The sequence below is a fragment of the Hesperophylax consimilis genome, chromosome 18, assembly GCF_061612785.1.
Source record: "Hesperophylax consimilis isolate HC1 chromosome 18, BYU_Hcon_1.0, whole genome shotgun sequence".
Lineage (NCBI taxonomy): Eukaryota > Metazoa > Arthropoda > Insecta > Trichoptera > Limnephilidae > Hesperophylax > Hesperophylax consimilis.
In genome coordinates, this window is record NC_142853.1 from 8,901,153 (window position 1) to 9,145,274 (window position 244,122).

The following is a 244,122-nucleotide window of genomic DNA, read 5'->3' on the forward strand; positions in this document are numbered from 1 at the left end:
TAAAGATATAATACATTTCTACAATGATCTTTGTTATTACTAATTTAATATTGAGATAATATACAGTACCATACTTACCTGGTAGGTCACTTGAGATTAACACTTAATTAACATTATCTAATTGTTTATTAGCGAAATTTAGATACAGGATTTAAGACATAATTGGATTTAATTGGAGTTTCTCCTAGGAAAGGTATATTTAATTTAAGAATGTGACAGCTTAAAAATGTAAGTTTTTAGTTTAGACCTGAATTCTGTTGGACCTGTTATGGATGTTAGTTCCGAAAGGTGTTTATTCCAAGCCTTTCGCCCAGATGCTCTGAAAGCGCGATCACCAAACTTAGTATTTGGCTTGCGCTTAGGTTCCATCAGTCTGCCTACAGCTGATGATGTTGCTGATCTAAGAGTTGACTGTTTAAGAGCAGAGTGTTTTCCGGGACGCATAGTTCAGAGATGTAGGGTGGGGCCATTTCATTGATGGATTTAAACACCATCCAGCACAATTTGTACTGAATTCTTTCAGGGCACTTGAGCCAGTGAAGGTTATAAGGTGAAATGTGCGAATATTTAGAAATCCCGTAAATGCTGTAAACACTGATTGAAGTTTGTCAATTGATGGTTACTGCATACTGCACTGACCTGTACACATCTGAGCGCAATGAGTCTGAGCCTTAACTAATTATTGTACTATTTCAGCTGTGCCAGTTGAAGGGCGCTGTGCTCATAGTTTGCTGTGTGTCTTCTGCAGCTGCCACCATTCCAAATTGAAAGTGCTTTTCTATGATTGTTTTGATGCTAAATAAACCGTGCAACAAATAAAATAACAACTAGTTAATTTTGTTTTTATTTTATTTATTTGAAACAACACAAGAATCCCAACTGATTGTAACGGCTTGGAGCTAGTGAGACTATGTTATCTCCGATTGGGGTATGTTTGAGAGGCTGTAGGTTGTGGGGAGGAGAAGGAGAGGGGAAGTCGAAGGTGGGGAAATATCAGGTCATTCAGATTTGATCACCAAAAAAGGCCAAAGCCATTTCAAGCAACGTTTCAATTCTGAATGGTGGTCTTACACCAGGGCGACACTGAGAGTATCTTTCACTCTGGAACATTATTATTTTAAATAATACTTGAATCGTCAATACAATTCTTTAAACATATATTTAGGGTGTCCGGGGTAAAATGTACAAACTTCGAGAGGTGATTCTACATTAGGGTGTATCGAATTTTAACTTTTTTTTTCTTTTCAAATTCCAAGTTGAAAAAAAGTTGCTACTAGGTACCAAAACTTACCACAAAAAGTTTTGGATTTTTAAAAAAATGTTTAGGTCTCCCGCACAAGGCCTAAAGTTTTAATTTTTTTCAAAAAATATCAAATTTTTTTTAAATTTAAAAAAATAAAATCGTAACTTTTGTGTTTATTCCAAGTTAAAAAACAGTAATATTAGGGCATAAAAATAAGTATGAAACGATTTTTTTTATAAGAAATGGATTTTAGGTCTCCCGCACAAGCCCTAAAGTTTGTTAATTTTGATGAAATTTTGTAATTTTGTGTACATATATGAACCATGTTTTTTTAAGTTTAAGCCCCCGGAATTAATTGTACTTTTCTTACAGAAGGCATAAAATGATATATATATACATTTACTTTTGTGATAAAATTTATTGATATATTGTTGCCTGTGTATACACGGTGTCCGGAAACTCGTAGTACAAGCGGGAAACTGGAGAATCTACACCACATGGGGAACCCAAAAAAACATAAAGTTTTTTGATTTGAGCATTTTCAAAAAAAAAAAAAAATTCCAAAAAAAAATATTTTTCGGCTATTTTAGGGTTAAAGTTTTTTCTGGTGTTTAGGGTTGAATAACAGATGTTTTAACCCTGCAGAGCAGAAATATTTTATGATTACACCGGGTTAAATGAAGGGTGATTTCAAAATAATGCTTCAAATCTGAGTTTCTTCATTTGTTTTACTTTCAAATAGTTTTAATTAGTTGGGTACTTTGATCTTCAGTAATAATTTATAAGAATTTGATTAAAAAAAAAAAAAAAAAAAATCAACTTTAAACTCGATTTACTCGATAACGAAAGCTCAAATAAAAAAAAAATATACTACAAAATCGACTCCAAATGTGATGTAGATTTACCAGTTTCCCGCTTGTACTACGAGTTTCCGGACAGCCTGTATATGGCAAAAATCTTTAACAATCTGATGTTTTCGATGATATTTTTTTGTTGGTTGAGACACTCGCTGAGCGCCTCATTTCTACTTAAGGCGATGCACTACGTCATGTAATATTTTGAATCGAACCGCTATCAATAACACACCTTACGTAGATGGCGATAAGGCTTAAATTCTCGCTATCACCATCCTGTTTTGATTTATGCAAGAAAAAAACATGGCCAAAAAGTGCCTTTTATTTTATTTTGTGGATGTTCAGGCACAGATATTTCGATCATTTTATAAATAATTTAATTTGACACATTATACAATAAAACTATAACCGAAAATGGGTTTGTAAGTAGGAGATTTCGAACTTTAAAGCTGTTTTCATAGGCCTTAAACATTATTTTTTTCTGGGCTTATAAAAAGACTTATCTAAAAATACTCAATTATTTCAAAGGCCAAGATGTATTCTACTCGCAGTATTTAACTAAAGCATTTGAAACATTTCTAGGCGACCAAATTTCCAAACCAAAAGCACATGATTTTAAATTACTACGTAGTGCATCGCCTGAAGTTAAGTTCTCAAAGGATCGGAGGAGAAAAACTTCTCAAGTGGGCCAAATTAAGCGATTTTTTAAATGAAGAATTTTTTCAAGCATTGTACATATACGAGTAATTATGTATTTTTAAATTTCATAGGTAAAAACCAGAGATGTGCAAAATGGGTACCCAAAACCATTTGAAATGCAAAATGGAAATGGGTCAAAACTTTTCCATTTGAAAATGTAAAATGCAAAATGGTTTTTAGAAAAGCATTTCAAATGCAAAATGCAAAATACCTATTTTCAAAATGCATTGAAAATGCAAAATGGTTTCTCAGGTCAAACAATTAAAATAATTATAGAATTTTTAAACAATTTTGTCATTTAATAATGGACATCAATGTAGAACAAACATATTACATGATGGTAAATCCAAAAACACCACGACTACAGATTATGAAACCACAAAAAATTTGCGCCGGACTAATGTTGCCAACGTAAAAACATAAAAACTGCTATCTAACATTTAATATTATAGCGTCATGGCCCCATGTTCAGTATTTGAATCAGTATTTTTTTAAATGGTATCACTCAATTGCCAGGGCTCCTACCAGGGAGCAACTTGACAAATGTAAATTATCTCTCATAGCGAGGTTGAGGACCGACTGATATTTGGGGCTTATGAAAAAAAATGAGTGGAGATAGTAGGAAGAATGTTGCAAAAAAGCATTTAAAATGGAAAATGCACTGAGAAAAGCATTTAAAATGCAAAATGCAAAATGGTTTTTAGAAAAGCATTTAAAATGCAAAATGGAAAATACCCATTTTGCATTTCCATTTGAAACAAAGCACATCTCTGGTAAAAACATCCGGCAAACACAAAAATCTCATGCTACCAATGCGTAACTTGCGTAATCTGCTTCAACAAAGTTATTTATTTTATGATTGTTGAAAAACTGTTAATTTCAGGTGCATATGTTGTGACACTAGTTTCGGTTTAGATTTTTTTACTGCCGAACTTCTAAAACCTCGCACTATGTGGTAATGCAAAATCTCATGTTTTTGGTTTGAGAATTTGTTCGCTTAGAAACATTGTAGATGCTTTAATTAAATACTACGAGTAGAACACATCTTGGCCTTTAAAACAATAAAGCACTTTTTTGATAAGTCTTTTTATAAGCTGAGAAAAAAATAAAGTATCGGGGCTATAAAAACTCTTTCAAAGTTCAAAATCTCCTTCTCATGAACTTATTTTTTGTTATGATTTTATTGTATAATGTGACAAATTAAGTTCTTTAGAAAATTATGGTAAAACATTTATATATATTTGTGCCTTAACTTTGCAAAATAAAATAAAACACTTTTTGACAATGTTTTTTTATGCATAAATCAAAATTATTATTATTATTTATGCTGGTGTTGAACGGGAATTTAAATCATTTCACCATTTGCATAAGGAGTATTATCGTTAGCGGCCCGATACCAAAAGTTACATGACTTGATGCATCGCCTTAAATGGGAAGCAGACAATAATAAAAATGTGTTAAATTTTATGACTTTTGAAAAAAGGCACATCTTCAGGTGTATTTCGCTAATACATAGTATTCGTTTATGATGGATTCACCGCTGGACTTTTATAACTTCTTATGTGGGAAAAAAATCGTGTTTTTTGCAGTTTTTTTGTATGGAATTTCAAGAGACCGAAAAATAAAACTTCTTACACGTGAAAACTTCTTAAGTGAGTTTCACCTTACATTATTTAATAATAATATTATCAATTTAAATAAATAAATCCTAAGAAAAACACAACATTATAACAAGTATAATATAAATTATTTATTTCACAACAAAACAGTTATTGAATGTCTATAAAACTAAATATCTCTTACAAACATTAAACTCGGTCCGATATTTATGATGCGTGCACTACCGAAGCATTCATTATCACTGTAGAATATTGCGTATTGTCCTTGAGTGATTGCACGAAGTGACGTATCTAGTATTAACATTAGACCACTGGCTGTCTTCATTATGCGACACTTAACAAATGGTTTAGTATGCTGAAATCTGAAGTAGCATCTAAATACTCCATCTTTCTTCAGAGCCTCAGGTTCGTCAGCTATCCAGTTCGGTTCATTGGTCATAACAAGTTTAGTTAATAGCGATGGATGTTCGGTTCCTCCAATCTTAAAAAAAAAACATTGTATGAATACCACAGAGTAAATAATAACAGAGCTTCGCATTGCACTACATACTAGTATTTTCATATCTATATCATACATATCGTTTTTACAATGGTGCGTGAATAATTCTTCAATTTAATTATCCGTATCAAGCCGTACATACACATCCCAAAAAGGTTTAGTTTATTTACAAAAACTGAATATTTAGTATAAAGTATTGCGTTTGACCCATAGACATACAAATTAATAGACAAGCCAATCAGGGAAAGGAGAACAAACCAGCATGCACGGAGCGTGGGAGACAATGTGACCGTCCCTCTTTGGGTGATTTGTCAATAAATGAATCTAACAGTATACAGGTTTGCATTGTAAAAAAAAAAAAAAATAATAATACTAGTCCTTTTTACAATGGCGCACAAAATTGCTGGCTGCGTAAAAAACTTAACTACTTATCCCAAATCAAAAATATACAAAAGTTCGGCATTGTTTCTAAAATTTTATATTTTGTTACGCTATTTAGTTAGACACTATTATTTAATGTCTTTTTTTTGAAAACTCGCTCAATTTTAGCATCGCTAACGATTGTTTAAAAACAAACATACAAATCCTACGCAGAAAAGTCCCACAATGAACAGTGCTGCAAACCTTTGCTTTACTTTAGCGAAGTTTAGTTTTCTGGTTATTTCAATGTTCTCTCTTCGGTGGTCAATGTGCGATTTTTAATGACTTCTGATGAAATTGTTCAAAAGTGTGATCAATTTTTATTTTTGGGATATCATGCCATGTTGCGCTGTCTCCTTCTTTAGACAATGTTTCAGACAGCGTTACATTGTCCATTACTGTTGTGCACTGCCAAAGCATTCATTATCACTGTAGAATATTGCGTACTGTCGTTGAGTTACTCTGCCCTGATAATGGCCTCTGTTACCCTGTCCGAAATGTTGGCTAAAGAAGGAGGTGGAATAACACAGCATACCCCAAAAAGTTAAATTTAAGTTGGCGACATCAATGTGCTTTCAAATCGGTATACACACATCACACTATTTTTTTTTTTTTAAAAGAAAGACAAACATTCCCAGGTTACGAATAACCCAACAATGTTTGAAAATCTCCTACTACCACCACAGAAAGCCGAAAATGTTGCTTGTGTTGTGATGGAGGACTTAGCCAGCCGAGGAATCGAACACGCGACGCTCGGGTGAGACCCATGCGCTATGCCCACTCAACCACTGACCACTTCTATTGAATGTCTTTTCAGTGGTTTCGACAGATCAATAATGGGGGGAAATCAATTAGGAGAAGAAAAACTCTCATTTGAAACTTACAACATATATGGAATTATCGTCTAAGTTCTTCTTCAACACGAAATGACGTCTTGTAAGTCCACCAATGTGACACCTCTGTCCGAGTGTCCACTGATGAATCCCGTTATGTCTTCCCAAAACCTTCCCGGTGTCAAAGTCTATGAAATCTCCCGGCTTAGAGTCGACATACTGAAATAAAAAAAGTTAATTCTTTACACAATCTATCCCACCATGCGGCATGTTTTGACACAATGTATGACAAGTTTTGGCGAAATTTCATGGATCACATAAGATACATCCGCGTACGAGGAAAACGCATAGACATGTTTAATCCTTTCAGTGCTGATCACTGATGGGAGTGGCATGCATATATTGCATATGGTGTTATATCGAGTGGCATCAAAGACGGCAGCGAAAGAGTTAAACCAGATGTGTTAATTTTATGTGAATTCCAGTGGGCTACTTAACCTTACAACCCTTTAGAAAACCAATTAGAAAATATGTTTGGGTGATATAAGAAGCCCTAAAAACGGCCAAACGGTGGACTCTAGCATTATGAAATTTGCACAACTTTTTCTCATCAATACAGCATCATTTACATCACCAACTATGTAGCTTTCAAATGTCCATTTAATCTTTAATTATTCTGAATAAGGTAAGATGCAATATTTTTTTCCGCTTAATATAAATATACGAGGCATATCCAGAAAGTAAGTGTACTGAATTTTTGTAGGTTACAAATCTTTTTATTGAAACAAAAAAATTACATGGTTACCGTAGTACATATGTAAGCTATTTTTCGACATAGTCGCCATTCCTCTCAATGCAGGTGGTGAAGCGGGGTATCAACTTTTTGATGCCTTCCTCGAAGTAGTTTCCCGCCAACCCCTTCGTCCACTTCTCCACCTCCTCCTTTACCTCCTCGTCGGTTGAAAACCTTTTTCCATCCATGTACAGCTTCAGGGAGGTAAAGAGATAATAATCTGAAGCTGCTAGGTTAAGGGAATGCGCGGGGTGGTTCAGGATATCCCATTTAAACGAAGCAAGCAGTTCCTTCGTGGCGTTGGCCGTGTGTGGTCTGGCATTGTCGTGCAGCAGGCTAACTCCCTTTGTCAGCATGCCTCTCCTCTTGTTATGAATCGCCTTCCGCAATTTTTTTAGGGTCTCACAGTATCTTGCAGAGTTGATGGTCTCCACTTGAGGCAGATATTCAATCAAAATTATGCCTTGACAGTCCCAAAACACGGATGCCACGATTTTCTTGGCTGAAATTGTGGTTTTGAACTTTTTGGTGGAGGGTGAAGAGGTGAGAACCGTTTTTAAACTCGCGATACCACTTGTACACACTCGTACAATTCATAGCTTTATCACCATATGCAGTTTTAACCTCATTATAAACCTCAAACGGAGGTTTTTCCTTCCAAACGAGATAACGGATGAGCCGCGTATTTCGCATTTGGTGGGAGATTGGATTGACATTTTTCACGAAACGTGTTGTCGCGTTGACACTTCTCAACGTACTGACCTTGAACAGGTCTCGTTGCGGAGGGGAAGAGTCAGGCTACACGTAAGTGTAGCCAACATATCGAAAATATAATTCATTCGGTCGTGAGAGCCTCAGTACACTTACTTTCTGGATATGCCTCGTATAATACAAAAAAGCATCGAAATTTTAGGAGCAACGTAAATGAAACACAACAAACACTAAAATGAAGAGTACCAGCGTTATGAAATTAGCAGAGCTTTTACTGACAAATTTCTAAATAAACGCTCTAAATAAATTTGTAGCGTCGCAAAAGCATTAGCTACGAAACTATGAAATTTTGACTAAAATGCAAAAAATAATTAATTTTGTAGATGGCTAAAATAGGAAACAACAAAATAAATTAAATGCACATTCTTTTTTGCACTAACAAAATCTACACCAGCAACTAGTTTTAACTCCTCAAGCAAATTTGTTAAGTTTTGGGAACAAACGGCTATTACCCGTTGAGTCAATTTTTTCATAGCTGTTGTCATAGTTAGAAATATGAACTAAACGGTGTTAGAAAGGGAAAACAACAAGCTTTACATTAAAATATAAAAATTAACCACAGAGTAATTAAAAAGTACTCCTCTACGAAACCAAAGCTTCCGACCGCAATTCGAGAAATATTTATGAAACTTTATAAATTTCCAATTAATTATTTTTGTATGAAACGACTAAAAAGTAAGGTGGCGGTAATGTTTATAATACATTTGTGTAATAAAATATGTGTTTTTTTTCATTATCAGTAATTTTAGTTAGTGAGTTGAGATATTTAAAAAAAAAATTTATTTGATTAAAAAAATTTTACATTTCATAAATTTTATGTTTATTTTTAATAATACAATTTGAAAGCGTATTTCATTACCTTTCAAAAGAGAATTGTAATTTTCGGATACGTTCAGATATATCCCATTCATTTGAATTTTATTGAGAAACGAAAATACACACAAATTCTCCAACTTTCTGACAGCATCCTTAAGAAATATAACGGTCAATATGCCAAAGGTCTGAAGGATTAAAGTAGATTTTTTTGATACCCCAGAAATAAAGTCCTTGAATTGTCTATGTCCAACGAAGCACATGCCAGTACTATCCTTTTTGGTTGCCACGTTGAGCAGTCCCTCTCTTTTAGCGATACTTCTAACAGTTGTTTTATTCAGGTTCGCCAAAGGAAACATGGTCCTTCGCAAGGGACTCTGTGGAACTTGGGCTAAGAAGAATGTCTGATCTTTAAATTTGTCCAATGGCTGCAGCAATTTTACTCCTGGAATATAAAATAATCCCTTAAGTGAAATCTTCTTTATTCATCGCTTCATTTATAAAAAATGTTAGTCAAGAAAGTGTAGAAATTGGAGTTAAAATTTTCATTATTATGGCAGCACTGATTTTAGAACAAATTATAGTACATTTCAAATTCAAATGTAGGGTAATGATTGACTCCCGATTTTGACAGTGGACAGTAAAAATGGAATAAAACGTGTTTGATGATGATGTGAAAATATTGACTTGGATCATAGTGCTATTTTGTAGTTACATAGTTACTTTTACTTGCCTTATAAACAATCGCTGCCCACTCTATTTTTTCTTGTCCTTATCATAACTACTGTATCGGTGATTCAATCCAATATTGAAAGAATTGAGTGTTTATACGGGCAAAACTATTTATTTATATTCATATTGCGTATGTACGGGCACAGACCAATAATTTGTCTTAATATTTTAAACTATAACTTGCACAGAGTGTATTTTAGTAAAGTAATTAATTTAACACCATCTATGAACACGTAGATTAAAACGTACGTCACATTTAACCGTTACCCTTGTAGGAAGTATTGGTTTAACCACAGTAATAGTGGTTACAATGGAGCTAGCATTGGGAGGACCTAACCACATTTAAACTAGCAAATTTACGCAATTTAAATGGATCAAATTGTAACCTTATTACAATATTAAGATAAGGATACTCACTCACTCCTTCCTTATAATTTTCCAAATAGGGTCCAAAAGACGTGTTAGCATAGTGTCCCGTTGCAATGGCATCTGCATTAAGCGTGTTGAGGCAATGTTCATAAAAACATTTAAATTTTACTTTACTATTGCATAAAATATCAGGATTTGGTGTGAGGCCATCTTGAAAATCTTTCACGGTGTTTGTAAATACGTCATTCCAGTACTGTTTTACGAAATTGACCTGCGTTATAGGAATGTCCAACTTTTTACACACAACTCTTGCATCCTCATAGTCTTTTTCGGATGTACAAAATCCAATTTCGTCGACGGAATCCCAGTTTTTCATAAATACTGCGTTCACATCGTAGCCTGAAAAAAAAACAGATAAGAATATTAATTTTCAAGCCGAAATGTGCTTGGCATCTAACTCTGGCTAATCTTCACAAAAAAGTTGCAAATATGATTGTTTGGACATGTATTAAAAATGACAGACTTCCCAATAAAATACTGGCGGCAATTCCAAGGAAGACATTGGGAAAACTCCAGAGGTTGTGCGATGAGAGGCTGGGTCCGCAATGGACAGAAGCTGCTGAAGTAGCCCGGGACAAGGATGCCTTGAGGCGCCTTGTCGTGTAGGGAAGAATATGAGAAGAGAATTTTCGACCCACTGGCTTCATAATTCATGCTGCCCTTTTTTCTTTATGCCGTGTATTATAATATTTACATAGAGCAAACTCCTGGAACTTATCATCCAATATGGATGTTTACAAACAAATACCATTAACTATTAACACATTCATAATAAACTAACAAAAACAAACATATTGTAACATCAACAGCTTAGGGGTGAAGATAAAAAATAAATGAGTACCTATCTAAGTTCCTATTTGAAAATATTATTACTATATTGTTGTGGCAATTATAAATGTTTTTGAATTCGGAATTTTAACATAACAAATCATTAATGGCATAATATTGTGAAAATTATCGTAGCAAATTGCAGTTATTTATATTTAAAAGTAAAGATTGAGGAACCAATAGGTATATTATATTAACTTACAAACAAATTATTACATCAGTTTCAAAGTTAAAAGCAAGATTACCTTTAGATTTTAATAAAAATGCTGCCACAGCACTGTCAACACCACCCGATATGCCTACTGCTATTTTTCTGAAGTTAACCATATTTTTTTTAATACAGAAATGTGAAATACGATGAAACAAACGAAAAAGGAGATTATGGTATTATGGTATTATGATTTTATTAAATTTTTAGGTTAAAATGAAAATCTGACGTTTCCCTTTAAGGCTGATGAGTAAACATAAAAAAAGTAAGTTTGTACTCTCAAATAATATCATAATGTATACAAATGTATATTTTAACTACTGCACGCAGAAGAGCTATAATGCTATCATAATTATTTAATTGGTTAGCGGCAGCAGGTACGTGTCGCGGGACAATGTATTGGTAAAAATAAAGAGCGGGCATATTTGAAATGTTTCGTTTGGTGGAATAGCTTGCCGACTTCCAGAGTTCACAGGTTCATTTTCCTAGGTGCTCAAATAAATTTGTTATGCTTTTTTTCAAAAATAATTTAATTGAATACCATATAGTAAATTTGCGGCACGTTTCAGTGGGCAGTTGAAACTCACGCGGTATTAATTTTTTTTTAAATAGGTACCTAGGTATTTAAGCATTTATTTTAAAATCTACCAACAAAAATGTAGACTCTCTGAGGTAGCCAAAAAATGTTTAGAAATATCTCTCTAACGAAATATTCTAAAATAATGTCGCTATCCGCATCTGTCTGTTTGTGCGCTTAGTTCCTCATTTAAAGAATTTCTTCCGGAAGGTTTATATATGTATAATATATGCATATTTTATGTATGGAAATTAGAGAAAAGTCGTGTTAAAAATCATCGAAAATGTTTATACTAGAATTCACAATCTCCAAACTAACTCTACTCCAAATCATTCACAACCCAAGCAAAGCTAGGTACACTTCAGCTAGTAATGTATAGTTCTCTACGGTAAAGTTCTGTAATTACATTTTTATATAGGTATTATATGTATAATAAAAAATGTAAGGATGGGTCTTTTCAGAGAATTTGAACAATTCATAAAATTTGAACGTTCATTTTCGGGTTCTGTGAAAGTCCTATTCAAGTTCTGTTATTATATCATTATAGGCTAGTTGCTTTACAGAACTTGAAAAAATCTTTCACAGAACTTGAAAATTAACTTTTGAATTGAAATTCGAAAAATTGTTGAAATTCTATGAAAAAACCCTTCCTAAATGTTAGTTTGTTCAAAATCTTCAATCTACGAAAGTTCTTCGCCGATTTGACACAAATTTGCATTCCATAAGTAAAAACATGTTATTTTTTAAAATAGCGCCTGTTTTACAAACGTGCTTTTTTTTAAAAACAGCTCCACCTGTTGAATGTAAAAGCAACACGTGCTATTGTTTCTTTATCTGCACCGACAGACTTATCCACAACAACGCGTGGCGGGATACATCTAGTTCTAACATAAATTAGATATTCGCTTGAATATCAAATGATCAATGGCGTAATAGTTTTACCAGAATTTTGTCGATACTGTCAAGGGCCATTAGCTTCCGATTCTCGTCCCCAAGTTTCGACTAGCACTCAACCACAACAGCATCACCAATTTGATTGCGGATAGAGAAAAAAATATTTTTTTTAATGACGGGTGTGGCATTGGCATGAGATAACACGAAGAATCTGCCCCACGCGTCATTGATGCTGATTTGCGTAATTAAAAAAATATCAACTGAAAACAATGTTGTGAAAAGTTCTTTATTGGTATGACGTCTTGGAGTAATATGGGTGCAAATACGATTTTACCATCACTATGACATTATTCCTATCTCTTTTATGATGGGAAAAAACAAGATGTAATTATTTATAACTTTTAACGTAGTAAGCTCACGAAACAACTATTTTTAATTACTACGAAGCACTTTGAAGTAGGTAATGCAAAATCATGTGTATTTGATTTGAAAATTTGATCGCTTTTAACTGTTTTAGAAGCCTTTCTTGGCCTTTGAAATAATCGAGCGTCTTTTATAAGCCCAGAAAAGGAAAAAGTATTAGGCCTACAAAAACTGCTTTAAAGTTCAAAATCACGTACTTACGAACCCCTTTTCAGTGGTGGTTTTATTTTATAATGTGGCAAATAAAGTTCTTTAGAAAATGATCGTAAAACATTTTTATATTTTTGCCTGAACTTCGCAAAATAAAATAAAACACGTTTTGGCGATGTTTTTTTATGTTGCATAAATCAAAACGGGCGGCTGGTGTTAAGCGGGAATTTAAACCGTATTGCCATCTACATAAGGAGTGTTATTGTTAGCGGCCCGATTCATGACCTTATACGACGTGATGCATCGCCTTAAGTAAGTACTTACACTCACGAATATATTCCAATATTTAACGTAAAAAAGTCATCTCCGCAGCAACTCGACATATGATTAGAATTAATAAGATAGTACCTACTTAGATAATACAACTTTTATCGAAAAGGACTCATGTAATTCGTTATTTGATAACCCTAATAAATATTTAGATAAAATAATACGTAGTGCAAAATAATAATAGCAGTTGTATAATTATATAATATACTTACAGTGATAATTAATAATAACAACATATCCATCAAACAATTTCATGCCATTTTCAGAAAATAATACAAGGGTACATTTCTCTCTTGGCACACACTCCATGTTAAATACATACAGGGTGTCCGGGAGTAAAGTACACAAACTTCGACAGGTGATTCTACAAATAAAAGAAGAGATAAATTTCAGCGTATTAAGGTAGTTTTCAGGTACAAAAGTTGAATTGTTTTTAGGGAAAAAATAATAAATCAAAGTAAAAATAATAAACTAGACAAACCTCACCCCCTGAACCCAGGCACCCCTGCTAAGTCACCAAACGTAGCAGACCACTTGGGGGCAAGGGGTGTTGGTTATCTAATAAATGGTTCCCGGGGCTGCGGTTCCTATACCCGCCTCCCAAATTGCTATAGCTACGCCCTTGTTTCATACAAGTAAACTATTTCGTCTCAGGTAGGCAGTTACAATTTTCACCAAAAGTAAAATTACGTGTTACGTGTGTGTTAAAAAAATGTTTGCTTTCGGTCATTATTTTTTTACTGGTGAGCTGTATTTTAATATAATTAATTAAAAAAAACACAGTATTAGCTTTCATGTCTTATTTCATCATGCGGTAATAATATAAGTACCTACGCCGGTTGAAACTAGTAAAGTAATACTGCGCACACTTGTGAACAAGGGGAACAACATTTTTTACAACATTAATATGCAGTTATTTTCATATTCAGTAATAATATTGGCAGGTACCTACTTAGTTCATACTTCGAGTAGGTACTTTCATTTTCAATTTGAACGCGTTGATTTGCATTATAAACCAAGTGGTTTTGTGAACAGTAGACCCCGGGTACCAAAAAGTACGTTTCTAATTTTATCTTTTTTATATGAAAAACCACTTAAGGCGACACAATACCCTGATAACGGGGATTTGCCCCGACGCTCACATTTTAATTATTTCTGATGAGCTTATTACTAAAATCTTAAATGTTTCTAGAGGGATTCGAAGGGATGCAAGTTATTTATATTTAAGATGAATAAAAACAGGACCTTACAATTAAATATATTATGTAAAACGATAAGTACATTTTATTAAATGTAAAATGTTGTAAGATAAGCGGCAAGTACCAGATTTTATTTTTCTAGACGATGAATTAGTAACTTCCCGACGACTCCCTCACAAAAGATTAGAGATTTTATTAATGTATTCATAAGAATTAATTAAAATAAAAACACTCGCGAAAATCCAATTTCTGGCCAGATACACGAAAAACGACCGCCAGTACTTCAAAACTCTCTATTGTGCGTAGTATATTTGTGTGCGGGTTGACAAGGAGTTACTACGTATTGATTCAGACGCCGCGAAAGTTCCGGCCTGTAAGGTTGTGTCACCCGGCCGGTCGCTCCGGTCATTTCTTTTACGTATTTTTTTATTTAATCAAACGATACTTTGAAATCTATTAGTGAAATTTTCTGTTTTTTATAATTTAACTTCTTCCTCAAGTGAGTAAAGGTTTTTTTATATAAATAATAAATATAAATATAAATAATAACCAATACAAAAGAATACATTGTTAAATGCGTAAATGTGTAGGCACTTGAGAAAAAAGGTGACACTAAAGTATTGTCGTTATGTTATTATATATCATTTCTAGCCCAAGTAGACTTTTTTACTATTAATCTTTTTTTTCACGCGACGCGGCTGTCTGTCCGGTTGTCACAACCAGCGGCACAGAATGTTATAGAGTGCCCCTTCACTAGAATCGTTTTCCTAGTTTTATTTATTTACGCCCTACTGGGCTTTTACATTAATTTCTAATTATACAGTCATGTTAGTTGTAACAATGGAATATCTAATAAATTATGGTAAAATAAAAGGAGTTTTTTTACTAAGGAGTGGTATTCTCTTATATTTCAATAAAGTGTTTGTGAAGAGTTCGTTTCATTACTAATACTCCAGGGCAATTACCGATTCGCGATCGTAATTATTCCGGTAGTCCCAATTTTTTTATATGTTTTATAAACTGGTCCCCTGATGTAAAATCTGAGTTTCCGACCTTGGCACACCTGTGCTCGCGCCGCCATTTTGAAAAAAACCGGCCGAAATCGCTCCAAAATCTAGTTTTTCCAAAATATCTCATTCCCAATGCAAATTTCGGCTAAATTAGCTGAACAATTAAAGTAGAACATAAAATTACTTACTACTTTTGTGTAAACAATTTTCTTCAATCTCTAATAGGTACCGAGGTAGAAAGTCGTAAAGGTGCGTATATTTTTGAAAAAAACAAGTTTTTTGCGCGACTAGCTTTTGTTTTTTGTAAATATCTCGTTTCCAGTACAATTTTGTGAAAAAATTATTGATACTAATTTTGTAGAAAATAAAATTTCATAAAATAAATAGGTATTTAATTTATGTGTTTTAACTCTAATATGTATCCAAGCTCTTATCCACCAAAACCAGTTAAATTACCCAACAACAAATTTTTGAAATTCGAAAGTTTTTTTTCCATAAAACAAAAACTCTACATCGAAAGTTTTTCTCCATACAGACAATTAGACATATGTCACCTATAAAGTACCTAAAGTCATTCGAATATTAAAAAGAGTCATTAATATTTTAAGTTTAGATTGTTAGATCATTTGTTGTAGATAGAATTGTGCAATTATCTCCCCAAGTTACTGCACTTACTTACGTTGAAATGATTTTCAAATTTAAGGTAAAATTGAACCAATTTATAATAAATCTCTTGGCTAATATATACTTACGTTTCAGTTAAATATGGGAAAACAGAAGACAAAAGGAGTTTTATCCCGAACAAAATTACGGCACCAAGGAAAATGTTTAACGGAATGGAGAAGGTACTACTTAAATACACACATAAAAATAGATCTTTGGGATACGTTTTTTACAGAACATAATTGTACAATGTCAGCTTAAATAATTTTATATATGTAGATATATACATATATACGCAGTCGATAAACTTCTGAGCATATTGAATTTGGAATATAAGAAGTAAATTAATTTTGATTTCCGGTGACATATTTTTATTTTTACCGAAATGCATTTTTTACACCAAATAAGCTCAGGAATTGTTGGTGAAAGTTTGTCGGGCATGTCTTAATACATCTCTAAATAATTAGGGAATAGAGACAGTATAAATAATTAACAATATTTCTCATTTTAGGAAAAATTCCGCAAAACTTCATCCAGATAATATTGCAAATAATAAAGAAAATACGAGTATTGTGTTAAACACTATACCGACACTCAACATGGTAATTTTTTCACAATTTCTGTAAATATAAAGTAAATAATATTAATTTTATATGATTAAATAAGCGATCTAAAAAAATTAACAAAAACTGACATTATTTTTCAGCACGGACCAGAGATGAATGAACCTGAAAAGTTTTCACTATTTGCTGGCTCTAGTTCTTATGACACTAACGTGCATGCCGTTTCCAGCCCCTTATAGCTAGGTCTGACGCAGGCATGACGATTGTTGTCAACTGATATGTTCTCACAACAATAATTGTTGAAGAAAAATAAAATTAAGGAATGAAATTTAAAACACTTTACCTCTGTTTCAATTTTTGGCCTGGTTTTGGTGGATTAGAGCTTGGATACGTATTAGAATTAAAACACATAAATTATATACCTATTTATTTTATGAAATTTTATTTTCTACAAAATTATTATCAATAATTTTTACACAAAATTGTACTGGAAACGAGATATTTACAAAAAATCAAAGCTAGTCGCGCAAAAAACTTGTTTTTTTCAAAAATATACGCACCTTTACGACTTTCTACCTCGGTACCTATTAGAGATTGAAGAAAATTGTTTTCACAAAAGTTGTAGGTAATTTTATGTTTTACTTTAATTATCTAGCTAATTTAGCCAAAATTTGCATTGAGAATGAGATATTTTGGAAAAACTAGATTTTGGCGCGATTACAGCCGGTTTTTTTTTAAATGGTGGCGCGAGCACAGGTGCGCCATGGTCGGAAATTCAGATTATACATCATGGGATCAGTTTATAAAACATATAAAAAAATTGGGACTACCGGAATAATTACGATCGCAACCCCCTTTTTGGCGCTATGTGTACTGGCCTATAATACGGAATCCCCAAATATATCGACAACATTCTCACATTTATAACCCAGATAACATGTAGGTACGTTTATAATCAACAAATCAATACAAAAACCGACCAATATCATATAACAACAAAGGCAAAGGCATATGGCAACAAAGAAAAAAAGAACAGGTATCCGCTAGTAAGCAGGGTGAAAAAAATCAAAGGCAGAATAAAGAACACAGAAAAAATGTGCAATTAATGCTTGCTTCTAGACTCAGCAATATACCACCTCTATCTATATTACAGCAGGTAATTTATACACTTGTATATACCCGTCTATACGTACTTATACGCTCGTGTGTATAATTCCAAAATTTGATTGAAAAGTGAATTAACATAATGTTTCTAATATTGTTTTTATTTTATCACGAAAATACTTAATATATCAATAATCCGATGCCGAAAGGACCGATTTCACCGGAGAAAAATTCTGATTTAAACATATAATTTTATTATGAACGTATTGAAGTCGTAAAAAATTTTCAAATACATATTTCCCATACATATTGTTTTCAATTATATATCCGTAATAGAAATTTTAAACCGTTAAATATTTATGTTATAAACAGAAAGCCTACCTCAAACATTAACGAATTCTTAATGTATCATGAATCTATTTTAAATAACTGTATAGATGATACCCTTATCTTTGGTGATTTCAACATTGACATTCTTCAAAAAAATAATACATCTCTTAAATACATCAACACTCATACAACTGTTTCATATGTAACACATCCTATCCTACACGAGTAACAGATACCTCTACTTCTCTAATAGACCATATCATCTCAAACAGACAAAATATTTCCTCAACTACTGCAAATATAGATGCCTACCTAAGTGATCATAACATTTTGATATTAGATTACCAAAACAGCTTGAAACATCACACTAATAATAGAATACATTCTTTTTCAAACAACACCAAAACCGATAAAAACATGTTAAAACCATATGTAGAATCCCACAACTTTCCACACGAAACCACCAGTAATGCCAATGAAATCTATAATAATTTTAATGAATACATCAAAACAGCAATAAAATCATCCCAACATAAATCTGAGTTACGCATAGGAGACCAACGGAGGGGTAATACTCCATGATTTGATGCAAAATTAAATGCACTTATCAAACAGCGCAACAATGCGTTTAAAATCTGGAAAAAAAATCAGCAAAGTGATATATTCACAGCACTGAGAAATAAAACAAGAAATCAAGTTACCAACTATAGAAGATATGCTAAAACCAAATACTACACGACTATATTTAAAGAAAACCTGCGTTATCCGCGACAGACATGGAAAATAATAAATGCAATTCTAACAAATAGCTCGACACCCCAGAAAGATGAAATTGAATGTCTTCTCATTAAGAATGAAGAAATAACATGCCCAACACAGATAGCTTCAACTTTTAACAACTTCTTTATATCAGTTGGGGAAAACTTAGCAGCTACAATTGCATCATATCCAGATGATTCTATCACTATAAACACGGATCAAAAAGCAATCCAGTCCTTATACATGGCCAAAACAAATAAAACAGAAGTTCTCAGTATCATCTCTCAACTAAAGTCTAATGCATCTCCAGGTTTAGATGGAATTACACTAGTGTACCTGAACTTTTGCAAAGATATATTAGCTGACCACCTTGTTTTTCTTATTAATCAATCCCTGAATAGTGGAATCTTCCCAGATCAACTAAAGATAGCAAAAATAATTCCGATTTACAAAGATGATTGCAAAAAAAATCCTTCTAATTACCGTCCTATATCCATCCTCTTTGTCGTCTCTAAAGTTTTTGAAAAGGTTATTAAGCTTAGGCTCACTAAATATCTCCTATCAAACAATTTACTCGCATCCCAACAGTATGGATTCAGAAACCAATCTAACACAAAATGTGCTGCCTTCGATTTTGTATACGCCCTCCAAAAGCATATAGACCAGGGTAAGCATGCTGCAGGCTTATTTATAGATTTAAAAAAGGCTTTCGATACGGTTGACCATGGGATACTACTAAAGAAGCTAGAACACCTAGGCATAGTAGGCACTCCCCTGAAGTTACTGTGTAGCTACCTCTCTAACCGACACTGTCAGACCTTTGTTGGAAAGGGGACAAGCAGCATGGGAACGATGAAATGTGGCGTGCCTCAGGGCTCCGTACTTGGACCATTACTATTTTTAATATATATAAATGATATTGCTAAATGGGGACTTAAGGGTACAATACAACTCTATGCAGATGATACAGTGATTCTTTATCACAATAATGATTTAAACGAACTTGAAAAGGAAATGGAAAGTGATGTAGCTTGCCTGGCAAACTGGCTGCGATTAAACAAACTTAGCCTAAACATAAAAAAAACACATTACATACTGTTTGCAAATAAAAAATGTATGTCTTAATATAAGTCTTGATAATAACCGCCTTGAAAGGGCTGATGTTACAAAATATCTTGGCCTTTTCATTGATTCACAACTCACATGGAATCACCAATTTAAACATGTTCTATCCAAAATTACTCATATAACTGGTGTTTTATATAGACTTCGCGGGTTACTTCCTCCCTCTCTATTAAAATCGATTTACCATGCTATGATTCACTCACATCTAATATATCTCGCCGGAATCTGGGGATTTGCTACAAAAAAAATGATTTCAGAAGTCCAAGTCGTCCAAAATAGAGCCCTGCGAAATATTTTCAGTTTACCTTGGGACACACATGTCAAAGACATCTACAGAAACACCCAAATACTTCATTTTAATACCATTCCCACTTTTGAAATAACGAAAACTATATTAAAAGTAATTCAACACTCGGCACATTCCAACACTACACTCTATTACAATTACGACGTACACCAACACAACACGAGAAATCACAACAAACTACATATACCAAAAATCAAATCAACAAAATATGGACTAAGATCCCTGGAATACATAGCTCACACAAAATATAATCAACTACCCAACGAGATCAAATGTGCAAGTCAATGTAAAAAGACCCAAAGTAACATGCTCAAACTTCATCTTATTAATGACTATCTGAAATAATAATGTTGTGTATGTCCCATCATGTGTCCATTTAATACATACAGCTATATGTTTCATGTAATGCGTATCATTCCCGCAATGAGTTTATTAACTCCTGGGAGTACAATGCTTTATATAATATACTATATTCTGTATTGTATACTTTTAATAAAAAAAATTTAAAAAAAAAAAAAAATTGACGTAAATAAAGTAAAAGTTTTGTTTACACAGGACGAGAAGAAACCCGTTATTCTGGAAGGAAGGAGAATAGAAGACATATTTTTTCTTTAACTGTATTAAATAGAATTTCGCAGCACGACTCTTTTTATGATTGTAATTATCTAACTTAGAGATAGTTGAGCGTATACTTCGAGATGACAAGTTCTGGGAAGAAAAAATGCTTATTAAATTAACTAATTTTTAAATGGATTGCATTCTTGTCGAGCTTATCGATCCTGGAGTCACAAGGTCTATGAATGTTCGTGATCCTCCACATATCTTAGATATTGTATGTAAAGAACGTCAATTTGGAAATCGTCGTTTAGATTTCGACGAAATGCTATTTATTGAATAATTATTTTCGTTTTTTATATAAAATTATTTTTACTATTTCTAACTTATATTATAATAAATGATGGCCTTTATACAAAAAAAAGTTGCATCTTATGCTTTTTACATTACATAATTATTTGTTTTATGTAACTTTTTGTAAACGATAATAATAAATATTGAAAATGACTGATATTTTATTTATCTTGTCAATATATTCAGATATAATTATGATCAGATATTATGAAAATGATTCGTGATTGAATACCGTATTGCTTTGACATCTGTCAATGAAGAACACGTCGGTTACGAGTCATAAGTTACTGCCTACCGTCTAGCAGTATGGTTACAGAAATCTGATAAGAATCATAAAATCATGAGCTCCTTCCGCAATAGGTAACGTTTCTATCGAAATTTGCCTAAAACATGCACATTCAACTTAATATTACTATTCACATAGTTTGAAAGACGCCCATTATTAAGCATTTCATGTTCAAACCTTACTCATGGGTACCATCTAGTGGATTTCATCGCTGCTCTGACTTCGAACTGTTCGTTGTGTCGGGTGTTCCCCATTGCAACGTACTTCATTCCCCTGCACCCCGAAATATTATAATATTTAATTCGAGCGGAGCGCGTGTGAAACTAATATGCTTCGCCCACTTAAATCGCGTTCACGCCCATAACTGATATTTTTTTAGGATCTTATTTCGTCTTAAGGCGATGCGTCGTATAATATTTTAAATCGAGCCGCTATCAATAACACCCCTTACGTAGATGGCGATAAGGTTTAAATTCCCGCTTAACACCATCTGCCTGTTTTGATTTATGCAAGAAAAAAACATGGCCAAAAAGTGCCTTTTATTTTATTTTGTGGATGTTCAGGCTTAAATATTTAATTTTTTTCCGATCATTTTATAAATAACTTAATTTGCAACATTATAAAATAAAATAATAACCGAAAATGGGTTCGTAAGTAGGAGATTTTGAACCTTAAAGCAGTTTTCATAGGTCTTATACATTATTTTTTTCTGGGCTTATAAAAAGACTTACCTAAAAAATACTCGATTATTTTAAAGGCCAAGATGTATTATACTCGCAGTATTTAATTAAAGCATCTGAAACATTTCTAGGAAACCAAATTTTCAAACCAAAAAGACATGATTTTGCATTAATACGTAATGCATCGCCTTACCATATTTGAATTTATTTATAATAAGGAATTATGCAATTTGTCAAAAAAAAACGTAAATGTCTCAGTAACAAAGTTTACACCCGCGCTATGCCAGCGGGTTCCTTACAGAGCATCGGACCATCCCGTCATAATATTGTTAAATTGCGAATGAGAAAGTCCAAATAATCACCACGTTTTCACTTTTCAAAAAATAATCTTTTCTGAACCACTGTCAAAGTTAGCCACCTAGTCAAAGTCACGCCGGGATTTGAACCGGTGACCTCCAGATTGCTAGTCGAGAGCCTTACCCCTCGACCCGGAGGCCGTCGGTTGTCGTGGGTTCATTTTTCCTAACTAAAACATAGATTTTTAAATAAGTAACTCCATACACTTATATCGTGTTTGCCATTCCTGGCCCAGATTATTTTTTTTATCAATTACTAAAATAATTGACGTCAATTGCTCGAATTGGGAATGGTCAGGTCGGCGACTTTACTCCCCGCGGCTGACGAAATGCGCACGCCAATTTCAGAACATGCGATTTTATTATCTCTAATAACTGTGATCAAAATAGAACCTCAATGAGAGAGCAAAACCCGTACATTATTGTCTATTAACACCTCGGTCCTGAAAGAGAGAGATAGTTGCTGGGGTAAGTTGTGAGGCTGATTGGTGAGGGTAGAGGAAGGAGATGGTGTAGAGGAAGGTTGGGAAGTACCTGGCTTTTGAAAACAGATCATCAAACACGCTATTTGAAGCAACCTTTCGATTCTGAATGGATTTCTCTCACGAGGGCGACGATGAGAGTGTTTACCCCTCCGACTAATTTTATCGCTGAGTTCAAATCGGCAGATATTTTAAGGCTTGTGAAATCTAAGGGTTCGTATAAACAGGATAAAATTTTCTTCGATTAGAGTTAGGCGCCGTTTGCGGTTGCTTCATTCATTTTTACCATAATTCGTCGTTCGGCTCGAGGAAATTTTGTCGTGTTTATACGTAGCACAAAGAACTCACATGGCATAAAATACGTACAGTACCTACGTACTTCTTTCACGGTACCTACTCACAAAACATTGAGGGGGTATTTTACCATCCTCTTGATAGCTAATCCTTAGGATAACGTATATTTTCAATTAACGATTAACGATTCATAACGCCAAGTTACTATTTGGTACTCGTACCCATGATTAGCGGCTTTATATATCGGATAAGTTAGCCAATTTTTTTACCAATTGCGAGTATTTATTAATGTAAGTAGGTACCTAATCCTACGGATCAGCTATAAAAAGTGTGGTTAAATACCCCTCGAGCTGTCGCGTCGTTGTGTTCAATTGCAAGAAGTGATACCTACTATCTCGTAAGCCAATAATGAAAAAGTTAAAATCCCAACGTGGCTGCCAACATATGAATTTCCCGTAGTAGCGTGGGTTCCAATGACGTCAGAACTTGTCAGGAGCGTTCGGATAATTTGTTTGATAATAATGTATTAATTCTAGGTATTATTATGTGCCTAGTTATAATAAAATATTATTCCGAATCGAAGTTGATCTACCTACTTCTAAAATCTCAATAAACATATTTTTTAAATTTATTTTACAATTATCATGTTTCGTTGATTTTCCTTAGACTGCAATAATATATTATGCACCATGTTCCTCATTCATATCGCAAAATTCATGAAAAATTTGCAAAAAAATAAACATTTTTTCGCTCAAATTAAAAAATTACGACAAATTTCTTATTTTTGTGTGGTTTACAAAGCGTATGTATAAACATACCTGTTAGCTGTTAGTATAGCTGTTCTATTTAAGATTTTAAATATGAGGGTAGCCATTTTGTTATCCGAACACGTGCATTACTCGCAAAAGTTATTTTTTTATTACAATTTAAAAAAAAAAATCTTAAATTAACTTGTGATGAATACCACCCCAAAGTTTCGCGGTATGGGCGTGTAAAACGGTGTGTATACCTATATAATATAGTATGTGCCTTACTAATAAACATGTTTTAAAATTTACACAATTGATAAACAATCGTTTACAGTGCTAAAATTGTTTTTTATCAATTGTGTAAAATTTAAAACACGTTTAATAGTATAGTATAGAGATTAACTACCACACTACGCACAAACTAGGCTTATGTTTATACTCGCGTGTTAAAAATATTCGAGGATAATGAAATAATTTATTTATTTCAGTCGTAAATTAAATTAAAAAAAAAAAAAAAACTATGAAATCAGTTTGCTGCGTGAAAGGAGATAACATTCTTTGTAAACAGTATAAAGTTCAGTAATTTTCCATACTTACACTAAACTCACGTAAAATAAATAATTTGAATACGTCACGTACAAAACTTCCCGTGATGCAACAATATTAATATTATTTACGAAAGATCGTCACATAATGTACTAGCTGACGTGTACCCGGCGTTACTAGGGGTTAACCTTAGGAGATAGACATATACTATCATGTACTTTTCTGTAGGCGTTTTTAATATATACAATTTCGTAGTACACTATTTTGATGTATCTTATAAGGTTTAGCCATCGTTAGAAATGTAAGCGCCCGATAATATATTTTTACGACTTGATTACTAAACATCGACTTTTCTTTACTTTCTGTAAGGATAATATGCATAAATGTATATATTATACTTTTCGAAAGAAATTCTCTAAATGATAGTGAAAACCCTATCAAACTCCGTTGCATAGTTTAGAAGAACTAAGTGCACAAACAGACAGACGCGAATAGTGACTTTGATTTATACCATTTATAGATTAGAGAAGAGAAGAGATTATGAAAATAATGCAAGACCTTTTGTGTTCCGATTTTCGCTCATGAGTTTCAATTTCCCGGAGCTATTGAGTCAAGTACATCCTTTAACAATTGTATAATGCAGTATATATTTGCGCCACATTGAAATATATATTATGTTGTAGGTAGGTAGTAAGTATGTTTGCCATGGTGAAATAACACTGTTCATAGTATAAAACTTGCTTGAAATGGATGTAACCACGTTTACTGACCAGATACAAATAGCCAGGTACTTCACAGACTTTCTCTTTCACGTCTTCTTCCCCTCTCCACACCCTTCAGCCTCACAACCAGGCAGTGTTGCCAACTCAACTACTTCAAAATATGCTAGAGTGATGGGAAAAATATGCCAGAAATATGCTAAATTCCTTTAAAAATGCCAAAAAAAAGCTAACATAAATTTAACTTAGAAATAAAATATCAATATCTTCATCTTCATGTTCTTCTTCTTCATTAACAGCAGCTGATGTGGAAAGCTGAGAGACGGAGTCGTAACTTTCTTTGGTCCCAATGCAGTGTAGTACTTCGTCAGGAACAGTGTAAGAATAACAGCACTTTCCTGCTCTCTTTAGGCCAAATCTCACGTACAAAATGGCATTCAGGGTTCTCACCGCCAAACGATTTCGGAGTTTTGTTTTGACCAGACTCATTTGGCTAAATACACGTTCAATGTCCGCATTTGAATGCGGCAATGTTAAAATAGACAATAATAATCAATAATTAATTAATTTCCAACTTGCGTAAGATTTTTAATAATTTATAATTGGTAGATTGGAGCCCTATTACAATATTACAGCTTGACACAATTATCTTTGCAGTTGGTGGTGTCGCCATTTTGTGATGCAACAAAATATTACATTTTCGTTCCGCCTTTGGCCGGCTGAAAAGTATACTGTGTCAAGCTGTACTGTACCACAACCTGGTTTCGCTCGTGTATCAAGATTATTTTGTCTAAACTCTCTAAATATGTTCTGTTAAATTTCGAAACCTAATCCATAGCAGACGTGTTTGCAATTAGGTGCAAAGGGCCGTTTTAAACTTTTGAAATATGCGTAATATACCTATTAAGTTTTTAAGGAGCTAACGATTGAAATGACATTGCCATAAAATAAAATACCAAAGGATTTTGGATCAGCTTTCGAATGCTTACTTTCGTATCGAAGTGCGTAACTTTTTACTGCGCTGTTGAAATTTGCGCTCATTGTTGCATTATATTTATTGTCTTGTATCTTGTTAAAAATGTTTACAAAATGTTTACAAAATTTTGACAAAATGTTGACAAAACGTTTACAACTATGATGATAGCTTTTTGTTACTTTTAGGTTTACCTAAAAATCCTCTTTTGGTTACATTCTACATTTAGTTGCTATCACGTGCAAGAAAGCATTATAATTTTTTTATTGCACATTATTAAGTGCAACATAGCACCTATTGTATGCACTTTAAAAAAAGTAAATGGACACGCTTAAAATCTACATTTTATATTCAAAATACATTGTATCAGTTAGATAATAAAGAGAAGTAAGTACCTATTTCAGTTATAGGAAATGGAAAATAATGCATTGTGATTGTAGTAGCTATAAACGAATAATTTTTCGTCTTTTCTTCACGTCATGTTTTGACATAATAATATTGATTTTTTTTGAAAAACAATACTGAGAATTTTACTATTTTAGGATCATATTTTCATACTTTAGATTAAATAAGATAAGAAAATTAACCTTCCTAAACGAAGACATGGCACGCAAGTCAGAATAATATGAGAGTATGCATGAGACGATGTATGAATGCGAATTAGGCAAGAAGTGTGTGCTACGACCGAATTGATTGTGGTCCGTCCTCGCTGCCTACCCCGTCGGTGAAACGGTGTGATGTTTAGTTAGTTAGTAAAAACTAACCTTAAAATTTTTGCATAAACAACAATTCTAAAACGGGAATTCTTTCTATTTGGACAATAAAAATTCGCTCATATCTGTAAAAAAATTACTGATAAATCTAAACGAAACATGAAACAGAACAAGACACAGAAAAATAAAAAAAGATAACGGTCACAACTAGGGATTAAACCCAGGATCTCTTGTCTCACCGGGACAGGAGTCTTAACCAACTTGATCATTGGGACCTATTTATTAAAAGGCATATTTTTCGATCGCATATTTCAAATTCAAAATTAACAATATCATTGGTGATGATCTGGCTTGTAGTCACACAGACCATCAGGAAAATTAATTCCCTATGAAAAAAATTGGTTGATTATTAAACTCACTCTGCAGGAGAAGTAACAACTTACAATCCAGCCACCAAATACATAAAAACAGAAGACTCACCAGAAATATCACTCGCATTGAGTTTAGCTCCTTAATCTTCAAATTCGGCAGCGGACTGGTGATCGGCACAATAATATTTGCATTTGCAGTATGAAATTATAATCTGTCACCACCAGCTCTCAAGAGAGTGGAATTTACAATAATAATGAATTAGCACCCTGTAATTCCAAAAGTACTGCCACATTATTGTGACAAAAAATATTTTAATCCTTTAGTCTTAAATCGACCTCTTTTGACAAACGCTATAATTCGGATGAATCCATCTGATTAATGCAAAGATGACTGTAATTCATTATCACTCACCTGCAGAGCAAAATCTATACAAAACTGACCAGAGAATAGATGTCTCTTCTGTCCACTATTTTTAATTTTCAAATTTTATTTCAAACTAATTTTAAGTTGCTTCTCCAATCATCTTGCAAATAATTTTTCCCATTCTTTTTGGCAACTACCTTTTTAAATGGAAACAAAGTTTCTAATTAAATTGTTTTCTAACCTAGATACTAGTCGCGCATAAACATATTCAATTTTTATATATTTTTTTATAAATCCTAGTCCATCTCTCTTGGACTAAAGAGACCTGTAAAATAATTAAATGCACATATTATGTTGTTACTATAACGTTCACATTTTTTGTTATCTCGTTGTAAAAATATATTTGTATCATTCAACTTATATAATTATATCATTCAACAGACATTATTATATCATTCAACTTACATTATTATATCATTCAACTTACATTGTTATATCATTCAACTAACTTAATTATATCATTCAACTTGCATCATTATATTATTAATCTTGCTTAATATATCATTTAACTTACATAATTATAATTGCGTGTATGCGAATGTTAATGGTCCATTAAATTTTATGGTGATGTAATATAACTGTGAAATGATGCATTAGTGTAGTTAGTTGTCAGAGGAAAATAGTTTACTTAGTTAGTTTAAACAATAGTTATTTACGAAACATCAGTGGGAGGTAGAGAAATTTTATAATTTATAGATAAATCAAAATTATTATCAAAGCAAAACAAACAAGAGAGGAACATAGATAATTAATATACAGAAAATATTCAAACTTAAACCGGTGGAGATTAGCATCAAGAAAACAATTACGGTAAACCAATGACGTTACAATACATCTAGACTTGCTATTCTCAAGCTAAAATGTGGCAAGTAAGATACATTCTTATGTTTCCAGTAAATTCTTAATTCAAACGTTGTTCACGTATGACAAAGATACACATTAAAAGAATTTGTGCTTATGAACGAAATAAGCGATAGCGGGCGGCGATTTCGTATTTGCGTCGAATATTACATTCTACATCACGGGTGTGACTGAGATAACAAGATGCGCTTACTCGCTTACACTATAAAACGAACACGGAATACTGTACGATACGACCTACTGATATTATTCTATTATTTGTTATTATTACATACGATTTAAAACCAACGAACTTTTACAAAAACCTAAAACAAATACAACATTTGGACAACGAAATTTAAAATACATTGGGACTAATATTATACAATACCCGATAAAACAAGACAATTAAATAATCTCAACTAATTTAAATTAAAAGTTCTCTTATTAATGTCTCAATTAAAAGTTTTCTAATTAGTTCTCTATTCTCGTCCCAGTAAAAAGTTCATTATTATTGTCACAAAATACTAATACCAAACTGAATTACATAAATCTAACAAATATTTTTGTTTCCAACTTACCAAAATATGCACATTTCGAGAATGACCTTAATATACTTATTGTTAAAATATAATAAAAGTTATAAACTAGCCTGTCTCAGCCCAGGATATCCCCAGTGAGATAGGCGTAGCAAAATATGTGTAAACCTACTTATATAGATGTGCAATTGATGAAATAAATAAAAATGATGTTGTCCATCTTACGTTCGCTATCTCAGTTTCTTTAATGGCGTTGAAAATCTTCGGAAAATAATCGAAAAAATTACATTTTTTCTAATAATTCGTGTGTATTTACGAATGAAATATTATTAGAGGTAGCACACGACCTTACTTATATTAAAACTACGAAAATCGAAAGTACACTAATTGACGTAATTTTTGCTTACCACTTAGAGATTTCTACAGCGTGTCTATATATTATATTATTTTGTAAAGTATTTGCAGTAAACAATGATATTATGCTTACAAGTACAAACCCAAAGTAGGAATTTACAAAAAAAGAACACAAAATTAATATAATATTATATGTTATATTAATAATATAATATGTTTGAACTAAGGTGTCAACCTTATTAACCTTATTTGTTATTAATTTTCATTATATTTCATATCATAATATAATATTGTTTACTTTCCGCTGGTTAACACAAAACATACATATATTACTAGAAAACTAATTGATTTTTTTCATGAACATACTAAACAGATTAGAAAACTGATTAGATGATTAAAGCGAATAGATAGTAATATATTTTTATTTACAACCCGGTTTCGCCCACGTAAACAATATTTTTTTATTATTAAACATTTGAAAAATATGGGGTCTTTCTTTTAGGACGGGATATTTCAATGCTCGATAGCTCTTGATGGATATGATGTTGCGATCTGGAAATAGCTTTGTTAAGTTCTTTCACATGGTTTAGTAATGTTTAAAAATAAATTAACTTATCTCATCTTGATCTAACTGTAGTAAAAACATCAATCGTTATTTAAAAAGGCAATAACAATAATAATATATTTATATTGCAAAGCTACATTATTAATTTATCTCGCCCAGCCCCCCAGTGAAATAATTTATTACGCCACAAGATGAAATAAAAACACTTATGAATGATAAAAATGTGATCAACATTAATCTAACATTCGGCACGATGGAATAAAATTGGCAAATTGATAAAAATTAGTACACGAGGAAGGTTCAAAAAGATTCAATACTTACTTACTTGATTGACTCGCACTCTCATGCTATGTATAAACAGGACAAAGCCGTGCCGCGAATTAAGGCCCCGTAGTAAGCGTTTAAAGATGGTTTGAAAGGGAAATATGTAAATACGAATGTTAGAGGGAGCGCGCTAATATTAAAAACGTTAATAATTAAGCGAAAATTGTGAAAATATTTTTTCATTTCGTTCTACTTTTTCTTCTTCAACTTCTATTTTGGCGCGGTACCTAAATTATCGTTAAATAAAACGTGTGATATCATAACTTGTGTGCATTTTTATACTTATTCAGTTAGAGCGATTCATAACAAAGAAATAGATCATTTTTAGTATACATAATTACGATTGAAAAATTATTTGCGAAGTGAAAAAATTAACAAGCGATTTTTGTAGTTTTTGAAAGTAATAATAATAATATAATAATGAAAGTATTTTATTATTAACCCTTTTTTAACAAGTAGACTTATTTATTGCAAAATAATTCCAGTTTTCAAATTTCCTAATTATTGTGCTACTCCATAAGGTGGGCTCCAGGAGCTTGTGTTTATGGGAGGGAAGTTTATCAAAAAAGAAAATAATGTGTGAACAGTATTCATTCTAAACATAATTCGATATACATAATTCAATCTTCAAATTAACTACAAACATAATTATAAAAATAATATAGAGTATTATAACAAGATGAGATAAAAAGAATTTGGCATTCTCAAACTATAAAAATATTACCATTTGTTATTTCGGCTGCTGGCATTATACCTAGCTCTCTCATTCAAAATTTAGGCGTATTAGATCTATCAAAAAATTTATATATAAAAATGCAAAAGTCGGTCATTTTGAATACATGTAGGATAACGAAAGATTTTTTAAATATTTATTTTGAGGGATCAGCAGGATTTATAAGCCCTATTAGAAGTTCTACCGAACCGAACCCTCTGATATGAAAATATCTGGAGTCGGTGAATTATTTTCCCATTTGATCTCTGGTGAGTTGACGTGTTGTTCTTGTATTGCTTTGTATTTATTTTGCTTATATAATGCACTTCAATAATGTTGATTGACTAGATGATCATTTGTGGAAAAGTGTGTGGAAGGGTTTAGTTTTTCCTATGGGGAAGATTTAACCCGGACATAAAATCGGAAGTTTAGAACATAATTGTAACAATAGCTAAAGTTTTTTTTAAGTAATATCATCACTGGGATCTCCCGTGCTGAGGATTTCATTTACATTTTATTATAATTTAGTAGTGTAGATAATGTTAAGTAATTATAAATAGTGTTTTTTTCTGAAATAATTATAAATATTTATTTGAGATTTAGATGTTAAAATATTGTTGTGAGTTTTGAATGAGAGTGGGATTTTGCTGTAGAGTTTAGTACCATAGTATAGAAAGCTTTTTTGTCCAAATTTTGTATGTTGTAGTTGCTCGTTGGATATGTTTTTGACCCTAAGATAAGTGTTTTTAATACGTGTGTTAGTTGTTATTTCTTGTGTTTTGTATTTATGAATGTAGGTAAAGGAGTATTGTTTTAGAATAGAGTTGTTTAAGTGACATGATATTAAGTTTGTCGAAGATTTCGTCAGTGCTAGTAACTAGTTTTCATTATGGCTTTTTAGGTTTTAATGGATGATTTTAGGATATTATAATTTGCACTGCCCCATCCATTGATGTATTATACTTTAGTCTATGGCCCGAACCGATAATCCCGTATTTTAAGATCGATTGGCAAAGAATCATGTAGATCTTTATTAAGTCTTTTTTACTAAGGACTTTATTGATGGTTTTGAACAAATAACTTAATATTTTAAGTTACATGGTCAACGTTTTCCAATTATGGATTCCCAATTAAGTGATGAATTTTTAAGTTCATTTTTCTTCCCGAGTTTTTTGTATTTTTTTATTTATTTTAAAAGCGATAATATTGGTTTTATTTTATCATTAAGGACGGGTTGTTTCAAAGAATTCAAACATTTCATCAAATTTCAAAGATGATTTTAAAGTTCTGCGAATGTTCTATTCAAGTTCTCTTATTATATCTATATGGCAATTCACCCTAAATACTCATTTGGGCAAAGACATTATTTGTACCAGGCTCCACTTCAATTTAATAGCCTTCCAGATCACATTAAGTCATCAAATGCCTTGTGTACATTTAAAAATAATGTTAAATTATGTGTGCTATTTCAGTATTTCCAACATATTCTTTCATCTGTGTCCTTTTAAATTGTAGCATAATATGTTGTATACGTATATTTTAACATCCTTTTCTTTTTATAATGTAATTTTTTTTTCTTTTTTCTCTCCTTTTTAAAATAATAATTTATTATATTTTTTCTTGCAATTAAATATCAATGTATATCATGGTCACCCTCCATGTTTACTACATTTTACTGTAAGAATTAGATTAATAGGTACCATGTAGGTACCCAATTCCTAGAAACGTTAATGTAACAATATTGTTCTCTTTAATGTATAATCTTTGTGCTATTTTTATTATTTTGTAAAATTATTAACCTTAACACAGGCTTGTCCTAGTGAGGTTAATAATTAATTCTAGCGTAAAAAAAGATACAATGTAAAGAAACGATAAATAAATAAATATCATTATTGGCCACTTATTTCTCAATACTGAGAGTATAACAGAACTTGAATAGAATCTCTACAGAATTTTTTATACTGTTTTTGATTTGTCAAATTTTTCGGCCCAATTATTCCCATTTATTAGAAGAACCGTATCATCCGCAAATGATTTCGCCTTTACATTATATGTGACAAAGTACATTCTAAGGCTGGCCGCATACATACGTTTTCCGTATGCAATAGCTGCGTTCCACATGACGTCATTAGGTTTTTTCCATTCGGTTTCTCCGAACGCGCCGGCTCGCATTCGGAACGTGCGTAAGGAATTTGTTCCGTTCGGAACTAAAACGTATGCGGCCAGCCTAAGGCTGGCCGCATACATACGTTTTCTGTATTCGATTTCCGAATTCGTTTTCCGTATTCGGACATCCGAATGCACGGAATCAGTAGAAAATACATTATCTGCCGCACACGTTCGTTTTAGTTCCGAACGGAACAAATTCCTTACTCACGTTCCGAATGCGAGCCGGCTCGTTCGGAGAAACCGAATGGAAAAAACCTAATGACGTCATGTGGAACGCAGCTATTGCATACAGTTTGTTTGTGCCGACGCAAACGTACGGAAATTTCCGTTCGTAATTCAGTGTTGCCAACGGATCTTGACCTAATATCGCCGTTTCTCATACATAAGGTAGCGTAAAGTAGCCGAATTTGCTGTTAGGTGGGACATGTTTAAAATTGATGTTAAATGTCGTGGGGGGGGGGGGGGGTGGCTAGAGAATTTCAAAAAAATAAAATTTGTCCCCAGAAAATAAATTCATGGGGAGGGTGGCTAGAGAATTTCAAGAAAATATAAAATTTGTCCCCAGAAAAATAAATTTCATGGTGGGGGGGTGGCTAGAGAATTTCGGGACATGTTTAAAATTGATGTTTTTGAAGTAGCTTAATTGGCGACCAGTCGCCTTTTAGATTTTTTCGGCGCCGATTCTCGCTCTGAGTAGCCTAAATGGCGATATATCGCCCTTGTTGGCAACACTGGTACTGACGTTTATACATTCCGAATGAAGAAAAACGAACGTTTGCGCTAGTCTCACGGAATTCCGAATACGGAAAACGAATTCGGAAATCGAATACGGAAAACGTATGTATGCGGCCAGCCTAATATTTTAATTAAAACGTAATGTTTTCATAAATATATCGTTTTAAAAATTACCTGTATTTAGTTCCTGTAAATTTTCCAATTTTAAACCATTTTTGTTAAACAATCAGACGAATTTCACGCATTTGCGAATTCAGTGATGTTCATTTATATTTTATAAAAATTACAAACTTCACATAAATTATGAAATATACATACATTTATCGGGAGTTTATCTGTTTTCGTGTCAATATGATTTTTTTGGAATGAGCGCAAATTCAAACCAAACATACGAAAATCTCCAGCGCTCAACGCGTTGTATCGTCAAAATCTTGTACCTCCAGTGGTATACAAACCCTGGGAATTAGATAAATAACAAAAGATTTGGATGAGAAAGATTTGAAAGAAACCTTCCGCTTGTCGAGTTCATGCTCTACCGAACCCACTTTTCGCATGTTACCGTGCCATTTACATAATACCTACATTGTTTCAATAATTGGACAAAATTTCATAATATCATTTTATTGGAAGATCAACATCCATGCCATAATAGGTCACCCCAATTGGTTAACTACGTTTAGTGTCTTAGCAGGGGTGCCCGGGTTCATGGGGTGAGGATTGTGTTAAAGTTTGGCTGCGAACGCGTTTACCCATCTACCACGTGACGGGTCGGATCGGGAGAGACTGGTTGAGGGAGACCTTTTGACCTCTCCAGCCGGACTCTCTCCCGACCCATCGCCTTGCACCGCAGTGGGAGGGATTTATTCATACGCGCGTCACTCCTGGACACACTGTCTACCAAATTCCTACACACCCCTCAGAACTTTCTCTCCTTCCTTTCCCTAAAAAGACTTATCACACAGCATCCCCAAAGATGACATAGGCCCTGAGGGACTGTTTTTCCATGGCCTCCTGAGTGGGGCTAAACTACTATAATTAACGCCAAGTATAATAGGTACCTTGTTCAGAACGAAACTACAACAATGCCCCCCAGCGGAGGAACTAGGTTTTACTAGCCATTTAAAGACAGTTCTGTAATAAAAAAGTTCTGTTGAAATTCGTAAGATGTCACTAATTATAACTGACTTATATTGTATGTCAATATTTGATTTTTTACAACACTTTCCCACTGCAGAAGGCTCAGCTGAGCTCAGCGCTGACATACAAAATACAATAGGTAGGTACATCAATGCGCTCTGACCGTAATAAAAAAACGTGCTTGAAGACTATTCAAAAGTAAAAAATGCATGTTTTGAAGGATAACAAAAAACATGCTTTTGTAATTATACATAATATATAAATGAAATCCTCAGCACGGGAGATCCCAGTGAGGATATCATTATATCAATTAATTACACGAAAAAGGATAATAAAACACTTATTATTATTCTATCCATCTTGTAGCCATTGTATTGATTTGTAGAATATTCCATTATAAAAGCTTTTATTATAATAATAAATTAATATACATATAAGTTTTGCACGAATATGATTTTTTTTTTTTTGATTAATTAAATTATTTAACAACAGAATTATTTCATCAAACCATCGAGCTGCTCCTCTCGTCTTATATAAGCTTCTGTTAGCAAAATCTTGCTTCAATTACGTTAAAAGTATCTCAGAGTGAAGTTGGTTCTTGGTACGTCGCAGATTCAAATACAAAACTGATTTAGAGGTACAATATAAAACATGACAAAAATAATAATATTATTTATTCAAACTTTGATTAACTCTCCGTGTCTCTAGCGATATTTAATACACCATATATAACCGATTGTAAAGTGCGATAGTTATTATGTTCTTTGTGAAATCATTTGTTGATGCATACATTGTTAAAATGGATTATTTTTCATGATTATTACACGCTTTGCATAAAAAAACAATAGCGATATCAATACATATTATTGGAGATTCTCTATTACTGTGTACAGGCAAATTGAATTTTTGTGCACACCTGGTTCAAACTGGCTCTAAGTAATTTGCAACACTCGTCCGCAATCCCATCATACCCCGCATAAATGTTTAAAAAAAATTCATCTGTACGATAACCCCAGGCTAATTGTTTCGGTTTTGCAAATAAACAGCTATTTTCCGTAGGGTCAATTTGTTGCATATTGTCTCCCTTACCAGCATGGTGAGAAATATGACCTAAACGGTGTTAGAAAAAGAAAACACCACGATTTATATTCAAATCTAGAATTTAATCACAGAAGAATTAAAATTTAACCCTCCAGAAACCAAAGGTTCTGACCGCAATTAGAGAAAAATTTATGAATCTTTGTGATTTTTTTATTAATTATTTTTTATGAAACTAGAAAAAAGTAAGGTTAATGTTAATAATACATTTGTATAGTATTTTTTTCGATTTCAATAATTTTAGTTGATAAGTACTTATGTACGTAAAGTGAGCAATTTTTAAAACTTTTTTGTTTTGTTTATTATTTGCCCATATGGTCGTGTGTGCTAATATTTTTAGAAACATTTATATAATAATATTTGGCAAACATAATATATTTTATTTAAAAATATTAAAACACAAACAAAACATCAATATTTGAGGCTGCTATACTTTCTTAATTATTTTTTAAAATGAATAATAGAGGGTTTTCCAATAAAAGGTTATTTTGATATTCAATCGTAAAAGATCAATGGTTTCGTTGCTTGTGTGGCACGTAGCGCCGTCTTGTTGAAAGTAAACGTTGTCCAGATCAATACCATCCAATTCTGGCCATAAAAAATCATTAATCATCTCTCGATAGCGCAATCCATTCACCGTAACTGTTGCTCCAGCCTCATTTTCACACGTTGAGGATAGAGAGGCTTTTCAACAATAACTCTTGGGTTTTCCGAGCCTCAGATGCGACAATTTTGCTTGGTTGACGAAGCCACCGAGGTGGAAATGGGCCTCATCACTCAAGATGATTTGCATTTGATTCACTCAAGTGAATTTTAATAATTTCAATGCGTTGTTGAAGCGTGTATCGTTCAATTTATATTAATGGCGTAGTTTCTACTTGTCAAATGTCAAAAAATGACAGTTTCAAAAGTAACATCTACTGAAATAGCGGGCTATTCAAAATAACACCTCTTATTGGGAAACCCTCACACATTTTTACGTGTATTTTCAATCTCAGTAATTTTATTGTAAAATTTTGTTGGACGGTCTGGTACATCAGAGATTTCGGGATGATTGATATCTTCCTATTGGGCAATCTAAATTGCTTTGCATTTCTCGTCCCGTGTCCGTGTATCTCGTTATTGTATTGTATTATCTATAACAGTGTCAATGAACAGACTATTTTATATTTATAATAAAGATTTCTACTATGATTATTCACTTTAATACTAGACGAAAACTATTGTTCACAAGCATACAAACAATGAAAAGTAAGATAATTTATCATTTCAATGGATTATCGTTATATCACATCAATTGTATTACTAATAAATACATCATGTCTTATAAAATATCAATGGGTTTTAATCATATTATAGTCACTTGAGACACGCGGCCCACATGTTCACCATTCCTGCAATAGATCGTTACAATGTTTATATCCGTGACTATGTATTTAATTTTATCTTTATTCATAATACATATTATTTAATGTGTAATCCCTGATTACCCCAACTATAAAAATCGGACATAGTTGAATATAATAGATACCTACCGTAAAAGTGCGTTACTTTGCCACTCGAGGTGTAAAGTTGCAAATTGTTTTGTTGTTTTTTTTTAAATGTTGTATTGTTGAAAAACAAATCATATTTTACTAGTTTTAGCGAATTAGCTTATTCAAACGGTGTCCGGATAAATCATCACAGTGATAATTCATCACATCTTTAAAAAGTTATATAAAGTCATGGAAAGTGAAACAAAAACATTATTAACTGGGTTAAGTAGATTAGGTTAAGTTAGGTTAAAAAAAAAAATTTCATAGTCTAATGACTTTATATCACTTTTTAAAAGTGTGTTTAATTGTCACTGTGTTGAGTTATCATGGAACCATAATTATATGCGTATAATAAAACGTACGTATTCAGAATCAGCGTTTGTTGATATGAATGAATATAAATATGTTTTTAGAGCCGTAATATTTTTCACTCCAGTTTCTTATTTCTGCATACAAACCTTGCAATACAAAAAAATCACGTGCCTACTTAATAGCATTTCTACCTCATAAATGTCGAAATAAATCGATGTAACAATACAACATATACAAAAATACAAAATTCATTGCAATATTTGAATCATTATTATCGAAATCGAAAAATTGGAATTATTTCTAATAAGTAAATATGTTTTTAATCTTGTATTAAACTCTATAAACCATCTAACCTGTTATGATAACATTGTTCTTGCCCTTTTTAATATTTATTAATATACTTTTGAGTTTAGTTTATGCGTCTGTTGGTATAATTTTCTTTCTTCTGACAATTTTAAAATTTAGTACAATATTATATTCAAGCAAGTACGTATTGATTGTTAATTATATCTATTTGATTTTTTTTCGGTAATGAATGATCACAAATTTTGGAAGCGGGAATTAAATCACTTCCTGACGTCCGATCGATCTGAAACTCGGCATATAGATTCGTTGTCAATGACAATGCGTTCTATCAACTTTTGGTGGCAATCACGTAACATGTGCGGAAATATAATCATTTAGCCGAAATCGGCGAATTTCAGCGGTCAATAAACGAAATAAATTTCGGTCCTACCCGATAGGCAATTGGCGAGGTTGGTAAAGATGTCGAGTCCAGTTCCTGGGTAGGAGGATTCAATATTTACAGTTTTTAGTTTTGAAAAGATATTTTAAAATAGATTATTCTGCGTTAAACTTTTTTTATAACGGGTTGATTTTTATCAAACTTTCTTCAGGCAGGCAGGTAGGGTAGGACCGACATTTGTTTTGTATATTAACTGCTGTAATGTCATCCGATTTCAGAGAAATGCATATATGTCCGCTTGTAGGGCCACCTAGGTTTTTGCCACCAAAAGTGTATACGCGATTGCCACCACAAGTTGATAAAGCCCATTGTCATCGACATCGAGCCTCCCTGCCGAGTTTCAGCTCTATCGTATATCGGGAAGTGGGTTAATTTACGCTTCCAAAATTTGCATTAATTAATTCCTTAAAACAAAAGTGAACTTCACATAGATGAATCAGAATAACTTTTTTTGAGACGTTTCTTTAAACAATTTGTATAATTCCTTATTTGATTTTTTTAAATGTCACAATCTTCTATATAAAAACAAATTTAAATATGATTTAAGATTTTCACGGCCAAAAGTATTTTTTCTATTTGTTTTTGGGGTTTTATGCCGTGTTTCGCTAACTCCTTCTTTAGCCAACGTTTCGGACAGCATTGCAGTGTCCCACATCTACCCACATCTGTCAACACATCTGCCCTGATGATGGACACTGCAATGCTGTCCGAAACGTTGGCTAAAGAAGGAGTTAGCGAAACACGGCATAACACCCCAAAAACAAATAGCAAAAAAACAAATTTAAATGTTCGTTTGTTCAAAATCTAAAAATCTCCGAACTTGCTTCACCGATTGTTTTGAAATTTTGACACATCGTTGCATTCAAATACGTGTGTGTTTTTATGTACCTATATTATATAGATGTTACCTCTGACAGGTAAAAAACTTTTTTCTAAAACAGCGCCATCTGTTGGACAAACATGTTTTTTTTTAAAACAGCACTATATGTTGGACGTGATAGCAACACGCGCTATTGTTTCTCTATCTGTACAGACAGACCGAGCCACGGCAAAACGTGGCGAGGTACAGCTAGTAGAATTATAAAAAAAATGTATAATTCTGTTCTTTTCTTATTTCAAGTAGAAAACCTATAATTAGTTGTATTTTTAGTATGATGGTAAAAATCAAATGTTGATTTCGCAAAGAATAGAAATAGTTCTCATATTTTACGATTAGTAGATAATATACAGTTGTTTTTGCAATGCCAGTCGAAGTCTAAACCAAGCCCATATTAATGATTTCCTTATCTTTGCAGTGCCCACTCTAGATTAACACAACTAACATACTTATACATACACGAGCGTCCCTTCATCTTGGAAAAATGCCAGAGATGGTTAAAAGCAGTACCAATGGTCATGCGGTAGTTTGCAACCGTGGTAGCAATAAGATTGCCCCAGTCTGTCCTGTCGCTGCTAAAATCAACATGGAACCCACGAGAGTAACGTCGCAGCAAATCTTTGAAAGGGAGGATAAATATGGAGCACATAACTACCACCCCATCCCTGTTGCAATCTGCAAGGCTAAAGGTATGTAACTATCAATTAAATATTAAAATCATGATATTAATAGATTTTTTCTTAACAAATTGAATATTATTTGCACAAATTAATCTTGTCGTGTTGGTGTTATATCAATCCATGTAATTTCTACGATGTAAATAATAATTAAAACAATTCAAGCCACAAAATGAAAAAAAAATACAGAACACAATATAACTAACAATTTCATTTTACGGATTCGTAAAACACTAATAGTTAAAAAATCTCAAAATTTATAATGATAGCGATAATTTGTTTTTTTTTTTAATTTTGTAGTGAAATATCGAAATTATCTTTAATATTTTTTTGTGTTTTTATGCCGTGTTACGCTTCTTCTTTTATCCTACAGTTAAAGTTAGTTTCGGACAGCGTTACAGTATCCATCCTCAGGGCTCAAATAATATCCATGATTGCAATTATATTTTTTTTATAATTTAACAGTAAGTTGAGTCATTTAATATTCGGTTTTCACGAAATAACCTAAAACTACGCAATATTTAGTTTTTAATTTCAAAATGTCTTAAACAGCAAAAATTACTTTCTTTTGCAAAAATGTTCCTTTTTGCAGATTTTGTTATTGATTTTACTTCGAAGCACAATTATAAGTACAAAAGCAAAATTTCAGTCCATTCGCCGTCATGTAGTCAGGGAAAATGGCTTCTATAATTCGAACCCAAATCTTGCATTTGTGCCCGTAAGAGTGATGAATTTCCGAAAAATGTTATAATTTGAAAACTATTCTAATAGTTCTAATGTGAAACCACTGAAAAGTAACATTCCCAAAAAACGTGGCTCGAAGTTTATCCTTTTTACCCTGCCAAGATTTGGTAATATCTGAATCAATCATTATTTTTTGCTTTTACGTTCAATATGATTATTTTAATCAATTTTAAAAAGTGACATAATAAACAGCGTAATTGACAGCGGTAATGGCCTTTTTGTCGCCATGCGGTTACAGAAATAATAATGTCACGTGATTAATTCTAGCTAGCTGCCCTCTTCACTATCGACCAAATTCTTATAAAAGTACTACCTACCCACGAATTATGAGAATCAAATCAAATATCGCGAAAATACAGCTGTCTATGGAATAGGTACAGTTTCATATCGATTTACATGTTTTAATTTATAATGAGCATCTTAAGGCGAAGCTTAATGCCAAATCACTATTTTACTATTTTGATTCATTTTTATAACGAATTGGTGTACATTATGAATACAAAAATATGCTTTAGAAAAATTGAGGGTTTTCCTATCGCTTCGCTTGAGTAGAATACAAATAAATATATAAATTACTCAATAAAAAATATAAATGCAAACTACTAAAAAATGTTTTTTCAATAGAAATGTATGAACGCATAAATGAAACTTTAAAAAATACAGTATTATAGCTAAGATTCTCTGTGACAGTTTAACTTGATTAACTTTTTTGCTTTCTTATAAAATTATTTCCAAATAAATAAAAACCAGTTATTTGCTTGAAATCGAAAGTTTCTTGAAATCGAACCTTTCCGTTTGTCAAGCGATTTTAATGCCTATTACCTACGATATAATATACCAAGAATATACACATTTTTGGCTTGTAGCTTCCTCTTAATAATTTCAATGCACCTCGGAGAGCAGACAGGAATTAATAGTTTATCAATAGGTACTAGTCGAAGTCCCCTCCTTGCCCGCGCTTTACACAGAATTTTTCGAAATCTTGTTTTCAATAATGTGTGCAAAATTTCATCAATCTAGGAATAATACTGTAGATTTGTATTAAAAAAACAAAGCCACACCGCTCGCCGTCATGCGATCACCCGCCACAGACACTCTTATTTATAAAAATAGATTTGCGATCATAAATTAGAAAGCAAAAAAAATGTAAATCAATAGAAAAGCAGAACACAAATTTTGATTTTTGCGTTTTAGATTATGGATTGAACATTCGTAGCATTCATAAAACTTTTATGAGAATTTATTCACTAGTACGCCTAAGAAAGTTATTGTGGCCTTATCAAAAGATCTGTTGATAATATATTTTTTTAAACTGAGTAATTCGCGGAATCATTTGAAACAATAATGTATGTGTGTGTGTGTGTGTATGTATGTCTTTGCTTTCATGTACATTTGTCTACTCCTGTATTTTTCATTTTAAGGTATTTGTGTTATTATTTTGTAATTTGGACGATGTCCGTTAATAAATAAATAATCTCGAAATATTTCTAAATACGTAAGATAGCGATTTTTTTTTAATTTTCGTAGATTAGAAGAGATCTTCGTATTCGTTATTTATATTATCAGTTTATGGTGAGGAAAGGCTGTTTTTTGTTTTAAATTATAATAATGTATGACATGTAAACATTGTATATTTATTGTAAAATAATAAAAATATTACATATTAATAGCGCAGACCCGTTAAAATCACGGGATATTGTAAAAATTACTGTTGGATTTGTGAAGCTGAAAGTATTAATAATATATTTGCCTAAGTATCCATGCCTTTCAAAAACAAAAACTGACAATTTTCTTTACAATATCTCTAAATAGTGTAAAATAAAGGCGCTATCCGCGTAAGTCTGTTTCTGTGTTTAGTTCTTCTAAACTAAGCATCGGATTTTCATAGGATTTTCACTGTCATTTAGAGAATTTCTTCCGAAAGGTTTATATATTTTTAGAATGTCTAGAAAAGTCGATGTTTCACCTAGAATTCACAAGTTTAAAACTTTACTCAAAATCATTTACAACCCCGAGCAACGCTGGATACACGTCAGCTAGTATTTATTTGATAAATTAGAGAGATGACCGCAAATTTTCCTTTCGAATGAACCCCTTTTGAATCTAGTTGGTTACTTAATAAATAACGCTTTCTTGAAAATAGAAAAAGCTCAGACCTTTGAAAAAAAGTCGTCAAGATTAGCCGTAAAAAATAAAACAAAAGAAATAGATATTTCAAAATAAGAATAGAAAATTTAAATAATTTTCTTGTAACAAAAAATGCTATATTATAGGTAGGTCTGAATTCTTCACCAAATTCAGTTCGAATTTTGAACATGAAACATAAATTAATTTTAATTCAAATTTAACTAGATTTCACACAGACAATCGAAATTAGTATTTTTATTGTTTTTTTCTTTAAATAGTACAGGGTTTTCCAATAAGAGGTGTTATTTTGAATAGCCCGCTATTTCGGTAGATGTTACTTTTGAAGCTGTCATTTTTTGACATTTGACAAGTAGAAACTACGCCATTGATAAAAATGGAACGATACACGCTTCAACAACGCATTGAAATTATTAAAATTCACTCGAGTGAATCAAATGCAAATCATCTTGAGTGATGAGGCCCATTTCCACCTCGGTGGCTTCGTCAACAAGCAAAATTGTCGCATCTGGGGCTCGGAAAACCCAAGAGTTATTGTTGAAAAGCCTCTCTATCCTTAACGTGTGACTGTTTGGTGCGGTTTATAGTCCGGCAGAGTCATTGGACCTTACTTTTTCGAAAATGAGGATGGAGCAACAGTTACGGTGAATGGATTTCGCTATCGAGAGATGATTAATGATTTCTTATGGCCGGAATTGGATGGTATTGATCTGGACAACGTTTACTTTCAACAAGACGGCGCTACGTGCCACACGAGCAACGAAACCATTGATCTTTTACGATTCAATATCAAAATAACACCTCTTATTGGAAAATCCTGTATATTTTTTACGTTAGAATTTTTAACTTCACTAGAACAGGCCTAAGTATGTTTGATGATACTTTCTTTTCATTTTTTGTTACCTACTAAACAATTTAACTGATGTTTGTTTCTCGCATTTGTAGGTATTTTCATGTGGGATGTGGAAGGAAAGAAGTATTACGACTTTTTGAGCGCATTCTCAGCTGTCAACCAGGGACATTGCCATCCCAAGATTATAGATGCCCTCACCCAACAGGCGCAGCATCTCACTCTCACATCAAGGTAAGCACATAATCAATTGTAATTACAACATTTCGCACAGATTGGCACACTTAACTTTGCAGTCGATGACGTTGCAAGTGCAGATTTTGTACACGTATTTTGTAAGTATATTTAATTTTATTGGGATAACTTTAAAGGTATTTTTTTATGTTTCTCTTCACAAGAGCACCCCTGTCTGTACAGTGTAAAGACAGGAGAACTATATCGCCACCCGGTGGCGCAACTTTGGGAGGCGGGTTAAGGTAGGGGCTGTAGGAAGGGATTTATTTATGTAGGTCTTGAAAAGGTCTAGATTATATGAAGGACTAAAAATAGATGCCGGTAGTTTGTTCCACAAACTTACACAAAAACAATTCAAAGAAATGACCCGTTCTCATGAAGTCAACATCAACGGGTTTTCCTCTACTTTCCGATAAATGTTTTTTTTATTTTATTTTATATTATAGAAATAAACAGTACATGATTTACAGAGATTAATCAATATACAGGAATAAGATACTTCATGTTGTGCACCTATGATATGTTTCCTTGTAATGTCTGCTAAGAGGTATGTTTATTCCTTAATTACCAGGTGACTTGTGTAGTATATAGATGTGTGTGTGACGTGTGTAATGTATGTGAGAGGGTGAGGGTGTGTGTGTGTGTGTGTGTGTGTGTGTGTGTGTGTGTGTGTATGTATGCGCATTGAATAGTTTAAATTATTGACATGATGCCACGTTTGAATTTGGGCAGTGAATCCGAAAAAATGTCAATGTTAGAGTTAAGACAAATATTATTGAGAGTACGAAGAGCTCGGTTAATAGTCGAATTAGATGTTACCAGCTCTTTAGAGCAGGCTCCATTAAAATACATGTAGAACAGACGCAGCATGCCCACATTGCGTCTGCACATAAGATATGTCAATCAGCATCAATCAATGGATTATCAGATGGACAACCTTAATAAAAGAAATGTGAGTATGTCTGCGTGTGTGCACGTTATTTCCACCAAAAGTTGATAGAATACACTGTCATCGAGTGGCTTAATTTCCGCTTCCAAGATTTGCATTCATTCAATACCGAAAACAAAACTGTAATTCAAAAATATGTATTTATTAATGAGGTCTCAATGATCGAGTAGTTAGAGGCGTTGTCCCGGTAAGATACAGATCCTGGTTCACGAATCGTTCAGATTTATGAATAGTATTTTTTCTTCAATGATTAACTAAGTACATAGTGCGTTCGTTAGTTCCTCCATTAGCAGCCTGCAAAGATAAGGTTGTCAAGCTGTACAATTTAAATAAGTAAGTACCAAGTTGCTATTTTAATCTAGAAGAAAAAAAAATCTGTTGGAAAGTGGGATTTTAAAATTGGAAAGAAAACCTATTTTTGTTTCACACTACAACACATTTAATTTATTCTCATTAAATAAAATAATCTGTTACTATTGTAATTCCTCTGCTGTTATCCTCAAATTCAACAGTTTTTAAACTGAACTGTTTTCCAAATGATTTTCGATCGTAGACTTTTATTTTCTTTCAAATAAAAATTCCTCATATTTCTCTTATAAATTTTAAATTTGATCTCCCAAAACAATTACCCGTTACTATGAAGGAACTTAAGTATACACATTTTAAACTCAAGCATAGTAGTCAAATTTAATCTGATGAAAGATCGTTTAATCTCCTTCCCTTTCCCTCTACCTTACCGACTCCTGACAGTTGTGCGGTATTCTTATTTTTTTTAAAAACATGATTTAGGAACGGCTGTTTCGGAGAATTTGAACAATTCCTCAAATTTCAAAGTTGATTTTCAAGTTCTGTGAAAGATTTTTTCAAGTTATTTTATTATTTCAGTTCTGTCAAGCAACTAGCCTATAATGATATCATATCAGAACCTTGAATAAGACTTTCACAGAACCCGAAAATGAACGTTGAAATTTGATGAATTGTTCAAATTCGCCGAAACAACCCGTCCTTAGCTTTATTTTGAATTGCATCCCTTAAAATCACCCTTTTCACTCTTCTGCAAAATTTAACAATTCGGAGACAATAAATAATAATGGCGCGCCAAATGATGTGAAACATATTTTAGCGGCCTATGGGAATAAAACCATCTCTTCATTAGGCCAGCCTCGTTTATTTTGTAGTGTTTTATCTGAAATAATTCAAATAATTAATAATTCAATCAAGGCAAATACTCATATGATGAAATTGAACGAACTCTAAACCTCTCTCCTTTGGAAGTCCGTCGGGAAAGAAATGACCTCATTTGCTTCTTCAAAATTATAAATGGTATTATTGATTCGCCTACTCTACTGCAACTCATTCTCTTCAATATCCCCTCGCAAAGACTCAGAAATAATGAACTGCTCTTCCTCAACCATCATTCGACAAATTATGGATATTATTCACCATTGTCCAGAATGTGTAGACTGGTCAACTCAAGTCAAAACATCAACTTTTTTGGGATAAGTCTAAATGATTTTTGCCAGTCGCTAAACAAGTGACGGAATATTAAGTGTCCTGTGGTCCTGACCCATGGCGTATTCTTGACTTGATTCGACTTGTCACTTTATTTTCTAATATTATATCTACCATATGTCTTTGCTTTCATGTACCTTTGTCTACTCCGATATTTTTCATTTTACTTTATTCGTGTTATTATTTTGTAATTTGGACGATGTCCGTTAATAAATAAATAAATAAATAAATGTTTTCATTATTTTTTTTTCTTTATTCATAAAATATATTTGAATACAGTTTTTTACATGCTTTTCGACTACCACACTAGACACATGTCCATATTATGGTAGTCGAGTGTTTAGGTTTCAGTCTGTATGTGGTGTCATTGTATTTCGTATTTCTGATCCCCATAATATATATGTTTTGTATCCAGCGTTTTATTTGAGCAATTTTTATTTAATTTTTCGAATAAAATTTCTTCTGAAAGCTTATCACTTTGTGATGCCATTATTTGTTATATTAAAACACAAATGATTTTAATATATATATAACCTCTACATGTTTCATGAACAAAGTTCACTTCATCAGGAGCAAGTTTTTTATTGATGCGATTGCAATTTTGTTGTAGAGTTTAGTAGCATAGTTTAGTTTTTAGTTGCTCGTTGGACATGTTTTTGACTCTTAGATCAAGTGTTTAACTAAGTAACTAACCATCACGCCGTTTCCTCGCAGGGGTAGGCAGAGAGGACGGACCGCCAAACAACTCGGTCTTGGCACTCACTACTTGCCTCATTCACATTCATACATCGTCTCATACATATTCTTCTATTATTCTGACTCTTGACATTTCCGTACTCAAGTATCTGATTCACTTCATCGTGCCATGTCTTCCTCGGGCGTCCCCACCTTCTGCTACCATTCACATTTGCGTCATATATTCTCCTTGGACTCCTATCTTCGCTCATTCGCTCTACATGCCCAAACCATTTAAGCGTCCCTTTCTTAATCTTACTCATTACGCTTACATATCAAGTGCTCATAATATATAAAGACTTGTTTACTTTCAATTTCACTTCCTTCAATAAAAATCAATTTCTATGTTTTACGTCTGCCAGGCATCAAAAATATATGGCCATGTTTTTTAAAAGTGATAGCCAGAGATATGAATGTAAATAATTAGAAATAAAAGGAGTGAGACTTTTTGCAAGTCACCAATTAAAATAATAATGTGCGAGTGTTGTTACCCCACTGTTCGCAAGCTGATACAGCGAAATCAACAGCTGAAATAATAAAATTAATAATTGAGATAATGTGTTCTAATTATAGTACATTTTCCATAATTACAAGGAAAGTAATTAACCTTCTAATCAACATTGTTTATAAACATTTTAGTAATCTTGAATTTTAGCATACGTAGTTACCAGTTGGTAGTTATAGATTGCATCAGTTTCATCACGAGAATATAGCATTGTTTATCCTTGAACCGGCATGATATAAATTGTTACATAATTAATTTTGTGTTATACTGATGAGAATCTAAGTAGAACGTAACCAGCTGTTAGTTATTATTATACTTATACTTGACCACTTGCTTAAAACTCGTACACAATCCCTTTACATTATGAACTAAAAATGAAAATAATCTTAAAGATTTCATTTTTGTTCCCTTCAGAACTTATCGATTTTAAAGTTAGAAAATTAAACATGTTATCTTTTACTAGACCACGCAAGTTAACAAATTTAAAATAAAACCCCACCTTTCAAAACCACAAAAAATCTCACCCGAAAATACATGTAAAAAATCTTCCAGTCAAAGAGACTACAAACTCCTAGGAATAAAGTCCTTTAATAAATTGCCACAAAATATAAGATTCACTAATAATAACTCAACAAAAAAAATAAGTACTTGAATAAACAACAGTAGTAAAAAAACGCCACCCAACCCCTTCCCCATAAATACACAAGTAGGTATGGCTTTTTATGGGATACAATAAACAACTTAAAATAGTACCTACATACTTAATTATAAGAATGAAATGTTACAATTTTACTCTGTATGAAAATTGTAACATTTCATTCTTATAATTAAGTATGTAGGTACTATTTTAAGTTGTTTATTGTATCCCATAAATTCCCAATCTATTTTTATTGTTCCACTTTTAAAAATGGCCTGAAAAAATTAAGCCACATATACAGTACACGCCAAAGAATAAAGATCTTTTTTCTATGGTACACACATCAAATAATGCAGATTTTTTTTTAAATGTCAGCTAAAGTATGTGATAGGTACCTATTTAATAGCTTGTTGGGATTTGAAAAGATTCTTTTTGATTTGATAATTTTCTCAAGATATGGTTCCAATTTTGAAAAGTTTTAGCTCGTACGGACAGATGGACGGTAGATAAGTACTAATTATAATTGTAATAGTAGTGGAACAAGTTACCGGCATCTGTTTTTCCTCCTTCATATAATCCAGACCTTTTCAAGACTTGAATAAATAAATCCTTTCCTACAGCCTCTATCTTAACCTACCAACGTTGCGCAACCGGGTGGCGATATAGTTCCCCTGTCTTTACACTGTACAGACAGCGGCGAAGGGACACATAAAAAAATAGCTTTCAAAGTTATTCCAATAAAATTAAATATACTACATGTACAAAATCTGCACTAGTGACGTCATAAACTGCAAAGTTAAGTGTGCCAAGCTGTGTGAATATAATAGCAGATAATACCACTGAACCTACAGCTCTACAAATTTAACGTTGCAAAAGATGGAACTAAAAAACTAATTTTTGAAATAGATTGATTTTTCCACAAACTCCAAAGTTGACAGTGTCAAGCTATTTGTCGACGGTATCATTCCCTTTCTAGAATTCATGGTTACTAATTAATTAACGCAGTATGTGTATAATCCCTTTTCCAGTGAACCAACGATTTTTCCATGTGGATTCTTTCGATATATATAAAAATATTTTGACGTGATGACATTTTCTTTAGGGCCTTCTACTCCAACAAGTTGGGAGAGTATGAGGAGTTCATGTGCAAGCTGTTTGGATATGATAAGGTCCTGCCGATGAACACCGGAGTGGAAGGAGGGGAGTCTGCCTGCAAGATGGCTCGGCGTTGGGGTTATGACGTTAAGAAAATACCCGAGAACCAGGCTAAGGTAAGCAACTGTCTTTTATGTTTAATGTCGCCATGTTTGAAGAAGTGTCAAATAAAATATTCAAGGTGTGACAGAACATACATACACAATAGACTTTTGAAAAGCATTCTTGTGCTAATTTCAAGTAAAACACGTTAATATCGTTTTGGTATCAGGTACATTTCTAGCCAAATTTTCTGGAAAGGGGGTGGTGTGTGCATCGTGGTACAAGTGGGCTGGCATTAAATTATAGCCAGCAGCGACGTGTGAAAGATGTTCTAGTTGGTTTTTAATTGCTGTTTTTTTTTTTAATTCACACTACATCCTGATTAAGAATTTTATTTAAAAAGTTTCTAACGGTAAAATAATAAAATTTTACAATATGAGCAGATGTGTATATTCTTGGTATACCTTATATTGTAGGTAATATGCATTAAAATCGCTTGACAAACGGAGTCTAGAAACGTTCGATTTCAAGCACAAAACTGGTTTTCATTTATTTTGTAAATAAATGAAAACCAGTTTTGTAAGAAATTATAAGAAAGCAAAAAAGTTAATCAAGTTCATTATTTCATTCACAGATAATCTTAGTTATAATACTTTTTTTTTTTAAATTTGTTTCCTTTATGCGTTCATACATTTCTTTTGAAAAAAAATTTTTTTTTGGTAGTTTACCTTTATATTTTTTATTGAGTAATTTATTTATTTATTTGTATTCTACTCAAGCGAAACGATAGGAAACCTTCAATTTATCCAAAGCATATTTTTGGTATTTATAATGTACACCAATTCGTTATAAGGATTAATCAAAATAGTGATTTGGCATTAAGCTTCGCCTTAAAGTATTTTTTAGGTAAATTCTGTAAAAGAGTCCCAACTTCTCCTAACTGCCTGAAGCCAGTGAGACTATGGCCTCCACAATTAGGGTATGTTGTTAGGCTGAAAGTGGTGGGACCTGGCTATTCAGATCTAGTCATCAAACCCGACTAAAGCCATTTCAAGAACTGAATGGTAGTCTTTCACCAGGACGATACTGAGAATATTAATTGTTTTGTTTTGCAGATTATCTTTGCGGAGGGCAACTTCTGGGGAAGAACACTGGCGGCTATATCCACTTCCACCGACCCTGACAGCTATGGCGGCTTTGGTCCCTTCATGCCCGGCTTCCTCAACGTTCCCTACAATGATCTCAAGGCTTTAGAGGTTTGTCCATTACTATTTTTCATACAATTATCATAATACATTTCCAGAAATCATTAATGCTGTTTCCAAGTTTCCTGTGAGAAGCATCCATAATATGTTTATTTTTGTAAGCGTACTAATGCAGAGCCAGGAAAAGTACACATTTTCTGTAGAGTATAATACTGATCAATTGATATAAACTATGTATAAAGCTAAGGATTTTAATTTGGGAGGGGGAATGGGTACCGCAGACCCGGGAACCAACACCTCTGCCACAAGTCACTCCAATTGGTTCGCTACGTTATGTGACTTAGCATGCTGCCAGGGTTCATGGGGTGAGGTTTGTCCAGGTCTTGGAAGCGGATGCGTCTATCCACCAGCTGCATGGCAGGCCAGATCGGAAGAGACTGATTGAGGGACAGCCTTTGACCTCTCCATCAGGACGATACCCCGCCGTGGCAGGCATGGATTCAAATGTCCATCACTCCTGGATACACTGGACACCTGGAATTTATTTTGCTCAGTGTCTTCTGTGTGGGGCTAATGTAAAAAAACAAAAAGAAGTCATACACATCGTATCTATCAAAATTTTAGTCTGTTTTTCAATATCAGAGAGCGCACATGTTCAGTATACATAGTAAGTAGTCCCAGAGAGTGGTTGTATGCAGAGATGTGCTTTATTTCAAATAAATCCATTTAAAATGGAAATGCAAAATGGCTATTTTCCATTTTGCATTTTAAATGCTTTTCTCAATGCATTTTCCATTTTAAATGCTTTTTTGCAACATTCTTCATACTATCTCCACTCATCTTTTTTTCATAAGCCCCAAATATCAGTCGGTCCTCAACCTCGCTATGAGAGATAATTTATATTTGTCAAGTTGCTCCCTGGTAATTGAGTGATACCATTACAAAAAATACTGAACATTGGGCCATGACGCTGTAATATTAAATGTTAGATAGCAGTTTCTATGTTTTTACGTTGACAACATTAGTCCCGCGCAAATTTTTTGTGGTTTCATAATCTGTAGTCGTGGTGTTTTTGGATTTACCATCATGTAATATGTTTGTTCTACATTGATATCCATTATTAAATGACAAAATTGTTTAAAAATTCTATAATTATTCTAATTGTTTGACCTGAGAAACCATTTTGCATTGTCAATGCATTTTGAAAATAGGTATTTTGCATTTTGCATATGCTTTTCTAAAAATCATTTTGCATTTTCAAATGGAAAAGTTTTGACCCATTTCCATTTTGCATTTCAAATGGTTTTGTGTACCCATTTTGCACATCTCTGGTTGTATGTAACGTCATCGTTATTGTATCTTCTGTCTTTTTCGTTTTTGTGGAAGACTTGTGAGAAAGAAGAGAGTGATCGTCGTTGGCATACGCATGACCTCTCTCTAAGACTACTATAAATAGTCAACATATTATTGAGAATATTATTGGCTATATAGAGGCAGTCGCAGAAAAATAAAGACAAAATGGCCTGCCATGAATGTGTCCACAACCAATTACGGCTCAAGCCTCTTGATAGTTCAAATGAAACGCCACAAGATGGCATTACTAACTTATTTTGAGCTTAGGGTCAACTTCGTTCATTATTTCAGCTTACCAGTTTCAGTGATAATTTTTTATTATGTAAGTAGTTGTCTGAACAATAGATTCTCGAAAAAAGTGTATTGTTTCTAATTTTTCTGATATTTAATAAATCAAACCATATTTCCTCAGAAATTATCAGATTTGTAGAGACCATCAAGGATACATTTATTTTACATGACATTTAAAAAAAAATTATTAACGAATTGTACAATTTGTTAAAAGAAACTTTCTTTATGTTCCATAATATTGAAAAAATTCAAATAAGAAAGTCCAAATAAACACAATGATCTCAAGTTTGAAAATATAATCTTTACTGAACCATAATGGACACCACCATATGGAAACGGAACGTACAAACAAATTTATAGAAAGACAAAATGTAAAACAGTCGAGTTAAAACATGTCATCACTAGGCTCAATCAATTATATATTATGTTAATGTTGTATTTGTATTATTTATCAGGAGGCCATCAAAGACCCCACGGTGTGTGCCTTCATGGTAGAACCCATCCAGGGCGAGGCGGGAGTGGTTGTGCCAGATCCAGGCTACCTGAAGGGAGTTAGGGACCTGTGCACCAAATACAACGTGCTGTGGATTGCTGACGAAGTGCAGACTGGACTGGGTAAGCAAACAACAGTACACAATCTGAAAAAACCTGATTCAATCGAAGATCTAAGCTATCAATTGCGACAAAATTGAAAAGTCAGCTCACCTAACCCAACCTGATATTTTAACTGGCCTACCCTAAATTTTTCTTCTGAATTTCAATTACATAACATAAATTCATTTCTTATTTATACTTGCTAAATACATTTAAATGATTGTCTCAACATTCAGAATTCCTAGAATAACAAAGTTCCAAATGGTGCAGCAATGTCATGCGAAAATGAACTCTAAAGAAAGGTACTTTACTGTCCTTGCTCCACCGGTATCTCAATTGAAGATGCTCCGAGAAACCAGCATCATTAGTCCCTTTTTGCAACGGTGTATAGCTGGGAAACTGTAAAAAAAATTTAGATAGTTGACATTTGTCACGTGAGAGTGGGTCGTTTCGAGGACTCGTTTTTTAGTTTTTTGATTTGCCGCCCTTTGTGTTCTCTCCCTCTCACAACTCTTCACTCCTTCCTTTCCTCAAAAAGACCCTCCACACAGCATCATCAAAGATGACATCTGTGGAATTTAAAAAATATTGTCAGTTAATTTAATTTATTAATTTTATTCCAGCGAGGACTGGTAAGATGCTGGCATGCGATCACGAGGGAGTCAAGCCCGACATACTGATCCTTGGCAAGGCCCTCAGCGGAGGTGTACTGCCGGTGTCTGCTGTCCTTGCCAATGATGAGATAGTCATGTGCATCAAGCCTGGTCAGCATGGCTCCACATATGGAGGTAACCCACTGGCGTGTGCGGTCGCAATGGCTGCGATGAAGGTATGTTATTTAAATCCATTGATAATAGACTGTCGCCGAGCCAATGAAATTTTATGCCTTCGATGTGTAGATAGAAACAAATGCGGGATGCTGCTGTGCATAGGTGTCGTTTGCAGTAGTATGGGTGAATATCGCACCTCAAAACAATAAGTAAATCTGTCAGTATCTCCTCATTTAAGATAACAAAAATCAAAACGAGGGGAGAATATGCATCATTTAAAATCAGTGTACCCGGGTCAGCGGTGGCAGAATTACTGCAATCTAAGCATTGGCCTAAGCATTCGTTCTTAAAAGAATGGGTCAATAAGGTAATTACACCACGGCTACCAAATATTAAACCTAGTTGACAGTACAATAGTTTTCATTTCTTTTACCAAAACGTTAGGGGACTGAAAACTAAATGTTCTCTTTTTTATTCTAACGTTTTGGTAAACAATTACGATGTAATAGGGCTCACTGAGACTTGGCTGAACTCCAGTGTGTGCAACCAGGAGTTATTCGATGACAGCTTTCAAGTGTACAGAAAAGACAGAGATAGTGGTAGTGGCCACAGACAAGGCGGAGGCTGCCTTTTGGCTGTCAAAACTAAGTTTAAGGCCGAACACATGCCTAATCTGGAAGCTGACATCGAAGACTTGTGGATAAAAATTACAATCGATTTGTTTGTTACTTTTATATGTGTAATATATTTTCCACCGGCATCAACTCTGGAAACATATCAACTATTCTTCGATAAGTTTCACGAAAACGTGGATCTTCTCGGAGGAAGGAATATTATTGTTTTGGGAGATTTCAACATCCATTCAGCGCGTAGCGGCAAGGATGTTGAAAATGACCTCAATTTTTTATGCGAAGTGTTTGGGCTCACCCAGAATAATGGTATTCCCAATTCTGAGTTGAGGATGTTGGATCTCGTTTTGTGTAACATTGAATTAAATGTCATACATAGCGATTCTCCCCTCGTATATGAGGACAAATATCACCCCGCATTAGAGTTCCGGTATTCTTGTAAAAAGCCTCCGAAGACTACCAAATTACCTAAAACTACAGACGGCACTTTGCGAGGATGGATTTTTGGCAGGGGTGATTTTGTCAAACTTTATCAGATGATGAGCCAATTGGATTGGCATGAACTTTCTAAATTCGATACCGTTAATGAGGCGCTACACCATTTTTATTCATGTATATATAATGTATTTGACGCTTGCTTCCCTAGGAAACCTCCCAACAGAGGTGGACGTAGATATCCGAAGTGGTTCACTAGAGATACCATCGGGAGCATTGAGAAAAAACATGCTCACCATAAAAAATGGAAAGCTACTGGTGACCAAAATGAGTATGAAATGTTCAGTAATCTCAGAGCAGTTGTTAGAAGAAATGTTCATATAGCATTCCGAACGTATGTCGACTCAATAGAGAGTGATATCAAGCATGATCCCAAGGCATTTTGGGACTACGTAAAATCACTGCGCAAGGATGGTGGTATAACAGACATCATGATGCATGGTGATCGGGAAGTTAGAGGAGCGGATGTAGCCAATGCATTTGCAACTCATTTCCAATCAGTGTACAGTAATGAGCCTCCATTACTAAATCCCATTTCTGCTTCCAAGATGAATGTGAAGGGAGCCCAAAACATTGATATAAGTCATATAGACGAATCAGATGTTAAATCTTCTAATAATAAAATGAAACATACACATTCACTTGGGCCAGACTTTCTTCCAGTATTTTTTTTAAAAGGATGTGTTGAATTTTAAAAAATGCCACTAAGTTTTATATTCAACCTATCTTTAGATACTGGTATATTTCCTGATTCCTGGAAAGTCTCAAAAATTTGTCCCATTTTCAAAAGTGGATCAAAGACATCTGTCGAAAATTTCAGGCCAGTGGCAATACTTTCCGCCCCGGCTAAGTTATTCGAATCGATAATTCATAAACATGTGCTGTTTCAAGTAGAGCCTTTCTTAATATCGGAACAGCATGGGTTTAGAAAAGGTCGATCAACAGATACTAACCTACTGGTACTCACAGATTATATTTCCAAATCTTTAGATAAGGGCTACCAAGTAGATTGCTCATATAATGATTTCTCGAAGGCATTTGATACCGTAAACCATGACATATTATTAAATAAATTGTCAACTATAGGTTTTTCTTTACGGTTTCTCATATTCTTTGCAAGCTATTTTACTGGAAGAAAGCAATTTGTATCTCATGGAATATTCTTGTCAAAATTATTCCTTGTGCTATCAGGCGTTCCACAGGGCTCTAATTTAGGACCGCTCCTCTTTCTGATATTTATTAACGATATTACAGAAAATATTCTGCATTCTAGGTCACTTCTTTTTGCTGATGACCTAAAACTATTCTTGGAAATTAAAACTTTAGAAGACTGCATTCGACTCCAATCGGACATTAATAGAATTGTTGACTGGAGTAAACGGAATCGGATCGAATTCAATGTTTCTAAATGTTTCATTCTTTCTTTCACACGGGCACGTCATACTTGGTTTTACCGGTATACCATGAATGCCCGAAGTTTAAAACGTGTCTCCACTATGAAAGATCTTGGCATCATGTTTGATAGTAGGCTGACATTTCATACTCATATCGAAATGACGTGTAGTGCTTCACTGAAAATGCTGGGCTTCGTCCTACGCACTGCGATGAATTTTAGAGACACCCGGGTTCTCCAAGTGCTATACATTGCGTTGGTTAGGAGTAGGCTTGAGAGTGGGTCGGTGGTTTGGAGCCCACATCAGGTGAAGTATTCCCTTATGTTGGAGAGAGTGCAGAAGAAATTTCTGAGATTCCTCTACCTGAGGGAGTATGGCTACTACCCGTGGCTCTATCCTACTGACTTTCTCTTGGGCATGCTCGGTATGAACCATCTACGGGTCAGAAAAGATGTGCATATTGTATCACACTTCTTCAAACTGATTCGTGGATGGTTTGAAAATCCGACTATCATGGAGAGTATTAGTCTCTATGTTCCTGATGGTAATCTCCGTCACCGACAGCATAGACTGCTTTATCTCCCGGCCTGCAGGACCAACTTGCCAATGGTCATGCCGGTGGGGAGAGCAGTCTTGCTGTTGAACAGAATTAATTCGGATATCGACATATTTAGCATCGGTGAAGCTGCCTTTAAAAAGCAAGCTCTATTGATGCTGGTATAGTTTATACACCGCTAACTATTATGTAATACCATTTTACAAATGTACTTCAAAACGAAATAAAATGTAATTTTGTAATGTTTTTAAAGGAATAAACAAATTGAATTGAATTGAATTGAAAACGATACTGGCGCCACTTTTGTGTGCCTTAACCTAACCTCGCTCATGATACCCAGATGCGGTTGGTGACCTTCCGAGCTATGCAAGTAACTTAGAAAATGGTCAGAGGGAAGAGGGAGTTAAAAAGTTCCGTGCCCTGTTAAAGAATGAGTGTCTCTTTTTCCGCGTGAGCCAAAACTCATTGTATATGAGAAAATTCTGGTAGCTCAGCTTGTATACTGTCCAACTCGATGTCTGAATTCATGCTAAGCAGATTTGTACACACGACAGAGCCAGCAAGCCATTGGTTTGGGTATCTATTCGAATATCAAGCTTAAGCTGTCGAGCCACGCCAAGCCACCTGAGTTTCTGCACACATGGTGAGTTTCAGTTGGCGCGGGTCTATTTGGCTTGCTGACTCTGTCGTGTGTGTCATTACCTGATATTCAATCAACCAACCAATCAATTTTTAATTTCTAACTTCCCATTAATTTTTTTTTACCCAAGCCTATTTGCTCAATTTTTAATTATTACCTGCTGTTTCACTGCAAGTTATTACAAAGGTACATATTTTATTTTTAGGTTATCCTTGATGAGAACTTGACTGATAATGCAGAGAGGCTTGGTAAGCTGTTCAGAGCTGAATTGGAGAAAATCCCCAAAGACCTGGTGCTCATTGTTCGCGGCAAGGGTCTGCTGAACGCCATTGTCATCCACAAAGGTAAAAACAAAAATATCAATAACTGTGTAGGAGTCTGATAGTTAGTATATTGACTTAACTACTAAGCTGAAGGAAGTTGGACCAAATAATGTAAAAACAGGTAGGTTGTTAGAAGTTTTCATTTAGCAGAGATACAATATCTCAACATAAGTCTGAATATCATACTCATTCACAAGAACTCATTCACATTAGATTGGTGTCCCTCTACCACTGCTAGTAATGGTCGACCTATGTTAAATTCTGCTGCAGTGTCGGAGATCTTGGAAATTTCATCGACTTCTTTTTTTAATTTTTATTATTTAAACGAAGACGGTCTACCATATCAAGCCATGGGCCCCTTGTGCTATCTCCCATTTCACCTCATTCCTTTAACGAAAACCCGATTCCTTTGATTCACCAGGGTTGTCATTAGGTATATGGCTATGTCTCCTGTTTCCACAATGTGTCTTCCCAGGTAGCTGAGCCTTGTTCCCATCAGGGTGGGACATTGGCACTATAGGTGAATTGGAGTATCTTCATCCTCTTCATATTTTCTGCATCTATTGGTGTTTTCCACTCCTAACAACTGGATGTGTCTCTAGTTAGTTTCCATCCATATTGAATAGTTGCCTAACTTGGTTCCAGTCCGTTTATGAGTCCTTTGGAATGTTCATTCCTCTTTCCTCTCCCATTCCTTCCCTTGCTGGGATTTGACCCAACTTTCACTATGTAGTTTGGTGTGTTAAGCTGCCACTTCTACGGCCGGGTCGGATCCCGAAAGCGGTGCTTCCTCATCTTTCATCATCACCTCCCTCGTAATCTTCAATTCTTTAACTTTCCCCGATATGTGCATCGGCGTATCTGGCTTCTTGAATTCGCTACAGTGTCATTATGATTGTTGCAGTACTGCGAATGTATTGGTTCAAGTTTACTGAACTCCCAGCGTGTTGTCGATAGGAATTAAGCTCAAAATAGGTAATTTTATTTATAATGTTTGTACTAATGATTGTGTTTCCCAGATCTAGACGCGTGGGAGGTGTGCCTCGCTCTCAAGGAGAGAGGACTCCTGGCCAAGCCCACCCATGGTGACATCATTAGGCTGGCTCCCCCGCTCTGTATCACCGAGGAAGACATCCTGGCCTGCAGTCAGCTCATCAGAGAGACGCTGCAGTCCTTCAGAAGTTAAACCACACCATATTATGATAACCGACTGCCACAGATCCTGAATAAATCAGTGGCATAATATCAAAGATGATGCTCACTCAACTTGCTCGCAACTTATCATATTTGTTTGATGAAACACCATTTCGTTTTTTTTACATTTGAATGGTCACCGTTAACCGCCGATTATTCTGTTTCTGCTTTTGATCAAAATTTTATGCTTGATGTGTGATCAAAATTTGATCAAATTGGAATACAGATTGAAAAGAAATTATTAATTTTTTGAATATATTTTTATAATTAAAATCTCCAAAAATGTGAAGCTCGCCATCTTTGATATTACACACCTGATTTATGGTTTTATACTTTTTAAACATTTTTTTTGTGAACTCTTCTAGATTTTAACTTATTTATTTATTTAGCCCAATATTATAAAAATTATATAAATTGAGGTCACCTCAAAAAATAATGATAAGAAAAATTAATGTTAAAAGGATTGGAAAAAAAATATTTTTTAATCAGTCAATCTGTTTTTATTGATTATTAATATTATTTAAATAGTAAAAAAATAAAATATACCCAATATAAGAAAAGAGTTTATTATTTATCACACATGAACCTGGTAAAAACAATAAATATGCTTTGGTCTAATTGAAATTCAGTATACCCCCCTTGTTTTATGTCAAATCTCTCAACATTCCCAACTGCTCCCGTCTGGAGCCAGTTAGAGTATGGCATCCACAATTGGGGTATGTCGTGAGGCTGAAGACAGTGGGGAGGGGAAGGAGATGGGGAGGAAGAAGGTGGGAAAGTACCTGGCTATTCAGAACTGATCACCAAACACGGCCAAACCCATTTCAAGAAAAGTTTCAATTCTGAATGGTGGTCTTACACCAGGGCGATACTGAGAGATATGCGTTACAATACTGAGATGAGAGTATCTCCCACTCTGGAACGTGCCGCAAATGTACTATATTATTTTTAATGAGTTGTGAAATAACATTTTGTTGCCCACGTCGGGATTTGAACCTGTGACCACCAGCTTGCTAGTCGAGAGCCTTACTCCGCGACCACGGAGGTACCTTACTAATAAATGTGTTTTAAATTTCACTCAACAATAGTGTTGTGTAAAATTTAGGCGCGGTTATTAAAGCCCTATTTAATTATAATATAAAGTTCCTACTCGTAAAACGGTTGTATAAAATTTTTAATTTTACTTTAATTTTGTTCATTCATAATATCTTTAAAGAGTTTAAAACAAAGTCGCTATCTGCGTCTGTCTGTTTGTGCGCTTAGTTCTTCTAAACCATGCAACGGATTTTGATAGAGTTTTCACTTTCATTTAGAGAATTTCTTTTTGAATGTTTATATATACAAAACATGCATATTGAATTTATAGAAAGTACAGAAAAGTCAAGCAACGCTGGGTACATGTCAGCTAGTTCGTTAAAATAATATTGTTGCTCACAATATGTCATCCGACAAAATGACTATTTTGGCAAATCACTCTATCAGTTTTTTCTTGGATAATACAAATCAAATTGCCGCCATTAAAAAAAAAAAAGAAAATCAGACATGGTAGGTAATTTTACACTTTGATTTTTTGTTTTCTGGCTTTTCTTTTTTTGCTGGCAAGTAAATTTTAAAAAATCAATCAAAATAAATTACCCTAAGTAAAGTCACATTCTTTTCGACTTTCGTAAAAAAATTATTTAAATTTAATCTCGAATAATATTTAAAAATAACCTCAAAATTCGGGTTTTTTTTTTGCAAATCATCACCGTTTTGCCAAAAAAAAGCCCGTCCACACCCAACGCACTGAGCCGCTCTAACAGCAAGTGAGAAGAAATACTTGCACATTGATTGGAATTCCCGAATACACTATTATTGTCAATATTAATTTCAAATACTTTATTGTGCCCTTTTAATTATTGTTAGTTGAACCACTGATTTGCACTGATTCATGCACATCTGTTCCCAATATGATCCGATATATCAGTAGCATTTTAAGCATAAATAAACCACTCACATTTTAAGCTTGGCTTGAGAGATTTTTTTTATGCTAGCCCCGTGTGATCGATGCTTTTACCCGTGAAGTTGCCTTTGAAGAAACCATGACAGGACCTTAAAATCTCTGCAGAGCATTAGTGCAATTTTGTATGAATGGCATTGAATCCAAATCTAGGGTAAGAAGAAATTCCCTGGCAGCCGTATTGTATGACAAACTTTTGAATGATTTGTATGCAAAGCGGTGCATAATGAACTATTATAATTTTATTTGTGTGATGCAGTTATAACGGCTTATGATATTTTTGGGGTATTTGATGAGACAAGGAATGTGATACCCATGTCATTAAAAAATATAAGCAGGTTTCGGAATTTTTCATGCATATTTCCCCTCACCCCGCGGCTTCTATTTTTTCTCCGATAGCTCCGTCATGGCTCCGTCCAAAAGATTTGAGGCTGACTCATCTGCATAAATAAACCATTCTCCTCATCTGCCAACATAAATAAACCAATCACAAATAATACCAATAATAAATAAACAAATCTTCCAATATAGGCATACTGATACCAAAACTAAAAAATGCAAACGTACCTGCCTATGTCATTATTATATTTTACCACTATTTCGAAAGATGGGGAAAAATTTTACACTTCTAGAAACATTCTCACTTCGCGCCAATTCTGACATTTTTAACGAATGTTTTCAATTTGTTGGTTAGTTGGCCGTTTTGATTGTTTACGTTGTTATTTTGGCAGGTTATTGTTGTTTGTGAAAGGATCTATATAAATTATCACCTTTAAATTGCATTTTATAGCTTTAAAAATAAAGTAGTGGGTATGGATTCACCCAAAGTTAGCCGTAGTAAATCCAAAGTTTGCTACAAAGAAGACGATTCATTTATAGAAGAATTTAACTACACGGATTCTCCGAAGACACCATCAAGAACTAAACCTAGAAAATCCACTGCCAAAACTAAAACAGTTCCTAAAGAAAGCAATTCAGGTTGTGAACCGTCAATATCGACAAATGTTGAACTTAATGAAATGTTGATAGAAAAACGCAAGTCTCCTTTAATGTGTAAGTCAGAAGGAAGTGCATCTTCTTCAACCGATTCTAAGTCCACAGAATTGGTTGACCTTCGAAAGAAATCTTCATGGAATCCGTTAGTTCGGTTAAAAGAGGTGAACAATACAGATGTTGTTAGAAGTTGCAATGAATCACCAGCCATTGATAGTCCAAGTGTTCGACGCGGGACGAGAATGAGAGTAAAGACTTTCATTGCAAAACAATCAGAAAAATCATGCAAACTGTTCAAGAAACTGTCAGTGGATGAAAAAACTGATTCGGAAAGCAGCCATAGTGAACAAGAGCTTCCCGAGAAACCGTCGAGTAATATATTTAATTTTTTTTTTGGTTAAAATGATTGATGTTATATCTGTTACAATAACATTTTACTATGGAGTATACTGGAAATAGTGTGATGCCTAAGCCAGTCATGTGCGTCGGTCGCGAACGGTAATAAGTAAGTGAATGAACGAGAGTCTATGCTTACTAGGACCATTGGTCCAACTCGTCAGTCGCCCAATGCGCTTTCAATCTGCATGAGAGCTTTCAGTGTGACTACTCGGGTGACATTGGTGCATTACTATTGAATCATTGCATCATGATGGCCAGGGACCGACAGTAGACGACCGACGTGCGCGTCGCACTGTTTCCAGACTTACAGTTTATTGTTAGAAGATTTACGACAATATTTTAACAGCTTCCTGTGTTATTTTTTTGCATATTAGGTGGAATTCGGCAACTTTACCCAACGTTCTGACTGATAACTTAAAAACCGAAACCCAACTCCATACTTTCAAAACACAAATAACGTTGTGGATCCTTACATTTGCAAATATTTCAATCATAATACCTAACCATACATTCTACTATTTAACCTCAAACACCCTTCATACACGTCACACATTCTCTATTTAATTTAATTATCATTTTCATATTTTCACGCTAAAAATGTAATAAATTAATCTGAATTGTGTAATATAATAATTTTATCTATTATAATCAATTGTATTATGTTCATAATATATGTATTATCAATCCACAATTTTCATCCATCATAACACAGGAACCCTAGGGCCAGCCCTGCGCAGGTGCAATTGGAGCAGTCCTCTCTCGGCGCGGACTTGCCAAGGCTTTGATAATACCTAATACAATAATACAAAAATGTATAGTGTTTCAACTTTCTTTGATGAAATAATATTGAAAAAATGTAATCTCCATTTCAACAATCTAATTTGTATTGTTTATAATTGTAGTCTCCCTTTTTATTCCAGCTCTGTTTTCCGAGGAAGATGTTGAAGGAAAACAAATGTTCAGGTTCAAGATGATGCACAGGAAGCAGGACATGGTCAAGAAGGCCATAGAGTCCGTCCTGGACAGCCCCAAGCTTACCAGGACTGAGGAGTTGTCCAGGACTCCCAGAACACCAAAGTCTTCACAAAAAGCTAATGTCGGCACCCCTTCGAGGAGAGGAAGAAAATCTGCACTATTTAATACGCCTAAAAGCACAAAACAATCTGCCGCTTATGAGAAAACTCCTCATCATATAAGAAACAAAATGAAAAAAAGTATGTCACCATTTTTAGCTATTTAAAATGTTAGGTCACTTTCCCTCCTTCCTCTTCCCCATCTCCTTCCCCTCCCCACAACCTACAGCCTTACAACGTACCCCAATTATGGATGCCATAGTCTCACTGGCTCCAGGTGGTTGGGAGCAGTTGGGACTCTTGTGCGATTTCACATAAAACAAAAAACAGGTATCAATTTATTTTTCACCCCTCAGACCTTTGGCGTATTCTGTCAGAAGGTCGAAGTATTTTTGCTTTGCAATAAAATCCAAATAATTGGAATGTTTCTAAACAAATCCGAAAACTAAAAACAGTTGTTGAAAGGTGATGAAATACGCTTTCTAATTTTATTATTTAAAATAAACATATACTTTTGGAAATATTAAAATGTTTAATAAAAAACTTTTTCATAATTTTTTCTCAAATTGCGATCGGAATATTTGGATTTATAGAGATGTACATTATTATTCTTCTGTGGTTAGCTTCTAGAATTGAATATAAAGCATGGTGTTTTCTCTTTCTAACACCAATTAGATCATATTTCTAACCATGACAGTAAAGGAGATACTACGATTTCTATCAGAGCATATGAGCAGTTCCCAAAATTAGTCACAAATTAGTCTGAGGGTCTAAGCTAGCAGTTCATAAAGTATGAAAGTAAAGAATAAAGTATGAAAGTAAAGAATAAAGTATGAAAGTAAAGAATAAAGTATGAAAGTAAAGAATAAAGTATGAAAGTAATGAATAAATAATGAAAGTAAATAATAAATAATGAATGTAAAGAAGTCATTAGTCATTTTAAATACATGTAGGATAATGAAAGATTTTTTAAATATTTATGTTGAGGGATCGGTAGGATTTATAGGCCCTGTTAGAAGTTCTACCGAGCCGAACCCTCTGATATGAAAATATCTGGAGTCGGTGAATTATTTACCCATTTGATCTCTGGTGAGTTGACGTGTTGTTCTTGTATTGTTTTGTATTTATTTTGCTTATATAATGCACTTGCATAATGTTGATTGACTAGATGATCATTGGTGGAAAAGTGTGTGGAAGGGTTTAGTTTTTCCTATGGGGAAGATTTAACCCGGACATAAAATCGGAAAAGGTAAAAAAAAAGTATGAAAGTAAAGAATAAAATATGAAAGTAAAGAATACAGTATGAAAGTAAAGAATAAAGTACGAAAGTAAAGAATAAAGCATGAAAGTAAAGAATAATGAACGAAAGTAAAGAATAGAGAATGAAAGTAGGCTGAATATTGTAGAAATGAGATACCTGAGGCGTATATGTGGTAAAACCATGAATGACCGTGTTACGAATGTGAAGTCAGGAATGAATGCACGGCTGATGCAAACGTAGTGTATAAGATTAAAAAAGAGATGCTTAAATTTTTTGGTCATATACAGCGGGTGAATGAATAAAGCAGTTTTAGGAGAATATATTGAATGGTAAAAAAGTCAGGAAGGCGCCCAAGATAGATCAAGTGAATCAAATACTTGAGTTGGGCCATGTCAAGATTCAGAAATGTGAAAGAGTAATGTATGTATGAATGTGAATGAAGCAAGAAGTGTGCACCAAGACAGAGTTGTGTGACTTGTATCCTGTATGCCCACCCCCATACATGATGGTTAATTAGCTACTTTAGGTACCAGAAATTTGCAGACATAAATTATTGTAAGTTACTACTTGATGGGTAATGGGGCACTCATCTCTGGTTATAATTTTTTTTTTCAGAGTTAGAGACCATGGCTAATGAAGACAGCGAAGGATCTGACTTTGAAGATAGTGGAAGTGATTACCAGGTTTCCAACGAAAGTCAATCCAGTGATGATGCTCTCAGTGAATCCGTAAGAAATTAATTTTAGTCATCAAATAATTAATTGCTGGATGGTATATTGCTACTACATTTTCATTTTGATATATTGTACATTTATACGATCATCGTTAAAACCCTTGAGAGTCTTGGACGCCTTTAGGACATACCTCCGTTCCTGGCGGACTCGTGCTGTCTCCTTCTAATTCCTTACGCCTAAGGATGCTTTGATATGCTGTCCAGTAGTGATGCAACGGAAGTGTCTTAACGGAAGCAGAAACGGAAACAGATGTTAAATGTAAATCTTAGCGGAAGCGGAAGCAGAAGCGGAAGCGGAAGCGGAAGTGTTAATACTATGAAGAAAAATCACAATTTTATTTTTTAAGATTTGTTTAATTAAATTTGTATTATGTACTTTTAGTACTCGAAATTAAACAGTGGTAAATTATATTTTTTAAACAGTGTACTAAATTAAACAGTGGTAAATTATATTTTTTAAACAGTGTACTAAATTAAACAGTGGTAAATTAGATTTTAGGTGACTCTTTAAAGCTGTAGTCGTGCGACCTTTTCGCGAATAATCTTTTTCACAGAGCTTGCATTTGGCACTTGAGCCATCAATCTCAACCAAATATCTTTCTCTGTTTTTGAACAATTCAAACTCTCACCAACGTCGCCTTTTTTGTTTTTTTTTCGTTATATTATTGTGAATAACAATGAAGGACGCGCAAGCAATCGTCAAATTCTCAAACACTTCCGCAGTCGACGACATGGTGGGAGGAAATGAACACGCGATGATCGCAGCGACGTTACGGAGATACGGGCTCTTGATCGCGACGCGGATACGAAACGGAGGTACGGTACGGACAAAAGATGATGCGTCCAGAGTTTTTGGATCGCGACGCTGGTACGAAACGGAGGTACGGTACGGACAAAAGAACATGTCTGGACCCAGTTTTAACTACAAACAAACGAACTCGTTGCGACACGTTTGTATCGTTTGTGTCCCGCCCCCTGTCCAGTCGTCCCCGCGCCCCCCGCCGCCGCGGTCCTCGCTGTGTTCTCCGTTTAGAGTTCTGTTATAAAGTTTGCGGAACCAGAAACGGAAACGGAAGTGTAAAACTTGCGGAGCTTCTGCAGAAGCGGAAGCGGAAGCAGAGCTCTGTTGCATCACTACTGTCCAGCTATCATTCTCCAACACTCCGTCCTAGAGGCTGTTTCATCCAACCTTGCTACATCTCCAGCTGCCCAGCGGATCCGTCCCATATTTATAAATGTCGTTATTAACGGCATTTCAAATCGGTGTAGCTCTTGGTTATACCCCATATGCCAGACATGATTTTCTTGTATGGCTTGAGCCATAGAAATTCCAGTGCATTTGGTTTTGAATTCTGTGCTCATTCCTGTAGTTTAAAGCCATTGAATCCACCTATATTTCACCGTTTATCACAATTATTTTTATCTATTTGCACATACGAATCGTACCATGGTGCCCGCGGGCACGGGGTTGGGAACCCCTGTACTAGATGGTTCAACACTATCCAAAATATTCCATGACATCTTTTGGTATTCGATAGAAGCTTAAGGGACTGGGACACGGTCAAGCGGCTTGATCGCAAGCACGTAGTTTTTTGTCTATGGCACTTTGTGACAAGCATTTTGACCGTGTACCAAAGCTGGCTTTCAAGCATTGCGCAATACTACGTGCTGGCGGCGGGGCTTGATGCGAATTTATATTTTTGTGGGAATAGACAAATAAATATCACGCATCATAAACAATGATATTATAAATTGAATAAAATTATTATAAAATAGGTACTTAGTTATTGTTTTTGTGTTCAATTTGTAGAAATCCATCTAATTTAAAAATTCTGGAAGTATTTTAGTATTTTTTAATAATTATGGCAGCGGTTTTCAAGGTCATTAATAATCAAACTGTAGAATAAATAATTTTCTGAATTTTCAATGGAGAAAACATATTTTTTGTATGAATACCGCACAAGAGTATCAACTGCTCCCATCTGGAGCCAGTGAGACTATGACATTCTAAAATATTGATAAACTATTGACATTCTAAAATATTGATACTTATTATTAAAACACACGAATAGAATAGAGCGACAAGACCAGACTGGTTTGTTTCCCCGTCAGCAGCGAGTATAAACACGATATACATAGATGCATAAATAAACCAATAAAATTTTGACCAACACGAAATCACAGGAAGGCGTGGCCATGCTTGACGGAGAGGCTTGATGCGGGCTGTCAAGCCGCTAAACATAGACAATAATAGACAACAATAGACAACAATAGACAAAAAAACTACGTGCTTGCGATCAAGCCGCTTGACCGTGTCCCAGTCCCTTTAGCTACCAAGTGGGTAGGATCTGCCACTCAAAATATCTATGCAATACCCTTTCCCTATTCTTTGTGATACCCTTTCCCTGTTCTTAGTGATACCATTTACCTGTTCTTTGTGATACACTTTCCCTGTTCTTAGTGATACCCTTTCTCTGTTCTTTGTGATACCCTTTCCCTATTCTTTGTGATACCCTTTCCCTGTTCTTAGTGATACACTTTCCCTGTTCTTAGTGATACCGTTTCCCTGTTCTTAGTGATACACTTTCCCTGTTCTTAGTGATACCGTTTCCCTGTTCTTAGTGATACCGTTTCCCTGTTCTCAGCACTGTCTTGGTTTTCATTTTCGAATGCAATAATGATAATTTTAAATTTCTTGCACCATCTTCAATCATTTGTATCTTCATTTCTAACTTGCTGAATAATGTGTTCTGTTTTTTAGGACGGAGGCAAAAGTGATTCTTCAGATTCGGATTCTGAAGAAGTGTTGAAGAAAATCCAGACTAAAATTCTGGCCCGTCAAGTTCAAACACCTTCAAAACCTTATGGCCTGCGAAAAGCTCGAGGAGACAAAGATTCCAAGTTTATTGTGAAATCTGATGACTATTTCTCCATGCACGGCAGTAAAAAGGTAATAATTTGTTAGCAGATAATATAACAACATTATGCAATTATTACGCTTGCTAAGAAATCACATAGGTCAACATTTGCAGAAATTAACTCTTAAATATTATTAATTTCTTCTACTGAGAGATTGCCTGTGCTGAGATCAAGAACTATTTTATTTTTAATTAAACAAAAATTTTATGTTCGATTTCTGTTATTTCTTGATTTTACTGAGGATAATCTTTAAAGCTGCCAGTTCACGTTGGGCCAATACTCTGGCCCGGCGTGTACAGGACCACTTGGCGTATACTGGCCGCAATATGTTGGCCGCTAACCGATTATTGTTAGTTTTTCATCACACATTAAAGGTTCTTGGCGCCAACCCGCCAATAGCATTCATACTTTGGCGGGTTGGTACCAACATTGGTCGAATGCGATGGCCCAACATGTACTGGCAGCTCAATATCTCTTTCCTGCAAGTATTGTTCCCAAAAATGGTGTAACTGTGACTTTATTATATTCGGACATTTCCATTAATGTTCAACTAGTATCAATATACTTTATTCACAATATGTATTTTTTTAAGGTTGTAACTTCTAATCACACACTGGAACGTTTAAAAACACCCAGACTCACAGAAGACAAGTTGCAAAATATCCTCAAGCAGCAGAAAATGTCGGCTGAACATTGCAGAGCCATCGAAGAAATCATGGAAGACCACCAGAAGCTATTTGACAAATGGATGTACATTCTAAGCGAAGGGTACACAATTCTATTACACGGAGTTGGGTCAAAACAGAAACTAATCAAAGACTTCCAAATGCAAAAGCTGTCAAATTACCCTTGCATCGTAATTAATGGCTTCTTTCCAAGTCTGACCTTAAAAGATGTCCTCGAATCCATTATATCAGACTTGTTGGATATTAATTCAGTGCCGTCTAATGTATACGAAGCAGTTAAATTAATAGAGGATGAAATGGCAGTTTGCTCTGGTACAAATCTGTTTATTTTGATTCACAATATAGACGGAACGATGTTGAGAAATAATAAAACACAGAATGTGTTGTCTAAACTGGCCAAGATCAAAAATATACATATGATTGTTTCCGTGGACTTTATAAATGCACCCTTGAGTAAGTTGAATTATTAAAGTTATTCAAAGCGTCGGGATCCCATCCCAGGTGTCGCGGGTTCAATCAAAACCTAGGAAGATCACAAGGCCGGGACACTCACTCAAAGTATTTGGAGGTTCTCATACAAGTTAGGAGACTGATTTGATTCAGTGTCCTGGCCTTGTGATCTAGAAGGTTTTGCTTCAATCCCCTCTTGCTTGTCTTCCATATTGCGCAAGCAACATATTCCACTAATAATGATGGTAGTAGGAGGAATTCAAATACATGGTATTGGATTATACTTAAACTGGGAGTGTTTGTCTTTATTTAAGCTAGTGTGCCAAGAAATCCATAGCATATTTATGAAGTTTGTATCCGTCATGTGCCGGCGAATCCACAGTGGATTTACTAGTAACTCACCGCACTTGCCTTGTTTTATAGTATTTTGAACCTTAAAAGATGCTCCTAGCATACTAAAATATATTTTATTCTCCTAGCAAAGAAATAATGTATCTTAACATTATTCTAGCTTGTAGTTTTGTCACCTGCAAATATATTTATTATATCTATGAAAATTCCATGTCAGAAATGTCATAATTCCGATATTCATAAGTCATAGTACTATATTTATTTATAGGAAAGCCTCAAATGGCTTATTTTTATTGTGAAGACTTGCTTATTTAGCTCGAGAATATAATAAAACCCAATATTTTATTATAACCTTAGAGAGAAAAAAGCATTTCTCTGAACATAAGTAGATATTCTTAGATACTTAGGATATATATACAATTTTTATAAACATGACACATACTGGTAAGACAGTACAATTTACAAAAACACCTGTTTTATAAAACAAGTAACTTATTACGAAAATAGTGTCAGGTGGCGCACGACGGGTTGTGACATGGTTGCCTCCATGCCATAGGTCACCCCAAGTGGTTCGCTATGTTTGGTGACTTAGCAGGGGTGTCTGGGTTCATGGGGTGAGGATTGTCTAGGTCTTTGCGGCAGATGCGTCATCCTACCTACTGTGTGACGGGACGGATTTGGAGAGTCTGGTTGAGGGAGATCTTTTTACCTCCAGCAGGACTCTCTCGCCCACTGGAAGCGATGAATTCAAATGTATGTCACACCTGGACACACTGACCTCTCCTTCCTTTCCTTCAAAAACCCTCCACACAGCATTCCCAAAGATGACGTAGGCCCTGAGGGAAATTATTTTCTAAGCGCCTCCTGTGTGGAGCTAATGTAAAAAAAAGGTATTTTTATTCTTACATAAGCGGTAGTAATAATATTTTGTTTCCAGTCTGGGACCACTCCGTACTCAGTAACTTCAACTTCTCGTGGTGGGATGTGACCACTCTCCTGCCGTACACCCAGGAGACCTCCTTTGAAAGTTCGCTGATGGTGCACAACTCCGGGGCCCTGGCGCTGTCCTCCCTCAGGAACGTCTTCCAGTCCCTCACCATCAACGCCAGGGGCATCTTCATGATCATCGTCAAGAACCAAATCAAGAACAAAAAGACTCCGCATTATCAAGGTAGGCATTCTATTTTTGTTACCTTGAAAATACTACATACATATTTTAAATATGATTTATTTTGTCAAAGTAGTCTCAACCAATTGACTGAAAAAATAGTCTCAATGTAAATAATAAATATTTAGAAGTAAATTTAGTATTTAGAAGTAAATTTTCTCCATGTATCAAAATTTATCACTTTTGCGACCTAATACCGCTGTAGTGTGCCGAGGATAAAAATTCCACAAACAGAAAGTTTTTGTTCAGATTACCAATTGATAAGCCGGCGCTCAATGTGTAAAAACATTTCATATCCGATGGGTACTTTTGGCACTTGAGAATTTAAAATTCTATTTGTAGTAAATAATTTATTTTGTCCCCCAATTTATTATGTTCTTTTCAGGAATTTCCTTCAAAGTTCTCTCCTGGTCTGCCCAAGAATCTCTTCATTTATTTTGAGCTATATCTCATTCAACCTACGTTCTTTTCAGGAATTTCCTTCAAAGTTCTCTACTGGTCTACCCGAGAATCTTTTCATTTATATTGAACTATATCGCATTCAGCCGATGTTCTTTTCAGGAATTTCCTTCAAAGATCTCTACTGGTCTTCCCGAGAATCTATCATTTATATTGAGCTATATCTCATTAAATCTATGTTCTTTTCAGGAATTTCCTTCAAAGATCTCTACTGGTCTGCCCGAGAATCTATCATTTATATTGAGCTATATCTCATTAAATCTATGTTCTTTTCAGGAATTTCCTTCAAAGATCTGTACTGGTCTGCCCGAGAATCCTTCCTGGTGAGCTCCGACCTGGCCCTTAGGGCTCAGCTCACTGAGTTCTTGGACCACAAGCTGGTGAAGACCAGAAGAACTGTCGATGGCATAGAGAACCTGGTCATCCCCATTGACAGTTTGCTGCTGCAACAGTTCCTCGAACAAAATGAGTGATATTATTTTTACGATCTGAAATATGTTAATTTATTTTTTTATGTAATTTTTTATAATAAACTTCTTGTTTATTTTATATTATGGTATTGTTATTATAGAGGGTGTCCAGGGGTAAAGTGCGCTAACTTCGGGAGGTGATTCTACTTGATGGTAGAAGTAAAAAAGAAAAATAACTTTTTTCTAAATTCCAATGTTTATTTTCGCATACAAAAATATTTGTGCAATCACCCCCTGAAGTTAACGCACTTGACCCCTGGACACCTGTATTAGCGGTGGTGTAAATTCATCTATGACCGCGTATATGGATTGCGCGTTGAATGCCATGGCCATTTTATTTTAATTTGTTATTTGTGATGTGAAACATGTGTTTTTTTTTTGGACAATTAAATTTACTAGAGCCAGGAGCTCACCTGATCTATTTCATAGAATCTATGAAATGGATCCGTGAGAAGAGGTTTTCTACGGATTAGAAACCCAAAGTTAAATGAACTTCAACTTTAATTCTATAAATTGACCATAGAGACTCGTAGCATAGATCGGATCAGGGGGGTATAATACCGATTGAAAATTGGAACTGAAAAAAAGATACAGTAATCTCCATGGCTTGCGATGTCGCACAATTGATTAACCACATCCACCAATGAAAAACTCTGAATGTCTATGGAAAAAACTGTTGAAAGGGGAGTGCTGGTTGAGTGGAATAGGGTAAATATTTTATTTATAAGATATATTAAAATAAAATATTCATCCTAGCTTGCAGAAAAAGTCAATAGATGTTACATATTAAAATTAAAATAAGATATATTTATCAAAGACGGTTTGGTCTAATTAGGTTGCGTTTAGTTCGAGTTGAATCTTGCGATCATACATAAAGATAGCAGCCAATAAAAATATGTGGTGAGTAAATTAAGATAATGTTGGTAGTTCTTTTCGAAGTATGACACAGTTAAATATGACCGAAGGAGATAGCTCAGTTAGTAGAGTGGTGCCGCAGCAAATCAAACGGTCCTGTCTCCTGGGTTCAAGTCATTTTTCTGTTTCAAAATTTTGTTTAAGATTCGCTAATATTATCTTTGAGAATTATATTGTCTACGGTTGCACCTTTTTTTTTTCTTTAACTTGGTTGATGGTTTGTGATATAGACGAAACGCTTTTATATATTTTATATCTAAATATTGGCATATCTATGGTTAAATAGAGGATCAATTTGTTGATCGAGTTGTTTATGACAAAAAGTTGACAAAAACTGTTCCTAAGAAACGCCTACACTCCAGTTCTTAATTAGTAAACAAGTTGTAAAAAAATTATTTTACGCGCTTACATTGCCAACGCTGGCTAAACCTTATGAGATAAATCAAAATAATGTGCGGGTTTTCCAATAAGAGGTGTTATTTTGATATTCAATCGTAAAAGATCAATGGTTTCGTTGCTTGTGTAGCACGTAGCTCCGTCTTGTTGAAAGTAAACGTTGTCCAGATCAATACAATCCAATTCCGGCCATAAAAAATCATTAATCATCTCTCGATAGCGCAATCCATTCACTGTAACTGTTGCTCCAGCCACATTTTCGAAAAAGTAAGGTCCAATGACTCCGCCGGACCATAAACCGCACCAAACAGTCACACGTTGAGGATAGATTGGTTTTTCAACAATAACTCTTGGGTTTTCCGAGCCCCAGATGCGACAATTTTGCTTGTCAAAGAAACCACCGAGGTGGAAATGGGCCTCATCACCCAAGATGATTTGCATTTGATTCACTCAAGTGAATTTTAATAATTTCAATGCGTTATTGAAGCGTGCATAGTTCCATTTTTATTAATGGCGTAGTTTCTACTTGTCAAATGTCAAAAAATGACAGCTTCAAAAGTAACATCTACCGAAATAGCGGGCTTTCAAAATAACACCTCTTATTGGAAAACCCTGTACTACGGAATTGTATATCTTGAAAAGGCCTACAGAAAAGTCCTTGATGGTATATGTCTATCTCTTAAGGATAACTCCCAGCAACACCGGGTACATGTCAGCTAGTTTGTACATAATAATTATTCATCAATGTTTTAAATAGATCTATTAGAATATCATTTTTGTTTTCAGTAGTAATGAATGGCATAGTCGAACCCGGCGTGCGCAAATAAATTTTATTTGATTAATTTGTGTTATTTCACAATTAATTAATTAAAATAATATATAGTATATTTGCGGCACGTTCCAGAGTGGAAGATACTACCAGTATCGCCCTGGTGTAAGACCACCATTCAGAATTGAAACGTTGCTCCAAATGGCTTTAGCCGTGTTTAGTGACTAGATCTGAATAGCCAGGTACTTCCCCACCTTCCTCTTTCCCTTCCACACTTACCTTCAGCCTCACAACATCCCCCAATTGGGGATGCCATAGTCTCACTGGCTCCAGACGGGAGCAGTTGGGACTCTTGTGAGGTATTCACTTTAAAAAAAAAAAAAAAAAAAGAATGCAAATTTTGGAAGCGGAAATAAACCCACTTCCCGACATCCAATCGAGCTGACACTCGGCAGATAGACTCGTTGTCAATGACAATGTGTTTTATCAACTTTTAGTGGCAATCACGTACACACACGCCGACATCGGATGACATTATAGCAGTTAATGAATGTTGTTCCTACCCAATCAGCATTTGGCGAGGTTGTTAGCGCAGTTGCATCCAGCCCCTAGCCTGGGAAGGAAGGTACAATCTTCAGCCAAACCAAAAAAAAACTAGGTTGATTTTTAATTTTTAATTGAGTTATATATTTGTACTCTTAAAAATACTTAATCATATTTATTATATATTTCACAGTCATTAATGAAATAAAACATTACTATTTCTAAGAACGGGTCGTTTCAGAGAATTTGAACAATTCTTCAAATTTTGAAGTTAATTTTTAAGTTCTGTGAAAGATTTTTTCAAGTTCTGTTATTATTTCAGTTCTGTCGAGCAACTGGCCTATAATATGTAATAACAGAACTTAAATAGGACTTTCACAGAACCCGTAAATGAACATTTAAATTCGATGAATTGTTCAATTTCTATAAAACAAGCCATCGTTGATAATTTCACATGAACAATATAATGTTTCACTTTCAGTCCTAAAAGAGTCAAATATGTAGTTTTTTTATTTATCATTCAGAGTTAATGAAATATGACATTACACAATGATTTCTATACAGAACTTTACACTGCACACACATCTCATTTTAATACACTGAAAACACTGAAAACAATCAGTAAATAAAGTGTTTGTTATTATCAGGGCCGGCCCTAAGCCAAACTGCGCTGCTGCAAGTAAAATTTTGGTGCCCCTTGTCAAAACCAGTTGACATCAAATTTTTGAATAAATTGACGACGAACTGTAATAATGAAGATTATTACACATCATTATCATGAAACGGTGTAAATTATGAAGGTTATTACACTACATCATCATCACATGGTGTAAATCATGATGATTTTTTATATTTCCATCAAATGGTGTAAATCATGAAGATTATTGCATAATATTCATCTTCATAAAATGGTGTAAATAATGAAGATTATTAATTGTTACATTTCATCATCACCAAATGGTGTAAATCATGTTACGTTTATTTATTTTTTTATTACGTTTTTCTATTACGTTTCATCAAATGCTGTCATCGTTATGATAAAAATTACTCTTCATCGTAGTCAAATGGTGTAAATCACGAAGATCATTAATCTTCATCACCATCGAATAGTTCAAATCATGAAGACTTTTGTGTGTGTTTTAGGTAAGGGTTGTCAATCTGCGCGGGGCTCTGCCCCCCCGAAATCTCCTGGCTCCCCTCCCCAGCATCCACATTACCTTCTTCTTCCCCGTCAGAAATTGGTTCTAGAATAACAAACATTAAAAATTTATTAAAATTGCTTTAGCTGTGTTTGGTGACCAGATCTGAATAGCTAGGTACTTCCCAACCTTCCTCTCACATTTCCCGCTCCCTTCAAATACCCCAATTGGGGATGCCATAGTCCCATTGGCTCCAAACAGTGGGGAGCAGTTAGAACCCTTTTGCGTTGTACACATTTTTTTTTAAATACGATCCAGCCACTGAGAGTTCCATTGTAACCTTTCTTTGTGTTACATGCATAATATATGAGAAAGAGGGAGATGTTACAAAGTAATGTCTTTAGCAATAATTAGTTGAAGACCATATTAACACATTGTAGTCGGGCAGTTAAAACAATAGACTCTAGCCTATAGCGGGTGTTTTTCGCGATTAGCGCATAAATATATCGCTTTCCTAAAATTGACACAATTTCTAAACCAAATAATATTTTCAATTGAAATTTTCACAGAAATCATAGATATATGACATTTGATCATCAAAAATAAATTATAATTGCTTTGATTACATCATAATTTCACCACATTTCAAAGCTGAATATAAAAACCTGATATTAATTCAGTAAATAGCATTCAATATTCAATATTTGAAAATTCCAAGTAAAAGATAACATGTTTATTCATATCATATAGTTATATAACAAATAATAATATATATTTGCCATGCCCGCAATTTTACAATCGCTGGATGTGTGAAATCTGATGGCGTAAATTGAACTAAGGTCGAAGGCGCACACTCAATAACTCATATGTTTAATTGCTTCTTGTCAAAAGAGTCTTTTGCGGTTGTCTCACCTAATTGAAGAGCCCATTCCACTTATGAATCATAGTATTTCACGCTGATAACAAATCCGTATAATGCCGTTTCCCGCCAAAAACCGACAGTCGACAAAAACGGCATTTGCCGTGTCCCGCAGTTGACCAACAGTCCGCGAAAAACGGCAAAGGCTGTGTCCCGACGACAATGTGTTAATATGGAACACACTTTATGGCAGGTGTAGGCAGAGAGGATGGACCACCACACAACTCTGTCTTTTATTATTTTATTTTTTTACACCCGTAGGTATAAGTGGTATAATTTTAACACTTATATTTATATTATTTACTTGACCGTGCCATATTTTTCTCGGGCTTCCCCGACTACTTGTACTATTCATCTTCGCGTCATATGTTTTCCTTACACTCCTTCGTTCATCTGCTCTACATGCCCAAACCATCTTAGCATCCTTTTCTTAATCATGACTAACTCGTCTAATTCTTTATGTAGTAACATGTTATATTTGTTACCTTTTTTTTCTGTGGCAGGTAAATCTTCCGTCCTGTTAGCAACTTGGAAATGATATTCAAGTTCTTCAAAGTCAAACACTTGGTCGGTTGGAAGAAGACAGGGCAAATAAGCAGGAAAGATCGGTTTGCAGGCAATTACTAGAAAAAACATAGAATGTTTCTTTTGTTCAATACAGTGAATATCGGTTTGCAGGCAATTACTAGAAAAAACATAGAATGTTTCTTTTGTTCAATACAGTGAAGATCGGTTTGCAGGAAATTACTAGAAAAAACATAGAATGTTTCTTTTGTTCAATACAGTGAATATCGGTTTGCAGGCAATTACTAGAAAAAACATAGAATGTTTCTTTTGTTCAATACAGTGAAGATCGGTTTGCAGGAAATTACTAGAAAAAACATAGAATGTTTCTTTTGTTCAATACAGTGAATATCGGTTTGCAGGCAATTACTAAAAAAAAACTAAGAATGTTTCTTTTGTTCTTCAATACAGTGAAACTCTCTTAAAAAGTTTTCCAAGGAACTGGACAAAAACACTTCTTAATTGGAATCCAAATTTGGCGTTTTTCAATGGGGGGATTAGAATCACAGGTGCATATCTATAAACACATAGTTTCGAGATAAACTAACAAATTATGTACAATGGAATTAGGGTGAAACTTACTACATTGGTTTGTATCATACTTGACAAAGCGACAACAAGCTGTATCATTACGAGGACATAATTCTATGTGGGAATCAGTTACCTCTGGTTTGCCACAGTAATCAGTTAGTGGCCAAATGGTTTTCTTATATGGAAACTGACTGTTTTAGCTTATATTTAGATGTACAAAGGACATAAGCAACACTCTTTTTGGCACTCTCCGTCTGTTATAATAAATGTGTAAATATATGCCCGTAGCATAAGGCATGGATTATGTATTAGCGCCGCATACACGGCGCGGTTAGTGGCCAAAAGGTTAACTTACGTGGAAACATCTGGTTATCGTCTGAATTGAACAAGCTGTGAGTTTCACCAGTTTTGGCTAAGAATCTAGTCAATGCTCTCTCTATATCTCTCTTCTGATTGGCTGCTTTCTCCCTGATAGCTTCGTATTCGGTGACAGGTTGTTTGTGAGTCTGTGGACAGATAAATAAACAATAATCAATAAAGTGAACAACAAACTGTTAAGAATGTGACAATTGCGTAATCTAATATGTACTAATTTCGGTCAATGAACTCGGATTTGCTTTGAATTTAAGTGTCATTTTCAAAATAGAAATTGAAAGTGTTAAGAATTCAAGTCAAGTGATTTAGTACCTACCCACAATATACTTTTTTTTACCAGAAAATTTAATTCTATATTATTTGAAATGTATATTGCTTTAGTTTTATTATTTACTGTAGAACCTCATTAATTCGAAATCCACGGAACATCAAAAATCTAATTTTGAATTAACGAATTCCAACGAAATTTGAAATTTTATGAAGAAAAAAAAAGACGCTGACAAAAATAATTTTCGAATTACGAATTAACGAATTTCGAATTAAAAAAACATGTTGTATGAAAAAAATTTTCTGGGATATTTTTTTGGCGAAATTTTCAAATTACGCGTTTTTTCGAATTATCGGGGTTCGAATCAACAGGGTTCTACTGTATTAAGTAAAGCCAGATTTTTTAAGGGTCTGCGCTTTTAGCTAGCATGCAATTATCAATCCCACAATTATAATATCCCGTGATCTGGGTCTTCGCTAGACTGTATCTATCTATTTATATTAAGTGTCTATGCCCTATGAAGGGCGGGCGGACGGCCGTGTGACAGACAAAGGGCAGCGTGGATTTGGCGTTTATACATAGTTTTTTCCAGCGATGAAATTTTGCACGCATGACCTTCAAAACAAGAGGGGGGTCACTGCCTAAATGAAATTTAGAAAAACTCTGAGAAAAACCCGGACAACACCGGGGACTTTAGCTAGTACATTATAAAGAAGAGTTTACCGGTCTGCATTTGTTTTTTAAACAAATCTACAGTTTTATTCCGAGATTGATGACATTTTGCACACTTAACCTTCAAAACAGAAGGAAGGTCACAGTCTATATGAGATTTCGAAAAAACATCCCAACCCCTTTTACCACCCTTTAAAACAAAATTTTGCACACTTGACAAATAACTGATGGCATTTGGGTCTCTGTTAATAAATTACCGGCGTCCGGACGTAAGCATGGGGGTCTGGCAATGGGGGAAGATGTGGGGGGATGTGAGCAGGGGGCCTGGCTCGGGTGCCGGCGGAGAGCATGGCGGGGGTACGTGGAGCCACAGCGGCCGTGGGTGCTCCTATGACGTGGCGGTTGGGCCGCGCCGCATAGCTCTCCAGGCCCTCGAGGCGGAATCCTACAATAACATAAACAAAAAAATGTAGTGCAATAAAAATTTTCCCAATTTTTTTTTTTATATAAAATTATATCATATTTGACATATTTTATATAACACATTTTCACAGTGGAAAAAATATTTAAGAGTCGAATTTTTTGTTTTGGGAAAGTAAGAAAATAGATTGAACTCAATGCAGAACAGCGAAGTTATTATGTAGGGTTAGAACGCAAGTTATAAATAAAATATCATTAAAACGATATTCATATTTTTAAATAAAATAACTGCGTCATCTTTGAGGAAACTGTGCGAAGGGTCTTTTTTAACCTTTCCTTACTGTGCTAAAAAAATACACGCGTTCCGGTGCTGTGTAGTCAATATACATCTCAAAATAAGCGATTTAATATCGGAAAAATATGAATATTCATAGCTAATCGATTATGTTAATTATATTTTATATCAAAAGTGATAATAATTGTAATTTAATTGCTGAAAACATGAAAAAACCATCGGCAGAAGCTAAAGAAACGTGCGAGGGGTCCACATCTAACAACGGTTCGCGGCCAACTGGCTAGCGGCGCGGCTGGCGACTGGCACAAACACAGCTGTGCGGTCGTAGGTATCGATGGTCTAAATCAAAAACTACAACTGCAGAAGTGTGGATGTCTCATGTTCCCGCATAGCGAATTAAAGCGGGACATCAATAGCGTGTCATTTCCTCGCACACTCTTCGCGTATTAGTATCACACGGTTGATTGTATTGGTGTATTTGTTCCCGATTTTTAACAAAAAACTCCGATTTTTAATTGAATTTGAAAACTATGTGATATATTATTTTTTAATTCAGTGCATAAATGTATAACGGAAGAATACCTAAAATCTGAACCCAGAATTTATTATATTTATAGAGTTATTGAAGTTATTAGAAGCAATGTGTAGTAAATACACACCACAGATAAGGAAAGGTTAAGGAAAAGTAGCAGTGAACCTTAATCTTGAATGTCGTACGAGGGAGGAAATACATTATATCTAAAAAACATTCCACAAAATCATATCATAAAAAATGACCTTGAGAAATACCCACAATACTGTGCATAATGCACAAGAGTCTCAACTGCCAGTGGGACTATAGTATCCCCAATTGTGGTATGTTGTAAGGCTGATGGTAGTGGGTAAGAGAAGCATGTGGGAAAGAAGGTTGGGAAGTATCTGCCTGATCAAATCTGATTACCAAACACAACTAAAGCCATTTCAAGCAATGGTTAGATTATGTATGGTGGTCTTCCACTAGGCTGATACTGAGAGTATAATTCCGATTTCACAGCAATCGGAGGTAAACATATTGTAAAATTAATAAATTAGATGCCCACCCATATTAATTAGAGCCATGATCACATCTGCAATGACGGGCTCAGAGCGCCCAGCCACCTCGTAATAGCTCTTCGTTGAATTGCCAGCCTCGATCAGAACTGAAATTTAAAAAAGTTAAATTATTATTAAGACTTTAGCAAGTACATACTTATACGAGTGCCTGCTCAAATTCTTGTGTAGTCTTGATATTATTTATATGGCAACACTAGCCGCTTCTGTGCCAAGAGCCAGTTTACTCGCATTCTTGGCCGTGCCCAGCAGGTCAGCCATAGAAAAATAGCGAGTTTACTCGCTCTTCTTTGAACCTCTGTATCATACATATGTCCCGTTTTTTTTTAAAATATATTTATCTAAGTGAAGGGAAGCAAAAACGTCGAATATTGAATAAATTTGGTAAGTCATTTAAATATCCTTTCAAGGTGTAATGTTTTTAATTTATAAAAATAAGATTTAAAAATGATTTATTTTGATTAAAAATTCACGGCCTGCTGTGCACATCTACACTTCTACCTACTGGCATTAAAAAGGCTAGAGCCACACACTGAAAAGTGCGCAGTAATCAAAAAAGGAACTCCACTCAAATACTGTAGAATATTGGAGGCGTTCCAAGGAAACAGATAGTTCCTCTAGATTCCTCATTCACCGTACACCTCAAGATTAATGTTTTATTTATAAAGGAAGCCACTTTTTTATAAAAATGACTAGATCCTCAATGTCCAGGCATACAGTGTTAGTAGGCAGTATGCGAGTGCGTACATGTTAGTTATATAACTGGATTACATCTCATCTTCGCCAATTGGTGTTGCTGCTAAAGTTATATCAAGATGAGAAAAAAGTTACAAGAATTATAGAAATATTAAGATGAAATTGTGACTTGGCTAAGTTGCAGTCCTGCTGAGAATGAGCGGAGCGATTGGACTAGCCGCAAGCTAGACTCGGCGTCTGCGCCCTTTAGCCAGCTTCCCGAATAGGTCCTCGAAGATTGTATTGGGATTGAGAGACCTGAAGACCCCAGGGATAAAAGTGAGCATCAGGTCACCAGAGGTACGGCGGAAGGGCTCCGGTCCCCCGCAGTCAATCCTCGGGCCCGCTCATGGTGACGGAGAAGGTGCAGGCCTACTGTAGAATAGTTGTAATACCTCCAACTTCTGACATTTCCCATACATTTTGATGGCAGAAGCGACCAGTGTTGCCAGTCAATAGAAGTAAATAATGCCAATATTTTACTGGAGTTGGGTCTATTATAAATTTTCTAGGGTATTTGCTCCACTTTCCAAGAAAAATACAAGGTGTCTGCCGGTGGCTATCTCTGCCTCACTAGCGTATTATTGTACTGCATTGTGTAGTAGCTCAGCGCGGTGAGCGGAAATCCACCTGTGGCCGGCGGCGTAACACTGGGGATGAGTTACATAATATAAAGACAGTCAGTCCTCGCGAAATATGATAATATGAAAAACTTGTCGAATTCCGCTGCATGCAAAAGCTCTTTAAAAAAACAACACTTGATTTGAACTTTTCTATCTAGGTGCTTAAGTCGCACATGCACAAAATAGGTTTTTAGGGTTTAGTTAACTTTGATTGAGAAAAAATGTAAATTTAATTAATCTTTTATCATCACCCACCACATAAATAATTATTTCTTGTAGTAATTAAGTTGAAACCAGGTGCTATTTATTTATTTTTTGGGTACTAAGCGTGCTGCCGAATTCAACAAGTTTAACTGATAATATTAAAGAAAATATTGCAATTCAATTAACTTTAAGATGTAATAGAACCAGGATGGGTATAAATTAATACTCATAGCGATATCTCAAGACTTACAAAATCTCGTATTTTTAACCTAAAATAAAATAAAGCAAGAATCTTAATGACGTAAGTGAAGCAGCCGTGCACAAAAATATGCAATGCGCGGCCTTGGTATATTGGCCCCATCAAAACTCTAAAATATAGTGGGAATCTTAACTTACATAAGTGATGAAGTTTTGTAAAAACAATATTCAGACGGACCTACGGTCGACTTTGCCATAGCAGACCTAGAAAATTGATCTTTCCGTGGGGTTTATTAATTATTTTTGATGAATGTATTACTAAAATCTCAAATGTTTTTAGAGGGATCCCTCGGGGAGTTACTAATTCATCGTCTAGAAAAATACAATCTGGTGCTTGCAGCTAATTTTAAAGTTTGTTTGTCTTACAACTAATAAAATATTTTGCATCCGTAGGTATCACTCTAGAAACATTTGAGATTTTAGTAATACCTTCGTCAGAAATAATTAAAATGTGAGTTTCGAACAAATCCCCGTTATTAGAGTCTTATGTCACCCTATATGAATAAAATGTGTTGAGAAAACTTACAAGATTGAAGCATTTCGGACATGGTTTCCAAGGCCTGTTTGTCAGCAGACTCGAAGCCAGTCTCAATCAGAATAGCTGAAACTGCTACATTTAAGATTTTCCTCCGAGCGTTGACGGTAGATTCGGTCTTTTCCATTGTTATTTTCAAATGATTGCCAAATCAACAAATAGCTGTCATAACACAAAATAAGTGACGGAGGTGAATTAAATGGCAGATTAAAGGAGCGAGCAAATGAATTACCAAACTTTATCAAAAGTAAATAATTCAAAACAGCCGCAACTTACGAATTATAATTATATTGGTCAGTGTTTCGAATTGATTGTTTTTGACTGTTTTTGACTTTGACGTTGACGTTTGGTCAAAGACAATTCTCTTTTGTCTATGATTATGTTTTTTATGGGCTATTGGCATGATATATCCGTGAAAGAAAATATTTATCGGAAGAAGTAAATTATTTCAGTAATTTTTCAGAATCGATTAATTTTTCCTCAAATAAATTAAATGGATTATAAATATTATGCTTATAAACATATAATTAAGACTTCCTTTCTTATAAACACTCCACAATATTCCGGAACCGGTAAGACTAGAAACCTGAGAAGCAAGCTTTTTTTTAGAGATCACATTCTTTCATTCCATATAATTACTTCCAAATAAACATGTTTTTTTTTAATTTTCTAGATTCTTATATTCCATGAAGTGGTGAATCATTTAAATTTACTGAATTTATAGTTAATGTTCTTTATACAAATAGAACGGCGTCATATGCGCCTCACAATTTTAACCTCATATGGGTTTATTTAAATATAACCTGGCTTTTATAGACTTAGAGGCCTTGTATTTTCTCGGTAGGGAAAAAATTTGTTACCTAAAAACCCTACTAAAATTGCATTATTATCCAGCATCAGCACCACCAGCGACCTACAGCGGCCATATACTACATACGTGTCTGTTTGTGTTGTGTTGGGATTGGGGGGGAGATTCGGCTGCGTCCTATTGTGGGAATCCTTCCGCATTTGCCTTTGGAAGTAAGGGAAACCGCAGAAAACCTTACCCAGGAATGAGCGGCCGATAGTCATCTTGAAACATATACGGCCTTCAGTAACATCGGTATATATTATGATGTCCTGCATTTTGTGATGTGTGTGTGTGTCTGTTTTTATGTTAATATATACTTATGGGAAGATAGAAAATAAACATACATATACATACAAATTATAAAATATTATATAAATATATAAATAGGTAGATATATAAACATTATATATTTAGGAAGGAAGTCGGGAGTTTAGGAAATACCTACTGCTCGCTATTCGTCCGCGTCTGATTCTGGTTCGTACCATATGTGGTCATGGTCCATGAGGATGTGTTTAGGTAGTCTGTGTGAGTATCTGAATGTCAGGTCGCTCGGTGCATTGTATTGTCCTATGTCTCGTATGAGTGTGTTTTTGCTAAGTCTGAGTGATTTGTAAAAGCGTTCAGTCAGTCTGTGTGTGAATTCGTATAGAGTTGGAATTTTTTCTCGTTCGTGTAATCTCTTCAGGTTTGTTTTGAGTCTCGTGTTGTATGTGATTTTAATACAGAGATTTTGAAGTGTCTGTAGTTTCGTGTGGTCTGAGTGTGGGATACTGCTCCATACGGGAATCGCATAAGACAGTACCGGGCGAATAAGCGAGTAGTAGATCAGGAGTTTGGTTTTGGGAAGTAGCGGGCTTCGTCTGTTGAAAATTGGCTTCATCATGCCGATCGCTTGTCGCGTGCGCGTGTGCATCTTGGCTTGGTGAGATTTCCAGTTGAGGCGGGAGTCCATGGTCAGGCCCAGATATGTCACTTCATCTTTCCATTCAATGCTGTGTCCTCCCATTTCGATGTTAAAGTCAGGTGTTCTATTTACAAGTTTTCTCGTGAACATGATGGCTTCGGTTTTCGCCTCGTTCAGTTTCAGGCGCCATTTTTTGTAGTACTCTACGAGCGCGTCGAACGCCCTCTGTAGGTAAATAGCGGCCATATTCGCTTTCAGCGAGGAAACGTAAAGTTTGACGTCATCTGCGTAGATAGACAGATTGCATCTCTCGTATCGGGGGATGTCATAGGTGAACAGAATGAAGAGGAATGGTCCCAGTAAACTTCCTTGTGGCACGCCCTTTGGAATCTCACGCGTTGAAGATAGCACGTTCCTTATGAACACTCTGAAGGATCTATTCTTTAGGTATTCCTGTACCAGCCTCGTTAGGTATATGGGCGTGTTAGTGCGGTGCAGCTTGTGCAAATAAACATGTAAGTACACTACCTTGGTTCGCTCTCATCTTGAATTGTATGCTAGTAAAAGTAGTGCAATTTAGTTTTTTTACCTGCTGTCCATATTCATCAGTTCCAATAACTTGAAAGAGGTGCAAACTCACGATGAAAGATGAAATTGAACAAAGTTTTAACCTTCTTTAAAAAAACGTAACAAGGCTTTGATAATTTAATGATTAAAAAAGAGAGTAGGTACCGAATTTCAATCCAATGCACCTGATCTCATGCTCTCTGGCTAGATAACGTCGTAGACAACAGAGAAATTGTCTCAAATTGTCTATTGTGTATTTGTCAAGGCAGGGGTTTGGTTTGCGCTTACGAGACTAATAATATTTTTTAAAAAACCTTTCTAAAAAAGAAAGCTTTTGTGTTGATTGCGATTGTAAGATAACTAAGAAGTTATGGTGAGTCGATTAGAAGAGCCCATGGAAACGTCTTAAGGCCCTACACTCCTTAAAAAGGTTAGTTTAACTTGACATACGATCGTCATTAGTTTGTTTCTCTTTTTTTGTAAGTTTAAAGGCTACGTATATTTTTTAGCTTCATCGTAATTGAAATCATCGCAAGTGTATTTTTATCTTGAATTGTGGTTCTTCTTGGCGACATTAGCTATGAGTCAAAATTTTAAGTGTTATTGATTTTATTAAGTGCAAACGTCAGTTGGTACGTACCGAATTTTCGTTAATGGGCTACTATGCGACTAATTAATTGTATTACTGATTCCTTTCTGCTTTCACTTAGCACTTATTTATATTGAAACATTACATTAATCAATAACACTTTACTAGCAATATAATACCTTCAATTGGCAGTAGAGTAAACATCCAGAAATAATGACAACTTTTTTTTTAATAATCTGATTTCTTCGTTGTCATAAAATACGTTCATAAAATTTTCTTTCACACTCGGGCATTTAAGGATACATATTTATTGATTAGTTGACCAAACAAATCATACTGTAAATTAACTTGTAAAACAAACATATGTTTCGATTTGTTGTACAATCAACTCATTGCAGTAAAGCTGCTAGTGGCGTCAGTATTAATTATTTATTTTATCTTACTGTTTAAATTCCTGTTGTTTCTTTGATTTAGAAAATAAATCAATTTCAACTTAAAAGTTGGATTTTTCATTTTGATTTTTTTTACAATCCTATTGTACTTGTGTGTTATCTTAGCAAAATGTCTCGCCTATTAATTTATGCAAGGTCACCATGGTTTATTAACATCTTAACTATTAAATAAATAAATGATAACCAACCGCTTCTATTATTTATAAACTTAATTTTTTACTCTTTTAATTACATGACGTAATATTATGTACTAATGCCAGTTTTAATTTGTTTATGTGAATAGCAAAGTTTTAAAGGTAATCAAAATAACCATAAATATAAAGGAAAATCATTTTAATGTTTTTGTGCACACCGATAGTGGTTAAAATTTCTTTAAAATAGTTTACGACATCTGCCGCAGTCCCCTATTATCCTGCATTTGTTTTAAAATACAGTACACCACTGCACAAGCAAGAATCTCTTTAAAATGATTTCTACTGTGCTTTATTATATAGCTTTGCGTGGTCCCTTGTGTTGAAATGTACAAAAATTGTATAATAATAATAATTTCTTGTTTTAGCTTTCTTCTCACTCTGATGTGAAATTTGTTTCACAACCGCCTAAAGGATATACCTGACTCCATCCTTCACCATCCTTCACCTCACCATGGTGAAACTCTACGCTCTGGTTGTCCTGTACAAAGGGGTCAGCAATGCCACTATCCTGAAGGCCACCTACGACCTGCGGAGCTTCAGCTTCTTCCAGCGCGGCTCCGTCCAAGAGTTCATGACCTTCATCAGCAAGACTATCGTGGAGAGAACGCAAACAGCATCGAGGCAGTCCGTTACGGAGGGAGAATACATGTGCCAAGTATATGTGAGAGGGGACAATCTCGCAGGCGTGCTTATAACGGACCAGGAGTATCCTAGCCGTGTGTCGCACACGCTAATTACTAAAGTTCTGGATGAATTTGCAGCTAAGATCCCCGCTAACGTCTGGCCCACTGCTAACGAAACCACGGTGGACTACCCACACCTGCCTGCCTACTTGTCGAAATACCAGAACCCCAAGGAAGCGGACGCTTTGACCAAGATGCAGGACGATCTCGACGAGACTAAGATTATTCTACACAACACCATCAAGGCTGTGCTTGATCGAGGAGAGAAGCTGGATGAACTCGTTACCAAATCGGACGAACTCTCCATGCACAGTAAAGCGTTCTACAAGACTGCGCGTAAAACCAACAGTTGTTGTAATTTTGGATGATTTGTCATTTATCGTGTTGTTAAAATGTTTGTGCTATTTACAATATTACTTTAAGATGTTACGCCAAGTATGTTTAACGATAGGAACAATGTTATATTGTTATTATTATATGTGGTCAGTGTTCATGTTCAAATTATTACAAGTTTGAATTAATGTTAGGACGGACGGGGAGTTGTTAAATAATTAAAACGTTTTTATATAAATTATTATTTCATGTATCACATTTAAAAATGCTTGTTTATAAATAATTTAATAAACTACTTACAAGTAATGTACATTTAATCTTGTTGATGTTGTAAAGGACAGCATGGTACCATAAGTCATGTGTTATACTATATAAATATCATTTATTAGAAACCACTTTGAGTTTCTTTTTTCTATGACAATATATAATGTTTCTCCCGTCTACCCATCACCCCCCGACACCTTTTCCCTGCAATGCTGGTGTTGACCTAGCGTTGCTTTTATTTTTATCACATTTTATAAGGAATAAACCTTTATATATTTCAAAGATGCCGATTAACAATAGAAAATATTACCAATATGAACAAAATAAAAATAAACAATCAAGAATAATAATTTCGGTTGTGGTTCAATGAACTCAAATTAGCTTTTTAATTGTCATTTTCAATTGAAAATTATTTTAATTGTCCTTTTCAAAATTAGAACTATAATATCCCGTGATTTCTTATGAGCTAGTCACAAAAAATACTAATTTCGGTTGCGTCTGGCTGTGTAACTTTGGTTCAACTCAAATTTTCTTTGAATTTAAGTGTCATTTTCAAAAATTGTGACTGAAGAATTCAGACAAGTAATAAGGTATCTACTTATAATATAATATTTTTAACAGAAAATTATTTTAATTGGAACTGTTTTTCAAGAATTTAGACTATCCCGCGATTTTTCACAGGTCTGCGCTAGTCTTAAATATAAAATGGAGAGTCTGTTTGTTTCTCGCGGCAAAAACTTTCAAATGGGGAACTTTTATTTGCAATTAGTAAACGACTTACCATTAGTTTACAGACAAACTCACATCCTGTTACTGATAATATTCTTCAAATAAATTAATTGGATTTATCTGGTTTTCTGTGTACAGATAATTAAAACAATATACATATCACACAATTTTAGAAAAAATCAACTGAAAAGTGTCAGCATGTTTGCGTGTCCCATTAAAAACTTTCAGTGAGCTCTGGCGTAGGGAAATCTACATTGATTTTTCCATCTGGTATTGCTAGAACAATGTCCCTATTTTCAGCTCGTAATACCATTTCTACGATGAGCTGTAGACACTTGTAATATCCATTATCATTTAATTCAATATAATGAATCACTTACACTTTAAAAAAAATCTGAAACCTGTATAGACCCATCTAATTCTAAAAATCCCCATTCTAATCTAAAACCACTGAAAAGGTTATTTCTAGAAGTGCGATTAACACCAATTTGATAGAAAGCTGATGCTGTCCATTTACATAAGACCAATCTCGACTCGTAATCCTCAGACAGGTAGATGAAACGGTTTGATCGATTCACCCAACACCCAAAGTAATGGAAAATTGACCTCACTTCGGGAAAACCACCCACAATGCACTTCTATCGGCTTATCGCTTCAGTGTCTAACACTGTGTTAGAACATATTTTGATAATCTAAAGACTAATAGTCTGTGACGAAGGGTAAAGTTCAAAATGTTTTTAAACAATTTTACATTGCAATCGGCATCTTTGATAAAACTTAACAATTAATAAATACATTAATCAAAAACTTAAGAATACTTTCAAGAGAAAGAATCAAGAAAAGGCAATATTTTTAACATTTTTTGTTAGTACTTTTTTTGGTTGTCTTCACTCAGAAAGGTGTTAAATATTTTGTTTGTCAACGTTTATTGCCTTTTTTGATTTTGTCCTCTTGTTCATAAAATTTATCAGAGACGGTCGGTTCATGTTCATGAAAGCACTGGTTTCAAGCATATTTAAAATTGATATTATACTATGATTCTGGAAATTAATGTCATATTGCCATTTCAAGGCAGTAAAAGATAAGGAAGGGTCAATTGTTTCACCTATAATCAAATGTTTTTTTGACATTTTAATGGTCCCCATTAAACACCGGTTCTTGGCACGTTTCCGCTTTTGAACACATTGTGATCAGCTGACAACCAAAACAACATGGTCGTAATGCTTGCGTCAAGTTGATTTACAAAATAGCCTGAATTAATTAATTCAAAATTTACTGCAGCTATGACTTTAATGCCTAAACTAGACAGATGGAATATGGAACCTTTTACTATCCCTCTGACCATTTCCAAAGTTGCTTACCTAGCTCAGAAACTCACCGACCGCCCCTGATATTTATCTATGCTTCAAACGCATTAAGTCTCAAAATTGTACTACAAAACTCTGCCATATGGCCAATTGCTACTGGTCGATTGGTGGTCCAAGTAAGGACTGTCTGTTAGCAACATCTTGCTGCCGCTGAATCCAGAATTAGAGCTTCCTGATCCTGAGAAAAGACTTTTGCTTCCTGCGTAGAGGCTGAGGGGTCCGCATCTGTCTGTGCCGTACTTTCTCCTTGCCCTTATGAGAGATATAAAGGCGACGACTAAAGCGGAAAGGAAGACGAGGCCTAAGACACAGAATGATAGCGCCATCTTGCTGGGAGACATGCAGACTGTCTTGTCTCCTGGAATTGCTGATAGGAAGTTGTCAAAGTCATCAAAATTGTTTGTGCGCCTTGAACCTAGAAATAGATTAAAAATTAGCATTAGTTAAACATATATTATTTATTTAACCCTCTTACACCTGAGGGGGGTAATGCACATCCTCCAAACGAGAGTTTTGGCGACATCTAAGTCGTTTTTAACATCACGTACTCCATAATTTAGGTAATACTAGCAAAGTATGTCGATAATATAATTGATCTACATTAAAAAAAATATCCCGTAACTATTTTTTAAGATGATAAACAATATCTATCCAATTCTGACAAAATTATTCGCCCCTCCCCCCACCTTAATTCCCAATTACTATAAAAAAAATTCTCGCCACAAACAAGCAGCGAGTGCGGACGTAAAAAGTGTATTTCATCGGAAAAAGCTGTAATAATAATATATGTATTTGAATTACACTCGATTTTGTACTTTAATCTCTTTTACTGTTTTGCATTACCCATTGATCGACTGCTGGGCAAAGAAGGTCATTATCCGGTTAAAAAAATAAGTATAAAAAATAGTCCTAATAGTAGTAATATCCAAGTGTTACTGGAAAGGGCAAAAAGAGCATTAAGAGACATGATCACTTCGCGATACATGGGGGACCCTAGTGACCCGACTTTGGGTAATGTTTGATTTTTACCTTCAGGTACGTATAGGTTAATTGAGGGAAAGAGAAGATCTGAAGATGATTGAGAGTTGCCGCAGGTAAAAATTTTAATAAGATATTATAATTATTATTTGAGAGATCTATGTTCAAGGCTGAACGTCGTAAGTCTGATGAAGAAGAATATTATTTAACGGTGAACATTAAAATATGATGTGCGAAAGATCTCCAAAAATGATTTAGGACCAGTTGTTTTGCAGAAAATGATAAAGTCATCAAATAGCCATTTAGCGCCATTCTCTTTTTTTGGACAGTTGAAATGTTCTCATTAAATGCTGATTCTAAGGATGGGTTGTTTCCCAGAATTTTAACAATTCATAAAATTTCAACATTTAATTTACGGGTTCTGTGAAAGTCTTATTCAAGTTCTGTTATTATATCATTATAGGCTAGTTGCTTGACAGAACTGAAATAATAACAGCACATGAAAAAATCTTTCACATAACTTGAAAATTAACTTTGAAATTTGAAGAATTGTTTAAATTTTCCGTAACAACACACCCTAAGTCTGTTTCTTTGCATTTGAACAATTTGTGATCAGCAGATAAGGAGAATTAGCATGTTGTTAAGCTTGTTATCTTATTTTAATTTGATAAAAAGTTGAAACGCACTTAGAATCGGTGTTTAACGGGCACTTTTAAAATGTCAAAAAATCGAAATGACACTGAATGGCCGTTTGACGAAAATGTTACATTTGTTTTCTGTGAAACAACTGGGCCTTAATGTCACTTGAATGATCATCACCTTCAACGTACGTGCTATAATCTGTATTGTGGTTGTATCGAACGCATTACGCAATGCTACCCAAAGGCCGCAAAGCAGCTTTCTGACCATGGGAGGATAAGAAAGCTAGTATTTACATTGTATCCCCTCCCCAGCCGGCGAGTACTGAGCACAACGCGCGCCCGGACACAGTATTTACATGGTATCCCCTCCCCGGCTGGAGAGCACTGGGCACACCGCAAGCCGTGGACACAGTATTTACGTCGCATCCCCTCTCCTTTGCCCAGGCGAAGCCAGGCCAAACACTGAACAGCAATGGTCAGCCAATCACCGCAAAGCACGATAAACCTAGAAATATTTCTCCGTTCATATATAATTGCGCAAATTAATGTTATATTTACGTAAGTCTCGCCGCAATAATGCTAAATAAAAATATACAGGTTGAAAGGCTGGACTCGCGTCTATGTTGTAAAGTAATATTGAAATATGCAAACATTAATATTAAGTAGTTATAAGGATTTCCTCACACCAATGTCGGTCTGAGGACCCACTGATTCATATTGTACAATTTATTATAAAAACATTAAAAATGCTAGGGAAAAACAGTTTTCATGAGATGAAGCGGCGTAAAGAGTTCTATTGAATAAATAATTTTTATATTGACTGTTAAAGTCATATGAAAACACACGAAGCTGCACAAAAATGCACCTCGTTTACGTGGGGCGGTTCAGACGCGCGTACACCGATGTGTGCACGCCCCCGCTAGTCCTATATATACCGCGCGTAAAGCGATCTCAAGTCTCTCTCTTCCGACATCTACTCTGACCGCTTCACTCTGGACTGCTTCTCCCGCTGGAACCACTACAACCGCCTTTGACTTCTGACCTTGCGCTTCCTTGGACTACCTACTGCTCTCTCCTTGGATACACGACATCACAGCAACCGGAAAAGGCCCTGAACATAAAGCAGCTCACTGACTAGAAGATCCAGCATCCCCCTATTTACAGTCAATGTAAAGGACTTCCTCTGATACAGTGGTGCACTTCTAGAAACTACTACTGCCCTCACCTTATGCCTATATTAAAAACATTTAAATGGCGGACGCTTTAAGTTTTACTATATTACTTACCTCTAATGGATGCGTCATCGTCCAATTCAATATTAGGTGCCAGGACTTCTATACTGTTGTAGACTTGAAGCCTGTCGATCACTGTTCCATCAGAGTCCTTGTCAAGTCGTACCCTTCGTAGCAGAGCATCCTTTGACTTGGGCATCATTGCATCTTTACAATCCACCTTTGGACAACTTCCTTTGCACAACTCCAACCCGCATGTCAAATGTAACCTGGCCCTGTCAGGAAACTTGAATGCAGAGAATATGGTGCTGGCGTGTTGGTAAGACATGATGTATTTGAAGACATTGGTACCAATCTCTTTGGATTGGACCAGTTCTTCGCTTGTGGCTGTGCCTAGTTTTCTGTTGGTGTTCCTTCTTTCCGGTTCTATCGGTATGGGCTTATGGTTGTACATTCTCATCTTTGGGAAGATTAATTCGTCTACTGGGCAGCCTCTCTCGTCTAAGAGAGTTTGGGAAGATTCGCCCAGGCCATCGTGGGCTAGACAATCTGTTATTCTTAGCCCTACTCCAGCTGAAAACAGAAAAATAAAAATGATTTTAGTTTTATGCAAACATCGTTCTTTCTTAAATATTCTATCATCAATTATTCAACACTGATTAGGTACGTACCGATAAATAAGTCTAAAGATTTCGTACACATTCAATTTACAAGTGCAAAAATAAACCAAAATTTTACAATTATTTCTTAAATCAAAGGATGATGAAAAATGTATGAATTTTTATAAATACATCTATAATATCTAAACATGATATGAATTATAATTGCACTGTTTGTGTGTTAGGAATATCTTTAATGCTAGTTACATAGTAACCTAGAAAAACGAATTTGAAAGACAACAGCTGACATCAATTTACACAAATGGTGGGAACCGCCACCCTGGGAACCATTCGTTGGACAACCAACACCTCTGCCAGAGGTCACCCCAAGTGGCAAGCTAGGTTTGGTGAGGGTTTTCTTGGGGTGAGTTATGTCCAGGTCTTGGCGTCTTATGCTTCTGGCCATCTAACAGCGAGATAAGCAACATGGAAATTGATTGACGTGCTATTTAAAGTTAAGTAAAATTATAATAGAAGTTTGTATTATTTCCTTATGTATTTTATGGGAGTTGACTGCATAAATACAGTTTAGAGAAAACCTCCTCTGATAATGATTACAACATTGAATTACCTGGTAGTGTAGATTTGATGATGAGCATGGTTGGTTCCCCAACTTCAACTGTGGTCGCTTCTACGTTTCCATTCGAAGGTAATATCTCCATCCAGGCGCGGGCTTTCTCCATGATTGAGGCTTGTTGTTCTTCTGATATGTCCTTCCATTCGCTACCCATCCTTCCAGATCTGGGGAGGAAGTACAACAATATTGTATTAGATTTATTCAGGAATCTGAGAACATAGAGGTAAGGAGAATGGATGACTCTGAAGTGAATAGTAAAAGAAGTCGGCGACGCCCGAGGAAGATGTGGCACAATCAAGTGGATCAAATACCTGTGTCAGAATAAAAGAAAAGTATATATATTTTTTACTATTGGTTTTTTTGATCTTGGCCATACACAATTTACATCTTTTTCTTATAAAAAATACAGCAAATGACAGAATATAAATATACAGATGATTATACAACATAAACATAACATAAATAAACCTAAAATAAACATAATATGTATGAGACAATGTTTGAATGTGGAATGCACTCTTATATGCTCCGAAAGCGAGGACTTCTGCCTATCAGAACGCGCCAATAAACAGAGCGACTCAAATGCTTAACGATTCTGCATTAGCCATCGACATTTTCAATGTCACCTACAGACAATTCAGTAACTATCTTTTAACACATGTCACAAAATAGTAAAACTTCCCCTGTAAACTTTTTAATTTGTAATCTTCTCCATGATATATTGGTGTATAACCGTTTTATGGAGAACATGAAAAAACAAATAAATGAGGAAGTTAAATTAACCCACTTCCTGACATCCGATCCAGCTGAAACTCAGCAGATGGACTCGTTGTCGATGACAATGCATTCTATCAACTTTAACAATCGTTGTTAGCGTTGTTGACTCCAGTCCCCGGGGAGTAAGGTTGAATCCCCAGTCAAATCAAGGGTTAGTCAATCAACCTCAGCAAGGGTCGATGTGAGGGGTGACGATGACGGGGTGACCAGTGACAACAAGTGGTAGATTTTTGTTATTTGACTAAGGTTTGACCCTTCATGAAGATTTTACAACTCATTCTATGCTCAACTGTGAAATGATAATAAAACGGCTTCTGTACTCTGTACTCCCCCCTTCCTAAAACATATCTTCAATACCCTTAATATGACAGTTAACCTTAGGTTTCTGTCAATCAATCAGGCCTTCTCCGCAAATGTTTTCTGGCAGCGGTCCATTCGCCTCAAGTCCTCAATCCTTCACGCCCTGCTCCAATCTTCTACACAGTCTCACCACCTCTTCTTCGGTATTTTACTAGATCACTTCCACTGGGACATCCATTTGTTCATAATTTTTGGTGTCCTGTCATCTTGCAGTCTTGCAAAACGTACGACTAACAAGTTATGTAGTTCCAAAATGCACCTATTTTTTTCATATCCGCATGTTTATACCGCGCGTGCTAGTTAGATTGCCTTCTAAAAGGCGTTAGAACAAACAATAACTATATAGATTTTTTTTCTTACCTAATGTTTTGCTTGTCTTTCGGCTGCGTCTTGGAGATCTCCTTCAATTTCCTCTCCACCATCTCCTCGATGATGGAGCTCTTGATCTGCATGGCCTTGGGCTTCAGCCAGCACTTGACGGGCCGCTCCTGGTCCGAGGACTGTTGCAGGAAGCGGTCCATCTGTATGACCACGGTCACCACGTAGAAGAGACCCTCGAAGTTGGCGTCGTCCACCTCGTTAAAGGTCGTGTTGCTGGTCAGAGAGCTAACCCTGACTCCACAGGCGTTGGGCGGCAGGTGGAGAGACACAGAATTGTCCATGTTACCTAAAAAAAAACACAAATATTGTTTTAATTCGCCGCAATGCAATGCAAGCATAAAATAATGAATGTTCACGTATAATATTTAATTATTGATCTCCTGTCACATTATTTATCATCGTCATAAATCAACGATCGGCGCCATTTTGATCAGCATTTAAAGCCGTTTTACACGCCGATTTTCGACGTGTATAAACTTTTTATCAGTTGTGATCATGTTACATTGAAAAGAGAATGAACATTATGCTTTGCGTTCCCGGCTGATCACAGTCAAAAGCTGAATCGGGCCGTAGACAATAAATATAAAAGAGAATCGGTATTTATTATTACGGGATGGGAAATACAGTACTTTATCTTCTTCCCCTTGCCATCGCTTCTCAGCGACCCGTCCATTGCAGGCCCAGCCTCTACTCGTTCAGCCACTAGAGCGGATTGCCTCATTTTTGCCTAAGACCAAAGATATTAGAAGAACGAGATATGCTATGTTGGCCGCCGGGCCGTAGGCGGAGTACTACCTAATTAGGGTACTTTGAATACTATCGGGACGTGTACGCACAGAAATCTGTTCTATGTATTAGTGCGGATACCTTAGCGTAAGCGAAGGTGTGCAGTAGTATTGGTTAACAAAACCGGCGACACTGGGCAAAACAATTCCACATAGTATGAACTGCTCATAGCACATCTCGTTCTTCTAATATCTTTGCCTAAGACGGACTACTGGTTGTCTTCTCTCTGGAACTGCTGCCAAAAAGGAAATTCAACCACGGAAATGAATATAGACTTATTTCAAACCTTGTGCCCGGCATTCTCTCGAGAAATCCTTTGTGAAGATGACGCCCTTGAATGGCCTCTCCATTCTGACGGTGATGTCCATTGACTCCCTCGTGCAAGAGGCGTCAATGTCCGTGATTTTATTGGTGTTTTTCCTCGGAGTTCTTGACACGTTGTCCGGGAATATGAGCTGGCCCCCGGTAAGGAGTGACTCCAGGCAGACCAGTAGGAGAACCAAATACCCTCTGGGAATCATGGCTGCAGTTTATCCTAGAATAAAAATAAGAATGATAATCTGTGCGAAACAAACAAAACAAGTCTCGTAGTTATCGGCAAATAATCTTAAGCGGAAATAATGTGACTAACAGAATAGGAACAATGATGTATGGGGCTATGTATTTTATGAAATTATGTAGTTATCACCTAACAGTTGTGATAGTGGAAATAAAATTGCGATTGGCCGCCTGCATTGAGTTACAAAGTTGCAAAAAAGTTCAGACCCTCGATTTATCACGTTTTTCGATGTTAATGTTTAGAACTAACCTTGGTTTATAATTAATACTATAAAGTAAAACCATTTATAAAAATAGTTTGCAGTAGGATAACCGACATTTTTAATCAATGTTTTTTTTATAATTTCTTCTCAGACTAATTTTTTTTTAACAAACAGCTACTACCCGTAGGGTCAATTTGTTAGCTTTTCGGAAGAGCTCATATGGTCTCATAGAAATCGTTGTGTTTCCCTTACCGTCATAGCATAAATAAATCACCCACCATAAATAAACCACACACCGTCATAGTTATCTTCGGGCTTTTTGTATGAAACAAATTGGACCTAAAAAACCATAGATATGCCAATATATAGACAGATAAATTCTCATTCGGAGCCTACTTATTATACTATACACTCTAATGAAAAACTTTGAAAGTTTATTCCATAGATTTTCAGAGTTTTTCATTGGTGGATATAGTTAGGCAAACATATGACGTCACAATATTTCTGTTCCAATTTTCGATCGGAGTTATACCCCCCTGGTTAGAAATATGAACTAAACCATAGCTAAACGGTATTAGAAAGAAGAAGGATTACATTCAAATATAGAAGTAAACCACAGAAAAGTTAAAATGTACACCCCTATGAAACCAAAGGTTCCGACCGCAATTGGAGAAAAAACTACAAAATTTTTGTATTTTTTATAATTATTTTTATACGAAACAACAAAAATGAGGTGGCAGTAATGTTTATAATACATTTGTTTAGTAAAATATTAGATTTTGTTCGTTAGCAGTCATTTTAGTTCAGTGTTTATTCGAAAAAGCGTAAGGTGAGCTATTTTAAAATTTTTTTATGTTTTATTTAAAATGTTTAATTAAAAAAAAATTAAGTGTTTATTTAATAAAATTAGAAGAGGTATTTCATCACCTTTCAAAACAGTTTTCAGTTTTCGGATACGTTTAGAAACATCCCATTTATTTTGATTTTATTGAGAAGCCGAAATAAACATAAATGGCATCTTTAAGAAATGTAACGGTCAATATGCCAGAAACCTGAACACTGGAACACCCTTGATAAGTAAAAAACATGAAAGAAACAAACCTCTAAGATACATCTCCGCGATCTATCCTTGAAAACAAAAACAATAAGATGTAAAAATTGTTTCGAAACAAAACAATAATACAACCTTAGTAGGAGGTTTAAAATATCAAAACAGAAATCTCAACCGGAAACAAAGTGGCTAACAATGCATTATATTGTCTGGATAAGATGTTGACTTTGTGATTTTCTTCCGCTTATGTTTTTTGAAGACCAACGTCAAAATATTTCACAAGCTTTATTGCGAATAAATTTCAGTTTCATTAGAATTTGAGGTACATCATTGTTAATATATTTCACGGTGCTGTGGGTATAACCTTCTGCAAAATTTTCAGTTATTCAATTAAAAACACCTTGATATGAATGAATCATTTAACTGAGCTTAGTTATTCCTTTTAGTTTTCAGTCCTTAGTTTTTTCTTCATTAAATTGGATATCTAATGTATTCTATATTTCATCAATTTTTGCTGGTTAAAACGTATTTTGACGTTTTGCTAGAAATTGTGACCAGACAGTACTGTAATATAAAGCCAGAATCCAAATGACGTAAGTGAAGCAGCCGTGCACAAATATATGCGACGCGCGGCTCTGGTGTATTGGACAGACTTGTGGTTGAATTTGCCCCATCAAATCTCTAAAATAAAGTGGGAAACTTAACGATATAATTGATGCAAATGTGTAAAAACAATGGACAGACCTACGGTCGACTTTGCCCTTGCAGGCATAGAAAATCGATCTTTCCCTGGGGTTTATTTTAATTGTTTCTGATGAACGTATTAATAATTTTTTTTTCAGAGCAGATAATTCAAATGCTTGTCACATCAAAAAAAACCTCTCGAACAGTGAGCCATGGGGTCATAAAATTTGCTATGTTTTTTTTCTGTTTGGATGTTTTAGATTTGTTTTTTAGGTTTCAATGTCATTTCCATTATGATCGGCTAAGTATGTACTTTTTGCAGCTTTGTAATATCTGCCTATACCTAATTCCACATTAATGTTTGCCTAGTAAAAAAAAATATTGCTCGATAAGAAAAGATAAATCAATAAAAATTGTTTACCCCTTAGGGAATTGCTATTCCTCAGTATTGCCCTGGAAAGGTTGCTTGAATTGGCTTTAGCTATGTTTGGTGACCAAATCTGAATAGCCCGGTACTCCTCAACCTGTCTGTTATCCACCTTCTTCCCTTCTCGCTCCCTTACAACATATCCATGGGGATGCCACAGACCCACTGGTTCTGGGCCGTTGGGACGCTGGTGCGACATTGACATAAGAAAATAACTATTAGTTCTGTGAATAGTAGGCTTCGCGTAATGTTGATTACTCCTACTTGACAGCTCGAAACAGTCGCAACGTTCATACGCTCTGGCGGATTAAAAAGGTACTGTCAAACAAGGCTACCACCTTGAACACACAAACAAATTTAGAGTCAAAACAGGAATTCGCTTCGCTCGTCTTTTTTTTCTTCCATGCTGCTCAGTATATAAAATACGAGAAAATAATATAACAATTTAAAACGTTAAAATATTGTCTAATCTTTATTATATATATATGGTCATTTGAATTTGAATTTTCGTGTTCCATGCTAAGGATGGTACCTACGTCGTACACGATTAGATTGAAAATCGACATGTCGATATAACTTTCCTCAGTTGTGCGTGGATTTCCACGGTGCGCGCGTGTGAAAGCGTGTATTCCGTTGGCCATTTTTCTTGTATTTCCCAACGAGTGGTATTGTTCAGTATTTACACACAGGTCCGGAGCGGAGCAAAAATAATGCCATGTTATTGTGTACATTACTGTTGAATGAACAAACGTTTTTATTGAATTATTCTGAAGTGAAGGATATCTCTATTCCATTGGCATGTTCATGAGAGCATTGCATCCATTAGTTATAATTAGACATCGGATTATATGCACTAACAAAGTGCCAAAATATGCATGCAAACATGCACTAAAAAAAGCCGAAATATGCACTAAAAACTCTTGATTTTCCCAAAATATGCACAATGCAAAATTATAATTTATATTTTTATATATTTTAATTAAAGACCGTACAAAAACAGCGAAATATTCTTAAAATTATGCATAGTTTTTGTGACAATATTCAACTAAGTATTTTTCCAAATTTTCGAGCTCAAATTTGTGACGTTTGTCACCCAGTATTAATTTGTACGCCGAAAACGACCTCTCTACGTCAACTGACGTCATTGGACAAAATTTAAAATTTGGCGCCATTTCTGGAGATATCTGTTTAGGCAGAGTGCCGTTGATGTAGGCATTAATGTTCTTCATATCTTCAAGACTCGGGTTTTTAAGCAAAATAGAGACTAACTTTTTACGAATCTTTTCTGATATTGAATTAGGAAGGGCGTTGGCGAGTTCGATCATTGTTTCCAGTATTTCTATTGCTTTGATTAGAGGAAGGTTTTTTGTTTCCAATTTTTTTATGGTATCTGGTAACTTGTGGAAATGTGTTGAGATGAGGGCGATATTCTGTTTAATGGATGCGTCTTCAAATGCTAGCTTGCTTGAATGAATTGCAATGGCCTCAAAACTGTCAAATTGCCCAACTACTTGTTTTACGGCCTCAAAATTTTCAGCATAGAATAATACTGCCTTTAGCCAGATACCCCATCGAGTAATTACGGGTTCTGGCGGCAATGCTAGATTTGGCAATTGCTCTTTATAAGACTGCACACGCAACACGTTGCTTTTAAAAACACTTTTTTTTGTAGAGGAAATCAATTTATTAACATTCCCATACTCTTGCCGTATCTCTTCTGGAAGGCGATGAAACCCGTGAGCTAAGTAGGTAATGTGTAGTAAATTTGGATGAAAAATTTGCAAGGCTTGGCCAGCTTTCACCGTGTATGGCGCAGCATCAGAAACAAACATGCAGATTTTTTCATCCACAGAACAATCGGGAAACAAAGATCTTATGGAATCATTTATGAAACGAGCAACAGTTGAATGATTTGTTTTTTCTAGGATTTTACAGGCAACCAAGTGGGGAATAGAGGGCTCCTTTGTTAGTTTTCCAACTATCAAATTCGCTATATATCGTCCACATGAATCCGTAGTTTCGTCAGCTGATATCCAGAGTAAATTGTTCTGCAGATCTGCACGAGTTTCACTTAATACGCGTCCGAGTCACCTAGCTCCCTATACGTAGATGATACCTCCCGCTATTAAACAAAATATGCACGATTTGGGAAAAAAGTCTGAAATATGCATTAACGTCGTAATTAGAGAGTTATACCTATGCATTTGCATATGCAAATATGCAAATGCATATAATCCGATGTCTAGTTATAATTAATAATTTTCTAATCTAATTGCATTTCCTATCTTTATCCTATATTCCTCTCCCTTTATCTACTAACTAGTTTTAAGAGATAATAAAACTCCTATGTTTAACCATAAGAAACTATTTTGGCTTAATCTTCGATGGCCTCCATGGTAAGGTTCTCGACTAGCAAACCAGCATGCGGAAGTAAATTTTATTTGATTAATTTGTCGTATTTAACAATTTACTCATTTTAATTAATATATATACCTAGTATTTTTGAAATGTTCCATAGTGGAAGATACTCTCAGTTTCGCTCTGTTGTAAGACCTACAGTCAGAAATGAAACGTATCTTGAAATGACTTTGGCCGTGTTTGATGAGCAGATATGAATAGTTAGGAAAGTTCCCACCCTCTTCTTCCCCTTCTGCTTTCCTTCCCCACTATCTTCAGCCTCACAACATACCCCAATTGGGGATGCCATAGTCTTACTTGCTCCAAACGGTTGATAGCAGTAAAGTTGGGACTCTTGTGCGGTATTCACATAAAAATAAGTCACGTTTACCATGATATCATTCATTTGATTTGTTCACCGGTAGAAAATTGACACAAGAAGCCATATTCTGCAACCGTTCAGTGAGAAAAAAAACTTTCGCTAAGATGAAGGATGAGAAAAGATCAGATTAATTCGTTAACTTTAAACTCGGTAGTTAATAATTTAAAATCCGGTCCTTGTAGATATTTTACATGCAATTTCTGTTCCATTCAGCCAGCTGGTACGGAGAATACAAATACAAATACGAATACTTGTAACTCCCTACCGAACAATGACATACGTAGGTACTTCAGCGTAACGCATGAGTGGATAATTGCCATAGCAATTAACCAAGTTATTGACTGTGAAAAGAATATTATTACCAAGAAACCTGTGCGTTTTTTCATCACTTTCAATTTTGTATTGTTCCATAGATAACATTATACCATAGATATCGCGCATGAATAGGATTCATGTAGGTACAGCTTGACACAGATAATTTTGCAGTCGGTGGCGCTACCATAGAAATATGGTGACAACCATAAACTGGCAGATAAAAACATACTGCCGCGGTTTGAAAACTCCAGGGGTTCTTTTTGAAAATAACAGATGGCGCCACTTCCGTTTACACCGATCCTAAGTCGTAGTCATTAGGATAAAAACACTATCAGACAAATCCCTAGTTGTGGACCATATTTAGGAGACTTAATTATTTTCTATTTGAATTCAATGAAATTTAAAGATTTTAAAATAATTATATTAACGTATAGTGAGAGCTATGCATACTTACCAACACCTACTATGTTTTTAGGGAAGAGTCCTGACTGGCCGAAGTTAGTGGAATTGTACTATCCCCAATCGGGGTAGGTATGTTGTGAGGTTGAACTAAGTGGGGAAGAGAAGGAGATGGGAGAGCGGATGGGAAGAACATGCACGGAGAAAAATTAATATCGCTAATTTATTGAGAATCTCTTCAAATTATTGGTAATCCGGTTAAAAATGGCAAGCCGTTTCCAGATAAACTTTTATTAAATTCGTAATAATATCGGAACACGTGTTTATGAACCGGCGTTTGTATTGATAATGTATAGTGAAAATGAAATGAAATGCGAAAATTTTTTTATGAACAAGTGTTCCGACATCGTGACGATACATTTGTATTTTACTAAAAGTTTATCATGAAACTGAATAAATTCATTCGTTAAGGGCCTGCAATCCCGTTTATAACAGGATTACGAATTATTTGAAAAGATTCTTAATAAATTAGCAATATTTTTTATCAGTAAGTTTCTCCGTATGGTTTTTCCAAAGATATTAGAAGAACGAGATATGCTATGTTGGCCACCGGACCGTAGGCGGAGTACTACCTAATTAGGGTACTTTGAATACTATCGGGACGTGTACGCACAGAAATCTGTTCTATGTATTAGTGCGGATACCTTAGCGTAAGCGAAGGTGTGCAGCAGTATTGGTGAACTAAACCGGCGACACTGGGCAAAACAATTCCACACAGTATGAACTGCTCATAGCACATCTCGTTCTTCAAATATATTTGGGTTTTTCAGATCTGGTCGCCAAAAACAGGTAAAGTCATTTTAAACAACGTTTTGTTTCTGAATGGTGGTCTTTCACTAGGGCAATACTAAGAGAGCATATATCACATGTAATTATTTTTAATTAATTTTAATACAGTGACCAATTGCATATTACGTAAACATTTTTTGTACCTATGTAGTTGTTTTCGACAACCCAACATAAACTAGCTTCAACTAATTTCTGAATTAAAGGTTCCCGTTAAATGCCTATTCTAAGTCCGTATCAGTCAGCTATTATTTTTCTCTTATTCCGCCTCACTCTTAATACGCAATATTTCACTTTCAAATAAATGGATTTAGCTTTATTAATTCAAAACATGATTTATTATGTCGGGAGAGACGGAAAAATACGCACTTTTAATTTTTATTTCGTTTATTAAGTCACTTACGCGATATGTCAATTAGTATGCAGCGCCGTTATAGTCGCAGCCGACGGCGACTATGTTCATATCAAGAGTTGGATTATATTCATAATATCGTATTAGAATTAAATCACAAACCAGTCTATACAAACCTAGCGAAGCCCACAAACTACTTGAAAACTGGGATATAACTCTAAAGGGGACGCGAGCAGGCGTTATTAAAGGTTCCCCAACATTTAAAGTAACTTTTAGTAATAATATAACTAAATTCAAGTATTAATTCAAAGTAAACATTCCATATTTACCGTGAAGCGGAATTCGTAACCTTTACCCAGTCAGCTTTTGAACAAATTGCGATCAGCAGAAGAGGACAACCATGTTCTTAATCTTGTCAACTTATTACAATTTGATAGAAAGTTGCTCCTTGAATCAGTGTTTAGCGGAGACCTTTCAAATGTAAAAAAAAAACAAAATGATGCTATGTGGCAATTTGATGACAATGTTACATTTGAATTTTTGCAAAACAAAAGAGTAATGATTTGACAATCACGTTTCGTATTATGTTTTCTAGTAAATGTATACGTCTTTATATCATAAAACACAAAACAACCCAAAGAAAACCAAACGATGAACAGTCGAAAACAACAAAAAGACATGACTGGTTCCTCTTCTGGCCGCCTGCAAAGTTATTATTGTCAAGCAGTACCTACCTACCATCTGATCAGCGACACGCGATAAAAACTGTTAGGTACTTAATAATATATTTTGCGTAGGTACTGCCATGTTTAGGAACTTACCAACTATTCTATTGTTAGAAAATTTGCATGAATACAAATTTAAAGTAGATATTTAATGGGTGGAAAATTGTTAAAATGACATGAAATCATTTTACAACTTTGACTTAATGATTTTCCACTCACTTCAGTTACACAACATACGCAATTGGGGATGCTATGGTTCCAATGACTACGGACAGTTGGTACCCTTTTGCGGTATTCAAATAAAAACAAATATTTGGCACAAATCTGAACCGTGAATACTTTCGACTTTTCGTAATTTTTTTTTCGTTTTCATTTTTTTGGTATGGATGTAATCCCCCTCCACACAGCATCCCCTAGGATGATAAAGGGAAAATATGTTTCTCAGGGCATTAAGGTTATTATACCTTAATGGCCTTATTAGTAAACGTGTTTTAATTTTTACACAACTGAAAAAACAACCGTTTACCATTCATAAATTTTTGTTTACAATTTTTGAAAAGTTTAAAACAAGTTTATTCGTAAGGGGGTAATAAATTAAGGCATATTTTAAGTTTGCTCAGAATAGTACATACTGAAGAGAGGCACCAAACCATTTCATAACTCAGCTGATAAACCAGAACACTGACTAGAAATGTAATATTTTTATTTTTTATATATTCAATATTATTGCTATTGGGTTTATAAAACAGTTTATTTTTAAACAAGTTCTACTGTGTAAACAGTTTGATAATGCCTTCAGAAGTCGAAACAGCTGTCACGCGTAATAATAATTACACAGCAGAACTTGTTTAAAAATAAACTGTTTTTATAAACCCAATAACAATAATATTGAATATATAAAAAATAAAAAATAAAAATTAAAATGGAGTTCTACAAATTAAACTTAATAAAAAAAAAGAAATGTAATGAAATATTGTATAATGCTACGAAAATTTGGATTACGGAAACTAATTATATTTTTTATTAATGACTGAGCGTAGCGAAGTCCTGTTTAAACTTCGAATTTTCGAGCGTTTTGCATTTCGTCTTTCTGTAAACTTGTTTGTTGCGTTCCGGTTCCGGTTAAAGATGGTCGAAAGGCACGATCAAAATAAAAATTCTGCATATCAGCTATTCTGGAGAAAATACTACTTTTATAAAAAAACAAATTTACATTGGTAAAAAGGTACAATTTGCAAAAACAGAGTTGTGCAAAAAACAAGTATGTTTTTAAGGAAATAGAATCAGCTGACGGTTGGCGAAAATTTAACGTCACGAGGGTTAACTTTTCAGTAAATATATATTTTTTAAATATGATCGATCGAATCATCGTGCTTATTATGCAGGTAACTGCGGGGTTAGCTCGTTGCTTAATTCCGACTAATTCGTAAGTATTATATCTTTTTTTGTGCCATACCCACAAATAGTTATTTATATTTAAGATAAATAAAAACACTACTTTACCACTAAAAAAATCACGTAAAACATAAAATTTGTGGTTTTACTTTTTAGTTTTATATTTGTGTACACGCCTTCTTCACTGACTTCGTTAGGGTATTGCGTTTTAAGTACCTACTTACAAATCTTATGATTTCAGAGGAAATTTTGGTTTTAATTAATTAAATAAGAAAAAATTAGAAACACACCTTTTTGGACGCGATATCTATTGTTCACAGAACTACTAGACAGTGGTAAAATTATGGTACACTTATTATACTTGAAATATAATGTATATTATTAGTTTATTATGCAGACATAATACTGTTTGAAGTGAAAGTAGCGAAGGTGGAAAAGCGTTTAGAACCCCTGCTAAGTAAACGCTACGTTTGGCACAGTATGGGTGGACTACCATACTAAATCTATTCAATGAAAGATACTGAGTTACATACTTATACATATACTTGTGAATGATAATACAGGGTTTTCCAATAAGAGGTGTTATTTTGCTAGTCAAAGAAACTTTTCCCGTAAAAGATCAATGGTTTCGTTGCTTGTGTGGCACGTAGCGCCGTCTTGTTTAAAGTAAACGTTGTCCAGATCAATACCATCCAATTTCGGCCAAAAAAAATCATTAATCATCTCTCGATAGCGCAATCCATTCACCGTAACTGTTACTCCAGCCTCATTTTCGAAAAAGTAAGGTCCAATGACTCCGCCGAACCATAAACCGCACCAAACAGTCACACGTTGAGGATAGAGAGGCTTTTCAACAATAACTCTTGAGTTTTCCATCCCCAGATGCGACAATTTTGCTTGTTGACGAAGACACCGAACATCACTCAAGATGATTTTTCGATAGAATTCTAATAATTACCATAATAATAGTGAATTTTAATAATTTCAATGCGTTGTTGAAGCGTATATCGTTCCGTTTTTATTAATAGCGTAGTTTCTACTTGTCAAATGTCAAAAAATGACAGCTTCAAAAGTAACATCTACCGAAATAGCGGGCTATTAAAAATAACACCTCTTATTGGAAAACCCTGTAGTTATGAATGATGTTAAAAATTCCATGTGGACTGTCAATGTATATTAAAGTTATTATTTCAATTCGACATTGTCAATTTATTAATATTTTTAATTTAATGTAGCAATCTGAAGTTTAGAAATGTTAATATTGTCAATTCATAGACAGATGCGCCAGTGTTGCCAGCGTATGTCGATTTGCATTATCAAGGAAATCGATGTAAAATCGTTGGTAGTTACGCCTATTGATCCGATATTTTAAAGTTATCCATTGCACTGAGCTAGACCCCCTGGAGAGTCTTTGGCCATATGCTTGCAAATTTGAATCAATATCAATCTAATAATAATAATTTCACAGGTTTTAATCGTTCTTGCACAGGAGTGAAATTAATCTCAAACGTGTGAAAAGAGGTTATTTATTGTCACTATTGAGCAAGACTTGTGATTTTATTGCAATAATCGGAGAACATTTTGTTTCACATCATGAAATATGAGCGTGGTAACATAATAATATTTGTACAAATACAGATCATAGATTACATACCTACTACCGTATTATAAAAAATGAAGGTTCCTACCAACGTTAAATATTAAATATACCTTTCTACAAACCCGTAGATAACTATAATATAAATAATAGATATAACTTGAATAAAATAAGTTTGTTGGAACTTTATTGAGTGTATAAACCATTTGTTTTCGGGTCAGCCTAAACTTTTCTCGGGGATTCATCAAAACATAACTACACTCTGAATTTATGAAACCCGAAGAAGGTTCAGGATGACGGTTTGCGTATTTGTCTCTAATTAAAACCCAAAAAAAAACGGAAAATTATTCTGAAAGTTCTTGTAAGAACTACCACTGACGAAATCTTCTACAATCTTAACATCATGTCACCTAAATTTAATAAATAATAACTACTCGTAGGTCTAATAGAAACATTAGATCTCAGAGTCAAAAACATATCCAACAAATACAAAATTTGGTTAAAAAAGCTTCCTATACCATGTAAATAAAATCCGCAGCACGGGAGATCCCAGTGAGGATATCCTTATCCCTGTTTTTTACAAAAAAGGATGATATTATTATTATTATTATCACCCTGCAGTTCTCTGTAATATCGGTAGCTCTGAATTAATGCTACTAGTGTCATCTGTGTTTAATATTTAGCACAGCTAACCAATATCTAATTTAATATATCACAGAAACTTTATTCCTCTATTATTTTCCCTTCGTTAGAAAAAAATTATATCATCAAAGTTATGTATAGTCGGAAAAAAACATTTTCAACAAATGAGTTGTACAAAGAATCTAAACTATGAAATACATCTTTAACAACAAAAATAAATTCGAAATAAATTAAAACAGAATCAACATTAGAAATAATAATGTATTTTATACCCCCCAAACGAACACAAAACAAATGCAAACACACTGCAGTTTCATGGGACCTCGTACTTTCAATCTTTTACCGCAAAATATTCAAGTGATTACTAAACTTTCTCAATATTTAAAAGAGTTAAAATTATTCCTTTTCGATACAGCAGTTGAAACTTTTTTTTTAAATTTGTATCAATTTATGTTTCTCACAAAATATTCACCATATATTACACTAAACACTAGAGATGTGCCGATTATGACTTTCGCCGACTAGCCGACTAGCCGATTAGTCGGTTGTAATAAGACCGACTAGTCGGCTAAGCCGATTACGGTTTCGGGGATAGTTCTAGGTACCCTAAAATGTCGCGCATGGCCAAAGTGTACCTCTGCTGTCCCGCAAGTTCTGTTTACAGTGAGAAGCTGTTCTCAGAGGCCGGAAACATATATGAAACAAAAAGAAATCGATTGCTTTAGAAAGCTTTAGTCTCCTTACATCATAATTTACCCTTAATTAAAAAATATAAGTTATAAAAAATATAAGGAGATTATGATATTTTTGGTTGTCACAATTGTGACTTTGATTTGATTAGATTATGTAGGTATGGTTATAAGAAATATGTTTTTTTCATTTTTTTTTGTTTTTATCAAACAGTTCATGTTTAGAATTTTATATATATATATATATATATATATATAATATATACATATATTACTGTGCATCTTGTACATACAATCTTGATTTAATACATATAACTGAGTTTGTTAATTGAAAAAATCTACTTTTTATTTTAATAATAAGAAATACTTATAAATGTTCATTGAAGATAAGAAGATATTATGTTGTTTTTTATGTTAATTAGGATAGATACTAATTTTGTTCAATAAATGTCATAATTATGTTTTCTTTACAAGCAAGTAATTTTAAAAAGTGATTACCAAAGGAAAGATTGCTTTACATTTTTTAATGTATAAGACTGATTATAAAAAGAAAATATATATAATCAAGGTTTTTATTTCATGTAGTTCCCCCGCATTCATATTATTGAGAAATACATACAACGTAAGAAGCCGGATAGTCGGCGCTCTTTGCCGATTAGTCGCCGACTAATCGCCGACTACAATAGTGGCCGGATAGTCGGCTTTACCGACTAGTCGCCGACTAGTCGGAACATCTCTACTAAACACTTATAACTTCACTATATACTATTGTAAACACTTTTTATACAAACCGCTTAGACAAAATGTAATCTTGTTTTTGTTTTATATGCCCACAGTTTGTTTATTTCTAGGTAAAATAATATAATAACTTAAATATATTACCCACGCACAGGCTGCGCCTTAGTGGGTTCCCATTATTCGTATTGATTTATATAATATTAAGAAAAATAAAGGAATTAAAAAAAAAAACATTTTTTAATAATATTATTATGTAATCCTGCAGTTCTCTGTAATATCGGTAGCTCTGATTTAACGGTACTAGTGCCATCTGTGTTTAGTATTTAGCAAAGATAACCAATATCTAATTTAATATATCAATGGACATATTAAATTATTCATATAATTTTTTCATTGTTTATTACAATAATTTAACGGCGTCATTTTGCGTTAAAAAAAATCCTGCTTGAATTCTAGGTTTTAGTCCGTTCCTGTCCATAACAATCATTTGTAAATGCTTCTACGTTGGTAATTTTCTCTAAACCGTCAGTTAAGAAGGCATTATTCAAATTTCAGGTTGATCTATGAGATCTCCGACCTTCATATGATTATTATGATATATACAGAAAATTGAGAAGATGAAGTGATTGTACGCTTGTATCTCGCTCTGTACTTGTAATAATCAATTGACCGCCAAGGCCTACCAAAAACCAATGACCTACATAAAGAAATAATACGTTAAAATATATTCCTGCTTACGAATAAGAAGATAATGGCAGCTATTATTATTAATATACAAGTCATTTTAGAGAGAGAAAAGAGAGAAAAAAAAAGAAAAAAAAATCTATGAAATGAGGCGTCTTGGAAAATATTTTGTCCATGGTTAATACTTACTTCATTCCTTGTTCATCGTGTTATAATAAATATAATACCAATGTGATTGTTTATTATAGTTTAAGGTAGAAAGCAGTCACTTTGTAGTTTGACGTATTAATTATATAAAACAATTAGAACCACCAATTTATTTACTATGATCGACTGGTTTCGCTTAACACAAAAATCATCAGAGCACAAAATTAAACTAATTCAAAAATACATAGTGCGTTCTTAAATATACATATAGAGCAGAGGTTCCCAAAGCGGTATATATGGACCCCCAGGGGGCGATTTTGGCTTGTGTCCACGAGATTTAACTGGGTCATTAAATCATAATATAATACACCTAAGATATGGAAATGACTTATTTGATCTATTGTAATATTGTTTATTGAGGTATAAAAATTGAGTCTACGTTTCTTTTCTTGTTAAAATTAATCAGAGATGTGCAAAATGGGTACCCAAAACCATTTGAAATGCAAAATGGAAATGGGTCAAAACTTTTCCATTTGAAAATGCAAAATGCAAAATGGTTTTTAGAAAAGCATTTCAAATGCAAAATACCTATTTTCAAAATGCATTAAAAATGCAAAATGGTTTCTCAGGTCAAACAATTAAAATAATTATAGAATTTTTAAACAATTTTGTCATAATAATGGACATCAATGTAGAACAAACATATTACATGATGGTAAATCCAAAAACACCACGACTACAGATTATGAAACCACAAAAAATTTGCGCGGGACTAATGTTGCCAACGTAAAAACATAGAAACTGCTATCTAACATAGAAATATTACAGCGTCGGCCATGGTATATGAATCAGTATTTTTAGTAATGGTATCACTTAATTGCCAGGGCTCCTACCAGGGAGCAACTTGACAAATGTAAATTATCTCTCATAGCGAGGTTCAGGACTGACTGATATTTGGGACTTATGAAAAAAAGATGAGTGGAGAAAGTAGGAAGAATGTTGCAAAAAAGCATTTAAAATGGAAAATGCATTGAGAAAAGCATTTAAAATGCAAAATGGTTTTTAAAAAAGCATTTAAAATGCAAAATTGAAAATACCCATTTTGCATTTTGCATTTCCATTTGAAATGGATTTATTTGAAATAAAGCACATCTCTGAAATTAATATATTGAAGCAAAACATTGCACGTTGGGAGGTGCGAATTTTCCCAGTTCAACAACTTGTTGTTGACAAAAGTCCATAGTAATGATGTTATATTCTACGTTCAAAATTTAAATGTAATTGACACGGACTTCAAAGGTTGGTTTGAGGACGTTTTTATTATACAAATGGGTCGTGCAAGAATCGGATATCATATAACAGAAGACAAACTGATTGTTCTAGTTTCAGAAATATATTCCAGTTGCTTATCAGTTGCTTTATGGAGTTTTTTATTTTGTCTAACACTTCACAAGGGCGCCCCTGTCTGCACAGAGTAAAGACAGGGAGATATATTTATCGCCACCCGGGTGTTGGGCAGGCAAGGGAAGGAAATTTAAATGATGATCACATTTGACGTTAATGGGTTGAAGAAAATTCAATATTCGGCAAGTGGTATATAGAGTGACAATAAATAACACAGAATTGAGGGAACAGAGAAATAGCATGAAAATAACATATAAAAAATAAGATATCCCAAATATTAAGATAAATATTTGCATTTTAAGGTATTTGGAAAATTACTGTTAATTAAAAATTTAAAGAAAGGAAATCAACTTTTATTGATTATCATTTGTGATCCAGAAGCAAGATTCTCGAATAGCAAGCCGAAGGTCGTGGGTTCACATCCCGTTGTGCGCAAGTAAATTTTATTAATTTATCCATTTTAAAATAGTATACTTGCGGCACGTTCCAGCGTGGAAGATACTCTCAGTATCGCCCTGGTATAAGAACACCATTCATAACTGAAACTTTTCTCGAAATGGCTTTAGCCATGTTTAGTGACCAGATCCGAAAAAGTCAGGTACTTCCCAACCATCGTCTTTCCCATCTCCTTCCATTTCTCACTACGTTCAACCTCACAACATACCCCAATTGGGGTTGCAGTATCTCTTGTAAAAAAAAATTATACCGTAATACTTTGATAAGAAAAATTATTGCTGTTGTGGAGATTTTATAATAATTATTTCATACGGTAATATCCGCGTAACATTTGCCATATAAGTTGTAAGTTGTGTTATGTTCAGTTACATATTGAGTCCAAATACGGAACCTTGCCTGCGATGGGGCACGCAAAGTCCCGTTGCGCCAATGGACCGCACCAAACCACATAATAACTCGTAACAACTAGCCCCGGGCATTCGGTCACGAGCCCACACGTTTGGCGGCCGCTGCGGGGTTATTATATTGTGCTACGTTATGTGGAACAGCGTGATATGACAGTTGTAGGGAAAGGCGGGGTGTATTTATACAAGGTTAATAAGTAATCATTTTTTGTTTGTCTTTGGTTTCTGTTGTTGTTTGGGATATTCAGAAAGGATTACGATACTTTTAGTACTTATTATATGCCATTTTCTTCCTTTAATAACTTATTTGATTTAGTCAAAATTATGTTTTTGCAAATTGTACCGTCTTACTAGACAATAACTTTATGTATTTGTGATAATTGTATATAATTTTTCCATATTTTTTCCCCAGGATATCTTATATATTTTTTAAAGTAACCCCACACAGGAGGCCCTCAGGAAAATAATTTAATTCGGGGTGACATATTTATGTCATCTTTTGGGATGCTGTGTGGAGAGTCTTTTTTAAGGAAGGAAATGAGAGGAAGTTGTGGGAAGGTAAAAGGTATGTGGGTTGGGTAGGAATATAGGGATCAGTGTATCCAGGAGTGATGGACGTATGCATACATTCGTCCCGCTGCGGCTTTAGGCGATGGGTCGAGAGGCCAGGTGGAGAGGTCAAAGGGTCACCCTAAACCAGCTTCCATCTGACACGCCACGCAAGTAGTGGGAAGGCGCATCATGAACACACGTACCCGGGCTCCCCTACTAAATCACCAAACGTAGCGAACCACATGGAGTGACCTATGGCAGATGTGTTACATATCCAATAAATGGTTTCCGGGGCGATGGTACCCAAAGCCGGCTCCTAAGTTGTAATATTAAAAAACTTATATTCAGAGAAATGTTTTTTTCTCTCTCCAATGTTATAGACGTATGATAATATATAAATATTGAATATATTTTCCAGCTAAGAAGCTTCTTCACAGTAAACATAATTCATTTGAGAATTTCCTGTAAATAAATAAAGTTATATGACTTTTAAAAATCGGAATTAAGACATTCGATACGGAACAGATAAAATAAATATCTTTGCTTTTGACGAAATCACGAGTTATGATTACTTATTTCCTTGCCCAGCGAATAAACATATATTATACAGGGTGTCCGGAAACTCGTAGTACAAGCGGGAAACTGGTGAATCTACATCACATTTGGAGTCGATTTTGTAGTATATTTTTTTTTTATTTGAGCTTTCGTTATCGAGTAAATCGAGTTTGAAGTTGATTTTTTTTTTTTTTTTTTTAATCAAATTCTTATAAATTATTACTGAAGATCAAAGTACCCAACTTATTAAAACTATTTGAAAGTAAAACAAATGAAGAAACTCGGATTTGAAGCATTATTTTGAAATCACCCTTCATTTAACCCGGTGTAATCATAAAATATTTCTGCTCTGCAGGGTTAAAACATCTGTTATTCAACCATAAACACCAGAAAAAACTTTAACCCTAAAATAGCCGAAAAATATTTTTTTTTGGTTTTTTTTTTTTTTTTGAAAATGCTCAAATCAAAAAACTTTATGTTTTTTTGGGTTCCCCATGTGGTGTAGATTCTCCAGTTTCTCGCTTGTACTACGAGTTTCCGGACACCGTGTATTATATTTAATAGGTCCCAATGGTCGAGTGATTTAAGACGCCTGTCTCGGTGAGAAGAGATGTTGGGTTCAATTTTTAGTCGTGACCGTTATTTCATTTAATTTATTTATTTATTAATTAACGCGTTTTTTCGGGGCTTTTACATATGAATATTAATAAATAAGCATTATTTATTGTACATAACTGAATTGCTACATTAACAACATTTTATATTTGTTAAAGATAAATTGAAGATGTCCATTGACTTGGTATAATTGTTTCTTTCCACTAGTATTCTCAGCAAAGAGGAATACATATGGTAGTTAGTCCCAGAATTTCTGCACTGAAATAAATCCTGACGTCTAGTATTACGTTGTGTAGTATTACTAATCAATTCTAGCAATACCGGACTATCAAATAAATCATTTAGAATTTTTTATAGAAATACCAAGTCAGTGAAAATTTGTTGAGTGTTGTAGTTCCAAGTGAGTGTTGTAGTTCAACATAATTGCTGGAAAACCCATTATAAAATTTATAAAACGTAAGAATTTGTTTTGTATTGTTTCAACAGCTTGTACATGTATATTATAATGTGGGTTTCAGACAGAAGAATTGTACTCAAGTTGAATTCTTACATTGGCAAAATATAACAATTAATTAACGTTATCTTTATATTTTTCTGTGTCTTGTTCTGTTTTAAGTTCGTTTAGATTTATTAATATTATCTTCTTCGTCAATAATAATACAATGATTTAATTAAATGTAGACTTCAATTTAGGCCCTATCTCCCCTTTACATAATCAAGGTTAATTCGTAGCGACGCGGTTGAATTCTCGACGAGATACCGTACCACGTGCTTTCTGCAACACGGCGCGGTTCATCGAACCCACGTTCATTCAATGGCAGCCGTGTACACTACTCTTCCATTACACCAGCGGTCCGTAACCGTAACAATGGGGTCGTCAAAAAGTCAACAAGATTGTGCACAAATCGAATTTGAGTTATTTTCACTAACAAACAGTGGCAGCTCTTGACTTTTGGGTGTACTAGAGTGTTAATATTAAAAAAAATGTATTATTGATAAATTTTTTTCAACGTAAATTCGGTTTTTTCTGAAAATCCGTGCCACGTACTCTTTCAAACAGAAATTTCCTTAAAATCTTCACATAAAAACATAATTTTTGAAAGAAAATAAAAAACTCAAAAGTCACGAGCCCCCACTGCTGACAAGGTGGTTCGGAAACCGATGGATAATTAGCCATTAATATATTGTTATTTAATTTAAAATTATTTTAAACTAAAAAAAAAAAATCAAAAATATAATTTTAATTTTTTAACAGAATCATTATTTAAAAAAATATATAATTAATAAATCAAACAGTCAGGTATAATAAAGTTTGTAATAATCAATTTTTATAATGAACATATAATAAACCAATAAAGTTCGATTTATTAAGTACATATGAAGTAATTATACATTTATTTCTTCTTCTGGGATAGCTGAAAAAACCTTTGATTTTGGCTCGCATCTCCAAAAAGGTTGCGCACCGCTGCACTACAGTACTTTAATATTAATACTACCTCTCCCAGTACCTACCTAGTGACCGAAATACTAGTGATTTTTTTAAAATTCATAAATTATGTGACTGATGAATTTTCGGTACGACGGATTTCATTAAAATATTAATCGTTATGTGTATCGTAACCGATGCTAATACAGTTATCACACAGATGCATTACTAGTATACATCATGTTTCAAACATAAATAAAAATTGTCGAATATGTACCGAAGTAAATAGTTGTTGTTCCTTTCTTGCTAAATAACATTTTTTTTTTTTATTTTTTTTTTTTTTATTTATTCTTTAATATATTTGTTAAACAATGGTATAGTATATTGTCCTCCACGCTAGGAGTTCACCTGTGTTGTGGAGGACTTTTTCAATTGTAAAGTTATATAATTCTAAAACAATACAGTGGAGTTGGTTACACAGAGAAACATTAAAAATTAAAATATAAAATCGATTTTTCCATAGTTATAACAGTAGTTTTTCCATAGTTATTCCAAAAAAGTGAAATATAAAAAATTAAATATTAACAGGATTGTAGCCAGTTCCATATGTGTTTTTTGTATTCTGTAAGATTAGATGTTTTATATTGTGTTGGAAGTGAATTGAATAGTTTTATAGCCTGGAATCTGTAGTGTTTTTGTCCAAAGGATGTGTTGGTTTTTGGTATTAGTAGTTGGTGTGCATGTCTTGTTCTGGTATTGCGAGAAGTTTGTGAAGTTTTAAATGTGTTTAGGTTCTTGTAAAGGAAAGTAAGTATTTGTTTTGAATATAGTTTTTGAATCTTCAACACTGGGAATTGTTTAAATATGGTTGAAGTGGGTGTTAGTATTGGTACTTTAAGTATTACTTTTATTAAGGTTTTCTGAGCTTTAAATAGTGTGTCTATGTATTTTTTACTGGCATAGCCCCAGGCAATAATGCCGTATTCCATTATAGATTGTGCTATTGCGAGGTATATATTCTTAATATCAAATATGTTCAGTATATTTCTCACGTTTTTGAAAAAGTAAATCAACTTGTTTATCTTTCCTTTAACCGATTCAATATGTCTGTCCCATTTTAAATATCGGTCGAAGTATATACCAAGATATTTGATATTTTCGGTTTGTGTGATTGGAGGACAATTGCATGGGGTGCTCGCTGAGTGACAGGAATGTATTTTAAGGTAGATGTTTTTGGCGGGTTGGCCTCTCGAGTTTATGCTAAAGGTTATGAATTTAGTCTTATCTATATTTAAAGTTAATAAGTTAGAGTCAAGCCATTTTTGAAGTGAAACTTCTTTAGGCGCGTAATGAATTTTCGGGGACGGAGTAAAACCGAGTCACGATCGAAACGAAAATGCGGGTACCCCCACCACCGATTAAAGTTCATTTGATCTAGTCAAAGTTTTGAAGTAACATATAAATGCTTCTTAGCTCATCCCGACAACTGGCGTTGGTGGTGTAATGGTCAGCATAGTTGCCTTCCAAGCAGTTGATCCGAGTTCGATTCTCGGCCATCGCACATTATTTTTTTGTTTTTAACGCCTTTTTCATCCAATATCTTATTTTTTAGTAGGTCAGAACATTTTTTAAAAGAAAATAATATTGCAAAATAATAAAAACACTTATCTCACTGTGATAAAACATTACTCCGCTAGAGCGCGCTTTGCGTTATTGTGTTGGATTAAAATTATTATCTAATCCGTATATTATGATAATTGTATTACATTTATTTAATTAATTTATTTATTTTGATAATATGTAATAATTTTCAAAGTTTTGAAGTAACATATAAATGCTTCTTAGCTCATCCCGACAACTGGCGTTGGTGGTGTAATGGTCAGCATAGTTGCCTTCCAAGCAGTTGATCCGAGTTCGATTCTCGGCCATCGCACATTTTTTTTTTGTTTTTAACGCCTTTTTCATTCAATATCTTATTTTTTAGTAGGTCAGAACATTTTTTAAAAGAAAATAATATTGCAAAATAATAAAAACACTTATCTCACTGTGATAAAACAAAGCAAAGCCGCATAAATTGATTATATTATGTAGGTTCTGAAAATATGAGAGCTTGTTATTTTTTATAATGTTACCTACATCACACCCAAAATATAATATATTTTTAAAAATAATGTACAATGTACAGAAATAGAATCCCACACAAGATCGCGTAGTGCGCTCTAGCGAACGGATATTTTATCAGAGGGAGATAGTTTTAATTTTTTTGAAGTGAAACTGTATATATCTCGCACTTTAGTTACCATAACCCAATTATCACGACATTAGGAAATGATATTCATGAAATTGACAATGAAAATGGCAAATGATTGGTAAATTGTCATTGTAATTTCTTTGTAATTTTTAATTGTAATATTGTTATTTATGTAATATTGTATACTTGTGAATAAATTGAAAATTTTTGGAACTATACATTAATCGAACGTCATTCATCTATAAGAAAATATTAGAAAAAGCAAATCCATGCTTCGTCGTTGAATTATTTAACCTCTAATTTTCAAACTAACCTAAGAGAGAAAATAGAGATGATGAAATGAAAATAGAGAGAGAGGAATACTAGAAGTTTCACTTCTGTCTTGCGTAGGCTTGACACACCCAGTTTTTTTTTGTAATATTTAAGCCAACTTCAGCTTTTGTGATTAGTGTGTTCCAGTCAGTGGCCTTAAAAAGTAACACAGTGTCATCAGCAAAGCTTATAATTTCCCCGTCTATTTCGAGGTGACAAAGATCGTTAATATAAATAAGAAATAGGATTGGGCCAAGTACGCTGCCTTGTGGTACTCCGTAGGATACTTGTTCCTTGTCACTACATGTGTTTTCTATTGAGGTATATTGGGTGCGGTTTTCCATGTAGCTTTCAATTATAAAGCGAAAGTAAGAAGACAAAAGGATGTTTCAGCGACGTTTGGCAAGGATTATCAAATAGGTTGTATACATATACACCGATACACACAGTATTGTGTTGTTTGAGTCAACAATTGCGCAACCTATACAATATTGCTGGCCCGCTACTACAATGCTCATGATGAGCAGAGGATGTGCAAAATGGGTACCCAAAACCATTTGAAATGCAAAATGGAAATGGGTCAAAACTTTTCCATTTGAAAATGCAAAATACCTATTTTCATAATGCAAAATGGTTTCTCAGGTCAAACAATTAAAATAATTATAGAATTTTTAAACAATTTTGTCATTTAATAATGGATATCAATGTAGAACAAACATATTACATGAGGGTAAATCCAAAAACACCACGACTACAGATTATGAAACCACAAAAAAATTGCGCGGGACTAATGTTGCCAACGTAAAAACATAGAAACTGCTATCTAACATTTAATATTACAGCGTCATGGCCATGTTCAGTATTTGAATCAGTATTTTTTGTAATGGTATCACTCAATTGCCAGGGCTCTTACCAGGGAGCAACTTGACAAATGTAAATTATCTCTCATAGCGAGGTTGAGGACCGACTGATATTTGGGGCTTATGAAAAAAAGATGAGTGGAGAAAGTAGGAAGAATGTTGCAAAAAAGCATTTAAAATGGAAAATGCATTGAGAAAAGCATTTCAAATGCAAAATGCAAAATGGTTTTTAGAAAAGCATTTAAAATGCAAAATGGAAAATACCCATTTTGCATTTTGCATTTCCATTTGAAATGGATTTATTTGAAATAAAGCACATCTCTGATGATGAGGTTTCCTTAAACCAAATTATATTTTATTTTAGAAATGTGTCTAAATAGCTTTTGGAATATTTACTACTCAATAATAAAGGTAAATAATTATTTTCAAAAATAATAAAAAAATAGAGTAATTTTTTTTTACAAATTTTTAGAAGCATTTTTCACAAAATGATAAAATTTCAATAGCTACCTTATGTTTATAACTTGTGAAAATGTGTCTGATTTGTCACAGGGTAGAATGACGTTAGTGGCGTTTTTTTTTAATCTAAAATGAATCTTTTTAATTGTTAATGAGGAATACTTGGAGCAGGTGGATGAGTTTGTGTATTTAGGAAGTATGTTTACGAGAGATGGGAAGGCTGACAGAGATATTGAAAGAAGGGTAAATGCAGGTAATTCCGTTAATGGAGGACTGAACGCAGTTGGCGCTAACAAAAAATTGTCCAAAGAAGCGAAGTTAGCAGTCCACAACGGAGTGCTGGTACCTACCCTGATGTATGGAAGTGAAGCATGGAACTGGCAAAGAAAGGATGAAAGTAGATTAAATGCTGTTGAAATTAGATCCCTGAGGCGTATGTGTGGTAAAACCATGTTTGATCGTGTGAGGAATGTGGAGATCCGCAAAGAGTACAAGGCTGATGTAAGCGTAATGAGTAAGATTAAGAAAGGGACGCTTAGATGGTTTGGGCATGTAGAGCGAATGAGCGAAGATAGGAGTGTAAGGAGGATATATGATGCAAATGCGAATGGTAGTAGAAGTCGGGGACGCCCGAGGAAGACATGGCACGACCAAGTGAATCAGATACTTGAGTCGGGCCATGTCAAGAGTCAGAATAATAGAAGAGTAAAAAGACGATGACAATAATAAGACGATGTATGAATGTGAATGAGGCAAGAAGTGTGTGCCAAGACCGAGTTGTTTGGCGGTCCGTCCTCTCTGCCTTCCCCTGCGGGAAAACGGCGTGATGGTTAGTTAGTTAGTTATGAATCTTTTTTATTATCATGTTACTGTACGAATAACCGTATTAGAGTACATTACTTCAGGTAATGTTTAGTTGCTTTAATTAATTGTTTATAAAGATGCATTAAAAAAATATTTTAATTATAATTTTATTACCAATTAGCAAACATTTGTAGTATTCCGTTTACAGATAAATACGCTTCCCGCGTACTTATAATAATGTTATAAATTGCGAATAAAACGATCAGAAGAATCTTGTTAAGATAAATTAAATTAAAAATAAATGCACGAAAAAAAAGATGCAATTAACAAAAACATTTTTTTAATAAAATCTTGATTATAAAAAGTATGTTTCAACGTTTAATTTAATTTTTTATTTTTTTTATTTCACAAAGTTTGTGTCGCATTGAAATCTCATCTATCCCATCAAACAATGAGCTCCGGCATACCGAAATTTTCACAGATTTTTTGCCGTAAACTGGTTATAGGTAAACGTAATTATTTTTAGCTCACAACGTTATATATTTCATGAGCTAAGAAGCTATAAACTAATTGTCAAAAAAAATCATTCCAACTTTTTTTTTACCGTAGTAAATTTGTTTTCCATTTTTGACCTAGTTGCACCACCTCTTGGGCCGGCAAGTAGCCAATATTAAAGTTTTTTTGGTTTAACTTAGACTTGAACCTTCCTCCCCAGGAATTGCTGTAACTTCGTAAAATTTCAGAGGAATGCTCATATCAACTCATTGACAACGAGTATATCTGCCGAGTTTCAGCTAAATCAGATGTCGGGAAGTGGATTAATTTATTTTTTCAAGATATGCATTCATTCATCAATTCAACAAAATAATAGAGAAATTCAAATATATTTTAAAAATAAGTGTTATTATTTTTTTATGATAAACAAATAAGACGAGGTTTTTTATGCATAACACAAAGGATAACAAATTATTATAAGCAATAATTTGTTATAATAAATGTTATGTTATTTTACACAATAGTAATGATTTTGGGGTATATTGATATAAAGCGTAATTGAATCAAACAAATCCGATTTTTTAAAACAGTAATAATTTATAGCTCAGATCTTGGAAGCTTGATTTTTAACACATTAAAAAATTGTTCTTCGGACGCACTGGCATTAAATTATTATTAAAAACGAATGTATAATGAGTACATTTGTCTATCAACCCCTTCGTTCGCGTACCTCCAGTTGAACGCATGCCAGAGGTTGCCCAACTCTGCACTGGAGTGTTTGCCACAAATAACAATGCTTGTAGAAAAACAACGCAATAATGATTATTATTCTGAAATAATTGCAAACAAGATAACATCTTCACTGCGGATGGGCGGACCGAAAGCAATTTTTAATTCTGCGTGCTTAAGTTTCCCAAAAATAAGTGGATAATAATACATTAATACATTACGGAGAACATTTCAAATTTGAGTTAAAAGTAAGTATAAAAGTTTATGGGGGCAGTTTTACTATTTTATAACATACGTCAAAAAATAGTTGCTGAATTGTTTATTTAGCACTATGCTAATGTACCTATACGTTTTTTATTTATTTAATGGTAACAATCTTTTCTATCAAGCCTTATCTTATAAACGTCAAAGTATACTATTCAACGCATTCTGCACTTCGCTGTACACGTCATAATGTGGGTAGATTACACTGCATCCCGATGGCATAAGCTAAAAGTAGCTTACAGTAATGCTTATCCCCAATTATTCCGCCTACCGAGATACTGCAGCGCTATGGAAATGTTCCTGGAGGGGCAATTGCACTCTTTCAGAGCGCTTCTCCGCCACTACATGGGAAGCTTATGGCGCAGACTACGCCAGTCAAACAGTCTCATGGACTTTTGCCGCCGGTTTGAGAATCTCTGGATTACTCGAGAATTAAGAAATTTAATATCTGTCTAGTGTTATTCGCTTTTTCTTATAATATTCACACAAGGTCAATAAACTCAACGGTGGCGGAATATATTGTTAAGCGTCTGTTCAAGGTAACGAATATAAAAGTCCAGCAAGATAAATTATTATTCATTGGTTTATTGAACACAATAGTTTCTTTGGTAAAAAATTCGTTTAGGGTTGTTGAATTAACTCATCGTAACTTCCATTGGTGAATACAACTCAAACAACACTCAGATTCGAATCGTTAAATGACTTAATCTTGAAATGACTTTAGCCGTGTTTTGTGACCAGATCTGAGAAACCAGGTACTCCCAGACCCTTTTTCAAGAAGATCCCTCCCTCATTACATTCAGTCTCACAAAACCCCAAATTGGAAATGCCGTAGTACCACTTGCACCAAGCAGTTAGGACTCTTGTGAAATAGTCGTATAAAAAAACAATAAATCTGGGTGTAAAAATAGCAAACACCTTAAACAGTTTCTGAACGCGATTCTGTAATTTATTTAATTGTCTGCTTTTTAAAAGTAAGACTTATGGCCAGTTATTTCACAGAAATTCAAATATAACATTGTCAATTGAAACGTCCCGTTAAACCATGATTCAGAGAATTTTAACAATTCTTCAAACTTCGAAGTAAATTTTTAAGTTCTGTGAAAGTTTTTTTCAAATTCTGTTATTATTTTAGTTCTGCCAAGCAACTAGCCTATAGTGATGTAATAACAAACTCGAATGGAACCTTCACAGAACCCGAAAATTAACATTTAAATTTGATGAATTGTTCAAATTTTGTGAAACAACCCATCCTAAGTGCTTTTAGCTTTCCCTTCTGCTAATCACAATTTGTTCAAAAGCTGAAACGGACTTAGAATCTGTATTTAACGGAGAACCTTTCAACTGTAAAGAAATAAAATGACGGTAAATGGATATTTGATGATAATGTTACATTTGTATTTCCATGAAACAACCCGTCCTAAAAAAATAAGTAATATATAACTTTTTATTGTTTCGTAAAGGCTACATATACCTAGTAGGTAATAAATTATCTATGAAAATGAAACGTGTAAAAAAGACTTATGAGTATTATTTTTGGTAATAATATATGTTAACAAAATTTAATATTTTTATCATCTCATCATAATCTCCAAATAAAGGAAAAAACATCGTTTCAATAATGATTTTTTTGCCACTTAAAACAAGTTATTGAAATGCCTAAGATTCGTGTCGAAGAACAGTTTACCTACTTATTCTTTTTGCGGACATTTGACATGTAAATCAAAGGAGATTCAAATGTTTATTTATTCAGAAAGAAGTGTCACGAATACCTACATTAATTTGCACGCCGAACGCACAATACCACATAGTCATTTTAGTCAATCTGTGGAGGAACGAAGTATTTTGACGAATATTCGAAAAGGCTCCTTTGAGGTGTATCTTGTAGGTGTACATTCGAAAAGGCGCCTTTAAGGTGTATCTTGTAGGTGTACACTCGAAAAGGCGCCTTTAAGGTGTATATTTTATTTCCATAATTTATTTAGTTAAGATATGTAGGTATTATGATATATTTATGTCATGTTACAGAAAGATAGATTAGTTCAGGATCGCACGAAAAAAATGTCAATTTCTAATTTATTAAGAATCCCTTCAAATTATTGGTAACCCGGTTAATAACTGGATTGCAGTACTAATGAACGAATGAATTAACAGGTTTCCTGATAAACTTTTAGTAAAATACGAATAAACGTTCATAAAAATCCTAATGTATTCGCATTTCGTCATTATATATTATCAAGCCAACTGCAGGTGCAATCCAGTTTTTAACCGGATTACCAATAATTCAAAGAGATTCTTAATAAATTAGCCACATTCATTTTTGTCGTTGCACCATTCAGAATTGAAAAGTAGCTTGGAATAGCTTTAGTCGTGTTTGGTGACCAGCTCTGAACCCTTTTCGGTTCCCCACCTTCATATTCCCGTTCTCTTTCCCCTCCCTACTACCCGCAGTCTTAAAAGATACCCCATTTGGGGGATGCCATAGTCCCATTGACTTTAGACGTTTGGGAGCACTTGAGACCCTTATCAGGTACTCACATAAAAAAAAGAAAGAGCTGATATTTCTTTATCATTAAGATACTAAAAGTATCCTTGAAAGGCACTCTGATGATAACTCCGCTGTAATCTTCCGCATATAAAAATACAGGGTTTTCCAATAAGATGTGTTATTTTGAATAGCCCGCTATTTCAGTAGATGTTACTTTTGAAGCTGTCATTTTTTAACATTTGACAAGTAGAAACTACGCCATTAATAAAAATGGAACGATACACGCTTCAAAAACGCATTGAAATTATTAAAATTCACTTGAGTGAATCAAATGCAAATCATCTTGAGTAATGAGGCCCATTTCCACCTCGGTGGCTTCGTCAACAAGCAAAATTGTCGCATCTGGGGCTCGGAAAATCCAAGAGTTATTATTGAAAAGCCTCTCTATCGTGTGACTGTTTGGTGCGGTTTATGGTCCGTCGGAGTCATTGGACCTTTCTTTTTTGAAAATGAGGCTGGAGCAACAGTTACGGCGAATGGATTGCGCTATCGAGAGATGATTATTGATTTTTTATGACCGGAATTGAATGGTATTGATCTGGACAACGTTTACTTTCAACAAGACGGCGCTATGTGCCACACAAGCAACGAAACCATTCATCTTTTACGATTGAATATCAAAATAACACCTCTTATTGGAAAACCCTGTATACAGGGTGTTTCGGCACGTACCCGACAAAGTTTAACCAGCTATTCCTTAGCATATTTGGAGTAAAAATCTTATGTGCACTTTGCCGTCCGGTAACGTTTTTTTTTAATAAAAAATTTACTATTCATATTTTCACCACATGTAACCACTGTTTTATCCTTTTTCAATGTTTGAAAACCCATCTGGCCATATTTTATTCGCATTCCGTTGAATAATGCACGTGTGTACCTATATTGGCGCACTTTTACAATCACAACGAAATGGCACGGCACCATTCGTCTCATTTTTAACTATTATTATTTAGTGTGTGCGAAAGAGCGAAGACGCTTTTTGACATACTTGCTTATAACAGCTGTTGAACACGAAACGCAATGCCAATGACAGTGATGTAGTGTGGAAATTTAAATTTTTTTTGTTTTTAATTGAAAAAAAAATGCCACCGGACAGCAAAGTGCCAATAACATTTTTTACTCCAAATGTGCTAAGGAATAGCTGGTTAAAGTTTGTCGGGTTAGTGCCGATACACCCTGTATATACAGATACACGGTAACACAAAAATGTACATTACAAAAGGAGCTCTCAGCAACAGGACTAATAAATAATGTTATCACTAATTTCGAATTAATTTATTTAACACCGTTATATTATGATTAAAAATATAATTCGTAAGCACAAAACGCATTGTGTTATTGATCGAACTTCGTGATTGAATCGCACCCGGCATTGGTCGGTCATTATCACAATCACGACTCTGCAATTTAAAGGCCCGATGGCCAGATATGTTTAATAGATTAAAAGGAAGGGCCGTAAACAGTAATCTCATTAAATGCCCCAACAATAAACAAAGCGTTGTTTTGCTATAAATAACATAACAACAAACTAATATAATGCATCAGAGAAAGGCTTAAGAAAATATAGAGGATATTGACAAAATAATAAACACATTAAAAAACGCCATACGCCAATTATACGTTAAAACACTACTAAACTACATTTTTGACAAAAAAATAAATTTCAACATACACAAAATAACACTAACAGACCAGTTAGCCAAGCGTACAAAGAAAACATAAAAACTCCGACAATAAATTCAAGCTTTGGACAAAGACACTACCAATACCATGCTATAAAAGCTTTCAACAGTGTAAAACTTGAAGTTAAAATATAGAAAAATAAAAATAAATTCATACACAAAATTACAAAATGGATTAAAGAACAAAAAAGACAATATTACCAAAATGTCATAGCATAAAATAAAAATAAAACCTACACGTAACACACAAAACCAATATAAACACACAAGATTATATTTTAAATGTATTATTTTCTCTTTAAATGTATTATGTACATTATATTTTCATATTATAAAATGAAGGCCTCAGCACGGGCAAGCCACCCAGTGAGGCCAACATTACTGGAAAACTTTGAAATGTAAAAAATATTGTACCAGATAAAAAAAAAATGTACAAACTTGGTAGGTACCTAAAATACTTACTAAACAAAAAAAATAAAAGTGCCTTCAGTTTGACAAATCAATGTTGCCATAAAAAAGGAACAGTTTTTTTTTTTATTAATATGACAATTCAAGTAAACGCCGATTATAAAATCAACCAGTAAAAAAGGATTTAAAACATTTATTTCGTTTATCAACTGCTGCAATGTCACGCGATTGGCACCAAAATAACCTTGCATTGTCATCGAAACGAGTCTCAGCTCGAACGGATGTCGGAAAGTGTGTTAACTTCCAAGATTTGCATTCATACATTCATTACCGAAAATGAAAATAAAATTCAGATAAATGTATTTGTAAAAAAGATACATTATTTATTATTACCATCAAAGTGGGCTTTTTTCCACAAAGTTGAAAAAAAATGTTTTCAGATCTAACATTTAGAAAATATAAAAAAATCCTACGAAATTATCTCGCTTACAAAGCATTTAAAAAGACTTAATAATTTATATTATTTATTTATGTACATCGATAGCAGTATTGGTGGGTACAGACTGAGACAAACTCATAAAAGTCGTTATATCTCATTTTGTATTATTGTAAGACATATGATTAAAGCAGCGTTAGAAAATGGCAACACCACGTTTTGTATTTGCATTCGAAAGTTTACAATAGATACTTCAGAATAATTGTAATATATTTTTAAAAGTCACCGACCGTCATTGCTTGCACGTTCGCGAAAGATTTTTTAATAATTTATTCGAGTTAACACTACACTCAAATTATGAGTTTACGTACACAAATTTCGTTAAAAAATGTGACGTTTCGGTTAGTTCATAATTTCGCCGCATCTTCGTAAAAAAAACATCACGTTCACGTCTCAAGCTGGGTCCAGACATGTTCTTTTCTCCGTACCGTACCTCCGTTTCGTATCAGCGTCGCGATCAAGAACGCTAGTTTGGACGCCCGTTCGGTACGGTACGGTGGTACGGCGTCTCGATACGGATAGAGGTACGCTCCGATCCATCGGGAGTCGGTTTTTCGACCCGTTCAAAGGCGATACGGTACGGGTCTGCGCCAGTCTGGACGTGTTCGCGGCGTGCATTGGTCGTGTTCTCTATCACTACCCGAATCAGCGTGAAAAATGCAGTGGGATAACTATAATATTGTGAAGCTTATCGATGGATATAGGGCCAGGGAAGTTCTGTGGGATCCCGGAAACAGGAATTATTACAATAAAAATATAAAGCAAGATGCATGGGAGGAACTGTCTTTCGGTGTCGACGATATGAAGAAGAAGATGGATGCTCTTGATCGCGACGCGGATACGAAACGGAGGTACGGTACGGACAAAAGATGATGCGTCCAGAGTTTTTGGATCGCGACGCTGGTACGAAACGGAGGTACGGTACGGACAAAAGAACATGTCTGGACCCAGCTTTAGTGGCGTCACTGTGAACCCATTCCTTTTAAATAAAATATTAATTACCCCCCGTGAGTGGTCTTCAGGGAGAGTCCGGCTGTTAGTGTCTAGTCATCGTCTCCTCTGCACCATTCCCGCCCATATGGCAGGAACCTTATGAGAATGGAGAATGCTGGGAAGAGTTTTTTTGAAACTTGTTTTTAGTTTAATTTATGGCGCATTATTCATCTTATGCTCTATAATCTTATGTAATATAATACATTTCTCAAAATATGTTTGTTTTATTATTACACATTATTTCTGCACTGGAATGAGTTACGGAGTCAGTGTAATGTGTTTTTTAAACAGTAGAAATGTGATATTCTTCAACACGACTTCCATTCCCGTTAAAAATCGAAATGTATCAGGATGAAAATTAATTTCCATTTAGTCACAACAAATTCAAATTTCTGGCTCCGTTCTAAGCAATGCGAAAATTTTTATTTTTTTTTGTAAATTTTATTTAGTTATAAAATTTTACATCTTATACCTAATATATTATTTTCTATGACTACTACAATATTATTTACTACTTACATACTAAAATTTAGATTTCACAACATTGAGACATAATCCACGAAAAACTGCAAAACTTTTAGCTTCCTTAACAATTACCGGGAGTTTGCAACATTGGGCTGATGCTATTCCATCTGTTCGTAGTTTAATTTTCTAATAAAACCATTGTTGAATTCTTGGAGCGACGAAATTATGTTTAGTAGAATTATCACGTGGAAGTGGATCATGAAAAAAGTCGAGGATTACCGAGGAAGACATGGCACGGAAGTTTTTAGTAAAAAATAGACCATCGAGGTATCGTAGCAGGTGAAAAATAAAAATAAAAATAGTTTAAGAAAAAGTTGGGTAGTTCTACCCTCGTCTTAAATTAATTTTACATACACAATAGAACCGGTCAAATAAAAGAAGAGTTACTAAATAACTAACTGACCACCCAGCCATTTCCCCGCAGGAATAGGCAGAGAGACATACCGCTAAACCACTCGGTCTTAGCACACATTCATATTAATACTCTTCTGTTAGTTTGACTCTTTATATAACCCGACTCATGTATTTGGTTCACTTGATCGTGTCATGCCTTCCTCGGGCGTCTTTACAGGGCGTCCAACTTTCATGCCCATGCTTTCTTAATATTACTCATTACGCTTACATCACCCTTGCATTCTTTGCGAATCTCCGCAATTCTCACACGATCACACATGGTTTTATCACATTTATGCCTCAGGGATCTCATTTCCACAACATTCATCCAAAAAAGAAAAAAGCCGAATCAAGAAAGTCAACGCTGCTTAACGAAATATTTACAGAAATCTTCTCATTAAAAGATTTTATTTTAATACCGCACAGAATCCCAACTGCCATCAACTGTCTGGAGCAGAGAGAGTTACCGGCACCCTCGACTTGGTTATATTTAGGCTGAAGGTAGTAAAGAGGGGAAGGAGATGAGAAGAGGATGGCGGGGGAGTGCCTGGCTATTCAGATCTGACCACCAAACACCCATAAAGCCATTTCAAGCAACTTTTGACATCTGAATGTTGGTCATTCACCACGTCGATACTGAGAGTATCTTCATAAAATATTTGTAAAAAACTTTGTATCTTACTTCTAGACAGTTAAAGGAAGTTATTAAAAAGCTCCGTAGCTCAGAAATATGAATAGTTAAGAGTTTTCTGTTGCGCTGTTTAAAAAACCTAGGCAGAAACATCAACGTACACATTTCATGACGCTGAGACACGAAATAGAGTTTTTCAAATGATTAATTAACATAGCTCTTAACGGAAAATGCTTCTAAATTTTACCATTTCATTTATGTATTCAATTCCATCGATCTAGAATACCTTGGCAGAAAAGACAGTGTAATTTTCTCACTGTTCTACAATTTTGCCGCTGTTGAACTCAGGAAGTAACCAGTTTTTTATAAAATGGTTCAAATAGGTGCATACTTACTACAAAGTAACTGAAACACTGAAATTAAGTGCAACATTTCCCCATTACGCTATGTTTTGCGGACCAATTACAGAATACACGGAAAAGCGTTTAACTGTTATGTTCTGAAGTGCGAATTATTAATATTCAAGTATGTTGGTACCGTAAATCCGTAAGAAACAATCATTAAATTATGCGGAAGAGTTTACTGGTGTAAAAAATGACTTAATGTATCTGGTTAAATATGAATAACACGAAATTAGACTAGAAATTGAACTTTGGTAAAATTGATGTGTATTGTGAAATATCAAAATCCCTCGCGCTGATAATCAAATAACCAATTGGGGCATAGAGATAGACGAAAGGTTCTATCAGAACAATCAAATATATTAGTTTCAGTATGATAAATATATGGCAAACTTCCAGGGATTATCATCTATTCAATGGCTAAGTATACACGAAGATGAGGAAATCACAAAAAAATGTGAATTAACACCAACACAACCTCCAATCAACAAATATGAAGATAAGAAAATCAATAAACGTGCAAATGAGGTCTATAAACATGAAGAAAAGGAAATCAACAAACATGAAGTTGAGGAAATCAACAAAAATGAAGATGGTGAAATGAACAAACACGAAGATGACGTTGATAAACATGAAAATGAGGAAATCATGACGTAACACCAAAACAACAACCTACATTCCGCCTCGGAACTGGAACCCGTAGTCAAGAGGACTGTGAACATATTATTATCAACTTTACCATAAAAAAACAAGTTTTTTTACTTCATCAAGTGACTCCTGCCTTCCAACTGCCTCACCTCGCCTAGTCTTCTGCTCCAAATCTTCTGGTGTTACCTCTTCAAGATCAGCTGGTCCTGCCTAGGAAAACCGCCAACGCCAGAAGCGAGCAGAGACGCCAGCACACCCAGTGCCCAACATTCACCAAGCACCGGGTGCGGGAGGCAGATTGCAATAATTCATACAACTATCATCATCATCGGCCGTAAAGGAGCATTCCCATCGGTTGAAGAGACGGTTTGGACCCGGCGCCCAAATCTACAGGCTTGTGCGGACTCCTGTCCAGTACAAGTACAAGTGTATTTTAATAGTCACTAATTAAAAAATATTTAAAAAATACAGATGTTAACCCAAAACTGTTTATTGTCATGATATTAGGGTAAAACTTGAAAAGATTACGCTATGTTTTTGTTAAGCAACGTCAAAACATTTTCATTTCTGTTTTTATAAACTTACTTAATTTTTTGTTTTTGTGTTTCAAAAACAATCACACATGTGATTGATTTAGAATTTTTAAGATTTTAGAACACCAGAACCTTTTTGAGGGAAATCAAAAATTCGAATCAAAAGTGAACTCGTGTTTCAAGTGCAAGCGATTCTGTTAAAAATCTGTATGCACTTTCTCATGGCATACAGGTTTAAATCGCATATTAAAAAAAAATCCAGCTAGGGCGTAATTCCAAGGCCCGCAGCGCATGATCGGTTTTTCGGCAGTAAAAAATTTTTGTCACTGGTGCACAAACGGTTTTCCAAAGGTTAAACGCCGATTCTCAGCCCGTTTCAGCTTTTGATCCATTTTGGTCAGCTCTCAAGCATAACGGTTTAGCTGTAATCATAATTCAAACCTGACAACACAACAATCAGCGAGAGCTTGTCACGTATAAAAACTTACGTTATAAAAACAAAACAATAACATTTGATAAAACTGAATGGTTTAATCAAAAATTATATACTAAACTTAAACAAAAACAAAAATATGACTTCCCTATTTCTTCTTCTAACCGCCAACATAGTTAACCGAGCCAAGCTTTAAACCATTGGTTGTTTACATTACCTATAGGGCACATTTATTAGCAACCTACACACTAAAACTCACTTATACCAAGACCTACCGATACCGTACCGGCCGACAATAGCAATAGGTATACAATGCGGAGTATAACAATCTGCAGGTTACGGGGCACGATGGTTATCTGGAACGAAGACTTTGGCTTTATTAGCTGCTCCTATACTAACGCGAAGATTTACAGAACAGACTCAGATACCGTAGCGGCCGACAATAAAGGGGAGACCCGGGAAAGTTAGTAGGTTGAGGTTTGATGAATGAAAAAATACATTAATTTACAAACAGATACTTTTGTTGAATATTTGAGACACACAATTAATTTTAAATACATCTATTTGAATTTCGAATTTGTTTTCGTAAATCTTTGAAGTGGGAAGTAACTCACTTCTAGACATTGAGCTTAAATTTGGCAGATATACTCGATGACAATGCATTTTATCATTTTTTGGTGGCAATCACGCATACACACGCGGATATTTCCGCATTTCTATGAAATTGGATAAAATTACTGCAGTTAATATATGAAATCTGTAGTTAATATATGAATATCCATTAGCTCAGTTGTTAGCGTGGTTGACTCCAGTCTCTGAGGAGGACGCCCCGGTCACATCTGGATTGAATAGAAAATGATGTTCATGGCTAGTAATTTCCTTCCGAAGCTTGAAGGATTTATTTAATTTAATTTCGATACATATTCTTTTTTTATAACATAACAACCAATTATATGGATTATAGATAAATAATAATATTTTTCTGAGTCCTTCTCCATTAGGGGTTCCTGTGCTGAGGCGGAATAGATTTTATTATATGTACTCTTTGTTGCAAATCCTCTCTAATGATTTATTTTCCAAAATGTTGTATAATTCCTCTTATTTGATTTCTTTAAGACGGGTAAAATCAATATTTGTTTTGAAATCATTAGCAATATCCGTTTTTTTTCATTTTTAATTGAAGTGAATTATAGAGCTTAATGGAGAGGTATTTGTAGTTTGTCAAAAAGCAGTTTTAAATTTGGGATTTTCAACACTTTGGGATAGGACGGGTTGTTTCGGAGTGTTTGAACAATTCTTCAAATTTCCAAGTAAATTTTCAAGTTCTGTTATGTTATTATTTCAGTTCTGTCAAGCAACTAGCCTATAATGATATAGTAACAGACCTTGAACAGGATTTTCACAGAACCCGAAAAAGAACGTTGACATTTGATGAATTGTTCAAATTCTCCGAAACAACCCGTCCTTAGCTTTGTAAATATTCCAAAAACACAAATCACTTGAAGAATACGATTGTAGTCAACACAGTTGTTCCAAACTGCTGCCTGCAAGGTGAATTGAAAAGTATGCGAACTTCTGCCTGGATTACTCACTTAGCCCGCACCTCCCAATAATGTGAACATAGTTACAGTGGTTGGCAAACTCATTAGTCAAAAAAGTAAAATATCTTTTGAGAGCCAAGTATCTTTTGTTTTTACAAGTCGGTTAAAACTAGGTATACTAAATAAAACTGTGTATATCATACTTTATAATCGGAGACCAACGCCAGACACGTACTACTAAAAATGTTGACATTAACAAAATGTCAAATTCTTAACACCTACTAAATTCTTAAGAGGAAGCTACAGCCCAAAAATGTGCATATTATTGGTATACCTTATTTCGTAGGTAATAGGCATTAAAATCTCTCGACAAACGGAGTCTAGAAACGTTCGTTTTCAAACACAAAACTGTTTTTTTTATTTATTTTGTAAATAATTTTATAAGAAAGCAAAAAAGTTAATCAAGTGCAACTGTCACAGATAATCTTAGCTATATTACTGCATTTTTTTAAGTTGTTTAATTTATGCGTTCATACATTTCTATAGATTTTTTTTTTTTTAGTAGGTAGTTTACATTTATATTTTTTATTTAGAAATTTATTATTTTATTTGTATTCTACTCAAGCGAAACGATTGGAAAACCTTCAATTTATCTAAAGCATATTTTTAGTATTCATAATGTACACCAATTCGTTATAAAGATTAATCAAAATAGTGATTGAAGGATTGGTGGGAATCTTCAGCAAAAAGGCATGCCGGAGTAACCGCCGAGAACGCATTCTCCTAGAACAGTTAGTACTACTGAGAACAGTCTCACAGGAATATTTTGACATATTCAATACTGTAATTTTTATTTTAGACAGAAAAAATTTGCTTAATAAAAATGTGTAATAATTTAGTATACATATTTAAAAAATCATTTGTCGAAGAGTCGCACTCGAGTAGCCAAAAAGCCGCATATGGCACGGGAGCCGCAGTTCGCGACCACTGCAACAATATGCACACTTCGGGTATGGCTAGGTTTTAGCATGACATAACGGGAGGCTTCCTTCCTGCCTTGTGCCTCTTGCCGCGCCGTTTTGAATCTGGCAGAGGACGGATAACGGATACAGTTATGCAGATACGATCTCCCGCTGGTGGGAGCGTACCATTGAACACAGTATCCAGGGCCGTACTAACCGAGTTTCGCGTGGTTTACCGAAATATTACTGATTACATCTTCAATATTACTAGTAGACCTCGCGTTCAAAAAGTTATGTTTCTAATTTTCCCTTACACGGAAAAACAAAATATTGCTAATTTATTAAAAATCTCTCCAAATTATTCGTATTCCTGTTAAAAACTGGATTGTAGGTATCCTGATAAACTTGATGTCCGTATACGTGTCAATAAAAGTCCTTATTATATTTTTGCATTTCGTCTTGATATATTATTAAAACCATCGCAGTTGTATGAACACGTGTTCCGATATTATTACGAATTTAGCAACAGGATGACTAATAATTTGGAGATATTTTCAATAAATTAGCCTTACTTATTTTTCTCCGTGTATTTAATAAATAAAAATCAAAATTTCCTCTGAAGTCATAACTTTTATAAGAAGGTACTTAAATACCTACGTACATTACACATCTGCCTTGATGATGGATACTGCAATGCTGTCCGAAACGTTGGCTAAATAAGGAGGTAGCGCAACCCGGCATAGTACCTCAAAAACAAATCACTATAACTTATGTACGTATATAAACCATATATTTTTTTTATTTTTAAAACATGTCCAAAAAACGTAACTATCTCAATGACAATTGTTCAACTTTCTTCATTCAGGTAGGTACTATAATATTGAAAAAAATGCTGACAAGAAAGTCCAATAACACGACAACTTAAAATTTTCAAAAAATTATCTTTACTGAACCATTACAACGGCCACCATATTGAAACGGGAATGGAACTTACAAATACATGAATACAGACAGATGAAATGCGAAACGGTCGGTTAAAATAGGACGTCCAGTCAATGAAAATCGCCTGCAATTACAGCAATTATTTCTATGCTGTATTCATCATAAATAGAGAAAAAAAATCATGGTTATGTTTTGTGTTGATTCGCCCCTGGTATCCCATTATGACACGAAACGGCATTTTTCACGATTGTGACCCATTATCCAGCCTACAGTATCAAGTGTGTACTGTGTGTCTGTGCATGACCCGCGTATTGGATAATGGTTACGCAAACGTGACGGAAGCCCCTCAGGCCGGCCGCATAATTTCTAGGTCACTGGGAACGTGTTTGGGGTCGGGCACATGCTGCCGCGACCGACTTCCAATCCTGCTCCTCGAAGATAAACAATATTAAGTTATTCCGTCTGGAGCATGAACTTAAAAAGCCCTGAACAGATCATTCGTGCGATTTTGTATGTATGATATTGAAGCCAAATCTAGGGTGAGGGAAAAATTGTCTGGCAGCCATCTTGAATGACAAACTTTTGAAATGATTTGTATGCAAATTGGTATAAAATGAACTATTTCATCTTTATATTGTTAATGCTTATAAAAATTTTACATCGTTTTTCCGGTCAAATTGTTGAAATGTCAAATTTAGGAGTCAATCATAGCCTCACACCTGGAGGTAGTTACTCTTAATTGCCCCAAAATTATTCGGTGTTTTTCTTGCGAATACCACACAAGAGTCCCAATGCTCCCAACTCTAGCCTCACAAGATAACCAATTAAGTTATGATGTGAGGTTAGAGTGGGGATGGCAAAGAGACATGAAAGAGTGAGGAATTTTTTACTTCAACTTTACTGTATTTTTATATTTAATTGCTAAACTGATTGTAGGTAAGAACTAACTTGGATTTGAATTTATAAAACAAAAAAATGCACAACAAAGGCAGATCGTATCTCCACAATGCAGTAATTAAAATGCCCATTATTCGAGCGGTGAATGGTTAACATAGAAAGCATTGAAGCAAGGGTACTTAGTACCGGCTTACACTGTACATAGACCATAGACATTACAATAAAGGTACAAAGTACCGATTTACTGTACATCAGTAGCGTGCATTGCTCTATGATCAAAGGAAATCGAGGGGAATGAATAGAATAAGGGTACGGGTCATTTGATAATCAAAACCTCTGCCATAGGTTACTGAAAATGGTGACTTAGCAGGGGTTTCCGGTCCTTGAGTGAAGTGTACTTCGGTCGCGGTGGATGCATGGAGACCCTTTGACCTCTTCATCCGGACTCTCTCGATCCTTACACCGCAGTGGGAGGGATGGATTCTTACGTCACTTTTGGACACACTGACACTTAGATTCCAACCCACCCCACACACCTTTTTCCTTCCCAGAACTTCTTCTTCTTCCTTTCCATAAAAATAAACTCCACAAAGTATCCCCAAAAACGACATGAGCCCTTAATGGAAATTATTTTCTTCGAGGCCGCCGTAAGCAGAATATAATATCTCGCTAAAAAACTAGATTGTGGAAATCAAATGATTTACCACAAGGGAGGTTGCTATTAAAAATAATAGTTTTTTGATAATAAGGTGTTGTCACTAGTTTTAGTGTTGAAAAAAATTACGAAAGTGAAGGTATTTCAGGAAGGAATAAATTTTCTATAGCGATCGAAATGCGCCATTTTCGATTTGCCGCCAAAAGAACATTTTTATTTGTAAAAATGGCGGCGTTTACGTCACACCGAGATCCGTCTTTCCAGCAAGTGGCATTTTCTATGTCGTAATGACGTTGTAGCCGGTTGGAACGCTTTCAGAATGTGCAGTTTTAGATACTTTTTAAAATCAATAATTATAAATAAAAACAGACAAATTATTCATTTTTAGTATAATGAGCATAATTATTTAGAGCAATTAGAAAAATAAACTTTAAATCTTCCACACATTTTCAACGGGATACATAGTTTGTGAGAATACCCCATCGTGACATAAAAAATTATCACACATTTTTGGAAAAATACGTTTTTATTAGAAATGTGTCGTATTATACAGGGTTGTCCAATAAGAGGTGTTATTTTGATATTCAATCGTAAAAGATCAATGGTTTCGTTGCTTGATCCAGTTGTCCAGATCAATACCATCCAATTCCGGCCATAAAAAATCATTAATCATCTCTCGATAGAGCAATCCATTCACCGTAACTGTTGCTCCAGCCTCATTTTCGACAAAGTAAGGTCCAATGACTCCGCCGGACCATAAACCGCACCAAACAGTTGAGGATATAGAGGCTTTTCAATAATAACTCTTGGGTTTTCCGAGCCCAAGATGCGACAATTTTGCTTGTTGACGAAACCACCAAGGTGGAAATGGGCCTCATCACTCAAGATGATTTGCATTTGATTCACTCAAGTGAATTTTAATAATTTCAATGCGTTGTTGAAGCGTGTATCGTTCCATTTTTATTAATGACGTAGTTTCTACTTGTCAAATATCAAAAAATGACAGCTTCAAAAGTAACATCTACCGAAATAGCGGGCTATTCAAAATAACACCTCTTATTGGAAAACCCTGTATTATCTTTAAATTTCCACAGAGGAATGGTTAGCTTTTCTTAGGCACATTGATGTATTATATTTAGATGAGACAGGAAGCGAAAAATAAGATTCCTTTTCTTACCTCCATGTGACCTCCAACCCTCTAACTATAACTACCAAATCCGTTCTACGCTTAACGTTTTGACAAGATATAAAATAGAGTATTTATTGACTGCACGCCACTGCTAAACAAAGACCATAGATATTATAATATAGAACTGTAATCAGAGGTCTGGTGCAGAGCAGCGTGAGTTCGAAATTTCTATGGGTGAACTCAGTCAGAAGTCAAATAACGGAAGAACTGTTATGAGAATTTAAAGTGTTGCTAATTGCAAAAACGCTAAATCATTTATGAGAGAGTCTATCAAATTGTTCTTCATTGTATCTGCACTTAGTTAAAATAATAATTGGGTATTTTATATAGCGCTGTGCTTGAGAAAAATCACCTCAAAGCCGCTATACACTTTATTACGGGTGAAAGAGTACTCATAAGCTTTGTCTAATTTTATTATTTACAAACAGATTCAGAAAAACATACTTATTTTCTACAAACAGATTCAGAAAAACATACTTATTATTTGCAAACAGGTTCAGAAAAACAAACTTATTATTTACAAATAGATTCAGAAAAACATACTTATTATTTGCAAACAGGTTCAGAAAAACATCCTTCTTATTTACAACCAGATACATAAAAACATAATAACCTGGCAGGTCACTTCAGATAAACACACTTCTATTAAAACGTTTACGACTTTGCACGCAGAAGACACTATAGTAAAAACAATAGACATTGATTTTACATTTGCTGCTTTACTCTCCATTACTATTGATATTACATTTATTATGTGATAAGTGAGAAAAGTAGAAATGATATTTCTTTTAAAAGACTTTGTAGGAATAGAGAATTTTTATGAAATGATCATAAAAGGTTACAAATTCTAATTTGTTTACATTTTTTACATATTTGCAATGTCGCGGACTGTGCAGGGGAAATGTCTCTTATTAAATGGATAATATGAAAAAGGTGAGTTTTTAGGACGGGTTGTTTCGGAGAATTTGAATAATTCATCAAATTTCAACGTTCGTTTTCGGGTTCTGTGAAAGTCCTATTCAAGTTCTGTTATTATATCATGATAGGGTAGTTGCTTCACAAAACTGAAATAAAAACAAAACTTCAAAAAATCTTTCACAGAACTTGAAAATGAACTTTGAAATTCGATGAATTGTTCAAATTCTCCGAAACAACCCGTCCTAAAGTTTAGTTATTTTTTCATAATGATTTCCTCAGAACTAATCCCATCTTTGGTGATGCTGTCTGAAGGGTATTTTTATAAAGGAATGAGTCAACTTGGGTTTTTAGCTGACCCATATTATAGTAGGGAGAAAACACAAACGTCAGCAAACAATGAACGAGTCGTAGAAGCGACCCGTTCTCATGTGACGACTGTGTGCACCAGACCGAAGGGATCTGCGATGCATGTTCCTCAGAGCATCTTCCACTGAAATACCGGTAAATCTGCTATTAACTACATATTAGTAAAAGTATTAGTAAAAGTTCAACCTCGAGTTAGAATAACCTCAAGACAGTCAAAGGAAAAAAGTGTCTATGTCTTTTTATTTCTTATATAAAACACAACTTAAAGCTCTTATTAAGCCATACGTATTATATATCATAATATATTAATGATTTATACATATGATGCTTTTCTTATTTTATTACTTTTATCACCGTGAAACCAATCATAAAATTCCCTTTTTTCCATTCCCTTTGCCTTGACTTTCAGAAGTGCATTAATGCTATCGATTCACTCTAGATCTTTTTTATGTAACACGATCGTAAATAATAGTATGAAAAGGACGCGACCAGATCTTAATAGCTCAATTGACCTGACTCCGGGGTTTTTTATTGCCCATCAGTGAATGCAGCTGAAGAAAAGAATTAGAGGAGAAAGGTACGTTACATAAATAAAATATATTTATGCGAATGGGGCTTTGTTGCACCCTGTGTACTGGGATGGTTCGGTGTAGGCGCAATTGGAGCAGTCCGCTCCCGGCGCCGACTACCAAAGGCGCGAAGGAGACAAATAGCCAAAGCGCTGATGATACCTAATACCTAACACAGCGCCCTTGAGGTTTTTACTGGCGCCAGGCGCCATTTGGATCATAACGGGCCTGCCTGTAAACTAACTAACTAACCATCACGCCATTTCTCTGCATGGGTAGGCAGAGAGAACGAATCGCCAAACAACTCGGTTTTGGCACACACTCCTTGCCTCATTCACATTAATACATTTTCTCTGCCTGTATATTATTATAATATGCCACGCACGAAACCTATTGCGGTTTTCTCTAAAGTGCTTTTGGGTAGTGAACTTCCGTAAACAAATATAAGAAAATAAGACAAACTTATGTTTTAATTTTACCACACTTTAAGCGCGCCATTCGAATTCCGTGTTAAAAATACACCCGTCCGAATCCGTCAAGAGCGAGTTCTAAGTGAATCCCAAATTCCGTAGGTGCGTTATGAGTAACAGCACCTATGGGACCTTCCATCGTATATCTTCTTCTTCTTAGGTACGTACATGGCATAGTGATGGAGCCAGAGACCTGCAGACCTAAGGAATCTACTGGCTAGTGCGCAGCACCTATGTGATTTGTAAACACCAAATTTGCACGGAATAGTTAGGTATCTATTTTACGAGAATCTACTTTTTGTGTGGTTATCGTGTTTTAAGTTTTAATTAAAGACCGCCACTGGATGTAACCCAAGAGAATAATGTTAAGTTTAGCTAAATTCCTAAAGGTGCATATAATATTGTTTACATTATCTCAGTTCTCATCTATCGTCTGCGTCTTCAATAGTCCAATAGATCCACTGAATAAACACTCAGTTCAGGCGAAGCTTGTCTTGTTCCCGTGAACAAACCATCCCGTTATGTTTGATGAAAGGGTATTTGATTGTCCTTTGTGTTCTGGTAACCGCGGACACGACTCAGGAACGAGGGACTTTATGACGCAGACATAACCTTTAAAAATCAACTTCACCTATTTTTATCCCACACTCTATTTGGAGATTCAATGACCGAAGCAACTCAATAGATTTCGTTAGATGTACTTACAAATTGAAAAGGTTTATAAGTAGACACTTATTGAGTTGTTCTTTTCGATTTGTTAGATTTTATATGCATGATTATACCGATGGTTTGGAGTCCAGTTTGTGACTCGTTTTCTTAAAGAAGTGGAGAAACTATGTCTGTTTTTTAATTCATCGATATATTTTTAGTTAAATAGACCTCTGTGGTAGACTAGAAACTAGTTGGTTATGGACCTTCGCGAGTTTATAATCCGGTGAGAGATAAATTTATATTCTTCTTTCTGCGTTGCCCTGTAGCCTATAAAATAATATTGATTTAAATACTTCCTGTTTTTTTCCCAAATATTTCTGGTTTTCACCCTTCCAGGGTGTTCTAGGCCAGTGTTCCGCAAACTTTTTATGTTCACGGTACACCTAACTAATCAAGAAATTTTAACGGTACACCAAAGAAAAAAAAACAAGGTAAATTTTGGATAGGATTGACTAGGCTTATTACGAATAACGGCGAACTTTGAGGTTAAACTGCAAAAGCTGCATGTCATCATAATTTAAAAAAACATCCCAGAGAATCCCCAACATCATCAGAGAATGAGGTTTCTTCGATTTAACCAGCATATTAGCGATCACGTAGCTTGCTTTTTGCGCTTTGCTTGATGTATTGAAAGACGAACTCATGAGAGTTACCTGTTTCTTAGACTGGTCTTTCATACGTTGAAGGAAGGCGTTATCTTCGTGAGACACCGATGGGTGTTTAGTTGTTAAATGTCGTGAAAGTTTACTGGGCACCATCGAATTATTAGCCAAAGTTTCTCCACAAACAAGACATTTTGGGATTGGGCACGATTCGTCACCGCAATATATAAAGCCATAACGCACATAGCTCTCATCGTATTTCCGATCAAAAAGCTTAGGTTTTTTTCTTTGTTGACTCTGCTTCTTCTTGGGAATCATTAGTTTCACTTGACAAACTTGCGGTACGTTTAAAGAATTTATCCATTATATGCACGTAATATGGGATATTTTTTTGCAATTAAAAAAGTCAATTAAGTTTGCGACGACACAACCAAACACTAGCATTAACGAATGACTACTAAACAAGCGGGCGCAACGTTGCCGTCGTAATTCGTAATGCTATGTTGTCACGCGCATGCACCCCGATAGCTCGTGCGCAATCACGTGATAATGTAGCAATAGCACCCCACTTATGTAGTGTAGCACACGTGATAATGTAGCGTAGCGGCGTAGCACACGGCCACTTCGCAGCGATCGAGTCCCACCCACGCCACCTCCGGCCGCCGCGCCGCACAGAAAATTAAAGACCAATTTACAGAGCACTTTGTGAGAAGTGACGCGGGACTCGCGGCACACTTACAAATGGCCACGGCACACCAGTGTGCCGCGGAGCACACTTTGCGGAACACTGTTCTAGGCCATAGTTTTAAATTATCGGAAGATGGAAGGTGAATTTACATATTATTTTATATAATTTCATAATTAAATGGAGGATTGGCGTCAAGTTCCGACTTAGAAGATATGAGATGTGGAACGGAGGGGCGGCAATTTTAGATAACGCTTGATAGAACAGACGATATTTGTTTAGAGAGGGGACTACCAACAATTATGTCATCTAAAGTTCCCATTTCTAGACCACAGAAAGTACAATTTGGGGAGTCAAACATATGATTTTTAGAATGGTTAGAAGGAACCGAACAATGTCAAATCCTCATTCGAATAAGTAAGGAAATTTAGTTTTTGGAAAATGTGGGAATTTTTGAAACACGGTTTTGATGGGACAGTCCTTTTTATTGAGGCATAGCATGCTCTCTTGGATTGACTAGCATTGCGCCAATACTATGTCCAAACATGGATGTCGTTTATGAGGGTAAACATTAACAATAAGGTTGGATGTTCCTCATTTTACCAAGAAAGTCAAAACCCACGATGCCAACATGTCCAGAATTCAAAATAAGAGTTACTTTATTCCCCAGGACTTCAGGAACAGGAGGTACCGTAACACGGCATAATACCCCAAAAACAAATTACTATAATCCTGTATACACATTGATAGTTTGGTCTATGTGTAATAGGTTTATCCTTGTGATAATCTATTAGTTCAAGGATTATATGTATTCCTGACCCCAAGCGATCGCACAAAACATAATGCAAAATAATTATTTGTATGGCTTTCTGAAAATAGTATTTTTTAGCAAATTGTTCGTAGCTTTTTAATTACTATTGCACATGCATGTGTGGATAATTTTATAATTGAAATCGTTGTTTTTTTCGTTATGGATTGATGGAGATCTTAAACTAACATACACAGCTAACGTATATTAATTATTGTATAAGCATTAACTTTTTAATGGTTTTTTCTGCACTTTCAATGATTAAAAATTACATGATCGTAAATGAAGACGATGATAATTGAAGTGATTTATAAAATTTTAACAATTGATTGTTTGGGAGAATTTGAACAATTCTTCAAATTTCAAGTTCTGTGAAAGTTCTTTTCAAGTTCTGTTATTATTTCAGTACTGTCAATTGATTGGCCTTTAATGATATAATAACAGAACTTGAATAGGACATTCACAGAACTCGCAAATGAACGTTGAAATTTGATGAATTGTTCAAATTCTATGAAACAACCCATCCTTACATTGAGTTAAGTCATTTAAAATCTATCATATTAATTTGATGACTGGCATTTTTATATTTTTAACATTTGAACGGTCCCTGTTAATCGCCGATTTTCGTACAGTTTCAGTTTTCGTTCAAATTTTACTCACACGGAGAAAACTTACTGATAAAATAAAATAAAATATAGCTAATTTATAAAAATCTGGTAAAATGTTTCGTATTCTTTAGCGAATGAATTGACAGATTTCCAATATTTAACAAACTATAAGTAAAACACGAATGTGTTATGAGGATGCCGGAACACGTGTTTATAATGATTCTAATACTGTCGCATGACGTCATTAGATTTATCAGGAAAAGCGCAGCTACATGAATATATTCTTAATGAGCTAATATTTTATCAGGAAATGGTCCCTCACAGGCGTAGTGTCTTCAATTCCTCGGCTCGCTAAGTCCTCCATCACGATACAAGCAACATTTTCCACTTACTTTGATGGTAGTAGGAGATTCTTAAATATTGTCTGGTTATTTATTACCTGGGAATGTTTGTCTTACTTTAAAAAAAAACTTTTAATAGGATTTTAATAAATCCGTCATACTATTTTTTCTCCGTGCAGCCTAGCATAGCGGTGATAATTAAGTTTGCTTTATAAAAATTTGATCAACATCTGAAATGGGCCGAGAATCGGCGTAACGGACCTTCGTCATAGTAACGGACAGCGGTAGTGGTAGAATAATAAATAGAGTAGAAGTTACTCTCAGTACCGCCCTGGTCGAAGACCATCATTCAGAAACGAAACATTGTTTTAAATGGTTTTAGCCGTGTTGGTAATCATATCTCAATAGCCAGGTAGTTCCCAAACCCTCTCATCTCAATTTCCTTTCCCTCCCCGTCTCGTTCGGCTTCACAAAATACCCCAATTAGGGATGTCATACAAAATGGCTGCGGTCATTTGGACTTCTAGTGCCGTATTCATACAAAAAATAGTAGTTTAGTGTAGCGGCCCACAGGTGGAGAAGTGTTCTGTTCTTATTTTAAATATGCCGCCGCCTTCTCTCACAAAGCCCAGGAATGTCCGAGCCATTAAATATTAGATACCGCGGTGTCTGTCATGAACATTTCTGTATTACGGATTAAATTATTGTATAACTCGACATAACACGACATTATTACATCCGATTACAAAGTTAAACTTAAACGAAGGATGCATATCACCGATGAAGAGATGATCATTACTTGCCTAAGTATAATAAAATATGTCATATTATATTATATTCAAAAATGTAATACCAAACAAATGCAAAATAACTATAAATATTTAGAAATAAAGTATTTCAACAACCTTCCGATTGAAATAAAGAAATTAAAGGATATTAACATACTTAAACTAAAACTGAAGTTACTCTTTCAGAAATAATTAACTAAATAATTGCCTGTTTTTCCTTTCATTGATATTTATTATCAGTCTATACTCATCTCCACTGTATTTAGATTTTGTCTCTTTATATATTGTTCCTATCATATATATACTTACTTATAACATAATGATATTCTATTTTTCTTATAATTAGTGTAACTCTCTCACCAAGCACAAGAACCAGTTTCTTCATTGGTGAGATTGCGAACATAAATATATTTTGTAATGTATGTAAATATAGTTTTTATGTACTCGTATTATATCCTGTACCCACTTATTTATATATATAATGTGGAGCCGCAAATATTGTATTCGAATCGATTTGTGGTTTTATGAACAAAGTGGAATGCATTCAATAATTGACACAACTATTGGTGTATTTTTTTTATTTTATTTTATTAGGAACATTAACAGGTTTATAACATAACATGCATAGAGAGAGAGTAGTTAACAGTTAGAATTGGAAAGGGATTCTGACTTATCCCTGGTCTTTTTGAAAATAGACTCGATATTATACACACCCATGAAGCACTTAATATGTTGAAAAAAAATTAAAATGTCGCTCTAATGCATACTGTCAGACAGGGACAGGTAATTGGGTGGAGGAATGCAGGAACATATGTTAAAGAAAGATGTGTAGTTGCGTCAAAAATACTCGTGGGATGACGGTCTTAAAATGAAAAGCTCCACTAAATCAAATTTATGATATTTACATTTTCATTAGCGGCTGATGACACATCATCGGTTTGTATTTCATCATTTGTCAGGAAGGTACCTAGTGTAACAGAACGTAAAAGCAACACGACATTATTTCACGCTCATCTTACGTTGATTAAGAAATACAAAAGATACAGGTACCTACCCACCGGACATTCTTTGTTCTGGGTGGGTGACGGGTGAAGACGAACGGTGATCCTTATCAAAATGAAGATACGAAAAAATCTACCTTTCTAGGTAACTTTATTAATTTTCTTTGACGATTTCTTTAAGGATTGGAGTAGGCATTGGAGGTTGTCTACCACTTTCCCATGCCGTTCTAAGAAAACAGATAGTTTTCTCCTTCACCCTACACGTCAAGACTCTATTTTTTTTATTTATAAAGGAAATGCAGTGTTAGTGGGTAGTATGTGAGTGCATACATGTTTTTAGTAGTATAACTGCATTACATTTCATCTTCACCAATTGGTGTTGCTACTAAAATTTTATAGATAAAAGTTACAAGAATTATAAGAGAAATATTAAGATGAAATTGTGACTTGACCAAAGCAGCTAAGTTGCAGACGCCTGGCAGGCCTGCCAAGAATGAGCGGAGAGATTGGACCAGCCGCAAGCGAGACACGGCGTCTGCGCCCCTTAGCCAGCTTCCCTAGTAGGCACTTGAAGAATGTATTGGAATTGAGGGGGAAAGAACCCGAAGACCCTAGGGATAAAATTGAGCATCGGATCACCAGAGGCAGGGCGAAAGGGCTCCAGTCCCCCGAAGTCAATCGGTTATGCAGCAGCCTCTTTGGGAGTTATCTACTCAGTTAATGCCGGGACTGGGTCTAGTCCACCCCTTGATGGAGTGAAGAGCAATACAAAATAATAGACCGACGAACTAACCATCACGCCGTTTCTCACAGGGGAAGGCAGAGAAGACAGACCGCCAAACAATTCGGTCTTGGCACACACTCCTTGACTTTTTCACATTCATACATAGTTTCACACATACTCTTCTGTTATTTTGGCTCTTTAAATGGTCCGAATCAAGTATTTGGTTTACTTGGTTCTACCAGATGTACATCAGACGTCCCCAATTTCTTCTACCATGTCATATATTCTCCTCTCACTCCTTCTTTGTTCATTCGCTCTACATGCCCAAACTATCTAAGCTTCAATTTCTCAATCTTACTCTTTATGTCTACATCAGCCTTGCATTTTGCGTGGTACGATACGTGGTATCGGTACCAAGAGTCGTGCGATCATTCATTTGCTTACGTTGGGGGGGGGGGGGGTCGCATTGGAGAAGCCGTACCGGGCGAGTCTTGGCGAGCACAGCATGCTTATAGGTCATACGCTCTGAGCTCACGGCTCCCGTTCAATTGAGCCGTCATTCAATTATGTTGACTCTTAGAGTCGTATGAAAATATTGAGCTAGTACCGTTACTCCCGCTCTTAATAAAATGAGTCAAGACCCATCGCTACTACAGACGGTGCGAAAAAAGCACTTGAGCCAGTCCAACTTCCAAAGTAAGTTAACTCCTCCAGCGTTTCGGGGTCATATATGACCGGGCGTCCATATTTTATAAAAGTATTTTTATCCTGCGGAAATTTGTAATTTTGTGACGTTAGAAAGAAAAATAATACTTCTTTCCAGTTTGCTTCAAATATTTATACTGGAATCCAAAAATAAGATCGTAAATATAGCCAAAATGAATTATTCACATTTTGCGCCGCTATCATAACAATCGGTTTAACTGTGAAAATTATTTCATATTTTAAGGTAAAGTTTTCTTACAAATTCCCCAAACAAAACGAAAGTGTTTAAGAAATATCGAATTCTCTTAATTTTTCTATGATTGAAGTAAAAAATTAAGATAAATGTGGTTAGCAGTTTTCAAGTTTGATATTGAAATTTTATTGTTTAGAAATAGTCATGTTTATTTTAAATGCATACACCAGGTAGATGATTGTATATAGTTTCTAAAACAGTATTTGTTTTTAGGTAAAATTATGAAATAAGATTTATATAGCGCATTTGAAATATGAACAAAAGTGAAGAAATCACCGAAGGGTTAATTAATACTTGAACATTGATGAGAAAGCTCGAATAATTTACTAGTCTCAATTGATTTCATTCACTTTATATTGCCCTTTTGATTGCTTAATTATTTATTTGCTAGTTGAGAGCGGCGCACGTATGTTGTGCGGCCGGTCTGGAAGGCTAACTATCCATTAAAAGCTAATCACACCGTCTTTAGACAACCTTAAACGGCCAATGATTAAAGGCTATGTAAAACATTAAGCTCGCATGACGAAGCAGCCGATATTTTATCCTTGTACGTTGTTCTCGATAGGCGGTAATCATTCTACGACGGGTATTTTATTACTGCCCGATTTAATGCCTTCGGATCGCACATAAATCTCCAAAAATCGTAGCGCGAGGCAATATATTATAATAAATTACGGGATAACTAGTGCGCTCACAGATTATATCCGGCAGTTTACATGACAGGGTTCATGCGGGGTACAAACGTACAGATACAGGTACAAGTTTATCTGGCAGATACGATAACAATATATCCTATTTGAAACTTTCGAGGATATTGGAGCTGTTAGCTATCGGTCTTTAGGAAAAAGGTTCTGCTTGAAAATTTTGAATTTATTGCTCATTTATAGGTTATCATGCGCTTAAAGCCATAAAATTGTATCTCCACTTTTTGACGAAAATGAGTCATGAACGACTTTTTTGAAAGATCCATCGAGATGTCGATGGCGAAGAATAGATGGTTTAGAAATAAACTATTGTTTCTCCAATTTTGTTCGAAATCGAAATGTACTAAATATAGCCTAGATTTTTTAGGTTCAAATATTTCATCTTCTAAACCTACCATTCCAAATATATAAAAAAAATATATGGTCAATCCACGAAGCAATGTTTTTATGTTTGCCATATACAAATATATTATATTCACATCAGATACAGAAATTAAAATATGGAATCTACTCTTCGAAGATATTTATGACTTTCAATTTCAATAGTATGATTTATGTAGATACAATTTTTTAAATCTAAACCATCGATATGTATAGGGCGTGTATCTAACTAACTACGCCCCAAATATATTTACGCATTTCAAAGGGCTGAAATAAAATTTTCCAATCGATTAATTTTTATACTTGGTTTTTCTTGGAAAAATAGTTAATAGAGATACAATATCTAAGGTTTGACTCATAGATATTGTTATTTACACAAAAATTATCCTATCGGGACTATATCAGATTTGGTAGTTTTTCTCAAAGGGGGTGCAATCATATTTTAAAAAGAGAAAACAAAAACCTTCAAATCTCCGTTCTTTTATAACACTGATAGTTTTTTTAAATTTTTTTTATTAAAAACAAAAAGATACATGAATTACAAATAAATATAATACAGCTATTAATTACATAATATATGTATTTGATTTACCCCCATAAATAAGCAGGGCTTGTGTGTATGGGAGATAGTTATTTGTTACATTTACAAACGCCAAAAATATTTGTAGAAATCTGCTGCGCTAATGCACGCGATAAGACCACTGCTACTCATTTAATTATTTTTAATGATATTTAATATGTAGATATAATATGTCTCGACGTCATCTAATAGGAAATTCAGCACTAACAAAACCTTTCCTACAAAAATAAAGTTGGTCGTTTACAGGTGAAAATATAATAAGCAGTAATTATTGATTGAAGTACTAGTACATATTGAATTATTTGGTGGGTTGGGAAAAAGCCGACGTAGCTCAGTAGTCCAGAGCACCTCACCGGATATCAGAAGGTGCAGGTTCAATTCCCGTCAGCGGCATTTATATTTACTCGGGAAATATTTTCAATTTGTAAGGATAACAGTTACTCATTTAATTAGTGAACCAAACATCAATTTACAAAGAGTCGCGGAGAAGTGCTGAGAATTTTTACTATCTGCTCGTCGATGAAGGGTCAACATAAAAAAGGGAATAATAAAAATATTAGGCTGGTTTATATAGCGCCGTTTTCGTGAATAATAATCTCAAGGGCGCTACAAATATATGTTATTGAATAATAAATATATCTGGCTTACGACTAGGATTCATTATATAATGATAATTGCAGGGGTATCTTACCTAGAAGGACGTGCGTTGATTTTATTCTGTTTTTCGCCACCTAGAAGAAGAAAATAAGTTTTTTATAAATCAAATAATTTAGTTCTAATTATAAAGTCTAGTATAAAATTAAAATGAAAAATTCCAATAATAAACAAGGAGGAGGGATACATAAAGGATTTTACTGAAATATTTCAGAACGATATTTCATCCCTATCATCCTCCACAGTTCTCTATTCACACTGAAACAGAATATTCATCCTACACAACATGTTACAAATGTATGCCTTCAATATTAGTGACCATGGTCCTCCCATTGAGAGCTCTTTTGAAACCCCTCTTTCTGTTACGTTCTTCGTATAAGAGAAAGAGTGGGAGGTAACAACGGAACTGTCAGCGGTTCACCAGTATAACAGTCAACCATAGGGAGTATTATTATGCTCACGTTCGGTCACAACCCTAAATCCACTGAATATATAATTCCCAGAAGAATTGATACCGAATTGAGTCGCTATTTTACATAAGACCTGTCGATCATCACCCAGACATATTGTATACCCATAAGTCCCAATGACACGAATGAAGTTGTTGTAAAAAGAAATACCATAAAAACCAGATAAAATTACTGTTGATATATTTGTATTAGAAGTAAAAATCGATATATCTGAACAATAAAAAAATTATATCAAACATGAGAATACCAAAAGAAAACATTTTAACTCGAAACGTCCATGATTTTTGAAGAATTCAAGATTTAGAAATTTCATTATTTTGCGTGGGGAATGAGTAGGAAAACTATAACTTCTCTCTTAATGATTTTCAATAAAAAAATAAACTTTCAACTGTCAACGAAAAAAAACCGCCAATTTTTAATCACACATTTTGAAATTTTTTGGATTTTATCTATGGAAACAAGTTAGTATAAATATTTGAGACAACTTCAGAGGAATATTTTTTTCTCTTTCCATCAAAGAAAAAATCACATATCTGTGCATAATCGAAAAAAAGAAGAAAAAAAATAACGTAGGTATGGACGCCCGGTCAGATCTGTCCTTCAGAGACTCTAATGGAACATGATGTTTGTGGCTAGTAATGACCTTCTGAGATTTAAGGGGTTTTAAAAGAAATTGATTATCCATTCAAGAAAGAAATCTGATGTTTAGAAAATCTAATTGGGTACACGGTCACGCCCAGAACACGTTTCTATCTGTTAATCTCTTCAGAGCCTAAATCCAAGTTGGAGCATTATAAATATTATTATTAACATTGTTACGAACAAAATTGTCCATTAACCTGTACTGGCCGCTGACCAATTGTCCATAAAAGCTTTCCTCGAGTAACAACGTGTAATTTGAGATAAAGTGTTATAAAATAACCATCAAATTATGTTCGAAGACTTCTGATACAAATTGATTTAAGCGTTTTTAATCGAGAGATCGGATCAAAAGACGTAAGTGTATAATTTTCGTCACTTGCCTTGAATTTTGTGTTTTTTGTATCTATTTTAAAAGGTAGAATTACTTACTAACTACGTAATACATAGTGAATTGAGAGATAATGTTCACGTCACTTGTCTATTTAATAATTGTGGGCTAATTAATTCAATTTAATTTAACACTTGAAGTATGCCAATTATTAATGATGAGTGTATAGAAAAATAATGTTGCCATAATAGGGAATTCTCTTCACACCAAAAAATCACTTATTATTAATTATTCACATGTGGAATCACTTCAGACACAAGAATACATAGTTTTTATAATTTTCAAAAATCATTTATTAAAGTTATAATGACTTTAAAAGCAGGCGCGAACGAAATATTTCAATGCAGCTAAAAACGCCCGGTGATTGATCAAGCGTTTAAGGGCGAACGATGACGTCACTGTTGATCGGCCTGAGTAGATCCTGCAAACCGATGGCGGCGGCGGCGGCAAAGGTGTGACGTAGCACTTTTGACGTAGCGGTCAAAATGGCGCATGACCGTTTTCAGAGCCGAAATAGCACGTAATTTTTAAAACAACTACAAAAAATTGAAAATGCATTTGAAAAAAAGAAAAAAAAGAGGCACATAATAAAATAATTATCTTTATTGAAATAAATTATTTACAAAATGCACGAGAATTCCCTATTGCTTCAGTTTCTGGTGTGGTAGATAGGGCCAGTATCGCCATGTGGAACACCACCATTCTGAATAGAAACGTTGCTTAAAATGATTTTAACCGTGTTTTGTGACTAGATCTGAATCGCCTTCCCAAACTGTTTCACTCCTTCCAGAAGCAAAACATACCCCGATGAGGAACTGCAATATATTTAAAAAAATATATCAATAATTGTTATACTAGTGTTTTAAAACGTATACGTTTTTTGGTGCTATATTTTGTATGGGAGACGAGACGTTTTTTATTGAAGAACACTAGGTAAAAAGTAAGCATCTCGTCACTTATGTAATCGTATTGAATCAAAGTGTAAAAATGCATAAATGACCTCTCCTGATAAACAATTTACTGGTGTTTAAAAACCTGCATTAACATATTTTCATCGGTTCAAATGTGAATTTGGACCAGAGCTGCCAATGCATACATTATCAAATACTCACAAGAAAAGAAGAGATTTTCAAATCCCCCACAAGTTTCTCTACCTCCAAAATGGAACAAAATTCTATCGAAATAGGCATGGTTTTATTATTGTCTAGTTATTTTCGGATTATCTCTTTCGTTCAGGCTTTAAATATACTATTTTTGAATTTTCTTTTGCGAACGTAAACAAAATACAGTACGATCTCACAATTATCGTAAATATTGTTTTTTATATGGTTGGATAATCAATAAATCACCAGAATACCTCCCCGCATTTTCCCCACAAAATGATTCTCTCCGAAAAACACCCAAATCTTGAAAATCTTCTTTCCCGCAATTCGGGCAATTCAAATTGCCAACCCTGATGTGGATATTGTAGAAAATGTAAGCCATAAATATTTCACTCACGTAGACTGGTTTTAATGAAACTGCAGGTTCAGTCGTGCCAAACAAACGTGTTTTAATGGGATGGTATTTTACTCGACGATTTATAAATTCTACGTATAATATTTATATGAAAATATTTTTTTAAGCCATAATATTTTTCACGGCAGTTCCTTTTCGAATTCGTAATATTGAGAAAGTCCTTACAAGTAAAATGATCAGGATCTTGAAATTTCTATAATAATCATGAATCACACGGCTTTCTCAAAATAACGATTTATTCTCGTTATAATTCAGATGGCAGAATTTGTGTGGTTTTTTTCAAATTTGACTTATATGTAGTTATTGTAAGCAAAAAGAACAAAATTTTTGATAACTTTGTGATTTCTAGGTTTTCTCAATGTGTTAATTCAATTAGCTTTGGGCAGTTGCGAGCAGTTGGTATCTTGTACGGTATCCACATAAAAATTATAGTATTAAATCGTAATTCATGTCTTCCAGAATATCCTAATAATCCGTATGATTTTATTTTAATCTGAGATCTTTCTTTCGAGTCCTGTTACATAACCAAGGTTCAAGTCAACATAAATAATGCTTCTTAATTCCTCGATATACATCTCCCATCGATAAATTTAATAATAAAATACCGAATAAAATATGATATTACCCGTTGACTAAACTAAACCAGCCTAATACCCTTTTAGTGTTGAGGCCCGTGACTATGGTAATATAACGGGCAGTGATTTAATGCCGCACACTGAAACCCATTGGGTTTGCGCTTAGAATGGGTGGGAGATTACGGGGCGGAGGGTCGTAATAAAGAGCTTTGACACTACGGTCAGGGTCTAAGCGCTGGTTTTAAAAATAAGCGCACACTGAAGCGATCATGTCGGACAAACGGAATAATAAGAATATTAATATATAACAAAATATCTGGTGTATGTAGAATGTATAGGTTTTTTTGTTTGTTTGAAAGTAGGAGATTAAAAATAAAGTTGGGATGTATCTGGTAACTAAGCACAGATTAAATAATCGAATGTAAAATTTGAGTTCAGAATAGTGGTTTGGTCACCAAGACCATACTGAGCTTAGGTATCTTTCACAAAATTAAATTCTAAACATGGATTTTTATATATTTTTTTTTATTTATGCTGTGGGAATCGAACACAGCAGTGACTTAAGAATAGAGTAACTTCTTTTGGCGGCTCTTGGCCACCAAAAATGGACGTGATGATTGGGAGTCGCCACGGGCCGAGCTATAGCCGGAACCGATTCATTCCGTTCCCGAATGCCGAGATTGCCATATAGGGTGTCGAGACAAAAGACAAAAGTTTATTAGGATACCTATCAAATCATTAGATAATGGACTGCAATCCCGTTTTTAACTGAATTAAGAATAATTTGAAGAGATTCTTAATAAATTAGCAATATTTATCAGTAAGTTGTTTCCGTGTGTAATTAAATAAAAAAGGCATTTTTTCTTACGATTGAGTGTGCGACGTGCGTTCTTTATTAAGGTACTAGGTAGGAACCTACAAGTTAGATGGCTAGCTCCTCAAATTAAATATGTAATTGTAATTACATTGGAATGTAACGTATTAAATCATATCCTCATAAACGATGCTACGGTCAGTAATACAGTAATACATAATAATTGTACGTTATCAAAAGACTTCCAGTTATTAGCGGCAACGTTTGGCACTCGCGACCGCCCATTAAAACACTTTAACATTTAAGTGACGCCAGTTTATATGATTAATGTACAGATACGGCGTATTAATATTCGTATCGCTTATTAAATTAGGCATACGCTAACGCAAAGAAAATGTTCATCAATTAATTTGAAGCAAGTTTTTGATGGACAGATTAAAGTTCAATTATTGATGATCGTTTAAAATATAATTTAGAATGCAAGCAATCGGATTTTAAAATTGTTACTAACTAAACAAGCAGCAAGAACTCTGGATCGGTAAGATTTAAAGAACTAATTTGAAGAACTTCCCAGAAAATCCCAAGAATCGAATCTCTCAGGCCAGTGAGACTATAGCACCCCCAATTGGTTTTTTTGCATTTGTGCAAATAATTAGAAAACAAGACAAACAATAATTGATTATGGGACATTCTATCCCAAGAAATAGTTCATACAAAACATACCTTTGACCATTCAGCGGTAAACCTCGGGAATCTATGAACTGCCAGGGTGCGCAACGACCAGGAGATTTTTTAACAACAAATTTGTTTTATACTTTTTTCTGTTATTGTCACGTTTTAAGATGATATTAAAATAATTTAAAAAATGAATATAACACAACAGTCCTAACGGCTCCGAACAGTCTGGAGACGGTGAGATTATGGCATCCTTAATTGTGGTATGTTGTAAGGCTGAAGGTAGTGGGAAGGGGAAGGAGATGGGGAAGAGGAAGTTGGTGAAGTACCTTGCTGATCAGATCTGGTCACTAAACACGGCTAAAGCTGTTTAAAGCAATGTTTCAATTCTGAATGGGGGTCTTACACTAGGGCAATAATGAGAGTTTAGTAGGTATCTTCTACTCTGAAATACTGAAGATGTTACTTGTTTGTTAAATACGATTTTTTTTTGCATAAATTGTGATTTTTGTTTTTAAAATTGTTTTTGTAACCTACCATATTGTATTCCCTAACCACAGACGTTTTAATAAGTTGTTGCTAGGTTTCTAATCTCTGGGACAGTCCCTTTAAATCTGGGGAAAAATATAAGATGATGGTTTTCTTCTCTCTTTTTTATTCTCCGAATTAACTAGCAATTAGATTGCCGGGACTATATTGAAAGTATCTACCACTACGTGTCTGGAACATACCGCAAATGTACTATATTTTAATGTGGTAATTATATTTATTATGCGTGAAATAACTCATATGAAATTTAAATTAATTGCACACACCGTGTATCGAATCTGCAAACCGCTAGATTCTGGGTCTGAATTTTAACCTCTTAGCGCAAACGATTCATTTCGCCGTCCATAACCTTTAAGCGGGCCACAGATAGCTGCGCTCGGTTACTTTTCACACGTGGTTTTAGCTTCGCTCACTATGAGGTGCCATACATATCAACACATAGCGCCACGCGCAAGCTACACACGGCTGCGTGGGTATGTGACGCCTATCTCTCTTCAAACCGTCGCAAACGCTTGAACGAGCTACATGTGTTTGTTTTTATTTTATTTTATAAAGCATCTTGAAAATTGACGTTTTTGTGGCGTGGCTCAGCTAGCCATGTGTGACCACATCGCTGTATCAAGCCACGTAGCTTTCATGTCAATCGTGGCCGTTGACTTCGTGCACAGCTATCTGTGGCCCTCTTTAGTATCGCCGCAAATAATTCCGCTCATTACCATTTGATGCACAATAATTAACTCGTTTTACCGTAGCTTTGGCGGGAAACGAGGGGTGTGGGCCACCATTATATTATGACAGGACAATGCAGTCATGACATGGTAACCGGGAACTTGGCAACTTGGCGGCGTCTGTGGCACTGACTGGTGGCGGGACTCTGCTGCCAGGGAACGGTCGTGAAGAGTTCGAGCCACTGGGCCGCCTTCCACTGCTAATTATTAGTCTTGAGGATACAGAAACGATAGCTGATGCAGTTGGAACAAATTATTTGTGTTCCTATTAAAAACGGGACTGCAGGCCTTTAACAAATGAATTTACAGATTTCCTAGCAAACAATCTGTAAAACACGAATGTATTATGAGGATGTAGGAATACGTGTTCGTTAAAATTGTAATATTTTCGCATTTCATCATTTTTCATATTAATTATATTTTTTTTTGGTAAACTAATGTTTAAGACAAGATTTTTCATGCATAGCACAAAGGGTAACAATTATTTTATAAGCAATAATTATTAGCTTGAAACACTCATCCACATTGAAAAATCTCCTGATAAAAGATACATGACGTCAACGGGACTTGAACCCGTGTCCTTTCGATTTCCGGTCATGTATCTTTTATCAGGAGATTTTCAACGTGGATGAGTGTTTCAGGCTAATAATTATTGCTTATAAAATAATTTTTCATATTAATCAGGATAAGCGCAGCTTCATATATTCTGAATGTACTAATGTTTTATTAGGAAATGGCTTGCCATCACATTTTAACAGGATTTTCAACTATCAGCCATACTCATTTTTCTCTGTGTGAAAGAGAAAGAAAATGCATTTTTTAAGTTTCTTCATAGAGATAATAGAAATGAATAATATTTTTTGCTCAGCTAAAACAAAGTTAGACGGACTATCAAAGCGGTAGAGTAAGAGAAAGTTATGCGTTTGGTTTTTAAGTAGAATCAAAGGTATGGCGTCGCAGTGCAAAGCTGTGATTTGCACTGTATTATGGGGGAGTTGGCGACATATCAGTGCGCGCGGTTTTATACTAAAATGGTTCATAGCCCATATACCTTGTTTTCATTATCTGTGCACTATCCCATTCCCGATTTTTCATTCATGAATTTTTCACAGTTTCTATGTTAATATGGGTGACTTGGCGATATATCAGTGAGCGCGGTTTTATACTAATAATTGTAATAATTGGATTACACTTTAAAAAAATTAACCCGAAAAAACAAAGTTTTTAATTTAATTTTATTTTATTTATTTATTTAACGCCCAGAGGGCTTTTACATGGTTGGTAGTATAATTTTAATTTGACAGATACTTTGAAACACAAAAAATAAGAATAAAATTACATTTGATAAAAGCTATGCAACAAGTCATACAAACACAAGAAACAAAAACAGAAAATTACAGCTATTTATAGGTTTACATGATGTCTTTAGGAGTATTGTTGAAATAAATGTTTTAAATGATCCACAGAACTTGCCAAGTTGGTATTGAATATGTCAACATCACCCAAGTAATGATTTCCCATGGTGTGAAGTCGTTGTATCGGAGAGTGGGCAATGTAGTTACTCTTATGTGTGCTGCTCTAGAATATTTTATTTTAAAATTAATATAATACATCTATTTTTATTAAATATTTTTATGCAATAAAAGTAATACTTTTGATTATTATGTAAAGTTTGCGATAGGTAACTTCTAAAAATATTTGGTACGGAGACTAAATAGCAACAAAAGGTAAACACACAATGCGCAGTGCGATCCAAATACTGCAATTCAACGCGCGAGCTATTTCATAAATTCAAAATGGTTCAGAGGTAAATTTTCATGCCAATGCCAATGTCTGTTCATTATTTGGTCGATGGATTATTACCTATATTTTCTTGACAGATTCTCGGTAGTTATTATTTCATCATTGATCGTTTGGGGTGGATACAAAACGGCTCGTGATCTGTAACCGGCAATCCTGGAAGGAATGCGGAAGAAGTTAGATGGTGGAGTAGAGGTAGGGGTGGTAGGAAGGCGGCCAAGATACAAAAGATACAATGGAGGAAGACTCTGATGAGAAGGGGTCGGAAAACTTTTTATTATCGGGAAATTATTTCTGAAAAAATTAAGTCATGAACGAATTTTTTTTAACCTCTAAAAACTCAAAACATTTTGCAATGTACTTCTCTAGACATAAAACGGATTCCGGGTAAAATATTTTCGCATTAAATTTGATTACAGATGAATTTTTCTGTTTTTGAAAATATATCAAAATAAAATAAAATTTCTTAAAAGCAGATGAAAGACTCTTTCAGTTTATACGATTACAAATCGACAAACGCAATTAAAAATTTAAACACTTTTTAACGAAAAACAAAGAAAAAGTTTAAAACTCGCTTACTGATGGTTTTTATGGTGTAAACTATAATTACTACTTTACAAGAAACTAAAAAACAAATTTAACTTGACAAAGTTATTGAAAAGATATTGAAATTTTATTTTTGTAAAAATATTTTTAATAAAATGGACATTGACAAATATTTTTCAACTGCTTCTAAGTATTGTTAATTTTTAGATGCATCAGAAAGCGGGGTATTCTGTCTTGCTAACACTGTTTAAATCCTACCATCTCACTGTTTAAGTCTCACCATAATGTAAATTGAGATGGCATTCATTTTATGAGACCGTGTTAGGCTAGGATATATACTCGTATATCTCCCTAAAAAACTCTACGGTAGTTTGTTGTCTGTGAAGAATAATTGCCCAAGGAGTTAATAATCAAAGCCCACAAGTGCTCCAACTTTTGACGGCTTCCGTGATTGCGTGGTTCCTTGGCTACGAATCCGGAGGTTGCGCATTAAAATCACCAAAATTACAATTTAAAAAAAATAATTTACCCCAATTGACGACCCCTGCAGTAGCAGAAGAAACAATATGTTGATGAGAAATTCTCTTATTATGCATCCTACATGGGTGAGAAGCGTGCTGAAAAAATGCATACAATTTATTGTGTTGGAATCACAACTTCGTGGTTAGATTGTTTCTCGTTTTTAATAGTTGAATATATTTCCTATTTCTTTATTTCATAAAACTAGCGAGTTTATTGCCTATGTCACGGATGATTTTACAAGCAAGAGAAAGCATTGTGAATAATGATATTTATTATAAAATTTGTATACCTACACAATATTCAAACGGTCTCAAACAACTTTGTTGGAATAATAAAATAACAATGTTTTTTTAATTCGTCTCAGGTACTACATCGAAAAATGTTTCTTATGCAATGGTGGAGGACTAGTCTGAGGAATTAAAACGCGACGCCAGGATGGAAACCCGACGCTTTTTACCGCTCGCCTGACTAACTAACTGACCTTGAAACCGCCTTCGTTGCTTCGTATACTTGTTTTACTATTATTTATTTATTTTACATCTATAAAGCTACTTTTACAAACATGTGATATACATAATAATTTAGTGGAACAATAATAATGAAGTTAAATTTGCTATTTAAATTATATAGAATCATTAACGTTGTATTTAGTCAATGTATAGAACCAAAGATATTAGAAGAACGAGATGTGCTATGAGCAGTTCATACTGTGTGGAATTGTTTTGCCCAGTGTCGCCGGTTTTGTTCACCAATACTACTGCACACCTTCGCTTACGCTAAGGTATCCGCACTAATACATAGAACAGATTTCTGTGCGTACACGTCCCGATAGTATTCAAAGTACCCTAATTAGGTAGTACTCCGCCTACGGTCCGGCGGCCAACATAGCATATCTCGTTCTTCTAATATCTTTGTATAGAACCAATGCATAAAATAGTATTGTGCTACATTAATTGTTATTATTATTGAGGTAGGTTATTCTAGCCTTCTTGTAACTGTATTTCGTGCAGTTGAACACATCTACTATTTCTGCGAAAGTATTGCGAACTGCATGAAATCTAAGTACAAGCGAATATCTAAATGACTCAGTCCTGATGTTGTTGCAATTAAAAAGAATTTTCGATCGCGTAGTTGTAGTTCTCTGTGTATGAAAGATAATAAGGCTGAATCAGGGCTGTCTGTAGTTTTATTAACAATTTTAAATAGTAAAAGTCAAGTCGGAAATAAGACTTCCATCCGAGAGTTTTAATTATAATTATATAAATAATTCTTTCATCAAATAGTTACAATTTATAGTTTATATAAGTAATCCGAGTGTAATTTTATATTTAATATATTTTGGTAGGTTGGGGTTAGATTCCCGCGCATCACCGAAAGACAGGGTGTGAAACGATGTACACGATAGAATTTGCAAAATAACAATAAAAATTGTTGGCTGGTACTAGCCAGTCCTCTTGTACCACGTGGTAAGCGCTGACTAAACGTATTGAAATTTGACGTATGACATTAACACAATCGACAATTCCAGCAAGTTTAGCTTTGATTAAAGAAGAAGATAAAATTCATAAATCTAAACGAAAGATGAAACAGAACAAGACACAGAAAAATAAAATAATAGATGATGGTCTCAAGTTTATTGTGAACACAAAAAAAGTTGTTAATTATAAATATTTAATCTTTAATTATTTTTGTGATCATGAACTCTTGAGCTGGTTAAATCCACATTTATTTATTTAATAAACATACGGCACAACATGTGACATTTACATAGGTATAAAGTTGTACAAAGTACAAAGTGTAAGAAAATATGAAAATGCAAAAACTAAGAGAAGAAAAATGTTTAAATAACGTATTAATGAAATTAATAAAATTAACGGAACCCACATTATAATATACATGTACAAGCTGTTGAAAGAATACAAAACAAATTCTCACGTTTTATAAATTTTAAAATGGATATTCTAGTAATTATGTTAAACTACAACACTCTGTTTAATTATATGAATATGCTCAAATTGTCAGACAGAAGAATTTTCACTGACTTGGTATTTCTATATAAAATTCTAAATGATTTAGTTGATAGTCCGGTATTGCTAGAATCGATAAGCATCCGAATTCCATAAAGTAATACTAGAAGTCAGGATTTATTTCAGTGCAGAAATTCTGGGACTAACTATCATACGTATTCCTCTTTGCCCAAAATACTAATGGAGGGAAACAATTATACCAAGTCAGTGGACATCTTCAATTTATCTTTAAATAAATATAAAATGTTGTTAAAAAAGCAATTCAGTTATGTACAATAAATAATGTATATTTCTTAATATTCATGTGTCCCGAAAAAGGGCTTTGATTAATAAATATGCCCATGTGCCCCGAAAAGGGCTTTAATTAATATATAATAAATAAATAAAATAAATTATTTTCCATTGATGTCAATCTGTACAAACCCATAAATAACCGTAATTATCAAATTAAATGTGACTTAAGTAGCGTAGCTATCTGTTTTTTGTCAGAATAACCACTTATTTTTTTATGGATTGAGAAAAGAAAATAAATATAAATATATAATTGTAAGAAAATCAATAACCTTTTAAATGAGAACTTTAGCAAGGCACAATATAACACTATCAGATGGTAAATAAGACAGTTAAAATACGTTGATAAAAAACAAGAAATCAAAAAGACTTCACAACATTGTCATATCAAACAACTATACTTTGCATATGCATGAGTTAATAGTAAAAATATTAGTTAATATATTAAAATATTATTCGAATTCAGCCACATAATCATATTTTGACCACCGCTAATTTAACAATTCGTAAATATAATAAAAATCATTTTTGGGACCATTTTGAACGAAATGGTAGATAAACTTCTTTAATTTCCATAGTCACACTACATCATCGTGAGAACGAAATGTTTCGTTAGTTGAATTCTCTCGCATTCGAAGCAAGAAAATTGAAATAATGAGTGTGAACTCGCTGCTAGAAATTAACATGGCATTATTATAGTCCAATCAGTATATTGCAGAGGTTCCCAACTAAATTGGTCGCGACCACAGACATAGGAATTAATAGACGAGAAGATAAAGGCGAGGGGTAAAATCAACTGTTGAAGAACGAAGGGAGTGAAGATGACTGTGATTCGTCAATAAATCAATCTGACAGTAAATAGGCATCTCGCATTATAATATCACCATTTACTTCTTAAAAGTAAAATCTGCTTTGAATGAATAGACATTTTTACATGGGAGCGCAAATTACTCGCCACGTTATGAACAAATTTGCGAAGTCCAAATTCGGCAAAGTAAGGCAGCTTCTATATTCAGAGTCGTAGTTAGTTTCAGAGTATTTAGTTAAGACACTTTTATAAATGTTCATAATTTACTTCCCAGCAACCAACCAGCTTTGTGTTTCGCGTCCAGACGTTTCTCGATGTGATAGTAACAACTGATTCATATTATACGATGTGAATATGCTTAAAATAAAATAAAACAATGCTTATATATGGAATGTAATACGACAATTGGGTTTATTCTCTTTTTTCGCATCTATTTTTACCAGTTTTCATAGTACAAGTAAACATTTTGCCGTGTTATTTCGTAAAATGAACCGATGATGCCTCGACCATAGTTCGCACAAGAATGATGACGTCACGTTTTCAAATATCACTTGAGGCCGTACGCGAGCCCAGCCGGCTCAATGGAACCGGTATGGGGAGTGGGGATAATACGCTTTTAATCACTTAGGGCAGGTCTACCTAATATTCATATGTCTATGGTCGCGACCTTGAATGGGATGGCGAAGGATTTACTATGGGGTCGCCGTCCGATACATTCAATTATATTCAGTGTGAATTCTTGGATCTGCGGAACAGTTTATCTGTTTTTTTTAATATACATATTTCTTGAAAAAGTTATGATCATTTACAAAAAAGTATGTAACAATGTTATAGTAATTTTATATAATATAAAATGTACCCCCACATTGTTAAGCTGTTCTGTTGTTATATATGGTATGTTATAATATTATCGTCATTTGTTTATTTATATGTTAGAGTATTCTGTTTATATTTTCAAGGTTAGATGTAAAATCTTATAAAATTTAATTTATATTTCTAAATCTTTCTGGTAATGACTTAAAAAAATTACTCCGAGATATGTATAAATGAATTACCCCTTTATTTGTTTTTATATGGGAGAATTGATGTTTGCCTAAGATTTCTATTACGAGTATTGTTAAAAGGTGCAGTTTTATTAGAATTTTATCTTTGTATATTCGTTATATTGCATTTATTTTTCGAACTTTAAATTCTCTGATGAATGTTTATATGGTTTTAGGAAGGTTTTTTTTTAATTCCACCACATTTCATAACTACCATTTTACTACCATTGAAGTCTACATATATTTTCATTGCTAACTTTTTTAGTTTTAAATTCAAAACAAGAGAAAAATTGATTATTGAGAGTGACATAAGGTTGGTATTGGTTTTTTTAACTCCTATAAATATCATTAAACTGGGAAAGGAAATTGGGTAGGTTATAGAAATTCCCCGAATCTCGTCCCCCACAGCTACGGTCGGGGTCGCGGTCACATGGCTTTTGCAAAATGGGGTCACGACCCGCAAGAAGTTGGGAACCCCTGGTCTATTGGCACTGTATCTCCAAGTTACGTGTTTTTCTATATTGTTGCTCTAAGGTTTTTCTCCCTATTATTCTCAGCAATTTCAATAATGATAGTAGTTGTGTGTGCAGAATTTTAATTATTCCATTACTGGAGTGACAGATTGAAAGATATTTATTTTTTTATTTTTTATAGAACAATACCTCACAAGAGTCCCAACTGCTCCCGTCTGGAGCCAGTGAGACTATGGCATTCCCAATTGGGGGATGTTGTGAGGCTGAAGGTAAGTGGGGAAGGGAAAGAGGAAGGTGGGGAAGTACCTGGCTATTCAGATCTAGTCACTAAACACGGCTAAAGCCATTTGGAGCAACGTTTTAATTCTGAATGGTGGTCTTACACCAGGGCGATACTGGTAGTATCTTCCACTCTGGAACGTGCCGCAAATATACTATATATTATTTTAATTAATTAATTGTGAAATAACACAAATCAATCAAATAAAATTTATTTGCGCACGCCGGGTTCGAACCCGCGACCTTCGGAATGGCAGTCCAATGCGTTACCACTGGACTATGCCGGCCGTCAAATTTTTTTTATTTCAAACTTTTCCTATTTTCATATGAACACATATGAAAATAGGAAAAGAGGTGATGTTTGTTTAAAGTGCAGAGTTGATTTTATTTTAATGTAAACACTGCAAATAAGTCCTAATTGCTTTCAACTGTCTGAAACCAGTGGGACTATGGCATCCTTAATTCCTCATATGTTGTGAGAATAATTTTTCACTTTTTCCAGAAAAAAGATCAGATATGAAAACTTTATATTTATTTCCGTTTAACAAGGAGTTGGTGTTTAAATTTGAACACTTTGTAAGAGTACCACTTCCCGGGACCTGTGGGACTGCCACATATTTTAATTGGAATATTTGGAATAATGAAAGCAAATTTGAAATAATGATTATATGCTAAAATGCTTGAGTTATATGCAGAAAAAAATTATGTATGTTGAATCTACGCGTATTATATACGCTAAAACTACTATTTACCCAGATACACTAAATTATTCATACATGGTGTCCGGACACTCGTTGTACACTGATGAATTAACGTCACATTTGGCAACATTTTCCGCACTCTCGCCTTGCCCCTCAGCGGGAGGGATGGATTCTTACTACCGTGACTCCTGGATAAATTGATATCCAGATTCCTACCCACCCCTAGAACCTTTTTTCTTCCCAGAACTTCCTGTCCATCCTTTCCTTAAAAAGACCCCCCACACAGCATCCCCAGAGATGACATAGGCCCTGAGGGAATTTTTTTTCGTAGTGTTGAGCTAATAACCTCTAGTACCCTTTTTCTTCCCAGAACTTCCTCTCAATCCTTTCCTTAAAAAGACACTCCACACAGCATCCCCAAAGATGACATAGGTTCTGAGTGAATTTTTTTTCTAGTGTGGAGCTAATGTAAAAAAATGTTTTTTTCTTGAAAACTACACAAGATTACCAACTGCACGGAGCCCGTGAGAATATAGTAGCAAAGGGAAGGATGGGAAGTGCCTGGATGTTCAGATCTGCTCATCAAACCCGACGCGAATTATGAAGCATAACTATCACAGAGGCATCTCTTACAGAAACACAGATGTGAAAAATACTGCGGTAGGTACCTAATTAATAGATTGTTCCGGTTGGAATATTTGTAGCAAGAAACAAGGAAGATTACGGATATAATTTAGGTGTAAGTTCTCGCTATCATAATGTGGCATTACATCCTCTCTAATTACCCTTTGAGGAAGTGACGTGAGAGGAAGACAGCAAAGGCACAAGTTAAACTGTTTTCCCTTTCTCTGAATTAATAAATAATAAGACTTGCGTGTTTTGAAGTACAAACCAGTCGCCATTTTTTTCGTGCAATTTTTAATTCGAGACGTGTAATTATGGAATCACAATGAAATCGCTGGGAATCTTAGAGGAAAGAACAGTAATGGATGCAGAAAAACGTTGAAACATAACTCCTAGATGAGTGAAAAGCTAAAACTAAAGATAAGTGGCGTCAATGAATTTTGCATGACGTCACAAAGTAGTTATCATAGCAGTTAACATGAGGTCACATAGTAGTTAACATGACGTCACATAGTAGTTACCATGACGTAACATAGTAGTCATCATTGTAGTTAACATGACGTCACATTGAAGTTATCATAGTAGTTAACATGACGTCACATAGTAGTTATTATAGTAGTTAACATGACGTCACATAGTACTTAACATGACGTCACATAGTAGTTATCGATCTCTTATGTGAAGGGGTCCTGGGCGGTAATCTACTACGAGCCGGTGCCTTTAGATTTGTTGTTATTGAATATTTATATTTTTTTTTAAGATTAAAATATTCCGTAATATATTTATTTACGTATTTTCCCAATTATAAATTTCCAAGATACAATTCAGCGACCCATTAAAACTTCTGTAGCCAATGAATACAGGGTGTCCGGGGGTAAGGTGCGCTTACTTTGAGGGGTTATTCTGCACGGTAGTACAAGTAAAAAGGGTAAAAAACTTTTTTCGATATCCAATGTTTTTAGGTAAAAAGTTGGAGTTATGGGTAAATAAATATTTTTGTGTGCAAAAATAAACATTTTTTTACTTCTACCATCAAGTAGAATCACCACCCTAAGTTAGCACACTTTACGCCCAGATACCTTGTGTAATGTCGTAGGTTACAAAAAACAGTTTTAAATACGAAAATCACATTTTATTCAAGAAATATCATAATTAACATTTTTTCATAACAACATAAAACATGATGATAACAGAAAAGAAATGTGGTAAAAAAAAGATGTTAAAAAATGTAGTAGTCGCTGCGCACCCAACAACTAGTAAATCCCAGGAGGATTTGCACGCTTTCACGGTTTACCGCTGAAGCGCCACTACTATGTTTCGTATGAAATATTTCTTAGGATACAAAGTGCCATAGGCGCTGAATTCATAACGCACACATGGGATTCATATTGGACTGGCTGTCTGATAGTATCGTCCGAACTAGTGGATTTTTTAGAACGGAATTTATGTGACGCACTTATGAAAGTGTGGTTAAATTATAATACAAGCTGATATTATTTTATTATAGGAATTCATTGCATAAACAAACTAGAGAAAACCTGCCATTGGTTGTAATAAAACAATTTGCACTGATTGACTTTTAGTAATTTCTGGTTTAATTGAAGTAGTTCCTTTCAAATATAAACATGTTTTATACGAGTAATATTATTTTTCATTGGATCATCCAGCACCGGACTCAAAAATGACGATGGTGATGATAACAACAGGGATAAATTGATGTAACTTTAAACAAACTTAAAATGATATTATTTTTTTATGGTGGAATAACTTGTTTAGTAAAACCTCAAATTGTAATATTTAATCATTGAAGACAATATTAGCCATTCTTAATCGAAAAATGTTAAACAGAAAAGATATAAAAAGAAAATTGAATTTTAAAATAAGACTTGTAAAAAGTCAATAGATGTCGCATAAAATAAAAATGGAAAAATTTGTTCGAGACTCTATCTAGATTGAAATTAAATTCATGTAGAAGCTTGCATTCATACATAGCAGTCAAAAAAGAAAATAAAGTTGATGTTTTTAGTCGAGTATGATGCAGTAAAAATGACCAAAAGTGATATTATCTAATCTAGTCTAAGTCTGAGGTCCAATTCAATGAGGGTTCAATTCCCAGACGCGATCGAATATTTTTCTGATATTTCTGCTTCAAATTTTTTAATAAATATAATATTTTTTGTTGAATACCTCACAAGATTCCCAACTGCCCAGAGCCTGTGTGAATAAAGTGATATGGAGGAGGAAATAAAGAAGATAAGGGATGACGGTGAGAAGTACTTGGATGTTTAGATTTGCTCATCAAACGCAATAGAAAATTAGAGGATGTGATTAAATCAAATCACTGGTCAGGGTAATGCCCCGGCAAGGCAGACGTTCTGGGTTCAATTCCCAGATGCGACCAAATCTCTTTATCTGTCTTCTCCGTTTCACATTTTTCGTTTGAGAGTGGTTAGTATTGTTTTCGATGATTAAATATGTAAATGATCTTTTATGGTTCTTTCATCATTGATGGGAACTTTCTTTTCATCAAAAATACTTTTACTGGCTTTAATAATGGGTATGTGAAGTCAAATGCGGATACTTTTCTCCCGGGAGACAATCGCTAAGAATTATACCTATTCTAAAATTATTTATGGTCGTGGCGTACAATAATGGTATGAATCACATTTGACATTCAACCGTTTTTTTAAAGGCCCTCCACACGAGCTACAAAATTCTTGTAAAAGTTTTACGAATCTACGAATCATTTTAAGTGCTAAACTATAAATCTAAAGCTAAAATATAAATGATACTTTCCGGTTCCGGTTCAAGATGGTATCCCTGTTGGCTACTACGTTTTCATCCATTCGGAGTTCGCATGATCACGGTTCCTACTACAAGCTGTCAAATTGGAATAATCAATATTGTGGTACCTACCGGACTGAAGAAAGATTGGAAAAAGGAATGTTGTCATTCAGATGATTACATTTCTTTAGACAAATTGAATTATTCCTTATTTGAAATTTAAAAAATGTTACCTAAAATATTTATGGTTTTTAATTAAGTACCAACTTTATGATTTCTTGGGAAATTTTGTTTTTTTATTATTGAACAAGAGAAAATTAGAAAGTAAAAAAAAATTAGCGGCCTCCGTGGTCGAAGGGTAAGGTTCTCGACTAGTAAGCCAGAGGTGGCGAATTCAAATCGCGGCGTGCGCAAGTAAATTTGATTTTTATCAATTTTTGTTATTTCGCAATTTACTCATTTAATAAATAGACAGAGAGATACTCTCAGTATCGCTCTGGTCTAAGACCACCATTCAGAATTGAAATGCAGCTTGAAATGGCTTTGGCCGTGTTTAGTGACCAGATCTGAATAGCCAGGTACCTACTTGCCCACAGTCGCCTCCCCACTACCTTCATCCTCACAACATATCCCAATTAGGGTTCTATGATTATTCAACACAGTGACAATTCAACACACCTTTAAAAATTGATACAAAGTCATTAGAAACGATGAAAAAAAAATTAAAACCCAACCTAACCTAAACTAACCTAACCCAGTTAACCCAGATATTATTTTTTTTTTGTTTCATCACTTTCCATGACTTTATATAACTTTTTAAATATGTGATGAATTATCATTTTGATTATTTATCCGGTCACCCCCAATTAGTTATGCCACGGTCTCACTGGCTCCATACAGTTAGGAGTAGTTGGGACTCTACTGTTCACTTGTCCGTGGATTATTCTTCGTCTGCAAAATGATATGTCTACTTCGATCTGTAGATGTTATTTTAAATCCATCACTTTATCTGATTACTTTATTTGATTGATGTGTTTGTTCGTCAATCCGAAAGTTTTCACAGACTGAGAGCAAAAAATGGAGATCAATTTCTTTGGCCCAAATAAAAGCAATCGTGCGATCATTCTAAATATCACGTTGTATTTTGGATGCATCTTAGAATTGGAAATGCTGCTATATGTATAACGATACAATCTAATGCATATGTAATAGAATTCACCTTACGGACTTCGCGTCCAAAGAAGTATGTTTTAATATTCTTTTATTTAATAAATCAAAACAAAAATTTTCTCTGGAGGCATATTTTTTAAAACGGAAACGGAACGCACAAATTTACAAACAGGTCCCAGTCAAGAGTTCAACGTTGAAAGCTATTTTTTTTCTAAATTAGTAACCGGAAAATTAGGTATCGTTCGTCTTAATATACGTAATTCACTACCATCTTTCGCGTACCTCTTACACGGAGAAAAATTAATATTATTACGCGTTCCGTTAACATGATAATAAATTTTTCTTTTACTAAAAAGTTTTACAGGGCAGTCATCAGTTCATTCGTTAAGGGGCATATAATCTCGATTTTAACCGGATTACCAAATTTTGAAGAGATTTTTTAATAAATTAGCAAAATTTGATATCAGTAAATTTTCTCCGTGTAGCCAAAAGCGGGTATCCCTAGGGATATGCGTACTCCGCGTTGGAAACTGCTGATCTAAAGCATGAAAGAAAACAACAGCGCTCAGTGTACTCTTCAAGCATTGCTAAACGATAAAAATGGTAAGGAAGAGTTAATTTATTTTTCGTAGGGGAGGCTCCCTCACACAGTGGCGGACACGATAAAAAACACAATCTGCAATAACTAATATTTATAGTGTTGGGTTTGTTTAAACCTTAACAATATCTGTCAAAGAGCAGACCTTCCGCCTCAGTGAGTTATGACTCCATCCATCAGGTTCATTGTCGTGTTATGATTGTTTGTTGACCTTCCAGGGCCGTCTTACTAAATTGGGTAAAATTCGGTTTATGGGAGTCACTCGAATAACCAAAATTGAACTTGATTTAGACTAATTTAGGGCTGGAGAATTCGAATCTGTAAGAATTAGGTGGGGGTCGGCACTATTAACTGAGTTATAGGGTTTTGAATTTTCGATAATCAGAAAAATTGTGATCATCAGAAAAATTGTAATCTTCAGAAAAAAGGTGATCATCAGAAAAGTTGTGATCATCAGAAAAATTGTGATCATCAGAAAATTTGTGATCATCAGAAAAATTGTGATCATCAGAAAAGTTGTGATCATCAGAAAAATTGTGATCATCAGAAAATTTGTGATCATCAGAAAAGTTTTGATCATCAGAAAAATTGTGATCATCAGAAAATTTGTGATCATCAGAAAAATTGTGTATATCAAAAAAATTGTGATCATCAGAAAAATTGTGATCATCAGAAAAATTGTGATTATCAGAAAAATTGTGATCATCTGAAAGATAAAACGCACCTATAATCGGTGTTTAACGGTGACCTTTCAAATGTAAAGAAAAACAAAATGGTGCTGAACGGCCATTTGATGGTAGTGTAGGTATAGTATGAATTCCTGTATGACTAACATTTTGACAGTTGCATCAATTAAATGGTTGAAATTTTCACCTGACTTTCTTGCACAATTAAAATCGATTTATTAGGTACATCTAAATAAGCAGTGTTCACACATCTTTTTTACTGTTCCTGTTACACTAAGGATATCCGGTGTCGGGACAAATAATACTTTAATTTAACAATTGGTAGATTTTTCCACAAGGTTAATTTATACAAGTACATTTTTTTGATAAGTTATTAGCAAACGTATTTGAGATAATTAAATTAGATTGGTATTTTTTAATTAAAATAGTATTAGATACCTTTTAAATTAGATTTAGGTGCGTTGACTAATTATTGCACTACTTTTGTTGATGTTCAATTTTTAGTCAATATTTTTAATTAGTTTTGATTTTTGTTTAAATTATAGAGTGTAACAGGTCGTAGGTATCCAGCAGAATCTAACCAACGATTCCTGATAATATTTGAAGTAAAAAGATAGGTGACATTTTGATCTCCAGTTAATTGTTTTTTTTTCAATTATTATAAACAAAAACGTTATTTCTTTCACTTCACATGTTGCCAAAACTGCGCGGAGAAAACATGAGAGTAGCATATTTGTTAAGAATTTCTACAAATTATTGATAATCCGGTTAACAACGGGACTGCAAGCCCTTAAGGAAAGAATTAATAAACAAGGCAAATGCACGTGCATGAAAATGTTTTCCGATATATTATGAATTTTCTTAACTTTACGAGGAAACGGCTTGCAATCCAGTATGGGCCCTAGTAATAACTTATAGGATTAGTGTTAATCCGTCCCTGTATAGAAGATGCACTATTCCACTTGAAAATAATTACCTAGCACAATTAGCCCGAGCAGACAGGGCAGTGAGCCCATTGGCTGTGCGGAAACTGAAGTGAAAACAGACACTTTGTACACGACGTTCAGCATTAACTACTCGCTACCACTTCATACCCAGTACGTACCAATTTCCATTGTTCTATTTATCTCAGTTCAGAAGACCCGGGCAGGATGTGTAGATGTGTTGAACAACAACATGGGATGTGTTGCGGAAATATGAATTAACTTGCAATAATTTCTATTAACTACTGTATTTTAGCGAAAAAATAACGATAATTCGAGCATATTCGATTTGATTGTTATGGGTGCGCGACCAGAGTTGACCAACACTTCACGATAGGGGTTGCATGCATTGGTGCATATGTTTAAACTTATATATATTCAATCGACAGTGTTCTGATTTCCGATACTTGCGAAACGTCACTGAGAAACAGCGTTTTGTCTTTTTTGTATTACAAATAGACATTTTTTGAATTTTTATAGATTTTACATTTTTTAATAATTTTTTAAAAGAGACGCAACTGCCCTCAACCGTTTGGAGAAAGTGTGGCACCTCCAATTAGGGTTACTGTGAGGCTGGAGGTAGTGGAGGGAGGAAGGAGATAGGGAAAGTAAAGGTGGGGAAGTTTCTGGCTATTCAAATCTGGTTACCAAACACGGCTAAAGTCATTTAATGCAAAAAAAAATTTGATTTTTCACAAGGGCGATAAAGAATCTACCACCAAATGCATGTAGTAAAAAAATGATATATTATAAATAACGTTTTTACAAATTTAACTTTTTTTATTTTCAGAATTTTATTTTCTGAAATGCAAGCTGTGCATTTGGGACCTACATAAGTATAGGCTATAATATCGCTACTGCATTTATCATAATAAGAAATGCAAACGAATGCGAAAATCTAATTCGCCTCTTTTCTCTTTATTACCTACCATAAAGTGGAAATATCATTTCATCTCCCTCATAAACAGATTTAATATTTCTGTGTGGGAAACGATTTTAATCACAAAAGGTGGGAGATATCTCCATATATCGTTTTATGAACTAAATTTATGATACATGTCCCTCCCAATACCAAGCTCAAAAACTTCCTTCTGACCTCAAGATAACACGTCGGTGTTACCGTAATTAACTTTATTTCTCAATCTTTCAAAGAAGACATTTCATGTGTGTTATGTCTACTTTACGAACATGAATTTTGTAGAAGGTCGACCAAACTACATTGTGATATTGATTTTTTTTAAATCAACCAGAAGATGGTTCCGCGAAACTTGAGTGATAGTCCTTTGCTTTGACCATTAGACTAATAAAAGGTTTGGCATGATTATTATGTATTCCGGGCATTTGAGACAGCTAAAGATAAGTTTTAAAGATACAAAATCAGATGTAGTTATTTTTGCTTTCCAATACACATCCTTTGAGATATCAGGCATCTCTAAATTTTGAAAATGACCAAAATTGATACAAAATCGTACATAAATGTTCTATTTTTCTTAACTTTACATAATAGACATTATTATATTAGCCTGGTTAGAAAGCTATTTTACTGGAAGACAACAAATTGTTAGAATAAAATCCTCCCTGTCGGAAAAAATTAATGCAACAAGTGGACTTCCACAGGGTTCACACCTTGTTCCAATCTTATTTATCTTGTTTATAAATGATACCTATAACAAAAAAATTTCATGATATATCTATTTTACTTTTCTAAATGATTTAGTTGATAGTCCAGTATTGCTAGAATTGATAACCTCCCGGATTCCACAACGTAATACTAGAAGTCATGATTTTCATCAGTGCAAAAATTTTGGGACTAACTACCATATGTATTCCTCTTTGCCCAGAATACTAATGGAGGGAAACAATTATTACCAAGTCAGTGAACATCTTCAATTTATCTTTAAACAAATATAAAATGTTGTTAAAGAACCAATTCAGTTATGTACAATAAGTAATCCATATTTCCTAATATTCATATGTAAAAGCCACGAAAAAGGGCGTTAATTAATAAAAAATAAAAAATGTAGACACCCCTGTCCTGGTGATTATGATTAATTATCGCCTACCGAATAAATACAACACTGGACTCCATGCTTCATTTGAAGATGCTTCTCGCACTCATTTTATGTACAATTCTTGTTGCAATCAGAGATTGCATCATGTGAGGAATGAAACATGCACTCTCAACATATCTCACTTTAAAAACATTGCTTGCTTTAAAAAGCAAATATACATTTATGCAAAAGATATGCAATAACCATTTACTGTACCAGTTTTTTTATAAATCATGATTGTAAGGTTATCATGCATGTATGTAAATTGTATCTATGTATGTAAAAACCAAAAGGGCGTTTACGTTTAAAAATATTGTTTCATTTTATTTTTTCACGACATGTAGATAATAAATGTTATTATCTACAGCGCATTTGTATAAGCTTGCGTATATACTAAACGTAATGAACGTATGTCTAAATGTATGAAAGAGACATGCATGTTTGAAAGAGACAGTTTGACTAGTATAAATGGGTAGGTCTTCTATTCTTTCAGATCTTTTTACCAGTAGCTTCCGTCTTAGTAAAATGTACCAGAACTGCGACAGTAAAGTGTAAAAAATAAGTATATAAACTCGATCATTACTACAGACCTATGATCACTTTACCGACCGATCTCTACCACGAGAATACCAAATATATACAAAGATGGTCCAGTCCTATACAAGTTAGTACAGAAAAACACTACAAATTGGCACAGTCGGAACATCACACTAAATATGTATTTAAAAACTACGTAATTTGTCTCCTTGGCTACCGGAAGGTTAAGCAGACATTCGTATTTTATTCTCATGGAAGTTACGCAGTCTTTACGTAAAGATCACTAGAATAAACAACAATCTCCCAATCACTTATAATATGCACGGGCTATGTGATGTGACATCTCACTAAAACGTCAAAAGGTCACTTTTAAATACACATACTTTCTAGTTTGTTATAGTTCAACGGTTAATGAACCTAAACATAATAAGTGAGAGTGGTTTCCGGCGCCAAAAGAAATGTCAAAGTAAATTGTGTAATATTATGATTATTTCCTATGAAGTTAGCATTATTTTTATTCAGTTAATTATGAGAAACAGATATGATATACATAGGAAAAATTACAGGAAAATAATTTGATATCTGTGTTTAATGCTAATTTATAAACAGTTTCTGAATGCTGGTTTATCACCAGGGCGATACTGAAAGTATCTAACACTCATTGACATTCATTCCATAAAGATTCATCTAAGAAAAACGAACCATTAAAGAAAAATAATATATCTTCGTAAAATTTGTGAATATTTTTATGTCACAATCAGTCTACATTAATTCTAAGAAATTTACACTTTTTAGCGGGACTATAAAATCAATTTAGAAATGAAAATTAAAATAGGTCATTTGTTGATAAAATATTACATTAAAAATTAAAAATTTAGGCGTATTAGATCTATCAAAAAATTTATATATAAAGATGCAAAAGTCGGTCATTTTGAATACATGTAGGATAACAAAAGATTTTTTAAATATTTATGTTGAGGGATCAGTAGGATTTATAGGCCCTGTTAGAAGTTCTACCGAGCCGAACCCTCTGATATGAAAATATCTGGAGTCGGTGAATTTTTTTCCCATTTGATCTCTGCTGAGTTGACGTGTTGTTCTTGTTTTGTTTTGTATTTATTTTGCTTATATAATGCATTTACATAATGTTGATTGACTAGATGATCATTTGTGGAAAAATGTGTGGAAGGGTTTAGTTTTTCCTATGGGGAAGATTTAACCCGGACAATAAAATCGGAAGTTAAAAAAAAAATTGGTATATACCTACTTAACGGCTTGTCTGAATTATACTTCACGCAAGTAGTTTAATTTTTGAAAATGACACTTAAATTCAAAGTAAATTTGAGTTTATTGAACGTGAATAACGCGTATTGCAGCAATCGAGATTTTTATGTTCGATACTGATATGGACATTTTCAAGTATTTTATTAAAATTATTCATACCCTAAATTGAAAAACTACACAGAGCCTATTGGTAATATAATAAAGCACTGCACTCCACTGTTATAACTAGACTTGTTCGCTTTTTTTTACCACTTCTTCTAACCTATTTCTAATTGCATTGAACAACTAAATTAATTCGTCTAAGTTCCATAGCCCATGATAAACGTTAAGACCTGAAAATTGTTGAGTTGATCTAGAAATATCGAAATTAAAAATTGTACAAATTTATTGATGCCAGAGCTCAGAGTTAGAATGTTTTACCAGTTTACCTCACGGGTTATCTGTTAGGTTGGATTAGGTTAGGTTAGGTATTCTGTTAGGTTAGGTACCTTAAAAGTTGATAGTGTGGTTAATGGGTTTTTTTATGTAATTTCAAGTAAAGTTGCGCTTCTAAAAGTGATTTTGTGATTTGAAAGTATGAAACAATATTATTCTAGTTCAAGTTAAATTGGTAACAGCGAACTTGAACCAAATCTATACAAGTTCATCGCTCTTTTTGTGTAAATAAATTTGATTGTTTTTGCACAAAAATGTCACAAGAAATAACCAAGTTCGTGTGATTTTACGTTGAATAATAAAATGTGTTTTAGCAATAATTATTAAAAATACTCATTTATGTTAACACCGTCTGTTACTCCGGTTCAATGAACTATAGAACTCCGATTTTTATTTTGAAAATTGGAACTTATTGTGGAAATAATTCAGACAAGTGATAAAGGAGTTACAAACATTATTTTATGTTAATTAATTAATAATTATATATTTGAAAAGCGTGTTTCTTTGGTTTAAATATTTAACAGATCCCGTAATTTTCCAAGTTTAGTGACTGTGTTCATTTGAAGTGTAAATTTCTGATCGTCTCTAAAATTGACCAATTAGCATATTTTATTTTTATACATACTTTTAGATTCACAAATCCCATAATTATAATATCCCGGGGTTTTTTGACGGTTCTGCGCTAATAATAATATAAAATACTCAGTGAGATTTTACAGTTAAGTAACCTGAAACTTCTGCTGATAAAAAAGATTTAGATAAACTCAAACCAAATGATTTGCTCCAATAACCACGATTAATCAGTATGTTTTTTGTGACAAATCTGTCACTTAAATTTATTTTGAGCCGTAAGAATTAATTTATACTATTATCAGGCTTTACTAGGTACCGGCTTTGTTCTGCAACTTTTTTATAACTAAGAAGTGGAGTTGAATAAATTTGTGGGATAATGTCAATGTTAAGTAGCTTAGAAGCAATTGTAAAACTCCTGTTATTTTAGTCAGGAAAGTAATATCTAATGTTTACTGGTGCGAATACCACTACCAATTAAAATAATATATTCAATAATCATATACCATTGGCTATAGTAAAATTTGTTGTACAATTGCTATGTTTAGTGGTTTTAAAGTAATTATAAAACTCCTGTTATTTTCGTAAGGAAAGTAATATTTAATATCTTCTGGTGTGAATACCACAATCAATTAAGATACTATATTAAAAAACCATCCAAAACTAGCTTTTAATAAATTTGTAGGATTATGTCAATGTTTAATTGATTAAAAATAATTATAAAACTCCTGTTATATTCGATAGGAAAGCAATATCTAATATCTACTGAAGAAAACCACTTTAAAAATTATACGTTAATGTTAGCTCAGAGGGTTGGAGCTGGCAACACGGTATCACAACCTCATACATAAGCTCACATTTCACCGCAATCTCAAATAACACATCTGCCCTGATGATGGAGACTGCAATACTGTCCGAAACGTTGGCCAAAGAAGGAGTTAGCGCAACACGGCATAACACCCCAAAAACAAATAGCAAAAATATCTACTGGTGTGAATATATACCACTACCAATTAAAATACTATAGTCAATAATCATATGCCACTGGTTTTACTAACTGGTTTCGCCAAGATTTGGATTGAAAATTATGGAACGAATTATATCGTTAACAGTGAAATGTTTATTGTATAGCTTGTGATAGATATTACATTGGAACATAATAGTTGTATTGACCTAGAAATTCCAGGTCTATAATAGATTTGTGCAAATTTTATGACGCCAGATTTCCCCGTTCGAGAGTTCTTATTGTTTAGATGTTACGCAGATTTCCAGCTTTGTAGTCGAGATATTTATGTTAAGATTAATTATTACAGCAATCTAATATTTACACGTTGTGAATTTAACACCTCTAATTGGCAGTTTTATTAATATCTGCTAAAACCCAATGTGATTGTAAAAAAGGTGACAAATTGAATTTCAGAAAGGTAGCCAATTAATGAATAAGTGTAACAATTAACCGAGCGGGATTAGTTTTTTTTAGGAATGAATAGCTTTTTGTTTTAACTCCCAAGAATTTACATCTCAAAGTCTTATTACATTATATATCTTTCATGCTAGGTATAAAGAGTAGTCAAAAAAAGTTTTTTTTTTCTTTTTTTTCCATGGGACAATATATTAACGTGGTATACAAATAAAAAAAACATCAAAAATACATATAAATTAAAAATAGGCATTTTTTACTTAATCACCGAATAAAAGTAACCACAGTTTAAATATTTGAAATCACTCCCCTGATTTTTTTTTGTTTTTGACTTGTAGTATTTATGCTTACACGTGGTCAACGAATGCCCGCTCCATTCATTCCCCGGCGGGATTGATGACGTCCACATTTTTTTATTTTATTTATTTTATTTTATTGATTTATTGTGAAAAACAGTATAATCCATTTACATTTCACAAATAACAGTTTATAAATTACAGTTTATAATAAGTAAGTACATACATTTATTTGCATGGGTAAGTACATCAATACTATCTGATTAACCAGATTTGTTAAATAGTATGCTTATTGCCGTCTTAAATTCTCTTTGGTTCAAATTGAAAATGTCAATCACAGAAGAAATGTGATTTAACAAAGTAGTTATTCTTCCCAAAGGCATGATCATTGGTAGGTTGGTCCTGCCCCTTGGAAAAATAAATAATCTGTGCTGTCTAGCTCTGATGAAATTATCAGGGACATAAAAAGAAATTCGTTCCAGAATATCTGGATTGCAGATGTGCCCATTTAGCAGCTTGTGCGCCACTAACACCATTGCAATATTTCTCCTAACGTCTAGACGTTCTATCCCCAGCATTCCGGCAAGAAAATCAGAGGGATACAATAATGGGTAATATCCGAACTCTCGCATGTAGAGGTATCGCATAAACTAATCACATAAACTAATCACATAATCACATAAACATAAACATGAGGAAATACTTGAAAATTTTATTTAAAAGACTTCCTTAGATAAACTAACTAACAATCACGCCGTTCCGTGGGGGTAAGATGAGATGATAGAACTCCATACAACTCTAGCTCGGCACATTCCTTGCTTCATCTACATTCATTTATCGTCTCATACACACGCATTTGATTCACTCGATCGTGCCATGTGTTCCTCGGGCATCCCGGAATTAATTAATTCATGAATTTTAAAAACATTACACGATAATAACAAAAAATGAACCATTATAATGTATTACAAAAACTCATCGACAGCTATTGCATTCATGTTCCAAAAGATTTGTCAAAGTTTGTGAATGATTTATATATGAATCTAAAAAAGACAGGTGGTAATAACTTTTCATATATTCAATTATATATATTTTTTAGTTTCGTATAGAGTCGCATTTTTACAGTTTACAAGAAAAAAGCAATCGGTAGGCAAAGAACCACCATAAAAAATCCTCTGATTTTGAAAACAATATTTTAATATTTGTAATAGCGTATGTATGTTTGTAATATCATAATCTAAAAGAGTATTTCTTCCGTTTGGGATACGTATAAAAACAGCGAAGCTTTTGAAAATTAATGTGAAACGGGACTATTTCTAAATAAGTCATGAATCAAAAAGATCTCTTAAAGTAACTTGGTGACAAAATTTCAAAAGACCCGGAGTTTTAAATGGTTAAGGAAGTTGCATTATATTATCATGTAAAAAAAAAGTATGCCACCGTGTTTTATAAATATACATAATAACTAATAACACTGAAGAATAAGAATGAAGAAAGAAAAAAACTATTAGGAAAATATTAAAATTTTAATAAAGATATCCATATTAAATGCAACAGACTAAACGCGATTTTTATTTGACATTCTTGATTTTTCCACAATTGAAATCACAAAACGTACATATGTATTTTTATTTATTTATTTAGACATAAACAATTCATTTTACTACAAGGAACAAGAAAGGTATATTAAATTTGTAACCGGACAATTCAACACACTTTGTGAAAAGTGATTAAAACAAAACAGGTTAAATGGGTTACGTTAAATTAGGTTTATATGTCTTAATGACTTGATATCACTCTTCAAAAAGTGTTGAATTCTCACAAACCTACGTTGCCTTGGGACCATAAAATATTATATAGTTAAAATACATCGTTTGACCGGTCACTAGCCGAGTTGGGATCGCGTCTGGGTTCCACCCAGACGCAGTGTGTTCAATTCCTCGGCTGGCTAAGTCCTCCATCACGACACAAGCAACATTTTCCACTTACTGTAATGATAGTAGGACAAAGGCCAAAGCCACTTCAAGCAAAGTTTCAATTATGAATGGTGCTCTTACACCAGGGCGATACTGAGAGTATCGAAAATATGGAAAGTGCCGCAAAAATACTATATATTTTTTTTAATGAATAATTTGTGAAATACCACAAATAAATGAAAAAAAATTACTTGCGCACCCCGGGATTTGAACCGAGACCTCTGGTTTGCTAGTCGAGAGCCTTACCCTATAACCACGGAGGCCGTATGTCCATATAATAAACAATCACAGTAATTTCGGAGTCGGTTTTCAATCTCAGAATTGTTTTAATAGTTAGCAGTTCATCTGATATCCAAAATAGTGTTTTTATCGTTTGTTATTAATGATGTGCACCATTTTTTTAAATGTGTAATGATTTACCGAATAAGGTCAGTTTTTTAAGTTTTTACATTGAGATTTTCATGTCAAAAAAAGAATAAAAAGTTTTTTCCGTATTTTCTCCAATAAATACATTTAGAATTGGTGTGAAGATTTTTAACCAATTACATCAAGTGCTTGGTTTTTTATTTTCGTGTTTGTACTGTGATGACAATGACAATGATTGCGAGTTGTAACAATTTATTGATTCGGAACGGCATCAGATGAATGATTTTTCCAGGTCAAGAATCTCTCACAAAGAAAATAAACACTATTTATGTCAAAGTCAGCTGCGAAAAGAACCATTTTTTAATATTTTCACATTTTTACAGTTTGTAATGTTTGGAACATAGACGCTGGGCAGAAATCCTGTGCCTTGTCTACGGGTATTTCAATCGAAGATGCTCTGAAAATTAACGTCATTAATAACCGTACACAGCTGGGAGAGACAGCAAACACTTGACAAATCCAACACAGTTGACTTATCTTAACAGCCCCTCTGTGGAATGTATTTCTTACTTTTACATTTCGTCCCTAACACAACATGGGTTTCTTCAAGGCCCTGGTTCACTCCTTTCTTTCTCTCTTGGAGAAAATTTTTCACACCACTTTCAAAGTAGTATTTTTAAATTAATTATAAATTTTAAGACATTATTTTCGGAGTACAACAGTAATAAATGTGAGAAATTGAATGCTTGGGGCCAGATGTTTCACATAATTTGAACAATTTATCAGTTATGTGAAAGTTCTATTCAAGTTCTCTGAAAAAAATGGACCTTAGTCTTAAACATATATCTTAGTTGTATTCCAATTTAGGCATCGCGGGCTAAATCTTCTGCTAGCTAAGTTATTAATCATAGAACAAGCGACGTTTTCCGTTTATGATGATGGTAGTAGAATGAATTAAAATATTTTAGGTTATTCGTAACTCGAGATGACCATTTGATTGCAATAAGGAAGTTGAGTAAAAAATATTTTGACTTATAAAAAATATGTTCATGTAGATCAAAAAATATCGATTCTAAATATATAAATATATTTCTATATTATTATTCTTAGAATTAGTTAAACGTTCTTGAAAAAGCATTCAATAGCAATAGACTGTATACGCTCCACGATTGGTTGAAAGAATTCTGTCGTCACATGTGTCGTGACTTGTACGTACAACGGCTCACCTATGGTGCATCTCTTTCTATTACATGAGAGATGGTCGGTTTAGATGAGAGAGGTGTATAGGCCAAAGGTTTATTTGGGTTTGTCAAATATATGTACGTATTTGTTGTTATTATTATATGAAATGGATTTCTAAAGATACATATTCGTATAGTGCTTTATAATAATATGTTGTTTATTGCATAACTTAGAAGTTTTTATTATTATACATGTCACATAGCATGTGATACACTTCAGGCCGCCGGCCGCCCAGAAAAGTCAAACAGTGAACTGGGCTGTAAACCGTTATTTTACTATTGGTCTTTACTTTTCTGCGCGGTGGTCCTGAATTCGCGCGGAGAACGTCAACAAGTAGCGACGGCAATACCGTACAAGTACCGTACCGGGCGAGAAAAGCAAATATTCTAACTTCAAATATTAATTTAACTATGAAATCTTAATCAATTTTCTTTTTTTTTTTAATAACATCAATTCTAATAGACGGTTAACATTGGTAAACAAATTACTGGAATTCCTTGTTGAAGAATTACAAATTTTTCGATACAAAATGCTTATGCGACGTGGTTTTCACAGTTCGAATGACGTCACACCACACCCCGCCTGTTACCGCTCGGATTCCGCTCGTTTTGGCGGGCTTAATAAAATTTAAACTTTGAGAATTAATTTAATTATGAAAACAAACTTTAAAAAAAAATACCAGTATTTAAGTTTGAATGCGAACATTGATAAAAAAAATAAAAAAATGGACTCAACTTCCTTATTGTAGGGTAAATTATAGGGAGTTCACATATCCCGAAAATAAAAACAATATTACTTTTACCCACAATTATGTTGGTAAAATATTACTGTAAACCTGCGCGCGATACCTCACGTGGCAAATATTTCATACTCTCTCCAGTGGTCTAGCCGCCGGTTTAGCCCTAAATCTCCTCTAACGTACGCGATCGGTTTTGTTCATAAAATTATAATAACTTGAGTTTTATTAAAATAAAAACTAAATTGAATATATTCGAATTCTCATTTTTACACACCGAGAGTAATCACGCAACCTTGGATTCTGCCGATTGGAGAACCACAGAATCTTTCAGCCAACAACCCATTTAAATTGGCGATAGGGGAAGGGAGGGCAAGATGGAAGGAGCGGGCAAGATGGAAACTATCTACCTATCGCCAACCACGCGACAAAGTGCCCGTGTCTCTACGCACACAGATATAAACGGCCATGTTGTATTTATGTCCGGTGACTCGGTTCGGCTCGCGCTACCAAGCAACTTCCACGCGTGTTTTGTATTTTAGCGACGAATTCTTACAAAATCAGTGGACTTTAAAAGTGTGATTACGCATAGAAAGTAAGTAATACTGCCATTTTGTTTTTATAAACACTAACTATAAGGAATAGATTTATGAATCGATATTTAAAGAGGAAAAAAATTAATGGATTTTCTAAGAAATTGATATTATTATTGGAAGTTAGCTTGTGGGCAAGATGGAAAATTGCATTTTAGGGCAAGATGGAATAGTTTCCATTTTGCCCGCGTGCAATTATTTTGATTTCTGTTTTAATTTTTTTCAACTAATTGAGAATGATTCTCTTTATAGATGGTGTTCAAGTATATTACAAAGAGAAACATAGGATCTTGAACTGAAGAAACAATGCAGATAGTGATGGACGAAACTACTACAATACGCGCAGCTTACAGCTACAAATATTTATTGAGAAAACAAGACCAACAGCAGATAGACTTGTTTAATTCCAGATAATCATGTTACTCATCAAAATCTAGAAGCTTTAAATTTAGCTCGAGAAAAATATATATTCATGCTCAGTATTCCCCCCCACCAAGCCACAAGCTGCAACCATTGGACGTCTCTTGGAAGTGGCTTTTGAGCAAGCCCTGACACTTTTCAAAAGAATCATCCTGGAAGAAGATTAAATCAGTTTGATATAGCTAGGTAGATATGCATCGCCTATGAACAAAAGTGCTACTGTGCAAAATGCCACTAGTGGGTTCAGAAAGGCTGGCATCTTCCCATATATAGACATTTGTTTACAGATTTAGACTTTGCATCGGCCACTTTTTATGAAAACGCTCCAGTAATTGAAGGCGAACAAAATTTCATTGTGACTGATGAGGGAGACTAAAATGCCGACACAAATGATTATTCGTCAATAAACGTCAATATTGTAGATAATATTACCAATGAAACATCTACTGTCCATGATGGTTATGAAAAAAAACAGGATGAAGAAGTGCAACTTAATTTTGATAATACACAGAATACGATGTGAGAAGACAGTATATTTAAAACAAGTTTCGGTGTTATTGATAAGAGTTTCGAACAACCATCCACCTCGTACTAAATTTTTCCAATTAAAATACTTCCATCACCAAAAGTTACTCCTACAATAAAGAAGCGAAAATTGAGATGTAAAAAATCAGAAATCCTAACTAGTTCTTCATTCCAAGAAACTATTAAAAAAAATAAGGAACTGAAAGCGAAACCAAAATGAGTCCTTAATCCGGTCATCAATGGCAAGGAAAACAAAGGAAAGGGCAAAGGAAAGGGTAAAAGAAAGGGGAAAATGACAGAAAAAGATGAGAACATACTACAACATCCGGAGCAGTCAAAACAAGACGATGTGTTGTGTGTATTATGTGGAGAAGCATATGTGGAACCGCCCACAGAGGACTGGGTACAGTGTCCACAGTATTTTGTGGTTGGGCACATGAACTATGTTCAGACATAGAAAACGGTTGTCTTTTATGTGTCAACTGTAAAATGTAAGGATATCCTATTCATTCCATCTTGCCCTTATAAGCTTTCCATCCTGCCCTCAGGGTTAGGGCAAGATGGAATATTTTCTGTTTTTGTTTTATGGGTCGTAACAGATTTTATACTCAATTTTTATTATTTTTAATAACTCAATTTTATAAGCATGTAAGATCTCTCTGAAGACTTATTAAAATAAATTATTGATATTATGTTGTTATATTTTTTTTTACATCTGAACGTTAAGCCTTCCATCTTGCCCTCCCTTCCCCTAATCACAATCCTAAAAACAATAATCAATTGCAAGTTCAGGGGGAAAAAATTGTTAGATTATATTTATTCAATCGATTACATATATGTAAAACAAGCAAACCTAGCTATCGGTAGGTAGGTTGAGAGGTAAACTAAATCTTGTTAATCTCACATCTGAAATAACCCAGTCTAAATCGAATAAATACTTTAATTAATCTGCATGTTTGCATTTCGTGGACACGATTTGCTCCGCTGACCTGAGCTCGACAGGTACCACTTCGTGGTTGGTCGGGTCTAGGAGTCCAAGTAGCAAGCTGGTGGAAGCAGCAGACAGCGGACGACAAACAGCTGGAAGGTACCTACTGCATCAGGCAGCTGCCGGCCAGAAGGAAGGTATATTCAGTGCTACAGAATCTCATTCAATAAAAAATGCAAATGTCTGGGCACCTGGAATATCTGTGACAGGGTTCGAAGAACGGGAGTAAATTAGCACAAATGGGGTGAAGACGGAAAATTTAAAGCATAATTTTTTTCTTAGACATTATTGCATAATAATCAAAAAACATAACAGTCTGGAAACCTGTGGGAATATCACATTTCGCATTGGTGTGTTTTTCCGTCTGGAGCCAGTGAGATTCCTTAATTGGGGTATGTTGGTATGCTTAGTTGATACGTTAGAAGGAAGGGGAAGGAGATGAGAAGATGAAGGTTGGGAAGCACATGGATCTGGTCACCAAACACGGCAAAAGCTTCAATTTTGAATGGCAATCTTTCACCAGGGAGATATTGAGAGTAATTTCCATTCTGGAACACGCCGTAAAAAATAATGTTGTATATTATTTTTAAATGAATTAATTTAATAAAATTTACTTAAATGCCGGGCTTCGAAACCCGGATTTGTAGACAAATAGCAAAGTTTCCATTTTAAATTTTAGTCTTTAATCGAGATGATATTGAGAGTATCAACTATCAACCATTCTGAAGTGTTATTTGGCGTTCAATAAATACAAATTCAGGTACCTACCGAAATAGAATTTAGCAAAACTACTTTATCATTTTACGAGCAAGGCTAGTACTTATTAATAATATAATGTTATATCAACGGAAAAATACCAATACAATGTTTTTTTTTCATCTTTTTCCTTTTTTGAATTAGTAGCTAAATATGTAATTTTTTAACAACATATGGTCACCCTACGTGTTTAATGCATTATTGAATTAGTTTCCTTCAGCTTGGTAATTAGTAGGTACCCATCATTTGTAAGAAACATTAATGCAACAATATTGTTCTTTCAATGTATTATTTCGTGTTTTTTTTCTTATTTTATAAAATTATTGAACTCAACACCAGCTAGTCCTAGTCAGGTTAAAAATTGGAATGTGACGATGAAAATTAAAAAAAAAATTAAATTAATGGAAAAAAAAGCTTTGCAGATCCTTGCAAGAAAGCATGTAGTTTTTTATTGCAAGATAATACGGTAATACAGTCATCATAACTGGGGCAAAAATGACTCGTTGTCGATGACATTATTAAAATATTAGAAGTTAATATACGGAATAAATTTCGGCACCATCCAATTAGGATTTGGCTTTGCGCAATTAACTCATTTTAGTCAGTCCCTGGGAGGAAGTTTCAATACTTGGTTAGATTTTTAGATTCACCTATTAATAAAAATAGACGGGGTAATTAATAATAATAGCAGTTATTCAGATTGTTTAAGGATATGCTTGTGCAGGTATTTCTCACTAATTAAATTAACAACAAAAAATCAACGCCGAAAACATTAATATTCCCACCAATCCAATAACTACATTAATATCGTTCAACAGAAAATTATTTAAACAAATTCCAAAGGATCACGGCAATCATCTTAACAAGGTATGTGTGTTTCCGAAGTAGATCTGTTTTTCGATTAGGATTCGAATTAAGAACGTTGTTTAATCCCCGCCTTCTCATTGGCCGGGGCTTGGCCGTCACGAATTATTTGAATTCGAAATAAGAATGTAAGCAAGCACCTGCTCGACTGAGGCTGTTTAAATGTAAATTGTAATTACCCGAACACGAACAAATAAAACTTATTTTTGTGTTTTTTGGTAATTTGAGACAATATTTTATACATTTTCCAAACACGGCTAAAGCCATTTCAAGCAGCAATGGTGAACTTTCTGAGTGTAGCTTCCACCCAAATTAGGTCTTAGGTTAAGTAACAGAGGTTGAAAAAAAGGATGATCAACGCCAATTTCATTTTTCAACTTTCGAACGGACGCCGATACTCGGCCCCTTTCCACTGTTGATCAAATTATGACCAACCGTCAAGCATAGGTATAGGTAGAAAAATGAGTATGGATGATTTATTGAAATCCAGTTAAAATTGTAATAGCAATCCATTTCCTGATAAATATGAGTCGATTCAGAATATATCGGAACACGTGTTCATGAAGGTGTCCTTTTCCTGATAAATATTGTATAAATGCGACAATATTAGTATTTTTATGAACACGTGTTCCGCCGTCCTCATAACACAATCGCGTTTTACTAATACATTGTTAGTAAATCTGTCAATTCATTCGCTAAAGGCCTGCTTTAACGCTTTTAAGAGGAATATGAATAATTCGACCTGATTTTTAATAAAATTAGCAATATTTTTTATCAGATAGTTTTCTTCATGTAACGGCATGACCGTTAAAAATATTAACCTAACTAAAAGCAGCACAAATCATTGTTAGCGATTTATTTTTTGGAATTTATATTTTGGACTTTTATTTTGACACTCATTTTTTGGGACTTATATTTTAAAACTTATTTTTATTAATTTTTGGGACTTATATTTTGGAACTCATTTTGCTGGGACTTATTTTTTTATTTTTTAAAAACAAATTCTTTATTCAGTATACAATTAAAAAACTAATTCTGGTTGTGCCTCTGTCTGTAACTCAGGTTCATTGAACTCTAAAACTGTTGCTTTGAATTGTGTCATAATTTGCAAAATTGGACGTGTTTGTTTGGAGAATTCACAAGCGAAAAAGTACCTACCCACAATACAATATTTTTAATAGAAACTCATATTACTATTTCTATATTATATTGTCTATTTCAAAACTGGAACCGATTTTTCGAGAATTCAGACTATCCGTTATTTATTTATAATAATTTATTACATTTAAAAAATATATTTTTCGACAGCCAGACAAGGCGCAATACCCGTGTTGTGGCTATCGGTTTATCTATTTATATAATATAAGGTTCACTAAAATGTTATTAATTAAATAACAACACATCCTAAATCATTCCTGTCGTGTCCCGGGGATTAAAAGTAATTTTGAATTAAGGATTTTATCGTTGTTGGCATACAATGTTATTATTTGTTTATGTTTATATATGATTATTATTGATGATGGGAAGCTCGCGAAGGGTCAGCAAAGGTTACTTTTTAAGGTTTGAGATGGGTTTGGTGTTAATCTATTTAATAATTATTATTGAGTGTGGATCTAGTCTTTGATCTACAGGGTTTTCCAATGAGAGATGTTATTTTGAATAGCCCGCTATTTCAGTAGATGTTACTTTTTAAGCTGTCATTTTTCGACATTTGACAAGTTGAAACTACGCCATTAATAAAAATGGAACGATACACGCTTCAACAAGGCATTGAAATTATTAAAATTCACTTGAGTGAATCAAATGCAAATCATCTTGAGTGATGAGGCCCATTTCCACCTCGGTGGCTTCGTCAACAAGCAAAATTGTCGCATCTGGGGCTTGGAAAACCCAAGAGTTAATGTTGAAAAGCCTCTCTATCCTCAACGTGTGACTGTTTGGTGCGGTTTATGGTCCGTCGGAGTCATTGGACCTTACTTTTTCGAAAATGAGGCTGGATCAACAGTTACGGTGAATGGATTGCGCTATCGAGAGATGATTAATGATTTTTTATGGCCGGAATTGGATGGTATTGATCTGGACAGCGTTTACTTTCAACAAGACGGCGTGCCACACAAGCAACGAAACCATTTATATTTTACGGTTGAATATTTATCAAAATAACACCTCTTATTGGAAAACCCGTACATAATCTACAATAAAGCGAAGCAAGCGGGGAAGGAGTCGGGACTTTTGTGAAAATACTCCTTGCTATAGGTACTATTCACCTGCAAAAATTCAGCTTTCCCCTAATTTGTTCCAATTAAGGTCAATTTTTGTCTAGATTGACTGGGCTAAAGTTTATTAATGAAACAAAAAAAAAACAAAAACATCTTTGCAAAGAAACTAATTGGTCACAATTTATTGGTTTTCATTATAAGATTTATAGTGTAGAAGTTTGACTTATTGAAAACATTTACATACATAAATTTCAATCAAAATGGCGTTCGTCAGTACCCGCTAGTATTTTACATCTACACGTCTGTCAGTCTAGCAACCAACCTATATCATTATATTCTTTTCTTAAACATTTTAGATATGTTGCAGCCGAAAGCATTTTTATAATTTTATAATTTTATAAGGGCACCGGTGTACCTACCTATTTCCATTGTACTTTTCGTTTCGAATCGGAATTAGTGGAATAAAATATCAGTATTGTCCTGGTGTAAGACCAACATTCAGAATTACAATTGTTTTAGCCGTGTTATGTGATTAGATCTGAATATTCCTATATCCTTTATTATTATCCTTTATTCCCACTATCATGCAATTGGAGATGCCATAGTCTCATTGACTTCAGTTTATTGGGACCAGTCGGGAATCTTGTTAGGTATTTACATTCATCATTACCAAAATATATATTTTTATGTGAAACCGCACAAAAGTCCCAATCTGCTCCCAACCGTCTGGAGATTATAGCATCACCGGTTGGGGTATGTTGTGAAAGATTTGGAAGAGGAAGGTGGGAAGTACCTGGCTATTCAGATTTGATCACCAAACACGGCTAAAGCCTTTTCAAGCAACGTGTCAATATTGAATGGTGGTCTTACATCTGAACGATACTGAGAGTATCTTCCACTCTGGAAAGTGCCGCAAATATACTTTATATTATTTTTTATGAATACATTGTGGAATAACAAAAATTAATCAAATAAAATTTACTTGCGCACGCCGGGATCTGAACCCGCGACCAAGGAAAGCTTGCTAGTCACGGATTCACTCACTCGACCACAGATGTCAAATTGAATAAAATTGAAATATTGAAATGTATTCTTTCAAATCCGTGTTATATTATTTCAAATTCCGAATAAATCTTACAAAATTTCAATTTGTGTTCTATGAAATAATTCGAAAACAGTTCTTCTAAAAACGGGTCGTATTGCATTCCTTATGCCTCATCCACATTAAGTAACAAGCAGAAGTTGTAGCGGTATAATTATTTGTCCTTCTCGGCTATAGAATTCTTACCGTTAGATAGACTACATACGTCGCACAAGGTACAAATGGTATGTTGATATAAGTCAGCCCGCAGCACCAATAAATCCCGACTAACTGCAGTCCTAACATGTTGTTTGTTCCGATGTCAAAAGTGTCAATATTTATCAAACACTACTGCCCGGAGATGACCAACAACCTGTGCCTGTACACACCTAGACACTTTACAGATATGTAATGTTTTAATGTAACTGTAGGATACAGATTGACGATGAAAATTAGTTTTTTTTCTTCAAACAAACAAAATTTAAACTAACACTATTCCATAATAGTGTACCGATGAGAATTTACATTCTGAGGGAATAATAGTTTTTTTTCCTTTTCCTTTAATGCTCTATTATTTGTACAAAATATATTATTTTATATGTTATTCTTGACAGTTTATTTGATGTTTATTGATGAAGACGTGGGGTCTTCCGGGTATTCCAGTGTGAACGAGATAGGCAAAGGTGCGATGGACTAGTCTGCAGATGAGAGGAAGATGCTGACCGGCGAAAATGCCACGGGGCCTAGGCGCAGACAAACGTTATGCCAAGTCGGACTTGTTGACAGGAATGATGATGTACTTAGGCCCTCCACCGCTTATATAGCTGCTGATTCCTTTGTTCTTGTCTGCCACGGGTTGGAGTAGCGTCTGGACGTCGAACCCGCAGGATCGCTGACTCGGTTCATTTTATGATCGTTTGCATCACCCTGTATGCAAACATTCTCTTATCAGCAGTTTACGTATCGCGGTACCGATATTTCAATTGAAGTTTCATAAGTCTGATTGTTAATTCAGCTGTTTAACTCGTGCGGTCTGGTTATGATATGATGACCCTAAGAGCGGTGATGTAACCGCTATAGACTAATCTAAACCTAGCCTCCGATTTATTTATTCCACGAAACTTAACGATAGCCTACGATATCTATAAATCTATGTAATAAAGGCTATCCATGTATTTCTTATGTTGGTACTTTAACATGATAACTTCCTGATAAAATATTGGTCATTCAGAATACATCGAGAATACGTGTTCTTTTCCTAATCGTAGGTATCATGACGGAATGCTACAGTATAAGTATGTAAGTATCAATATTTGAATGAATACGTGTTTCGCCGTCCTCCCAAAACATTTGCTTTTGACTAATTTTGACTGATACTTTGTCGGAAACTCTTTCAATTCATTCGTTTTGGGCCCGCAATCCCATTTTTAACAAAAAATGAATAATTTGACCAGATTTTAATACATTAAAAGACACAGACCAAATACTCAACATATTTGACGTTCTAGATATACGCCAACTATACATAGAAAACACTACAAAACTTAATTTTAAATACTACCAAGAAAACGAATTTCAACAAACACAATTATATATCATTAATAGACCAGTTAGACAACTGTATAGTAACCATAAAAAAACTCCAACGGTAAACACAAGTTTTCGACAGAGACATCACAAAAAGAAAGCAATAAAAGCATTCAACAAACTCAACCTCGATACAAAAAATTAGAGAAACAAAAAAATCAGAGACAATATTGAATTATCGATTATAAAACAAAAAAGGTAATTTTACAAAAATTAAAAAAAAAAACGGAATAGAATAAAAGTAATATACGAATGCACAACACCATACACACTTCATTAAATATAACCGTAGGTACGATTTTTATTTTTTTTCATTACTGTTTATTATTAAATATAATTTATTTTCAATTAACTATTTAATTTTAGTTTTTTATGAAATTTTACAGTGGGGGCCTCAGCACGTGCAAAGTACCCAAACATTATAATACATAATATTATTGTATCAACAAAGCTTATACATATATTTATATACAAATGGATAAGTTAAAAGAAAGTTTAAAACTGTTCAAATTTATAGCAAATTTCAGAAAGTGAAGTTCTTAAAACAGAATTTTCCGGCGCAAGACAATGAAAAATTATAATTGAGGGTACCAAGAGAACGTTTGAATTACATAATTAATATGCCTGATCATCATTTAACTGTTTCCTCAAAACATATCGTATTGTAGCGCCCTTCGTGGAAGTCGGACGCGTCCTCGCGTCCTCCAACCGCTTTGTGTTTTTTTAGTATTTTCATGGGAAATGAGGCAACATCCCTTTGAAATTATTTTTAAAATCAGTCAATCAACATTTTAAATTAACTAAACAATTAGTCATCAGAACTTTATAGTAATGTGATTAGAGTGCAGTGTGTTAAAAATGAATTATCGAAAATTCTGCTAAAAAATATTCGAAATTTTGCTGAAGTTGAACTTGCGACGATGATCGGTAACTGTAGGTACGCCAAATATTTTCAACGGAATTCTCGGAAACTCTTCGAATTTATTATCCCGACCGTCGCCTTTTATTGCTGCCCAATGCACCACTAACACAATCACCAGGAACAAGATTACATGGAGATGAATGATGGAAATTCCGAACGTCACAGCGGTGCTGCCAAGGTCTGTTATCTATGTGAGGATACTGTGTCAGCGCCTAATTAGCAGCAGACACATACCTGGACGGATGACGAACCTCGTGCTGGCACTGTTGGTGGACGCGGCGGACTCTCTCGCTGCAGCAGCTGGTCCATTTCTTCACCACCTACGATTCTTGCTGCAGAGTCTCCATCTTCTATCTTCGTGGAATATCACAGCGGTGCTGCCAAGGTCTGGTATCTATTAGAGGATATTGTGTCAGCGCTCTTTCGCTGCAGCAGCTGGTCCAGTTTCCTCACCACCTATGATTCTTGCTGCAGAGTCTCCATCTTCTATTTTCATGTCACCTGTTTCTGTACTTCATCACCTGTTTCTGTACTTCATCACCTGTTTCTGTACTTCATTTTATTTAACTTAATTTCACTTTATTTTTTATAATATTTATATTTTTTGTAATCCCTACATCAACTGTAAAGCGCCCCTGAGGTGATATCTCACAACAGCGGCGCTATACAAATTGTCAAATAAATAAATAAATATGGGTCCAATACAATATCCTCAAAAGATATTTCATCAAAAGCATAGACCGTAGACGACGTAGACGTGTAGATGGACATTAGTTTAATAACAGGGAACTAATTCATGGGATGAGAAAATGGATCGTTAGTTGTTACGGATGGTCAGAAACGGTGCTCGAGAAGCTAGATCTGTACCCCACAGATAGATGTGAAGTTTGTACAACTGTTGGTAAGTGTTGGGCGCAATTAGCCCCGGGCGTGATGGGGTTTGATTTCTAATTAGAGATAAAAGAACAAGATTTCAGATAGGTAAATATCAGGACGTTGATGGTAGGAACTCTTGAGACTTACGCGGTAATGATTTTATTATGAATTAAAGTTTCTTAAATTTTTTTTTGTCATTTATAATAATTATAAGAGTTCCACTGTTTATACAGGGTATTCCAATAAGAGGTGTTATTTTGAATAGCCCGCTATTACAGTGGATGTTACTTTTGAAGCTGTCATTTTTTGACATTTGACAAGTAAAAACTACGCCATTAATAAAACTGGAACCATACACGCTTCAACGACGCATTGAAATTATTAAAATTCACTTGAGTGAATCAAATGCAAATCACCTTGAGTGATGAGGCCCATTTCCACCTCGGTGGCTTGGTCAACAAGCCAAATTGTCGCATCTGGGGCTCTGAAAACCCAAGAGTTATTGTTGAAAAGCCTCTCTATCCTCAACGTGTGACTGTTTGGTGTGGTTTATGGTCCGGCGGAGTCATTTGACCTTACTTTTTCGAAAATGAGGCTGGTGCAACAGCTACGGTGAATGGATTGCGCTGTCGAGAGATGATTAATGATTTTTTATGGCCGGAATTGGATGGTATTGTTTTGGACAACGTTTACTTTCAACAAGATGGCGCTACGTGCCACACAGGCAACGAAACCATTGATCTTTTACGATTGAATATCAATATAACACCTCTTATTGGAAAATCCTGTAGTTAGTTAGACTCCCGATCAGTGGCACAGCCAGGATTTGAATTTTTCACGCAATCAGTTCCAATTGACGACACAAAACTATTAATTAAAATTTGGGTATTTCTAAATTTATTCATTTAAAATAATAAATACTAAATTTTCTGCACGTTCCAGAGCTCTCAATATCGCCCTGGTGTAAAACCACGATTCGGAATTGAAACGTTGCTTGAAATGCCTTAAGCCGTTTTGGTGACCAGATCTGAATATTCAGGTACTTCTCCACCTTCCTCTGTCTCATCTCGTTCGCCTCTTCACTACCATCAGCCTCACATCATACCCCAATTGGGGATGACATAGTCTCACTGGCTCCAGACGGTTGACAGCAGTAGGATTTCAAATTTCACGCAGGACTAACAGACAGAACAGAGAGTCAAAATTAATAAGTTTGATAAAGTCAGCGCCACCGGAGATCGATGGAGAATTTCCCTGAAGCCACCGTAGTGCAAGTGCTAAATATGTTTACCATTTTAAGATCGTGTAATTTATTTAGATATACGAGTATGCTATTATATGGCAGACAGAGAATTGCACTCACTGCTCTGTTCAGCTGAAATAAAAAATAAAAAAAGCAGTTCTCTAAAACCTTACTAAGTTTTGGTCCAAATAAGGTCATTCAGCGGCTATTCAGTTATTTAGCAATATATACATCAATGGCAAATACGGTTAAAACTTGACCGAATACCAGTTAACCTATATTTTATTATGTTAGAATATTCAGGTTTGATAGTTACAGTCGCAAGTATTATTACAGTTAGAAAAATTACAAGACAAACTTAAAGAAGGTAACTGGATCTGATGCAAAGTTATGATTGATGGAGATATTTACAAGCATAAACGTTTTCATACGCAGATTCCTCATAGTAGTTGTTAGAAGATTATACTACTGTTATAAAAAACATTAAGTTAGATTAGATCACAACAACGTCTGTTCTAAATAATAACGTTTACATAAATAATATGTATTTCTTCAACAATTCCATGTTCACTTAATGGCGTTAAATAAATATCTCTGAATACACCACAATTCAATTTAATTATTGAGAAGGAGAAAAATAGTAATTTAAAATAATCACACTTCAAATATTGTAAACAAAAAAACCAAATTCCTTATTATTTACGTTCTATTTTGGTATTTCTACGAAAATTACGTTAGTCATATTCACATTTTAAGATAAAAAATGTTCTTACTTTGTGTAGCCTTTTGATCACTGTGTTTTCCAGTGCATCAACAATTTAACTGCCAAATGCTCCTGCAAAAGAAAAAATATTGACATTGGAGAAAATTAGAGTCACAAATGCACTTCATGAGAAATAATATGTTTATTATTTTTTTGATAAATTAATGTTTTAAAGACAAGATTTTATTTATGCATAGCACAAAGGATAACAATTATTTTTATAAGCAATAATTGTTCGCCTGAAACACTCATCCACATTGAAAAAATCTCCTGATAAAAAATACATGACGCCAACGGGACTCGAACCCGTGTCCATTCGATTTCCGGTCGAAAGCTCTGACCACTGAGCTATGGGGGCTTATTTCTTACCCGAGAAAATATTCAATATATGCTAGTGTTTCATTCAACAATTACTGCTTTTTAATTAATTACACGGGTTCGAGTCCCGTTGGCGTCATGTATTTTTTATCAGGAGATTTTTTCAATGTGGATGAGTGTTTCAGGCGAACAATTATTGCTTATAAAAATAATTGTTATCCTTTGTGCTATGCATAAATAAAATCTTGTCTTTAAAACATTAATTTATCAAAAAAATAATAAATAATATTTGACAAGTCCAAGTATTTCACCTAAAAAATGTATACAATTTGTATCAACGCCATCTAGTGAGAGATTTAGCACTTACAATGCCTTTCTCATATAAAAATAAAGTTGGTTGTTCTCAGGTGAAAAAATGTAAAAAGCAGTAATTGTTGAATGAAACACTAGCATATATTGAATATTTTCTCGGGTAAGAAATAAGCCCCCATAGCTCAGTGGTCAGAGCTTTCGACCGGAAATCGAATGGACACGGGTTCGAGTCCCGTTGGCGTCATGTATTTTTTATCAGGAGATTTTTTCAATGTGGATGAGTGTTTCAGGCGAACAATTATTGCTTATAAAAATAAATAATATGTCTAAAATCAAATTGGCGTCCGTAGTGAAGTGACTAAATTAAAATGGCGCTTGTAGCGAAGTGACTAAATTAAATCGGCGTCCGTAGTGAAGTGACTAAATTAAATTGGCGTCCGTAGTGAAGTGACTAAATTAAATTGGCGTCCGTAGTGAAGTGACTAAATTAAATTGGCGTCCGTAGTGAAGTGACTAAATTAAATTGGAGTCCTTAGTGAAGTGATTAAATGAAAATGGCGTCCATAATGAAGTGACTAAATTAAAATGGCGTCCACAGAGAAGTGACTAAATTAACCACATTTTCAAAATCTACAAACATTTTCTATTGACGGAATTATTACTTTGCTTCATTATTTATATTTATTAAAAACGTTGTGGTCACCCCAACATCAACTTATTTCTGTTTTAACTAGTTTCGGCCACAACCATGCCTTCTTCAGAGTAAAACAAATAGTTAGTCATTAATTATACAGGTACGGATATTTATTTGTTTTTTTTTTTTAATTCTGGAAAAAAATTAACAATATTATGAAGGTTGAAGAATATCTTTTTTTATATATCGATTTAAAATGTGTAATTTTCGATTTGTCGCCAAAACGACATGTTCATTTTTATACGTGAATTAGGCGGCGTTTGGCGTTTTTTATGTCATAAAATCAATAATAATGAATGACAATATCGTAATTACACATTAGAAAAATAATATTTCAATCTCCCACACATTTTCTACAGTGTTACAATTAGTAAAAATACCCAACCCATTATTAGAAAGTTAAAATTAAATTTTAAATTTGTTTACAAATATAAATAAATATATTACTAAAAAAAATAATAACTAAGGTACAGACTTGTAGAAGCGCCTAAAACGGAAAAAAAAATAATAATATTTTATGTGTGGTAAAACCATGTTTGATCGTGTGAGGAATGTGGAGATCCGCAAATAGTGCAAGGCTGATGTAATGAGTAAGATTAAGAAAGGGACGCTAAGATGGTTTGGGCATGTAGAGCGAATGAGTGAAGATAGGAGTGTAAGGAGGATATATGATGCAAATGCGAATGGTAGCAGAAGTCGGGGACGCCCGAGGAAGACATGACACGATCAAGTGAATCAGATATTTAAGTCGGGCCATGTCAAGAGTAAAATAATAGAAGAGTATGTATTAGACGATGTATGAATGTGAATGAGGCGAGAAGTGTGTGCCAAGACCGAGTTTTTTTGGTGGTCCGTCCTCTCTGCCTACTCCTGCGGGGAAACGGCGTGATGGTTGGTTAGTTAGTTAGTTTAATCTGTACCGTAAAACATTCTGGGCCAAAAGTTTATAAAAAACTGTACTTAATCTCAGGTAAAATTGGAACTGATTTATCAAGAATTCAGATGATCCGGTGATTTTTCAAGGGTCTGCGCTAGTGTAAGCAATACATTTTCGGATTGTTATTTTGAGGACCTAAAAATTATAATGAATTTATACCGCCGTTCTTACAATGTTTAGTGGTGTAATGGTCAACATATTTGCCTTCCAAGCAGTTAGTCGGGATTCGATTCTCGTTCGTGGCGTTAAAAAATGTGTATGTACATAGGTATATCTATGCATTATTTTTTGTTTTCATTATTTAAATTTTATATCCCGGGATTTTTCCCGATCTTGCACTAGTTATAAAATATTTATTGCAACGTGCTTCTCGAATGATTAAAATTCCATTAAGAAAAAAATCCTAACCACCTCTGAGGATGTTGATTTAATGTCTTTATAAAAGTTATATGAAAAATCGTTTCCAGTAGGTAGGTAGGTACACCGTACGCGGAAGACTAGTAATCAATCAACCACCTGGTAATGCCTACCTGCACAGCACAGAGCAAGTTAATGATACCTTCGTCACATTATATAATATGACTATCACAACATTTCAATCCTCGGAGGTAGGATAGAATTCCAGGGGAACGATGGCAGTGGCAAATTATCGGCAAATTCCCATTGGGACTGTATGAATCTAGACTAGAGTCATGCGGGGTAACCGTATGCAGTGGGTAAGTGTACGCGGCGATATTTGCGACAAATTCGTGTATGCTTCTCACACTTCAATTCTTCTGTAGCGTTTTAGGTAGCCTTGAAGCAGGTTGTGTGTACTGTACAGTGAGCCCTGCGCAGAAAATAAAAATTGACAGGTAAGTTAAAATAACTATTTTATAAAAGTTTTCGTATTTGTTTAACCGTTTGGGTTAGAGTGGTGCGGTCTATGACATTTTTTGGTAAAATATTGTTAGTTTCAGGGACGTAAAGAGGTAATTCTATATTTATGTGATGGAGTAAGTCTGCGAGGGTATACGTAAAAGGTTGTGTGGGTGCGCACACTTAACCATCAACGTAAAATAGATTTTGAAGCACACCTATACATAAGAGTCAATGTCCTGTTTAATCTATACAGTGAAAATAAAAAAGCGTTCGGATAGAATTTTTTTACACAAGAGCAGAATGAAAGCAGGGTGCGCACGCTTACACTAACGCTTGCTTACCCCATCTGGGTCACGCTTACGTAATTCAGTAAGTATTATTTTTCAAATGTGATTGATCGTCGATTCGTCATGTTTTTGAATTAAGTAGGTATTTAAGAACTTACTTATAAATCTTACGATTTCACAGGAAATTCTAGTTTTGATTTATTAAATAAGAGAAAAATAGAAACACAATATTTTGGGCGAGAGGTCTCCTGTTCCTAGAACTACTAGTTTATGAACTATAGGGTTTTTGTTTTTGTTTGAGTCGATGTCTATCGTTTTAATACAAAACCTTAAGGTAAAAATTGAGTACGATTACCCCACATCACTCTAGCAGTCCCCACGCAAGCCAGGTGGAGAGGTGAGCACAGTAAGTTGTAAGAGCCTATTTGGCAGATTACCATCATTACACAAAAGTGAATTAGACGCTACCCATGATGAAATAATTATTTATTTTGAATGAAATCTTGAAGCAAAAATTTCACCGCCATTTGTCACATCCTCCTAACAAGGAGTACGCGGAGAATTATGCGCTTGAAGTGTAAGTAGGAATTAAAAACGCAGAGCGAGTTCTCCCCTGTTTCTAATACATAAGGTTACATCACTACAATTTCATAATATTATTTGATAATTTAGCCTTTTCATGGGACCTCTCCCTTATACTATACCATATCTAAGTATTAAGACCGACAAAATCAAAAAATTTGATTGGAAGCAACAAGAATACAAGCACAACTTAATGAATACTTTCCCGACACCATCTTCTTCCCCTCCCCACTCTTATTATCTTAACTTTCCAATCTTTCTTTTCCCCACATCTTTCCAAAGGAGAGCAAAAAACGATTTTTGGAAAAAATTATAAGCGTGGTTTTTAGATGTTCATTGCTTGGCTGCCTTCTCTTCCTATATATAATATACACCGTCTTTGGATGCTATTCGAATCAAATTATCAAGTCAACATTTTATCTGTTATCAAGTCTTCCTGGGAACGGAGAAAAACGGTGGTCAGTATTTGTTAGTAATGTTCCATGTTTTTATCTCACAATACTTATATCACCGGGAGTTTTTATTGATTGAATTGATACGAAATTGAAATAAGTAACGACATTATTTTTTGAATTTCTTTACTGTTATTGTGATCAGTATCATCGTGAAAAGTATTAAGCATCTTAATCGTCATAGGGCCGGTATTTCAGTATAACAGTGGTTTAAATAATATGGTTTTCGGCGTTACATTTCGGTGTAGCCGTCAAGTACCAGATAACGACACAGGAAATAATGCAAGGAGAAAGGGACACTTAGACATTTTAGACATGTAGATCGGATGAACGATGAAATAAGTATAAGAAGCATAAATGAGGCGACAGTGATAGCAGGAAAAGTCAGAGATGCCCGACGAAGACACGGAACGATCGAGTGTATCAAATATTTGAGGCGGGTCATATCAAGAGCCAGAATAATAAAAGAGTCTGCTTATGAGACGATATATTTATTTCATCGACGAATGATATTTTTTTAATTGTTAGTTAGTTAATTGTCAGATTATAGCGAAGTCCTGTTTTATTTTATTTTTATTTTAGTACATAAAACAGGCATGGTGCCCAAAAAATTACATACATGGATATTTAAATACATAATAGTAACAAAAACATAAAAGTTAAAAATAACAATAATAATAATAATAAAAGTCTTTTTAGGCGTATACATAATATATAAATATATATAAATCCCGCCACCTCGGAACAGGCTCAGCCTAGTGAGGTGGATTATACCAAAAAAATGTATGTTAATTTATTGGTTAATAAATAATAAAAAATAAAATAAATAAATAACTTACTTACTACAAGAAACAATTAGTTCCGTCAGGCAAGATCATCGATCGTGAAAGGTGAATTAAAGTTCCTTTATTAAATCAAAATTCAAAATTTTCTCTGTTGCCATGTTTGATCTTATTAGTATGATGTGACGATTACCGAAAAGTTCGGCTTCACCGACGACCGGTCAGTGGCGGGGTTGGCATTGGGTCTCGATCCCACTCAGGCGTCGCAACTAATAAGTCTAATTCCTCAGCTGGCTGAGTCCTCCATCACGACACAAGCAACATTTTTCGCTTACCGTGGTGGCAGTAGGAGATTTTCAAATATTGTCAGGTTACTCATAAACCTGGTCATATTTTGTCTTTCTTTAAAAAAATATCTAAATACTCTCTACCTAATTATTTAAATAACTAAGGCACTATAACCTATGTTTTTATACTTCCCCCGATGTAAATCGTTGTTTCTTGTACTAATTAAGTGAAAACTAACTTTAAAAAAAAAATGATAATAACAAAAATAGTAACAAAAATTATAGCAATAACAAAAATACCTGAACTTAACTGGACCACTTGCATTTCGTCTGTCTGTAAATTTGTTTATGTGTTCCGTGTCCAGTCAATCCTATCAACATGGTATTCGTGTTTGATAGTACCCTTTTATTCCGCCAGAGCGCATGAGCGTTTTGAGATGTCAACTCGGAATAATCAACATTACTAGTCTACCTGTACACAGAACTACTAGTTGTTATAATATGCTGCCATTTTTACAGACCTTCCTTTTCGCATTGTTAAATTGGTCATTGAATGCGATGTTTAATATTCTAATTTGATTGCAGGCAGTTGTGCATCGGTCCGTAATTGCAAACGCTCATGTCCCTGGGTGGTCTGCCGGAAGTGGCAGATCGAAGCCTTCGTGCCTCTATCAACAATCAACCGTGAACTGGGAACATCTGAGATGAATGACTAACGTCCTTTATCTTTAATACTGATGATTATCGCTACGAGATAATATGAAACCAATGATTCCTCAGTTATCCAGCGGAAATATCTGAATAGAAACCACGCTTTTGTGATGCATTGTTATGGCCAATTAAATTTTATAATTTCGTATTCAATAATACGTGTGTGAGTTTCACTATGTGAAAATCAAACTACGAAGCACTGTTCATTATTAATTTTTGTTTTATTAGGGACCTACCTACTTTCTCATCAATCATCGAACTGAGTGGAGAATTAACATAAAAATTATAATAATTTTGTTTATACACATACATACCTTCCTATCTTTGTCGTACCCATCTCTTTCCCTTCCCCACAACCTGCAGTCTCACAACATACCGAAATTGGGGACATCAAAGTCTCAATAAGTACATTTTTAGATAAGTACGTACCAAGATTAACCTATTTTGAAGAAGAAAAAAATAATGATACAAATTAATTTGGTATAATTTTTCATCTATTTTAATATTTTTATTTCTATTTTCTTTAAAATATCTTTTTATCAATCATCTTTATTTTTATTTCTAATATGGTTTTCTATTATAAAATATATTTTTTAAATTTTGGTTTTCCCACAACATGTCCTTTTCCCTTATGTTTTATTATTTGTTCTACAAAATATTATTTTGTTATCCTTACGTAAATCATGTACGATTACCGTAATAAGGGGATGAGCCTAGTATGGTAGTTGATTAAATCACCAAATTGTGAAATAAAAATAAAAACTAGCACCGGACAGTTCGTGCGGTAAAACATATCTTAGTCATAGACATACAAATTGATAGAATTGCGCTAATATTAAATCTGGGTATCAATTCGACAACCTAGAGAAAAATCAAGTGAGCCTATTTTTGGTATCAGGAGGGTTCAAAAAAACTTCGACGCCAGTAAAGCAAACAGTGAGACTATGGCATCCCTAATTGGGATATGATGTGAGGCTGAAGGTAGTGGAAAGGGATAGGAGATATTTATTTATTTGAGGAAAATAAACAGTCTTAGTAATACAATATACATAAGAGGATAACAAAAAAACAGACCAATTATTAATGTTCACAGATATATATTCAGAAACATAAAATTAACCTGTAAACGATAAACCTAGAATATGCCTACCATAAAGAGCAATAAATAAAAGTGATTATAACTATACTTAAATAGACTTGGGTTGGAACGGGAAAGGGGAGGAGAGGGATAAGGAAAAGTTGCCACGCAAGTAATATTAAAATATTAGTACAATCAATTTAACAGATATGGAAGAGGAACGTGGGGAAGTACCTGGCAATTCAGATCTGGTCCCCAAACACGGCTAAAGCCATTTCAATCAACGTTTCAATTCTGAATGGTGGTCTTACACCAGGGTGATACTGAGGATATTTTCCTCTCTGGAACGTGCTGCGATATAAAGTCATGAAAAGTGATGAAACAAAAACTAAGTTAAATATGTTATATTGGTAACTATCAAACCTAGTTTTTGTTTCATCATTTTTATTGACTCTATATCACTTTTTAAAGATGTGTTGAATTTTCGTTTAGATGAAATATTATGGAACCGCTTCAAATATACTATATATTACTTTAAATGAATAAATTGTGAAATATCACAAAATAATAAAAAAAAAATTACTTGCGCACGCCGGCATTTGAACCCGCGACCACGAATGCCCTCAAAATATGTAGCTCTGCAGTGCTACACCAACATTTCTATTAGTTTCCTTCTAATATCTGTTTTAATCTCTATTATATTTTCACAAAACATATTAGGTAGCTGCATAAAATGAATGTACTGATTTATTCGTTAATTTGTTGGATAAAAATGCTGCAAATAAATTGGACGAACTCGAAGAATGTAACAAACCGTGAACAGAAGCATCCAAACTTTTATATACAGTACCTACAGTAAAATTCATATTATGTTATTAAATCATTATTATAACTGTTCAAAATTACACACCAAGGAAGATGTCTTATTGATATATTCTGCCTATTGACTACTGTGTATCATATGAAAAAATGGTATAAAAACCAGGAATTACGATGCTTGTCAGAACCGGACTGGCGAATGAAGGTGTGCACAACAGCTTATTTAAAAATATTTTCTCCGACGAATTACATGGTAGAATGGTAGGAGATTTGACGCTTTGACTGGAGTTGCGTTTTTAAATTTCAAATAAATACCCAGGTATTATGCATGCCTTATAAGTATAATATTTCATATTAAACTGTAAATTTTAAGGTATCGTAAAAGTATTGTATAAAACCGGCAAACTTCCGACTAAAAGCAATATGTATGGAACACTTCGCTTTGGTTATAGCAATCTGGCGGCAGTACTTGTAAACGCCTCAACACCTCTCGTAAAGATACATGAACCAAAAATGCCTTGGACTGGGATTGAAGCCAAATGTGGTGAGGAGAAAATGACTGGCAGACCTCTTGTATGACTAAATTTTGAAATGATTAGACTGCAACGTGGTGAAAAATGAACTTATTTAATTTTATTTTTATAATGTTGATGCAATTGTAACGGCTTACGATTTTTTTGGGTATTTACTGGGACAAGGAATGGGATACCTCAATTCAAAATTTAAGTAGGTTTTGACTACGTATTTTTCATACGTCTTCCCACACCCCGCGGCTTTAAATTGTTCTCGAATAGCTCAATCCATGGCCGTTTAGGATCATATATCTATACAATAACAGATAGAGCAATGTGAATTCTGATATCGAACTCCGTAGTTACACTGCCATACAAGACAGACAAGAAGACATAGACCGGGGCGGGTAAGTGGTGGGATCCTCGAATGCCATACAAGACAAATCAATAAGTCAAACGGAAGACATTTTAGTTTAGGGCCGAAAATGCCGCCTCGTCAATCCGCCACTGTAATAGCTACAGCTAGCCTGTTTGAGTTGTTGACTGTAAGAGTCACGGAATGTAAGTGGCCACCATTTTAAAGTACAACTATAATTACCACCATCCAATCATCGAGAACCTATACAAAAGCTCGGAAACTAGGGAATATCTTTTTATTGATTAAGACGAATAGCGCAATGATGCATGACAAAAGCCACCAAATCCCTAGAAGTGTGATCGATGCCGATTTGAAGGAAAACTGATGTCGCCAATTTACATATAAGATGTTTCGACTCCTTCACTTCCATTTGCCCAAAGAGGTCAATGAGATTGGTTATTGAAAAGAATTCTATCAGATTGGAAAATTGATTGGAAATATTCCCACTTGACGAACAATTTAATATTTTTAAAGTATATATTGTATAATAATGGTAAACTTTGAAACGCAAAGAGAAAGCTTTATAATATCTCATTCTAAAACTGTTTATATCTTATCTCTGCCCATAGTAGAAAATAATATCGAATTCTATGCGTTTGATTTGGTGCCATATATGTCACAAAGTGACTCAACGGATATTTATATTTTGTGCCTAATACGGCACAATGTAACCCCAGCCGTACAAGTTTTACCCGAAGTAAGGGAAAAATTATGTTACTTTTTGTTAGTCAGACCCGCCCACAATTTACTTCTATCAGTTTATCTCTTCGTTGGAAAAAGCTTTATTTTTTGGCTGCAGCTATTGTTAAATTAGTTCTGGGATGTATTGGTAATTGATTTATAAATGCGGGTTTATTACACTTTTCGACACTTACATTATGTACGCCACAATTGTATTCAACTTTGCTGGCATAAGCATTGGTAGTGTAAAATAAGAGTCAGTTGAGTTCTGGCAACCTTGTTCAAATGATTTACTGCCAAAACCTGAAATGGGTCTAGACAATATTATATTTGTTTCAAAAACTGTTAAGCCAGAGATATATTTTGAATTATTCCTGTAGTTTTATATTTTTAATACGAAATTTATGAAATAATGTAAACATATTATTTAGTGATTTTTAACATGATTGACTGATTTCTGTTTTGGTCTATATTTGATCTCAGTATGTTTTCTATTTATTTTCTCCCATGTTTTTTAACCAGATTTTTTTTTTTGTTTTAAATCTTATAATAATGGTATTGTGGTAAACATTTAAATGCAAAGAAAAAGCTTGGTGTTTTATCTTTCAAAAAATGCTCATAAATCCACATGACAATATCACATTGAGTGTTGTGGGGTATGATGACGTGTCAGTTTGTGACAGATATAGCACAACCTGACTCAATGGCTTTGATATTTTGTGACAAATATGGCACTACATGACCCGAGCGGTTAACAGATACTGTATTTAACTAAAAATGAACACCAATCCTAAGTGGTCAATTTGAATAAACCGAGTCAACCAATTCTTTATTGTTATGATTTAATATCTTCGGAAACGGAAGCATACAATCGGCCTAAATGTTGGCACATTAAAGAATTACACAAAACAGAACCAAGTATTGTATTCAAAGCAACTGGTTAAATATAAACCCGTTGTACGATTGTGTACACAATATCATAGACATAGTCTACTGTTACTTCGTGATGATAACAGTTAATATAAATGCATATTCAATGTTACGCTCGCTGTTAACCGTAAAGTTATTTTAACAACGATTTTTGTTATATGCGATATTTTTGACAGTGAATTTCATGATATTTTGGTAACTAGGCTTATCAACATTTTATAGATTTAAAAATATTATCTAATAAAAACGTACATTTATTTGTATAAAGAAGGGTGTCTCTGGCGGTCAACATGGATTTGATCTACCAATACCAATCTAAAGTTATATAAGAAAGTTGTGTCGATTTAAAAAAAAATTCAATAGACATTTTCAAAGTTCACAGCAGTTTAAGAGTTTGTCCCCGGGGAGGGTGGTTCAATCCTGAATCAAATAATGCATTTTTTTAAATCATTGAAATTGGCTTTAGCCGGTAGAAGAGATGGCGCAACTAGATCGAAAATATAATTTTTGTTTTTGCAAAAGCAAAAGCAAAAGCAAATTTCATTAAAATTATAATACGATTATAACGGTCTGGTTAGGAGTGAAATAATGATTGAAATAATTTGTTATTCAATAAGTTGGGGTCGTTCTTGGCAATAAACAATTATTGAGGAATAGTCATTAACGTGATTTTTTTTTTGCGAAACGAAACGCGAACCGTATCACGAATTAAGCGAAAGGAACGAAGCAACTGCAAGCGGCGTTTCACGCCATTTGCGGTTGCTTCGTTTCTTTCCCATAAGTTGAGGTTCAGTTCGGCAGTTCGGCTCGCGGATGTATACGTAGCATAACGGTTTAACAGTAACTTAAAAGTGGCGGATAAATTAACGGGACTTTATTGTTTTAATGCGAACCTTTTCCTTTCATAATTAAAAGCGAAGATCATAAATTATATTTCTCCTATTTCAAATAAAATCATCTTGCATCTGATTTTCCCCATATTTTTGGCATCTACCTATTTATTTTACTATTATTTTTTTCAACTATGAGAGAAAGAAACAAAAATGTCATGCTTGTATTTTGAAACCTGGGGGGTGGGTTAACATCAGCAAAATACCTATTTCTATTCATACTAGTTTCATAATTCATGCGCCCTTGAGTTCATTTTGCACAAAAACGGCGCTATACAAATCATCGAAATATTATTCATTATTATTATTATACTGTCATATCCATTTCCATATCTTTATTTATTTATTTATTGTTTGTTTATTTATTGTTTGTTTGTAAATATTACATAGTACAATTAATGAACTTAAAATGTCCAACTAGGCGATTGCCCGTTTTAGGACATTCCAATATGATAATGTTTTTACATGTAAAATTATAGTAAATTATAGTGTTGACTATTCTGTTGTTAAAAAAAATACATATGTATATTCATATTCTAGAATACTTTCAGTTATATCACGACATATTTTACTATTGTTTAGCTGACATAATAAACTAAAGAAATATTAATAGATAAAAACAAGAAAATGAATTTGAAAATGAAACTAAACTGAAGAAATTCTGTTGGTAAAGTAATACAAATGTATATTCATAATCTAGTATACTTTCAGTTATACCACGACATTTTTTTTTTTTTTTTTTTTTTACTATTGTTTAGCTGATATAATAAACTAAAGAAATATTAAAAGATAAAACAAGGAAATGAAAAATAACAAAAAATAAAAAATGAAAGTAAAGAAGGAACTTTTCCTTTAAGGAAAAATATCACGAAGAATTGAACAATTTTCGAACTTTCTTTATGTAAAAATACAGTTCCTGTAATGCTAATATAATACCAATATAAGTTAAAATGTAAAGAAGAATGTAAAGAAAACAAAATTTACAATTTAATTACTGTTTTTTAGCATATTCTCGCATTCAGCTCTCCCCAAGACCAGAAGCCAATTGTTTGCCTGCATACGCAGAATATTAGTACTCTTTGCCTTCCATGCATCAGGTATGAGATTGAGCAGTTTAGGGCCTAAGTATGAGAATTGTCTCTGTGCTAAAGATGAGGAAGTGGTGGGCGGAACTGTTGGGTTTTTTTTTGCATGTCTTGTATTATGACAGTGGTTTACGGAAGCTAAGTAGTGCCTCTGTTTTTGAGTATGTAATATGATTTTCCTCATATATAATTGTCTTACATCAAGAACACGAAACTCTGCGAACAATGAATCGCTGGGGTACCTGAAAGGTTTTTTCAGTATGACTCTTATAAGCGATTTCTGGGATTTAGCTAAGGGATCGAGTATGGTTTTAGCACAACCTCCCCAACCTAAGGAAGCATAGTCTAGTATGGAATTGCACATTGCAAAGTAAATTCGTTTCAAATCATTTAGACATAGAATATTTCTTATTGCTATAAACAGATGTGTAAGTTTCCTGACCTTTGTGGAAGTAAAGGCTATGTGTTTGTCCCATCTCAGAAATTTATCAATGATAATTCCTAGGTATCTTATATTGTCCACACATTCTAAGGTATTGCATTTACATGTAATAGTGTCGTAACAATGGTGTATTCTAATGTTAATAATTTCTTGTGGTTGACCCGCTTGAGTTGAACTGAAGCAGATGAATTTCGTTTTATCCGAGTTTAGAGTGAGGAGATTACTATCTAGCCACTGTTTAACTTTGTTTATGCCAAATTCAGCTTTAATGCAAGACTTATTCCAGGTTTTGCCTTCGAATAAAAGTACTGTATCGTCAGCAAATGTAATAATGTGGTCTGCAAATGAAGTATTACATAAGTCATTTATATAAACATTAAACAATATGGGACCTAGTGTACTTCCTTGCGGTACGCCATATTTAATATTGGCTGGATCACTTAGAGTACCGTTAATATCCACTCTTTGGCTCCTGTTTTCTAGGTAACTAACAAACCACTTGAAAATTTGACCCTGTATCCCAATTCGCTGTAGTTTATTCAGCAGAATTTTGTGCGAGATAGTGTCGAACGCTTTAGCTAGATCTAAAAAAAGTGCAATGCATTTATTACCTTTATCTAGATTATTAGAGATGATTTTTGTCAAATTAGCGATGGCGTTTTCAGTGCTTAAACCTTTGCGAAAGCCGAATTGTCTACTAGAAAGGATGTTGTTATTTTCGAGATAAAGGATGAGACGGTTCTTTACAATTTTCTCCATAATTTTAGAGACAGAGTTGAGTAAGGAAACAGGCCGGTAATTATGTATCAGTGATTTGTCCCCACTTTTATGCAGTAAAATGACGATTGACTGCTTTAAATGGTTAGGGAATTTCCCTGATTTAAAGCTTAGATTCGCAATGAACGCAATCGGTATGGCTATGTATACTTTAATGATTTTTAGAAGATTTGATGAAATCTTATCGGGACCACATGCTTTTGATGACTTAAGGTCGTCAATTATCTTCATGACTTCGTTAGTTGAAGTTGTGATTGAGTCTATTTTGTGACCGATCCTAGGGATAGTTAAATTGGCGAGAGCGGTTTCTGATTTCTTACACTTATCGAGAATTTTTTTCGCAAGTGTGTCACCCACAGATGAAAAGTAACTGTTTGCAAAGTTTGCCATATCTTTGGGGACTTCAGAGTTTGATGTGTTAATGTATAGCGATTTTATTTCAGAAGATTTATTGATTTTGGATTTGGTTATGTTGCGAAAGGTATCCCAAAAACGTTTTGGATTGCAGTTGTTTTCGTAAATGAGTTTTTTATAATAATTTTCTTTCGCCGATGTAATTAATTTCTTACACAAATTCCTATATTTTTTATAATAACATTGTAATATCAAATTCTCAGGATATGTTTTTGCCTTTTCATGAAGATGAAATCGATGTGAATCGATTTAACTAGCCCCAGGGTGATCCATGGTGTGAATTTAATTTGTTTATTAGATACGGTTATATTACTTGTGTGTTTTGATATATACTCGTGTAGTTTGATAATAAATTCTTTCATTGCTAAGTCAGTATCTGATTTATCTAGAACATTTAGCCAGTTTTCTGCGCTCAAGTCCTCAATTAACTTGTTGAAATTAGTTTTAGCAACGTATTTAATTTTCGAAGAAGTGGGAGGCTTGTTTTTGAGACAAAGAGATGTTGTATAGTGGTCTGAAATAGTTGAGTGTATAACAAAAGTGTCAATAAAGTTAATATTTTTTACATTGATGTGATCAAGACAGGATTTACTCGAGCCCTGTTCACGAGTAAAGCTGTTTATAGTCTGTGTGAAACCATTTTCCGTGAGTAGACATAGATAATCGATTGATTGGTGGTAGTCAGGGATAGTGTTAATGTTTAAATCTCCCATTATAATTTGCTGTTCAAATTTTTTCGCATTGTTTAAAATTGCTTGCAATGAAGAAAGGAAGGGGTCAATATTGATGAAGGAAGGAGATCTGTAAATGGCAAATATGCATATGTTATTATTCAATACTATTTTCATACAGTTTGATTGTGCTAAAGTAATTTCCTCTACATGAGCTTTAATTCCGTCCTTGATGTAGATAACAATTCCACTGGATTTGTTGAGGTTGGTTGTGGTGTGATATTCAGAGTAATTGTGGATTGATTTTACGGTGTAGTATTTATTTAACCAGCATTCGGTTAATATTATAACATCGAAAGATGAATTAATTTGATCCAGAAAAATTGTAAAGTCATCGAGATTTGATATGCTTCTAATATTCTGGTGTATGATTTTTAGACTATATGAGTCCCAGTTATAGTTGTTTAAATTCTCCAGATCTCGAATTATATTCATATTAATGCTAATTACAGAATCATTGTAATTATCCGAAGGTAACTGAAACATAATTATGATTAAATTTACTATGATGTGTGGTGGTGAACCCGTAGTTCTTTTGCGAAAAGTCTGCAAACAAAAAGTTAAAAACGAAAGTGTAAATTACTGTGTTGTTAATCAGTGTTTTATTAATATATTGGATAGTAGATTGTGAGTTCTGATAATTCGAGTATGATGCGTATTTTACTTCGAGATGAAAGTTGATTCCACTAATTATATTAGATATAAAAGATGTTATAAAAGATGATGGTGTTGATATGTTTCGTATAGAGCAATCTAAGCAGTTGATGATTATGTAGATATCTGTCATGAAGGCTGCAAATACAATAAATATGAAAACAATAAAATCAATAAAATGGCCAAATGTAAAGTATGTGCTGATTCTGTAGAGGAGTTGATGCGAAAAAAAATGTCAAAAAACAATAATTAAATACCATAACATGTGAAAAATGCAAAGAAGAACCAATACTAGGACATATGTATGTAAATTAAGATTTTTTCCAGATTTACATAGATTTGTTGGGAACATAATCTTACAAAGATTCTCGCTGCTTGTGATACGTACATATGAGTTTGATTGAAGCACAGAGAGAGAGAATAGAGAGAGTGCATTATTATGAGATAATGAGAGAACATTATATAACATGAATGATAATGTTGATACATAGTATTCCAACTTAAAATATATTTTAACCGTAAAGTGCATACTATAGTGTATAATGCTTCTGATTGTAATTGTTAGGTGTGATAAAGGACAATAATTAAATTTAGTAACATATGAAAAATGCAAAAGTATGATTAAAAATGTGCGAATAAAATATGTAAATAAAACAGTAGTAAATGTTTTTGAGAAATACAAAAACATTATTTTGACAGAGCTCGAGCATTTGTAGTTAATGTAAATTCTGTAAATACAAGTGAATATAATAAAAGTTAGCCAAAATAAAAAGATTATTGAAGAAAATAAGAGCATCATATAGTGAGTAAATAAGATATTACTACTCTGATTCCTACGAGAACATGCAGGAAGAATAATATTTACACAGTAAACAGATATTTTAAAGAATACTAAAACAGCGTGGTTTTTGTTGCTTAGAGGAAGAGTATGGTTAGAATTTTTAATTGTAAGATTCGCAATTTTTATAATAATTTTGATGTTACTAGGGAAAGCTACTAATGAAAGTAAGAATGAATTATTTTGATAAATATTAGGTATTATGCTTAGGGTGTGTGAAAAGTATATAGCGGTAATATTCAAATAAAAACTTGTAGTGAAAGTATTATTTATGGAGATATATATTTTTTTTTTAGAGAGAGCTAAAGAAACGTGAGTTACAGTCAAAGGAGGTAAATTATAATAAAAATAGTGAATACTGATATAAACAATTTTCACACTGATATTGTTGCTACATGAAAGAACTCCTAAAAAGAGTAAGAATGCATTATTTTCAATTAAAACATTATTATTTTTAAAGACAAAGAAAAAACTCATGAGAAAACTTGCGATGAATATGATATTATCCGGATTATTTTTGTTTATCAGTGCAGTAAATGTTGAGGTACTTTTTATCATCTGTCACAGTTGTTGGCGTTTTTCTCGATCAAGATCAGTGATGTTTTTAATCGTAATAATTTTGGATGTATCCGTTCTTAGCAGAATGCGCCCCGATGATGACCAAGAGTATTTGTAGTTATTTTCTCTGGCGAATTTTTTAGTTTGGGAGAGTAAGAATTTTCCTTTTTGCGTTAGATGATCTGACACGTAAATCCGTTTTGCTTCTTGAGATAGCCCTAGATCTGCTGTATTGAGTTTGCTTGAACTGGAGGTAGAGGATTTTTTATAGTCTTTGATTTTGAGTAGGAAGTCATCTCGAGATTTAATACTATTGAACGACACTATTACAGATCTGGGATTTTTTTCGGACAGTTTTGGTCCTAGTCTGTACATTTTATTGATTTCAGATTGTAAAGGTATCGTGGTATCTCCGTAATTTATGATTTTTGATATTTTTTTAAGAGTTTCCATAATATTTTCATTGTTTGCTTCTGGGATGCCTCTGATGTCGATATTGCACATCTGTGTAATGTACTCCAGCCGGTCAATTTTGTCGTCCTGATGAAAAGTAGTATTTTCTAATACAGCGTTTTGTTTTTTTAATTCTAGCATATCAGTAATGACCCTTTCTTGCGAGGATTCGATGTCAGTTATTCGTTTTTTTAGAAGGTCTTGCTGATCCGCTAAAAATTTAAATGAATCAAGGATTTCTTTGTTTTGTGCGATAATCGAATCATATTTTTGTTCCACAAAATCCATTATTGTTTTTTTGAAATTGTTTAATTCTAAAATAAACTTATCTGACGTAAGTATACCGCTTGCGCCATCTGCGATTGATGAAGGAAATTTCTCTGCGTCTGTTGACTGTTGAGTTAGATGTTTGGTAGGTTTGCCGGTAGATGGTTCTTGATCGATTTTTTCATCACAATATTTCATATTCCTGGTCTTTTTTTTAGTAAAAGCTTTAGAGCATTTTTTACATTTCCACTGAGAATTACGAGCACCACGTATGTTTTCACCAATCTCTGCACAAACAAGATGATAGCCATTATCACAGACAACACAAGATATGAATTCGGCTGGACTGTCAATATTTTTGTCGCAAACGATGCATAGTGTATTCATGTTGAAATAAATTTATAAAAAGTGATTTCGCTGTGAATAAAATTGATTGAATGATGTTTAATATTGATAGTTTCAACACAGTTTAGGCACTTTTGTATTTTTTAACAGCTGGCTCGTTTTAGTACAGAATGACAGATTTATTTTTATTATTTGGTTTTTTTTTTTGACAGTTAACATGCAATTTCTTTGTGAAGACAAAAAAAACATGAAAAAATAGCACTTCACAAGATATAAATGCACTGATTTGAAGCGCGGTCTTTGATTTCTAATAGTTTAGATCTTTGAGTTTAGTACACTTCAGTTTTATGTTGATTTTTATTAAATTATAGCAGACGTAAGAATATGTCAACACTAGACTCAGTAGGTAGGATTGGTATCTTAGTCGTAAGTCACTAGACAAGTCTTAGATATACTCGTAAGTCACTAGTTTTAATTCAGTAGTTGTAAGCCTTAATCGTAAGTCACTAGACAAGTCTTAGATATGCTCGTAAGTCACTAGTTTTAATTCAGTAGTTGTAAGCCTTAGTCGTAAGTCACTAGACAAGTCTTAGATATACTCGTAAGTCACTAGTTTTAATTCAGTAGTGGTAAGCCTTAGTCGTAAGTCACTAGACAAGTCTTAGATATACTCGTAAGTCACTAGTTTTAATTCAGTAGTTGTAAGCCTTAGTCGTAAGTCATTAGTAAGCCAGTAGTTATAATAAATCCCGAATCAAAATGTCTCGGCAAGGCAGAGGTCTTGGGTTTGAGTCCTAGATGTGTCCGTATCTTTTTCTGATTTTACTGTTTAAGGCGATGCACTACGTCGTGTAATATTTTTAATTGAGCCGCTATCAATAATAGCCCTTACGTAGATGGCGATAAGGTTTAAATTCCCGCTTAACACCATCCGCCTGTTTTGATTTATGCAAGAAAAAAACACGGCCAAAAAGTGCATTTTATTTTATTTTATGGATGTTTAGGCATATATATATTTAATTTTTTTTCGATCATTTTATAAATAACTTAATTTTTCACATTACAAAATAAAATCATAACCGAAAATGGGTTCGTAAGTAGGAGATTTTGAACTTTAAAGCAGTTTTCATGGGCCTTATACATTATTTTTTTCTGGGCTTGTAAAAGGACTTTTACATATGTCGATTTCAGAGTTAAGGCGATGCACTACGTCGTGTAATATTTTAAATTGAGCCGATATCAATAACAACCCTTACGTAGATGGCGATAAGGTTTAAATTCCAACTTAACACCATCCGCCTGTTATTTATGCAAGAAAAAAACATGGCCAAAAAGTGCCTTTTATTTTATTTTGTGGATATTCAGGCAAAATATTTTTTTTTTTCGATCATTTTATAAAAATCTTAATATGCCAAATTATACAATAAAATCATTAACGAAAATGGATTCGTAAGTAGGAGATTTTGAAATTTAAAGCAGTTTCTATATGCATTTACATTATTTTTTCTGGGCTTATTAAAAGACTTATCTAAAAAATACTCGATCGTTTCAAAGGCCAAGATGTATTCTACTCGCAATATTTAATTAAAGCATCTGAAACATTTCTAGGCGGCCAAATTTTCAAACCAAAAACACATGATTTTGCATTACCACGTATTACATCGCCTTAAGTAGATAGGTATTTAAGTACCTACTTACAAATCTTATGATTCAGATGAAATTTTGGGTTTGGTTAATTAAATTAGAGAAAATTAGAAACATACTTTTTGGACGCGAGGTCTACTGTAACTGTTCACAAAACCACGTGTACCTATACTATAGTACCTACCTATTGAATTCCATAGACATATAAGTTAATCGAAAACGTGAAGGTTAATATTTATTATGAGTTTTCATAAGATTGACTAATTATTAGCTAACTATGACTGTTATTATAACTCCTTCTGGATGATGATTCACAAAACAAATGATATGATTAAAAATTACGGCGATAATTATTGCAAGATAATTGATGTAATCATGTTCATATGACCCAATGGCATAGTTAATAGAAAAAGGTAGATGGGCTAATGGGCGATGGATGAAGTGATTAGTATGAAACCGTACGCACAAAAGTGTTGAGAGCGTCTTTCACCCACACTAAAGCATTACTTTCAATGCATTGCCGCTTTGATAGTCGGTGCAATTTGGTCGTAGTTCAACAAGAGTTGACACACTTCCATTCCATATCTCCCTGTTTTATATTATCTATGCCCGAACGTGTTACGTACTGTCCCGGTAGTAAAATAGTAATTTAAACGCAATAACAGTAATAATTTTATCGGTGGAATGCTTTTGCGATTTCATAACGTATATTGTATGTTTATTGCTTTTGTTTGAAAATTTGAGCGGAATATTTTGTATATACAGGATGTATCGGCACTAACCCGACAAACTTGAACCAGCTATTCCTTAGCACATTTGGAGTAAAAAATGTTATGGGCACTTTGCTGTCCGGTAGCATTTTTTTTCAATTAAAAACAAAAAAATTAAAAATTTCCACACTACATCACTGTCATTGGCATTGCTTTTCGTGTTCAACAGCTGTTATAAGCAAGTATGTCGAAAAGCGTCTTCGCTCTTTCGCACACACTAAATAATAATAGTTAAAAATGAGACGAATGGTGCCGTGCCATTTCGTTGTGATTGTAAAAGTGCGCCAATATAAGTACACACGTGTATTATTCAACGGAATTAGAATAAAATATTGCCAGATGGGTTTTCAAACTTTGACAAAGGATAAAACAGTAGTGACATGTGGTGAAAATATGAATAGTAATTTTTTTATTAAAAAAAACGTTACCGGACAGCAAAGTGCACATAAGATTTTTTACTCCAAATGTGCTAAGGAATAGCTGGTTAAAGTTTGTCGGGTACGTGCCGATACACCCTGTATAGCAGATGTAATGCAAATGTGAAGTGCATTGAAAAGAAAGTAAAGCAGCCAATTTAAAACAAATATCTTAGTGGTATTTGTCAGAACAAAAACGTCTGGCAAAATATACCAATATCTACCTTTTTGGAAATCAACTTCAAATTCGAACAGACACAAATGAAAATATATTGTCCCATGAACACACATCATGATATATCAACAAAAACTGCGATTGAGTGGGATAAAAAAAATGACGAATGTGCAAAACTTAAATGCTTGCTTTAGCAAAACAGCGATTTTAGAGTGTATTCCTTATTTTAGTACTAAACAGGGACGTCCCTAGTAGCATGACGGGAGAAATAGTTCTCAATAAATGTACTTACTTTACAAAGTTTTTGCTTGAAAAAAAAATATATATATACACCTGTAAAAAAGAGTACCCACGATGTGTACCTTATCAGCCTTACTTATACAATGTATGTATAGGTAGAAATGTATACAAGTATGTATGACGTTATTATTATTATTTATTAATTAATGACATTTTTTGGGGCATTTAAATATGAATATTATAAGCCCAGAAAAAAAAACATTATTTACTGTACGTAACCGAATTACTTCATTAACAACATTTTATATTTGTTTAAAGATAAATTGAAGATGTCCACTGACTTGGTATAATTGTTTCCCTCTATTAGTATTCTGGGCAAAGAGGATTCTATATGGTCGTTAAACCCAGAATTTCTGCACAGAAATAAATCCTGATTCCACAATTACGTTGTGGAATCCGGAAGCTTATCAATTCTAGAATTACCGGACTATCAACCAAATCATTTAGAATTTTATATAGAAATACCAAGTCAGTGAAAATTCTTCTGTCTGACAATTTGAGCATTTTCATATAATTTAACAGAGTGTTGTATTTCAACATAATTGCTGGAATACCCATTTTAAAATTTATAAAACGTAAGAATTTGTTTTGTATTCTTTCAACAGCTTGTACATGTATATTATAATATTGACACTGTTGACAGATATATTATATGTAAACACTTATAATATAATGAAGGTTTGCCGCAATACTCTATATAAATTATATCATATCGTCGCTGTTAAATCAAACCGGCATATGTGCAAAAATGGAGCTTTTGAGTTATTGGTGTCAAAAAATTTCCTTTTTCCCTTCTATTCTTATGTCGAACCAGCAAGTCGTATAGTTGAATAAAAATATGTCGGATGGCGTTGGGCCGGTATGCATTAACGCGGGAATCGCCACTTTTTTTAGCAAAGACAGACCTATTCCGCAATACGCCAGTTGCTTCAAAAACTTTCAAGGGGGAAATACGTCCATCATGTAAGTAAAACTGAATTATCTCACAATAGTACATTTTTATTATTACCCAGATATGACTTATTGTATGACTTATTGGCAGATAATCCGGTTTGCACTTAACAAAAGCGTTTATAGCAGCCTCAACTAAAACAAACCGGCATATACGCCAAAATGTCTGACCCGGGTAAAATTTCTCCCGGCTAAAAAAATAAATTAAAATAGGCAAATTTAATAAAAAAACTTTAGCAAACTGAAAGATGCGAAACTGCGGTGAGGAATACGAGTCTAAAACCCGTGGAAGAGTGAACCAACACAGGGAAAAAGAAGCGTTATTTAGATTGGGAGCTGTGTGCTGAAAGACTGTAACATTTAAATGACAAAGCTGACTGTCCAATAGACGTTGTCTTTTACAACGATAATTGTTGTGGACAACAAAAAAATAACTTTATGATGGCAATGCACAAATATGCTGTTACAACAGTAAAAAACATAAAATCTATCACTCACAAATTTTTAGTAAAGGGCCATTCGGCTCACTCAACCATTGAAAAATAAGTTAAAAGAGCACTCCGAAGCGGACCTATATACTTACCTTCCCAATACGCCATGGCCATGAAAACGGCAAAGAAAAGTGGCAAGCCTTACCTGGTTCATGAGGACTTTTTGATATAAAGCTCTGAAGGACCCCCAGGTAATTTTACCCATTTTGGACATTCGAATGTTTAAAGTAATTAAAGACGACGGTAACTTTTACTTTAAAACATCCTACGGATCACAGCCTGGGAGGAGGCGAAGAAAAGGAATAAACGGGGCAATGGGAGCGTGAATCCTGTTCTGATGCAAGCTTAATCCAAGAGACCATTGATGAGAAGAAGAAAAATGGTATCCTAAAGTTAGTTACCGCCTGGATAATACCGTCAATTTATTCAGATTTCCATAAACGATTGGGAAACTTTGAAGTTACCAGCAAAGGGAAGAGCAGTTTTATGTTAATTGTTTATAAAAAAGTTGTGAAGCAATAAATTATTTTTTCATTGACAACATTATCTTTTTTTTATACCTAAAACAGGTTCCAAAAGAAGAAGCCACTTTGACACAAAAGCAAGTATTACACTGATTGTAAAGCCATACTGGCATATCTGCATTTTACTCTTAATTTAAGCAATTTTCGATTTATTTGCAACTACTACTTCAATAAGCAGTATTCGTCTAAATTTTATTCATTCACAAGGTGGCTTTGAAGTGAACCAAACGGACGTTAAAAGGAAAATATCATATGCAAAATCTTTAAAGCGCTCTGGTGAAAAACTAGCATTTTGCAGATATGCCGGTTTGATTTCACAGCGACGATATATACTTAACTAAAATAATACTTAACTAAACCCGCATAACATCTCTACCAGTAAAATAATAAAAACACAGGTATGTGAAACGCGTACCGTTATTACGGTGCTGTGCTGAGAGTCCAAACAAATTACACACCGGTACTGATTTTACAATAATATTACCATGGGAGAGTTGGTAGGCCCATTACCCGTGAAGGGCCTTGTCTAACCCAGTCGTTCCCAATGGGGGCGGTATTGCCCCCCCATGGGGGGTTGGTGATATCTGGGGGGGCGGTAGAGGCCTGCAGGGTAAATGGTGGGCGGTAAAAGTCTGCAAGGGGGCTGGGAAGAAATGAAATTTATAAAAAGCAATTTTGATTTTGTTTTCGTGAATGCAAATCATGGAGCCGGAAATTAACCCAACTCCCGACATCCGATAGAGCTGAAGCTTGGCAGATAGAATCGTTATTGTATTAACTTTTGCTGGAAATAACTCATGCACACGTGGACATATACGAATTTCTCTGAAATTGGGACACATTACATCAGTTAATGTACGAAATAAATGTCGGTTCTACTCAATCGGGATTTGGCTCAGTTGTTAGAGTGATTGACTCCAGTCGCCGAGATTTTTTTGTTCAAGTTCTAAGATAGTTTAAAAGTTCACAGCAATTAAGAGTCCCTGGGGAGGAAGTCCCAAACAAACAAAAGATTTTTTTGTTTGTTTTGGTATCTTATATTTTTTCAAAAATCCTCAAATAATAATGTAAGTATATAAATAATTTATAAGTACATGGACATCTACAATTTTTTTTTAAATTTTAGAAATACATATATCTTTCTTGGATTACAAATAAAATCAGAACATTGAAAATTCACCCATTTCCTTCATTATAAGCGGAAAATGTGGCTTATGCATTGATGGACTAAGCCAGAGGAAGATCTAACTATTCGAAACTATTCGAAAAACGACTATGCCACAACTGTTTGGTCGTGTTATTGCAATTTGAAAAAAATTGCCTGCGGCGCTATTCCGTCATCACAATCGTGCTTTTTTAATTGGGTGGGTGGAGGCAGGGGAGTTTTGTTACTGAAAATTTTTCTTGAAAAGTGGGAGGTTAGTCAGATAAGATTGGGAACCTCTGGCCTGGCCCATCCTTCCCGTCATAAATTATATTTGTGATGCGTTACGTTGCGTTGAGTTACTGTCGAAGGTCATGCAGTACTTTTAATTGGCATATATTCCGATGTTGTAGGTACCTGCTAACTGACAGGTAGGAACCCGGCATGTGGATTAATGGTTTGATAGCTACAATAGTGATGATGAGTCAGGAATGTCATGTGCAGGGTTTTATTACATCTTTTATTACTACTATTTTAATACTATTATTTGATTGCTTAATAATGGACTCCGGAATGATTCCCTATTGCTAATGTCTTTCTCAGGCGTCTCCGACTTCTTCCAGCATTCAATACTGTATATCACAATGTTGCTGTTAAAAGACTGCATTACATCGACTTCAATTCGACGCCGTATCTCATACCAGTGCAGAGACACTGCGTTAAGTATTCCAGGCATCCCCGACTTCTTATACCACTTTAAATCACTCTCTAAGCACTCCTGGCACCAATAAGAACAAAATTTGAAATTTTCAGCGATATCGGTCAACTACTTTTCGAGTTTTGCGAGCGCACACATACGCAAGCTGAATTTTTATATATTTAGAAGATTATTTTAAAACAGAATTGTTATTGAGATATTGAAGTCTTTTGAACAAATTGTTTAAGTCCTTATTAGAAAATTTAAAAAAATGTAACATCAAACATTATAAAGTTTATAGTTAAGTGGGTAGATATTTAAATACCTACTTATGATTTCAGAGGAATTAAATTTTTTTTTTCAATGTAATATAAGAAAATTAGAAACACACTTTTTTGGACGCGAAATCTACTGTTCACAGAATTACTAGTAGCTAAGAAATCGTTTTACAGGGTTTTCCAATAAGATGTGTTATTTTGAATAGCCCGCTATTTCGGTAGATGTTACTTTTAAAGCTGTCATTTTTTGACATTTGATAAGTACAAACTACTCCATTAATAAAAATGGAACGATACACGTTTCAACAACGCATTGGAATTATTAAAATTCACTTGAGTGAATCAAATGCAAATCATCTTGAGTGATGAGGCCCATTTCCACCTCTGTGGCTTCGTCAACAAGCAAAATTGTAGCATCTGGGGCTCGAAAAACCCAAGAGTTATTGTTGAAAATCCTCTTTATCCTTAACGTGTGACTGTTGGGTGCGGTTTATGGTCCGGCGGAGTCATTGGACCTTAATTTTTCGAAAATGAGGCTGGAGCAACAGTTACGGTGAATGGATTGCACTATCGAGAGATGATTAATGTGATGATTTTTATGGCCGGAATTGGATGGTATTGATCTGGACAACGTTTATTTTCAACAAGACGGCGCTATGTGCCACGCAACGAAACCATTGATCTTTTACGATTGAATATCAAAATAACACCTTTTATTGGAAAACCCTGAATGTAATAATAGTTCATGGAGAATTCGGTTCGCTGATCTAAAGGACCATGAAGCATCTGTAATAATCAATAAGATCTCACAACACAATGTAAGAATAAGAATGTAACTCCCGGAACGTTAAACGCTTGAGACCTAAGTAAAAGGGGTGGGAATCCCACAAGGAATTCGATAGGTACCGGTAGTAAATTTCTCGTTCCTAGGTCAATCTTATATTCGTTCCGCTACCGTAGATGTTCCGTGCGATACCATACCGTAGGCCAGGGTAATGCTTTGCTCCCCATGTAATTAGTCGGCCCCTTCTGGCATTTGTGAGCAGTACTAATCCGTAATCATTCCTTGGATTATAATAAGCATGGCCTCTCAAAATGCAACAATTTAATTTAAATAGTGTGTAGTCAACTGACCGGATAGTGGACGACTAGTCCAAAGCGTCAGGGTTAGCACCCAGGCGTCGTGGGTTAAATCATAAATAGTATGATGGGTAAGTCCTTCATCATTTCCAAAGAAACATTTGCCGCTTTACAGTCAAGGGGAGATTTCATATGTTTACACTCACACTTTAAATTCATCGTATTTTTTTCTTAATTTTGTTAGCCAGATACTTCCCCACCTTTCTCTTCCCCATCTCCTTCCCCTCCCACTATGTTCAACCTCTCAACATACCACAATTAGGATGCTATAGTATAGCTGGCTCCAGACTCTCTTGACTCTCCAGACAGCCAGCTCTTGGTGTAGTGTTCGCTAAAAATTGTTTTTTTCATTAAAGAAACTCTCTTTATCCGTTCTGACTTCTGTATTGTATTTGGAAGCTCAAGCCAAATTAATGAATTGTAATATTGTAATTTTTTTGTGAATATTGCACAAAGTCCCAACTGCTTTCAACAGTTTGAAGCCTGAGGAATTAGCTTCCCAAAATGTCGTTTTTGTGAGGCTGAGATTACCAGGGAGGGGAAGGTGATGGTGAATAGAAAGGTGCGAAAGTCCCAGACCATTGAGATGCGTCAATAAACACGGCTAAAGTCATTTCAAGCAACGTTTAGATTCTGACGCCAACACGATTATTTTTTGTCTACAGTTTAACAAGCTCTGAGTTAAGATAGTATCTGACGGAAGGGTCTTGTAGTTGTGCTTTTGAGTCTTGGATTTTCAATGGGAGGAATACTCCCATTAGCCTCGGGCCAAACCACAAAACCGACTCAAGATGAATCTTCTTGCCCTAGGACTTTGGAAACTACGAAGCTTATCAGATCAGAAAAAAATTACTGCATTTGTTCCTTTACCAATTAGGTACCTTCTGTTTTAAAATATCAGGTGAACATAAAAATAAGTGCCTACCTGCTTAATTAAACACAGACACTAATTTCAGCTGTCGGTTCATGGGTAAGTGGTGTGATTATATTCTAGCGTAATGCGTAAAATGAATCAAGTTCAATGAACTTTTAATTATATTATTAGACGATAAATCGACACATCGTCGTACACCGCAGCGGGAAGGATGTATATGAATTCATTCATGACGTATGAACGTCCGTCACTCCTGGATTCACGGACCCCTAGATTTCTTCTCTGTACCTCCACAAAGCATCCCCAAAGATGTCATCGTCCCTGAGGGAAATTATTTGATACTCATGCATGTGGTTAATGTAAAAAAGCAAAATGTAACGCTTATGATGATGGTAGTAGGACGATGTTGATTAATATTTGTCACCTTTGTCTGGTTAATTCGTAACTTGGGAATGTTTGTCTTTATTTTAAATAATATTATACATGATATCACATCACAAATAAATAAATATGTAAATAAAATGAACTACCTGGGGCAACTGTGGAAACTTGGGTCAATAATAATATTCAATACGAGGAACCAACAGCTTAATTGGCACTTACCTACTTTCAACCAAAACCTGAAAATAAATGCACACATTTTAACTATTGTATCTAATATATTGTATCATGTATCTATACTATCATATATTTCAATCAATACTAATCTAACCTAGTCTACCTATAAGTTTTTCATGTACTTGTATCTCTAACTTTTTATATCCATCTAGAGTTTCTGTTAATTGTATATTTTCTGAAGTCACTGTTTATGATTTACTGTATATGGTATATTTTATACCGTTGATATTAAAATAAATAAACAAATTACTGGTTCTTATGAAAATGTATTACAAACAAGCTAACGTGAAGATAGTAAATCAATCTTTAGTTCAAAATTTATTAAACGATGCAACATTGAAATTAATAAAAAAACAGGACCTACCTTTATTTAAAGTAATAACACCTAAATTTAGGCTAGAGCTTGTGTATTACCTAAGTGTGATTTTAAGTGAATTAGGTGCTTACAAAGTTACTTGTAGTATTACAATAGGTGCAGGGCCAGCCCTGAACCAAACGGCGCCTGGCGCTAGTGAAAACACCTACAGCCCTGTGTTAGGTGTTAGGTATTGTCAGCACCTCTGCTCCAGTAAGTGACTTCAGTCATTAAAAAAATACCTATTAAAGGTCACTTTCTAACTTGAATAAAAGTAACAAATTTTTTTTTACAAATTAAGATTTCAGAGATAATTTTTTTTTAAGGTTTGCATTTTTAAAGTCCGCCAAAACGATCGAAATCTGATGCGGTACGCGTGACGTCATCCGTTCCACGGTTTAGTCGGTTAACATTAAGGACAATCTCACTCGAGTCGATATGAAAACAATAATTCCTAATTTAAATATTTAATAAGATTTTCAAAAAACATTAATTCTTTTGTATACCGCAGTGGTGACCCGTGTGCGAGTCTATCCAGCGAAATTTTGCACATAATTGTCCGCATTCTAACTCACACAGTCGATCGACCCGTAAGGTAGCAGTGTAAGTTCTTGCAGAACCCACAGACCAACCGCAGGGCGTTGAAGTCTTGTACGGTATTACTACACGAAATAAAATTACTATTGCTGATTTATATAGGCTCTCTTCAAATTGTTGGTAATTCCGGTTAAAAACGGGACTTAACAGGCCTTACGCATGAATTACAAGGTTTTCTGATAAACTTTTAGTAAATTACGCAAATGTTATCATGGCGTCGGAACAAGTTCAAATTACAAGTAAAAGTACAACGAAAATTCTCTGTATCGTTATTACATATTATTAAGGCAAATCTTTTTAATTTAAAAAGGACAAAGCAAATATACAAAATTGTTTAATATACAGAGGGGTACAATATAAGTCTGTGCTGCCGAAAACCAGAAGAAGCAATTGATAGATTCAAACTGGATTGTAGAAGCAATATTAATAAAAAAGAAAACGTTCAATTAATTAGACATTATAAACTTTGATGTACAAATGGCAGAATTCATGTCTAAACTAAAAACTTACCTTTTTAAGCTGTCATACCCTTAAATTAAATATACCATTCCTAAGAGAAAATCCAGTTATATTCAATTTTCCAATTATGTCCTCAATTCTGTATCTAAATTTCGCTAAAAAACAATTAGATAATGTTCATTAAGTGTTAATCTCAAGTGTCCTACCAGGTAAGTATTGTACTGTATATTATCTCCATAAATAGTTAGTAATAACATAGATCACTGTAGAAATTTATTATAAGTCTGTACAGCGCCCTTGAGGTGATTTTGCACAAAAAACGGCGCTATACAAGACATCCAATTATTATTATTATTAAAATAAAATTAATAAACAAAATAAATTGATATTTTATTAATAATAAGGCCTGTTAATGTATCGTTAGAGAAAAATTCGATTTCTCTCCGTGTACGTGTAATTGTTATGTAATAAAACTTATATATGCAGAATTTGCATTTGTTGAAATAAAATATAGATCGACAAAATCATATAAGATATAATTATATATTTTTTAAGTCATAATATTTTTCAGTCAAGTCTTTATTTCAGCTACAAGAGGCCGGCCCTGAATAGGTAGGTAGCTGTTGTTCACGTGTTACAGTTACTCCGAGATAGACAGGTAATAATAACTTTAAGGATACGGTAAAAGCCTAACCCTTTCTACCGTGGAATATGAAACAATGGGCGGGTTAAAATTACCTACTTCATCACCTCTGAGATTACTCGACTGAATTATGGTGGGAAAACCTTCGTTCGTGTGATTTACGAAGTTCAGCGAACACGAGCACAGAAACTACCACAATTTCTAATGCAGTTTTTATTTATTTACGTATTTAGTAACCCCACAGACATATGAATATATAGACTAGAAATTAAAGGTGAGGGGTAAAATCAACTGTTGAAGAACGAAGGGGGTTAAGCTGACTGTGATTCGTCAATAAATCAAACTGACAGTATATAGGCATCTCGCATTATAATATCACCATTTAGTTCTTAAAAGTAAAATCTGCTTTTGAATGAATAGACATTTTTACATGGGAGCGCAAATTACTCGCCACGTTATGAACAAATTTGCGAAGTCCAAATTCGACAAAAAAAAATTTCTTCTATTTTCGGAGTCGAATATTTTGCTTACGTATTTAGTTAAGACACTTTTATAAGTGTTCATAATTTACTTCCCAGTAACAACGATGCGCACACTTGAGAATCGCTACATTCGACCAATGTTGGCTCGATGTGATAGTATATGTTTCTACAACTGATTCATATTATACGACGTGAATAAGCTTAAAATGATGCTTACATATGGAATGTAATACGACAATTGGGTTTATTCTCTTTTTCACATCTATTTTTACAAGTTTTCATATCACAAGCCACTATTTTGCCGTGTTATTTCATAAAATGCCTCGACCATAGCTCGACGCTAGTTCGAACAAGAATGATGACGTCACATTCTCAAGATTCACGGGAAGCCATACGCGAGCCCAGCCGGCTCCAATGGAACCGGTATGGGGAGTGGGGAATAATACGCTTTTAATCACTTAGGGCAGGTCTACTAATATTCATATGTCTATGAGTAACCCCCTTTTTAGGGGCTTTTACATATGAACAGTAAAAAATATACTGTATTTATTATACCTAACTTAACTGCCTCAGTAACAATATTTATACTAGTTAAGTGATAAATTATTGATGTCAACTGACTCGGTATAATTATTTCACCCAATAATTATTCTGGGCAATGAGGAATACGTATGGTAGTTAGTCACAGAATTTACGCACTGAAATAAATCGTGACTTTTAGTATTATGTAGTGATTTGAAAGCTTATGAAAGTAACCAATTCTGGACTATCGAATGCATCATTTAGAATTTTTAGTAGAAATACCAAGTCAGTGATCTTCTGTCTTAAGCAAATCTGATCATTTGAAAGAGTGTTGTAGGTTAATAATATTGCTGGCATACCTCTTTTAACACTTAGAAAACGTAAGAATTTATTTTTACAAATAAAAGCTCGAGAGATACATAACATAATGACTTGGCGCACACCCTTGAAAAAATTACGCGAAAAAGAAAAAAAAAATTAAAAAATATTGCCACCGTCGATAATCGATACATGATCAACTGCTTGAAAGGTTACTAAGCTGACCTAAACCATCAACTATTGTAAGAACGGCGGCATGAATCAATACAAATAAAGCAGCACAAACACAAATATAAGACGTGGAAAAGAAATAATATGTGCGTAGCAATGAAAATATTTGGCGAATTACCAGAAGAAATGAAATTAGAAGTAAATACAAACAAATTTAAAGATATATTATGGAAGTGTGTTATTGAATTATTCCAAAAACTATAAATTTTTTAATAATATAAGTATGAATTGTATTAGGGCATAGATAAAATTTTAACTATCTGGTTACAAACCAATTCTTTAGAAATTTGTAATAATTCAAAAAGAAAGCTTCCAAACATAGGTGAAAGAGTAGTTGCGAGATAGTACCTACTTTTAATTCTGAAATCGAAATATGAAATCGACAAAAATGACGTATAATAATTAGGTCCCAGTGGTCAAGTTTTTGAAGACGCTGTCCCGGTAAGACAAACATCCTAGGTTCGACTCCTAGTTTGAATCTTTTTTTTCTGAGCCTTTTCTGTTTTATGTTTCTTTTAGATTTACAGGTATTATTTTCTTCTTCAATGAAACTGTGCAAGTATTTAAAATACAACAAAAAATTAACTAAATACAGGCAGGTACTGAAAATAATTTGAAAGAAGTATGTCATTCAACGAAAATAATAGAATGGTTCGATTAAAGTCTGGAAGTTCCTTTGGTGATTGGTAGAACATAAATTATGAACGTATTTTTAGACAAAGACCTAACGGAGACGTTCCTTCCCTCGGCCTAACGTAACTCTGCAAGCTTTACCGTAGTATCTACTGGTGAATACACTTATTTAACATAAAGATATTCTCTATAGAAGAGATTTCCATTGGACTTTTCAATGGGTAATAAAACAGACATTACTCACAACATTTCCTGTGAATAATTTTCACTCTATCCCGTATTTATATTCCTACAGTGGTTGTAAAAAACCCGGAGCGGTTCGGAATGACGCTCCGGTTTTAAAATGTATCGGTTAAACTTCATTCTGTTCCTGATGGCGAAATATTGAAAAATAATAATAATAAAAAGAGCATTTCAATTTTTAAAGCTTTGACTACTGGCGCTGAAACGTGAAAAATCACGGGATGCTCTGAACTCTTGAGAAATCAGTTCCAATTTTTAAAACGACATTAAAATATTATTTTATAGGTATGTGCTTTATCGCTAACTGAATTTTTCACACAATCACAGGCAGAAAAATGAGTATTGCTAATTTATTAAGAATATTTTAAAAATATAGGCAATCCGGTTAGCAACGAGATTGCACGCCGTTTCCCGATAAATTAAAAAAAAATCGTAATAATGTCGGAACACTTGTTTGTGAACCTGCGTTTCTCTTGATAATATATAATGACGAAATGCGAAAAGGTTAGGATTTTTATGAACACGTGTTCCAACATCGTGGCAATTATTTAATATTTTAATAAAAGTTTATCATGAAACCTATCAATTCATTTGTTAAGGGCCTTCAATATTACGAATAATTTGAGGATATTCTTGATAAATTAGCAAGATTTTGACTAGTAATTTTTCTCCGTGCAGTTCCAATTTTGAAAATGGCACTTATATTCAAATCAAAGCCAGACGCACAACCGAAATCAGTTAACTTTATGATATGTATGAAATAAGTTGTGTTGATGAAATTTTACTCGGAACCAAACTGGAATGAAGAGATATTTGATTGATGACCTTCGTGGCTAAGTATTTAATTCTGGATCCAGAGGTCATAGGTCTGAAACTCAACTGGCTCAATTTTTTTTTCATTCATACCCAAAAGTTGCTTGAAATGGCTTAAGCCATGCTTAGTATCTGCATCTTAAAAGCCACGTACGTACCAACGTTCATTTTCCACAAATTCTTCCCCTTCACACTAAACCTTCCTCATAACACACTCAGATCGAAGATACCATAGACCCACTGGTTCTAGACAGTAAGAACACTGCGATATACACAATTTAAAAAAAAACTTCCTTGGCAAAAATTTTTATTATTTAAAAAAAAATTCTATTATTAGTTTCCATGGAAAAAAATAAATATAAGTACATTGTACATATTATAAGCATAAATTGAAAGTTTTCACAATCCTCCTCAATAGGGTTCATGTTTTAAAGCGGCCTGTAGTTTTTTTCTTCATATTTTTGTATTTTGTTTCTAATTGTCTTTGTACCGTCTTCATAATGTTTGTTAGTTAATTATCATTATTATTGTTATATTCTCTAACCCATGTTTTTACTTTCGTAGCATGAAATTTAATATTTCTCTGTCGAAAATATGTGTTCAAACTTGGAGTAACCATTATATTTTTGCTTATTGCCCTGCTTGAGTATTAATGTTGGGCAGAGGGGATTTGGTGTATGAATTATCTCAGTAACAGAAAAAAGCCCCGGCAACACTGAGTCATATAAGATTTGTAAATATTGTCTTCAATTATTAAATATTACTCAATAAGCTATCCCACTATAATATATATTATGTGAGCGTTCCGGTTTTTATAACGTGTGTCGAAGCACTGAATTACTTGCATTAAGTTAAGTTCAGTCCATCTTCGTGTGATGCTTTGCAGTTGTTACGTTGAACTAGTACCTACCTAATGTCGGTAAACGCCTAACGGACTGCACGCGAAACTCCTGTTTTTTTTCCTTGAAATTGCACGGTGCAGTATAAAGCAAGCACAACATAAACACGATGTGCATTTTACACGTAACAGTTATCATTACAGAATGCGGAGCGATGTTACATCAAGAAATGCAACTAAGTAAATACTTTTGACGGCCTCCGTGGTCGATGGGTGAGGTTCCTGACTACGAATCCGTAGGTCCCTATTTCTAACAATAACAAATTCATAAGAATCCTTTATCAAAAACACGTGAATAACTCAGCACAGGTTCTCAGGTGAGGTTTTCACGAAAAGCCGCATCTCCGGCGACAACATTACCCAAAGGATGAACCAAATGTTTGTGCAAAAATGAAATATTGGGGCAGGGCTACAATGTTTTTGTTTTGCGTGGCCGATGGAAAACAACAAACGTTGCGGAACCGACCCAATGTTTTTGTTTTTGTTCAATGTTTTGAAAATATTTGGTCGCTGGAGACCAGAAACTCTATAATACAATATTTAAATCATTTACAGTACCTTAGCACATTTTTTTCTACAAAACAACATTATACACAATCTATATACCTACATATGTATACGTATAAGGAATGTTGTTATAATATTTAATAATAATTGTAATTGATCTTAAACATAAATTTAAAACTGGTGTTAAATTTGTTTCTTTAGGTATTTTATTAAGTTTATGGTAAACATTATCAGCCTTACTAAAAATGTGATGTAAATATTACGCGATGCGTAAGGGCATAACAGTAAAATAACTTGACAGATTACCATGGCAGATTACCATGGCATTGTTTTGTTAAAGGCCGGCTTTACCCACCAACGTCGAACGGGCGTCTTAGAATCTAATTAGTAAGACGACTAATGTGCTATTTTTATTATAATATTATATTTCTTCCTGCTATAAATTATCAATTTACTTCATTTTGGATACTGTGTCTGTAATGTAATGATGTAGGTTGATTGGCTTGAAGCAGAGAGGTTGCGGGTTCGAAAATAGCTATCATCTTTGCTTGTTAACTTTAATTAAAATCGCCAGCTTTGCCATCGAAGTAATCAGCTTTGTCGGTGTCGGTGTAGAAGGTATCTGCATAGCATCCTGCGGCAAATATTTTTACATAAATGCATAATACTATTAAATTTGCTGAATATAATCAATAATCGAGGGCAGTGCCGGATTTACGACGATGATTTTGAAGGGTCTAGGAAAATTAGGTACCCACATTCTGGACAAAACTTCCCTAATGTAACTAACCTCACAAAATCTGAACACATTTCCAGGTAGGGTTGTTCAGGGGGTAATAGTTCTGGTTTCACAAACAGTAGATACTCGATGACGCTTGAACTCTGACATCATGAAATTTGCTTAGTACGACAGTATTTTGAGCTTGCAATATCATTTTCATTGTGATACACGGAGCTGTAAATGTGATTTTAATTAATTAATTACACGACACATGGGACAAGACTCCATTAATTGTTTTGATCTGTATATTTACTTGTTCATTAAGAATACATACATTTTTTATATTTGTAATTAAAAGAGGATTAAAACTACTAGCGTGATTTTACCGAACTGCAAATACTTGCATATGTATGTATTGCCTTTTAGATATTATTCTAAAACCCTCCGTCCTGCTTCAAAGCAATAATAATTAGTTATGAATATTTAGTATTTATTATACTGATATTTATTGTATGTAGGTATTGATATTATTTCTTTATAATGTGTGTAACTTTTCGACATTTATTATGTTTGTAAATATGAAAATGGTCGTTCAATAGATGGATAAACAGGAAGATTTTTAAAATATCGTTTTAAGAAATTTAGAAGCGTTTTTGTTAATTTTATCATTTCTATCATATCCTTAATTGATAAGACAAATTTAAATTGTAGCTGAAATTATGACGATGTGAACACACAGTACAGGCAACCACTTCCACATATTATGCGTCGTACGAATAAAATGCAACAATTCTCGTGTTGCTTCAACCGCTATCAGCGAAAGAATGAGCAAGTGAAGCCCTGAACTGAAGTATCTTATCACATATTTAAATCAAACATTTATAATTTTATCCTAGCAACTCGTTTCTTAAGAATTATTACTACATCAAATTATGCAGGTTACTCCATTCAATTATTAAACACGCCCCAAGGCAGGACAGCTAAGAGCTTAGCTCCTGTTAAGATCTAGTCCATATCTGTACATCATCTTATGTATGGATTATGCGTCAGAAAACCCAACGTAACGGGACTTGGTAATTTGATATATTTGCAATCAATTGCAGCGGAATTATTCATGCCAGGAAGAAGTCTAACAGCGGATTCTGATAGCTTTTATAGCAAAGAATACCAGAAGAGATCGAGTGGGAATTACTGATTCTTTAGTCACGGAAAAATAACAATAGTTTCGGTACATTAGACCGTAAATTAACGTATATGCATTACCTTAATATGAGGGAATATACTTACTATCTTTCCCGTATCCAACCTTGTTCTTAACATTAAATATTTATCTAAAGACACTGTCTATATTGCTTTTAGTTCGGGTTGAATCTCGCGATCATACATAAAGATAGCTGCCAATAAAAATGTGCGGTGAGAATAAATGAAGACAATGTTGGTAAGTTCTTATTCGAAGTATGATACAGATAAATTTGCCCGAAGGAGGTAGGGTCCCATTAGCTCAGTTCTGGGTTCGTGTCCTAGATATGACAGTACCTTTTTCTGATTTTTCTGTTTCAAATTTTCGTTTAGGAATCGCTAACATTGTCTTCAATAATTAAATATTACAATTTGAGGTTTTACTCATTAAGTTATTCCAAAAACAATAACAAAAAAAAATTAGTTACGGTTAAGGTTAGGTTACGTCTATGGGCTTTAATTATGGTTATTTTGATTTAATCATTGAAGACAATATAAACGACTCTCAAATAAAATATGTGAAACAGAAAAAGATTCAGTTGCATCTAGAAATTGAACCCAGAACCCCACTCTTCCTTGCCGGGGAAGTGTTCTGACCTAATCCGACCATATCAACTTACGACATTTTTCACTGGATTATACTTTGACTGAGGGCTATCAACATTATCTTCATTTTCTTAATGCGTTTTTTTTTTTGGCTGCTATATTTGTGTATGATTGCAAGATTTTACCTGAACTAAATGCAATCTATATTTTAGTGTCTTGGATAAATGTATTAATTTTTATTTTGATGTGCGACATCTATTGAATTTTATAGCGGAATAACTTTATGAGTAAAACCTCAAATTGTAATATTTAATCATTGAAGAAAATATTAACGACTCTCAAACGAAAGATGTGAAAAAATCCAGGAGTCATTTTTATTGTTATTTTTTAAATAGAAAAACTATCACAGTTTCTTGACGAAGTTTCATTCTCCGCAGAAGGCATTGTAAGTTTATCAGAAAGAACTGTTTCCAGTTTGGTGTTTTCTCACCCGAAACATTTGAAGTTTCCGCCAATACAATAAGACAGGTAAGTACGATCCTCTGCTCTCGCTCTTTCATCTGATCTAACGGTCAGGGAACTATACCAAAATGTCAATAAACAGAACAGACAGGTCTTCCCGTCAGGATAAAGCTGTGATGATTGGAGATAGTTTGGATGAGTATAATATTATTGCAATGTATCACACCACATCAAGAGAAACGGCTGCCCGGCCTTTTTCACACAAAACTTAAATTTGGTGCAAAAATACCGAAGCAAATTAAATAATTATTTTTTAAACCAAAAGGTAAAGCAAATATTTCGTCTTGTCGTGTTTTACATAATGATTCAAAGGTCATCGAAGAATTCATTTTTATTTATGATTTTAGAGGCTTTTTGAGATAATTATAATTATTTATGTGCGATTTTTTACAACCTTGTCAACCTTGCCAGTTTATAAACTACCTTGGTGCTTTGTTTGGTGTAATATTTTTAATCTTTTCACAAATGAAACACTTGTTCTTTTTTGAAAAATTAAATTTGCTTGTATTTTTTTTTTTTACGAAAAACACAGACTGGAGATACTCTCTTTAGGCAAATATATTAGATAAACAAACAAAAAATCGATCTACGCCTTGAAGCATTTAAAAAAAAACTTTATAAAATTAAATTCACCCCCCAGCGACTTATTTTTTTTCAAATTTAATATAATGAAATTCAAACTTCGAAAACTAAACTTCGAGTAATTTTTTTTAACAGTTTATACGTTTGTATTACGAGTTGCCAAACACCGTGTACATTTTTAATATTTGTTAATTCCGTTGGAAATTATTTCTTAATTATACTGCTTTTATTTCAATTTATTTTTTACGAAGCGTTTTAAGAATGTACTCTTTTATATGACGCTTACGATAAATTGATTGGCCAGCAAATTAAAGAAAAAATCATAGGATAAAATGAAAAATGCATTTATCGTGACTTCGGTTGCTGCATTTCATGCAATCTTTTACCAGTCCGTGCGGATATGTGTTTTAAGCGAATTCAATAAAAAAAGTAAATAATTTGTGCCGGGAATGGCACGACATATTCATATAAGTCCTAACATTTTTGTCAGATTTCGGCCTGGTATATTATTAAGACCAGGTGGATGAACACGCGTTCGATATTATTACGAATTTACCAACACTTTATCAAGAAGCGGCCTACAGTCCCGTTTTTAACAGGATAACTAATAATGTGAAGATATTTAAATAAATCGGCATGATTCATTTCTCTCCATGTAATAATTATAATCTTTCTAATCTATGTAATACCTACCTGTAACATATTTTATTATACGATTATTTTTATTGTGCCTATACTTATTTAAAATATATATTTTGTTTAATTTTTGGAAACAAAATTTCAATTATAAAATAACATCACTTTAAGGTTTATACTAGATATAAAAATGCAATGTTTATAACTAAATAAATTTAAAAAATTATCTTAAATATTAAAATTTAAGCACATAATATTAAATGTGTTGTTTAGATAATAAAAACAAATGACCATGAACAACAAAAAACTGACTAAATTTTCCACTAAGACTCTTGAGCTAAATGTTCTAGATCCGGCGGGGAACAAGGCAAGCGAATCGGTATAAATACTCGTAATGAAGCTAAGAGGAGATTTGGCTAATTGCCCAACTTGCATTTCCTTTAATTACCCTAGAACCATAATAAACCATACTTAGACCATCCTCTGCTCGTATCGAGGCGGATTTTAAAACGCAATTTCCGTAGAGAGGTGATTTATATTATGTTGCCTCATTTTTTATCAAAGTCAGCAAATTGTAATTGAATTTTAAATAAAATGGTTTTTTTAGTGGATTAACTCATTGAGTAAAACCTCTCAATGAAGATAATGTTTGTAGCTCTAAGCCGAATATGATACAGTTAAGAGGAAGCTACAAGCCAAAAAGGTGTATATTCTTGGTATACCTTATATTGTAGGTAATAAGCATTAAAATCGCTTGACAAACGGAGTGTAGAAACGTTCGATTTGAAGCAAAAAAGTGGTTATTATTTATTTTGTAAATAATTTTGCAAGAAAGCAAAAAAGTCAATCAAGTGAAACTGTCACAGATAATCTTAGCTATAATACTGTATTTTTTTAAATGGTTTCCTTTACGCGTTCATACATTTCTATTGAAAAAATGTTTTTTTGTAGATTATATTTATATTTTTTATTGAGTTATTTATTTTTTTATTTGTATCCTACTCAAGCGAAGCGATAGTATAACCTTCAATTTATCTAAAGCATATTTTTTGGTATTCATAATGTACACCAATTCGTTATAAAGATTAATCAAAATAGTGATTTAGCATTAAGCTTCGCCTTAAATATGTCTGTAGTGGATAGGATCGGATAAGCTTAGTGGTAGAGCAAAGCCCCAGCAAGACTGAGGTCCTCGGTTCAATTCCTAAATGCGAACGAACCTTTTTCTGTTTCATATTTTTCGTTTGAGAGCTGTTACATAACATTATCTTCAATGTTCTTCTTCTTTCGTATGGCGGGGGGGGGGGTCAGAGGGGGACATCTAGGTCTGCGAGCTATTCTAGGGCCTCAGGCGTCGCCATGTGAACCTCACCAATCCCGCTGGGGAATGAATGGAGCGGGCATTCGTTGACCACATGTTCGGTGGTCTGTACCGCACCACATTCACACATCGCCGACTCCTTAAGGCACCATCTGTACATCATGTGGGCATAGCGGCTATGGGAGCACCTTAACCTATTGATGGCGGACCAGGTTTTGCGAGGCAATGAGGTGGGCATTTCCCACGTTGATCATCTCCGATGATTAAAATGTTTGAATATGAAAAATAAATCTTCCTTTTTATTTATTTTGATAGATGTTGTTAACAAAGTATCTGTCTTTTATATTTAACTGCGGTATCCCGTGAAAATCACGGGATATTATGGTTGAAGGATTTGTGAAGTATTCATTTGAAATATTTGCCTCAGGATAACATCGTCTTTCAAAAACACAAATCTTGCAAATTTTCTCAATGATCAATTGTATTTTTTGGTTAAAAAATTAGATAGACTGTCAGGAATTAACATTTCTAATGGACTCCAATGTAAAAGTAATGAATTAATAAATATAAAATAATTTTATGATTATAGGTGGGTACCAGTTTAATTACTATTCTGAATTCCCAGAATCATCAGTTCCGTAGCATAATATTTCAGTTCCGTGCCACGGATAGCTGCCGATGGCTGTTGTAGGTTAGTACCTGCGCTGTAACTCAAATATGCTGTACTTAAAATTTATCATATCCACCCAACATATATTGAAACAGAAGTTAAATGTAGTGACACATAAAATACAAGTGAAAGAAGTGGGATTTTTTTAGAACTATCCTTCCCTCCGTTCCACATCTCTTCACAGTCTGAACTAGACTCCAATGTTACATATAATTATGATATTTTCCCATTTAAATAAAATAGTTAAATAAAGTCACTTTCTTTCCCTCTCTCCATAATTTTAAATGATCACCTAAAACACCCTTGAAGGTTTGATTTAAAAAATATATATATTCGATTGTCCTAGCCAATAAATACAACAAGTCACCATAGAATGTAGTGAATTGACTAGGATTATCGCATAGTTTGCACAGGTTATAAGAGTTTTGTAATTACGTATGTATTAGTTCTGCATTAGCTCTGCACATAAGACCCTAATGAAAATAATTTCCCTCAGGTCCTATCTGTGGAGGGTCGCTTTGGGGAAAGGAATGAGTGAAACTGGGTCTTGAAAAGTCCCATGTTGTAGGAAGGACAGGGAAAAAGTAGGAAGAGGTCACCTACGTGGCGCCGTATTATTTTGCTTTAATGACAATCACAATACAAACACTTCGACTACAATCATATTTGGCACCCTAATTAAAATACCAAGTACAAGTATATATTCGTACTTGGCATTCAAAGGGTTAATTCAGCTAAAGCAGTAATAGACATATTACAAGAAAGGAAAACACTTTTTAAAACACACATTTATATCTCCACGCTGAGTGCAGAATAACAAAGGTTTGAAGGAATTGCTGGAGGCATAGAATGGCCATACATTATGGGGGTATAGAACAATGAGGATTGTCTATTATCCATTAGCCAATAAATTTACTGCAAATAAGAACATGTACCGTACATTGTAGTGTGCTGTTGTTATAGACAAACTGGTGGAAACCTTCGGCGATAACGATCCTATGCAGTTGCGAAAATTCGAAACAACACTGTCCGACGGTCGTGTTGTTAAGCGTTGGTATTATGCAGGAATGTTGGTTTTCTCACGAATATCTAAGTTTTTTAGGATAGCAAGGTTGTGCACTGGTCAGCAAAGGAATAATATAGAAATACATACTAAATGAAAAAAAGCATTGCAATATCTGGCTGGTCGCAAATATATCTGCTATAAATATATTTTTTTAATTAATACATTAAAAATGAGTGGGTGGAAATATTGTAGCAGTGAATATACATTTAGTCCGGTAAATCATCCAACAGCCGAGCTGTTGAACACTGAATGATTCGTGGAAGCGACCCGTTCTCACGTGACGAATATTAACCATGCACAAATTTTGGCCGGTGTTGAAGGGATCAATGACATAAGCTCCTCAGAGCATCTTTAATTGAAATACAGGTAAAAAAAGCATTTTCCCCTGACGTCTATGCTCCGCTGACAGTAAATGTTGTCTCTGCACTTTAGCAGTATTTTATACCAACCATAGAGTAAATAATCTCTTTGACTATGACTGTGAACGAAACATGAATATTTTGTAAATTGTTACACACAACCGTTTAAGAAAAAGTTTTTCTTCCGTGATTTTATCGTCCATTTTGAAAAACATGCGTGAATTCATTTGATTACAAATAACCTAACAATGTTTGAGGTCCTCCTACTCCCGTCATCATAAGTGGTAAATGTTACTTATACAACGATGGAGGACTTATCTATTAGAGAAGTGCGAGAGCCCGACGCTACGCCGTGGAATACACCACCACAAACTGTTCATAAAGAGTAGATAATCATTCTGTACAGATTTGATTAGGTATAAAAGTACGGAAACCGGGCAACTTAGGACAATGGTAATTCAACACACTTTTGAAAAGTGATATAAATTCTTGAAAGTGATGAAAAAACATCAGGTTAAATAGGCTACTTTAGTTTAGGTATACATGCCATTTTTATCACAACTTTTTATGACTTAATATCATGTTGTTGTGTGTTGAATTGCCACTATCCTAAGTTGTCAAGGAACAAAAATACTAACCCTTCACATAAGAACACAAATATTCCAGTGTTTGATATTGGCTAGTTCATTCTGCAGAACATCTCTCAGTCAATGAGTCGAAGGTTACAAAGGTTAATTATTCACTCCCCCTGAGAATTAATTAAAGCGTTTTTTAACTGAAGTACCTAAATTTTTTTAAATAATTTAATGTAGTTTCAATGATTTTGTAAGAACCTGCGCAAGGAACTTCTGTTATAATTTATTATCAATTAATTTGAGATATCCGGTAATTCTTTATTTACGAAGGCAACACTATTGTACACAATATATTATTACCTCGAATCTTGGGAATTAAAAAATATGATAAACCTACATGTTTCGACATTGAAAATGAAAAGGTAAATGAACTTGATACTTTTTACGTGATTATCGCAAAAGAGTCCCAACTGCTCCCGATTCTCCGAAGCTGGTGGGACTGCGGCATCTACAGTAATTGGGGTATGTTTTGAGGTTTGAGGAAGTGGGAACAGAAGGAGATGGTGAATAGGATAGTTGGGAAGCACCTGACTATTAGATCTGGTTACTAAGCACGGCTAAAGATAATACGCAATGAAGGAAGAAAAAAAAACAAATATTTTATTCATATGTTAATTTTTGTTTTTTGAAAAAAGATCAACGCACGAAAGTACCACCAAGTCGAAACCAAATATGTAATAGATAAGCTAGCAAAAGTATTTTATTTTTATTTTGGGGACCAGATTTTAAATCTAATATATTATTAAATTGTCGAACTCCGTCACTCCGTGGCAGGGCGGATAGCTTCTTGGCAGCGGAACCACAGGAACCGGGTTCGAGATCCTCTAGGGCGAATGAAATTTTATTTTGATTACATGAATTATTTTTTTTATATTACGATTTAAACAAAAATCTATTATATTATAGATTTGTGCATCGTTCCAATGTGATAGATACATATATCTCAGTATTGCCCTGGTGAAATTCCACCATTCTAAAATTGCATTAACCCTGTTTGGTGACCAGATCTGAATAGCCAGATACTTATCCACCTTCAGCCTCCCAAAATTAAAATCCACTTGGGAATACCAGTCTTACTGGCTCCAGGCTGTGCGGAATTCACAAATAAAAAACTTTACAAGGTTCATTTTCAACCCCCGATTCTAAACAAAGGTAGAAAACAAATTCATAGAAATATAAACAAATATTTGTTTTATTTTTACATTAACTCCACACAGGAGGCCTTCAGTAAAATTATTTCAGTTTGGGCCGATTTCATCTTTGGGGATGCTGTGTGGAGGGTTTTTTAAGAAAAGGAGGGAGAGGAAGATCTGGGAAGGAAAAAGGTGTGAGGGGTGGATACGAATCTGTGGATCAGTGTGTCCATGGGTGACGAACGTTTGAATTCATCCCTCCCATCCCTGTGGTGCAAGGCGATAGGTCGAGAGAGTGCTGCTGGAGAGGTAAAAAGATCTCTCTCAACCAGTCTCTCCAAATCAGGCTCAACACACAGTAGGTGGGCAGACACACCCGCCGCCAAGACCTCGACAATATTCACCCCGTGAACCCGGGCACCCCTGCTAAGTCACCAAATGTAGCGAACCACTTGGGGTGACCTATGGCAAAGGTGTTGGTTATCCAATAAATGGCGGTACCAATACCCTTTGTATTTGCCCTTTGTTTGACCAGTAAAGAAATTAAAACCTCCCCATAGGTAGGTACTAAACCGAAAATAAAAACTCTTCCTAGATAAAATATTTACATTTTAGCAACTTTATGTGAATTAAAATTTTAGAAATGAAATCGTTTGCTCTCAGCTCCACAATTACGTGGAAATTTAAATATTTTCACTTACTTGATGAATGAGAATGGAGATGAGCACAATCGCGCGCGGGAAAAATGCTTTTTGTCCGCTTGATGAAAAACACTTTCTTTAATTCGCGGTGCGATGAATCCACTGGTACATGAACAATTCACACATTAATTTTATAACCGAATAAATTCTCATTCATTGTTTAAAAAAACTTATTTTTCACAACAACAAAAAACTATACACAAAACTTTCTAGTTAGATTTTTCTGTAATTCGTAGAATCTATGGAAAATTTGTTTTTGAAAAAAGGAATTTTTCAGTGTTGCCCGTGCGGAAAAATGTTTCGCGTAAGTTCCGTTGAACTTATATATTTTTTTAATGGCAGCCGGTACCTACCGCGTCAGTTGCTTTTGCCGCGGCGTTTGGAGCGCGACTGACAGAGAATACAGAGATTCACAATAACTGGAGTTATGTGAATGTCGGCTCTGTTTTCCAGGTCGCATGGTCTGAAACGGGTTACCGTTTGTTTTTATTAACTAACCGGTGAAAATAATTACGTATAAACCTCTGCGATTTTATCAATTTGATAAGAAGCGATATTATTATTTATGTATCGGTTTGCCTCGGGTTATTGTAGCAAATTGCTCGATGTTTGAGGCATTTTGATGTGATGCATGTTTATGATCGACGTAATAATTATTCGTGATTCACGTAACGTTATTTAATATAAAAGGTTGCAATGAAAAAGCATGAAAGAATTGACATCATAAGTTTGAAACCCCTTTCAGCTTATAACATAATAATTTGTAAACGAATGTAATGTTTTGTTAAATGTACACTAGTAGTTTTGTAAACAGACCTGGCGACTAAAAAAAGCGTGTATCTAATTATTTTCTCTTATTTAATAAATCAAAACCAAAATTTCCTCTGAGATCATAAAATTTGTAAGTAGGTACTTAAATATTTAACCATCTTTAGATTATATTTTATGTAACATCTTTTTTATATTTCAAATAAGGAATTATACAATTTGTTCAAATAACCGTCACTATCTCAATTATATAACTTTTGTACGATATTGAAAAAATACTATTTTAAGAAAATCCAAATAAACACGACAATTTCCCAATTTTTATTGAATCATTAAAACGGCAACCATCTTGGGCCGGAAACGGAACGTTCAAAAAAATTTACATGCAGACTATATAAAAAATATGCGATAGTTAAAACGAACTTGACTAACATCAGTAAAATTATAGTATTTTTATATAACCTCATTGAGTATTTTAGCAATAAAATTATTATTATCAAATATCTTATTTAAACAAATCATTTACTTAATTACTTTATTTTTAATCAAATAATTAGTGGTCACAAATCAATTGAATTTCTGAGAAAAAAAAATAAAACCTGCTTCACAAACACACTCATAAATCTGGGAAAAGAAATTAAATAAAGAAAAAAAAGTCGGTAATGTACGGAGCAATTTGTGATTATTCTAAAAAACTTAAAAAAAATTAAACTTGTGAATAAGGATCGTCAAAGATAACTATGTACGTATTTAAAAATACCACAAAGATTTTTTTTATTTAATTCAAATTATTTTAATTTATATAAAAAAAAAATTGTCTTTTTAAAAAAGGGCATTTATGCGCATTTGCTATTTGTTTGTAACAAATATGTTGTAGGTATGATAATACATATTATGTGTATCTGGGATGTGGTTATTAATGCTAAAAGTTCCTATGTCATTCTTAGGTATTTTGATTTAGGTACCAGAAAGTACTATGACACGTCCCTTATTTGTATGCTATGAACCCGTATGCCATGTCAGGAGCTCTAGATTATTGAAATTATGACCTATCCGATCTAGAAGTAAAAATATTGTTTCGGCGTTTTATACGACAAGAAATCGACAAACAATCTTGGAGTAGCAAATCTTGTCTGCGAATCAATTTATGATTTTATTCACACAGTGGACATAATCAATATTTGACACAACTATTGGGGAGTTGTGGTTGACAGTTAGAATTGGAAAGATATTCTGATTTAGCCCTTGGGATACGTTTTATTGCAAATCGATATTATGGCCTTGAGGGACACTGCGGGTGATCACTGCACAAGCTTCCGTAATACACGCGAATCAAATACTGATGGAACCTGTTTATTGCATGGGTTTTCTTAACAGACTGGTAATGTGTAATAAATTATTGCAATGTCACTGATGTATGGACATGGACTCCACACTGTCAGACTAGGAGAGGTATTTGGGTAACAGGTTATTGGGTGGAGAAATGCAGGAACTTATTTACGTTTAATGGAAATGCATGTAGTTGCGTCAACGCAATCTTCATAACAGAGCGATTTTAAAATTTGACTTCCTAGATATAATGTATTTCCTCCTAGGTTTGTGATTATTTATAAATCATGCCGCGAGAGGTGAGAAAGCCTGTGTGCGTAAATCAAAAATGCTGGTACAGTGTTATTTTTTAGAATAAATATAACGATACTTTTGTTTCAAAATTATTTAATTTTTATTTAACAGAATATTTTAAAATACAAAAAATGTATAGGTAGGTAGGTACTCTTTTGATTTTTTTTAGGATATTGATTTTTATGATTATATTATTATTATTGTATTATAATTATTTTTCTGAGGATGTCTATGGGTACTATTTTCAAATTATTATTACTGCCTATACGTCCGACGAAGATTAAAATAATATTTCGGAGAAAGAAGAATGAGGTAACTAGCCATAGGGGAACCCAAAGCACTAGGTACTGCCGAGAGAATACTATAGATTGTACCCTCTAATAGTGGAAAAAAACCAATATAATTATGTTTTCTTTTCGTTCGGTATTTTCGCCGAATATAATCGGTGTATCCCCACAAAATCAACAATGGATGAAATTCACATTTCCCGCTTTTTACGCCATAGCGCTAGGTTTCAATATATTCCATAAATTCTCATATAAAAATTCCCGCCAATTTACGATATTTAAATATTTTGGCCACTTTTCCAATAGCGAGTTGGAAAGAAAATAAACTATTTTTTTCTCGCTCAGTTTATATAATAACGTATAATCAAGAAGGAAACTAGAAGTGCCTTCCATACAAACTTGAATGGAATCAAATATCGCCACTAAATTGTAGTAAGGTACCGTTTGGTTCTGTACCATTTAGCACGTGCTCTGTATCTCTTACACTTGTCTGGCATATTATGACATCTGAAATCTTACATCACCATCCCAAGTTAATTTCCTAATCATGCTGGAACACAGCTTTTTCTTAGCCCTTTTACTTAAATTAATCCCATTTCACCAAAAATTGCCTGTGATTGATCCCACTATAAAAAATGGTCCCACTTGAACAAAACAGGTTCCATTTAAAAAAAAAATTTCAATAAC

The 244,122-nt window shown here is 34.2% G+C and overlaps 6 protein-coding genes and 2 long non-coding RNA genes across 9 annotated transcripts in view; 5 read left to right on the top strand and 3 right to left on the bottom strand.

The window, feature by feature from the left end:
• LOC149415315 (uncharacterized) overlaps positions 1–835 on the top strand; it is a 2,207-nt gene extending 1,372 nt beyond the window's left edge. Inside the window, exon 3 of the long non-coding RNA XR_016303752.1 lies at positions 697–835. This is a non-coding gene — a long non-coding RNA (uncharacterized LOC149415315). The remainder of the gene's footprint in view (positions 1–696) is intronic.
• A 3,686-nt stretch (positions 836–4,521) lies between these two features.
• LOC149415316 (mitochondrial tRNA-specific 2-thiouridylase 1) lies at positions 4,522–12,306 on the bottom strand. 2 transcript variants are annotated; one of them, XM_089642281.1, is made up of 5 exons: positions 12,261–12,306; positions 9,694–10,044; positions 8,763–8,989; positions 6,219–6,386; positions 4,522–4,896 (listed from the first exon to the last, which is right to left on the bottom strand). In XM_089642281.1, the coding sequence occupies exons 2-5, from the start codon at positions 10,019–10,021 to the stop codon at positions 4,585–4,587; spliced, it is 1,035 nt and encodes a 344-aa protein (XP_089498407.1). In that variant the 5' UTR covers positions 10,022–10,044; positions 12,261–12,306; the 3' UTR covers positions 4,522–4,584. The 2 variants fall into 2 exon arrangements, with proteins under 2 accessions (XP_089498407.1, XP_089498406.1); XM_089642280.1 differs by lacking the exon at positions 12,261–12,306 and adding an exon at positions 10,779–10,936.
• A 2,080-nt stretch (positions 12,307–14,386) lies between these two features.
• On the top strand, positions 14,387–16,882 carry LOC149415317 (uncharacterized). Its single transcript, XR_016303769.1, has 4 exons — positions 14,387–14,813; positions 16,084–16,169; positions 16,499–16,589; positions 16,694–16,882. It is a non-coding gene; the product is annotated as an uncharacterized LOC149415317 (long non-coding RNA).
• Positions 16,883–35,618: 18,736 nt separating this feature from the next.
• On the top strand, positions 35,619–59,691 carry LOC149415318 (ornithine aminotransferase, mitochondrial-like). Its single transcript, XM_089642521.1, has 9 exons — positions 35,619–35,689; positions 40,038–40,308; positions 44,131–44,269; positions 49,710–49,878; positions 50,920–51,060; positions 53,109–53,268; positions 53,871–54,076; positions 57,937–58,075; positions 59,074–59,691. The coding sequence occupies exons 2-9, from the start codon at positions 40,104–40,106 to the stop codon at positions 59,238–59,240; spliced, it is 1,326 nt and encodes a 441-aa protein (XP_089498647.1). The 5' UTR covers positions 35,619–35,689; positions 40,038–40,103; the 3' UTR covers positions 59,241–59,691.
• A 2,238-nt stretch (positions 59,692–61,929) lies between these two features.
• Orc2 (origin recognition complex subunit 2) lies at positions 61,930–72,226 on the top strand. The gene is made up of 7 exons (XM_089642282.1): positions 61,930–62,612; positions 63,560–63,853; positions 65,589–65,701; positions 68,468–68,656; positions 69,218–69,764; positions 71,050–71,283; positions 72,016–72,226. Exons 1-7 carry the CDS (start codon positions 62,060–62,062, stop codon positions 72,210–72,212), a joined length of 2,127 nt encoding a protein of 708 aa, XP_089498408.1. The 5' UTR covers positions 61,930–62,059; the 3' UTR covers positions 72,213–72,226.
• Positions 72,227–74,976: 2,750 nt separating this feature from the next.
• On the bottom strand, positions 74,977–83,803 carry Taf8 (TBP-associated factor 8). The gene is made up of 7 exons (XM_089642285.1): positions 83,736–83,803; positions 83,451–83,621; positions 81,095–81,193; positions 79,558–79,745; positions 78,341–78,491; positions 77,376–77,513; positions 74,977–76,076 (listed from the first exon to the last, which is right to left on the bottom strand). The coding sequence occupies exons 2-7, from the start codon at positions 83,584–83,586 to the stop codon at positions 75,949–75,951; spliced, it is 840 nt and encodes a 279-aa protein (XP_089498411.1). The 5' UTR covers positions 83,587–83,621; positions 83,736–83,803; the 3' UTR covers positions 74,977–75,948.
• Positions 83,804–86,041: 2,238 nt separating this feature from the next.
• On the top strand, positions 86,042–88,376 carry Ykt6 (YKT6 v-SNARE homolog). Its single transcript, XM_089642288.1, has 2 exons — positions 86,042–86,210; positions 87,381–88,376. Exon 2 carries the CDS (start codon positions 87,467–87,469, stop codon positions 88,064–88,066), a length of 600 nt encoding a protein of 199 aa, XP_089498414.1. The 5' UTR covers positions 86,042–86,210; positions 87,381–87,466; the 3' UTR covers positions 88,067–88,376.
• A 143-nt stretch (positions 88,377–88,519) lies between these two features.
• Positions 88,520–240,967, bottom strand: cyr (cypher). The gene is made up of 7 exons (XM_089642287.1): positions 240,758–240,967; positions 150,382–150,421; positions 97,069–97,317; positions 95,976–96,282; positions 94,473–94,642; positions 93,297–93,815; positions 88,520–90,806 (listed from the first exon to the last, which is right to left on the bottom strand). The coding sequence occupies exons 3-7, from the start codon at positions 97,301–97,303 to the stop codon at positions 90,457–90,459; spliced, it is 1,581 nt and encodes a 526-aa protein (XP_089498413.1). The 5' UTR covers positions 97,304–97,317; positions 150,382–150,421; positions 240,758–240,967; the 3' UTR covers positions 88,520–90,456.
• Positions 240,968–244,122: the final 3,155 nt, after the last annotated feature.

What these genes read in the sequence shown, in the direction of transcription:
- LOC149415316 (XM_089642280.1), bottom strand. Translation starts at nt 10,860, where the DNA reads ATGGTTAACTTCAGAAAAATAGCAGTAGGCATATCGGGTGGTGTTGAC. An exon ending in ATTTTTATTAAAATCTAAAG is followed by an intron (nt 10,045 to 10,778) that starts GTAATCTTGCTT and finishes TTTTTTTTTCAG; the next exon opens with GCTACGATGTGAACGCAGTA. An exon ending in AAATTATAAGGAAGGAGTGA is followed by an intron (nt 8,990 to 9,693) that starts GTGAGTATCCTT and finishes TTTATATTCCAG; the next exon opens with GAGTAAAATTGCTGCAGCCA.
- LOC149415318 (XM_089642521.1), top strand. Translation starts at nt 40,104, where the DNA reads ATGCCAGAGATGGTTAAAAGCAGTACCAATGGTCATGCGGTAGTTTGC. An exon ending in TACCCGAGAACCAGGCTAAG is followed by an intron (nt 49,879 to 50,919) that starts GTAAGCAACTGT and finishes TTTGTTTTGCAG; the next exon opens with ATTATCTTTGCGGAGGGCAA. An exon ending in ATGATCTCAAGGCTTTAGAG is followed by an intron (nt 51,061 to 53,108) that starts GTTTGTCCATTA and finishes ATTATTTATCAG; the next exon opens with GAGGCCATCAAAGACCCCAC.
- Orc2 (XM_089642282.1), top strand. Translation starts at nt 62,060, where the DNA reads ATGGATTCACCCAAAGTTAGCCGTAGTAAATCCAAAGTTTGCTACAAA. An exon ending in GCTTCCCGAGAAACCGTCGA is followed by an intron (nt 62,613 to 63,559) that starts GTAATATATTTA and finishes TTTTTATTCCAG; the next exon opens with CTCTGTTTTCCGAGGAAGAT. An exon ending in AAGAAACAAAATGAAAAAAA is followed by an intron (nt 63,854 to 65,588) that starts GTATGTCACCAT and finishes TTTTTTTTTCAG; the next exon opens with AGTTAGAGACCATGGCTAAT.
- Taf8 (XM_089642285.1), bottom strand. Translation starts at nt 83,586, where the DNA reads ATGGAAAAGACCGAATCTACCGTCAACGCTCGGAGGAAAATCTTAAAT. An exon ending in GTCCGAAATGCTTCAATCTT is followed by an intron (nt 81,194 to 83,450) that starts GTAAGTTTTCTC and finishes TTTAAATTTCAG; the next exon opens with TTCTGATCGAGGCTGGCAAT. An exon ending in CGATAACCAGATGTTTCCAC is followed by an intron (nt 77,514 to 78,340) that starts GTAAGTTAACCT and finishes TGTTTTTTCTAG; the next exon opens with TAATTGCCTGCAAACCGATC.
- Ykt6 (XM_089642288.1), top strand. Translation starts at nt 87,467, where the DNA reads ATGGTGAAACTCTACGCTCTGGTTGTCCTGTACAAAGGGGTCAGCAAT.
- cyr (XM_089642287.1), bottom strand. Translation starts at nt 97,303, where the DNA reads ATGATTCCCAGAGGGTATTTGGTTCTCCTACTGGTCTGCCTGGAGTCA. An exon ending in GAGAGAATGCCGGGCACAAG is followed by an intron (nt 96,283 to 97,068) that starts GTTTGAAATAAG and finishes GTTTTTTTTTAG; the next exon opens with GTAACATGGACAATTCTGTG. An exon ending in AAAGACAAGCAAAACATTAG is followed by an intron (nt 94,643 to 95,975) that starts GTAAGAAAAAAA and finishes CTTCCTCCCCAG; the next exon opens with ATCTGGAAGGATGGGTAGCG.